General features: G+C 36.9%; 3 protein-coding genes across 10 annotated transcripts; 1 reads left to right on the top strand and 2 right to left on the bottom strand.

Moving 5' to 3' along the window:
* Nucleotides 1-41,056: 41,056 nt before the first annotated feature.
* Nucleotides 41,057-44,060, bottom strand: LOC141400553 (UPF0235 protein C15orf40 homolog). Its single transcript, XM_073979762.1, has 2 exons — nucleotides 43,731-44,060; nucleotides 41,057-41,356 (listed from the first exon to the last, which is right to left on the bottom strand). The coding sequence occupies exons 1-2, from the start codon at nucleotides 43,943-43,945 to the stop codon at nucleotides 41,164-41,166; spliced, it is 408 nt and encodes a 135-aa protein (XP_073835863.1). The 5' UTR covers nucleotides 43,946-44,060; the 3' UTR covers nucleotides 41,057-41,163.
* A 4,251-nt stretch (nucleotides 44,061-48,311) lies between these two features.
* LOC141401592 (T-cell activation inhibitor, mitochondrial) lies at nucleotides 48,312-50,503 on the top strand. The gene is made up of 3 exons (XM_073981908.1): nucleotides 48,312-48,633; nucleotides 48,695-49,272; nucleotides 49,351-50,503. The coding sequence occupies exons 2-3, from the start codon at nucleotides 48,724-48,726 to the stop codon at nucleotides 50,299-50,301; spliced, it is 1,500 nt and encodes a 499-aa protein (XP_073838009.1). The 5' UTR covers nucleotides 48,312-48,633; nucleotides 48,695-48,723; the 3' UTR covers nucleotides 50,302-50,503.
* A 16,306-nt stretch (nucleotides 50,504-66,809) lies between these two features.
* On the bottom strand, nucleotides 66,810-271,037 carry kst (spectrin beta chain, non-erythrocytic 5 kst). Of its 8 annotated transcripts, none has more exons than XM_073983945.1 (18): nucleotides 270,846-271,037; nucleotides 261,173-261,970; nucleotides 172,633-172,689; nucleotides 148,307-148,348; nucleotides 118,506-118,687; nucleotides 118,173-118,340; nucleotides 89,656-89,772; nucleotides 89,307-89,569; nucleotides 89,105-89,234; nucleotides 88,379-88,566; nucleotides 83,348-86,330; nucleotides 83,142-83,281; nucleotides 75,577-83,065; nucleotides 75,311-75,511; nucleotides 74,937-75,084; nucleotides 74,694-74,804; nucleotides 73,744-74,532; nucleotides 67,202-67,626 (listed from the first exon to the last, which is right to left on the bottom strand). In XM_073983945.1, the coding sequence occupies exons 4-18, from the start codon at nucleotides 148,311-148,313 to the stop codon at nucleotides 67,373-67,375; spliced, it is 13,170 nt and encodes a 4,389-aa protein (XP_073840046.1). In that variant the 5' UTR covers nucleotides 148,314-148,348; nucleotides 172,633-172,689; nucleotides 261,173-261,970; nucleotides 270,846-271,037; the 3' UTR covers nucleotides 67,202-67,372. The 8 variants fall into 8 exon arrangements, with proteins under 8 accessions (XP_073840052.1, XP_073840050.1, XP_073840051.1 ...); XM_073983946.1 differs by having other exon boundaries at nucleotides 269,825-271,016; XM_073983947.1 differs by lacking the exons at nucleotides 148,307-148,348; nucleotides 172,633-172,689.
* Nucleotides 271,038-288,358: the final 17,321 nt, after the last annotated feature.

The following is a 288,358-nucleotide window of genomic DNA, read 5'->3' as shown; positions in this document are numbered from 1 at the left end:
TGGGGAAATGTTCTCTGGGACTCTATCTTTAATTCCATGTATTCACTTTGGACGAGCTTTGTATAGGGAAGATTCCACAGGCAATTTTCTGTCCTGACCACCAGTTGGAAAACGGAAAATCGACAACTTTGTTCTACAAAAAACTGAAATTGAACATTCCTAGTATGAGGAAATGTTCTCTGGGACTCTGACTTTAATTGCAGGTATTCAGTTTGGACGAGGTTTGTATAGGGAAGATTCCACAGGCAATTTTCTGTCCTGACCACCAGTTGGAAAACGGAAAATCGACAACTTTGTTCTACAAAAAACTGAAATTGAACATTCCTAGTATAAGGAAATGTTCTCTGGCACTCTATCTTTAATTCCATGTATTCAGTTTGGACGAGGTTTGTATAGGGAAGATTCCACAGCCAATTTTCTGTCCTGACCTCCGGTTGGAAAACGGAAAATCGACAACTTTGTTCTACAAGAAACTGAAATTGAACATTCCTAGTATGAGGAAGTGTTCTCTGGGACTCTATCTTTAATTCCATGTATTCAGTTTGGACGAGGTTTGTATAGGGAAGATTCCACAGCCAATTTTCTGTCCTGACCTCCAGTTGGAAAACGGAAAATCGACAACTTTGTTCTACAAAAAAACTGAAATTGAACATTCCTAGTATGAGGAAATGTCCTCTGGGACTCTATCTTTAATTCCATGTATTCAGTTTGGACGAGGTTTGTATAGGGAAGATTCCACAGCCAATTTTCTGTCCTGACCTCCAGTTGGAAAACGGAACATCGACAACTTTGTTCTACAAAAAACTGAAATTGAACATTCCTAGTATGAGGAAATGTTCTCTGGGACTCTATCTTTAATTCCATGTATTCAGTTTGGACGAGGTTTGTATAGGGAAGATTCCACAGCCAATTTTCTGTCCTGACCTCCAGTTGGAAAACGGAAAATCGACAACTTTGTTCTACAAAAAACTGAAATTGAATATTCCTAGTATGAGGAAATGTTCTCTGGGACTCTATCTTTAATTCCATGTATTCAGTTTGGACGAGGTTTGCATAGGGAAGATTCCACAGCCAATTTTCTGTCCTGACCTCCAGTTGGAAAACGGAAAATTGGAAACTTTGTTCTACAAAAAACTGAAATTGAACATTCCTAGTATGAGGAAATGTTCTCTGGGACTCTATCTTTAATTCCATGTATTCAGTTTGGACGACGTTTGTATAGGGAAGATTCCACAGGCAATTTTCTGTCCTGACCACCAGTTGGAAAACGGAAAATCGACAACTTTGTTCTACAAAAAACTGAAATTGGACATTCCTAGTATGAGGAAATGTTCTCTGGCACTCTATCTTTAATTCCATGTATTCAGTTTGGACGAGGTTTGTATAGGGAAGATTCCACAGCCAATTTTCTGTCCTGACCTCCAGTTGGAAAACGGAACATCGACAACTTTGTTCTACAAAAAACTGAAATTGAACATTCCTAGTATGAGGAAGTGTTCTCTGGGACTCTATCTTTAATTCCAAGTATTCAGTTTGGACGAGGTCTGTATAGGGAAGATTCCACAGCCAATTTTCTGTCCTGACTTCCAGTTGGAAAACGGAAAATTGGAAACTTTGTTCTACAAAAAACTGAAATTGAACATTCCTAGTATGAGGAAATGTTCTCTGGGACTCTGTCTTTAATTCCATGTATTCAGTTTGGACGAGGTTTGTATAGGGAAGATTCCACAGGCAATTTTCTGTCCTGACCACCAGTTGGAAAACGGATAATCGACAACTTTGTTCTACAAAAAACTGAAATTGAACATTCCTAATATGAGGAAATGTTCTCTGGGGCTCTATCTTTAATTCCATGTATTCAGTTTGGACGAGGTTTGTATAGGGACGATTCCACAGGCAATTTTCTGTCCTGACCACCAGTTGGAAAACGGAAAATCGACAACTTTGTTCTACAAAAAACTGAAATTGAACATTCCTGGTATGAGGAAATGTTCTCTGGGACTCCATCTTTAATTCTATGTATTCAGTTTGGACGAGGTTTGTATAGGGAAGATTCCACAGGCTATTTTCTGTCCTGACCACCAGTTGGAAAACGGAAAATCGACAACTTTGTTCTACAAAAAACTGAAATTGAACATTCCTAGTATGAGGAAATGTTCTCTGGGACTCTATCTTTAATTCCATCTATTCAGTTTGGACGAGGTTTGCATAGGAAAACGGAAAATTGGAAACTTTGTTCTACAAAAAACTGAAATTGAACATTCCTAGTATGAGGAAATGTTCTCTGGGACTCTATCTTTAATTCCATGTATTCAGTTTGGACGACGTTTGTATAGGGAAGATTCCACAGGCAATTTTCTGTCCTGACTTACAGTTGGAAAACGGAAAATTGGAAACTTTGTTCTACAAAAAACTGAAATTGAACATTCCTAGTATGAGGAAATGTTCTCTGGGACTCTGTCTTTAATTCCATGTATTCAGTTTGGACGAGGTTTGTATAGGGAAGATTCCACAGCCAATTTTCTGTCCTGACCTCCAGTTGGAAAACGGAAAATTGGAAACTTTGTTCTACAAAAAACTGAAATTGAACATTCCTAGTATGAGGAAATGTTCTCCGGGACTCTGTCTTTAATTGCATGTATTCAGTTTGGACGAGGTTTGTATAGGGAAGATTCCACAGGCAATTTTCTGTCCTGACCACCAGTTGGAAAACGGATAATCGACAACTTTGTTCTACAAAAAACTGAAATTGAACATTCCTAATATGAGGAAATGTTCTCTGGGGCTCTATCTTTAATTCCATGTATTCAGTTTGGACGAGGTTTGTATAGGGAAGATTCCACAGGCAATTTTCTGTCCTGACCACCAGTTGGAAAACGGAAAATCGACAACTTTGTTCTACAAAAAACTGAAATTGAACATTCCTGGTATGAGGAAATGTTCTCTGGGACTCTATCTTTAATTCCATGTATTCAGTTTGGGCGAGGTTTGTATAGGGAAGATTCCACAGGCAATTTTCTGTCCTGACCACATGTTGGAAAACGGAAAATCGACAACTTTGTTCTACAAAAAACTGAAATTGAACATTCCTGGTATGAGGAAATGTTCTCTGGGACTCTATCTTTAATTCCATGTATTCAGGTTGGACGAGGTTTGTATAGGGAAGATTCCACAGCCAATTTTCTGTCCTGACCTCCAGTTGTAAAACGGAAAATCGACAACTTTGTTCTACAAAAAACTGAAATTGGACATTCCTAGTATGAGGAAATGTTCTCTGGGACTCTATCTTTAATTCCATGTATTCAGTTTGGACGAGGTTTGTATAGGGAAGATTCCACAGGCAATTTTCTGTCCTGACCACCAGTTGGAAAACGGAAAATCGACAAATTTGTTCTACAAAAAAACTGAAATTGATCATTCCTAGTATGAGGAAATGTCCGGGACTCTATCTTTAATTCTATGTATTCAGTTTGGACGAGGTTTGTATAGGGAAGATTCCACAGGCAATTTTCTGTCCTGACCACCAGTTGGAAAACGGAAAATCGACAACTTTGTGCTACAAAAAACTGAAATTGAACATTCCTAGTATGATGAAATGTTCTCTGGGACTCTATCTTTAATTCCATGTATTCAGTTTGGACGAGGTTTGTATAGGGAAGATTCCACAGGCAATTTTCTGTCGTGACCACCAGTTGGAAAACGGAAAATCGACAATTTTATTCTACAAAAAACTGAAAATGAACATTCCTAGTATGAGGAAATGTTCTCTGGGATTCTATCTTTAATTCCATGTATTCAGTTTGGACGAGGTTTGTATAGGGAAAATTCCACAGGCAATTTTTTGTCCTGACCACCAGTTGGAAAACGGAAAATCGACAACTTTGTTCTACAAAAAACTGAAATTGAACATTCCTAGTATGAGGAAATGTTCTCTGGGACTCTATCTTTAATTCCAGGTATTCAGTTTGGACGAGGTTTGTATAGGGAAGATTCCACAGCCAATTTTCTGTCCTGACCTCCAGTTGGAAAACGGAAAATCGAAATTGAACATTCCTGGTATGAGGAAATGTTCTCTGGGACTCTATCTTTAATTCCATGTATTCAGTTTGGACGAGGTTTGTATAGGGAAGATTCCACAGGCAATTTTCTGTCGTGACCACCAGTTGGAAAACGGAAAATCGACAATTTTATTCTACAAAAAACTGAAATTGAACATTCCTAGTATGAGGAAATGTTCTCTGGGACTCTGACTTTAATTGCAGGTATTCAGTTTGGACGAGGTTTGTATAGGGAAGATTCCACAGGCAATTTTCTGTCCTGACCACCAGTTGGAAAACGGAAAATCGACAACTTTGTTCTACAAAAAACTGAAATTGAACATTCCTAGTATGAGGAAATGTTCTCTGGGACTCTATCTTTAATTCCATGTATTCAGTTTGGACGACGTTTGTATAGGGAAGATTCCACAGGCAATTTTCTGTCCTGACCACCAGTTGGAAAACGGAAAATCGACAACTTTGTTCTACAAAAAACTGAAATTGGACATTCCTAGTATGAGGAAATGTTCTCTGGCACTCTATCTTTAATTCCATGTATTCAGTTTGGACGAGGTTTGTATAGGGAAGATTCCACAGCCAATTTTCTGTCCTGACCTCCAGTTGGAAAACGGAACATCGACAACTTTGTTCTACAAAAAACTGAAATTGAACATTCCTAGTATGAGGAAGTGTTCTCTGGGACTCTATATTTAATTCCATGTATTCAGTTTGGACGAGGTTTGTATAGGGAAGATTCCACAGCCAATTTTCTGTCCTGACTTCCAGTTGGAAAACGGAAAATTCGAAACTTTGTTCTACAAAAAACTGAAATTGAACATTCCTAGTATGAGGAAATGTTCTCTGGGACTCTGTCTTTAATTCCATGTATTCAGTTTGGACGAGGTTTGTATAGGGAAGATTCCACAGGCAATTTTCTGTCCTGACCACCAGTTGGAAAACGGAAAATTGGAAACTTTGTTCTACAAAAAACTGAAATTGAACATTCCTGGTATGAGGAAATGTTCTCTGGGACTCCATCTTTAATTCCATGTATTCAGTTTGGACGAGGTTTGTATAGGGAAGATTCCACAGGCTATTTTCTGTCCTGACCACCAGTTGGAAAACGGAAAATCGACAACTTTGTTCTACAAAAAACTGAAATTGAACATTCCTAGTATGAGGAAATGTTCTCTGGGACTCTATCTTTAATTCCATGTATTCAGTTTGGACGACGTTTGTATAGGGAAGATTCCACAGGCAATTTTCTGTCCTGACTTCCAGTTGGAAAACGGAAAATTGGAAACTTTGTTCTACAAAAAACTGAAATTGAACATTCCTAGTATGAGGAAATGTTCTCTGGGACTCTGTCTTTAATTCCATGTATTCAGTTTGGACGAGGTTTGTATAGGGAAGATTCCACAGCCAATTTTCTGTCCTGACTTCCAGTTGGAAAACGGAAAATTGGAAACTTTGTTCTACAAAAAACTGAAATTGAACATTCCTAGTATGAGGAAATGTTCTCCGGGACTCTGTCTTTAATTGCATGTATTCAGTTTGGACGAGGTTTGTATAGGGAAGATTCCACAGGCAATTTTCTGTCCTGACCACCAGTTGGAAAACGGATAATCGACAACTTTGTTCTACAAAAAACTGAAATTGAACATTCCTAATATGAGGAAATGTTCTCTGGGGCTCTATCTTTAATTCCATGTATTCAGTTTGGACGAGGTTTGTATAGGGAAGATTCCACAGGCAATTTTCTGTCCTGACCACCAGTTGGAAAACGGAAAATCGACAACTTTGTTCTACAAAAAACTGAAATTGAACATTCCTGGTATGAGGAAATGTTCTCTGGGACTCTATCTTTAATTCCATGTATTCAGTTTGGACGAGGTTTGTATAGGGAAGATTCCACAGGCAATTTTCTGTCCTGACCGCATGTTGGAAAACGGAAAATCGACAACTTTGTTCTACAAAAAACTGAAATTGAACATTGCTGGTATGAGGAAATGTTCTCTGGGACTCTATCTTTAATTCCATGTATTCAGGTTGGACGAGGTTTGTATAGGGAAGATTCCACAGCCAATTTTCTGTCCTGACCTCCAGTTGGAAAACGGAAAATCGACAACTTTGTTCTACAAAAAACTGAAATTGAACATTCCTAGTATGAGGAAATGTTCTCGACAACTTTGTTCTACAAAAAACTGAAATTGAACATTCCTAGTATGAGGAAATGTTCTCTGGGACTCTATCTTTAATTCCATGTATTCAGTTTTGACGAGGTTTGTATAGGGAAGATTCCACAGGCAATTTTCTGTCCTGACCACCAGTTGGAAAACGGAAAATCGACAAATTTGTTCTACAAAAAAACTGAAATTGATCATTCCTAGTATGAGGAAATGTCCGGGACTCTATCTTTAATTCTATGTATTCAGTTTGGACGAGGTTTGTATAGGGAAGATTCCACAGGCAATTTTCTGTCCTGACCACCAGTTGGAAAACGGAAAATCGACAACTTTGTGCTACAAAAAACTGAATTTGAACATTCCTAGTATGAGGAAATGTTCTCTGGGACTCTATCTTTAATTCCATGTATTCAGTTTGGACGAGGTTTGTATAGGGAAGATTCCACAGGCAATTTTCTGTCGTGACCACCAGTTGGAAAACGGAAAATCGACAATTTTATTCTACAAAAAACTGAAAATGAACATTCCTAGTATGAGGAAATGTTCTCTGGGATTCTATCTTTAATTCCATGTATTCAGTTTGGACGAGGTTTGTATAGGGAAAATTCCACAGGCAATTTTCTGTCCTGACCACCAGTTGGAAAACGGAAAATCGACAACTTTGTTCTACAAAAAACTGAAATTGAACATTCCTAGTATGAGGAAATGTTCTCTGGGACTCTATCTTTAATTCCAGGTATTCAGTTTGGACGAGGTTTGTATAGGGAAGATTCCACAGCCAATTTTCTGTCCTGACCTCCAGTTGGAGAACGGAAAATCGACAATTTTATTCTACAAAGAACTGAAATTGAACATTCCTAGTATGAGGAAATGTTCTCTGGGACTCTATCTTTAATTCCATGTATTCAGTTTGGACGAGGTTTGTATAGGGAAGATTCCACAGGCAATTTTCTGTCCTGACCACCAGTTGGAAAACGGAAAATCGACAACTTTGTTCTACAAAAAACTGTAATTGAACATTGCTAGTATGGGGAAATGTTCTCTGGGACTCTATCTTTAATTCCATGTATTCACTTTGGACGAGCTTTGTATAGGGAAGATTCCACAGGCAATTTTCTGTCCTGACCACCAGTTGGAAAACGGAAAATCGACAACTTTGTTCTACAAAAAACTGAAATTGAACATTCCTAGTATGAGGAAATGTTCTCTGGGACTCTGACTTTAATTGCAGGTATTCAGTTTGGACGAGGTTTGTATAGGGAAGATTCCACAGGCAATTTTCTGTCCTGACCACCAGTTGGAAAACGGAAAATCGACAACTTTGTTCTACAAAAACTGAAATTGAACATTCCTAGTATAAGGAAATGTTCTCTGGCACTCTATCTTTAATTCCATGTATTCAGTTTGGACGAGGTTTGTATAGGGAAGATTCCACAGTCAATTTTCTGTCCTGACCTCCGGTTGGAAAACGGAAAATCGACAACTTTGTTCTACAAGAAACTGAAATTGAACATTCCTAGTATGAGGAAGTGTTCTCTGGGACTCTATCTTTAATTCCATGTATTCAGTTTGGACGAGGTTTGTATAGGGAAGATTCCACAGCCAATTTTCTGTCCTGACCTCCATTTGGAAAACGGAAAATCGACAACTTTGTTCTACAAAAAACTGAAATTGAACATTCCTAGTATGAGGAAATGTCCTCTGGGACTCTATCTTTAATTCCATGTATTCAGTTTGGACGAGGTTTGTATAGGGAAGATTCCACAGCCAATTTTCTGTCCTGACCTCCAGTTGGAAAACGGAACATCGACAACTTTGTTCTACAAAAAACTGAAATTGAACATTCCTAGTATGAGGAAATGTTCTCTGGGACTCTATCTTTAATTCCATGTATTCAGTTTGGACGTGGTTTGTATAGGGAAGATTCCACAGCCAATTTTCTGTCCTGACCTCCAGTTGGAAAACGGAAAATCGACAACTTTGTTCTACAAAAAACTGAAATCGAATATTCCTAGTATGAGGAAATGTTCTCTGGGACTCTATCTTTAATTCCATGTATTCAGTTTGGACGAGGTTTGCATAGGGAAGATTCCACAGCCAATTTTCTGTCCTGACCTCCAGTTGGAAAACGGAAAATTGGAAACTTTGTTCTACAAAAAACTGAAATTGAACATTCCTAGTATGAGGAAATGTTCTCTGGGACTCTGACTTTAATTGCAGGTATTCAGTTTGGACGAGGTTTGTATAGGGAAGATTCCACAGGCAATTTTCTGTCCTGACCACCAGTTGGAAAACGGAAAATCGACAACTTTGTTCTACAAAAAACTGAAATTGAACATTCCTAGTATAAGGAAATGTTCTCTGGCACTCTATCTTTAATTCCATGTATTCAGTTTGGACGAGGTTTGTATAGGGAAGATTCCACAGCCAATTTTCTGTCCTGACCTCCGGTTGGAAAACGGAAAATCGACAACTTTGTTCTACAAGAAACTGAAATTGAACATTCCTAGTATGAGGAAGTGTTCTCTGGGACTCTATCTTTAATTCCATGTATTCAGTTTGGACGAGGTTTGTATAGGGAAGATTCCACAGCCAATTTTCTGTCCTGACCTCCAGTTGGAAAACGGAAAATCGACAACTTTGTTCTACAAAAAACTGAAATTGAATATTCCTAGTATGAGGAAATGTTCTCCGGGACTCTATCTTTAATTCCATGTATTCAGTTTGGACGAGGTTTGCATAGGGAAGATTCCACAGCCAATTTTCTGTCCTGACCTCCAGTTGGAAAACGGAAAATTGGAAACTTTGTTCTACAAAGAACTGAAATTGAACATTCCTAGTATGAGGAAATGTTCTCTGGGACTCTATCTTTAATTCCATGTATTCAGTTTGGACGACGTTTGTATAGGGAAGATTCCACAGGCAATTTTCTGTCCTGACCACCAGTTGGAAAACGGAAAATCGACAACTTTGTTCTACAAAAAACTGAAATTGGACATTCCTAGTATGAGGAAATGTTCTCTGGCACTCTATCTTTAATTCCATGTATTCAGTTTGGACGAGGTTTGTATAGGGAAGATTCCACAGCCAATTTTCTGTCCTGACCTCCAGTTGGAAAACGGAACATCGACAACTTTGTTCTACAAAAAACTGAAATTGAACATTCCTAGTATGAGGAAGTGTTCTCTGGGACTCTATCTTTAATTCCATGTATTCAGTTTGGACGAGGTTTGTATAGGGAAGATTCCACAGCCAATTTTCTGTCCTGACTTCCAGTTGGAAAACGGAAAATTGGAAACTTTGTTCTACAAAAAACTGAAATTGAACATTCCTAGTATGAGGAAATGTTCTCTGGGACTCTGTCTTTAATTCCATGTATTCAGTTTGGACGAGGTTTCTATAGGGAAGATTCCACAGGCAATTTTCTGTCCTGACCACCAGTTGGAAAACGGATAATCGACAACTTTGTTCTACAAAAAACTGAAATTGAACATTCCTAATATGAGGAAATGTTCTCTGGGGCTCTATCTTTAATTCCATGTATTCAGTTTGGACGAGGTTTGTATAGGGAAGATTCCACAGGCAATTTTCTGTCCTGACCACCAGTTGGAAAACGGAAAATCGACAACTTTGTTCTACAAAAAACTGAAATTGAACATTCCTAGTATGAGGAAATGTTCTCTGGGACTCTGTCTTTAATTCCATGTATTCAGTTTGGACGAGGTTTCTATAGGGAAGATTCCACAGGCAATTTTCTGTCCTGACCACCAGTTGGAAAACGGATAATCGACAACTTTGTTCTACAAAAAACTGAAATTGAACATTCCTAATATGAGGAAATGTTCTCTGGGGCTCTATCTTTAATTCCATGTATTCAGTTTGGACGAGGTTTGTATAGGGAAGATTCCACAGGCTATTTTCTGTCCTGACCACCAGTTGGAAAACGGAAAATCGACAACTTTGTTCTACAAAAAACTGAAATTGAACATTCCTAGTATGAGGAAATGTTCTCTGGGACTCTAGCTTTAATTCCATGAATTCAGTTTGGACGAGGTTTGCATAGGAAAACGGAAAATTGGAAACTTTGTTCTACAAAAAACTGAAATTGAACATTCCTAGTATGAGGAAATGTTCTCTGGGACTCTATCTTTAATTCCATGTATTCAGTTTGGACGACGTTTGTATAGGGAAGATTCCACAGGCAATTTTCTGTCCTGACCACCAGTTGGAAAACGGAAAATCGACAACTTTGTTCTACAAAAAACTGAAATTGGACATTCCTAGTATGAGGAAATGTTCTCTGGCACTCTATTTTTAATTCCATGTATTCAGTTTGGACGAGGTTTGTATAGGGAAGATTCCACAGCCAATTTTCTGTCCTGACCTCCAGTTGGAAAACGGAACATCGACAACTTTGTTCTACAAAAAACTGAAATTGAACATTCCTAGTATGAGGAAGTGTTCACTGGGACTCTATCTTTAATTCCATGTATTCAGTTTGGACGAGGTTTGTATAGGGAAGATTCCACATCCAATTTTCTGTCCTGACTTCCAGTTGGAAAACGGAAAATTAGAAACTTTGTTCTACAAAAAACTGAAATTGAACATTCCTAGTACGAGGAAATGTTCTCTGGGACTCTGTCTTTAATTCCATGTATTCAGTTTGGACGAGGTTTGTATAGGGAAGATTCCACAGGCAATTTTCTGTCCTGACCACCAGTTGGAAAACGGATAATCGACAACTTTGTTCTACAAAAAACTGAAATTGAACATTCCTAATATGAGGAAATGTTCTCTGGGGCTCTATCTTTAATTCCATGTGTTCAGTTTGGACGAGGTTTGTATAGGGAAGATTCCACAGGCAATTTTCTGTCCTGACCACCAGTTGGAAAACGGAAAATCGACAACTTTGTTCTACAAAAAACTGAAATTGAACATTCCTGGTATGAGGAAATGTTCTCTGGGACTCTATCTTTAATTCCATGTATTCAGTTTGGACGAGGTTTGTATAGGGAAGATTCCACAGGCTATTTTCTGTCCTGACCACCAGTTGGAAAACGGAAAATCGACAACTTTGTTCTACAAAAAACTGAAATTGAACATTCCTAGTATGAGGAAATGTTCTCTGGGACTCTATCTTTAATTCCATGTATTCAGTTTGGACGAGGTTTGTATAGGGAAGATTCCACAGCCAATTTTCTGTCGTGACCTCCAGTTGGAAAACGGAAAATTGGAAACTTTGTTCTACAAAAAACTGAAATTGAACATTCCTGGTATGAGGAAATGTTCTCTGGACTCTATCTTTAATTCCATGTATTCAGTTTGGACGACGTTTGTATAGGGAAGATTCCACAGGCTATTTTCTGTCCTGACCACCAGTTGGAAAACGGAAAATCGGCAACTTTGTTCTACAAAAAACTGAAATTGAACATTCCTAGTATGAGGAAATGTTCTCTGGGACTCTATCTTTAATTCCATGTATTCAGTTTGGACGAGGTTTGTATAGGGAAGATTCCACAGCCAATTTTCTGTCGTGACCACCAGTTGGAAAACGGAAAATCGACAACATTGTTCTACAAAAAACTGAAATTGAACATTCCTAGTATGAGGAAATATTTTTTGGGACTCTATCTTTATTTCCATGTATTCAGTTTGGACGAGGTTTGTATAGGGAGGATTCCAGAGCCAATTTTCAGTCCTGACCTCCAGTTGGAAAACGGATAATCGACAACTTTGTTCTACAAAAAACTGAAATTGAACATTCCTGGTATGAGGAAATGTCCTCTGGGACTTTATCTTTAATTCCATGTATTCAGTTTGGACGAGGTTTGTATAGGGAAGATTCCACAGGCAATTTTCTGTCCTGACCACTAGTAGGAAAACGGAAAATCGACAACTTTGTTCTACAAAAAACTGAAATTGAACATTCCTAGTATGAGGAAATGTTCTCTGGGACTCTATCTTTAATTCCATGTATTCAGTTTGGACGAGGTTTGTATAGGGAAGATTCCAGAGCCAATATTCAGTCCTGACCTCCAGTTGGAAAACGGAAAATCGACAACATTTTTCTACAAAAAACTGAAATTGAACATTCCTGGTATGAAGAAATTTTCTCTGGGACTCTATCTTTAATTCCATGTATTCAGTTTGGACGAGGTTTGTATAAGGAAGATTCCACAGGCAATTTTCTGTCCTGACCACCAGTTGGAAAACGGAAAATCGACAACTTTGTTCTACAAAAAACTGAAATTGAACATTCCTGGTATGAGGAAATGTTCTCTGGGACTCTATCTTTAATTCCATGTATTCAGTTTGGACGAGGTTTGTATAGGGAAGATTCCACAGGCAATTTTCTGTCCTGACCACCAGTTGGAAAACGGAAAATCGACAACTTTGTTCTACAAAAAACTGAAATTGGACATTCCTAGTATGAGGAAATGTTCTCTGGCACTCTATCTTTAATTCCAGGTATTCAGTTTGGACGAGGTTTGTATAGTGAAGATTCCACAGCCAATTTTCTGTCCTGACCTCCAGTTGGAAAACGGAACATCGACAACTTTGTTCTACAAAAAACTGAAATTGAACATTCCTAGTATGAGGAAATGTTCTCTGGGACTCTATCTTTAAATCCATGTATTCAGTTTGGACGACGTTTGTATAGGGAAGATTCCACAGGCAATTTTCTGTCCTGACCACCAGTTGGAAAACGGAAAATCGACAACTTTGTTCTACAAAAAACTGAAATTGAACATTCCTAGTATGAGGAAATGTTCTCTGGCACTCTATCTTTAATTCCAGGTATTCAGTTTGGACGAGGTTTGTATAGGGAAGATTCCACAGCCAATTTTCTGTCCTGACCTCCAGTTGGAAAACGGAACATCGACAACTTTGTTCTACAAAAAACTGAAATTGAACATTCCTAGTACGAGGAAATGTTCTCTGGGACTCTGTCTTTAATTCCATGTATTCAGTTTGGACGAGGTTTGTATAGGGAAGATTCCACAGGCAATTTTCTGTCGTGACCACCAGTTGGAAAACGGATAATCGACAACTTTGTTCTACAAAAAACTGAAATTGAACATTCCTAATATGAGGAAATGTTCTCTGGGGCTCTATCTTTAATTCCATGTGTTCAGTTTGGACGAGGTTTGTATAGGGAAGATTCCACAGGCAATTTTCTGTCCTGACCACCAGTTGGAAAACGGAAAATCGACAACTTTGTTCTACAAAAAACTGAAATTGAACATTCCTGGTATGAGGAAATGTTCTCTGGGACTCTATCTTTAATTCCATGTATTCAGTTTGGACGAGGTTTGTATAGGGAAGATTCCACAGGCTATTTTCTGTCCTGACCACCAGTTGGAAAACGGAAAATCGACAACTTTGTTCTACAAAAAACTGAAATTGAACATTCCTAGTATGAGGAAATGTTCTCTGGGACTCTATCTTTAATTCCATGTATTCAGTTTGGACGAGGTTTGTATAGGGAAGATTCCACAGCCAATTTTCTGTCGTGACCTCCAGTTGGAAAACGGAAAATTGGAAACTTTGTTCTACAAAAAACTGAAATTGAACATTCCTGGTATGAGGAAATGTTCTCTGGGACTCTATCTTTAATTCCATGTATTCAGTTTGGACGAGGTTTGTATAGGGAAGATTCCACAGGCTATTTTCTGTCCTGACCACCAGTTGGAAAACGGAAAATCGGCAACTTTGTTCTACAAAAAACTGAAATTGAACATTCCTAGTATGAGGAAATGTTCTCTGGGACTCTATCTTTAATTCCATGTATTCAGTTTGAACGAGGTTTGTATAGGGAAGATTCCACAGCCAATTTTCTGTCGTGACCACCAGTTGGAAAACGGAAAATCGACAACATTGTTCTACAAAAAACTGAAATTGAACATTCCTAGTATGAGGAAACATTTTCTGGGACTCTATCTTTATTTCCATGTATTCAGTTTGGACGAGGTTTGTATAGGGAAGATTCCAGAGCCAATTTTCAGTCCTGACCTCCAGTTGGAAAACGGAAAATCGACAACTTTGTTCTACAAAAAACTGAAATTGAACATTCCTGGTATGAGGAAATGTCCTCTGGGACTTTATCTTTAATTCCATGTATTCAGTTTGGACGAGGTTTGTATAGGGAAGATTCCACAGGCAATTTTCTGTCCTGATCACTAGTAGGAAAACGGAAAATCGACAACTTTGTTCTACAAAAAACTGAAATTGAACATTCCTAGTATGAGGAAATGTTCTCTGGGACTCTATCTTTAATTCCATGTATTCAGTTTGGACGAGGTTTGTATAGGGAAGATTCCAGAGCCAATATTCAGTCCTGACCTCCAGTTGGAAAACGGAAAATCGACAACATTGTTCTACAAAAAACTGAAATTGAACATTCCTGGTATGAAGAAATTTTCTCTGGGACTCTATCTTTAATTCCATGTATTCAGTTTGGACGAGGTTTGTATAAGGAAGATTCCACAGGCAATTTTCTGTCCTGACCACCAGTTGGAAAACGGAAAATCGACAACTTTGTTCTACAAAAAACTGAAATTGAACATTCCTGGTATGAGGAAATGTTCTCTGGGACTCTATCTTTAATTCCATGTATTCAGTTTGGACGAGGTTTGTATAGGGAAGATTCCACAGGCTATTTTCTGTCCTGACCACCAGTTGGAAAACGGAAAATCGACAACTTTGTTCTACAAAAAACTGAAATTGAACATTCCTAGTATGAGGAAATGTTCTCTGGGACTCTATCTTTAATTCCATGTATTCAGTTTGGACGAGGTTTGCATAGGGAAGATTCCACAGCCAATTTTCTGTCCTGACCTCCAGTTGGAAAACGGAACATTGGAAACTTTGTTCTACAAAAAACTGAAATTGAACATTCCTCGTACGAGGAAATGTTCTCTGGGACTCTATCTTTAATTCCATGTATTCAGTTTGGACGAAGTTTGTATAAGGAAAATTCCACAGGCAATTTTCTGTCCTGACCACCAGTTGGAAAACGGAAAATCGACAACTTTGTTCTACAAAAAACTGAAATTGGACATTCCTAGTATGAGGAAATGTTCTCTGGCACTCTATCTTTAATTCCAGGTATTCAGTTTGGACGAGGTTTGTATAGGGAAGATTCCACAGCAAATTTTCAGTCCTGACCTCCAGTTGGAAAACGGAACATCGACAACTTTGTTCTACAAAAAACTGAAATTGAACATTCCTAGTATGAGGAAGTGTTCTCTGGGACTCTATCTTTAATTCCATGTATTCAGTTTGGACGAGGTTTGTATAGGGAAGATTCCACAGCCAATTTTCTGTCCTGACTTCCAGTTGGAAAACGGAAAATTGGAAACTTTGTTCTACAAAAAACTGAAATTGAACATTCCTAGTATGAGGAAATGTTCTCTGGGACTCTGTCTTTAATTCCATGTATTCAGTTTGGACGAGGTTTGTATAGGGAAGATTCCACAGGCAATTTTCTGTCCTGACCACCAGAATACATGAAATTGAACATTCCTAATATGAGGAAATGTTCTCTGGGGCTCTATCTTTAATTCCATGTATTCAGTTTGGACGAGGTTTGTATAGGGAAGATTCCACAGGCAATTTTCTGTCCTGACCACCAGTTGGAAAACGGAAAATCGACAACTTTGTTCTACAAAAAACTGAAATTGAACATTCCTGGTATGAGGAAATGTTCTCTGGGACTCTATCTTTAATTCCATGTATTCAGTTTGGACGAGGTTTGTATAGGGAAGATTCCACAGGCTATTTTCTGTCCTGACCACCAGTTGAAAAACGGAAAATCGACAACTTTGTTCTACAAAAAACTGAAATTGAACATTCCTAGTATGAGGAAATGTTCTCTGGGACTCTATCTTTAATTCCATGTATTCAATTTGGACGAGGTTTGCATAGGGAAGATTCCACAGCCAATTTTCTGTCCTGACCTCCAGTTGGAAAACGGAAAATTGGAAACTTTGTTCTACAAAAAACTGAAATTGAACATTCCTAGTATGAGGAAATGTTCTCTGGGACTCTATCTTTAATTCCATGTATTCAGTTTGGACGAGGTTTGTATAGGGAAGATTCCACAGGCAATTTTCTGTCCTGACCACCAGTTGGAAAACGGAAAATCGACAACTTTGTTCTACAAAATACTGAAATTGGACATTCCTAGTATGAGGAAATGTTCTCTGGCACTCTATTTTTAATTCCATGTATTCAGTTTGGACGAGGTTTGTATAGGGAAGATTCCACAGCCAATTTTCTGTCCTGACCTCCAGTTGGAAAACGGAAAGTTGGAAACTTTGTTCTACAAAAAACTGAAATTGAACATTCCTAGTATGAGGAAATGTTCTCTGGGACTCTATCTTTAATTCCATGTATTCAGTTTGGACGACGTTTGTATAGGGAAGATTCCACAGGCAATTTTCTGTCCTGACCACCAGTTGGAAAACGGAAAATCGACTACTTTGTTCTACAAAAAACTGAAATTGGACATTCCTAGTACGAGGAAATGTTCTCTGGCACTCTATCTTTAATTCCATGTATTCGGTTTGGACGAGGTTTGTATAGGGAAGATTCCACAGCCAATTTTCTGTCCTGACCTCCAGTTGGAAAACGGAACATCGACAACTTTGTTCTACAAAAAACTGAAATTGAACATTCCTAGTATGAGAAAGTGTTCTCTGGGACTCTATCTTTAATTCCATGTATTCAGTTTGGACGAGGTTTGTATAGGGAAGATTCCACAGCCAATTTTCTGTCCTGACTTCTAGTTGGAAAACGGAAAATTGGAAACTTTGTTCTACAAAAAACTGAAATTGGACATTCCTAGTATGAGGAAATGCCCTATGGGACTCTGACTTTAATTTCAGGTATTCAGTTTGGACGAGGTTTGTATAGGGAAGATTCCACAGGCAATTTTCTGTCCTGACCACCAGTTGGAAAACGGAAAATCGACAACTTTGTTCTACAAAAAACTGAAATTGAACATTCCTAGTATGAGGAAATGTTCTCAGTTTGGACGAGGTTTGTATAGGGAAGATTCCACAGCCAATTTTCTGTCCTGACCTCCAGTTGGAAAACGGAAAATCGACAATTTTGTTCTACAAAAAACTGAAATTGAACATTCCTGGTATGAGGAAATGTCCTCTGGGACTCTATCTTTAATTCCATGTATTCAGTTTGGACGAGGTTTGTATAGGGAAGAATCCACAGGCAATTTTCTGTCCTGACCACCAGTTGGAAAACGGAAAATCGACAACTTTGTTCTACAAAAAACTGAAATTGAACATTCCTAGTATGAGGGAATGTTCTCAGTTTGGACGAGGTTTGTATAGGGAAGATTACACAGGCAATTTTCTGTCCTGACCACCAGTTGGAAAACGGAAAATCGATAACTTTATTCTACAAAAAACTGAAATTCCAAGTATGAGGAAATGTTCTCTGGGACTCTGTCTTTAATTCCATGTATTCAGTTTGGACGAGGTTTTTATAGGGAAGATTCCACAGGCAATTTTCTGCCCTGATCACCAGTTGGAAAACGGAAAATCGACAACATTGTTCTACAAAAAACTGAAATGGAACATTCCTAGTATGAGGAAATATTCTCTGGAACTCTATCTTTAATTCCATGTATTCAGTTTGGACGAGGTTTGTATAGGGAAGATTCCAGAGCCAATTTTCAGTCCTGACCTCCAGTTGGAAAACGGAAAATGGCCAACTTTGTTCTACAAAAAACTGAAATTGAACATTCCTGGTATAAAGAAATGTTCTCTGGGACTCTATCTTTAATTCCATGTATTCAGTTTGGACGAGGTTTGTATAAGGAAGAATCCACAGGCAATTTTCTGTCCTGACCACCAGTTGGAAAACGGAAAATCGACAACTTTGTTCTACAAAAAAACTGAAATTGAACATTCCTGGTATGAGGAAATGTTCTCTGGGACTCTATCTTTAATTCCATGTATTCAGTTTGGACGAGGTTTGTATAGGGAAGATTCTACAGACAATTTTCTGTCCTGACCACCAGTTGGAAAACGGAAAATCGACAACTTTGTTCTACAAAAAACTGAAATTGAACATTCCTAGTATGAGAAAATGTTCTCTGGGACTCTATCTTTAATTCCATGTATTCAGTTTGGACGAGGTTTGTATAGGGAAGATTCCACAGGCAATTTTCTGTCCGGACCACCAGTTGGGAAACGGAAAATCGACAACTTTGTTCTACAAAAAACTGAAATTGAACATTCCTGGTATGAGGAAATGTTCTCTGGGACTCTATATTTAATTCCATGTATTCAGTTTGGACGAGGTTTGTATAGGGAAGATTCCACAGCCAATTTTCTGTCCTGACCTCCAGTTGAAAAACGGAAAATCGACAACTTTGTTCTACAAAAATATGAAATTGAACATTCCTAGTATGAGGAAATGTTCTCTGGGACTCTATCTTTAATTCCATGTATTCAGTTTGGACGAGGTTTGTATAGGGAAGATTCCACAGGCAATTTTCTGTCCGATCTCCAGTTGGAAAATGGAAAATCGACAACATTGTTCTACAAAAAACTGAAATTGAACATTCCTGGTATGAGGAAATGTTCTCTGGGACTCTATCTTTAATTCCATGTATTCAGTTTGGCGAAGTTTGTATAGGGAAGATTCCACAGGCAATTTTCTGTCCTGACCTCCAGTTGGAAAACGGAAAATCGATAACTTTGTTCTACAAAAAACTGAAATTGAACATTCCTAGTATGAGGAAATGTTCTCTGGTACTCTATCTTTAATTCCATGTATTCAGTTTGGACGAGGTTTGTATAGGGAAGATTCCACAGGCAATTTTCTGTCCTGACCACCAGTTGGAAAACGGAAAATCGACAACTTTGTTCTACAAAAAAACTGAAATTGAACATTCCTAGTATGAGGAAATGTTCTCTGGGACTCTATCTTTAATTCCATGTATTTAGTTTGGACGAGGTTTGTATTGGGAAGATTCCACAGGCAATTTTCTGTCCTGACCTGCAGTTGGGAAACGGAAAATCGACAACTTTGTTCTACAAAAAACTGAAATTGAACATTCCTGGTATGAGGAAATGTTCTCTGGGACTCTATATTTAATTCCATGTATTCAGTTTGGACGAGGTTTGTATAGGGAAGATTCCACAGCCAATTTTCTGTCCTGACCTCCAGTTGAAAAACGGAAAATCGACAACTTTGTTCTACAAAAAAACTGAAATTGAACATTACTGGTATGAGGAAATGTTCTTTGGGACTCTATCTTTAATTCCATGTATACAGTTTGGACGAGGTTTGCATAGGGAAGATTCCACTGGCAATTTTCTGTCCTGACCACCAGTTGGAAAACGGAAAATCGACAACTTTGTTCTACAAAAAACTGAAATTGAACATTCCTAGTATGAGGGAATGTTCTCAGTTTGGACGAGGTTTGTATAGGGAAGATTACACAGGCAATTTTCTGTCCTGACCACCAGTTGGAAAACGGAAAATCGATAACTTTGTTCTACAAAAAACTGAAATTGAACATTCCTAGTATGAGGGAATGTTCTCAGTTTGGACGAGGTTTGTATAGGGAAGATTACACAGGCAATTTTCTGTCCTGACCTCCAGTTGGAAAACGGAAAATTGGAAACTTTGTTCTACAAAAAACTGAAATTGAACATTCCTAGTATGAGGAAATGTTCTCTGGGACTCTATCTTTAATTCCATGTATTCAGTTTGGACGAGGTTTGTATAGGGAAGATTCCACAGGCAATTTTCTGTCCTGACCACCAGTTGGAAAACGGAAAATCGACAACTTTGTTCTACAAAATACTGAAATTGGACATTCCTAGTATGAGGAAATGTTCTCTGGCACTCTATTTTTAATTCCATGTATTCAGTTTGGACGAGGTTTGTATAGGGAAGATTCCACAGCCAATTTTCTGTCCTGACCTCCAGTTGGAAAACGGAAAGTTGGAAACTTTGTTCTACAAAAAACTGAAATTGAACATTCCTAGTATGAGGAAATGTTCTCTGGGACTCTATCTTTAATTCCATGTATTCAGTTTGGACGACGTTTGTATAGGGAAGATTCCACAGGCAATTTTCTGTCCTGACCACCAGTTGGAAAACGGAAAATCGACTACTTTGTTCTACAAAAAACTGAAATTGGACATTCCTAGTACGAGGAAATGTTCTCTGGCACTCTATCTTTAATTCCATGTATTCGGTTTGGACGAGGTTTGTATAGGGAAGATTCCACAGCCAATTTTCTGTCCTGACCTCCAGTTGGAAAACGGAACATCGACAACTTTGTTCTACAAAAAACTGAAATTGAACATTCCTAGTATGAGAAAGTGTTCTCTGGGACTCTATCTTTAATTCCATGTATTCAGTTTGGACGAGGTTTGTATAGGGAAGATTCCACAGCCAATTTTCTGTCCTGACTTCTAGTTGGAAAACGGAAAATTGGAAACTTTGTTCTACAAAAAACTGAAATTGGACATTCCTAGTATGAGGAAATGCCCTATGGGACTCTGACTTTAATTTCAGGTATTCAGTTTGGACGAGGTTTGTATAGGGAAGATTCCACAGGCAATTTTCTGTCCTGACCACCAGTTGGAAAACGGAAAATCGACAACTTTGTTCTACAAAAAACTGAAATTGAACATTCCTAGTATGAGGAAATGTTCTCAGTTTGGACGAGGTTTGTATAGGGAAGATTCCACAGCCAATTTTCTGTCCTGACCTCCAGTTGGAAAACGGAAAATCGACAATTTTGTTCTACAAAAAACTGAAATTGAACATTCCTGGTATGAGGAAATGTCCTCTGGGACTCTATCTTTAATTCCATGTATTCAGTTTGGACGAGGTTTGTATAGGGAAGAATCCACAGGCAATTTTCTGTCCTGACCACCAGTTGGAAAACGGAAAATCGACAACTTTGTTCTACAAAAAACTGAAATTGAACATTCCTAGTATGAGGGAATGTTCTCAGTTTGGACGAGGTTTGTATAGGGAAGATTACACAGGCAATTTTCTGTCCTGACCACCAGTTGGAAAACGGAAAATCGATAACTTTATTCTACAAAAAACTGAAATTCCAAGTATGAGGAAATGTTCTCTGGGACTCTGTCTTTAATTCCATGTATTCAGTTTGGACGAGGTTTTTATAGGGAAGATTCCACAGGCAATTTTCTGCCCTGATCACCAGTTGGAAAACGGAAAATCGACAACATTGTTCTACAAAAAACTGAAATGGAACATTCCTAGTATGAGGAAATATTCTCTGGAACTCTATCTTTAATTCCATGTATTCAGTTTGGACGAGGTTTGTATAGGGAAGATTCCAGAGCCAATTTTCAGTCCTGACCTCCAGTTGGAAAACGGAAAATGGCCAACTTTGTTCTACAAAAAACTGAAATTGAACATTCCTGGTATAAAGAAATGTTCTCTGGGACTCTATCTTTAATTCCATGTATTCAGTTTGGACGAGGTTTGTATAAGGAAGAATCCACAGGCAATTTTCTGTCCTGACCACCAGTTGGAAAACGGAAAATCGACAACTTTGTTCTACAAAAAAACTGAAATTGAACATTCCTGGTATGAGGAAATGTTCTCTGGGACTCTATCTTTAATTCCATGTATTCAGTTTGGACGAGGTTTGTATAGGGAAGATTCTACAGACAATTTTCTGTCCTGACCACCAGTTGGAAAACGGAAAATCGACAACTTTGTTCTACAAAAAACTGAAATTGAACATTCCTAGTATGAGAAAATGTTCTCTGGGACTCTATCTTTAATTCCATGTATTCAGTTTGGACGAGGTTTGTATAGGGAAGATTCCACAGGCAATTTTCTGTCCGGACCACCAGTTGGGAAACGGAAAATCGACAACTTTGTTCTACAAAAAACTGAAATTGAACATTCCTGGTATGAGGAAATGTTCTCTGGGACTCTATATTTAATTCCATGTATTCAGTTTGGACGAGGTTTGTATAGGGAAGATTCCACAGCCAATTTTCTGTCCTGACCTCCAGTTGAAAAACGGAAAATCGACAACTTTGTTCTACAAAAATATGAAATTGAACATTCCTAGTATGAGGAAATGTTCTCTGGGACTCTATCTTTAATTCCATGTATTCAGTTTGGACGAGGTTTGTATAGGGAAGATTCCACAGGCAATTTTCTGTCCGATCTCCAGTTGGAAAATGGAAAATCGACAACATTGTTCTACAAAAAACTGAAATTGAACATTCCTGGTATGAGGAAATGTTCTCTGGGACTCTATCTTTAATTCCATGTATTCAGTTTGGCGAAGTTTGTATAGGGAAGATTCCACAGGCAATTTTCTGTCCTGACCTCCAGTTGGAAAACGGAAAATCGATAACTTTGTTCTACAAAAAACTGAAATTGAACATTCCTAGTATGAGGAAATGTTCTCTGGTACTCTATCTTTAATTCCATGTATTCAGTTTGGACGAGGTTTGTATAGGGAAGATTCCACAGGCAATTTTCTGTCCTGACCACCAGTTGGAAAACGGAAAATCGACAACTTTGTTCTACAAAAAAACTGAAATTGAACATTCCTAGTATGAGGAAATGTTCTCTGGGACTCTATCTTTAATTCCATGTATTCAGTTTGGACGAGGTTTGTATTGGGAAGATTCCACAGGCAATTTGCTGTCCTGACCTGCAGTTGGGAAACGGAAAATCGACAACTTTGTTCTACAAAAAAACTGAAATTGAACATTACTGGTATGAGGAAATGTTCTTTGGGACTCTATCTTTAATTCCATGTATACAGTTTGGACGAGGTTTGCATAGGGAAGATTCCACTGGCAATTTTCTGTCCTCACCACCAGTTGGAAAACGGAAAATCGACAACATTGTTCTACAAAAAACTGAAATTGAACATTCCTAGTATGAGGGAATGTTCTCAGTTTGGACGAGGTTTGTATAGGGAAGATTACACAGGCAATTTTCTGTCCTGACCACCAGTTGGAAAACGGAAAATCGATAACTTTATTCTACAAAAAACTGAAATTGAACATTCCAAGTATGAGGAAATGTTCTCTGGGACTCTGTCTTTAATTCCATGTATTCAGTTTGGACGAGGTTTTTATAGGGAAGATTCCACAGGCAATTTTCTGCCCTGATCACCAGTTGGAAAACGGAAAATCGACAACATTGTTCTACAAAAAACTGAAATGGAACATTCCTAGTATGAGGAAATATTCTCTGGAACTCTATCTTTAATTCCATGTATTCAGTTTGGACGAGGTTTGTATAGGGAAGATTCCAGAGCCAATTTTCAGTCCTGACCTCCAGTTGGAAAACGGAAAATGGCCAACTTTGTTCTACAAAAAACTGAAATTGGACATTCCTGGTATAAAGAAATGTTCTCTGGGACTCTATCTTTAATTCCATGTATTCAGTTTGGACGAGGTTTGTATAAGGAAGAATCCACAGGCAATTTTCTGTCCTGACCACCAGTTGGAAAACGGAAAATCGACAACTTTGTTCTACAAAAAAACTGAAATTGAACATTCCTGGTATGAGGAAATGTTCTCTGGGACTCTATCTTTAATTCCATGTATTCAGTTTGGACGAGGTTTGTATAGGGAAGATTCTACAGACAATTTTCTGTCCTGACCACCAGTTGGAAAACGGAAAATCGACAACTTTGTTCTACAAAAAACTGAAATTGAACATTCCTAGTATGAGGAAATGTTCTCTGGGACTCTATCTTTAATTCCATGTATTCAGTTTGGACGAGGTTTGTATAGGGAAGATTCCACAGCCAATTTTCTGTCCTGACCTCCAGTTGGAAAACGGAAAATTGGAAACTTTGTTCTACAAAAAAACTGAAATTGAACATTCCTAGTATGAGAAAATGTTCTCTGGGACTCTATCTTTAATTCCATGTATTCAGTTTGGACGAGGTTTGTATAGGTAAGATTCTACAGACAATTTTCTGTCCTGACCACCAGTTGGAAAACGGAAAATCGATAACTTTATTCTACAAAAAACTGAAATTGAACATTCCAAGTATGAGGAAATGTTCTCTGGGACTCTATCTTTAATTCCATGTATTCAGTTTGGACGAGGTTTGTATAGGGAAGATTCCACAGGCAATTTTCTGTCCGGACCACCAGTTGGAAAACGGAAAATCGACAACTTTGTTCTACAAAAAAACTGAAATTGAACATTCCTAGTATGAGGAAATATTCTCTGGGACTCTATCTTTAATTCCATGTATTCAGTTTGGACGAGGTTTGTATAGGGAAGATTCCAGAGCCAATTTTCAGTCCTGACTTCCAGTTGGAAAACGGAAAATGGCCAACTTTGTTCTACAAAAAACTGAAATTGAACATTCCTAGTATGAGGAAATGTTCTCTGGGACTCTATCTTTAATTCCATGTATTCAGTTTGGACGAGGTTTGTATAGGGAAGATTCCACAGGCAATTTTCTGTCCGGACCACCAGTTGGGAAACGGAAAATCGACAACTTTGTTCTACAAAAAACTGAAATTGAACATTCCTGGTATGAGGAAATGTTCTCTGGGACTCTATATTTAATTCCATGTATTCAGTTTGGACGAGGTTTGTATAGGGAAGATTCCACAGCCAATTTTCTGTCCTGACCTCCAGTTGAAAAACGGAAAATCGACAACTTTGTTCTACAAAAATATGAAATTGAACATTCCTAGTATGAGGAAATGTTCTCTGGGACTCTATCTTTAATTCCATGTATTCAGTTTGGACGAGGTTTGTATAGGGAAGATTCCACAGGCAATTTTCTGTCCGATCTCCAGTTTGAAAATGGAAAATCGACAACATTGTTCTACAAAAAACTGAAATTGAACATTCCTGGTATGAGGAAATGTTCTCTGGGACTCTATCTTTAATTCCATGTATTCAGTTTGGCGAAGTTTGTATAGGGAAGATTCCACAGGCAATTTTCTGTCCTGACCTCCAGTTGGAAAACGGAAAATCGATAACTTTGTTCTACAAAAAACTGAAATTGAACATTCCTAGTATGAGGAAATGTTCTCTGGTACTCTATCTTTAATTCCATGTATTCAGTTTGGACGAGGTTTGTATAGGGAAGATTCCACAGGCAATTTTCTGTCCTGACCTCCAGTTGGAAAACGGAAAATCGATAACTTTGTTCTACAAAAAACTGAAATTGAACATTCCTAGTATGAGGAAATGTTCTCTGGTACTCTATCTTTAATTCCATGTATTCAGTTTGGACGAGGTTTGTATTGGGAAGATTCCACAGGCAATTTTCTGTCCTGACCTGCAGTTGGGAAACGGAAAATCGACAACTTTGTTCTACAAAAAACTGAAATTGAACATTCCTGGTATGAGGAAATGTTCTCTGGGACTCTATATTTAATTCCATGTATTCAGTTTGGACGAGGTTTGTATAGGGAAGATTCCACAGCCAATTTTCTGTCCTGACCTCCAGTTGAAAAACGGAAAATCGACAACTTTGTTCTACAAAAAAACTGAAATTGAACATTACTGGTATGAGGAAATGTTCTTTGGGACTCTATCTTTAATTCCATGTATACAGTTTGGACGAGGTTTGCATAGGGAATATTCCACTGGCAATTTTCTGTCCTGACCACCGGTCAAATTTAAGTCCAAAACTATGCGTAATTTGATATGGTTTGGTAACGTTGATGTACATTAAACTCTTGAAAATTACTTAAGTTTTACTATTTATAATTAGCTTTAGCTCTGTTCCTTTACGTGCAAGAATCTTCAAGTTTTACCACTTTTTACTCTAAAAGCGTTCCTTTACTTCAGACACCATACAATTCGTATGGGAGCAGTTTACAACTTTAGCTACTTTTGCCGGCTTTACCACTTTCAAAAGTAAAGGAACAGACCATTTATGATTTTTGGAATTTTCCATTCATAACTTTATTAAATTATTTAATTATAATATTCGTCGTTAACTTTTTTCGTCAGCAGGGTTGAAAAAATAGTACTAAATGTGAATTTTGGACGTTCTGTGTCACCCTGTGAATTTCGATAACTGTGTGTTATCGAAAGTTAGCGACGTCGCTAACTTCACGCAGGTCAAGAAGCTACTATTTTTTACTACGATAACATTGTTTCCTTTATGTTATCGGAAAAAATATAAAAAATTGGTAGATTCTTGCAGTTCTGGAACAGACCATATGTTATGAAACAAAAAAATCAAACAAAAAAATTCTATTGGTCTGTTCCGGTACTGCAAGAATCTACAAATTTTTACTATTTTTTCCGATAACATAAAGGAAAAATGTTATCGTAGTAAAAAATAGTTGGTCTGTTCCAGAACCTGCAAGAAGCTACTATTTTTTAATACGATAACATATTTTCCTTTATGTTATCGGAAAAAATAGTAAAAATTTGTAGATTCTTGCATTCTGGAACAGACCAATTATCTTCTTACAGGTTCTGGAACAGAGTATATTGGTCTGTTCCAGTACTGCAAGAATCTACTAATTTTCACTATTTTTGCGATAAAATAAAGGAAAAAATGTTTTCGTAGTAAAAAATAGTAGCTTTTTGCAGGTTCTGGAACAGAGCATATATCGATATTAGTGGGTCGATTCCGTATTGCGACGCGAGTCATGGCGCGTCGTCAATCGTTTCTGCGACAAAATTTAATCGAAAATAATCGTCGATAACAAGTTATCGGTGAAGTAGCGGAGGGTTTTTTGTTTTGATTTGAATAAATCAGAAAAAAATATCAGAGCAAGTTGTACACAAAAGTTATAGTTTTCTAAAATGATAATCTCATCTATTTTTTGATGATAGTGAAGAAAATATAGGTAACGTAGCATCTATCATGCGACACTTAAGAGATAAATCGAATCTTTTAAGCTGGGTACACATTGTCAGTTTTGAATGAGGATTTTTTGTAATTATCGATAACTGTCCAACCGTCTAGCAATCACAAAATATTTTGTGGTTGCATGAGCTGAGTTCCTTTACTTACCTGAGGTTACCATTTTTCCCATTTGTTACCATTTTTAACCTGCAAAGCGTTCCTTAAAGTGTGCATCTGTCAACAAAATTAAAACTAGGCAACACTTAAAATCTAAATATTAAATTAAGTAACGTAAAGCATAGTACACACGGTCCAACAAAACTGACAGTCATCAAGGTCTATTTCGTTAATATCAAAGTCTAGCTGATTAATTACTTTCCTAATCACTAAATTATACCTTAAATTTTGTATTTCAATCATTTTTAGCTAACAAAAAGTTTTTATTTGCCAGAAAATTGCCGTAAAAGTACGTTGACTGTCAGTTTTGTTGGACCGTGTGTACTATGCTTAAGTGTTAAACGATTACCAAATTAATGTTTGGTTTACATTCGGCGTCTTTTCGTGATTTCGAAGGCGTTTTGTGATTTCGGGCGGAATCAAGCAAAAATTACCATGATTTCGCATACAAAAATGAAATCATCTCATTTCGTGATTTCAGCGAAATCAACATCGAAATCGCAGTACACATGATATACAACCCTGTTATTGCCTGAAAAAGTACCAAAAGTTGCAACACTAGCTTTGTTCCTTTACTTTTTTAATGGTGTTCGACTTTTTCTTCGCTTTTTCGTCCATTTTGTGAAATAATCGACAAACAAAAGTCGAAAAATCAGTTCTGCCATTTTCTACCTGCAGAAATTTTGCTGGTAGCCTGTGGTAGAAGAGAAAACCATTTTCGCTCTCTCTCCCCTCTCACTCTCTTAAAAATTGCTTCCAGTTTTGCCACTTTTCGGGGTTAAGGAACGCTTTGCAGGTTAAAAATGGTAACAAATGGGAAAAATGGTAACCTCAGGTAAGTAAAGGAACACAGCTACTTTTCACGTATCACAATAAACAAGGTAGACGGTCAATTGATGCAACAAAAAATTTGAGTATCAAAATTTTTAAACAATGTGACAAAAATATTAAATTACTTTGTCACAATGCTATTTTTCAGTGTGTTATTGTACTTTTTAATGGTAATGTTAGAAAAAAGAGCGAATTGTCAAAAATTGATTCCCCATACAAATTTCTTAAAAAATAATGGAACGAAAAAATTACGGAAATAGCAAAAACTGTAGCAAATCAACGTATCAGCTATCGTATTTAGATGATAATGAACATGTTGCTAGTTTCTACTATGCCAAAATTTTATGGCAAAAAACAGGAGAATATGGTGTTATTCGGCGCTGTTTTTGTTTAAAGAGAAGTGCGAGTCTTGCTGAACTTCGGACTACGGGAACGCATTTTTAGCACTAAACGGGAAAACTGCTGCAAGTTCTGAACACAACTTTTATCTATCAAAATTTATTATTATGCTGTCTCAACGATAAAATAATTTTTTATTTTTTCATTTGTTATTACTATACACAATTAATACGATATATAGATAATTTTCGAAATAAAGTTGTAAAGTTCTATATTGTCGTATATTTTTGATGACTAATTCAATTTACAACAACTTGTTTTGAAAATTCATGTTCGATCAGCTGCGCATATGCATCTACCTTGATCATTGTGATATGTTTGAAATCAACAAAAAAATAAGTGTAAACAACGGGATGTATTTCAGGATTTCGTGAAATCCAGTGGCAGTGTAAACTTGGCATAAGGATTGAATAATGATAGCTGTGTTCCTTTACTTACCTGAGGTTACCATTTTAACCATTTGTTACCATTTTTAACCTGCAAAGCGTTCCTTAACTCCGAAAAGTGGCAAAACTGGAAGCAATTTTTAAGAGAGTGAGAGGGGAGAGAGAGCGAAAATGGCTTTCTCTTCTACCACAGGCTACCAGCAAAATTTCTGCAGGTAGAAAATGGCAGAACTGATTTTCGACTTTTGTTTGACGATTATTTCACAAAATGGACGAAAAACCGAAGAAAAAGTCGAACACTGACAACACTAAATTAAAAACTGAGAAGCCATTACATACGTCCGAAGATTTGCTTTACCACCAATGAAACCAGGTAACGTAATTTGGTGACTATGTGGGTTCGAGTCCTTGGCTTTCCTTTTTCACTTGCAAATAATTTCAGATCATCAAGCTTAACTCTAAACGAGAAAATTAACAAAAAACTGTTATGTTTTTTTCTGACATTGCTGCCGGATCTACCATTTTTTCCGTTCCTTTACTTTTCTGGTAAAAATGTTCATGAGAGAGCAATTTTGAACAATGTTGACACTTTTCTCTTTTACCACTCTTACCATTAAAAAAGTAAAGGAACAAAGCTGATGTAAATTAATATGGTATTGCAAGAGATCATGGTAGAATAAGAAAAGGTAGCTGCAATACACAGCTGACTGAACTGGGTTGTAACGTTAGTGTCAAATTTCATATGACATTTTATACATTTATTTCTATTTCGATGTACATTAGGGACATATATTTTTTGAGAAAAAAAAATATATCATTCGGAAAAAGCATTTCCCAGAAAGACTTCTTCATATCAATGATATGTAACCTCCTCCAAGTTCGAACGATAAGCCGCGCAGTAAATCCCCGCTTCTAGAGGCGATACAACGTTTGTTAATATGTGAGGTATTTTGTTAAAATTTGAAAAAATAAAGCCCTAATAAACATGTGCTTCTTTGATTTCTAAAACAAAATATTGAAACAGCTTCTCCTTTTTCTATGAATTTCCAGCGACCCCAAACTTTTCTGCAAGAATTCTACTTTCTGCGAGAATTTATGCATTTAGTGGAATGATGTGGAAACACAAAAATTGAAAATGTAACGAATTTTCATTCATGTTTTCCAAAATATTCAACCAAATGTGAAAAATTATTAGTTTTTTAAATTCCAATAATTTATAGACATTTCCTTGTTTTGTTTACAAATACAACTGGCAGTAACGTTACGAACAAAAACAAATTCTTTTGTGGTTGTTGTTCGAGTTGTATTTGTTGTAGTATTAACTTTACCTTATATTTGTTCTACCATGGCAAGTGATACGAAAGTACTTGTGTACAAATAGAACATGACTTATTGTCATAGTTGGACTCAGAATAATATGGCTAACAAAAGTAAATATAGGACAAGCTATATAAATAAACTAGACATATCAGGTACATAATTTTAAATGATAAAATATTTTTAAATGTTAAATTCCATTATTATTATAAAATCGTGTGTGTTTGAAAACCTCAATAAAATTGATTTAAAAATAATATATATCTATGCACATATAAACATTTATCCACGATGTGCTCCTGGGAGAGTCTTCTTGTAGAATTCAGGTAATATATACACGTCAGGATCGTTTTCTAAATTCGCGTTTATAATTCCTATTGGGGAGAGGTAAGATGATCCTGACCAATTTATAGTTTCCTCAGAGTAGTAAATTTCGCCCAGCATATCATTTTCATGTGCTGCAAGGTTTTGTACAAATCGTTTTTGAAGATTAAGGGCATATCCGATGAATGGCACGATATTAGCGCTGGAGAATATGTGCCTGTTCGAAAAGCGCTTTTCAGGATTTCGGAAGTTTTTCCCTATACATTTTCTTAGGAGGGATCTTTCGAACTTTTCTATTTCCTTAGCAACGGTAGGCGATATCGTGAACCATATCGGAAAACCATATCCGATAATAGGACGAATTGCCACTTTATATAAGAGCAATTTTGTTCTTTCCGGGAGATGCTTGTTACTCAAAATTGCCGATAGTCGACCAGCAGTCATTTTAGCTTTTTTAAGTAAAGTTCTAGCGTGGTCGTTAAATTTGAACAGCTTGTTAATGTGAACACCTAGGTATTTTAGATTGTTCTTAAACGGAATTTGCACACCTTCCAACGCGAGGTTAAGAATTTTGGATTCCGGGACCACACTCCTATGGCACTTCCCAGATGCATTCCTAATGCAGATCGCCATCGATTTTGAGGCATTTATTGTGATTCCCCATGTTTTGTATTACGTGTTGATTTTATTCAAGTGCAGAGCTGCGAAATTCAAAGCCTGAATTGGGGAATAATTGTGGCTGTAAATTAGGCAATCATCTGCGTTGTCGGAAACATGGGGGAAATCATACAGGAACAGGTTAAAAAGAAAAGGTGACAAAATACTGCCCTGGGGGACACCACTGCCAATAGCTCCAAAATTCGACATGGTATTGTTGATTGATATTGCAAATTTTCTATTAGTCAAATAGTTTAGCAGAATTTTTGTTAGGAAGGGATCCACATTCAGTTCAATCAGCTCGAAAATTATACCTTTATGGTAAACTGAATCGAATGCCTTTTGTATTTCTAATGAGATTGCTACTGTGCATATTTTCTTTCTCAGGTTACATGTAATATCGCCATGTATTTTTAATAAGGCATGATTTGTGGAATGGCCAGCCTGAAACCCGAATTGAAAGGAGGGAATTGGTTGGATCGTGAACTCATTTTTCAATTTTGATCTTATGATGCGTAGGGGATGGAAGATACCAAGGAACGGTCCTGACCGGTTTTAACATGGCAAAGCCCAGGATTTATCTTGGTCCCTCTTTCATCTCAAGTGGACACTGACCTCCCCGTGGTGTCACCTGGGGAACTGCCTTTAACACCCGTTAAAGGTAGTGAGCTAACATGTGCCGCGCGTTCACCCATAAGAACGTTAAAAACTTGGGTTTGGGCGTCGGGTTAGTAACCCTCCCCTAGAAAAAAACAGCCTACTATGAAAAAACGAAAGAAAAGAAAAACAAACCCCTCTAAAGTTGACGAACCCCGCAAACGTTTTAAGGACCATGATCTGCGAATCTGCACCTGGAATGTTCGCACTCTTTATAGAGAAGGTGCAGTCTTCGCATTGGCAGACGTACTTGGAAAGTACAAAGCCGATATTACTGCCATACAGGAAATACGATGGACTGGGAAAGATGTCACAACAACACCTAAAGGTGACGCACTGTATTATAGCTGCCATGACACAAAGCATGAGTTTGGTTGCGGTTTTGTAGTTGGTCGGAGGTTGAAACATCTGGTCTCCGGCTTCACCCCAGTGAATGAAAGACTTGCTACAATTCGATTTAAAGCAAAATTCTTTAACATCAGCTTTATCTGCGCTCATGCCCCAACCGAAGACAAGGACGAACAGACCAAAGATATATTCTACGAGAGCTTAGAAGAAACATATGACCGTTGTCCTGCCCATGACATTAAAATTGTTCTAGGCGATTTTAATGCCAAAATTGGAAAGGAGAATATCTTTGGACAAACAGTTGGGAAATTCAGTCTACATAGTGAAACATCAGACAATGGAATGAGGCTGATAGACTTCGCAGCGGCAAAAAACATGGTAGTTAGCAGTACCAGATTTAAGCATCTCGATATTCATAAGGGCACTTGGCTGTCTCCAGACCAAAGAACAATAAATCAAATTGATCACGTTGTGATAGATGGAAGACATTCATCGAGCGTGTTGGATGTACGATCGTTCCGAGGAGCAAACATAGATTCGGACCATTACCTCGTTGCAGCAAAGGTACGTACCCGTCTAAACGTTGCAAATAAAGCACGGACAGACACAACACGAAAGTTGGACATCGCCAAGCTGCAAACACAACAGATAGCCACAGCATATTCCACTCAACTGACCCAATTGCTTAATGATAGCGCTTCTCGTCCCGATAACATATCAGCACAATGGCAAAATATTGCCCACTCCATGCAAACAGCCGCAAAATCAGTACTTGGATACCAGAGACCTCCACCAAAGAATCCGTGGTATGACCAGGAGTGCCGTGCTGCTACCGAAGAAAAAAATGCGGCATATAGGGCTACTTTACAATCAGTAGCAACGCGTAGCGCACGAGAGAGGTATCGGGAGAAAAGGAGAGAGGAGAAACGTCTTTTCCGCAGGAAAAAGAGAGAAATGGAAAAGAGGGAGTGTGAACAAATGGAGATGTACAGGAGACAGAACGAAGTCCGAAAATTCTACCAAAGAGTGAAGCATCAAACTGATGGCTTTGGTACAGGAATATCGTCCTGTAGAGATCAACAAGGTAATTTGGTAACTGATACAGATAGTGTGCTCAGGATATGGAAAGAACATTTTTCCAAACTGTTGGTATCCGATAGCAGTGAAGACGGCGAAGATACCACAGATCCAATCCCAGATGATGGTATTGAATGTATACCGCCCAGCCAAGATGAGGTAAGGACAGCAATAAACCGGCTGAAGAATAATAAGGCGGCAGGAGCAGATGGCCTACCAGCCGAGCTGTTCAAAACCGGAGGCGACACGCTGATAAGGTGTATGCATCAGCTAGTTAGCACCATCTGGCAGGAAGAACGCGTACCCGACGATTGGAACGTGAGCATCCTATGTCCAGTCCACAAGAAGGGTGATAAGACTGTGTGCTCCAATTATAGGGGCATAAGTCTGCTCCCTATTGCATATAAGATAGTATCTGGCATATTGTGTGAGAGACTAAAGCCTATGGTCAATGAAATTATTGGACCCTATCAGTGCGGCTTTAGACCTGGCAAATCCACCATTGACCAGATATTTACCTTGAGACAAATCCTGGAAAAGACCCAAGAAATGCAGATCGACACCTTCCATCTTTTCGTCGATTATAAAGCAGCATTCGACAGCCCTATACGTTCAAAGGTGTTCCAAGCCATGTCTGATTTTGGTATTCCTGCAAAGCTCATTCGACTTTGTAGAATGACATTAACTGAGACGAGATCCTCAGTTAAAATTGGAAAGAACCTCTCCGAAGAGTTTACTACCAAAAGAGGTTTCAGACAAGGAGACGGCCTGTCGTGTGATCTATTCAACATCCTGCTGGAAAAGGTCATACGAGACGCGAAGGTCAAAAGAAATGGAACGATATACACGAACAGCCACATGTTACTGGCTTATGCCGACGACATTGACATCATGGGTCGATCGGTAAAGGAAGTAACTGACACCTTTGCAAAAGTCGAAAGAGAATCTGCTAAAGTTGGACTGGCAGTAAACGGCGTAAAAACCAAGTTGATGGTATCGACGCGTAATATGTCCATAAACACCGCACCATCTGTGAATGTTGGTACCTATAATTTTGAGGTAGTAAAGGACTTCGTCTACCTCGGCACCGCCATAAACACAACAAATAACATCAGTTGTGAAATACGAAGAAGAATAGTGTTGGCTAACAGATGCTACTTTGGGCTGAGTAAGCAGTTTAGGAATAAAGCCACCTCTCGTCAAACAAAAATAACACTGTACAAAACACTGATACTACCCGTGCTAATGTATGGTTCCGAAGCATGGGTACTTGTTCAAGCAGATAAGGCAGTGCTTTGTGTGTTTGAGAGAAAAATTCTTCGAAAGATCTACGGGCCAATCTGTGTTGACGGCGAATATCGGCGTCGTATGAACATCGAGCTGTATCAACTATACAATGACATCAATATAGTTGAACGAATCGAGATACAACGATTGCGATGGCTAGGCCATGTTATAAGAATGAGTGATGATGAACCCGCTAAAAAGGCGTATAAATACGGGCCGCATGGAGGTTCTCGCAGATCTGGAAGGCCAAAGCTTCGTTGGAGCGAACAAGTGAAACGAGATATCACAAAGCTACATATCCCAGATTGGGAAAATACAGCAGCAAACAGAGAGGATTGGAGATTTTTTCTTAGTTCGGCTTATGGAACAAATGTTCTGTAAAAGGCCAGCTAAGTAAGTAAGTAAGTAAGATGCGCTCAAAAATCTTTTCTATATTGGGCAATAAAGAAATTGGTCGATACTCTTCTGGTGTTATACTGTTAGCTTTTTTCTTCACTGGTATAATTTTTGCAACTTTCCAGGAATTAGGAAAGTATCCATTGTTTAGACAATTATTGAAGATTATAGTCATGAACTTTATAGCTGCCTTGGGAAAATTTTTTATCACATAGTTCGATATACCATCAATACCACTCGATTTTTCCTATTAATTCCCATTATTTGATTTTTAATCTCAGGAACGTCGGTGAAGGGAAACTTATCGGGGTTGTTTAAAGAGTTGAAATCTTCACTGAAAGAGTAAATGTGTTCTGTAGTCGGCCCTATGTACTCCGCTATACGATTTTCGATGTTTGGTAAAGGTCTTTCTGGAACATTTTCGCGAAACGTCTCCTCGTAATGATCGTGAAATGTTTTAGCTATCTCAGGTGCAGTAGTATAAGTCATATTTCCTTTTTGGATCTTTTGGCAAAAGGAAGATTTGTTTTTTCCAATAACTCGATAAATCTCTTGGAATGCATTTGGACTTGGCTTTATATTTTTCAACTTATTGTTGAAGATTTTGGTCTCATCTTTGTCTATTAATTCTTTTATTATAGTTTTGAGGAGTTGTATTTGCTTGGATAGAGTTTTGTATTCACTACTTAGTCTATTGCCATTTCGGTGGTAAATCTTTTTAAGCTCTTTTTGCCATAAGTGTTTTGTTTTGAAGAACTTTTTTATATTTTCAGGTAATGGGATATGACGTTTTTTAATTTCAACTTTAGAGCTGTGCTGATCGTGAGTTATGTGGAAGGTACTCTCAAATTCATGTATATAGTCGTCAATTTCATTGTTAATAAGGTTTCTATTCTTAGGTGGCATAATGAGGTTTATGTCTGCCTCAAATTGTTGACGGTATACATCCCAATCTGTGGATTTGTATGAAATAACAACACTTGGAGGTCTCAAAATGATATTTCCTCCACTGAACGATATATGCATTTTTAACGGAAAATGATCCGAAAATGATGGGAGGCTTGTGATTTTGTAGTTAATAACATGCAAGTCAATCAACCTGTAGTGGGATTCTCTAGGGCATTTTTTGGTTACCGACAAAAATCGGTTACATTAAAACGCAAAATTACGAATGAAAAGTTCAAATAAAAGTTGACATCACTGTTGTAATCGGTAGAACTTTGCGACTACTTTTTATTGGTGGCTAATTTACCGAATAATATCGTTAATTACCGAAATTATACGCTTTTTAATTTTAACGATTTTTGTCGATAACCAAAAAATGCGTTAGAGAATCCCACTACTGGTACTAATCAAAAAATGGTCCAAATAGGAAAGACCGTTCGGAAATGATGGAGATGATGCACATACTCGAATGACATCGGTGGAATTGTCCACCAACCAATTGTACAGCGATCTTCCATTAAGGTTATCCATAGAGTCACCCCATGTCATATTTTTGGCGTTAATGTCGGCACTAAAAATAAATCCGTCATAGTTTGCCGCGGCTGATAGGCAGCTATTCAGACTGGATATTAATTGTTGCGTGTTATAATTACAAGGAATATAGAGGGACGCGAATAAATATTTATGGGTAATCTTGTTTCTCTTTGATTGTATCTCTATAGATACCTGGTTAAATGAAACGTTGTCCAAAGCAATGCGCTTAAAGCTAATTGTATCTTTTAGTAGAATAGCTACTCCGATGTTTGAGTAGTCATATATGAATGTGTACCCACATATATTTACCCTCGTTTTGTTTCGTAAGTGACACTCTTGAATGAGTGCAATGTCGATGTTGTTCTTAACAAGACATTGTTGTAATTCTAATTGGCGGCTGCGATCTAGTAAGGATCGAACATTAAAAGTTAAACAATTCAGCGCTCTATGGATCATGACTATCTTTAACTTTCTTTAAAATACGCAAAAATTCTGATTTTGCGTAATTTTTTGACATGTTTTGAAAATCGGCAAGGAAAATGCTTATTTCCTGCTCGATGGTGAGTTCCTCTGGCTGAAGAAACAGACTGGAAAGTTTTAGAAATTCATCTATGATAGAAGGCTTGTTGGTTGGATCAGTCGATGGACGTAAAAGACTCGCAAACGATTAGTTCGGAGAGACATGTGAGCGAGATGTTACTAGTTTGACGTTCTGGTTAGCAGATTTTTTAGCGTTTAGTGCCGCTTGTATGCGTTCTTTTCTTTCCAATTGGCTGTATGTCCAAGTGTCTTACAATTAATGCAGTAAGGTTCTGATGAGTCCGTTTTTAGCCTCAAGCACTCACCTGGCAGATGTTTCTGATCGCACTTTACACATTGCTATTGGGAACCACAATTCTTAACCACATTTTCCCAGCGCTGGCACCTACGGCATTGGATTTCCATATTTTTTCTTTTGGGGCTTTCCCACGTTATTGGCTGGCTTAGAAGGCCTCTAATATGTGAAATTTCCCTGAGTCCTTTTCCAGGTAATAATGTCACCAAAAGAAGACCAGTGTCTGTGTTATTTTTAACAGATCTTGGGGTTGTGAATTTGGTCATCCTCGCTACAACTTCAGGTATAATTTCGTCAAGAGCAACCTTAACGTAATCGGTGTCTATGCCATAGTATGGGCCTCGCAATATAAAAGAAGATTGCTTAAATTCCTTCGGTGTGAAGGAATAAGCATGCACGGATTTCTCCCGTAGGGTTTCTAGCATTGCTGCATGTGCACCAGGGTCTGATAAGTAAAGTTTACACTTATTCTGACCAATATTTTTGATTCTAAATTCCATCCTTGGGGTTTTCTTTTCTAGCTGTTCAGCTAGTCGTCCCACGTTTACGTTGTACATGAAAATTGGTGGACAAAACGTCTTCTTGGTCTTCTTGGTGTTTTGCTCTTTGACGGGTTCCACTCTAGCATTTTTGTTTTGGTTATGATTTTGTTGCTAGGTGGTTTCTTATACGTTTGTTGACATTGATGTTTGTGCCTTTAGCGGCAGTCGTCACTTTTGATGATGCAGGTTGCTTAGTCACATCCATGACATTCGTAGTAGGTGTTGCAGGTATCATCAGAGAAGTTAATTCCTGATGGAATACCTGCTAAAACACAGAGATAATTAAAAATTCCGATATTAATAAATGAGCGCTTAAAAACTGCAATCAACTTGTTAGAGAGCGAAAATGGCTTTCTCTTCTACCACAGGCTACCAGCAAAATTTCTGCAGGTAACAAATGGCAGAACTGATTTTTCGACTTTTGTTTGAAGATTATTTCACAATGAAAAAGAAAATGGACGATAAACAGAAGAAAAAGTCGAAAGCTGACAAAACTAATTTAAAAACTGTGAAATGAAAGACGAAAATTGATTTTTTTATGTTTCTTTTTGACATTGCTGCCAGATATACCATTTTTCCGTTCCTTTACTTTTCTGGTAAAAATGTTCATGAGAGAGCAATTTTGAGCAACTTTGACACTTTTCTCTTTTACCACCCTTACCATTAAAAAAGTAAAGGAACAAATCTATGATGAATGACAAAAATGAACGGCCACACTAGCATGGTACAAGTACACAGGTAGCCGCATCGGCAATTGTTGGCAACATAAGATGTCAAAATTTGACATTAATTCAATGCAATTGACACATTATGTTACCATCAGCTGGCATGATAATGCTACCTGTATTATTGTACCATGCACACTAGCAAGCAACAACAAAGCTGTCATTCAAAACTGACATTGTGTACTGTACTTTAGAATTGCCATCAGTATTGTGAGTATGTTTGGTTTCCAACATTCATCAAAATAGTTAATTTTTTTGGGTTTAAAACCTACATATATTCGACTTTCAAAAGACGCTGTTGTTTATATAGTAAAAACATTAAAAAATTACTTGAAAAACCCCACAGATCAACAGCAATACAGCCACTACTTAAAGTGTGTGCTGCTTTAAGATTTTTTGCAGAAGGAAGCTTTCAAAAATCCCATGGCAATGACTAACCTCGGGATGGCTTAGCCCACATTGTCAAAGGTATTAAGTGAAGTTCTGGAGTCAATAGAGGAAAAACTGAGTAAAATTTGGATTGTTTCCAAGTTAACATAAGAGGAAAAGCGTCAAAATAAAAACTATTTTTATTCAAAAACAAATTTCCTGGGCGTTGTCGGATGCATTGACGTACACATAATGGGACCAAAGGATGATGTTCGCCATTTATATCTGAATAGAAAAGGATATTTTAGTTTAAAGGCAAGTACGTTGTCAATTTCTACTTCATTTTGAGGTTTTTCATTTTCTACCTCAGCAGATTGTCCAATTTCACTGTTATTATCATCCCATGTCTCTTCAATTCCGTAGGATTTGAAACCATATTAATTTGCAGTAAGTCCATATTTACATTAGGCAATTTTCCTAGCGGCAATTGTCAGTTTGATAGAGAGAGGAGTGAGGAATATGGTAACCCTTTGTCTCTCAACACCCTCTCTCACCTACAAACTGACAATTGCCGCAAGGAAAATTGCCTAAGTCCCAATTTACATTGGGCGAGTTTACTTGCGGCAATTGTCATTTTGTAGGAGAGAGAGGTGAGGCATATGGTAACCCTTTGCCTCTCAGCACCCTCTCTCACCTACAAACTGACAATTGCCGCAAGTAAACTCGCCTAATGTAAATTGGGACTAATGTAAATATGGACTAAGTCTGCTACCGCTTGCTCTATCGACGACAAAACTATTTCTTGTGATGGTCCACCTTCTGTAGGTGTAATGTTCTTCTTATTTTGGGACATTTTTTCTTTAGTTTGGATTTAAAATGAGTCCATACTCCGTGCCATTCATCTGGTGTACGCACACAACTATTTAATTGCTCCGCAACATCCTTCCATACCTCATCAAAAGTGGCTTTAGTTTCGCCAAAAAGTCTGACTCCACGAGCTACGTTTGGGTGGGCTTCCATTTTTTCTATTTCAAATTGCTGTTTTGCAGTAATTTTTACCAATATAAGTACTGAAACACAAAAAACGTATATTATATTAAATAAATTAACATAAAATAAATGAAAATGTTACTTACGTTTCAGTTTTTCGTTTTTTATTTGTTTTCGCCGGAAAATGAACTTTATGGCGACAGAATTTGACGTCGTAGGGCGACTTTTGCCATACGTAATGGAAAAATTGCAACTGGCAACGCGACACGACTCGCGTCGCAATACGGAATCGACCCATAGAACTTCAGAGGCCTGTACATAGGGAAGTATAAATGCTCGAAGTCGTGTCTCCAAAAAAGTCAAAATTAGTTTTTTGATTGAATCTAATACATAAGATTAAAATACATGTTCCTGCAACATTTCAAGTTGGTACGTTCAAAAACAACGATCCTATTCAAGAAATTACGTTAGTATGTTCTTTCAGGTTCTGGAACAGAGCATTTGTTAGTTACGATTGGTCTGTTCGAGTACTGCAAGAATCTACTAGTTTTTACTATTTTTTTCGATAACATAAAGGAAAATATGTTATCATAGTAAAAAATAGTAGTTTCTTGCAGGTTCTGGAACAGAGCAAAAGGAAAAAATGTTATCGCAGTAAAAATTAGTAGCTTCTTGCAGGTTCTGGAACAGAGCAGATATGTGCTTTGTTCCAGAACCTGCAAGAAGCTACTATTTTTTACTACGATAACATTTACTCTGTGTTGAGAGGCAAAGGGTTACCATATACCTCACCTCTCTCTCCATCAAACCGACAATTGCCGCAAGTAAACTCGCCTAATGTAAATTGGGACATACATACATTGGTTGCTAGATATTTGTGTAATAGCAACATCTGGCCATGAAAGTTGCATCAGGAGAAAAGGAGGGAGAAGAATATTAATATTTCATGGCTGAGGGCATAAAAAGTTCGGCCCGGCCGGCGCTTCCTTCGACAGTCCTCTACGTCCAAAGTTATCTGAATTTGGTAAGACCCCCTCTCAAATCACATACATACATTAATTCGCAATATGAGGGAGGGGAAATCTATTTAGAGTTCGCTAATTAATGTGTGCTATATAATTGTTCCACAAACATCCCAGAATGAAGACTTCTCGTAAGCTTAAAGGTAGCATATCGACTTTTTCAACGATTATTTGAGAAACCACAGAATGTTTATCGTGCAAAATGCATAATTTATCATAGTAAGAAATATGTAGGACATATTTATTTAATTTTTTAATAATTTGTGTTAAATATTTATTATGATTCAATTTCCTTTTGAATATGTCCCCTAATAACATCCACAGATGTTACACCTTTGCTGACCATAACAATTTTATTACGGGATCTAGAACCTTTGTCCAAAGACACATCGCTTTTCCTTAACTGTAGGACTTTAGAAAGATATTTAACTAATTCGGCATTTGCTTCTCCTTCACTGGGTGGTGCAGCACTGAAAGAAATAAATAACAAAGAGTTTAAAAATGCGTAGTTTTCAAGTATTAATTAAGCGAGTTCTTTCCACAGGTATGTCTCGTCACCCTATTAAAAATATACATAGCGATCATGAATACTCACGTAGGGAGCTTCTCACGAGTGAGTTGCAGCTCACTTCTCACGTCTCGACCTATCACAAATGACAAGGGAGGAGCGAAAAAAGTGAAGAGGGTTTCACAAGTTTGAAAATTGAAAATAGTGCCGCATTTTGTGAACCCTTGAAAATATAATTTGCGTTGCCATATCGTTATTTTATTTACAAATAATTTTGCAATAACTAAATTCGTATTTTTTTTTATAAAACATTAATTTATTTTAAATTAAATTAATATTTCTAAAACGAAAAATAATTTTTATCAACAATCCACTTTAAAAATACTTGGTAATTGATAAAAATATTAAATGTTTGATATGTGGCAACATCTGTAACAGCTGTTTTTGTTTTGTTTTGACAGATACATACATACATATGTAAAAATTGTTTATTTACGCCCGAAGAATTTCCGCAATTTGCAAAAAAGTGAACAAAAACCGTTTAAAGGTCATTAAATGGCAAAAAGAAATGAAAATGTTTAATATTGCATTTTGAATGATGTGCGAAACGACAAACGCTGAGGAATACAAAGAAAACCAAGCAAAATTTTGTGGAAGTCGTTCCATGCGATGCCAATATCTCACTGGATCTTTTGTATTAGTTCAAATTAAGTTGTGAAAGATCCCATTTTCAGCATTTGGAAGGAATTTCAAGAATTGTAAATAAATACAATACGTGAAACATCCGATCTCTTCTCCAGCAATAGGACCAATCATATGAATGCTAAGTACAATTCGTGAAATTCGGATCCTATTCAACATTTGAACCAATTTCATGGATTTTAAATACAATTTCTCAATTTTCAAGAAGGTTAACCCTGCAAAAGGCTATATAATATAAACATGCTCTTTTTTATTAATTTAATCCTTCCTATTGTGGCTTGTTCGTGGAATATGCCATGCCAAGGTGGTTGTTAAGATACCATTCCACTGGGTTATTGAAGATGCCATCCAAAATGATTTGGATCTTTTAGGGGTCACAGTCTTGTAAAAAGAATGGGCGAAGGTGGTAAAAAGGTGACATATAACTTGCACTCATGCTTGAATAGAATCTTTGGCATCGAATATTTTGCTGGGAACCTTAGCGAAGTACCTACAAAAAAATTTTTAGAAAGGTGTTGCTCCAGATAGGATCAAAACCTTTCTAAAAATAGGATCCTCTTCCATTCCTGTTTTCATCATATGATTCTGAACCGCTTCCCATATCTGAAAAATTTTGGCCAACTTCAACTCCACCTCCAAATTGCGCCAAACTCGATTGAGGTCTTCCTTGCTTCATTGATACACGGATAAACATGTATAGTTGCCAAAAGAATTTCTAATTGTTTTTTATTTGTTACCTTTAACGTAAAACACAAATAAATACAATTGATAATCATTGCAAAAGATTCGTTTCTTGTCGATTTTTTCTATAAAAAATGTCCATAGTTACATTTTTTTGTTCAACTCACCTTGATTTCTGTGGTGAGAGAAAATTGCCTCACATTCTCACTTTTTTGACATTTATGATAGCTACTTTTCTCACGAACGTGAGTTTTGTTCTCCCTTATGCTGTTTATAATAAGGGAGGAGGCGAGAGTGAGAAAACTCACGGTGAGATGATGTTCATGATTGGGCTGATATAAAACATATGTATGTGGTGGAAGTCTATACTTCCCGACAAGTAGGCCTCTGAAGTTCCGAAAAAATCACTTTAGTCTTGCTACTAAGAGAAAATTTTAAAATTTAAAGATACTTTGTTCCCTTCCCGAGATTTGCACCTGTCCATAGGATATCCTATAGAATTTAAGATAGTAGAATTCCGAATGGTACCCATATTGGCATAAAATGAGCTGGCCAACTATGCTAGGTTGTTGCGGAAGTCCATACTTCCCGAGATATGGGCCTTTGAAGTTCCAAAAATTCCTTTGTTAAAGGCCAGCTGATAAGAGAAAAATTTAAAATTAAAAAAAAAAGTTTTTCCGTGCCCTAAATTTGCACCATAGGAGAAAGTCTTAAATCCCAGGCCGAAGGCCGGCTACTTAAAAAAATACAATTAATTTTTTTTGAGCATAGTGCGTCAAGGATATCGAAGTTATATACAAAGGAATTTTCGTAACTTCACAGGCTCATATCTCGGGAATTATAGACTTCCCCATATATGTTATATATATTGTGATCAGGGTTACGAGACCAACCTGTGGAAAAAACGAGCTTAATACTTGAACTCAACTTGCTCCAAAGAGAGTAATCCTTACATTTGAACTCCAACCCCTTCGCTGGAAATGTCTGTTATTCCATTGTTTTTTGCACCTGGCTTTGCTAAAACCCGTATGCATATATTTCCATTTTTGTCTGTCTGTATTGGATCGTCATTTGGAACTGATGATTGTGTTGTTGTTGCTGTGGTTGCTGACTTTTTACTTTTGCCCTTGGACATGGCTGATGCGGAAATTTGGAAGAATCTTCGCATATATGTGTGTAAATATGCACTTCCAAGATTTATTTAATTTTTTTTTGATCTCAAAATAATTTACTTCATGTATTGTTGTTTTTGTTTATAATTTACTACAATTTAGGGATATGTAAGACGACTTTCGTTTAATCGATTAGTCGACATTTCTAAAAATCGAAATTCGAAAATTTGACTTTTCAACACCGATTTTACTTTCCTATCAAGATTGTTTTACTAGGCGTTTACACTAGACAATTTGTCTTCAAATACAACACTGATTTACTAACCCTGCGTTTACACATGATAGGACAGTTGAGTACATGTATTGATTGTCAAAAACCCAAAACTTGCCTGTGTGACGTAGGCGTCCAGACAACTGCAAAACCAGTTGTAAAATTATGAATGAAAATTGTCGATTTCTTTTTGTTTTCCGTTCACATATTTTGTTTTGTTGCATCCCAGTCCTGTTGTCATTTTTGTTATTTGAAATAGATTTGTTTTCATTTGTTCAAAAATGTCCATGTTTACTGTTTACGAAAATTACCAGACAGTGTCGAGGCAACTAGCCAAATGTTTGTATGTATTAGTAAATCAGAGTTGTATTTGCAGAAAGTCTGTCTTGTGTAAACGCCATGTAACACATACATTTGTCGGCTGTCTCCCAGCTGTCCATCATCTTTTCACAGACATTCGGGTTACTAAATATTAGACTTTTTTCTTGGCACAATTACCCAGGTACTGGCATCGTAAAATTTTGAATATGTTATGTCAAAACTTTATTTATGTTGTTGGGGAAATTACAACAAAAATAATTTTTTTTATAAAGTAATTTGACTTTTCATATACGATCAGCTGGTGTGATACCACTACCTGGTAGTTCTGCCATGACTTTTTTAAAAATAAGTGAGATAATAGGTCTCTTCGATAACTGCGCAAGTAAAAAGTATTTGCAAGCTCTTGCAACTACTTATTTCTATTTAATAGCCCATTTAGATATGACTTCATTAGCCGGATTTAGCACATTATCAGGTTGTATTTGTTAAATCCAGCCAAAATCTACCAGATTTCCCATACAAAAATAAATCCTTCTATTGAGTTGATTTGTTTTAAATCTGGCATAAATCCTCGTATACAACTCTGTTTTTTGCAACATGTTGCTAGAAAATACAAAAAGTTGCAAGCTGGCACAAGAAACAAGGTAGATGCATCGGTGAATTGCTACACGAAAAATAATTTAAAATGTAAAAGTTTGTAAATACGTTTTGATGTACAAAGTTGATTTTAATCAACCAAGACTAATATTTATATTGTCTAAACGATAAAATAATTCGTTTATTTATTTTAGATGGACAAACTGCAATAAAATAATTCTTTATTTGATCTTTAGTTAGCATTAGTAGCATAAAGTGCTAACATTTTCAGTATTAAACAATAAATTTGTATTTGACGTATGTTTTTTGAAACGAATTCAATTTACAAAAAATTCTTTTGACGTTTCAAATTCGATCAGAAGGGCTGATGCATCTACCTTAGTAATTGTGCTATGAACAAAAATCAGCTGACTGCCATTTAAATCCTCCAAATGTGTATCTAAATGCAATGAGATTGGTACTGGATTTATTAAATCCAGTCGAGGATTTATGGATAGTATAAATGAGCTTTAATTGAGCAAGTTCAAAGAATTGAAATTTTGGTATCAACTACCGTGTAACAACGGCCCGAACGTTTATTGTGTTTTCGTTTGTGCGTGATTGTGTACTATTAGTCCCGGGCCACACTAAAGTAATTTCAATGAAATTTTGACATGAAACTTTGCATTTTTTGGGAAAAATGCATAATTTCAAGAAACTAGAGTACACGATTTCATGTGTTCTGCAATTTTTCTTTGTTGCAATATTCGTATGAAACAAACAGACCGTTTTATTTCCCTTTTTTTACTTTCATGTCAAAATTTCAGTGAAATTACTCTTAGTGTGGCCCGGGGCTTAAGGTGAGAACAGAATCAGCTCTTCGCTTAATTTTTCTGCTTAGCTTATTTTTGAAAGAAGCGGTTTATTTTAGGTATCACACATAAACGCACATTATAAAGCCGACGATCAAATGTTTTTGGTAAACAAAAAACATATGCTACATTTCTATTGTTTTGTTTGGCAAATTTAATGCAAAAGTAACTTTTTGCATAAAAATGCTCAAGGAGTTAGTGGATGTATTAGGAACCCTACACTCCACAATCAATAGAAGGTAAATATTTTTCATTTCAAATTTTCATAGAACAAGAATCCAGCCCCTGGAGTAACAAATTAACTCAACTCTCAGAGCAGTATCTACTTCATATCGATATGGAATATATTTCGTATATATAGCCTATACATTCAGTTATGTACGGAACATATACATACATACATTCTTACGGCTTCGCCTCAACGTAATCCCGTAATAAAATGCATAGTACTGAAAAATTTTCATTGATGAGTGTACTCAGGCGCAGCATGTTTATTTACTCTTCATATGTCGATGGTCAGACTAGCACGATTTCAACATGGCGACGTCAAGTTTATAGGCGAGGGATATGAAGTAGTGAAACCCATGTACATGGTTTTCTGTGTTTGTTGTGTTGCCTCTTCTTGTTATTCGTTGCAAGATTTTTTCTTCCATTTTCTTTCATTTTTATTTTCTCAAGCAAACGTCTACAACAAAGCAAGCATAAAAAGATTTAATAAAAAGATTTAATTAATGAAATAGTGAAAATGTAACTATTAATATTAATTTAATTATTAATGTTAATTATTTTATGTTGTTTTTAGTTTATTTATCTTCGTTTTGTTTTTATTGGTATGAGAAACACAACAAACGCGAATGGTAAAATAAAGAGGACACGCAAAAATCTCAAATTTCACGTTAACGTGTGTGGACACTAACGAAGCTTGAAAAGAAATTTTAACGAAATTGGTTTCTAGAAACCTTGCTAGTCTGACCATCGACTATACAGTGGTGGCCAATACATTTGCAACAAAATTGCACGTTTTAGGAAATTTTATCAAAGACGTATAGCAATAAAGACTCGAACAAATGCATTTTCCAAAAACATATGATAATAGTTCCACATTTTGGTTACAGATGGCTACACAACTCACTGGAATTGATAACAGCAATGCCAATCGTTTTTGATTCCCATTTCTCGCGGCAGAAAACATTAACGTCGTGTTTTGTGGCTGAAATTAATTTCTTTGCTTTTTTTATTGTTCATTCAATGAAAAAATCAAAAGCGAATGCCGTCAAACTTGAGTTTTAATGTTTTTCTTGTCAATATTCCAATGAGTAACAGTTTCGTTTAACAGAATGTTGCTATGATATCGTAGCAACAGAGGTTAACTCCCTCTACAGTTAATTTTTCACAATTGACTTTTCCTATCTTATAATATTGACATCTTTGATTTTATTTAAAATATTTTTTTGAAAGTAGAATTAAGTATTTTTTTAAATTATTTATAGTTCATGGTCTCAAATATAAGAATATAAAAAGTTATACAACAAAAAATTTGAAAAAATATGAAAATACATAACACGTCTTAAAATTTAATGGTCAAAACATATGCAACTGAACCAAATCCGATGCAAAAATCTGAAACATTTTGTAAAATACATATACATATGTAATTTTTTTGTGTGATTCTAATCATTTGTATTTGTTTTGGGAAGATTAAAAGTGAATAAAATTTTGAAACAGAAATCAGTCATACGTACTTCTTCGGGGGAGTGGCGGTTCGTACGGGAGAAGCATAGATATGGGTCCAAGGGTCAAAATGTTCAAAACTAAAGGACATTTCTTCACATTTCAGTTGTCATTTTAATAACATTAAAAGTTTAGAGTGCAGTTGCATCAATTATTTGCAAATGCCAGAAGTCCGGGGCTTGAAAAACATATGATCGTAGGGGTTTGGTCCACATCAGAATGATGGATACTGATGTATTGAAGTTATAACGGGCGGTATTACTGGAAGTTTTGGATTCTATAAAATTAAAAAGTTTTAGAAAGCTCTTCAAATGATAACTAAATACAAAAATTGAGTATATAGACACTTGCAGAAAAACGAAACGCCGGTACCAAAAGGAAACTATTTGGAAACAATTAGGCTTTGCTAGTAAGCATGTGGAACATTCCAAAAAAATTTAAAAAATGCTTTTATAATGGAATAAGATGGCAAAAAGAGTTATTTAATGTACATATAACAAGAATACAATCAAAGATTCAATCAGAAAATTATAAAAAACTGTAAATGTAATGCTAATGGGCTCTGGCGAGTTCTAAATGTTTTGAAAGATGTTCCTTTGGCGACTACTTGTTGTATACGTATTTCCATAAGCTTTCCATTTTCTAGCTATCAGTTTAGTAGAGCCGGGTCTAACTTTAGAAAAAATTTCAAAAAATCGGAGAGTTTTTACTAAACTAGAGCTAAGCATTTTTTAAACAGTATGGCACCATTCCGACGTCAGCTGATGAGCCTTTATTTGTGATTTTGTTTTGATTCTTGCCATTTATCGTTTTTTTTTACCCTGATTCTGAAAACACTTTCGCAACATTGACAACCTTTTTATCAACAAATAAATAAATATCTAAGTTTTATCTGGTCAGCTTAGTTTGCAAAATAAACAGAAATACCAAGCAAAATAGAAAATCTATACACTTAGGAACATTGGGGAGAAGGGTAAGTGTACATTTATACCGCAATAGTAACAACACAATGAGCTTATATAATATCTATGCAGGAAATTAGGAACAGACTGATTCATAAGGAATGCTGTTGAGAAATGTACTGTCTTTTGGCTTAAAAACCCACCAACTATTGCCATTAAATACCTCCTCATCTATTGGAAATGTACGAACCATTAGCACAGAATTGTCTGCAGCACTGAGACCTTTCTATTTCGTTGTCCATCCCGATCTATTTGGTCAGCATCCGGAGCAACGTACTGTCAATGAGGATTCGCTCAAGCAACTGAGTGCACATATGCAAATGCTACATGAGCGTAAATTTTCGGTATTACGTGAGACAAAAGTATTGAAATTTTACATACGGGAAGAGAATGGCGAGGATAGAAATAAATTTAAATTAATACAGCTCACGTTGGATAATAAGGCGAGAGATCCCAAGACTATAATAACAAAACTATTAGAACTATGTAACCTGCCAACAGAATATGTGAAAAGTTTAAAGTCTGCCCCAGTTACTGAAGGAGAAAAAATCTTTGGAACCGACATTAGGACAAATGGTGCTGGTTTTAGAGCAAGCCAAGATTATAATTATGGGACGCAATTTGCTGGATTTGAAAGTGCCTATGACAGGGTAAGAAATTGTATTATAATTACCATTTGTGAGATGATAATGAGGAATAAAATTTTTTTTATTTTCATTTAATTTTAGGCCAAAGAGCAAACAAGAAAATCTGTAGACGACTGGATTGCAGAAAATTCTAATTTGGCTAAACAGCGTGCTCAAGACTTAAAGCCCCTTAAACGTGATGTTGAAGTTTTGCAGAAAGCGGTCATTGAAAATTTAGGACTAAAAGATGCTCGATACGATTGTGGTTGGAATTTCGAACACTTTCGTGGTTGTCTTAAAACCTTGGAACGTTTGGCTTCGCTACACAAAGATCATGTAAAACATCTGCGTGGTCGTGTTGTGGTCTTTGCTCCCTTTACTGGTATTAGCTTAGAAGGTCATGTAATGTTATTTACCGGCGACGTTCTAAACAATTGGATTGAATTCATTCGCAACATTCCCAAACATGATGCTTTCCTCAAGAAGATACCACTCTATGAAAATACTCTTTCTCAGGTACTGAGAAAAATTCGAATTGGTCGACGTAAATTTATGCCAAAACAACAAGCAGTTGAATACGCAAGTCATTTAATGAAAGTCACAACCACCTTGGGTGATTATTTAACACTTAACAAGTTCCCGAAATCATGGCCTGACACGTTGACTGAATACGAAATTGTTATTGAATCTGAGGCTGGGCCTTTAATGGTAGGTCCAACGGGGCAACTAATAATGCCGGCCACTTGTCCCGGCTTTATGCTTGTTGATTTTATAACGACAAATATGCCGATTGCAAAAGAACGTATGGCTAAATATCAAGAGGAGAAAATTGTTGAACGTGAACTGACGAAACGGTGTATTGAAGAGATGAGATTAAAGTCACTGACAAAAGATGATTCTATGACACCGGAAAAAATGATAAACACACTAAATGATTTATTAAAATGCAACAAAATGCAATTTGCTGACATTGATTTGCATATAACAAATTATTATTCAGTTTTGACAGATGGTATTGTTTGCATACCATGGGATTTTAATACTAGACGGTAGTATTTAATGACTAATGATTTTGCATATAGCGATAGAAAAATTAGTTTTGTTTTAAGAATCGGAGTTTGTGCAATAGATTTGTTTTCCCTATTTCTGTTTTCAATTCATTACAGTGCCTTCCAATATTCAGAGTCAATGTAAATTAATTTATGCATGTATTGTACATTTGTTTATACAATAAATATATTTTATTTTTTAGTAATGTGGATTATATTTTTTTGTAAACTTTAGAAATCAGTGTCTAAAGTAGGGTCGCCCATATCTATACTGAGGGCGCCCACTGAGTTGTTTTGCATTTACTATTCTCTCTCATTCACAGTGTACGTGTGCAAAATCGCATGATAAACCCTTGCTTTAGTTTGATGGAATTATCTTGAGCGACGTTGGTCTAAAGACACCACTAGTAGAGAAGTTTTACAAAGCTAAATCAGAAAATGTCATTACGCTGAGGTGTATATTTTGCCACAGTAATGTTGTCTGAACTGGTAATCTTCCATTGGAATGAAATGGTGAAAAGTTGTTCAGATTAGTGACAAAAACTTGATTTCATGACTTCATCTCGGAGAAGGGAATGGTCACTTGGTCTTTCAGCTTTATTGATGTCACTATTCCACTATATCACTGTTCCTACACATTTTAATATTGCTACTAACACTGTTTCACTAATTTATTTTTTGTCTATAGTAATTCATGCTCTTTTATATTCTCGGATCATATCCATGTCCTCTATTTCGCACTATGCTTTAATATTTGGTGCCATTGATATAAACCAGCGTCGACCAAGAATTTCCATCAATGTCTTAGTATGTGTGTATGTATGAGTGAAGGAAACAACAACCACATGATGTTTATTGTTTGTTTTCATTCACTTACACTGTAAGTGAAGCAAATGCAAAAACAATTCAGTGGGCGCCCTCACTATACTGTCTTTGCAAAGAAGCGCGTCCCTGATATAAACGTTCCCAGCAAACCAATCGTACCGACATCGTAACAAAATTCGGACGATACGTCCGATATCTGATCCCAAATCGTAACGATATCTTAACGAAAGTTGTATGAAGTGGTTGACATAATTTCGGAGCGAAATGTCGGAGCGACATCGGATCGATTTCGGTCCGATTTCGTAATGAAATCTGAAGAAAATCCTTGGGAAATTCGGAAAGGAAATTTCTTTCTGACATTCGTTCCGAAATCGCAACGAAATTGGTACAAAATCTGAACTATTTCCTCTCCGAAAAATCGTATAGAAATCGGAACGACTTTGCTTCCGAAATTGTCATGGGAAGTCATGTAAAAGGATAGTGTTGGGGACGGTCAATCAAAAGCTATCAGCCCTATTCTGAATATTCATATGGGAGCAAAATTTCCTATTCCCACATTATCTCTATTCTAAACGACGTGGGAGAAGCCAAAAATGGGAAAAGAAATTTCGAAATATGAATTCACCAAATTATTATTGCATACTTTAGGGAGTTCTAATTTTGTTTTATAATAGCTTTCTTTCTTTACGTTCAAGTTTCTTGGGCCCGTTATTACTTCCTTTCTGTAGTTAAATATTGGCCGGTATCGGTCAGATAACCCATTTTTTATTCTTACATGTTTGCTTTAAGAATAAGTGTCAGATAAATTAAAGGAAGGAACTTTGTGTTCCTTTTAAAATTTAAACTACGCCTGAGAGTATGCTGCACCAAAAGCAAGAAAAAATTGTCAGCAAATCCAAATCAACCAATCAGATTTGAGAAAACTTGAGGTATACAGATTTTTTTGCTTGACATTGCCATATTTTTACACAATATAACATTTAGTTTAAATGGAAGATGTAATAACAAATCCCTTGTAATGCGAACTTTATTTCTTACTTTTCTTAAAGAAAGGTATAACAAAAATGGACTTTAAAGACAAGATGTAAAAGTTCATTTAGACTACGATGGATTTAGCAATTATCTGGCTTTATTTGACATATGTTGTATGAAAATGACAACTTAAATCCACTAGATTTGCTAAATCCAGCATAGTCTAAATCAGGCATAAGAACGGGCCTTAATGTTTTACCAGTTTTAACTCGGAAAGCGTTCCTTAACCCCAAAAAGTAGTAAAACTTGAAGCAAAATTTAAGAGAGAGCATGCCAAATGGCGTTTTCATTTACCACTTTCTGCTGATTCGACATTTATACGACAATTAAAAAGAAATGAAATAAAATAAATAAAAAATTAAAGCAGTGAAATAAAACAAGTAGGAAAAGCGTTAAGTTCGGGGCCGAACTTTTTATACCCTCCACCACAAATTTCAGTCATTTCGGTGGATTAATGTGGCCACAACCCTCAAAATACCGAAAATCGGAAGGTACTGTTCTATGGGGGCTAAATTATGACGTGGACCTATACCTACGAAATTCTGGGGGAAAGTTTTTTACCCCAAACGAAGACTAAATACCAAATTTCAGCCATCTCGGTGTGATAATGAGGCCAAAACCTTCAAAATACAGAAAATCGGCAGATATCGTTCTATGGGGGCTATATCAAAACGTGGACCTATATAAACATTTTATGATAGAAATGTTTCTTAGCCTCTGGAAATGGAAAATACAAAGTTACAACCGATTCTGTTGTCAAATGGGACTAATACATTCAAAATATATTAAAATGACGCGTACTTTATATGGGGGCAATACCAAAACGTGGACCTATATAAACCAACCTTGGTAGGAATGTTTTTTGGCCTCTGGAGACACAAAGTACCAAATTACAACCAATTCGGTGGCAAAATGGGACAAATATCTTAAAAATTCCTTAAAACGACGACGCGTCATTTTGTATGGGGGCTATACGAAAGCGTGGACCTACATAGCCCGCTTTCAATACCAAAAGTCCTACGTACAAATAATAGATTTTCCCAAAATTTCATCAACCTACGTCAATCCGTTCGGACGCTAGAGTGATTTCCACAGACGGACAGACGGACGGACATGGCTATATCGACGTAGAATTGCACGCTGATCAAGAATATATATAGTTTGTGGGGTCTACAATGATTATTTCGAGTAGTTACAGACGTAGTGACACACTTAATATACCCGCATCCTATGGTGGAGGGTATAAAAACAGTGACATTTATTTTGTTTGTTGTTTTTTTTTTTTGCTAAGTTTACATTTGCGAAATCCACTCGATTTCAACTGTCAATTCTATAGCTCAAATGTCAAATGAAATCTCATCTGGATTTCATTTGACGTTAAACCTATGGATTTGACAGTTGAAATCTAGTGGATTTCGTAAATGTAAACCAAGTATTAAGGCCTGCGTACATAAGCTGCTTTGCCTGATTGCCTTGCTTTGCTGCTTCAATAAAAAAATAAAAGAACAAAGAAGGCCGACCCAATTTCCAACTGATGGCAACCCAGTTCGAAATTTCGTCTTTATTCTATTATTTTTATTACGTCAGAAATGAAGCAGGTAAGCAAGGCAATCAGGCAAAGCAGCTTATGTACGCAGGCCTTAAAGGCCTGCGTACATAAGCTGCCTTGCCTGCTTACCTTGCTTACTTCTGATAAAAGAATAAAAAAGAAAAGGGCAACCCAGTTCGAAATTTCCTCGGCCTTCTTTATTCTTTTATTTTTATTATGTCAAAAATGAAGCAGGAAAGCAAGGCAATCAGGCAGAGCAGCTTATGTACGCAGGCCTTTAGGCAGTCATGTTTGTTTTTTGACATTGCTGCCAGATTTACTATTTTTCCGTTCCTTTACTTTTGTGCAATTTTGACAGTTCTCTCTCTTGCCACTTTTACTATTAAAAAATTAAAGGAACAAAGCTAATAAAAATGTATATTTGCATTCAATTCACGGTTTTTGAATTAGGTAAGTAAACGTACAACTCACCTATTTCAACAACCGTGCATTAAATAATGGATTTGTGAGGTGTTGTACTAATAAGCACATTTTGTTCAAAATTTGCGAACTGATGTAAGCATATTTTAATCATAGGCAAAAAGGGAAAATAAAAGGAACTTTTTAAGTTTGTAATACCCTAGACCAGGGACGAGCTTCTTTGCTTAGATCGTATAGTGAGGGCGCCCTCTGAGTTGTTTTTGCATTTGCTTCTCTCTCTCACGTACAGTGTAAATAAATGAAAACAAACAAAAACATAATGTGGTTGTTGCTTTTTTCACTCATACGTTCATACATGTCTTCGCTTTGGTTGTATTTCTGTGGTCGACGCTGCCCTAGACAGACGGCAGCGTTAATTTGCATTAATAACTGTATTTAATTTTGGCCTGACAGACGACAGTTTCTGCATTTACGAAACAGCTGATTGCTGTTTTGTTGTTGTTTGCAATGTATTTTTTGTTTTCCTTGTGTCTCAGAGCATGAATATGCTCTCTCCTCCATATGAATATGGGCTCTCTTCTACGGCATTGCCATATTGAAATACCTAAATGCCTTTTAAATGCAGCTCGATTTTGTGCATTAAGAATGTGGATAATGCACGAATTAATTTGAATTAAGGCAGTTAATGCAAATTAACGCTGCCGTCTGTCTAGGTTATAACAAATTAAAAATTCAGAATAATTTGAGTTAGTATAGTACTCTATCTAATATCTTTTGAACTCACATCCTTGAAAACATATGAAAAAATTTTGTCACGGCGTGTTAGCGTACAAAGCCAAACTCATAACTTTAAATGAAGAAATACAATTCAGCGGCCAAATATCCGTTATTGTATAAAAACACATTTGCATTTGAAAAACCAAAAGTTCTAGTACAGAGAAGCCATTCGTCAGTCGATATGTCTGATGAGCTGCTCAACTAACAGCGAAACCAGGTCACATAATTTGGTGACTGTGTGGGTTCGAGTCCTTGGCTTTCCTTTTCATTTGCAAAAAAATTTCGATCATCAAGCTTAACTCTAAACGAGAAAATTAATATAAATTCTGATATTTTTTCTCGATTATTACATATTTTTTATTCAAATATACATAGGTATTTTTTGATAAAAATTTCAGGATGTTTTCAAAGGATTTTTTAGTATTTAATTTTTCAAGGACATTTTTGATGTCCTTGTTATCCTTGAATGTAATAAATGAATATTATTACATAAAGCCAATATTCTCCACTTTAATATGACACCAACACCATCATCGTGCAATGAGAACAAGTATTTAAAATATTTGTTTGTCCTATGAAATTTGAATGTCCTTCAAGAGGCCAACAGGATGAGAAAACAAAAAATCTTAAGGGGCATTTGACTCCATTTTCCTATAGTTTCTTACGTATATAGTCCGGTTCAGGTATAATTATAATTAATTATAATTATGACCCCACGTCAGTGCTAGGCCCATTATTGTTTATCATGTTTCTGAATGATTTTTTTTTGCTGCAGTTGCTTCTGAAAATTGCCTTCCTTATGCTTTTGCGGATGATATCCAGCTATTGCTTAAATGTGATGTTGTTTTCCCTGATGTCACGCAAAGTGTTGTAAATCATGTTAGTTCAACGGTAGCTAATTGGATGTTTACAAATAAGTTATCTATCAATGCTAACAAAACGAAGCCTATGTCCTTTGGTTTTCCCGTCGATTCTGAAATAGAAGTCTGAAGAAGAAGTCAACGAATTAAGTCTTTCGAATGATATTAAAAAATACATTGTAAAAGCATTGATAATGCAAATAATCATGTACAACATAGAAGTATTTTCAGGAACATTTGGTTATGTACTTAAGAAGCTTCAAATTGCCTTTAATAGAGTAGTAAGATTTGTCTATTCGCTTAAAAGATTGCAGCATGTCACTCCTTTTGTTATTGATTTTTTAGGTTGCAAATTTCGTGATTTTATTAAATTACGAATGTTCCTTCTCTTCTACAATGGCTTTAAGATGCAGACGCCAATTTACTTTGTAAATTTATTCAGTTTTACAAGATCATATCGGAACCCCCAAATTCGCATTCCTTTGCTCACACCTCCATTAGAGAAATCGTTTCTTGTTCGAGTAGCTAGAGTATATAATGAACGTTAAAAACTTGGGTAGTACCCCCCCTCTGCGCTCATGCTCCAACCGAAGACAAGGACGAACAGACCAAAGATATATTCTACGAGCGCTTAGAAGAAACATATGACCGTTGTCCTGCCCATGACATTAAAATTGTTCTAGGCGATTTTAATGCCAAAATTGGAAAGGAGAATATCTTTGGACAAACAGTCGGGAAATTCAGTCTACATAGTGAAACATCAGACAATGGAATGAGGCTGATAGACTTCGCAGCGGCAAAAAATATGGAAGTTAGCAGTACCAGATTTAAGCATCTCGATATTCATAAGGGCACTTGGCTGTCTCCAGACCAAAGAACAATAAATCAAATTGATCACGTTGTGATAGATGCAAGACATTCATGGAGCGTTTTGGATGTACGATCGTTCCGAGGAGCAAACATACCTCGTTGCAGCAAAGGTACGTACCCGTCTTAACGTTGCAAATAAAACACGGACAGACACAACACGAAAGTTGGACATCGCTAAGCTGCAAACACAACAGATAGCCACAGCATATTCCACTCAACTGACCCAATTGCTTAATGAAAGCGCTTCTCGTCCCGATAACATATCAGCACAATGGCAAAATATTGCCCACTCCATGCAAACTGCCGCAAAATCAGTACTTGGATACCACCCAGCAAAAAAAGTCCTCACAAAATCATGGGTTTTGTAAGGGATTTTTGGTAGCCGTAACTACTCGCAAACCCCCTTTCTTCCCCATTATTTTTACAAGGGCATGTCGCACTCAGTTTGTAGTTATTTTGTGACCACTAGAATAACTAGTTATTCTGTGGCCACTAGAAGTTGAAAAGTAAGTTGAAAAAAATTCTATTTTTAGAACAGTTGATGTAGAGATGTTTTTTTTAATTTCATCACACTTCTTACTTTAATTTTACTTTACTTTATTTTATTTTGCTCGATGTGCGAGTTGAACACACGAACCCTCTGATTTCTAGCCAAAGACACTACATACTATGCCACGCACACAAACATTAAGGGTTGCTTAAAAACTTAAATGTGCAGTGCACATGTGCAACACGAACTGTTATTTTTTAATTAAAAAAACTTGCGTGCCGACAGTGAGCGTTGAACACACAACCCTAGGATTTATAGTCGGACACACACTCACTGTGCCACCTTCCTCATTACTTAGTGAGGAGCAAAGTAAGTAGGTTTGCCTTGTAATTTTTTTAAGAAGTATCCCATTACTTTTCAGATTACTTGTAATGGGAAAAGAAGCTTGTTTACATTACTTTGTAATGGGTTACGTAATGACTACCGGATCCAAATTTTTGCTGGGCAGAGACCTCCACCAAAGAATCCATGGTATAACCAGGAGTGCCGTGCTGCTACCGAAGAAAAAAATGCGGCATATATGGCTACTTTACAATCAGTAGCAACGCGTAGCGCACGAGAGAGGTATCGGGAAAAAAGGAGAGAGGAGAAACGTCTTTTCCGCAGGAAAAAGAGAGAGATGGAAAAGAGGGAGTGTGAACAAATAGAGATGTACAGGAGACAGAACGAAGTCCGAAAATTATACCAAAGAGTGAAGCATCAAACTGATGGCTTTGGTACAGGCATATCCTCCTGTAGAGACCAACAAGGTAATTTGGTAACTGATACAGATGGTGTGCTCAGGATATGGAAAGAACATTTTTCCAAACTGTTGGTATCCGATAGCAGTGAAGACAGCGAAGATACCACAGATCCAATCACAGAAGATGGTATTGAATGTATACCGCCCAGCCAAGATGAGGTAAGGACAGCAATAAACCGGCTAAAGAATAATAAGGCGGCAGGAGCAGATGGCCTACCAGCCGAGCTGTTCAAAACCGGAGGCGACACGCTGATAAGGTGTATGCATCAGCTAGTTAGCACCATCTGGCAGGAAGAACGCGTACCCGACGATTGGAACGTGAGCATCCTATGTCCAGTCCACAAGAAGGGTGATAAGACTGTGTGCTCCAATTACAGGGGCATAAGTCTGCTCCCTATTGCATATAAGATAGTATCTGGCATATCGTGTGAGAGACTAATGTTCAATTTACATTAGCAACTTTTTCGTCATTTAGAGCTGTTTCGTCATTTATTTGCTAAAACAGGCAACATTTTGCGTCATTTACCATACAAAAATAAATGACGATAGCTACGTCATTTATTCTAAACAACGCACGAAAACACCATACTTTTATACGCAACCCTGCTTTTTCGTCATAAACTACCAAAAAATGCAACTGTTTTATGATGTCTTTGTTTGTTTGTGTGTGTTGTAGAAAAACAAAAATACTCAAACGATGACAAAAGTGAAAATAAATGGTTAAAAAACTTGCAAAGATTATGTTTTTTTGTTTTTGGAATTTATTTAAGTTATTTGATACACATTTGTGTTGTGAAATTCCTATTTTTCTGAATAAATATATTGTGTGCGTGTGTTTGTGTTATTGTATAAGTGTTTATGTGCGATTGTGTGCGTAAGCAAATGACGCAAAAAACAGATGTAAATACACTTCATTTGATTCTAGGATTTCGTAAAACGAAATCATTTAATATGCATATGTAAATTGGACTTAAAGCCTATGGTCAATGAAATTATTGGACCCTATCAGTGCGGCTTTAGACCTGGCAAATCCACCATTGACCAGATATTTACCTTGAGACAAATCCTGGAAAAGACCCAAGAAATGCAGATCGACACCTTCCATCTTTTCGTCGATTATAAAGCAGCATTCGACAGCCCTATACGTTCAAAGGTGTTCCAAGCCATGTCTGATTTTGGTATTCCTGCAAAGCTCATTCGGCTTTGTAGAATGACATTAAATGAGACGAGATCCTCAGTCAAAATAGGAAAGAACCTCTCCGAAGAGTTTATTACCAAAAGAGGTTTCAGACAAGGAGACGGCCTGTCGTGTGATGTATTCAACATCCTGCTGGAAAAGGTCATACGAGACGCGAAGGTCAAAAGAAATGGAACGATATACACGAACAGCCATATGTTACTGGCTTATGCCGACGACATTGACATCATGGGTAAAGGAAGTAACTGACACATTTACAAAAGTCGAAAGAGAATCTGCTAAAGTTCGTCTGGCAGTAAACGGCGAAAAAACTAAGTTGATGGTATCGACGCGTAATATTACCACAAACCCCGCACCATTTGTGAATGTTGGTACCTACAATTTTGAGGTAGTAAAGGACTTCGTCTACCTCGGAACCGCCATAAACACAACAAATAACATCAGTTGTGAAATACGAAGAAGAATAGTGTTGGCTAACAGATGCTACTTTGGGCTGAGTAAGCAGTTTAGGAATAAAGCCACCTCTCGTCAAACAAAAGTAACACTTTACAAAACACTGATACTACCCGTGCTAATGTATGGTTCCGAAGCATGGGTACTTGCCCAAGCAGATAAGGCAGTGCTTGGTGTGTTCGAGAGAAAAATTCTTCGAAAGATCTACGGGCCAATCTGTGTTGACGGCGAATATCGGCGTCGTATGAACAACGAGCTGTACCAACTATACAATGACATCAATGTAGTTGAACAAATCGAGATACAACGATTGCGATGGCTAGGCCATGTTATAAGAATGAGTGATGATGAACCCGCTAAAAAGGCGTATAAATACGGGCCGCATGGAGGTTCTCGCAGATCTGGAAGGCCAAAGCTTCGTTGGAGCGAACAAGTGAAACGAGATATCAGTAAGCTACATATCCCAGATTGGGAAAATACAGCAGCAAACAGAGAGGATTGGAGATTTTTTCTTAGTTCGGCTTATGGAACAAATGTTCTGTAAAAGGCCAGCTAAGTAAGTAAGTAAGAGTATATAATGTATTGCCACTACCCTTAAAAGTGTTTGGTCTTTCATTAGTTGTATTCCGCAGGAAAATGTTAGAGTATCTTGTTTCACGTTACTCCCAAATTTGATCTATTTATATTCAGGGCTATCATGAATATTTCCCGCGGAATTTTCCGCACGGAAAATAATTTTATTTATTTAGAATTATACTTATAGTTAATATAACGATAATTACAAAAGGAGTACAAGAGCATTAGCTACAAAGGCCATCAGCTCATGTTTTTTTAAAATTAATTTTTTACATTGAGGGTTATCATGAATGAAATTTCCCCGTGAGTTTTGTCTTTGCGCCGTTGCAACTTAAGGGAGAAAGTGAAAAAATTCACGGGGAATTGCCGTTCATGATAACCCCCTATGTTTTTTTTTTTGGATATTTAAATAATAATATTGTTTCGTTTTATGTACATAAATATTGAATTTATATTTTGAATATTGATAGTTTTGATTAAATCAAATCCTCTGCTTTGCAGAAGTGTGCGTTGTTGTTGAGATAGGATGCTGCAAGATTGAAGTATATGTTTGACGTCTACAACAGCTCCACATTTGGGACATTTATTATCCATATTCTTATTAATTAGGTGTTGATGTGTTAGGATTGTATGTCCCATGCGTAAACGGGAAAATATCTTAATTTTATTTTTCTCAATGTTCGTAGGATATACACAGTCTTACATAAGTATACGTACGCCCCATAAATCTCGGGTTTTAGAAAAAGTAATGATATTTATGAAATTCCAAGTACACAGGTTTATTTCGTCTCACTAATAAACAATATTTAATACAACAAAAGTATATTCCATAATATAAATAACGGTAAATTTTACAAAAACCAAAAAATGATACTTACAAAAGTATACATACGCCCCAAGGAAATATGAGTATTATCGTACAATTTATGGAATTAGCAGCAAAATTTATACATTTTATTGTTTTGGCGAATGTGTCTGGGTGTCCGAGATATATTATAGAGAAAAAAAAAAATAGTTTTTGGGTGTTAAGTGCCGTTATTTAATGCCAAACTTCTTGTATAGCTCGTTAAAGCGGACCCTTGCTGATTTCTTTCCGTTTTAGGTATTTGAGTATACAAAAGCCACAATATTAGTGTCAGATTATAGATTTTGAGATCCTAGAAAGCTTTTTAGTTGAACTTGTGCATAACACACCTTCCTGGGTGTCGATAAATTCACATTTTTCCTGGGATATCTCAGGAAGTTAATAGATTCCTCGGAATTCTTGGCTCAAATTACATACGGAAGACCTTGAATTGTGTTTTAATATGGCGTTATATAATCCTTGGATACCAATTGAATCAGAAATGTGCAATTATCCGATACTTTCCGACCCTATATTGACGGTAATGGTTATAATACGAAAACTACGTTGTTCACAGTGTAAATTTCATGCTTTTTGGTAGTGATTATATTTTGATGCTTTGGGAGCAGGTTTTTAACAGAATATTTGACATTTCTGATTCAATTGGTGTCCAAGGATTATATAACACCATATTAAAACACAATTCAAGGCCTTCTGTATGTAATTTGAGCCAAGAATTCCGAGGAAACTATTAACTTTCTGAGATATCCTAGGAAAAATGTGAATTTATCGACACCCAGGAAGGTGTGTTATGCACAAGGTCAACTAAAAAGCTTTCTAGGATCTCAAAATCTATAATCTGACACTAATATTGTGGCTTTTGTATACTCAAATACCTAAAACGGAAAGAAATCAGCAAGGGTCAGCTTTAACGAGCTATACAAGAAGTTTGGCATTAAATAACGGCACTTAACACCCAAAAATTATTTTTTTTTTCTCTAAAATATATCTCGGACACCCAGACACATTCGCCAAAACAATAAAATGTATAAATTTTGCTGCTAATTCCATAAATTGTACGATAATACTCATATTTCCTTGGGGCGTATGTATACTTTTGTAAGTATCATTTTTTGGTTTTTGTAAAATTTACCGTTATTTATATTATGGAATATACTTTTGTTGTATTAAATATTGTTTATTAGTGAGACGAAATAAACCTGTGTACTTGGAATTTCTTAAATATCATTACTTTTTCTAAAACCCGAGATTTATGGGGCGTACGTATACTTATGTAAGACTGTGTACATCTGCTTGGTTTTGTGGGTTAACATCACTATAGTGGTGATGTTTAAAACTGTTCATGTTAGCAATGTGTTGTTCATGAAAATGGGCTAAGACGTTTGCTTTCAGATCAAGACTTTCGATAATATTATCAAAGAGCAATGGAGAGTTGCAAGCTAACTTCGTAGCCGCGTCAGCATGCATAATTTTGAAAAGTGAAATTCTTTTAAAATCGATATTTTAAAATGTTGAAAACTATTAGAATCACTTAATTATGCAATATTCTCGTCCAATCATCAAAAATATTCCTTTTTAAATGGTTTTATTTAGCTCACCCCGTTTGTTTTTTTTATTTATTATTTATTCTTGGGTCAAATTTAGTAATTCAATTTTAACCCTCTTCCTGTCAACCGATTAATCTGAAATTTTGTATACACTTTGGATTTTGGTGACAATACAATTATGTTTATTCATTATCATTATAAATTCAAGATGGCCGCCGCTACAAAATGGCGGATAACGTAGGTTTTATCAATCCCATCAATATGGGTATCAAATGAAAGGGCTCAACAAGCAGAATACAATATAATATAAAAAATTTAAATCCAAGATGGCGGCCGCTACAAAATGGCGGATAACGTAGGTTTTATCAATCCCATCAATATGGGTATCAAATGAAAGGGCTCAACAAGCAGAACACAATATAATATAAAAAATTTAAATCCAAGATGGCGGCCGCTACATAATGGCGGATAACTTAGGTTTTATCAATCCCATCGACATGGGTATCAAATGAAAGGTCTCAACAAGTAGAATACAATTTACTATGCAAAATTGAAATCTAAGATGGCCGCCGCTACCAAATGGCTGATAACAATTTTTTATCAATAAAAGGGCTTGACAAGAAGAATACAGTGCACTATACAACCTCAATATTTAAGATGGGCGCAGCCACTAAATGGCGTATAATTAAGATTTAAATTTAGAAATTGAATCTGTAATATAGGTATCTGATTAATCCAGCCTGAATCCACCACCCAAGTCAAGATTTTTTATCGTGTTGAGGACTGTGTGGCGTTAGGGTGGCTAAAAATGATACGTCGTTAGCGGTACACCACCCAAGTTAAGGTGAAAGGTTAAAACGCGCCGAGAACTGTATGGCATTAGGGTGGATAAAAATGATATGTCGTTAGCGTTTTCCCCTCAAGACTCAGGCGCATCTTGTTGTACATAGCCTTGCCCCTTTATTGGACCTCTGGGGGGGTCGACCGTTTAAATGTCCATTACTCGTGGGAACAAAATGGTAAAAAAAATAAAAAAATACAAACACAACTAAAACAGAAACTGCAACACAACGTAAACGAAGGCTTCAAAAAGCGAAAGAAAAGTATAAAGCAAAACGAGCTAAAGAAAGTGAAGGTGATAGAAATAGTCGATTACAGAAACGAAGGGAACAATTAGCGTCAAAAACACCTGAGCAATATGAGGCCAAGTTAAAAAACCAACGTCAGCGATATACACAAATGACGGCGTCAGAAACGCCTGAAGAATATGAAGCCAGGTTAACAAAGCAACGTGAGCGATACACACAGATGATAGCGTCAGAAACGCCTGAAGAATATGAAGCCAGGTTAACAAAACAACGGGAGAGATACACACAGATGTGTGTTGCCTTTAATACTATCATGGGCTTCTACAATACATAAAATGCAGGGCAGCACTGTGGATCACGCAGTCGTATACTTAGGTGCGAAAATGTTTGAAGAAGGTCAAGCCTACGTGGCTCTTAGTAGAGTAAGATCTTTGCAGGGACTACGTATAGAGGAGTTGGACTGCAATAAACTAACGGGCAAGAAACCTTGCAATAATGAAGCACTAAATGAATTAAACAGAATGCGAAATAAAAACTAAAAACTAGAAAATAAAAATAGGTAAAAAAAAACTTTTTAAGTTAAACGGTTTTATGTTGAACATACATTGCAATGTTTAAGATAAATGTACTAAAAACCAAAAAATAATAAAATATATACAGTCGTGGGAATTATAAACATATGCATGGACTAGACTAAAATAAAACCGTGGGGCACGTCAATTGTCTACAAATTATCGACTTAATGTGCAATAAAGAATCGTTTGATTCGTTTTTAGGCAGTTGGCCCGCAGACGGTGAGGAAATTACTTACTATTTTCTTGCTCATGGAAATTTCAATAGTTATACACTCCATGTAAATAAAAGAGATGTTTCAACAAGTTTATCGTTGGACATTCACACTGCTGGCTGCCGAGGAATCGTTTCACTGCTCGTGGTTTGTCTTTAATCGACAAAGTACTACTCGCTCACCACTATGAAACCCTAAAACTCGCTTATAATCGAGCTTACTAGCTTGTTTCCACATTCTAGACCTACTTATCACACGCCCATCGTTGTCGGTTGAACAACTGCCTAATAATAGTGTAACATTACAAAACAAACATTTTAATTCTACGATTGTATACAGTTGACGTGCCCCACGGTTTTATTTTAGTCTAGTCCATGCATATGTTTATAATTCCCACGACTGTATCTATTTTATTATTTTTTGGTTTTTAGTACATTTGTCTTAAACATTGCAATGTATGTTCAACATAAAACCGTTTAACTTAAAAAGTTTTTTACCTATTTTTATTTGCACATAAATATGGAAATAAAAAATTGTAAAATTGGGGAAAGGGAAAAAATCCGCACGGAATTTTTATTCATGATTACCCTGATTAACTTTTTATATTATCCGCTTATAGCTCAAATGCTTTAAATATTTTTTTTCCTATGCTGCATACATGTGAATTTGAATGTAGTCACTGTGTCGTATTTTGCTTGAAATATTTAGGCACATCACTGAGTGGTTCATTTCATATTCAGATGTAAATGTATTTTTTATTGGAGTAGTTCAAATTCTTACTTTGCATTTAACGATCTTTTCATAAAATATTTGTTTTTGAAATACTCATTAATCAAAAAAAAAAAAAAAAAATAATAATAATATTTATGCATATTTATATTGCTCTTATTATAAATGCTGTATTTCTTTTGGAGTAGTTTAAAATACTTTCCATTCTTGGAGCAAAGACATAAATACAACAAGATAAGACATTTTGTTTGCTATCATTCTTCAGTGAATGGCTTTTGAATTTAACATAATGTTATATCACGATATGGTGATATAACATTTTTTTCTCTTATACATTTTTACGTATTTAACCGAATTTACCGATCCAATTGACATAGAATTATTCTTGAATAGATCCTTGAATTCATAAATTTCGTTTCTGATACCATTACATGAAATGTTCCTCCTTGGTTGCAATTTTGAATTAACTGCAACCTGTTAAGGGTAATGTTTCTATACAAAGTTTCGTAAACATTTTTTTATTGCATGCATTTTGTCTAGTCTTAGTTGTATTTATGTCTTTGCTTGGAGTATCAAAATTCATTTAATCAAAATGTTTTTTATTTACATTTTTTATTTTATAATTACTGCCCCCTTTTTTATACATTGTAATTATTATTTTTTGAGTAGTTCTAATATCCCTCCCTTGTTATATTTAAGCTATTTTATATAATATTAAATTGAACATTATAGTATACAGCCTTTAGTTCGAAAGACTGGGCATATGAAAATTGAAAATAAATAAAAAAATAAATAAAATAAAAAGCAAAATCTCATGGGAACAAATTCCCAATTCGTACTTCATTCAGAATGAGGGGAGATGGGAAAGGGGAAAAACTCCCATAAAATTTTATTCAGAATACGAAAATGTAGGAATGTGAAAAAAAATCCCAACTCCCATGCTTTCAGGCTAGGGCTGTATATTTCTAAAGATGGGATAAATAGCATTGGGTACAAACATAATTTTTGACATATGAGGGCTTTTAGAGCATTTTGTCGAAGTCGTCCTTCCGGAAAAACTTAAATAGTGGACCGAGATTCACATTTCTTCGTATATTTGATGGCTTACCTCTCGATTTCAGTGGATAATCCTGAGGTTTTAGTCTTCTTCGAAAAAGCTATGCATTTGTCTTCTTCCTACATAGAATTCCAACGGTCGAGTTGACGTACAAAAGATGTAGTCCGAAAACAAAAACAACCAAAACAAAAAACCCAGCGGATTTGATATTTTCATAATACATATGATTTTTATTATATGTTTTTTTATAATATGTAAATATAATATAAACATAAATAATAATAATAATAAACATTTATTATAAAAGACTATAGATTCCTTTATAAAATATTTGATTTTGTAAAATAAGCAGATAAGATTTTCTTAGAAACATTAACATAAAAACAATGTGTACAAAAATTTAATAAAATTTAGAAAAAATAGTAAGACAAAAGGAATCTCTTCCACAATAATTCTTTAAATAAAAAATTAAAAAAAACTTAATATTTATTTATAAATACAGAAGTGTTTTGTATTAAGAAAAACTATGTGTGTGTGAACTACACAAAAATATTATATACTTTTTTTTGTAAGAAATATACTTATAGTTGAATTGAAAAGATTGTTGTAAAATTTCGTTAACATTTTCTTCATTTTTTTCTTCCTACATTTTCTATATAAAAAATTGTAAATAGCAAGACATGTAAAACATGGTTTAAATCCTTTAAAAAATATGTAGGCAATACTTTTTTACACTATTTAAGTTTTTTTTGCTATGGTAAAGGGGAGCAGATAGAAAAACAAACTATTAGAATAAATAAAATATTTTCAATTCCCGTTAAAGGTGATTTTTAGTGGGTGTTTCGAATAACTATTTTTAAAAAACGTATAGCTTATAAATTAAATATTTTATAAAAATGTTTGCATACGCGTGTGTGTGTTTTTTTTTCTTTTCTTTTAATCTACATATAAAAATATTAATAAGTAATAAAACAAAACATTATGTGTACTGAATGCCTTTATTTCGTGCACAGCATTAAGTTGGTCGGTCATCTGTCTCCAACAAAGACCACCAACCCGACTGTGGACTATATAATGTGTCGTCGTTCTTCTTCTTCGTCTTCTACGGGCGATCGTAGAGAGCAGGTCTGTACAGTTGAATAATCGTTACCTATTGTGGCAATTGACTTGATCGGCGCTTATCTTTTTCCTTCTCCTTTTCTTTGTCGCCTCCTTTTCGGCCGAATATTCTAAAGACACCACTGCGACGATCTTCTTTGCTTTTGCTGCCTTTAACGCCGGAAACGGAGGATATAGATTGAGCTTCGCTCTCACTGGAAGATTCGGCAGATACTCGAGACAAATTTATCGAATCGGGTTGCAATGACACCGGCCGACTTGATTCGAAGCGACTTGTACCCCAACCTATATGAACAACAAATTTAAGGAAATTATTAATTTGTAAACAAATAAAGTTTCATTGCAAAGTGTAACAAATAAAAATACAAAATACAGCAAACAGAAAAGATTTTGTAAAGCAAATGAAAAATACAATTATGGAATTGAAATTCGATGTACACGTGTTTTACATAACCACTGTTTTATGTCCTCTGTAGTGAAAGTCATAATCTGGTCACCGACAGAAATCTGTAGAGCTAGGTTCTTATAATTCTGGCAATTAACGAAATTTCTCGGCAAATTGCATTAAAGTAGACGTTAAGCCCTACCGATGGCAACAGTGTTGTCAAATAAAAAAAAAACTAATAAAATTCTCGAGGAACAAGTTAAAATATGATTTTTTATTGCGCTGTGTTTCTGCAATGAAAGTTATGTTTAAATTGTACAAAAAATGTGCATATGAGCTCATGAAAATATAAGAATATCGGTATATCCGTTTAAAGAGAACGAGTTTTATTTTGCATTGAAAGCACAACGCAATTACGCAATTGCAAGTGGTCAAAATTCCTAAAAATCATTACATTTGTGCGGTCTGAATCACCATTGTCCAGTAACTACATATGTAATAATAAAATGTACGTTTTTTCGAATTTCAATTCATAATCGTAAAATGCTGTTAAATAAAAATTCTTTAAAAATTAAGAAAAGACATGCATTACTTTGTAGACTTGTACGTATATTCGATCGACTTAGTTTTGTTGTTTTATAATAGGTTCCTGTGTAATAAGAGAGTAGGCATGCAATAGAAATTAAAACCAACCAATGAAACATATATTGAGTTAGAAATGGAAAAAAGTTAACATTACATATACTATTTTGTTAGATCTAACTTAAAATAGAGCAGGTACAATTGATAATATTACCATAAATTATCAATAACGTTATATTACCTATTTATAGTGAAAGGAGGTAAATATATTATGCATGGTATAAAAAGAAAGTTAGTTTCATGCTATCGGCAGACTACATTTTTTTTCAAATTTTGAATTTGAAGTACTTTTGTTCTCAAAATATTTTTGAAATTTTAATTGAACGGCGGATGTCCACGTCCAACGAAACTGCGTGGAACTCATCGATTTTATTTTCCTGATATAGAATATTATTTTTTGAATTGAAAAGACAGAAATTGGAATTATTTTTACCATATTTACTATGTTTTGGACGTATAAACCTGTCAAATGTGACTTCTTTGTCATTTTGTTGAGGTCTTGAAAACTTTGAAAACACAATTTTGTGTAAAATGTTGATTTCATAAATTGTTTGTAACGATTTCTTCGAAAGCATAATTTTTGGAGCTCTAAGCATCGATTTTCATCATATTCTAATACAGATTTTTTGCCCAATATTTGTTGCCAATGGACACTCCCGTCCTTAATTTTTAATAATACGTAGTTTTTTTTCTTTTTTTGTAAACGTTTACCACATCTGACAAACTGCCTAAATTTTTTAGGTGGTTCTATCCTGGCGAACCACTTAAACGTTCTAATATTTTGATATTTTTTCATGATGCGAGTAAAAAGTACCATTATAACGCATATGTGAAACATGTTAATTATTGAAAATTGTGGCTACTAATACCCTACATGTCCAAAAAATATAATTTACAATTCATCTTCTATCGTTAGATATAACAGTAGCGGTATTCACTCATGGTGGTATTGGCATTGTAGATTTCGTACATGTTGTTAATTTTGTAGATCTACAACTGTTTACAATACCACAACAACAAAATACATGCAATTTTAATTTCGTTGTAAAACAAGAGTTGTAAATCTACCACCATGAGTGAATACCGCTAGTATTTGAAGACAAAATTGGTTGGTTCTATTCAAATGAACCGGAGTGTATTAATTATTCCATTTGTAACACATCGAAATATTCGTCGTCGATCCTATCAACAATATCCCAGCAAAATGTTTGCTTCCAAAGATGCAGTTAAATGATATGTACAAGTGATCTGGATGTGCATCAAATTATGCATTTTCACTGATGATTTTTACAAGAGCGTGACTACTGAAAGATGCACTCCAAAGCACTGCATTTTAACTAACCCTTTGGCACTGCATTTTAACTGACCCTTTGGCATTGCATTTTAACTAACCCTTTTGCACTGCATTTTAACTGACCCTTTGGCATTGCATTTTAACTAACCCTTTGGGGTAGAATAGGAGGCAGTCCAAAGCACGTGTTTGGTACAGGCATTCTGCGGAAATTGTGCAAGCCATTACAAAATATGCCAGAACAAATAAAATGCATTTATTATTTGTGCAAAACAAAAATATTAACAACTTTATTACATTAACACAAATTGTGAAAATTCTCCATTGAATTCAATCGCAAACATGCGTGTTTCCTCCGCTTGCATTTGTTCCAAGCTGAACTGTTTTTGCTTCATTTGCTAAATGGGTTGTCTTCCCATCACCAGTTAAGATTTCGACACGTACTCCAACAGCACTCCATTCGGAAATTTTCTTCTGGTGAGTTGCCGGAAAAATGTTCACAAATTAAATATTATTTAAATATTAAATATTATTTAGTTTGTATTAACAAATGTTTGGACATGTTAACACGCTTATCTCTTTTTGGAAAATGAAAGCCGCTGCCTGTAGAGATGTACAATCTGATTTATGTACATATAGGGATCTCTAACAACTGCTAATAAAATGTAGCGAACGGAGTGCCTTTTTCACGACTCCGTTTGGACTGCATCCGGATGCTGTAAAATTGTGAGGAATTGGGGTGCCTTTTTCACGACTCCGTTGAACTGCATCCGGATGTTGTTAAAATGTGACAAGTGGATGTGATTCTTTGGATTGCATCCAAATGCGGTTAAAATGTGAGGACTGGAGTGCCTTTTTCACGACTCCAGTTGAACTGCATCAAAACATGCCGTGACAGAACTAGTCCACATTGCACTACTTCCAATTTATTTTGCTGGGATACATTAGGATGCAAAAAAAAGGCGAAACATGCATGTCACATAGTGGTGTGTGTGTGTGGGTTCGAACCGTCGGCTTTCCTTTTTCACTTGCATTATAGATCACAAAGCTCGATTAAAAAAATTAAAAATTAATACTAAAAAAATGATCTTCGCCTAAAAAGGCCAAATTTTCAAATAAAAAATAAAATCAGCTGAGCCAGGCTGGGGTTTGAACCCACGTCCTTGGAAAACACAAGAAAAAAGTGTTGTCACGGCGTGTTAGCGTTCAGAGCCAAACTCATTACTTTCAAAGTCAGCGCTAAGCGTTTGTCATGAAAGCACAACTAAATGGAAAATCCCCATTGTTGTTGTAAAAAACAAAACAAAATGCATTTGAAAGAAGAAGAGTTCGAGGACATCGAAGCCGCTCCACATCCGATATGTCTGAGGAGACTTTACCAAAGTCGAAACATGCATGTCACATAGTGGTGGGTGTGTGGGTTCGAATCGTCGTCGGCTTCCTTTTTCACTTGCATTATTCATTGATCATCAAGCTCGATTCCAATGAAAAATTCATTATAAAAAAAATTAATACTAAAAAAAAATGATCTTCGCCTAAAAAAAGGCAAAATTTTCAAATAAAAATTTTTTTTTTAGGTTTCCTACCCTCTAATTTTTTTCCATTTGATTCAAAAACCTTATATATGAAGTTTTCTGGCGATTCTCTAAATGCCTCAATCACAGTCCGATCGATGAAAAAAGTTTACCAGTCCATTATTGTGGCTAAAAACCGGTTTCTAAAAAAATAAAAATCGTATCGGATTTTGATATATGTAGCTCCAATATGTATATTTAGCCGAATTTGGGTATTTTGGGCCCTATATAGCTATAGCGATCCTGTTTTCAAATTTTTCTGTAGAAATCGTTTTTTAGCTACAAAAATGAACAGGTAAAGTTTTTTCATCGATCGGACCATAATTGTGACATTTAGAGAATCGCCAGAAAACTTCATATATAAGGTTTTTTGATCAAATGTAAAAAATCAAAAAAAAAACTGTAACGTTAACCGATCGTCATAAAATATTATATATAAGGCTTTTGGATCAATCGGATAAAATGTAGGGGGTAGGAAGCAAAAAAAAAGTGGTTTTTTGGGTCACCCTAATATATGTACATTTATTCTTGATCAGCATAAAATTCTAATTCCAAATAACGATGTCCGTGCATCCGTCTGTTGAAATCAAGATGCAGCTCGCAATATTAAAGACAGAGTTTTATAATTTGGTACAGAAATTTCTATTTCTGCTGGAATGTTTGGTATTGAAAAAGGGCACCGAACCACCGATTTTCGGAATTTTCAATGATTTAGCGTCATTATCACTCCGAATTGGCTTAAGTTTCGTATTTAGTCTTTGATGGGAACATTAATCATTCCCCCGGAAATGTCATAGCTCCACGTTTTGATATAGTCCCATAAAACAGTACCTCCCGATTTTCGGTATTTTTCAATTATTTGGTATTTAGTCTTTGCTGATACATGTCGGAAATGAAAATTTCCTATTGTGAATCAAGACTGTCAACTCGAAAAGCTCAATCATGATACAATAAGAAAGGTAGCATTATCAGCCCAGCTAAAGCCCAGCTGATGGTAACATAATGTGTCAATTGCATTGAATTTATGTCAAATTTTGACATCTTATGTTACCAAAAACGACAGTTGCTGCTACCTTCTTATTGTATCATGAGCTCAATACACACACGCATTTTAACTTGGGAAAATTACAACAATAAAATGTTACAATATATTCAATTAGCTGGCTTGATACCACTATCTTATTTCATTGTTCCATGCTTTTAATTTTATAGGAATCTGAAGATTATTTTTTGTGAAAATCTAACCAATAGATGTTATATAGTACGTTTATATATAACCGGATTTAACAAACCCACAGGGTTTTAAATATCAATTGCTTTGCGTATACGTCAAATAAATCCTCATTAAGAAGGTTAACCCTGCAAAAAGCTGTAATATAAACATGGCCTTAAAGGGAATAGTAGTATTCAATGAAAAATAACTTTAAGTAAATCTTTTAGTAAAATAAAAATATACATACAATATTATTTATATGGGTATGTACATTAGGGTTATGACTTTTTTATAGCCTCATATCCCTGTATCATATATTGATGAGCTTGCGATGATTCGACAAAAAAGCTCACGCACAAAAAGCTTTAATAGTTTTTATATATGAGCTTTTTTGAAATTTTTGTTTCTCACCTATTTTATCGCCATATCATTATATACATATATTATATTATACCATATGTAACTTTATTCCATATATCATATCAATTGAAAGTGGTTTGTGCGTGACCTTTTTCAATATTTAAATCAGCCAAGATCATCCATATACGTTAACGTATGTGAGAATAACAATCAGTCGTCGTTGAGCAGCCGACAAGTAAACATGTGCATGGATATACGCATAATTTTAGTGGGGACACTGAACAAAACCGCATACACCCACCACATGTTGACTGGTCACAGGTCGAGCAACCACTGAATGCTGATACAAACTTTCTTGTGATTCTATCGCTACTTTACCCTCTTTTTTATTTTGAGCATCAATGATTTAAATGGAATAAAAGTTATTTTAGATATTCATATGCAAAAGGTAATTCATTCGCACAACAGGAAATAATTTTTTGAGAATTTTTTTTATTTCATAGTATTAAAAAAAAAAAAATCAAAGTAGTTTGTGCAAGACCCTTTTAATAACTAAATGGAATGAATGTTATTTTTGGTATTAATAGGACAAAATTCATTCATTTATTCTCACTATATGAAATCATTTTTGTGAAAAAAAACGTCATAACCCTAATGTACATACAGCATGCAATTCTTTAAAAACATTTATTATAACCTGTAACTGGTGTGGTGATATTTTGTTTCGTGTTTTTTTTACACCAATTTTGAAGAGGTCACAGATATTTAATCTTTGTTGTATGCAGTTAATACATATTTTGCGTTCTGAATTTAATTTTGAACTATTTTTCAGTTACAGCAAACACTAAACTTATCAACTTGCCACCGGTTAAAGGATACAAACATATAAAATATTCATGCAAATTAAAAATAAAAAAGAAATGAAATCAACCAATACCATCACTGTTATTATTGATGACACTCATATAACTTGGATTATTTATGGAATTATTTTCGGTGATATTCGTGTTAGGTGTTGTGGTAAAATGCCACACCGTACGACTATGTTGTGAGGATGAGGATGATGTTGTTGATGAGAATGAAGATGTGGTGGTTAGAACTGATGAAGAAGATTTATTAGAACTGGTTGTAACCGTTGAGCCATGTTGTTGTTGATGGTGGTGATGTTTTTGTTGAGAAATTTGTTTGTATAATGACGAGGGTGGTGAATTCGTTGTTTTAAGATTGTTGTTTTTATTGTTATTATTATTAAGACGTTGCTGATGTTTACCATTGTTATTGTTGTTGCTTGTACTGGTACTGCTACCGGTAAGTAGAATCACATTGTTAGAATTTGGACTACCACCGCTGCCAATACTGGAATTGGAACTGGTGGACATGGTTGAGTGTACGGTACGTTTTGTGGAGGTTAATGTTGGTGGAGGATTGCCACCATATTGTTGCATCTGTTGTAGACCAGCAGCGGTTTCCATTTCTATGAATTTCGAAACAAGATCCGAACGTCCAGATGCATTGCCTCCAAGGCTATTGCGTGGAGCTGGCATAACTTTTTGTTGTTGTTGTTGACTACGCATATAACTTGCTTGTTGTTCAGGCAACTGACCAGATGCTGCAGCGGCATTAAAAGCATTAATGCGTTGTTGTACTTGAGCCTGATGCTGGTGGATTTGTTGCTGGCCAGCAGCGGCAGCAGGTGGCATTGTTGTAGGCAAAGGTGGAGGATTTTCTATTTGTAATGTTTGTGTTGTGATTTTGTTTGTTGGGATAGATGAAATACAATGATACAATGGTTTATTAAAATGGGGGACAAACACAATTCATGATACCAATAAAAAAAAGTGACAAGGGACAAGATACCGTTTAAGTAAATCTAGACATGATACATACCTGATTGTCTAGCCTCACTGTTACGTTTTATAACAACGACAGTTTCGTCATTGGCACCATTTTGCAAACGTGACATACTGCTGCTAATTGTTATTTCTGAACTGGCGAATTCTGAAATTGAAATTTCCAAACGGAATAGAAATGAGTAATTTATTTTACTTCTTATTTGTAAAGTAAGACCAGCTTAATGACAGATTTGTTGTTTTATTTTAAATTATTTTGTGAAAACGAGAAAAAAAATACCTGAAGTTCCTGTGGGATGATTCCTAAGGACAACTAAATTGTCTGTACTTTGACGATTAGGTACTGGTGGTGGGGCTCCACGTGGTGGTATTGGTGGTTTATGTTCGAATCCGATGGAGGAGGTTGGGGAGGATGGCGATGGAGGTTGCTAAAAATAGAATAATATTTAAAAAAAAAAAAATAACTTGGTTAAGAACATACACCAAATCATAGCTTTTTGCTGGGTTAACTTTCGTAATGAGGAGAAAAGATACTATATAGCCAAATGAATGTAAAACGAAGAAACACTCAATGACTTCACGGTTGACAAGGTCAATTTTAATTCACCGAGCATTTCTTCATCTTTACATTAAAGAAATTCATTTGAGACTCACCTGTTGTTGTTGCATTTGTTTTTGTAAAAAGTTCATTTGAGGTGTAATCGAAGAATTTACAGACATATTACTGCTGGTCATTGAATTGGTACGTGAAGCAGTTCGCCTTTGCGAATCGGGAGATGAAGTACGTGAACTAACTGGTGATTCCATTGTCTGAGCACTGGCCACTTTAATGTCGGGAAAACTGTTGGATTGTTGCTAAAGTAAAAAATAAAATCATATATTAACAAAAACAAAACATTTCACATTATCTCCAAAGATACCTTCATAGAATCATCATAACTTAATAACTGTAGATTTGGCGGTAGACTAGCATGGAATGAAATCTTGCGAACCCAGTCGTTCATAATTTCCAATGATGGTGCCTCAAACAAGAACTCCGAACCATCGGGTAACTTTAGACGGAAAACGTATTTCTTCTTGGTATAGTCTTCGGCGCGTTCACATTTAGCTCCCAAGATATTAACGGGGGCGTTGGCTGTTTTCTGTTGCAAGAAATCATTTTCGTCCTTGAAGAAGCACAACAGTTGACCACATAACACCGTGTGGAATTGTTTCCACGATCTTACGGGTGCCTTTTTACCTCCAGATTGCAAGCCGTGTTTGCGCTCAAGCATGCCTTGTATTTCTACTGGCGGTAAATCGAAACCTTCGCCCTTTTGATTCTTGCGGAAGGATTGAGCACGACGTCTGGTGGTGAATGAAGGAGTACGCTTGGGTTGTTTTGGTTGGACCTTCATTGATTCGGCTCTCTTAACGTTTTGATCGGAACCACGACGCAAACGATCACCGAAAATTGTGGACGAGGAGCTCTTCTGTAGACCGTATTGATCCTCTTCGTAGGTGGGTCTAAATGGTACTTGTGTAGTTTGTGGCGAGTTTGTGGCCGAAGATGGTGTTGTTGTAACCATGGGAGTGGAGAATATGGGCAATTTCTCTTGATTACTGGCATTGTTTCTATTTTCCATTTGTTTCTCGGCACGTCTTCTCTCTTCATTGAGTCTTTGAAGTTCCTTTTGTTTTAGCATTTCCAAGCGTTCCTTCTCCAAACGTTCCTTCTCCTTCAGCTTGGCCAGCTTCTCGCTCTCAACTTGTTTGCGGAAACGTTGTTCCAACAGTGTGATACGTTTAATTGTCTGGAATTTATCTTCTTGAGCCTCTACCGTCTTTTCAAAATCGGAATGGCGTCTGAGCAAATCTTCCACTTGGGGTATTGATTCACCCAGTTTAGTGTCCTTGAGTAAGGGTTCTCGACTGACAATCCAATTTTCCAAGATATCGGCATCTTTAAGGAATATTTGGGTATCCAAATTCAATTCATAGATTTCCTTGCGCTGTTGCAGGGTATTTTCCAGGAGTTCGTGTCTCTGTTGTAGAACTTGAATCTTTTCTTCAATTTCATGGGCCAGGAAATGTTTTTCTTTAATCAACTTTTCACCTTTTGTCTTGAAATGGGCGAATGCTTCATCTCTAGCCCTAATCTCAGCATGGTGTTCCTTAATGCTAGCCAATAGGGATTCGGCGCCAGCAACGGTATTGGCTAAATCGGGAGCAGTAATCTTGGCCAGCATTTCATTGATCCAGGCAATGAGATCGCGATATTCGTCAAAGTACGATTGTAACTGTTCGGCTTGTTGCAATTTTTCCTTGCGAACATTGGATTTTTCTGTGACATCAGCCCAAGCTTCAATGGTTTCGTCGCGTTTCACTTCAATGTGTTCCTTGGCATCTGGATATATTTCGGCCAAGTTGTTGGCTTCATTCATTACCGAGTTAACTTGATCACGGATTGCTTCCAGTTCAGTTTCAAATACCAAATGTTTCCGATTCAGGGCTTGGATACTTTCCAAATCCTGGCCGTAATCTTCGGACAACAAATTGGCTTCCTTTTCATTAATCAAAGCAATGGTTTCGTCGGCAAAGCGATCATAGACATGCACTTGTTTTGCACCATCCAAAGCATCTTTACGGGCAGCCACAAGGTCCTTGAGTTCCTCCCAAAGTTGTTTGGTTTCATCGCGTTTTGTCTTTATCGAAGTACGGTAGGGATTGTTTTCTTTGATCAGTTCTTCGCCCTTTTGTAGGTGGGCTTGAACGCGGGACTCATTGGCAGTAAGATTGGAAACAAATGTTTCGAAGACCAAAATCAATTGCTCGACATGTTCAACATCCTCGCCGTAATCTTCAGAGGCCGTCACAATCATTTGATCATTAATCCATTCATGCAGATCTTCAGTTTCACGCAGATATTCAAAGAGTAATTTGCTTTCGTGTAGGCGTACTTCCCGATCCTTGGACAGACGCATTAGTTCTTCATATTGTTGGTTGACAGTATCTTGTTTGGCTTTGATGTTGGCGCTATCGAAGTGATGACGTTCAATCAAATTCGAAGCCAATTTATTGACCTTTTCAATAGAGGGCTTGAATGACTGCAGCTCGCGCTGAAGCACTTCCAACTTCTTTTGATGTGTTTGCACGGACAACTCATCTTTGCCATAATCACTGGACACCACAATTGGTCTCTTTTCTCGAATCCACGATTCAGCTTCATTGGCTTCGACATAGAACATTTGCGATTCTACTGCATCCAGGAGGCGTAAGCGTCTAATGCTTGACAGTTCACGCAACTTCACTAGCTTGCCCTTAATGCAGTCGCATTTGTATTGTATTTGTTCCAGCGCGAAGTGGTTATCGCGAATCATTTGTTCTCCTCGTTGAAGCAATGACTGAATCAATGGTTCTTGCGACAAAAGTTCAGCTTCCAGAGCTTGATGTTTCTTCTGCAATGTTTGCACAGTCGTCAATGAAGTTCCCAAATCTTCCGAAGCTGCAATGGCTTCCTTTTCATTGAGCCATTGTAGTTCGTCTTCGGCATCACGTAAGAACTGTTGCAAACTAAGAGAATCCTCGAGATTTTCTCTGCGGATGCCCAGAGGCTCGTGCAATGTATGGTAACGTTTGATAGCGGCCATGGCTCTTTCATGAATATCATCCTTTAGGAAGTGATCGGCCTGGAAGAATTGTTCGTCTTGTTGCTTAATTTGTTCGGCTAGTTCTGCATGATGGGCCACATCTGCCTCCAGGCGTTCATGTTTCTTAATCAAATTTGTTACGGCAGCCAGATCTTTACCATAATCCTCGTTGGAGACATGCGATTCAACTTCGTCCATCCAATTGTTGAACTCCTCCAAGCTGCGATTGAATGTGAGGGCTTCGTAGGCTTGATTTAGTTTATGTTTCTTTTCCTTTGAGGCCGACTTCAATTTCAACCAATCGGCTTCCAACATTTCCAATTGTTGGGCTATTTCGTCCTTGGCAAAGTGATCTGATTTGATGAGGCGTTCACCTTCCTTGATAACGTCTTGGACACGTGATGCATTATTAAGAAGTTCACTGTCGAAGGCATTGTGTTTCTGCAATTTGCTTTGAAGATTACTGGGTTCTCTATAGTTTTCATCCATGGCGACCTGCATTTTCTGCACTAACCAACGGTCGATTTCATAAAGGCTGCGCAAGAATTCCTGCAGTTGAAGAGATTGTTGGAGACGTTGCTTACGTTCCTGTGATTGACTGTTAAGTTTATCCTTTCGTCGAACCACATAGGCCAACTTTTCTCTAATGACATCAGCACCGCTAGGCTCTCCTTCTAGGATGGACTTGGCAAAGTTCTGCAGTTGACTGACATTGTCGGAATCCAAGAGTTTTTCAAATGCCTCGTGTTTTTTCAAAAGTCTTTCTACGGCTGTGTAGGAGTCACCCAAATCATCATTGTTAAGGAAGGCCTCTTTGTTGCCCAGCCATATTTCAACCTGCTCCACCTGAGCCTTAAAGAGCTGCAGTTGATGTGCCTCTGTCAATTCACGAGCACGTTGATTCCAGGCATCGTGTAAGTTTTGATGCAATTCTTCCACAACTTTAAGGGTTTTCTTCACCTTATCAGATTTGTCTTTGCCCGACAATTGTTCTCCTTGCGCTTTAAGGTCCTTGAATGCTTTATCGCGTCCATCAATTTCAACTTTACGTTCCTGATGCAATTCTAGTTGAATTTCACAGTCGGCAATTGTCATGGGTGTTGGTGAAGCATTCATTTTCTTAACCATATCGTTAACCCAAAGTTCCAACTCACGCACATCCGATACGAATTTATGTACTAAGTAGGCTTCGTTCAAAAGATTACGCCTCTTAACGGCCAGATCTTGTAATTGTTTCCATGATCCCGAGAGTTCATCCAATTTACAGGCAATATCCATGGCTCTTTCGGGATATTTATTTTGCAATGATCGGGCGTTTTGTTCATGCTCTCCAATCTTTTGTTTTACCGCCGACATATCACGTTCCAAAGCATCTTCACGTCTGATTAGAGCTTCCACAGCGGCCAAGTCACGGCCTGTGTCTTCCGACGACATGGCCAGGGATTTCTCGGCTATACGTTCAGCAGTATCTTCTACGTCACGATTGAAGACATGAATTTCATAGGCACCACTCAACAACGCGCGGTAAGCATTTAGAGCTCCTTGCAATTGTCTCCATTTGTTGTTGAAGTCACGTCTACGTTTATCGATGTTGGCTGATTCGGCTGGTACTTCACCTTGATTTATTAATTTGTCGGCAAGGCTGTTAATGTGCTTTACTCTTTGGTCATCCACACGCATGTCTGAGTCAACATCATCCAACTTGCGCATAAGGGCATTGCAATGTTCCAAATCTCTGCCTGTGTCACTGGCCTGGACCATCATCTCTTTGTCTCTTATCCAAGCTTCAATCTTGTCCAATTGGTTATTGAACTCTAGAATATCCTGGGCTTCCTCTAAGCCTCGACCACGATTATCCAGCTCATCCAACAAACTCTTCCATGCGGAAAGAACACGGTCAATGGCTTGTTTAATTTCGGGTGATGATTCGTGTTGTTTGGACAATAAGATAAGACCCTTTTCTTGGATTTCCTTGATTCTGCCTTGGTTGGCAGCAACCTCGGCCTGGAAAGCTTGATGTTTCTGTAGTTTTTTAATCTTTTCATCCAAATTAGAAACCTCATTGTAGCTTCCACCATCGGCTTCCAACTTCTTCTTCTTCTCATTGATCCACGTTTCAGCTTCAGCACAATCTCTGACGAATTGAGCATAGAGGAGGGCATCTTCCAGTTTGTACCGGCGTACCGCACAAAGGTCCTTAACCTTTTGTCGTCTGGCCAAAACACCTTGAAGGATTGTTTGGATATTGGCACTGTCGTAATGTCTTTGCTCAATCAATTTGCGACCATGTTCCTGCAACAGAGCTACCTTTTCCTCTTGCGTTTGAATAAGTCTTTCGAATTCATCGTGTTTCTTAATTTGATTTTGGACATCTTCTACGGTCTGACCAAAGTCGGAGCTGGACAGAGCTGCCTGTTGTGAACTCGACAAATTATCGATTTGTTTGGCGTCTCTTAAGAAACAGAAAAGATCAATCTTTTGTTCCAACATGATTTTCTTTTTGTTCCAGGCAGTGTGCAGTTTGGCCCGTTCATCCAACATGGCAGAACATTTCTCTTCTACCTCTGCTGCGGCATAGTGACCAGTCTGAACCATGGAATCGCTGAGTTCATTAAGTGAACGGAATTTATCTTCACGGGCTTCAATCTCACCATAAATGGCATCGTGTTGTATCTTTAGAGCTGTAGCGCCGGCAGCATCACTAACATGTTCTTCGGCCTGTAAGGAGGCACGCAAGTGCGAAGACCAAGACATAATGTCACGCACATCAGTGAGGAACGTCTGCAAATCGTAACTGGCGGCTAGACGATCACCACGAGCACCGGAACGTTCCTTCAAATCGTTCCAAGCAGCCACCACTTTGTCTTGTTGCTGGGCAATTGCAGCAGCATTAGAGGGGTATTTGGCCTGAAGACGTACGGAGTCTTCGACCAAAACTTGCAATTGTGCCTCCAAAGCTACTAGGTCATTTTCAAAGCCTTCATGCTTACGCATTAATGCCAGGGCGGAATTCAAATCTTTACCCAGTTCCGAGGAGAGTGCTGCATTTTTGTCTTGTATGCGGAAGAGAGCTTCGGCAACGTCACGATGGAAACGATGGATTTCGCCGGCAGCATGTAATTTCTGTTCTCTTAGGTTAAGCAGCTTGATAAGATTCTCCCAGGATCCACGCAACTGTTCTTGTCTCTTTTCCACATCTGGGGCATAGGGGCTCTCAGTATCGATAAGCTTCTTAGCCAATACATCGCACTGGTCAACCCGATCGGCACCAACTTCAACACGGTGTTTCAAATCATCGAATTTATTCTGCAACAATTGCAAATGCTCATAATCCTGACCATAATCTTCTGATGAGGCAACTTGTTCCTGCTCTCTGATCCATTGTTCAACCTCATCCGACTCCAAGAAGTATTCGTGCATATAGAGGCTTTCCATTAAGCGCAATTGTCTTTGAGAGGCTAGTTTGTGAAGAGATTTTAGCATTTTTTCAATCAACTGCTGTTTGGCGGAGAGAATTTTGCTGTCTGGGTGATTAGCAGCAACCATGGCAGCGCAGTTGTGACCCATTTCAGTGACAATGCCAGTATAGGTATCCAATTCCAATTCAATTGTTTTATGTTTGGTCAAAAGTTTGGCGGCCGAATCACGATCCCTTCCGTATTCGGTGGAACGCAAGACATTTTGTTTTTCACCCAACCAGGCTTCAATTTCACCAGCATCGTACAAATACTGTTGGGCCTTCAGAGACATTTCCAATTTCTTGCTACGCTCATTGGTGTTGTATTCCAAATCATTCCATGCATCCTCCAGTTTGTTGCACAAATCCTTGACCTTTTCTTGTTCGGGATGTTTTTGGGCGACTAAAGCCTGACCAGCCTGCAAGGCCTTGTTGATCATGGGGCGATGGCCCTTAATTTCGGCTTCAAGTTTCTTGTGTTTCTTTGCAAGTGATTGGGCCTGATGGAGATTTTGTCCCAATTCATTGGACTTGGCAGCGGGCAAGTGGTCGTTAATCCATTGGAACTCTGTATCCAACTCAAATACGAATTTATGATAATTGAGGCTCTCCTCCAGTTCATCACGTCTCTTTTGCATGGGATCACGCAAGAGTTTGAAGCGATGCTGAATATCCTTAGATTCATCTTTGATGTTGGCTGCGTTGAAATGTCCCTCCTGGGCCATTTCTTCGCCTGATGACACTAATTCGCCGATCTTTTGTTCCCACATTGTTATTTCAGACTCTAGCAATTGTTGCTTGTTGATCAAGTCCTTGCAGCTTCTGAGGTCATTGCCAACATCCTTACTCTTGAGAGCAGCATCCAATTCACTGACCTTCTTTTTGGCATCTTCAATGGCTCGATTATGTTCACGTTGCGATGCAGCTTGTTCTAGCTTACGTCCCTTGTCTTCAGACAGTATTAGTAGATCTTTCCATTTCTTGTTGAGATCGGAAACTCTGCTCTCCACCTCAGGTTTGCGATTATTGGCGGCAATCAATTGTTCACTGTCCTTGTTGATGTTACGCAATTGACCTTCGTTAGCACGAAGTTCTCTTTCGAAAGCCTTGTGCTTTTGCAATTTGCGTGGCAAGTTGACTAAATCTCGATAGTTCTCATCACCGGCAATTTTAGTTTTGTCATTGAGCCAGGTGTCAAGATCATCAGCTTCAGCGGCAAATTTATGAAAATCTTTGGAGGCCTGTAGAGAACGTTTACGTTCAAATGCCCTATCTTTGACAGCCTTGCGTTTGTCCAACACTTGATTGCGTCTATCATCAATACTAAAAAGAGGGAGAGAAGAAGAAGGAAAAGGTTAAGTGAAACTGTATATATCTCATAGGTTTTGGTGATACTCACTACTTGGAGTCATAATGATCGTTGGCAATCAACTTATCGGCATTGTCGGAAAATCCTTTTAGGATTTTATCTTGGGCCATTAAACTCTTCTCAAAGTCCAAATGACGTTTCAAAATAGCCTCTACTTCATCCAAAGAATTCTGAAATTAGACAACAACATTAGTAAAATGTAAGCTTTAGTATTTCCGACCTTCTTAAACACTTACACCCAAGTTCTTGGGGGCCAAGAAGGCTTCGTGGCTCTTTGTGGTGGCATCGATTTTATCAGCTTCTCTGTTGAAAATTTGCAATTCAACACCCTGTTGCAACCACTTCTGTTTCTCCAACCATCCACGATGGATTGCATCTTGTTCGGCCTTCAAACGTTCACAGATCTTCACAATTTCTTCAGTGTTCGGTTTGCCATCCGACAACTGTTTGCCGAGCTTGATAACTTCGGCAAATTCATTGTCATGGGCCTTGATATCATCACCCAAGTCATTGTGTTGTTTCAGCAACTTATTGGCAGTTTCTACATCACGAGCAGGTTCATCTGAATTCAACTGATCTTTAACAGATTCAATCCAAGCCAAAAGAGTTTTTGCGCTGTTATTGAAAATTTGGGTGCCTACAGCACTTTCAATGCGAGCACGCAACTCACTGCTCTTATTGTGGACTTGCAACCACATTTCTTGTACCTCTTGTTGGCGGGCTGTAACATTATCGCGTTCCGCTGGATAGGCATTTTTCACTGAATTGCCTAAGTAATTAACGCGATTTACTTTATCCTCAATGGGTGCCAATTCACGTTCCATGTTTTGATGGCGACGTTGCAGGGCTTGCACAGTTTTCAAGTCTGGGCTAATGACTGCAGTGTCCAACTGAATCATTTTCTCGCTCATCCATACCTTGGCTTCGTCGCAGGTGCGGTTAAAGAGTTCAACACTAGATGCTCCCTCTAAGCTCTTTTCCTTTTGGGCTTTTGCATTGTTGAGCCTTTGCCAAATTTGGTGAATTTGACGTTGGCGAGCAATGATTTTGTCCAATTGCGAATGACCCTGTCTTCGGAAAGTATCTACTGCCGAATCGATTTCCTCAATACGCCTTGTGGCTGCCGATAGATCGGTCAAGAACTTTTCAAATTTACGCTTGGCATTTTCAACGCCTTCGCCTCCTTCGTCACTCTTAACAATGCGCTCCTTTTCCTTCATCCACTTCTCGAAGTCATCACATTCACGATAGAAACCGAACAGATGTATCGAATCCTCCAATAGAGCATGGCGTTTCTGGGCCATATCCTGTAGCTCATCATAGGTGGCGTTTATACGCTTCTGCCTCTTTTCTACACTGTCGGCATTCTCGTTAATACTGTTGGTTGAGGTGCGTCGTTTGATCAATGGTTTGGGCGTCACGGTCATGGGTTTAACACGCTTCACGGGAACCACCTGTCTTACCAAAATTGTTTTCTTTACCTTCTGCAGGGCTTTTACCTTTTCTGCTTTGGGCACGATGCAGGTTACGGGACGTGGTTCAATTTCTCGCACATAATTGGCTGGTACGAAACCCTCGTGACCATTTTCTTTGCGCACACACCACCAGTCGTCGTTTGTCTTGGACTTGAGCAGCATAATTTCACCCTTCTCCATTTTCATGCCTTGGCCATCGAAGGGAAACATGGCACGGACATGGGGCAACATTTTGGTTTCGGTCACCTTGCGATGTTCCAGCTTTTCTACCCATTCATCTTCCCATACCTCTTTGGGCACCAGACGTGTTTCGTTGACCCATTCTTCTTGTTGTTGTTCAATTTCGGGCATTTCTGGTTCGTTGGCTGAAAGTTCCAAGGTGCAAATACCGGCCTTTATAAGCTTATCTGCCTGTTGGTTAAGATTTAGGATATCACCGGAATAGGCATTTAATTCACCCTGCAAATCGCGATGTCTTTGCAACAGGGCTTGGGCGGAGGGTTCATCATTACCGTAATCTTTGGAGTTGACCAAAGCCATTTTTTCATTCAACCACGATTCAGCTTCATTGGCGTCGGTGTAGAATTGATATGCCTCAGCGGCATCCTCCAATTGTTTGCGACGCGTCTCCACCAACTCTTCCAAAGCCTTCCAATGGGCTTCTAAGCTTTCGATGCGTGACTTTACTTCAGCCGAACGTGGGTGCCTTTCAGCCATCAGACGCTTGCCGGCATCGGACATTTGCTGTGATTTGGGTTTGCGCACCTTTATTTCATCCTCAAGAGCTTTGTGTTTCTGTTGTAGAGACAGAACAGCTCTCAAATCCTTGGCAGTTATGCCCGTTTTGCAAATGCGCTGTTTGTCCACTAACCATCCCTCTTCATTGTCGTAATCCTCCATGAAATGATGGAAATTGCGGGCCTCTTCCAGGCAAGCACGGCGCTTGGCACATAATTCTTGTAGCACTTTATAGGCAGTTTCCAGCTCTGCTAATTTCTGAGCCAAGACTGCGGCATCTTTGTGCTCGGATGTTTTGAATGGCTGGGCCTGGCGGGTGAATCGTTTAATGGTTTCACCATATGTATTCACTTGTAACTCTTGCAGGGAATGGGCTTGCAATAATTCCTCAACACCCAACAGGTGGGGACCAACGTCTTCAGATTTGAATTGAATTTGCAGTTCCTTAATGGACTCAGTTGTACTGGCGACTTCACGCAACAAATTCATCAATGTGCTCATTTGTGACAAATTCAAACGTTGATTTTCCAACAGTTCGAGCAGTTTACGCCACTTCTCCATAACCTCAAATTCGCGGCGTTTCACCCTCTCTTTGCCATGATAATTTTCTCTCTCCAATTCATTAGCCATGGCAGTTAAATCATTGAAACGTTCAACACGTGCAAGAATATCAGCCGAAATGGCTTCGTGCTTTTTGAGCGTGGCATCGACTTGTCTCAAATAGCGTGGATCCGATAGCACCTGGATCATTTCTTTCAGGTATCCTTCACGTAGAACAGATTTCTTTTCAAATTTATAGTTGAGTTGTTCCAATTTCTCTTGACGCAGCAGTTCTTCTCGCAGTGCAACTTCACGATGATGCTCGGCATATTCCAACAGCTGCCAGGCCTTTTCAATGTCGTTTACCAGTTGACCATCTTGTGGATTGTAGGGTGGTTGATTTAAGGCCTTCAGAAGAGTGTTAATGGTGAAGTATAAAGCTTCGATTTCGCTGCGTTCCTTGTATCTGGAAACAAAGTGGATAAAAACATTATTTTTTGGGAATATTTGAAAACTTGGGTAGAAATTATCTTTTATAGAAGTTTGGAAGCTGGGCCCATGATTTCATGTTTTTATACCCTCTACTATAATATGGAGGTTATAATTAACTTTGTCATGCCGTTTTGTAATACATCGATATGTTTGTCGGAGGTCCCATAAAGTATGTCCATCTGTTGAAATCATAATACGCTCTGAATATTCAAGATAGAACTTTATAATTTGTTAAGGAAGTTTATATTACTTCTAGGATGTTTGGTATTGAAAATGTGCTATATCGGCCCATGTTTTGCTATAGCCCCAATAGAACAGTACTTTCCGATTTTCGGTAATTTGAAGGTTTTGGTCACATTATCTAACCAAAGTGGCTGAAAATTGTTTTAGTCTTCTTTGGGGCTACAAAACTTTCCCCGCAGAAATTTGTCAGTGACCTATACTGACACGGTACCTCCCGATTTACGGTATTCGAAAGGTTTTAGCCACATTATCTTACAGAAATGGCTGAAATTGGGCATTTAGTCTTCATTGAAGCTTCTAAACATTCCCTCAGAAATTTGTCAGTATGCGTCTACCAGTTGATATAGTCCCCATAGAACGGTACCTCCCGATTTCGGTATTTCATCTAACCAAAGTGGCCAAAATTTAGTATTTAGTTTTCTTTTGGGCTATTAAACTTTCACCCAGAAATTTGTTACTATAGATTCACGTTTTCATATGGCCACCATTGAACGGTACCTTCCGAGTTTCGCTATTTTGAAGATTTTATCCACATTATCTTACCAAAGAGACTGAAATTTGGAATTTAATCTTCTCTGGGGCTACAGAACTTTCCCTCAGAAATTTCTTGCTATAGGTCCACGATTTAATATAGCCTCCATAGAACAGTACCTCCAGATTTTCGGCATTTTGAAGGTTTTAATCTTCTCTGGGGCTACAGAATTTTCCCTCAGAAATTTGTTGCTATAGGTCCACGATTTAATATAGCCTCCATAGAACAGTACCTCCAGATTTTCGGCATTTTGAAGGTTTTAGCCACATTATCTTACCAAAGAGCCTGAAATTTGATATTTAGTCTTCTTCGAAGCTACAAAAGATTCCCCCTGAAATTTGTAAGTATAGGTCCACGTGTTACCATACGCTCTATATAACGGTACCTCCCGATTTTCGGTATTTTGAAGGTTTAATGGTATGTGTGCCATCGTGGTGCAATGGTATGCACACCCGCCTTGCACGCTGAAGGTCGTCGGCCAGTCAACATCAAAATTTTCAACGGTGGCAAAATACCCCTCCTAATTTTTCAATGTATCTCTAAAGGCCTAACAGCTCAACTCGAAAGAGAATTAATTAAATACCCCTCAGTAATGTTGGCGACATTTCCTGAGTATTTCAGCCATGTAAAACTTCTCTACAAAGTGGTGTCTTAAGACAAGCCGTTCGTAGGTTCCATATCATTGAGCTAATATGAATCGGGGTGCACTCATTGATATGAGAGAAGTCTCCCTTGTCCCGTATGGGATGTTTGTGGAACAATTATTATATAATGGTAATTATAACATCGAAATGGCTTAAATTGCCCCCAGAATTTTGTTGCATAGCTTTACGTTTTGGCACAGCATCCATAGAACCGTACTTCCCGATTTTCAAGGCCTTAGCATCATTATCACACCAAAGTGGCTGAAATTTCGTATTTAGTCTTCGTTAAGGGAGCATTGAACTTTTCCCTTGACATTTGTCGCTATAGGTCGCTATAGGTACACGTTTTGAAAAATCGGGTGGTTCTATGGGGGCTATATAGAACCGTACCACCCGATTTGTTGATATTTTCAAGGTTTTAGCATAATTACCACACCAAAATGATGAAATTTGGTATTTACTCTAAAATAAATCATTCTTACAGAAAATGTGGATACAAAATTTTTTTTTTCTTTAATACAACTCGAGGTGAAGAGCATAACGCGTTTATACTTGTTTATATACGAGTACATATATCTTATTTTCTACTTCCATTTTACTTACTTTGGTGGTTTCTCAATTGTTCGGTACTCTTTGAAAGCCAATAATTCTCTTTGAATGCCTTCCAGAGAGTTGGGAAAATCACGTTTTTGCAACTCAATGGTCTTTTGTCGGATCCAGCTCAACAAGTTAGTGGTCAAACGTTCGTAATAGATTTTCTTACGATCGGCATCCATTAATTGACCCACAATCTGTTAAAAAAAAAGGTGGAAAGGAGGAATTTAATAATACAAAAATACAATCAATAAATAAAATAAACAATTTTTTGTGTAATAAATAAATCATTGCCATATAATTTAAATGTAGTTTAATTAAGAAAAATATTGTCATCAATGTCTTTGTTATTATTAACAATCACAATTGCTTTCCCCTCTTTAGAATGTGGGGGAAATGTCAACGGTTATTTGTGCTTAAATAGACCGGAACCATTAATGCAAATTACTTTGCAATTATAATCGTTGCATTGTCTTGTGTCGCACAGTGGAATGAAATGTGTACAAGTGGTGTCGTGAGACACGCCGTTCGGACTTGGCAATAAAAATTATTAAGCTAATATGATTCGGGATGACTCATTGATATGAGAGAAGTTTCCCTTGTTATTGTTATTTTCACTTCCACTGTGCTTCAATCGTTCTTGTTATGGAAAAGGCACGACATTGTTATGTGTAAAAGTGGAATACTGACAGATTATAGACTACTGACAAATGTTTTCCCTTTATCTTTACTTACATTTGCAATACGCTTTCCACTCTTTTGCTCGTTCTTCATGCGAGCAAAGGTGTGATAATATGAGGCCACATAGGTTAGAATTGATTTTTCATCGGGACGTGCTGAATCAATATCTTCGGCATCCAATAAACTGTAAAAAACATTAGGAATCAGGTATTTGGATTTGAAATATTCGTTAGGAATTTGTCACCACCAATCTTACCTGGGTATACCCAATTCGGTGGCCGCCAAATCAAAGGCATGATTTAAATTGTCGATATTTGAATTTTTCGAATTAACAATTGTGCTGTATTCAAACAAATCGGGACGGTGTGAATGGATTAAAGCATTGAAACCCAAACCGGAACGCCATGAGGAGGTAAAATCTTGAATATTAACACCGGGATAACCGTGAGTTTTACGTTGACACCACAACAGTAAAGCATCTTTGGCGGAACGTTTTTCAGACGATTCGTTTTCTTCGTCCTATTGAAAAAGAGAAAATAATGGGAGTGAAAGTGAAAGAATTATTAACTTATGTGATAAAATAATTTTCATAATAACAGACTTACCACATCAATTTCAATTTCTTGAATTTGAAACCGCAAAATGATGGTCCAAATTAAACCTAAAATTAAACGGGGATTGCCATCGACAATGTCTTCAGCACCAATGGACTCCAAACGGACCTGTAATAGATGAAAAAAATTAATCCAATTATTACATAGCCCAATAGTAATTCACATAGGCGAATAAAAACAAAACATGGACCTATTTCCATAATTTTTGGTGGAAAAGTTTTCTGATAACTAGGAACCCTAAATTTCAAATTATACATACATAGATAACTCTGTCTGAAAATTCAGCTAAAACCTTAAAAATACCTAAAATCGGGAGGTACAATTATATGGGGGCTATTCCAAAACATGGACCTTTGTCCACAATTTTTAGTGGAGAAGGTTTTGGACAAATTCGAATCTTAAATGCCAATTTCAGAAAATGTAGCTAAAAAATCAAAATACCTGAACTCGGCAGGTATCGTTATAGGGGAGCTATTCAAAAACGTGAACCTATGTCCATAATTTTTTGTGGAGACGTTTTTGGATCACCTCGAACCTTAAATGCCAATTTATAGCTAATTTGGTCTGAAAATGTAGCTAAAACCGTCAAAATACCTGAAATCAAGCGGCACCGTTATATGGGGGCTATGCCAAAACATGAACCGATATAGCCCCTCTTCGAACTTGATCTTTGCTTACACCAACAATTCATTCAGAATATAACGTGATTAGACAGAAGGTTAGACGGACGAAAATGGCTGATCAAGAAAATATATACTTTGGTGGATCTAAAATGATTATTTCGATGAGTTACAAGCGGAATGACAAACTTAATATACCCTCCATCTTATGGTGATGGATATAAAAACAATGAAAAATAAAGCCCATCCCGTCTAAAGTTGGCGATCCCCACAAACGTTTTAAGGACCATGTTTAACGCACTGGTAGATGTACTTGCAAAGTACAAGGCCGATATTACTGTCATACATTAAATAACTAGTTAGTGGTACCAGATTTAAGCATGTCGGTATTCATAGAGATGGCCTTTGGGTCAATACCCAATGGGTAAATACCCGGTAAATTGGGTAAATACCGGGCAAATACCCATTTTTGGGTATTTATTTGGGTATTTACTATATTGAATCACCAATACAACATCTTACGCCCGATTTCTGGGTTTAAAGTGTTTTTACCCTATATTTGGGTAAATACTCGGGTATTTACCCAAGTATTTACCAACTTGTTTAAAGTATTGTTAAACTATCCATTTTGAAACGATTTCACAACCTAAACCCAGAAATAGGGTGTAAGATGTTGTAAATACCCGGTAAATACCATCGCTATGTATTCATAAGCACACCTGGATGTCACCGTTGTGATAGATGGAAGGCATTCATTGAGCGTGTTGGATGCACGATCGTTTCGAGGAGCAAACATCGATCCGGATTACTACCTTGTTATAGCATACAGGTACATATCCGATTAAAGGCCCAACTTTTTAATGAAAGCACTCTTTGTTCTGACAATCAAACAGTTCCGATAGTATATCAGTATTGCCCACTTCATGCAAACAACCGAAAAATCCATACTTGGATACGAAAGGCCTCCACCAAGGAAACATAGTCTGACCACGAGTGTCGTGCTGTGGAAGAGAATAGTACGGCATATAGGGCAATTCTACAATCAGTAGAGCCAGAAGGAACTCCGAAAATTCTGCCAGAGTGAAACATTAACTGATGGCTTCGCTATAGGTACATGGTCCTGTAAATAGGAGTTAGGTAATCTGATAACAGTTACAGATAGTGTATCTGTTGGTAACGAAGACAACAAAGAGACCACAGATCGAATCCCAGAAGATGGTATTGAAGTGTGCGATCAAAATGAGATAAGGACAGCAATAAACCGGCTGAAGAATAATAAGGCCGAGCTGTTCAAGACCGGAGACGACACACTAATGAGGTATATGAATCTTTAGCTAGTTAGCACCATCTGGCAGAAAGAACACGTACCCGATGATTGGAAAGTGAGCATCCTATATCCCAGAAAGGAGAAAAGACTGTCTGCTCTAACTATAGGAGCATAATTCTGCTCCCTATTGCTTGTAGTGTCCGGGATATTGTGCAAACGACTAAAGCCTATGGTCCATTAAATTTATGGGTCATACCAATGCTGCTTTAGACAGGTGTCAGACAAGGAGACAGTATTTCGTGTGACCTCATCAACATTCTGCTGAAACAGATTGAAATACACACAAATAGCTCCATGTTTTTTGCTTATGCCGACTACACTAACATCATGGCTCGATCAGAAGTATCCTTTAAAAAAGTCGAAAGAGACTTTGCTAAAGAGGGCCAGACAGTAAGCGGCAACAAAACCATGTTGATGGTATCGACGCGCAATGCGTCCACAGTACTCGAACCTCCTATGGAAAACACTGCTAATGTATGGTTCCGAAGCCTGGGTACTTGCGCGAGTAGAAAAAGGCGGTGCTTGGTGTGTTTGAGAAAAAAATCGTCCAAAAAATCAAAGAGTCAATCTGAGTTGACGGTGAAAATCGACGTCGTATAAACCTCGATTTGTATCGGCTATAAACGACATATTGAGTTACAACGATTGCGTTGGCTAGGCCACGTCATGAAAATAGGTATGATAAACCCACTAAAAAGGCGTATAAAAAAGGCCTGCAGGGCACGGTACATGCAGAACTGAAAGGCCAAGGCTTCGATGGATAAAAGAAGTGGATGACGAAATCAAAAATCTTAGTTCGGTGGAAATGCTCTGTAGAGAGTCATCTAAGCAAGTTCGCTTTTTGCTACTTTCACCATTAAAAAGCACCGAACTGAGCTAAATGCAAGTAAATATAGTACTGAGTGGATTTAATTTTGTATGACAAATCTGACGGGATTGTGGAAATAAATCCTCATAACGGAGGTTAACCCGTTAAAAGCTATAATAGATATAAATACATGTATGCTTTTTTTAATTTATTATTTAATTATAACACATATGTTCCCACAATATACCCGTAGAGACAAGGGAGACTTCTCTCATATCAATGAGTGCACGCCGATTCATATTGGCTCCTACTTTTTATCGCGGAGTCCGAACGCTTGTCTTACGACAACACTTGTAGAGAAAAGTTTTTCATGCCTGAAATACTCAGGAAATGTAAGCCAGCATTGCACTAAGGGGATTTGCTATCGCCGAAAATTTCGATGTTCTGGTCAGGGATTGAACCGCAGACCTTCTGAGTACAAGGCGGATGTGCTTACCACTACAGCACGGTGGCTCCCATTTAATTATAATATTATTATTACATCGAACAATAATTATCAACAAAACAACCTTCACTTTGTACATACATATCTGCATGTGCATTAGGGTGCGTGTTTAAACGCCATAATATTCACTTTCATGTCATAGCGTTCGTATATAAGGCAAATAACAGTTGATCATTAAAACAGATCCATCATCAACATTACCTCCGTATATAAACACATACAGTGTATGTTTGTATATGTCTACATACACAAATGCCAGTGATGTATGGATATGATGTTGCATATTTTGTTAGATTTTATTTGGTTGGAATTGTGTCTGAATGGCGTAAAAATATGAAGAAAACTTTCACTTTTCATTTACTTTACTCCGAAATGGAGATACAAGTAATGACGATGATGCACTTGCTGTGAAATCTCAGATATAAGATATAAATTTGTCTCGATGCACAGCACAGAGTGGCACTTGCCTTCGTGTTACTAATTAAGGACTGTAGGTAGTTTCTTCTTTGATTATTTAATGCAATTTTTATGGGTTGAACTAGTTCTATATACCAATGGGGTACTCCTCACATGCACATTACATTGTCTATAAAAGAAAATTCATATTTATGTGCAAAAGAAAAAAAAATGCAATTTTCATTTCGTTTTTCTTTCACAGACATTTTTCTGTGTTAAATGGGTGGATCTTCCATAGAAAACAAAATTTTCCTAAGATAGATGGTTTTTATGTAGAAGTGCAAATCGTTGAAGAAATCGCGAATTACGAAACATAATATTTTAATTCATTATCTTTGTATCCCAAATTATTTTGAGCCACTGTAAATATCGTTAAAGAGAAAATCATTTTAAATCAATCGAACAAATAAGGTTTGTGTTACAAATCTTAACGATATGTTTGGCATACACACATCAATGAAGTCTCTGGATGGCTGAAACCTAACGACTGGTATGTTCACGTCACTATAAACGGTATATACCGTAAAGGCAATAATTCACAAAACCTGAGATGCATATCAACGATAAGAAAACAAAACTTTGGTGCACTTCTTTACCTTAAAAGTTGGCAACAATCATTGAGTTTCAACCAAAACACTTTCATATGTACATATGTATGTATATAAATGCGGTATGCATACCAACCACCCAAACAACTCACGCAAACATCATTCATTATTCACCTTTGGGTCATAGTAAACCTGCGGACAAATCTTCACGACTGTCAGTTCGAAAAATATTCATATGCACAACAGCTACAGACATAGCCAAAAATTGTTGCAGCAGGTGTTGTCAAACTAGTTTTTTTTTCCGTTGGGTGGGAGTGAACTGTTGATAATCCAACAAATAAATAACTTTGCCAAAAATTATTTGCTAATTCCGAAAAAAATAAATAAATAACTGCATTTTTAAAAGGCATAGTTTGTTTGCATCAATGGACGATGACGATAGAGTTCCAATACAAATATTAATATTTCGATGGAATGTGTTTCCCATCATTGGAAAGCAAAAATCGAAAATAAATAAAATAAAACAAACTTCCATTACCATATAGCGGTTCTATATAGTACATTTTGGTAGCCATAATTATTTACAAATCAATATACTAACCCATTATTTTAACAAGGACATGCCTTGCGAAAATTCCATGATCAGGATAAGTGAAGAGCATTTTTTAAAACTGTTGGTATTCAGTAACGAAGACGACGAAAATATCTCAGATCGAATCACAGAAGATGGTATTTAGTTTATGCCACCCGACCAAAATGAAGTGACACAGTAATAAGGCTGCAAACTTACCAGCCGAACTGTTCAAAACCGGAGGCAACACGCTGATAAGGTGTATGCACCAGCTGGTTAGCACCATCTGACGGGAAGAATGCGTACCCGACGATTGGTATCTCAGCATACTGTGCCCCGTCCACAACAAAGGAGATAAGACTGTGCACTCTAATTATAGGGGTACAAGTCTGCCCCCTATCGTATATAAAGTAGGATACAGTATGAACGACTAAAGCCTATGGTCTACGAAATAATTGGGCCATATCAATGCGGCTTTACATTTGGCAAATCCAGATTTGACCAAATATTTAACTTGCGACAAATTCCGGAAAGACCCAAAATACGAAAAACGACACTCATCATCTTTTTGGCGATTATAAAACAGCCTTCCAGAGTCCTATACGTTTAAAGATATTCCAAGACATGTCTGAATTTGGTACACCCGCAAAGCTCATTTGGTTTTGTGGGTCGACTTTCTGTTAAAAAGGAAAAAAACCTCTCCGAACAGTTAGTTCAGTACCAAACGAGTAAAAACATTAAGTTCGGCTATACCCTCCACCATAAAATATTCTGAACTTAAATGGAATAATTAGTTTCCTGTTAGGTGCAAAAATTATTCCAAAAATGTTGGTCAAAATATGTATATAAAAATTTCTTCAATCTGTTGGTACCTTCATATGGGGGATATATCAAAAAATTAATCTATGTGGACGATTTTTGGTGGAGAAGTTTACTGGCTGCTTAAAACCTCAAGTGCCAAATTACAGCTAGTTCAGTTAAAAATTGTAGCTAAAATCCTCAAAATACTGAAAATCGTTGGGTACCGTTATATGGGGGCTATTCCAAAACATGAACCTATGTGGACGATTTGTGGAGGAGAAGTTTTGGAACCATTGATAACCTCAAATGTTAAATTACAACTAGTTCGGTCAAAAAATTTAGATAAAATTCCGAAACGAATACTTTAAATTGGGAGGTACCGTTATATGGGGGCTATACCAAAACTTGGACCTGCCTTGATAATTTTTTGTAAAAAAGTTTTTTGGTCATTGGGAACATAAAGTTTTAAATTTCGGCTTATTCGGTCTAAAAATGTATACAAAAGCCTTAAAATACCTTAAATCGGGAGGTACCGTTATTCGGAGGCTATACCCAAACGTAGACCTATCTTGGCAATTTTTATTGGAGAAGTTTTTTGGTCATTATAATTGTTCCACAGACATCACATAAGGGACAAGGGAGACTTCTCTTATATCAATGAGTGCACCCCGATTCATTTTAGCTCAATGATATGGGACCTACAGTTTATTGCCGAGTTCGAACGGCGTGTCTAAGACACCACTTTTCTAGAGAAGTTTTACATGGCTGAAATACTCAGGAAATGTCGCCAACATTACTGAGGGGTATTTTGCCACCGTTGGAAAGTGTTTTGATGTTGTCAGGCGGGTGTGCATACCATTGCACCACGGTGACATTGGGAACCTCAAATGTCAAATTTGTATCGGTCAGAAAATGTAGCTATAAAAGCATAAAAATAACTTAAATCGAGAGGTAATTTTTAGTGGAGAAGTTTTTGGTCATTGAGAACTTCAAATGTGAAAATTCAGCTAATTCTGTCAAAAAAAAAAAGCTACAATGCTTTAAATCGGGAGATACCGTTATATGCGGCATAAACAAAAATGTGGATCTATCTCCACCATTTTTGTTGCCGAAGTTTTTTGACCACTTGAAAAAGACCTATCAAAATGAGACTGAAGAAAAGGTTTTATCTATGAAAATTCTCTACAAGATTGACATTTACGGTATTTTCGTAGGTTTTACCATTTTTTAGATATTGAAGTTCAAATTGGGACAATGCACTGACTGTATCGACCCCCTTATAAAACAATGTCATGAAGGGTGTGCCTTAACTAACTTTTAATGGAAACCGCTCACATAGGGGAAGTTTTTGTGAATTCTGAAACAGCAATGTTCATAGATGAGAAAAATTCAAAAACAAGAAAAAATCGCTGTAGGGATTTTTAAATAAATAGCGGTCAAAATTCACATTTTTAGGTGTTTTTTAGGTTTTTACGAAACCGCAAGTCCAATCGAAATAGGGCTAAAGAAAATGTTGTAGCTGTGAAAATTCTCTACAGGATTGACGTTTATGATTTGTTCTCAGGCTGTACCATTTTTGAGATAAAGTAGCTCAGTTTACATTTTTAGTTTTTTTGTTAGGGTTTCGCGATTTTGCTTGAATACGGCAAGTCTTATCGGCATGGGACCTGAGAAAATCTTATAGCTGTGAAAATTCTCTACAAGACTGGTTTATGTAATTTTTCCTAGGTTATAGCATTTTTTTTAGATATATAAGCTTAAGTTGGGAAATTGCAGCCTTGACATTGTTTTATAAGGAGACAGATACAGAATTGAATTGAATTTGAATTGTCCCAATTTCAACTTCTATATCTAAAAAGTTGTAAAACCTACGAAAATATCATTAAGGTCAATCTTGTAGAGAATTTTGATAGCTACAACATTTTCTTTATTCCCATTTTGATAGGACTTGCGGTTTCCAAGCAAAATCGCAAAAACCTAAACAACCCCTAAAAATCTCAACTTGAATCGCGATTTATTTAAAAAGCGCTCCGGCGATTTTTTTTTCTGTTTTTTGATTTTTCTCATCTATGAACATTGTAGTTTCAGAATTCGCAAAAACTTCCCAGGTGTAAGCACCTTCCATTTAAATTTGATTCAAGAGCATCGTGCATAGGGAACCTCAAATGTCAATTTTCACCTAGTTCAGTCAAAAAAGTAGCTAAAATCTTCTAAATACCTTAAATGGGATGGTACTGTAATATGGGGGCTATTCCAAAAACGTGGACATATCTTGGCAATTTTTAGTGGATAAATTTCTTGGCCATTGCAAACATTAAATGTCAAATTTCATCTAATTTAGACAAAACATTTCAGCTAATTCAGACTTCTAAAATGCTCAGAACACCTTAAATCGGTTGGTACGCTTTATGGGGGCTATACCAAAACGTGGACCTATATAACCCATCTTCGAACTTGGCCTGCCTATGGAAAAAATACACTCGGTTGCGAAATTTTAGAGTTTTATCTCAATTATTAGTGATTACAACAGACGAGCGGACGGACGGACATGGCTAGATCGTCTTAGAATTTTATCCTGATCAAGAATTTATATATACTTTATATGGCTATACCAAAACGTGGACCTATATAACCCATCTTCGAACTTGGCCTGCCTATGGAAAAAATACACTCGGTTGCGAAATTTTAGAGTTTTATCTCAATTATTAGTGATTACAACAGACGAGCGGACGGACGGACATGGCTAGATCGTCTTAGAATTTTATCCTGATCAAGAATTTATATATACTTTATATGGCTATACCAAAACGTGGACCTATATAACCCATCTTCGAACTTGGCCTGCCTATGGAAAAAATACACTCGGTTGCGAAATTTTAGAGTTTTATCTCAATTATTAGTGATTACAACAGACGAGCGGACGGACGGACATGGCTAGATCGTCTTAGAATTTTATCCTGATCAAGAATTTATATATACTTTATATGGCTATACCAAAACGTGGACCTATATAACCCATCTTCGAACTTGGCCTGCCTATGGAAAAAATACACTCGGTTGCGAAATTTTAGAGTTTTATCTCAATTATTAGTGATTACAACAGACGAGCGGACGGACGGACATGGCTAGATCGTCTTAGAATTTTATCCTGATCAAGAATTTATATGTACTTTATATGGCCGAAAATGATTAGTTCGATTTGTTACAAACAGAAAAACAAACTTAATATACCCTCCATACTATGGTGGAGGGGATAAAAAGGCTTCAGACAAGAAGATAGGATTTTGTGTGACCTATTCAAGGCTACACGAGATGCAAAACTCAAAGAAATGAAATGTTTATGCTAACGACATTGAGATTATGGGTCGATCAGTAAAATAAGTAACTGATTGATACCTTTAAGAAGATTGAAGAAGAAGTGGTTGTGGCAGTAAACGGCAACAATAGCAAGTTGACGGTATTGACTCGCAATGCGTCGACAGAACTCGGGCCAATTGTGGAGGTTGGTTTCAGTATTTTTGAAATAATTAAAGACCTCGTCTACCTCGGCACCGCACAGTGTCCGATTTTCCGAAAAACCTGGCCAAAACTCTAAAAATGAGTGGATTTTGACCTAACCTTTGGTTCTTATGTTTTTCGGGCCGCTGATTACATTTTTGATATTATTTAACACTCTGGCGGTCTTTTAAAGGGTCTTTTTGGTCCCTCCTCCTATAAAATGTGATCTTATCGGATCAAAATATTTTACAAATTTCTTTGCCATCAATTTTTACTATAGGTCCTAGAATACACCAAAACTCTATATCTTACCTTAACTCCAAAAATATGCAAATTAGAAAAACATTTTAGGGTTAATGCCGTACTTTATCAAAGTTTTGGCAAAATTGTCATACAAAGCATCATTTTAGAAGAATGGCGTCAAAGACAAAAATGTTCTCAGCTAAATTTCACTATAAGTCACCAAAGAAATTAAATCTCTATTTGCATTACATACCAATGAAATATCGGTATCAATTTTGCCAAAAAACCAAGAAACTAAAATAGGGGTGCAAGCTTCCACAATTTCTCGTGCGAGTCATAAAAGGGGTCCTTTTGGTCCCTTTTTCCACAAATCTTTAAAATATCCTATAAAATGTGATCGGATCAGACCAAAATATTCTAGAAATTTGTTCGCCATAAAATTTTACTATAGGTCTTAAAATATATCAAAACTCTAAATTATGCCCAAGCGCCAGAAAGTGACCCTTTACTATATTCTGATATTCTGAATGAAAGAAAATCTGTATTTGAAGAAAAGACAAAATTTTTTAGTTTTCCATAAAAAAAATTAAAATTTTTTTTTAAGCTACATGAAAGATTTTTGGTACATAGATTGGGAAAAAATGCCATTCTTAAATGTGTTCGTGATACTAATTTTGGTTGTTGCGCGTAAAAGTTATGGCGGTTTCAATTCTGATAAAAAGAAAAAAATCTTTATAAGACTCTAATCATTATATTGAGAAACTCTCTTAATTACTATATGTTTACTGAGGTCCCATAACGTTAGTGAAAAAGTTGTGCATTTTCGCGGAAATTAGGAAAGAATTCCAAACAATTGGTAGTTTGCAACTTGTTTTAATAAAATTCAACCTGCTTATGCCTCTGAAAAATATATAAAAAATATGTACGTAATCTATACATCGCGAAGATTCAAATGAAACCAAAACTATACAAATCCGTTTAGTGGTTTTCATATTATAGCAAAAACAAAAGGAAATTTATAAAATTTTTGTAAGAGAAAATATTTATTAAAATTTATTTTGTGAGCTAGTTGAACAAAATGTAAGAAAAATAGGTCGGAGTTTTTCTTCTATTTTAGTTAAATTTCACGCAATAAATCACATTTTTTATTCTAACCACTTCTCGAAAACACGCTAACATCTAGCAGAAGATATGGATATCTTTCAAATAAATGTTAGGTTCCTTTAAATGGGGTATAATCTTGAAATAAAATTGTATACAATTTTTATGCGCATCCGATTTCACTATCAACCGTGAAAAAATACATCGATCTAAACATATTTCAATAAAATCCATCAAGAACCGTGGATGTAGCATCACACAGTATTTTTTGGATAAATGGGATACAGCTCCCACGCCACTAAATTTTTCAAACCGCTGTTTTCGCACAAACGCGAATGATGATTCACTTTCTTCATTGAAATGGAAACGATCCACATAAAACGCGAATTAGTCAGCGATATTTTGAAAAACATTTTTCGCAAATTTTTCAATTTTTGCAGTAGCCATTTCCGCCGTTCTAGTAGATGGATTTTTATGATCTGTGATTCATATGATCCGGATCGTCGAAAAACTAAAATATCGCGGGGTACCAGCACACTCAAAACGATATTGTAAATACTGTACCCAAAAAATAGGTTTTTTAGAAAAAATATCACACTAAATTTTGGCCTTTGGCAGTAGATTACTCTGCTGCTGTGTGGGCTACATACTCAATATACATATCAGATTATGCGAAATCGCGAGTTCTTAAATCCTATAAGTGGTTTTTCGAAATATCCGAATGCGCGTCCCAGTTACATAAAAAATATAAAAAACACCTGAAATCCGGCTTCAAAATGTCAGCATCCATAAAAGGTGGATGCAGTGGAAATACTGGAAAGTGATACATTAGAAGTGTAATCTTCATTTTGTATTCTCCTACTTACTTTGGACAGATGTCCGTCATTTGAATGGTTTAATCAGAAATCGAATAGCAATGTAAAAAACCTGTTTAGCTTCAACGTGTTTTTACCTATGTTTTTTCCTTTACGCGGTCGTAACTACCACGTAAATTAAATTTTTTTGCTAAATTTTTGAGCTTTGTACAAAAACATCTAAAATAATCCAGCAATAGTCATAGTTACTGGTAAACTACAATAGTTCGCGTATTATAATAGTGCAAACCTTGGCTTCGTGGAAACTAAAAAATTTTGACTTTTCCTCATATACCTGCAAGACAAAATATCACATAAAAACGAAAAGTGCAAATATGTGCAGGATGTTTCGATGGAAATTGGTAAAAAAAACCCTTCCTTTTTTATGAAATGATAAATTACACGGCCCAACTCGATCATACTCACAACTATTTTCATAATTTATTGTGAAAATTGATCTTGAAAAAAATTAACAAGTACGGACATCAATTACTAAAGAACGCACAATTCATTAGCGATACTGAACATCTTAAATACGTTTCACATACCTTTCATTACAATTACAAAAAAAAAAAATATTTAATAACCGTTGTTTATTTTGCATATTATCATAGATTTATAAACAACTTAAATATTAAAAAAAAATAAAATTCCAAATAGGGCCACTTTGACCTGCTTTTATACCCACATATTAAACAAGAAATGTATATATTTTTTCATAACTACACGCACTGGAATCCTATAAACAATATCTGACCCTTTTTAGTGTAAATTGATAAATTTTTTTTTTCGATTTTTGGCCAGGTTTTTTGGAAAACCATAAACATAATAAACAACATCTGTTGTGAAACGAGAAGCAGTACTCGTAAAGTATTGGCCAACCGGTGCTGCTTTGGCTTAAGTTAGGAGTTTAAAAACAAAGCCACATCTCGTCAAACAAAAATAACACATTACTAATTTATGTATGGTTCCGAAGCCTGGATACTTTTGCAAAAATATAAGGCAACCATTAACTGTATCGACTATACATCAACATCAGTATAGTAAACGTATGGAGATACTACCGGTAAAAAAAATTTAAAAAAATCGCCACCCTTACACACACGTTCTGTGCCACCATAATCATTACTTAGTAATGAGTAAAAAAATCTTTAGGTCATGATATCTCAATTAATTCATTCAATTGAAAAACAGTTATATCTTAAAGGTATAATCCATTATTTTTTTAGCCTATTGGTAATGCTTGTAGCTTGTTTACTTATTTTGTAATGCGATCTCCTCCTCAATGATGTAAACATGTTTAAAATTGAGCATTTGTCAAAAATCAGTGTCTGCGATTTTTTTTTGCACAGATCTTAATTAAATAAGTGAGCTGTAAATTGCCACAACTAAGCAAAAAATAATTACAATTGTATGTATGTAGTTGCAAAAACACATTAAAATAATTTCTTTTAAATAAGTTCGCGTTGGAATGTTAAATGTGTGTAGCGTTTAATTAGATTTGAACATCAGCAGGTGGTTGGTTGTATGGCTTGAAAACAAACGACTATTATATTAATTGTGATGATGAAAATACATACATAGACATGTAAGCAGTATCATGATTTAAAATGATCTAAGCTGTATTTATTTCAAAATTAGCATAAGCATGCTTCCTATTAGATTTCACTGAGTCACAATTTCTCCATAAAAATACTGTGACGACGACATACATAAATTGGGACAATCTCTAATATTTATCAGTATTTAATCTAATCTCTATGTATATTTTTATGTATTTATAGTGTATGATTCATTAAGCAGAGATAAAGTCTAATATGTATTTAATATTATATATAATAGTTTAAAAAACCTTATAGTTGAATATTTTCTAATTTTTGGTGAGGGAATTTGTGGTTCATAGAAAACATATTATGTCAAATTACGACTAATTAGGACGAACAATGTGGATAAAATCGGTATGATACATCTTCAAACATAAACTATATATGGAAGATATACTCGAATGTACAAAGTTTGGTCTAAACCGGTTACTTGGTTCGAGAGTTATAGTGCAACAGTCAGATGGTCTCCAAATTGTTTGAAACGGAATTTGTCTTAAAATATTTCGTATCAAAGTCTTTATACCCACTTTAGGTATAATGTATAAATGGAATGGGTGCACTTTCGAGGCTGCTCCAGGACCTCTGCGGTAAGAGGAGCATGTATCCAACTTCGCAGACCCCGCAACAACAATTGTCCCAATCGATGAAAAAACGTTAATAGGTCATTGTTGTGGCTAAAAACCGAATCCTAAAAAAAATTTAAAATCGGATAGGATTTATGTATCTATGTATGTCAAAGCACGTAAACAGAGGAAATCCACAAGGAGGAGTTATATCCCCACTGCTTTGGCTCCTTGTCATTAACGAAATCCTTATCAAACTTGACCATATGGGGATTAAAGTGGTTACTTATGCGGACGATGTGGTAATACTCGTCTCTGGTTTGTTCCCATCCGTGATAAGTGACATCATGAACGGGGCCCTGAAATCACTAGATACTTGGGCCACAAGCTGTGGACTGGGTGTGAATTCAGGGAAAACTGAGATGGTACTATTCACCACAAAGACCAAATATTCAATACCTTATCTACCACGACTAAGAGGTCAAGAAATACCCCTATCAGATCACGCCAAGTACCTAGGCGTCATCCTAGATTCAAAGCTATCATGGAAACGTAACATGGAACATCGTGCTCACAAAGCAACCGTTGCATACTATACGTGTCGCAAAATGTTTGGGAGCCGTTGGGGCCTTAAACCTAAAATGGTGTTATGGATGTACACCAGTATAATAAGACCAATTCTCACATATGGAGCACTAGTATGGTGGCCAGCAGTGGAAAAGAAAACTACACAGAAAAAACTATATAGCATACAAAGATCAGCATGCATCGGGGTGACGGGGGCAATTCGGACTTGTCCGGCTGAAGCCCTCAATGTTATGATGCACATTCTGCCAATAGACATACACATCAAAGCAACTGCAACATGTAATGCGGCAAGGCTGCGGGCTCTAGGAGTATGGAGCGATAGAGCCTACCGACATGCGTGCGTGCTTCACAAACTACCAAAAGAAATAGCAACTACTGCTGATTACTGCGCTCCTACAATGACTTTTGATCAGCCTTTTGAAGTCAAATTTCCAAGCAAGAAAGAATGGAATAATGGATCACCAATGACAGATCATGACATCAATGTATACACAGATGGTTCCAAGATGAAATGTGGAGTCGGTTCTGGTGTCTTCTCATATGTTGCAAATATATCTACATCCATAAAGCTACCTGACGACTGCAGTGTTATTCTGGCGGAGATACTGGCCATAAAGGAAGCTTGTTTTATTCTCTTACAACTCCACACACCAAACTCGATAGGAATTTTTGTCGACAGTCAAGCGGCACTCCTTGCACTAAAATCAAACTCCGCCACATCGAAGCTAGTGAAAGATTGTAAAGAAGAACTTGCTAAACTAGGGCGTCTGTCAAGAGTAACTCTCACCTGGATCCCAGGCCATAAGGGACTGGATGGGAACGAAAAAGCGGACGAACTAGCCAGAGCAGGATCCGCCTCTAACGAACTCCCAAAGGCGTCAGTCGCAACCCCAATGGGGGTAGTTAAAGGGGATATCTTCAAATACTATCTATCATTGGCCGAGAGTAGATGGGACAGAACGGAAACATGCCGAATATCAAAATCTACATGGCCTCAATACAACGCCAAACGCACAAAGTTCCTAATCAGCCAAAATCGACGGAACCTGGCAAGACTTATTGCAGTGTTAACCGGTCACTGGGCTATCGGTAACCACGCAATGCGCTTAAATATACCACACAACGACCACTGTCGCAGCTGCGGAGATGAAGAAGAGGAGGAAACTGTTGAGCACCTCCTCTGTTCCTGCCCTGCACTAATGCAACGACGACTTAAAGCTATAGGACAGCCGTTCCTTCATAATATCGCCGAGATAGCCGAAGTAGGTCCGGGAGACCTTCTACGATTTCTCAAATCATCAGGCTGGATTTAACTGCCAATTTAATACTACGAAATAACAATCCTTGAACGAGTGATGTGGTTTTCAAAACGGTATTCCTTACATACTAATTGGAGCTATAAAGTGTGGCCACCACGTAAACCAACCAACCAACCAGGGTCCGAAATACCCAAAATCGGCCAAATATGCATATTGGAACTATATCAACATCCGATCCGATTTTGACAAATTTTGTATTATTCGTTTTTAGCCACAACAAACCATAGAGAATTTTCGTGAAAATGTCCGTTTCGCTCGAGTGGCACGGGTTAACGTAAACCGATCGCCATAATATTTCATATATGAGGTTTTTGGACCAAATAGAAAAAAATTAGGGTTGGGAGAGCAAATTTTTTTGGACGGCCTAGTGTGCTTTCCACCTTATGCCCTTAGTCCGCTTTTGGAGGGCAATAACCGTTTGGTGCTAGGGGACTTCAATGCTCATCATGAGCTTTGGCATTCCGTCCTAGGCAATGGCCAGAGGGGTACAGCTCGGGCCGAGCAAATTGATAGATCCATCATTTTCTACGGTGAATGAAGACGCTCCTACAAGGATAAGAAGAGATTGCCACAGCTCGTCGGACATCACCATTTTGGCACCCGGTCAGACAAAAAGTTATTTCCCTTGGCTCAGACCTTAATCACCTCCATAAACAGACCATAACCTCTGACCGCCGTACTTTTGTGAACCTTGAAGGTTTCAGAGAATTTACCAATCAGCGCTGCAGAGAGCTACCCATTCTCTCAGAATGGGAATTTTCAGGGACATCATCACTGCAGCGAACATCTGCTACATACCTTGTGGTCGAACAGCCGAACTTATACTAAATCCTGAGGACCCAAGCGTAAGGGAACTTACTGTTGAAGTCAACAGGCTAGTAGGCGAACATAAGCGGAAAAAAGTGGCTAGACCATCTTAAGCAAGGAAATAGCGGGCAAGGGTTAAATCACTCTCGAGTACGGGAAAGAGGGATGATAGAACGACTGTTACTTTCAACGGCGTGACAACGACAAATCCGAAGAGGTGCGAGTGTTATTTTAAACGGAGAAAATTATATAGAGCGAAGAGTGTCATGCTACGCCGTATAAGACCCACTCATTCGAGGAGGTACCACCACTATTTACGATGAGCGATGTTGCAGATGTCATAGGAAATCCGAAATCTTCCAAAGTGTTGGACCCAAATGGAATCTCATTGGTAATGCTTAAGTAACTGGATGAACCCCGTGTTGAGTAATTGGCAAGTATCCTCGATCTATCATTAGACACCTATATTGTACCAGAAGGCAAGTTGGCACGGCGGTATCGCATAAAGCAATAGGCTAGTCTGTGGTAACCTAGCGCAACACATTGCAAGAATATGCAAACCCAGCAAAAACTCGGATCCCTTAGACATTATGTAGCTCATTACAAAATAATGTAACAAGGTGAAACTAGTTACTTCACTACTTACTAAGTAATCCTTGGGTTGTGTATGCAACGCTCACCATCGGCACGCGAGTTTTTGTTGACAATATAAAAAAACAGTTGGTGGTGCACATGTAAGCGTTTAATTAAGCGTTTAGTTATTTAGTGCGATTTTTTCATTCACGAGCAAATACTCGATCGAATCGAATGTCGTAATTAGGTCCCAGGTTGCAGAATTATTGAATCTGTGTCCTCCACATTTAAATGTTTAAAGTTCCTTTTATTAAAATTTCCCCAAAGATTTTCAATCTGAGATACTGTCACTCATCGAAAACAAATGAAAGTAGAAAATTTATAGACAAATTTGCAACATAAATTAACTGATGACGATGTTGTGTGGATGCTTAGTGCTATCGTTGCTATCGTTTGAGCTGTTTTTTTGCAAAGCAATGCAAAACAAGTGTTTACAAATCAGTCTCAGAAAGTGAGAGAGGGAGGGAAAATTAAAAAAGCAAAAGAAGAAACAAAAACGAAATCGACAAAATAAAAAGAAAACTATGTCACACGCCAAGCAGAAGAATTAACCATGCCATAAAAATTTGTAGTAGCATTGCTTTGATGCAGCAGATTTCCAACGGCATGCTACAATAAAATGTTCGACGATGACGAAGAAGAAGAAAGCCAACCAAGTCGACCAAAACGCATTTTCAGACAAAAATCAACAACAAACAGCAACAGAAAAATAAAAAAAGTGTGTATGTGATGTGAAAAAGAAACCTTTGAAGTGTTATACTGTCGCCCCATGTCATCATGTCAGCCTGCAGTAGATGGTGACTGCCGTTAGGTACAAGCAAGACTTTGCCATGAATTTTGCTTAGTAAGTAGAAATAGTGTAGGGATAGTTAGTTACTTGGCATGGCCCCTGATATGATTAAAAGGCTATTTAAAATCATTTAATTGTGTCTCTTTCTTCTTAGAGGGTATTAAGAAATTGTTTAACATTTACAATCGCTTGTCGAAATCTGTGCTACCTCTTTCTGTAACTTAAACATGCAATTGGAAACCGACCCATTTATTTATTGTTGTCTAAAACCAGAACCGAACGATGGGTGAGTGAACTCTGTGGTCGCACACAGCCAAGTAGTAATGTTTTACTCATTTGTCTTTTGTCACCTCATCATCTTACTTTGTGTCCTCTTTTCTTATTTTAACTTAATTTGGTTCTTCTTTTCCTGTTAGATTCAAATGTAGCTACTTCATGGCTATAGAATTCAATAATAGCTACATGCGCAGCTAGTGTTATGTGCGTAACATGAGTGTGATGAGTCTTGGGATTTACTTCTTGGTGAAAATACCTATGAAGGTTCAACATTTCAATTCATAGTGGAAATTTATAAGAATGAGCCCAGACCTAAGTTCCAACCCTGCTATCGCCTTAATAATATCCCCAAATGTTTAAAATACTTTTATATAAGGCTTGACCCTTCAAGGCGTGGATGTATTAAAGAATATTTTTACTTGGCCCTTCAAGGCGTGGATGTATTAAAGAATATTTTTACTTGGCCCTTCAAGGCGTGGATGTATTAAAGAATATTTTTACTTGGCCCTTCAAGGCGTGGATGTATTAAATAATATTTTTACTTGGCCCTTCAAGGCGTGGATGTATTAAAGAATATTTTTACTTGGCCCTTCAAGGCGTGGATGTATTAAAGAATATTTTTACTTGGCCCTTCAAGGCGTGGATGTATTAAAGAATATTTTTACTTGGCCCTTCAAGGCGTGGATGTATTAAAGAATATTTTTACTTGGCCCTTCAAGGCGTGGATGTATTAAAGAATATTTTTACTTGGCCCTTCAAGGCGTGGATGTATTAAAGAATATTTTTACTTGGCCCTTCAAGGCGTGGACGTATTAAAGAATATTTTTACTTGGCCCTTCAAGGCGTGGATGTATTAAAGAATATTTTTACTTGGCCCTTCAAGGCGTGGATGTATTAAAGAATATTTTTACTTGGCCCTTCAAGGCGTGGATGTATTAAAGAATATTTTTACTTGGCCCTTCAAGGCGTGGATGTATTAAAGAATATTTTTACTTGGCCCTTCAAGGCGTGGATGTATTAAAGAATATTTTTACTTGGCCCTTCAAGGCGTGGATGTATTAAAGAATATTTTTACTTGGCCCTTCAAGGCGTGGACGTATTAAAGAATATTTTTACTTGGCCCTTCAAGGCGTGGATGTATTAAAGAATATTTTTACTTGGCCCTTCAAGGCGTGGATGTATTAAAGAATATTTTTACTTGGCCCTTCAAGGCGTGGATGTATTAAAGAATATTTTTACTTGGCCCTTCAAGGCGTGGATGTATTAAAGAATATTTTTACTTGGCCCTTCAAGGCGTGGATGTATTAAAGAATATTTTTACTTGGCCCTTCAAGGCGTGGATGTATTAAAGAATATTTTTACTTGGCCCTTCAAGGCGTGGATGTATTAAAGAATATTTTTACTTGGCCCTTCAAGGCGTGGATGTATTAAAGAATATTTTTACTTGGCCCTTCAAGGCGTGGATGTATTAAAGAATATTTTTACTTGGCCCTTCAAGGCGTGGATGTATTAAAGAATATTTTTACTTGGCCCTTCAAGGCGTGGATGTATTAAAGAATATTTTTACTTGGCCCTTCAAGGCGTGGATGTATTAAAGAATATTTTTACTTGGCCCTTCAAGGCGTGGATGTATTAAAGAATATTTTTACTTGGCCCTTCAAGGCGTGGATGTATTAAAGAATATTTTTACTTGGCCCTTCAAGGCGTGGATGTATTAAAGAATATTTTTACTTGGCCCTTCAAGGCGTGGATGTATTAAAGAATATTTTTACTTGGCCCTTCAAGGCGTGGATGTATTAAAGAATATTTTTACTTGGCCCTTCAAGGCGTGGATGTATTAAAGAATATTTTTACTTGGCCCTTCAAGGCGTGGATGTATTAAAGAATATTTTTACTTGGCCCTTCAAGGCGTGGATGTATTAAAGAATATTTTTACTTGGCCCTTCAAGGCGTGGATGTATTAAAGAATATTTTTACTTGGCCCTTCAAGGCGTGGATGTATTAAAGAATATTTTTACTTGGCCCTTCAAGGCGTGGATGTATTAAAGAATATTTTTACTTGGCCCTTCAAGGCGTGGATGTATTAAAGAATATTTTTACTTGGCCCTTCAAGGCGTGGATGTATTAAAGAATATTTTTACTTGGCCCTTCAAGGCGTGGATGTATTAAAGAATATTTTTACTTGGCCCTTCAAGGCGTGGATGTATTAAAGAATATTTTTACTTGGCCCTTCAAGGCGTGGATGTATTAAAGAATATTTTTACTTGGCCCTTCAAGGCGTGGATGTATTAAAGAATATTTTTACTTGGCCCTTCAAGGCGTGGATGTATTAAAGAATATTTTTACTTGGCCCTTCAAGGCGTGGATGTATTAAAGAATATTTTTACTTGGCCCTTCAAGGCGTGGATGTATTAAAGAATATTTTTACTTGGCCCTTCAAGGCGTGGATGTATTAAAGAATATTTTTACTTGGCCCTTCAAGGCGTGGATGTATTAAAGAATATTTTTACTTGGCCCTTCAAGGCGTGGATGTATTAAAGAATATTTTTACTTGGCCCTTCAAGGCGTGGATGTATTAAAGAATATTTTTACTTGGCCCTTCAAGGCGTGGATGTATTAAAGAATATTTTTACTTGGCCCTTCAAGGCGTGGATGTATTAAAGAATATTTTTACTTGGCCCTTCAAGGCGTGGATGTATTAAAGAATATTTTTACTTGGCCCTTCAAGGCGTGGATGTATTAAAGAATATTTTTACTTGGCCCTTCAAGGCGTGGATGTATTAAAGAATATTTTTACTTGGCCCTTCAAGGCGTGGATGTATTAAAGAATATTTTTACTTGGCCCTTCAAGGCGTGGATGTATTAAAGAATATTTTTACTTGGCCCTTCAAGGCGTGGATGTATTAAAGAATATTTTTACTTGGCCCTTCAAGGCGTGGATGTATTAAAGAATATTTTTACTTGGCCCTTCAAGGCGTGGATGTATTAAAGAATATTTTTACTTGGCCCTTCAAGGCGTGGATGTATTAAAGAATATTTTTACTTGGCCCTTCAAGGCGTGGATGTATTAAAGAATATTTTTACTTGGCCCTTCAAGGCGTGGATGTATTAAAGAATATTTTTACTTGGCCCTTCAAGGCGTGGATGTATTAAAGAATATTTTTACTTGGCCCTTCAAGGCGTGGATGTATTAAAGAATATTTTTACTTGGCCCTTCAAGGCGTGGATGTATTAAAGAATATTTTTACTTGGCCCTTCAAGGCGTGGATGTATTAAAGAATATTTTTACTTGGCCCTTCAAGGCGTGGATGTATTAAAGAATATTTTTACTTGGCCCTTCAAGGCGTGGATGTATTAAAGAATATTTTTACTTGGCCCTTCAAGGCGTGGATGTATTAAAGAATATTTTTACTTGGCCCTTCAAGGCGTGGATGTATTAAAGAATATTTTTACTTGGCCCTTCAAGGCGTGGATGTATTAAAGAATATTTTTACTTGGCCCTTCAAGGCGTGGATGTATTAAAGAATATTTTTACTTGGCCCTTCAAGGCGTGGATGTATTAAAGAATATTTTTACTTGGCCCTTCAAGGCGTGGATGTATTAAAGAATATTTTTACTTGGCCCTTCAAGGCGTGGATGTATTAAAGAATATTTTTACTTGGCCCTTCAAGGCGTGGATGTATTAAAGAATATTTTTACTTGGCCCTTCAAGGCGTGGATGTATTAAAGAATATTTTTACTTGGCCCTTCAAGGCGTGGATGTATTAAAGAATATTTTTACTTGGCCCTTCAAGGCGTGGATGTATTAAAGAATATTTTTACTTGGCCCTTCAAGGCGTGGATGTATTAAAGAATATTTTTACTTGGCCCTTCAAGGCGTGGATGTATTAAAGAATATTTTTACTTGGCCCTTCAAGGCGTGGATGTATTAAAGAATATTTTTACTTGGCCCTTCAAGGCGTGGATGTATTAAAGAATATTTTTACTTGGCCCTTCAAGGCGTGGATGTATTAAAGAATATTTTTACTTGGCCCTTCAAGGCGTGGATGTATTAAAGAATATTTTTACTTGGCCCTTCAAGGCGTGGATGTATTAAAGAATATTTTTACTTGGCCCTTCAAGGCGTGGATGTATTAAAGAATATTTTTACTTGGCCCTTCAAGGCGTGGATGTATTAAAGAATATTTTTACTTGGCCCTTCAAGGCGTGGATGTATTAAAGAATATTTTTACTTGGCCCTTCAAGGCGTGGATGTATTAAAGAATATTTTTACTTGGCCCTTCAAGGCGTGGATGTATTAAAGAATATTTTTACTTGGCCCTTCAAGGCGTGGATGTATTAAAGAATATTTTTACTTGGCCCTTCAAGGCGTGGATGTATTAAAGAATATTTTTACTTGGCCCTTCAAGGCGTGGATGTATTAAAGAATATTTTTACTTGGCCCTTCAAGGCGTGGATGTATTAAAGAATATTTTTACTTGGCCCTTCAAGGCGTGGATGTATTAAAGAATATTTTTACTTGGCCCTTCAAGGCGTGGATGTATTAAAGAATATTTTTACTTGGCCCTTCAAGGCGTGGATGTATTAAAGAATATTTTTACTTGGCCCTTCAAGGCGTGGATGTATTAAAGAATATTTTTACTTGGCCCTTCAAGGCGTGGATGTATTAAAGAATATTTTTACTTGGCCCTTCAAGGCGTGGATGTATTAAAGAATATTTTTACTTGGCCCTTCAAGGCGTGGATGTATTAAAGAATATTTTTACTTGGCCCTTCAAGGCGTGGATGTATTAAAGAATATTTTTACTTGGCCCTTCAAGGCGTGGATGTATTAAAGAATATTTTTACTTGGCCCTTCAAGGCGTGGATGTATTAAAGAATATTTTTACTTGGCCCTTCAAGGCGTGGATGTATTAAAGAATATTTTTACTTGGCCCTTCAAGGCGTGGATGTATTAAAGAATATTTTTACTTGGCCCTTCAAGGCGTGGATGTATTAAAGAATATTTTTACTTGGCCCTTCAAGGCGTGGATGTATTAAAGAATATTTTTACTTGGCCCTTCAAGGCGTGGATGTATTAAAGAATATTTTTACTTGGCCCTTCAAGGCGTGGATGTATTAAAGAATATTTTTACTTGGCCCTTCAAGGCGTGGATGTATTAAAGAATATTTTTACTTGGCCCTTCAAGGCGTGGATGTATTAAAGAATATTTTTACTTGGCCCTTCAAGGCGTGGATGTATTAAAGAATATTTTTACTTGGCCCTTCAAGGCGTGGATGTATTAAAGAATATTTTTACTTGGCCCTTCAAGGCGTGGATGTATTAAAGAATATTTTTACTTGGCCCTTCAAGGCGTGGATGTATTAAAGAATATTTTTACTTGGCCCTTCAAGGCGTGGATGTATTAAAGAATATTTTTACTTGGCCCTTCAAGGCGTGGATGTATTAAAGAATATTTTTACTTAGCCCTTCAAGGCGTGGATGTATTAAAGAATATTTTTACTCAGCCCTTCAAGGCGTGGATGTATTAAAGAATATTTTTACTTGGCCCTTCAAGGCGTGGATGTATTAAAGAATATTTTTACTCAGCCCTTCAAGGCGTGGATGTATTAAAGAATATTTTTACTCAGCCCTTCAAGGCGTGGATGTATTAAAGAATATTTTTACTTGGCCCTTCAAGGCGTGGATGTATTAAAGAATATTTTTACTTGGCCCTTCAAGGCGTGGATGTATTAAAGAATATTTTTACTTGGCCCTTCAAGGCGTGGATGTATTAAAGAATATTTTTACTTGGCCCTTCAAGGCGTGGATGTATTAAAGAATATTTTTACTTGGCCCTTCAAGGCGTGGATGTATTAAAGAATATTTTTACTTGGCCCTTCAAGGCGTGGATGTATTAAAGAATATTTTTACGTGGCCCTTCAAGGCGTGGATGTATTAAAGAATATTTTTACTTGGCCCTTCAAGGCGTGGATGTATTAAAGAATATTTTTACTTGGCCCTTCAAGGCGTGGATGTATTAAAGAATATTTTTACTTGGCCCTTCAAGGCGTGGATGTATTAAAGAATATTTTTACTTGGCCCTTCAAGGCGTGGATGTATTAAAGAATATTTTTACTTGGCCCTTCAAGGCGTGGATGTATTAAAGAATATTTTTACTTGGCCCTTCAAGGCGTGGATGTATTAAAGAATATTTTTACTTGGCCCTTCAAGGCGTGGATGTATTAAAGAATATTTTTACTTGGCCCTTCAAGGCGTGGATGTATTAAAGAATATTTTTACTTGGCCCTTCAAGGCGTGGATGTATTAAAGAATATTTTTACTTGGCCCTTCAAGGCGTGGATGTATTAAAGAATATTTTTACTTGGCCCTTCAAGGCGTGGATGTATTAAAGAATATTTTTACTTGGCCCTTCAAGGCGTGGATGTATTAAAGAATATTTTTACTTGGCCCTTCAAGGCGTGGATGTATTAAAGAATATTTTTACTTGGCCCTTCAAGGCGTGGATGTATTAAAGAATATTTTTACTTGGCCCTTCAAGGCGTGGATGTATTAAAGAATATTTTTACTTGGCCCTTCAAGGCGTGGATGTATTAAAGAATATTTTTACTTGGCCCTTCAAGGCGTGGATGTATTAAAGAATATTTTTACTTGGCCCTTCAAGGCGTGGATGTATTAAAGAATATTTTCACTTGGCCCTTCAAGGCGTGGATGTATTAAAGAATATTTTCACTTGGCCCTTCAAGGCGTGGATGTATTAAAGAATATTTTTACGTGGCCCTTCAAGGCGTGGATGTATTAAAGAATATTTTTACTTGGCCCTTCAAGGCGTGGATGTATTAAAGAATATTTTTACTTGGCCCTTCAAGGCGTGGATGTATTAAAGAATATTTTTACTTGGCCTTTCAAGGCGTGGATGTATTAAAGAATATTTTTACTTGGCCTTTCAAGGCGTGGATGTATTAAAGAATATTTTTACTTGGCCTTTCAAGGCGTGGATGTATTAAAGAATATTTTTACTTGGCCCTTCAAGGCGTGGATGTATTAAAGAATATTTTTACTTGGCCCTTCAAGGCGTGGATGTATTAAAGAATATTTTTACTTGGCCCTTCAAGGCGTGGATGTATTAAAGAATATTTTTACTTGGCCCTTCAAGGCGTGGATGTATTAAAGAATATTTTTACTTGGCCCTTCAAGGCGTGGATGTATTAAAGAATATTTTTACTTGGCCCTTCAAGGCGTGGATGTATTAAAGAATATTTTTACTTGGCCCTTCAAGGCGTGGATGTATTAAAGAATATTTTTACTTGGCCCTACAAAGCGTGGATGAATTAAAGAATATATTTACTTGGCCCTTCAAGGCGTGGATGTATTAAAGAATATTTTTACTTGGCCCTACAAAGCGTGGATGAATTAAAGAATATATTTACTTGGCCCTTCAAGGCGTGGATGTATTAAAGAATATTTTTACTTGGCCCTACAAAGCGTGGATGAATTAAAGAATATATTTACTTGGCCCTTCAAGGCGTGGATGTATTAAAGAATATTTTTACTTGGCCCTACAAAGCGTGGATGAATTAAAGAATATATTTACTTGGCCCTTCAAGGCGTGGATGTATTAAAGAATATTTTTACTTGGCCCTACAAAGCGTGGATGAATTAAAGAATATTTTTACTTGGCCCTACAAAGCGTGGATGAATTAAAGAATATATTTACTTGGCCCTTCAAGGCGTGGATGTATTAAAGAATATTTTTACTTGGCCCTACAAAGCGTGGATGAATTAAAGAATATTTTTACTTGAACTTCAAACGTCTTATTGTGGATTTGAAGCCGATTAAAAAAACTTCTACGTTTTTATGAGACTTCCGCTTCGCTTTTAATACTCTGCCTCTATGCTTACACTTCGAGTTTTACTGGTTTGGAGTGGTCTCCGAGTTCTTTTTTCACAATGTACCTTTGCACTGACTGCACAACTGAACCTGTGTGAATGTTATTCAAGCCTGCGTGATAGGCTACGACCTGTGGATCTCTCTCTCTGGATCATGAATCATGATACAGTTTTCTTGCAAAAGAGAATAAAAACTCATACTCTTTAAGAAAGTTCTTGTTGGACAATTCTTGCTGGGAAAGTAACCAGACAGACCTATTACAACAAACAAGTCGTTGTGCGGCAAGTTTCTCGTAAAATGAAATGAAAACATGAATATTGTATAAAATAATAGAAAATAGTGAAAAATTAAAAGTAATAAATAGTGACCCGAAAATTCCACTATGTAAAAATATAAAAATCGCATTCTGGCATTGGAAAATATATTTTTAATTTTTAAGAAACAGCCCCTTTTTGTCTACCTTTTTTTTGGAAAAAGTCATTAGTATGTGATTTTGATTTGTTATATTGCAAAATGTTCCATTAAAGTTAGTTTTTTGCCGCAAAAATAAACATTTCGACAGCAAATGTGTGACGGGCAAAAACTCGCTAGACTCCAATCTAAAGTGTATTCGACAACGGATGTCGTAATCCAAATACTGAAAATATCGATCGAAATAACTCGATCGAAGATGAACCATATAACCACCCCTTCGGATACTCTCAAAGTCCAGTTTAAGACCAGGTTTCAAATTGTTTTGAATTATTGAATTTTGGAACCGCAAGGAACCCTGTTATAATGATAACATTTTTTAGAGAGCAAGTTCATACTTCCTGGGAAAACGGAAAGCTGCCAAAAAAGCTTCAACATTCGAAGGGGGTATCCAAAAAAAATTCGTGTATCGCAATATTTCTGCCAAACTCTTCGATCAAGTTCGAAGATGGTCTATACAGATACGTTCCTTCGGGTACCTCCACCAAAAAAGCCAAAAATTGTTTGCATAAATCAAGTTTAAGTCCGGTATTCTAAATGATTTAACAATTTTTGTTGAATGTAGACTTTGGGGATCTGATTAACACGGTGTAATTTAGTTATTGGGGTCCACATGTTCCAAGAAAACATTTAGGCCATGTTTATATTATAGCCTTTTGCAGGGTTTATCTTCTTTATGAGGATTTGTTTGACGTATATCACGGTGCTCTTGAAACAATTTTAAATGGATGGTGCTTACACCTTGGAAGTTTATGCGGATTCTGAAACTACAATGTTCATAGATGAGAAAAATTAAAAACAAAAAAATCGCCGGAGCGCTTTTTCAATAAATCGCGATTTAAGTTAACATTTTTAGGAGTTGTTTAGGTTTTCACGATTTTGCTTAGAAACCGCAAGTCGTGTCAAAAGGGGACTAAGGAAAATGTTGTAGCTATGAAAATTCTCTACAAGATCGGCCTTTATGGTATTGTCGTAGTTTTTACCATTTTTGAGATATAGAAGTTCAAATTGGGACAATGCACTGACTGTATCGCCCCCTTATAAAACAATGTCATGAAGGGTGCGCCTTAACCAACTTTTGATGAAAACCGCTTACACAGAGAAAGTTTTTATGAGTTCTGAAACAGCAGTGTTCATAGTTGAGAAAAATACAAAAACAATAAAAAATCGCTGTAGGGATTTTTAAATAAATCGCGGTAAAAGTTCACATTTTTAGGTGTTTTTTAGGTTTTCACGATTTTGCTTGGAAACCGCAAATCCAATCGAAATGGAGCTAAAAAAATGTTGTAGCTGTGAAAATTCTCTAGAGGAGTGACGTTTATTGTTTGTTCCCAGCGTGTACCATTGTTGAGATAAAGAAGCTCAGTTTAAATTTTTAGGTTTTTTTGTTGGGGTTTCGCGATTTTGCTAGAATACGGTAAGTCTTATCGATATGGGACCTGAGAAAATCTTAAAGCTGTGAAAATTCTCTACAAGACTGGCTTAAGTAACTTATCCTAAGTTGTAACATTTTTTTAGATATATAAGTTTAAGTTGGGAATTTGCAGTCATGTCATTGTTTTATAAGGGGGCGATACAGAATTGAATTGAATTTGAATTGTCCCAATTTGAACTTCTATATCTCAAAAACGGTAAAACCTACGTGAATACCATAAAGGTCTATCTTGTAGAGAATTTTCATAGCTACAACATTTTCTTTAGTCCGATATTGATAGGACTTGCTGTTTCTAAGCAAAATCGTGGTAACCTAAACAACTACTAAAAACGTCAAATTAAATCGCGATTTATTTAAAAAAGCGCTCCGGCGATTTTTTTGTTTTTTTGATTTTTCTCATCTATAAACATTGTAGTTTCAGAATCCGCAAAAACTTCCGAGGTGTAAGCACCTTCCATTTAAAATTGTTTCAAGAGCACCGTGATATGTAATGGAATTGACATTTAAAACCCAGTGGGTTTGTTAAATCCGGTTATATATAAACGTACTATTAGATCTGAACTCTGGGGTGTTAACAACAAAAATCTCTAAAAACAAATATAGAAGTTAAAACCCCGTCTTTATCTTCTAACTTTCTATGGGCTTTCAATAGCGTTGTCCCACATTATTTCTTATCCCTGTCATAGGGTATACATCAGACGCTACATCGACTGGCACTTTTTTACTTGCTTAGCTCCAATTACTTATTGTTTTCAATATAATAACTTTTCCCGCCCATAATGATATTTCGAATACATACCTTGGTGTGCAAGAATGCCAGACTCTTGTTGACATTTTCGATTTTATGGACACGCATGCGTCCATTATTTGGTTTTCCCAGTTTTTCGCCGGATATTATTTCAAGTAATTTCAATAGTTTGACACCGTCTGCTAAATCCGTAAAAAGATCTTCGACCTCCAATTTTGCCTATCATCGGATAGAGAAAGAGACAAAGGAGAAAGTGATAGAAAATATTTTACTGTATGGACACAAAACTTGTTATCTTGGCAATCAATTAACAAAATAATTGTTTTTTATTGATTGCAAATAATTTTAAATATGCATGGGTATGTTAGGTATGTATGTACATACCTTTACCAGAAAGGAGTTCATCCATTTTGTGAAGGTCTTTTTCTGTATGTGCAGACGTTCCTCTTGTAACGTTTTGATTCGCTCATTTTCGAATTTCATAATGCCATCACGTTGTGTCATGTTGGCTGTGTTACGAGTCGTCTGTGATTGCAATGAATAACCGCCCGGTTCATATTGTGATGCTGTAAGAAAAGAAAAAAAAAAAACAAAGGAAAAAATAAATTAATAAATAAATTATAAGGAAGAAATGATGAGAAAAAATCATAGAAATATTTATGAAAAATATTGCACTATTCCAGCGACACTCTGAAGTGTATGGCAGACTTTTGGTTTTTTCGTAAGAAACATTTCTTCGGATTTATTTTGCAAATACAAAAGTTTTCACTTAGCTGCCGATTAAAAAATTGCACGTAAGCCAAAAAATTCAGTTATCTTAATAAAAATTTGACATAAAATATCATATTTGTTCTACGCCAGAAAAATTGAATTGCGAAGCTAAAGCTTTAACGCAGCTAAAATAAATGCATTTACGCGAAAAGTACTGTAGTACTTTCCAATTCATTTAAATATGAAACTGCATGAAAATTGGGGAAGATGGTTTTTTTTTACCAAAGGACGAACCCTATTTATTTTGGTAAGAATCGGAAGAAGAATAAGATTTCGATATAGCCCTCACATATATTTTTGCCCGATTGGTGCACCAATCGCGCTTTGTATGCTCAATTTCGTTGAAATTTGAAATGTGTAACGGAATCTGGCCTCGTAACAAGTTTCCCAAATTACATTGAAATCGGTTCAGATATGAATAAATATAGCGCTCAGGTTCATATATATGCACCGCACAAACAAATTCAGTTTACCAGTTCATTATTGTGAGTAAAAAATGATTTCTGATGGGTTAACGCTAACCGATCGCCATAAAATTTCATATATAAGGTGTTGGGTCAAATGAAAACAAATTAGGGGGTAGGAAATAAAAAAAACATGTTTTTGGCTCACCTTAGTGCACACCGATTCATATTAGCTAAAAATGAGACCTATTTTTGGTGGCCGAGTCCGAACGGAAAGAGTCTAAAGAAGCACCCTTTCTTTTACAAGAGGTCTCTAGAAGCAACTTTTCTTTCAGAAATTGTCTATATTAGCACATTTTTTCAGAAAGGGTCCTCATAAGAAAGCTTTCTTTCAGAAAGGGTTCTCATAAGCAACCTTTCTTTCAGAAAGGGTCCTCATAAAAAAGCACCCTTTCTTGCAGAAGAGATCCATAGAAGCACCCTTTATTTTAGAAAGGGTCCATAGAAGCAGTTTTTCTTTCACAAAGCGTCTCTAGAAGCAGGCCTTTTTTCAGAAAGGGTCTATAGAAGCACCCTTTCTTTCAAAAAGTGTCTCTAGAAGCAGCGTTTCTTTCAAAAAGAGTCTCAAAAAGCAGTCTTTCTTTCAGAAAGGATCTCTAGGGGCAGCCTTTCTTTCGGAGAGCGTCTCCAGAAGCACCACTTTAAAAAGGTCCATCGAAGCTACCTTTCTTTCAGAAAGGGTCTCTAGGAGCAGATTTTCTCTCAGAATGGGTCTATAGAAGCATCCTTTTTTCAGAAAGCGTCTACAAAATCACCCTTTCTCTTAGGAAGGGTCCCTAGAAGCTGCTTTTCGTTCAAAAAGGGTCTCTAAAAGCAGCTTTTCTTTCAAAAAGGGTCTATAGAAGCACCCTTTCCCTCATCTATAGAAGCACCATTTCTTTTAGAAAGGGTCTATAGATGCAGCCTTTCTTTCAGAAAGGGTCTATAGAAGCACCATTTCTTTCAAAAGGGGTCTTTATAAGCACCCTTTCTTTTAAAAGGGATCTACAGCAGCACCCTTTCTATCAGAAGGTGTCTGTAAAAGCGACTTTTATTTTTGAAAGGGTCTACAGAAGCAGCCTTTCTTTCAGAACGGATCTATAGAAGCAGCTTTTCTTTCAGAAAGGGTCCATAGAATCACCCCTTCTGTCAGAAAGGGTCTATAGAATTACCCTTACTTACAGAAAGGGTCTTAAGAAGCAACATTTCTTCCAGAAAGGGTCTATAGAAGCACCATTTTTTTCAGATATGGTCAATAGAAGCAGCATTTCTTTCAAAAAGGGTCTATAGAAGCAGCCTTTCTTTCACAAAGGGTCTCTTACAACAGCCTTTATTTCAGGGAGGTTCCCTAGAAGAAGACTTTCTTTCAGAAACGGTATCTAGAAGCAGCCTTTTTTCAGAAAGGGTCTCTAGAAACAGCATGTCTTGCAGAAAGGGTCTATAGAAGCACCCTTTCTTTCCGAAAGGGTCCATAGAAGGACCATTTCACAGGGATATCATAAAGTCGGTCCCGTCCAACATTGATCCTTTTCTTACTGGTTTTAAATTAATTATACAATTTTATAATTCATTAAAAAATATTAATCTTTCTACCTAACACCACAAATTATTTTTTCTGTTTTAAAGGTGTTTTTAATTTCAGTTTATTTTTTGCTCTGAGGTAATTTTCTATTTACAGAGTATGCTTTTTTTTTGATAAAAAGAAAAATTCCCCAACCGAAAAAATAAGTCATTTTTTCGTGCATGGTTGGTTGGTTGGGTTGACATACAAACGAAGAAACTTTAACTGATTGCCTAGACCGACCGAACGACCGTAGTACAAATAGACGTCATATCTTTGTTTTGTTTCAATTGAATTGTTGTTGTTCTTCTTTTTTGGGGGGAATTTAATTTGAGGGTTTCGCTTTTTTTCAAGGCCTCCGCCAAATGTGAGTTTCCAAACAACATAGATTTAAATTTCATTTTGTAACCTAGAAATATTGAAATACCAAACATTCTTATCGTCTGATAAGAAGGAAACGTAACCAACCAACAAATGCAGACTTCGTCGTCGACATTGCCAGTGTAATTTGAGGTATTTGAAATCTCACTTTTGCAGGAAATAAATTCTTATAGTATTTAGTCATATTGTGAAAATGTCGATAATGATATGAAGTAATATAATTTTGAAATTTTAAGTTCTTGGGCAAGACATGGCAAGTATGCGTTTCTATAATTTCAACTTAAAGGTTAGCAGGGGAAGTAATGTGTTGTTCTTTGAGTTCTATGATAACATTTAAAGGTTAAGTAAGTGTGAGGTTAATCACCTGATAATTTCAACACCTATAGATAATACAAATTATTTTTGATTAAATAACTTGAAAATATTCAATTGATTACGCCAGGCAACAAATGTATGTACAAGGTGCACTTGAAATGCTTTGACCTTTAGAAAACCCAAAAAATAGAGATAAGGAGTGCATAAAATTAAATTGAAGAAGGAAATAGAGAGCTTGCATTGTTCGTGTCCCCGATATAGGGAAAGGGGTTAGCTCAAACTATCAGTTGGTGATTGGACAAAAAAAAAAAAAACGATATATTCCTGCATATTCACAAGGAACGAATAGTGCATGCTGGGATATAAACGGCGTACCCAGGTCCTCTGTGGGTCAAACCCTCCTGGATTTATTTGTAGAATACCCTTCCGAAAAATACTATGACACGGTTATTTAAAAAGACGACCGGACGTGTCGTCAAGAAGTTTTACATTTTTCGCGCCTTGACAGCTGAAACCATGGCGCATAATGGCCAACGCCCCTTTGGTATCTCACAGGCAACAATTTGAAGAGTTTCGGCCAACTCGGGTATTCAATTTTTAGATACATTTTTTTAGTGCTGCATTTCGTTGCCATAATTTGTGTATTCGGTTGAAGTTTCCGGTTGCCAAATAATATTCGTTTTATAATTTTTGATATTTATTTCATTCAATTTTTCTCTAGAAAAAGAAAACAACATAACCTTGACCAAAATACTTTTTCTTTTATTGTTAAAGAACCTACTTAAGCACGAGCTTTTTTCTTCCCCTCTCTCTCGGCTTCATGAAATGACAAAATAAATAAAAATATCATGACGTTAGGTGGAGACGAGGGCGATAATAAAAGTTAACTAATTAAAACAATACACAAAAAAAATTTCGAATTGAATAATTTGTAGAGCAAACGTATCATGTACTTGCATATATGAGAGTGTATGTGTGTTATATCGTAGTTTTTTATTAAACAAGTGAACGAATAGTCAGTGTTTTCGATTTAATTAAGCAAAACAATTTGAAATGAATATGAATGACGGTACATAGTTGCCAGATGTTGCATTAAGAGTATGGGGGTCTGTAAGACTTTATTTTTTATTTTTGGATAAGTTGTAAGTTCTACCTCATGGTAGAAGAAACAAGGTAAAGTAAATACTACAACAAATACTACAACTCAACAACAACCACATAGAAAATTGTTTTTGTTTGTAATGTTAGTGTTTCCTGTATATGTAAACAAAATAAGAAAATATCTATAAATTATTGGAATTTAAAAACTAATAATTTTTCACATTTGGTTGAATATGTTTAAAAACATGAATGAAAATTCGTTACATTTTCAATTTGAATGTTTCCATATCATTCCACTAAATGCATAATTTCTCGCAGAAGGTAGAATTTTTACAAAGATCTTTGGGATCGCTGGAAATTCATTGAAATAGGTGAAGCTGTTTCAGTCGTTTGTTTTTGAAATCAAAAGGCACATGTTTATTAGGGCTTTACCTTTTTCCAAATTTAACAAAATATCACACATACTAACAACTGCTGTACCGCCTCTGTAAGCAGTGTTTTTGTGCGAGGCACGTCGTTCGGACTTGGACGAGGTTCATGTCCTTGCTATGAAGAAGTATTTATGGGAAATATTTTTTTTTTTCGGAATGATATATTTTTTCCTCAACAAATATGTATCACTAATATACATTGAAAATAGAAACAAATATATAAAATGTCGTACGGAATTTGACACTAGCATTACGGCCCAGTTCAGTCAGCTGGGTATTGCTCTTACCTTATACCATGGTTCTACCTTTGAAACAAAATTTAAATTAATTTTTTTTTTAATTTAAAATATTTGTTTTATTTGTATTTTCTGTAGGGAAATTTTCCAAAAGAAAATATTCAGAATAAGTAAAAAAGTGTCAGTCGGCTTTGCCGACAGAGGTATACCCTCAGCCAATGTGAATTGAAACTTTCATCTACGAACAGATAGAATGTATTTATCGTCTCTTCAGAATTTTGTGGCCCTTTTTCAACATTTGAACTTGCCGACAAAAATGTGGATTAGGAATTAACACAAATGTTGAACTTTTGTGGGGGAGATACCCTTAGGGAGGACCGATATGGGCCATTTTAGAAGTTAAAGTAAATTTTGACAAAATATTAGGTGATCCAAAGTTTGGACCAAATTGGTTGCACCATTCAAGTGATATCGCCCTAACATTTTAGTGACATTTTTTAAATATTGGGAGGAGTACCGGAAGTTGGGGACCGGTATTGCCCCATGAAACTAAGTTTGGATAAAATATGACGTATACCAAATGTTGCACCAAATCGGTAGAACAGTTCTAGAGCCACATATGGTGACATAGGACTTTTAACACCTTTCGGGATGTTTTCCCAAGAAATATGGACCTGCTCCTGAAAAAACTTTTACCGTCGTAATTGAGGTAGCGAATGCAAATCGGTTCAACAAAAATCAAAATGATTCGAGAGCAGGTCTTAAAGTGAACTTATCCGAAATTTTGTGTGGGAGGTACCCAAAGGAGTGCACCATATTCGAACCTGATCTATATCTGGTAGATATATTAGGATGTGCAGAGTATGGATTACATCAGTCACTCCCTTCAAGAGTTATCGTGCGCATATTTTCTCAGATTTTTGAAATTTTGTGAGGGAGGTACCTGAGGGAGTGGACCGACATGGTTTATCTTCGAACTTAAAATATGTTTGGACAAAATAGTACGAAGGCCAAATTTTGGACCGAATTGGCAGATCCGTTCGAAATTTATCTTGCGCTCCAACCACTACACACGGTGTCATAGGGATTTTTTTGCACCTTTCAGGCTATTTTCTCAGGAAGTATGGACTTGTCCCTTATGAAACTTGTACCGTTGTATGGGGGACAGCGAATACAAGTTGCTACAACAAAAATCAAAGCGATTCAAGAGCAGGTCCTAAACTGAACTTTTCCGAAATTTTGTGTGGGAGTGGACCGATTGAGTCCATATTTAAACTTCATCTAAGTCTGGAAGAACTTTCACGATGTACAAAGTGTGGGCCAAATCGGTTACTCCCTTCAAGAGTTATCGTACGCACAAAATTTCCGAACATTTTCGAACTTTTGTGGGGGAGGTACCGGAAGGAGTGGACCGATATAACCCATCTTCGAACTTAAACTAAGTTTGGGTAAAATATTACGAAATCCAAATTTTGAACTGAATCGGTTGCCCAGTTCGAGAGTTATCGTGCGCACCAGCCAGCCAGACAGATAGACGGACGGACATGGCTAAATCAACTCCAAATTGTCTGAAACACATTTCGTAAAAACATACTTGGGGTCTAAAACCATTATTTCGATGAGGCACATTTTGCCCGTATGAAAGTGTATATACCCTCGTTAGCATAAATGCTGAGGGTATAAAAATTAACGGTTTTGAAGATACGGTGCGAAATGTACAAAAATTGTGGAATTTTTGCATATATTTTGAAATTTGAGGAAATAAATGTAGTTTTTCGAGTTCATTATTTCTCCAAATATTTTATATTTGTCCTTATCTACAAATTTGCTTCTGAGGTCAGAAGAAGATTCGGATTGGTTTCAGAGATATAGCTCCGAATTTCTTTAACAACTCAATATTTAACCATATTTAGATGGGGCCATAAAATCCGAGCTGGATCTGACACAACAAAACCCAACTAGGGTTTCCTGTCGTTTGGGTCTGTACTTTCAAAAAATCCTCAGTTCGAATTGTTTGCACAAGATCACCTTAAAAATGTTGCACAGTGTAATCATTTAATTTACGTCCATATGGCAACACATACATACATACGTCATGTATCGTATGAAAAGTGTCACTCAAATTTATCTTGTGAATTAAAAAAAAACAGCCACAAAATGAAGTTATATCAAACTTAATAAAGTAACAAAAGCAATACTTGGAAATGTCTTACATAATTAGCAAATAAACGATAAGACCCTTCGTTGCTACATACAAACGCGTATAAGGGGAAACGTCGAAAAGGTAACACCGAAGGTAACCAATTGTCTCTCTCCTTCTGCATCTCTTCCCTAATGTAAATAGTAAATTCCACTTTACTATGAAACTTAGCTGAGTGCCCTATAACACCCCCACGGATAGTTTAATGTCCGTTAGGTACATATGGGGGAGAGTCTAGGAGAAAAGACCTAAATGCTTCAGATCCCAGAGGTGGCGGGCCTAATTTGAAAATGCATTTACACATTACATATGGCTCATTTACTCACAGAGAGTGGCATAACTCAACAAGTGAGAAAAGGCTATAGTCGGGACGGGTTCGACTATGTGATACCCTCCCTACACCACTACTCCTGTGCATAAGCTTTTCACTAGTAAACATTGGTGTGGGGGATACTAAAGTTTTCACCTATCTGGCTTTTATACAAAATGACTTAAGGCGAACCGAACCAAAATAATTAATATTTAATTTTATATTTGACTACTGCCGACATCTATTTGGTACTGATTAAAAGCTTTGCTGGTCTTCCTGATTAATCTTTAATGCAGCAAATAGAAGCAGATCTATTTGTCATTAAAGTGAAAAACTTCAAAATATTATAATATTTTACCATAAATGCCATATTTTGTATTAATTTAAAGCTCAGATAGTTCAGTTTCATTATCAAGCTCTCTCCTTGGAATATGTCCAAAAAAAGCAGAAATATCTGACATGGAAATAAAATAGCATAAATTGGAAATTGGGATATCCCAGAGTCTTCTTCAACATCACAAGCATTTCACCAATTTTGCTAAAGCAATTGGAACATATCTTCATTGTTGAAACGTATCCAACCAAAGCTGATATACTCGTCAGTATAATTCAAATAAAAAATGGGAAAGTGGGATGTGCGCCAACCTATTTTGCATCATAACAAAAGTGATATTTTCCTCATCCATTGATGGGCTTTCCTTTTGGAATACGTCCACAAAAAGCGAATTATTCGCATAAGAATAAAGCTTTGAATTTTTGTTCACATACGTTTTTTGTCCATTCCGACTCCTTACTATTATTTGACCATCACCAAACTCTATATGCTTCTTCCTTTCTGGGAGCCCTATTAACCAAAAAAATTTCGTGACGATCCTATCAAAATTGCGACTTGAATTGGTAAAATTTTTTCATCGATTGGAAAATAATTGTGAGGTGTAGAGGGATTTCCTGAATATTCATTCGCCTTTGGTACTCGTACAAAGTACTATGGAAATAAAGATAGGTCAGGGGGCATGGGTTATCGTTAACCGATCATCATATATTTTTGTAGAAATCGTTTTTTGGGCCACAACAATGAACTGGTATAGTTTTTTCATCGATTGGACCATAAATACGGCCTTTAGAGCATTTTCGTGAAAATTGGCCTTTGGCCACATACACATTACTATGGAAACAAAGATCCCTCTGGTGGCACGGGTTAACTTTAACCGATCGCCATAAAGTTTCATATACATGTAAGGTTTTTGGATCAAATGGAAAATATTTAAGTATCCCATACACTGTGGGCATGCACGACAGCATTTTTAGTAGTATTGGTAAAATTTGAAGTTTTTGTCAATGTAGGTGTGAGTATTTTACGCAGGATTGAAATCAAAATAGTTTTGATTTTGTAAATGAACCCCTTTCAATCCGATGAATTTTGTTTATTTTCCAAGTAACCAACAAACAATTCTTGAAAATAACAAATGTTATTTGTGAGGAAATTAAAAAATTGGAAAACTTCAACTCAAAATCGAGTTCTGGAGGAAAATTCATCATTTTTGGAATATGGATTGAAGGAATGCCACACACTATTCAATCACACACGTACACTAGGGTTCATCGGTTGCTGTCCTGCATGCCCATAGTGTATGGCCGGCATTAGGGGGAAGGCGTTTCAAAAACAAAAAAAAAATAATTTTGTCATTTTTTTCATGTTTGCTTTAACGCTAATGAAACAATACTCCCGATTTTGGAAGTTTTGGACGTTATAGTCATTTATATTATACCCTATAATATAATATGGATATAAATATATCCGTCCGCCCATCTGTCTGTTCAAATCAAGATACAGCTCGCAAAATCTTAGGATTTTTGGTATTGAAAATGGGCTATACCGGTCCACGTTTTGATATAACACCCAAACAAGTAAAAAAAGTGTCAGTCGGCTTTGCCGACAGATATATACACTCAGCCAATGTGAAGTGAAACTTTCACCTACGGACAGATCGAATGTATTTAAGGTCTCTTCTGAATTTTGTGGCCCTTTTTGGGCATCTGAACTTGCCGACCAAGATTTGGATTAGGAATTAACTGCCCTAAGACACAAATGTTGAACTCTTGTGGGGGAGGTACCCTTAGGGAGGATCGATATGGGCCATTTTAGAAGTTAAACTAAATGTTGACAAAATATTAGGAGGACCAAAGTTTGGACCGAATTGGTTGCCCCATTCAAGTGATATCGTCCTAGCACTTTAGTGACATTTTTTAAATATTGGGGAAGTACCGGAAGTTGTGGACCGGTATTGCCCCATGAAACTATGTTTGGATATAATATGACGAAGACCAAATGTTGGACCAAACCGGTTGAACAGTTCGAGAGTTATCGTTCCTCCGACAGCCACATATGGTGACATAGGGGGTTTTTACACATTTCGGGCTATTTTAGCGTCTAATGGAGGTAGCGAGTGCAAATCGCTTCAACACAAATCGAAGTGATTCGAGAGCAGGTCTTAAAGTGAACTTATCCGAAATTTCGTGTGAGAGGTACCAGAAGGAGGAGACAAATATAGTCCATATTCGAACCTGATATATATCTGGTAGATATATTAGGATGTGCAAAGTATGGATTACATCGATCACTCCCTTCGAAAGTTATCGTGCGCACAATTTTTCCGAACATTTTTCAACTTTTGTGGGGGAGGTACCTGAAGGAGTGGACCGATATGGCTTATCTTAGAATTTAAACTATGTTTGGACAAAATATTACGATGGCCAAATTTTGGACCGAATCTGCAGATCCGTTCGAGAGTTATCTTGCTCTCCAACCACCACACTCGGTGTCATCGGGGCTCTTTGCAACTTTTAGGCCATTTTCTCAGGAAGTATGGACTTGCCTCTGATGAAACTTGTACCGTCGTATGGGGGGCAGTGAATAAAAGTTGTTGCAACAAAAATCAAAGCGATTCGAGAGCAGGTCCTAAACTGAACTTTTGCGAAATTTTGTGTGGGAGGTACCTGAAGGCGTGGACCGATTGGATCCATATTGGAACCTCATCTAAGTTTGGTAGAAATATCACGATGTGCTAAGTATGGAACAATTCGGTTATTCCGTTCAATAGTTATCGTGCGCACAAATTTTCCAAACATTTTCGAACTTTTGTGGGGGAGGTACCGGAAGGAGTGGACCGATATAACCCATCTTCGAACTTAAACTAAGTTTGGACAAAATATTGCGATAGCCAACTTTTGGACCAAATCGGTTCATCCGTTCGAGAGTTATCGTGCGCACCAGCCAGCCAGACAGACAGACAGACGGACGGACATTGCTAAATCGACTCCAAATTGTCTGAAACACATTTGTCCAAACTGACTTGGGGTCTAAAACCATTATTTCGATGAGGCACATTTTGCCCGTATGAAAGTGTATATACCCTCGTTGGCATAAATGCTGAGGGTATAAAAACGGTACCTCCAAATTTTTCGGTACTTTGAAGGTTTTATCCAGATTCTCCCACCGAAATGGGTGACATTTGGCACAAAACTTTCCCAAGTTTTGATATAGCCCTCATAGAACGGTACCTTCCTATTTTCGGTATTTTTAAGGTTTTAGCCACATTATCAAACAGAAATGGCTGAAATATGGTATTTAGTCTTCTTTGAGACTACAAAGCTTTCCCTCAAAAGTTTTGTCAATATAGGTCCTCGTTTTTATATAGCCTCCATAGAACGGAAGCACCCTATTTTCGTTGTATTAATGGCTGTAGCCACATTTTCTCAACGCAATGGCTGAAATTTGTTATTTAGAAATTTGTCAGCATAGGCCCACGTTTTGATATAAAGGGTGTTTTTTTAAGCTAGATAGAACTTTAAATTGTAAAAGTAACACAAACAAGTAAGAAAAGCGTTAAGTTCGGTCGGGCCGAACTTTTTATACCCTCCACCACAAATTTCAGCCATTTCGGTGGATTAATGTGGCCACAACCTTCAAAATACCGAAATTCGGAAGGTACCGTTCTATGGGGGCTATATGATGGCGTGGACCTATACCTACAAATTTCTGGAGGAAAGTATTATACGCCTAAAAAAGACTAAATACCAAATTTCAGCCATCTCGGCGTGATAATGAGGCTAAAACGTTCAAAATATCGAAAATCGGGAGATACTGTATTATGGGGGCTATATCAACACGTGGGCCTATATAAACATTTTATGGCAGAAATGTTTCTTAGCCTCTGGAAACACAAAATACAAAGTTACAACCGATTATTTGGTCAAATGTGTCAAATAGATTCAAAATATATTAAAATGACGCGTACTTTATAAGGGGCCTTATATGGGGGCTATACCAAAACGTGGACCTATATAACCCATCTTTGGAAGGAATGTTGTTTGACCTCTGAAGACACAAAATACCAAATTACAACCAATTCTGTGGTCAAATGGGTCTAATACATTCAAAATATATTAAAATGACGCGTACTTTATATGGGCCCTTATATGGGGGCTATACCAAAACGTGGACCTATATAACCCAACTTTGGTAGGAATATTTTTTGCCCTCTGGAGACACAAAGTACCAAATTACAATCAATTCGGTGGTCAAATGGGCCAAATATCTTAAAAATTCCTTAAAACGACGACGCGTCACGCGTCATTTTGTATGGGGGCTATACGAAAGCGTGGACCTACATAGCCCGTTTTCAATACCAAAAGTCCTACGTAAATATAACATATTTTCCCAAAATTTCATCAACCTACGTCAATCCGTTCGGACGCTAGAGTGATTTCCACAGACGGACAGACGGACGGACATGGCTATATCGATGTAGAATTGCACGCTGATCAAGAATATATATACTTTGTGGGGTCTACAATGATTATTTCGAGTAGTTACAAACGTAGTGACAAACTTAATATACCCCCATCCTATGGTGGAGGGTATAAAAATTAAATTTTGATGAAACTTTTTATACCCTACACCACACAGTGGTAAGGGGTATTATGTCTTTGTGCATTTGTATGTAACATACAAAAGGAAACGAAATAGACCCACAGTTCCTTTTGGGGATATACATATAATCACTTTCTGAGTCGATTTATGCGTGTCCGTCCGTCTGTCTGTCTGTCTGTCCGTCTGTCCATGTATTTTTGTTCGCAACATACAGGTCGCATTTTTGGTCCGATTCAGCTGAAAATTGGGGACTACAACTTTTTTAGCCATAGGAAGAACGCTATTGCTTTTGGTGAAAATCGGTTCAGATTTGGATATAGCTCCCATATATATTTTCGCCCGATTTCACGTACTTGCTGCACCAAACACGCTATATACGTCCAATTTTGATGAAACTTTGAATGTGTGACTGAATTCAGTCTAGAAATAAATGAGCCAAATTATATCGAAGTCGGTTCAGATTTGGATATAGCTCCCATATATATGTTCGCCCGATTTCACGTATTTGCTGCACCAAACACGCTTTATACGTCCGATTTTGATGAAATTTGGAATGTTGGACTGAATTCGATCTAGAAATAAGTGTGCCAAATTATATCGAAATCGGTTCCGATTTGGATATAGCTCCCATATATATTTTTGGCCGATTTCACGTATTTTATGTACCAAACACGCTATATATTTCCGATTTCGATGAAATTTGGAATGTGTGACTGAATTCAGTCTAGAAATAAATGTGCCAAATTATATCGAAATCGGTTCAGATTTGGATATAGCACCCATATATATTTTCGGCCGATTTCGTGTTTTTCTGCTCCAAACACGTTATATAAGTCCGATTTCAATGATATTTGGAATGTGTGACTGAATTCGGTCTGGAAATAAATGTGCCAAATTATATCAAAATCGGTTAAGATCTGGATATATAGCTCCGATTTATATTTTACATATTCACAGTGGTGTAGGGTATCATATAGTCGGCCCCGCCCGACTTTGATCCTTTCCTTACTGGTTTTTTATTTGTTTCAGTATACCCTGACAAATCATCATGAATAGACTCACGCTTGAACAACGCTACGAAATTATCCAAATTTACTTTGAAAATCAGTCGTCGATTCGCTCTATAGCAGTTGGCAAATGACCCGTTGTTTTATCGCAAAATTGTGTTCAGCGATGAGGCGCATTTTTGGCTTAACGGGTTTGTTTATAAGCAAAATTGCCGCATATGGAGTGAGACCAATCCACAAGAGACCCTACAGACTCCATTACATCCAGAAAAATGCACCGTATGGTGCGGTTTTCACGCTGGTGGCATCACCTTATTTCTTCAAAAATGAGGCCGGAGCTCGCGTTACGGTCAATGGAGATCGTTACCGCACCATGATCAATGATTTTTTGTTTGAAAATATGGATGACATTGATCCGGAGGAGATGTGGTTTCAACAGGATGGCGCTACGTGCCATACGGCGAACGCAACCATCGACTTATTGAAATCAAAATTTGGCGATAAGTTGATTTCGAGAAGTGGACCTGTCAATTGGCCTCCAAGGTCGTGCGATTTGACACCTCTCGATTATTTCCTGTGGGGCTACGTGAAGTCACTGGTTTCTGCTGATAAACCAGCAACAATTGATGCCTTGGAGGCCAGTATTGTTCGTGTTATTCGTGACATACGGCCAGCAGTGCTCGAAAAAGTGGCCAAAAATTGGACGTCCAGAATGCACTTCGTCAAGAACAGCCGCGGTGCCCATATGCCCGAAATCATTCTCAAATGTTAATGTCACGTATTGATCTTTCGAATCCAAAAAAAAAAATTGTGATTACAATTTAATTTTTTGTGTTATTTTTTACAATTTCAAGTTCTATCGGGCTTAAAAAAACACCCTATAGAACGGTACCTCCCGAATTTCGGTATATTGAAGGTTTTAGTCACATTATTTGCCTAAATGTCTGAAATTTGGTACCCACCGATTTTAGGTATTTTACAAAATTGTATTTAGTATTCTTTGGGGCAACAAAACTCTTCCTCTGAAATTTGTCAGTATAGGACCATGTGTTGATATAGCCGCCCCAATAGAAAGACACCTCCCGATTTTGGGTATTTTGAAAGTTTTAGCCACATCATCTCACCGAAATGACTGAAATTTGATATCTAGTCTTCTTTGGGGCTACATAACTTTCACCCAGAAAATTTTCAATGTAGGTCCACGTAGGTCTCACCGAAATTACGGAAATTTCGCAGTTAGTATTTTTGGAGCTATAACTTTTTCTCCCAGAAATATGTTGGGATATATAGCCCATGTTTTGATGTAGCTCCCATAGATATTTTCAAGGTTATAGCCACATTATCCTACAGGAGTGGGTAAAATTCGGTTTATAGCCTTCGTTGGGGATATGCAGCATTTCTGCAAAGAATTGTAGGTATATGACTGCGTTTCGATATAGACCCCATAGAACGATACCTACCTATTTTCGATATTTTAAAGGTTTTAGACACATTTTCCAACCGAAAATGACTATGGTATTTAGTGTTCGATATGGATATAAAACATGCATTCCGATAATTGTAGGTATAGATGCACGTTTTAATATAGCCCCCATAGAATATGTATTGAGGGGTCACAGATTGGAAGGTACTACGGTGCCGCTCGATGTGATGTCTTCTAAAGGATATGTCTAATGTAGTGACTGTAACTTGGTATTTCAGATTCTCTATGGGTTGAAAAGCTCTACGAAGAATGGCATATTCCAAATATGAAGGTATCTCCAGATTTTTATTATTTTGTACAAAGTTGTTGGATTTCCTACCTAGAGATCTTTGTTTCCATAGTAATTTGTATGGGGTCAAAGGTGAATTTTCATGAAAATTCTCTAGATGCAACAATTATGGTCCGATCGATAAAAAACTTTACAAATTCATTATTGTGGCTAAAAAACGACTTCTAAAAAATTGTTTAAACTTGGATCGGATTTTGATATAGCCCATAATACCCAAAATCGACCAAATATCAAAATCCGATCCGATTTTCAAAATGTTTTTTTAGCCGCAACAATGAGCTGGAAAAGTTTTGTCATCGATTGGACGATAATTACGGCCTTTAGAGAATTTTCGTGAAAATGCACCTTTGGCCCCATACAAATTGTTTAGGAAACAAAGATCGCTAGGTTGGCACGTTAACGATCGCCATAAAATTTCATATATAAGGTTTTTGGACCAAATGGAAGAAAATTAGGGGTAGGAAATCTAAAAAAAAAAATAAATTTTGTTTTTCTTTTTTGGATCACACTATTGTACACACATCGTTTATGTGGAATGACTGTAACATGGTATTTCGGATTCTGAATTATTAGAAAACATCGATGTCTCATTGCTGTTAAACCATGTTTAAAAGAAAGCGATATTCAGTTAGCGTGGTGGAGTGTATAAAAAGTTCCGGCCCGGCCGAACTTGACGCCCTTCTTGTTCAAATTAATTAACTGCAGCAAGTTGTTTGTTCACAAACGGTCGAAAATTTAGAAATTTTTTAACATTTGTTTGGGTTTGGTTTTGGCTTCATGTTAAAGTTGGGGGAGGGTATTAAAAGATCGGACCGGCCGAAGTCACTGCCTTTTTTTACTTGATTTCGTTAAAATTGAAACAATGACTTTGATTGACTGTTGGCATTTTTGGGTGACTAGTTTACACTTATATTTGACTACATGGATCCACATATTTGCATCAGATGAAAGTTCTTCAAAATATGTTCTTTAGAATAATTTTGTGATATATTTTAAAAGTTTTTTTAGTTTTCTTAAAAACACAGAAAATGTATTTTTTGTGCTTCAAAGTATAAGGACAACCTTCTAAGTTATTTTGAGTTAAAAATTAACGATCCGTTTCTTTAGATAATAAAGCTGCCAATAGTTTTTGACCCATTTAATAAATTTCACTGCAAACATAATTTAAAAACTTTTAAAGTTTCTATAATCTTCACAATAGTTGTGAACATAGTTTTTTTTATTTCGCACTAAAGATGTAATCTGTTTTGCCAATTTTTACAACACCTACCCAATGATTGACGCTCATACGATATGTAACGGCGATATTCATGTCTACTAAAATTTGAACGCATTTTGTATTGTTGAATATTTTGGATTCTGAAATAATCTTGTCAGTTATTAAGACATTTGTAAGATTTTACTTTTTTTGGATGCGTTTCGTTCTTTTTTCGTATGCTTTCGCGTTTTTTCTTGATTTATCGTTTTTTAATAATGCCTTCAAAAATATTCTTTTCTCCGATCTTAACTGCCCGTTTACCGATTAACCACTGACGATCTTAATATGTTCTCGTATTTGTTCCGAAAAATAAACTAATAAAGCTTTTTTGCAGCAGTCAGGTGAGTTAGTGCCCAAGGGTTGGGTGGAGAGAATTGTGTGGGTCGGCGGTTAGGAGGTGATAATGAGTTATAATTGGTTTACTTGTGCTTTTTTTATTCAGAGTAACAAGTGTACGTACGCAAAGTTGTGATGATGGTGGTGGTGGTGGTAGTGGTAGTGTTGGTTGGATAGCCTTACCTTATCTATGCTAACAGAGAAAAACCACCATCGTCAATTTATGCAGAGATAGGAGTTGATTTTTGAAATCAACATTGCTACGGATTTTCTCGAACAAAAAGCAAGAAACTACAAAAGTGGAACTCTTCTTCAGATATTGGACGACATCATTATTTGCAAAGAATTTCAACTAGAGAATGTTCATCATGCTGCTGCAGTTTATGATATTGTCGTTCCTTACAATCAAGGGAGAGAAGAAAAAAAAACTGAATTGGAATTTTATCATCAAAAATGTGTGCGGTGTATTGATAAACGGACACCAACAATTTATATATAGAAATAACCATAACAATTTTTCTGTTATCTCGTGGAACTTTAACGGCTCCTGTTATCTTATCGGCTGATAGCAGGTTGATGATTTAACGAAGGTTGGCTGCATCATCGTAATGAATATACAAAAAATTTGTATTCAATATAAATTTGGAAAAGTGTTGTTTTTTGCAATAGCCGTTGAGACGAAGTCGAATTTGCGAAAGCTAATTTCTAATTTTAGCGAAATTCTATTGATTTTGGGAGAGAAATAAAACAAATGGGAAATTTTATTAGCCAAATTTGTATAGGCTTTAGATGAGTCAGCTTTTTTTAATAAAAGAAATAACATAAGCAATTAACAAAAGTCGAAATTAACATAAGGTATAATGCTTTGGCATAATATTCAATACTATTGCCGAGAAACTTGTTCGAAACTAATAACCATATCGGCAGTAAATTAGAAGTTTGTTTTATTGGCAGTTAATGGTTCTATAGACTCTTTCTGAAAGAAAGGGTGCTTCTTTAGAACCTTTCTGAAAGCAAGACCTTTTTCTACAGACCCTTTCTAAATGAAATAATGCTTCTATGGATCCTTTCTGAAACAAAGAGTGCTTCTATAAACCCTTCCTGAAAGAAAGTGTGATTCTATAGAACCTTCTGAAAGAAAGGGTGCTTCGATAGACCCTTTCTGGAAGCAAGGGTGTTTCTATAGACCCTTTCTGAAAGAAAGGGTGCTTTTATAGACCCTTTCTGAAAGAAATTGTGCTTCTATTGTCCCTTTCTAAAAGAAAGGCTGCTTCTATAGACCCTTTCTGAAATAATGACTCCTTCTATAGATCCTTTCTGAAAGAAATGCTGCTTCTATACACCCTTTCTGAAATAAAGGTTGCTTCAATAGAACCTTTCTAAAAGAAATGCTGCTTCTATACAACCTTTCTGAAAGAAATGCTGCTTCTATAGACCTTTTACGAAAGAAAGGCTGCTTCTATAGACCTTTCTGAAAGAAGAGTGCTTCTATAGGCCCTTTCTAAAAGAGAGACTACTTCTGTAGACCCCTTCTGAAAGAACGGGTGCTTCTATAGACCCTTTCTGAAAGAGAGAGACTACTTCAATAGACTATAGACCCCTTCTGAAAGAGAGACTACTTCTGTAGACCCCTTCTGAAAAAATGCTGCTCCTATAGACCCCTTCTGAAAGAACGGGTGCTTCTATAGACCCTTTCTGAAAGAGAGAGACTACTTCTATAGACTATAGACCCTTTCTGAAAGAGAGAGACTACTTCTATAGACTATAGACCCCTTCTGAAAGAGAGACTACCTCTGTAGACACCTTCTGAAAAAAGGCTGCTACTATAGACCCTTTTTGATAGAAGGGGTGCTTCTATATGCCCTTTCTGAAAGAAGGGGTGCTTCTACAGACCCTTTCTGAAAAAAGGCTGCTTATACAGACCCTTTCTGAAAAAAGGCTGCTTATACAGACCCTTTCTGAAAGAAAGGGTGCTTCTATAGACCTTTCTGAAAGAAAGGGTGCTTCTATAGACCTTTCTGAAAGAAAGGGTGCTTCTATAGACCTTTCTGAAAGAAAGGGTGCTCCTATAGGCCCCTTCTAAAAGAAAGGGTGCTTCTATATACCTTTTCTAAAAGAAAGAAAGGGTGCTTCTATAGACCTTTTCTGAAAGAAAGGGTGCTTCTACAGAACCTTTCTGAAAGAAAGGGTGCTTCTATAGAACCTTTCTGAAAGAAAGGGTGCTTCTATAGAACCTTTCTGAAAGAGAGAGAGAGTACTTCTATAGACCCTTTCTGAAAGAAAGGGTTCTTCTATAGACCCTTTTTGGAAGAAAGGGTGCTTCTATAGACCCCTTCTGAACGAGAGACTACATCTATAGACTCCTTCTGAATAAAAGACTATTTCTATAGACCCTTTTTGAAAGAAAGGATGCTTCTATAGACCCCTTCTGAAAGAACGGGTGCTCCTATAGATCTCTTCTGAAAGAATGGGTGCTCCTATAGATCTCTTCTGAAAGAACGGGTGCTCCTATAGATCTCTTCTGAAAGAATGGGTGCTCCTATAGATCTCTTCTGAAAGAGAGACTACTTCTATAGACCCTTTCTGAATGAACGGCTGCTCCTATAGACCTCTTCTGAATAAAAGACTATTTCTATAGATCCTTTTTGAAAGAGAGGATGCTTCTATAGACCCCTTCTGAAAGAACGGGTGCTCCTATAGATCTCTTCTGAAAGAACGGGTGCTCCTATAGATCTCTTCTGAAAGAATGGGTGCTCCTATAGATCTCTTCTGAAAGAGAGACTACTTCTATAGACACTTTCTGAAAGAACGGCTGCTCCTATAGACCCCTTCTTCTGAAAGAAAGGGTTCTTCTATAGACACTTATTGGAAGAAAGGGTGATTCTATAGGCCTTTTCGGAAATAAAGGGTGCTTCTATAGACTCTTTCTGAAAGAACGGCTGCTCCTATAGACCCTTTCTGAAAGAACGGCTGCTCCTATAGACCCCTTCTGAAAGAAAGTGTTCTTCTATAGACACTTATTGGAAGAAAGGGGGATTCTATAGGCCTTTTCGGAAATAAAGGGTGCTTCTATAGACCCTTTCTGAAAGAACGGCTGCTCCTATAGACCCTTTCTGAAAGAACTGCTGCTCCTATAGACCCCTTCTGAAAGAGAGACTACTTCTATAGACCCTTTCTGAAAGAAAGACCGCTTCTATAAACCCCTTCTGAAAGAGAGACTACTTCTATAGACCACTTTTGAAAGAGGGACTACTTCTATAGACCGCTTCTGAAAGAGTGACTACTTCTATAGACCACTTCTGAAAGAGGGACTACTTCTATAGACCCTTTCTGAAAGAAGGGGTGCTTCTTTAGACCCTTTCTGAAAGAGAGAGACTACTTCTATAAACCCTTTCTGAGGGAACAGATGCTTCTATAGACCCCTTCTGAACGAGAGACTACTTCTATAGACTCCTTCTGAATAAAAGAATTTTTCTATAGACCCTTTTAGAAAGAAAGGATGCTTCTATAGACCCCTTCTGAAAGAACGGGTGCTCCTATAGATCTCTTCTGAAAGAATGGGTGCTCCTATAGATCTCTTCTGAAAGAGAGACTACTTCTATAGACCCTTTTTGAAAGAAAGGATGCTTCTATAGACCCCTTCTGAAAGAACGGGTGCTCCTATAGATCTCTTCTGAAAGAATGGGTGCTCCTATAGATCTCTTCTGAAAGAGAGACTACTTCTATAGACCCCTTCTGAATAAAAGACTATTTCTATAGACCCTTTTTGAAAGAAAGGATGCTTCTATAGACCCCTTCTGAAAGAACGGGTGCTCCTATAGATCTCTTCTGAAAGAAATGGTGCTTCTATAGACCCTTTCTGAAAGAAAGGGTTCTTCTATAGACCCTTTTTGGAAGAAAGGGTGCTTCTATAGACCCCTTCTGAAAGAAAGGATGCTTCTATAGACCCCTTCTGAAAGAAAGAGTTTTTCTATAGACACTTATTGGAAGAAAGGGTGATTCTATAGGCCTTTTCGGAAATAAAGGGTGCTTCTATAGACCCCTTCTGAAAGAACGGCTGCTCCTATAGACCCTTACTGAAAGAACGGCTGCTCCTATAGACCCCTTCTGAAAGAAAGGGTTCTTCTATAGACACTTATTGGAAGAAAGGGAGATTCTATAGGCTTTTTCGGAAATAAAGGGTGCTTCTATAGACCCTTTCTGAAAGAACGGCTGCTCCTATAGACCCTTTCTGAAAGAACTGCTGCTCCTATAGACCCCTTCTGAAAGAGAGACTACTTCTATAGACCCTTTCTGAAAGAAAGACCGCTTCTATAAACCCCTTCTGAAAGAGAGACTACTTCTATAGACCACTTCTGAAAGAGGGACTACTTCTATAGACCGCTTCTGAAAGAGTGACTACTTCTATAGACCACTTCTGAAAGAGGGACTACTTCTATAGACCCTTTCTGAAAGAAGGGGTGCTTCTATAGACCCCTTCTGAAAGAACGGGTGCTTCTTTAGACCCTTTCTGAAAGAGAGAGACTACTTCTATAAACCCTTTCTGAGGGAACAGATGCTTCTATAGACCCCTTCTGAACGAGAGACTACTTCTATAGACTCCTTCTGAATAAAAGACTATTTCTATATACCCTTTTTGAAAGAATGGATGCTTCTATAGAACTTTTCTGAAAGAAAGGGTGCTTCAGTAGACCCTTTATGAAAGAAAGGTTGCTTCTATAGACCCTTTTTGAATAAAGGGTGCTTCTATAGACACTTTCTGAAAGAAAGGGTGCTTCTATTGGTGTGCTGATGCACCGGTAAAATTTCAGTCTCTTGTGTATTCAACCAACAGGTATGTTTTGAGCGGCTGGAGATGTGATAATGTCCCGGAGAATACTCTCAGCTACCCGAGGTTCTGAGGGAATGAACAGCTCTCTGAAGCGGTGGTTAGTAAATTCTTGACAATCAGATTTTCCATGGTTCTGAAAAGTACGGCTGTCTGAGGTCATGCAGTCCGGTGTTTTGTTAACGGAGACGATGATAGCAAATTACGGGTTCCAGAATCTACTAATTTTACTAGTTTTCCAATAGCATAAAGGAAAAAAATTGTAATCGTAGTAAAATTTGTAGATCTGGAAGGGAGCAATAGTTTTCATTGTTGGCCATTGCCATGCACGTACATCTGCTCATCCATTTACAAAACATAATAAATCTATACCAAGTTTTTTTTTTCATTTTTACTTTGTGTAAACTTCCGTTAAGAATATCCTTTTGATGATGAAATGTTCCGGTCGCCAGCAATAGTCCACCCTCACACTGAATGAATGGCAGCCACATGTTCCCCCTCAAATTAAAGGAAGAATCCCATTTTTTTGAAGTGAATACAACAAAATCTTTTATTTACGTTTTAAATTTTAAAAATAGCAACGGTACTGAAGTTGTACAAATCTGTTGCATCTGCTGGCTGGCTGGTGGGCTGATCTGTGAAGATCACTCTTGAAAGAAAATGTGGATATGAATCTTCTTCTTCAACAACATGAAATAGGAGTCGAGCGTCAAGAGTACCGCTATCTTTTTTTTATTGCATCTTTAACAATGCATCATATAGACAATGTGTTAAATTTAGCATATGGACGGACGGACAGACGCACAGTCAGTCAAACGTACACAAATGGCCGCAGAACCAACGAACAACATGACATTGCGTTCGTTGTGTTCCTTGATTGTTTGCTTACTTACACAGCACCGGTGAGACCTAATGTGGCGCAAGTGCAGCGACCTTTTTATGTGCGTTTCTCCATGAGTCCATGGTGTTCTGTCATCACTGCTACTGCTGCTGTTGCTTCGGCCGCTGTAAATTTTGTTATATCTTTGTTTCTATATCTCAGCTAGATTCATTAGCATGAACTTGATTTTGTTTTGTGTCGGATGACTAGAGCCGTGAGTTGGATGCCTGGTGTCAGACTGGTGCAGCAGTCATTGGCTGTGTTATTTTCCTTGAAAATTGACGGCCGACACTCTCTATTTTTAGTACACCACCACTACTTCAGTGCAAGAAAATTTTACGTCTTCTGCACCATGGTATTGTTTATTTTTATAAATAACGGATGAATAGCCGGAGTTTGTTTTCAATATTTTTCGTCGTTAGTCATGGATGGGATGATAGATGTGCATGCTGCAGTTGTGTTGTTCTTGTACAGCTTCCCTCCCAACTTCTATGGTTTTTTTTAAGAAAAAGAAGAAGAAACAATTGCCAAACATGCTGTGAACACTGAAGTTCCTGCACTTGACACTTGTCCATCCATGTTGGGGGCCATTGCAAAGTGAAATAAATAAAAATTTGAGTTGAATTGAGTTTGATGTTGATTTTAAGAGTTTAGATTTGCTTTTGTTGTAGATTTTCAAAAATAATTTAAATGTGTGTTGAGCGGAGGAAAATACCTGACACAAAGTTATTTTGACTAATGACTACACATCGGAATCCTATGCAAATGCATACATATATGGTTAGGATGGTCGTAGAAAAAATTTGATTAGACAGAAACTCGTTTTATCCCAAAATAAAACGAATTAGCCTCAGAATTTTTTGAATATTTTGCATATCGTGCATATTTTGACATATTTTTACATATTTGCATAAAATGAGCATATGCAAAAACATATCCACGGATTTGTGGCCGAATATCCCAACGAAATGACTGAAATTTGGTAGTTAGTTTTCGTTGGGGGCATACAACTTTCAACAAGATATTTGTCGGCACAGGTCCACACCTTAATATAGCCCCCATAGAACGGTACCTCCCGATTTTCGATGTTTTGAAGGTTGTGGCTTCAATATTCCACTTAAATTGCTGATATTCGATATTAAGTCTTCGTTGGGGGTATGAAACTTTACACCTGAAATTTGTCTATATAAGTCCACATCGTCAAATAGCCGCCATATAACGGTACCTCCGAATTTCTGGTATTTTGAAGGTTGTGGCCCCAATATCCATCCGAAATGGCTGAAATTTGGTATTTAGTCTTCGTTGGGGGTATAAAGCTTTTCACCTGAAATTTCTCGGTATAGGTCCACGTCTTCATATATCCCCCACAGAACGGTACCTCCGAATTTCCGGTATTTTGATGGTTGTGGCCTCAATATCCCTCCGAAAATGCTGAAATTTGTTATTTAGCCTTCGTTGGTGGCATAAAACTTTCCACCTGAAATTTCTCGGTATAGGTCCACGTCTTCATATAGCCCCCATAGAACAGTACCTCCGGATTTCTGGTATTTTGAAGGTTGTGGTCTCAATATCCCTCCGAAATTGCTGTAATTTGGTATTAAGTCTTCTTTGGGGTATAAAACTTTCCACCTAAAATTTGTCGGTTTAGGTACAGGCCTTCATATAGCCCCATTGGACGATACTTCCCGATTTACGGTATTTTGTAGGTTGTGGCTGTGGTTATATATTTCTCTATTTTATTGGCTTGTCTGAAGAAAATTTTAAACAGAAAAAATTGTAGAACAACCATTTTTGTTCCTATTATTGAAATATTTGTTGCATAATTTTGCATATGTCATATGTTTCGATTGCAATTTAATCAGAAGCCAAAAATATGCCCATTCCCAAAATTTGACATGAATAGTAAACAGCGATTCATGTCAAATTTTGGGACTGGGCATATTTTTGGCTTCTGACCTACAGTAGTCCACGGAGCATCGACAAAACATAAAGAAACTCAACACTATTTGAAGGCGATTTTTTATCATAGGAGACAACAACAACAATAGGTTTTTACAATAGGAGACCAATCCCACGGCGGGCGATTCTATGCACCGGATTTACTCGGAGGAATCTTTGACCAGAGGCCCTCAACTCAACAATCATGTTTTTGTTTTCGTATATGTTTTCACCATGGGAGCGGCAAAATATCAAGGAATTCCTGCTCCGATCTGTTTGGTCCGTACCGCAATAAAAAAGAATCCCGGGCCATGGATCTGTTCCGTTCCACATCCACCATATGTCTACATTGGTGCGATCTAATGAATGTATAAAATGGGTGCACTTCCGAGGCTCTCTGGTCTTAGCCAGGCTGCTCCATGACTACGGAGATTGGGGTAAGTTTTGTTGCTGCTCTCTGGGTCATAACATCTACCAGCGTGGCTTCAACTTTGTCATCGTGGGAATACGAGACACCACCACAGAAAAGGTCAATAGAAGCACCCTTTCTTTCAGAAAAGGTCAATAGAAGCACCCTTTCTTTCAGAAAAGGTCAATAGAGGCACCCTTTCTTTCAGAAAAGGTCAATAGAAGCACCCTTTCTTTCAGAAAAGGGGTATAGAAGCACCCTTTCTTTCAGAAAAGGTCTATAGAAGCACCCTTTTTTTAAGAAAAGGTCTATAGAAGCACCCTTTCTTTCAGAAAAGGGGTATAGAAGCACCCTTTCTTTCAGAAAAGGGGTATAGAAGCACCCCTTCTTTCAGAACAGGGGTATAGAAGCACCCTTTCTTTCGGAAAAGGGGTATAGAAGCACCCTTTCTTTCAGAAAAGGGGTATAGAAGCACCCTTTCTTTAAGAAAAGGTCTATAGAAGCACCCTTTCTTTAAGACAAGGTCTATAGAGCACCCTTTCTTTAAGAAAAGGTCTATAGAGCACCCTTTCTTTAAGAAAAGGTCTATAGAAGCACCCTTTCTTTAAGAAAAGGTCTATAGAAGCACCCTTTCTTTAAGAAAAGGTCTATAGAAGCACCCTTTCTTTAAGAAAAGGTCTATAGAAGCACCCTTTCTTTAAGAAAAGGTCTATAGAAGCACCCTTTCTTTAAGAAAAGGTCTATAGAAGCACCCTTTCTTTAAGAAAAGGTCTATAGAAGCACCCTTTCTTTAAGAAAAGGTCTATATAAACACCCTTTCTTTAAAAAAAGGTCTATAGAAACACCCTTTCTTTAAGAAAAGGTCTATAGAAGCACCCTTTATTTAAGAAAAGGTCTATCGAAGCACCCTTTCTTTAAGAAAAGGTCTATCGAAGCACCCTTTCTTTAAGAAAAGGTCTATAGAAGCACCCTTTATTTCAGAAAAGGTCTATAGAAGCGCCATTTTCTCAGAAAAGGTCTATAGAAAAAAACCTTTCTTTAAGAAAAGGTCTGTAGATGCACCCTTTCATTCAGAAAAGGCCTACAGAGGCACCCTCTCTTTAAGAGAAGGTCTATAGAAGCACCCTTTCTTTCTTTTTTTCTGTCCTTCTTTCTTTCTTTTTTCTTTCTTTCAGAAAAGGTGTATAAAAGTACCCTTTCCTTCATAAAAGGTCTATAGAAGTACCCTTTCTTTCAGAAAAGGTCTATAGAAGTACCCTCTCTTTCAGAAAAGGTCTATAGAAGCACCCTTTCATTCAGAAGGATCCTTTCTTTCATAAAAGGTCTATAGAAGAACACTTTCATTCAGAAGCACCCTTTCTTTTAGAAAAGGTCTATAGATAGAAGAGGAATGTGCTACGCCGCATAAGAACCTTCCCAGCAGAGCTCCGATTTGCTCGTTTTTACTCGAGGTTGAAAAGTACTCGCGAACAACCTCCGAACACCCTCTTCCCAACTTCGGAACAACTTCCTCTGGACCTCCGACCACCTTCCTCCGAACTTCGGAACAACCTTCTCTGGACCTCCGACCATCCTCCTTCGAACTTCGGAACAGCCTCCTCTGAACCTCCGAAATTCCGAACAACCTAATTCGAACTTCCTAACAACCTCATCCGAACCTCCGAACACACAAACGGTCAAAAAATATTTTTTTTCCTACTCGATTATACTCGATTTTACTCTTCGAGTAAACTCGTACTCTATTTCTAGCATTTTCACTCCCACTCTTTTTTTCTTGCAAAACTCGTACTCTTCAAGTACTCATATTCGCAAACACTTTTCACTCGCGAGTAAAAAAAAACGAGCAAGTCTGAAATATGCTTCGAGAGTGACGAGTAAAAATAGAGTATACTCGATTTATTTTTTCTACTCGCGCGAGTACTCCCGTTGTAACTCGCTCGAATTTCACTCGAGAGTATTTCGGAGCTCTGCTTCCCAGTCGACGAGGTACCACCACAATTTACGTTGGCCGATGTTGCAGTTGTCTTCCGAATCGCGACATCATTCAAAGCGTTGGGTTCACATAAAATCTCACTGGATGAACCCGGAGTTGGACATTTTACATGTGTCCTCAATCTATCGTTAGCCAGTCATATGGTACCAGAAGTCTGGAAAATTTACAGGGTGTCAAAAGAAATGGCACAATTTACACCAATAGCCACATGTTACTTGCCTATGCTGATGACATAGACATCATGGGACGAATAGTAAAGGAAGTAACTGATACCTTTAGGAAGGTCGAAGCAGAATCTGCGAAAGTGGGTCTGGCGGTAAACGGCGAAAAGACCAAATTGATGGTGTCGACGCGCAAAGCGTCCATAGAGCTCGGACCAACTGTGAAAGTTGGTACCTACAATTTTGAGGTAGTTAAAGACTTCGTCTACCTTGGCACTGCCATAAACACAACAAACAACATCAGTTGCGAAATAAGAAGAAGAATTGTATTGGCCAACAGATGCTACTATGGTCTAAGTAAGCAATTTAAAAACAAAGCCACATCTCGTCAAACAAAAATAACACTATACAAAACGCTGATACTACCCGTGCTAATGTATGGCTCCGAAGCATGGGTACTTGCGCAAGCAGATAAGGCAGTGCTTGGTGTGTTTGAGAGGAAAATTCTTCGAAAGATCTACGGGCCGATTTGCGTTGACGGTGAATATCGACGTCGTATGAACCACGAGCTGTATCTGCTATACAAAGACATGAATATAGTTAAACGTTTCGAGATGCAACGATTGCGTTGGCTAGGCCATATCATGAGAATGAGCGATGATGAACCCGCTAAAAAGGCGTATGAATACATGCCACATGCGGTGCACGCAGAATCGGCAGGCCTAAGCTTCGATGGAGCAAACAAGTGGATGAAGAAATGGAAAGGCGTGGTATTCCAAAAAGTCAAGCGAAAAACAGAGAGGAATGGAGATCTTTTCTTAGTTCGGTCTATGGAACAAATGTTCTGTAATGGGCCAACTAAGTAAGTAAGTAAGATCCCGCTGCTACTGAAGTCAGGCAAGGATGTCAGCAGAGACTGATAGTACAAACCGATCTCCCTCTTGTCGCCAGTAGCAAAGATTTTCCAGGGGCTACTCTACCCCATGATGAGAAGAAGTTTCCCAACAGGGTGCCTCCCCATGACACATGTGGAACACCTTCATGAGAAGACGAAGATTTTACCAATGTAAAACCTAGGCACGACAGGAAAATCTTCATGATTTATAGAGGGAGGCTCAAGGGTACAAACAAGAACCTCAAGGAACCTATGAGGCAGGCTTGAACAGTATTCACACCGATGCAGTTGCGCAGTCAGTACAAAGGGATACAGTGAGAATGCCAAATGCTAACGCAAACAAGAGTGGTTTTAGCCCAGTTAAGATCCGGACGATACAGACGCCCCAATTCGTGTTGGGGCTTGAATTGATGGCGATGGCACAATACCCAATACATGCCCAGCATGTGGATTGGAACAGCCGGTACATTTTCTATCCGAAATAGTTGTATTGTTCCTATTTTTTGGAATATATTTCGATAAAAATATAAAAATGGAAACATTGATGAGCTTCTGGCACCTATTGCAAAACATTGTTACTCAAAAGTAGCCCTGTCAGTCAGTTAATTAATAACATTGCTGTTGTTGCTGTTATTTGTTCTTTATTGCCACTTATTTTTCTTTCAAGAAATCAAATATTTGTGCACAACCTTAAGCTTCTCGCTCGCCATTGTCATAAAATGTGAATTTTAAATAAAGAAAATAAACAAAAATAAAAAGAAACGATTAATTTCTTATCATAGCAGAGGCGATGGTGGGGAAGCGATAAAAAAAATAAATGATAAGAAAGTACATAAATAAAAAGCTTTTAACTTGCTTTATATAGCCACGCTTATTTTAATTGGTAGCCCTAAAGTATGCCCGATTTTTTGATATTTTTTTCGGAATTCATGAAACTAAAATATTCAAAATTTTAAAACTTTTAAAAATTGCAGTTATTTTTTAGTTTTTTTTCAAATAAAGTAGAAACCTAATAATTTGTCACATATTCTTCTTCTTTATCAATTAAAATCAAATGTCGTTCGTTGGTAATGACATCAGTTAAGAACGGCTGAACCGATTTGGATAATTCTTTTGGTGAAATATTTGCCATAACCCGACCTAAGTTTTTATGCGAAGAACATTTGACCATGCCCACTTTATTTCAATTTTTATCTTTTCTACAAAAATTACTGAATCGATTTTTCTGAAATTGTCAGGAAATGTACGGGGATGGCCATATTTTGTTGAATTTCGGAAGGCTATATCTTTATAATGATAATGGCATCAACGATTGGACCAATTTTGATAATTCTGTTTTGAAATGTTCGTCATAACCCAACTTAGGGTTTTATGCAAAGAAAATTTGACCACGTCCACTTCTTATTAAATTTACAATTTTAATATTTTCTACAAAACTACTGATCCAATTTTCCTAAAATATGTACAGGGATGGCCCCCGTAAAAATAGGATGCATATTTTATTGAATTCCAGAGGGGGGCGGGATACCTCCCATATGCGATATTAAAAAAAACACCCTATATTTTTGCAAAAATTACGAATGTATCGGTTTAAAAATTTACGAATTAATCTACAATCTAGGTACTTCTTAAACAGATTTCTATGAAATTTGCATCAAAAGCTCAAAGTTTGGCATTGTTATGTATATTTTATGAATTTCGGAGGAGGTGCGGTTACTTCCCCACGCCTTTCTTTTAAACGCTATATGTATAAGCAAAACCTATGATATATTGGTTTCAGCATACATTTTGGGAGGCAATGATCGCAAGATAATGTCATCATCCGACAAAGTCCCTAAGAGAAAATAAAGGTTACGGACAAAATCTGTTGATAAATATATAATTCTCCTAGGTTTGACAATGGACCGAAGAAGTGATGTAGAAAATACCTATTTTTGATTTGTCAAGCATAAAGTCCATAAAAGGGCCAGCAACGCGGACCGGGATCTGCCAGTTCGAAATAAATATTAATGTTAACTATACTTACAAGCCATGATTTAAAATGTGTCACAGTAACTTTGCAATTTACCTGAAAAGAAAGTAATATTATTTATTAATAATTTTTGTACTCTTTATTGAATATAGAAATATATTAAACTTATGTTTACTGTGATTATATACCTATGTAAATGTCAGAACTAAAAGTTATTGAGAGAAAAAATTCTTTAAAAAGTCTACGAACCAATCCATGTTTCTAAAAAAAGAAAAGAAGCATTAAGTTCAGTCTGGCCAAACTATTTACACCCCATGAAATATTCTGAACTAAAATTAAAAAATTACACAGCAAAAAGCTCATTACAAATTGACCTACTAACTCATTATTTTAACAAGGGCATGACACCAAAATTCGGTAGTTATTTTTTGGCCACTTAAAATTCGACAAATAAGTAGTTACTCTCTGGGTACTACAATACGTAACTACTTATTTTATTACTTATTCGTCGAATTTTAATGGCAAAAAAACAACTACTGAAATTTGGTGGCATGCCCTTGTTAAAATAATGAGTTAGTAGGTCGATTTGTAATGAGTTTCTTTTGCTGGGTAGTTTTCTTTCTGTTACGACAGTACCTATCCGAATTATAAATTATATGCAATTTGGGGCGATAACGTCAATAAAAACGGAAGTCGGACGTTACCGTTATATGGGGCTATTCCAAAACGTGGACCCATTTCAACAATTTTAGGCGGAGAAGCTTTTTGAGCACTAGGAACTAATTATAAATTCCAAATTACATGCGAATTGAGCCGAAAATGATAAAAAACTTCAAAACTTCTTTTATATAGGTCCAAGATTTCTTGTGGTGTCTTTTTCGTTTCATAGGATTTTTTCAAAAAAATTTTTTCAAAGTGGTTTGTGCGGAACCTATTTTTATAATAAAATGGATTTAGGCATTAATAACCAAAATTTCATTCATTCTCACTACAGGAAATAATTTTTGAGAAAACATTTCAAAAAGTTATAACCCTAATGTACGTAGGACTTATGGTATTGACAACGGGCTATGTAGGTCCACGTTTTGGTATAGCCCCCATACAAAAGTGACGCCTCATCGTTTTAATGAATTTTTAAGATATTTGTCCCATTTGGCCACCGAATTGGTTGTAATTTAGTATTTTGTGTCTCCAGGGGCTAGAAAACATTTCTACCAAAAATTGTTTATATAGGTCCACGTTTTGGTATAGCCCCCATATAACGCCTCATATGTAGTAATTATTGTTCCATAAACATCCCATAAAGTACAAGGGAGATTTCTCTCATATCAATGAGTGCACCCCAATCCATATTAGCTCAATGATATGGGACCTACAGTTTATCGCCGAGTCCGAACGGCGTGTCTAAGACACCACTTTTGTAGAGAAGTTTTACATGGCTGAAATACTCAGGAAATGTCGCCAACATTACTGAGGGGTATTTTGCTAAAAGTGTTTTGATGTTGGCTGGCCGGGGAATCGAACCCACGACTTTATGTGTGCAAGGCGGGTGTGCATACCATTGCACCACGGTGGCACCCAATACCCAGCCAACAATTTTTGCCGATGGCTCTGATATCAGATTTTTTTCCGAGATTTCGTAACCTTTCTTTCCGATTATTTTCCGAGTGCTCTGCACAATCTCGGAAGGGAAATTTTGATTTGTTTTCTTTCCGATTAGTTTCCGAGTACTCTGCACATAATCTGAAAGAATTTTTGATCTGTGTATTTTTCTCGCGAGCAAAAATCCCGAACTCTGGTTGAGAGTTGATTGTATACAAACAACGCCAGCGACAAGGGAAATTTCTTTGCTTTGTTTGCATGCTGTACCTTGTTTTTTAGTTATTTCGCAGCAGTTAAGTGAGTAAGACGTAGCGGGACAAATTAATGTGTGTTTTAAAACAAATCAAAATTGGAAGTTTGCATACACATTTTGTAAAAAGCTGTTTATAATAACAAATATTGTTAATTCTATTTTAGATACGCCAAATAAAGAACAACATCGTGATGACACATGGAAACTTTACTAGGAAAAGTTGTGTTTTATAATTTTGCAAACACACAATATCAGCGGGCAGCAGCAATGAATACTATTAAATCCAACTTGTGAAGATGATGAAATAAAGAATAAAAAAATTCGCATTAAACATCCGAACATTTTCCGAAATATAAATCACCGCAATTTTTTCCGATTTTCGAATAAAACCTTATGAAAATATTCAAATTTGTTTCCATATATCGGATAAAATATCCGATATATCTTCCGACTTTTTTCCGAATATCGGATCAAACATCCGATAATCTTCCGATTTTTTTCCGAATATCGGATCAAACATCCGATAATCTTCCGATTTTTTTCCGAATATCGGATCAAACATCCGATAATCTTCCGATTTTTTTCCGAATATCGGATCAAACATCCGATAATCTTCCGATTTTTTACCGAATATCGGATCAAACATCCGATAATTTTCCGATTTTTTTCCGAATATCGGATCAAACATCCGATAATCTTCCGAATTTTTTCCGATTTTCGAATGTTCCTTCCGAGTTTTTTCCGAAATTGTGCAGATAATCGAAAATTCCCTTAAAATTTCCCTTTTTTTCATTCGAGTTTTTTTGCGAATTCGTTCAGAATTCGGAAAGAAACTCTAATATTCCTTCCGATTTTTTTCCTATAAAACTTTCCGAATTCGTGGGCACCTTCACACAATTTTGTTCCGATTTCTGAACGAATTCGACATCAGAATCGCATACTTGTGCAGAGTTTCGTTCCGAATTCGGAAAAAAATCGGAAAAAATTGTTAGCTGGGTATATAGTACGCATAGCTTTATGATATTTTGAATGTATTAGTCCCATTTGATCACAGAATCTGTTGTAATATGGTATTTTGTGTTTCCAGAGGCTAAGAAACATTTCTACCAAAAATGTTTATATAGGTCCACGTTTTGATATAGCTCCCATATTTCGTATCCCGATTTTCGGTATTTTGAAAGTTTTAGCCGCAATATCCCACCGAAATGGCTGAAATTTGGTGTTTAGTGTTTTTCGGGGCTACAAAACTCTCCCTCAGAAGTTTATCGGTATAGGTTCACGTTTTGGTATAGCCCCCATAGAACGGTACCTCCCGATTTTCGGTATTTTGATATTTTAGCCTCAATATCCTACCGAAATGGCTAAAATTACTAAATACCAGTCTTTTTCGGGGCTACAAAATAGTCGCTCAGAAATTTGTCGTTATAGGTCCACGTTTTGATATACCCCACATAGAGGGGTACATCCCGATTTTCGGTATTTCGAAGGTTTTAGCCTCATTTTCACACCGAAGTTGCTGAAATTTGGTATTTCGTCTTGTGTGGGACTACAAAATTTTCTACCAGAAATTTGTCGGTAGCGGTCCACGAACGGTACCTCCCGATTTTCGGTATTTTGAAGATCGTGTACTTAATATCCCGCCGAAATGGGTTTAATTTGGTATTTAGTCTTCGTTGGGAGTTCGAAGCTTTCCACCGGAAATCTTTCGGTATAGATCCACACCTTCATATAACCGCCATAGAACGGTACCTCCCGATTTTCGGTATTTTGAAGGATGTGGCCACAATTCCCCACCGAAGTGGCTGATATTTGGTATTATGTCTTTGATAGGGGTTTGAAACATTCCACCTGCAATTTGTCTGTATAGGTCCAGGCTTTTATATAGCCCCCTGAGAACGGTACCTCCCGACTTTCTGTATTGTGATGGTTTTGGTCTTCCTTGGTGGTATAAAAGTTTCTACCCTATAGAACGGTACATCCGATTTTTGGTATTTTGAAAGTTGTGGCCTCAATATGCAACCGATATGACTGAAATTGTGTATTTAGACTTCGTTAGGGGTACAAAACCTGAAATTTGTCGGTATAGGTCCACGTCTTCATAAGGTTGTGGCCTTAATTCCCCATCGAAGTGGCTGAAATTTGGTATTAAGTCTTTGATAGGGATACAAAACATTCCACCTGCAATTTGTCTGTACTGATCTGAAGGGAGTATTATCAGTTGGGATATACACTCCCGATCATCTGAATAGGTTTGAATTTTTTTCTTTTAATATGTTAAAATAATAATATGTAAAATATTGCAGAATGGAATTATCAGTATAAGTAGTATTATAACACCGAAATGACTGAAATTTGGTATTTAGTCTTCTTTAGGGGTACAAAACTTTCCACCTGAAATTTGTCGGTATAGGTCCACGTCTTCATAAGGTTGTGGCCTCAATTCCCCATCAAAGTGGCTGATATTTGGTATTAAGTCTTTGATAGGGATACAAAACATTCCACCTGCAATTTGTCTGTACTGATCTGAAGGGAGTATTATCAGTTGGGATATACGCTCCCGATCATCTGAATAGGTTTGAAAATTTGTTTTAATATGTTAAGGTAACTTCTGATGTGTTCGTATTACAGATCTATACTATTTAGTTTTTGAGAGTCCTATACTATGCCAACATTCACAAGAAAAATCTTAACGGTGTTGCCATATTTTCCGAAAATATCCCAATTATAATAGAAAATCTACAAAAAAGTGTCAAATTTTTGCGATCATCAGAATAGGTTAAAATCAAATAAAATTGAAAAATTTTACTACCCATGCAAATATGTATTGCGCAGTTTTTTTGGTTTATATTAGTAAAATGGAACATTCTGATAAATCCTACTATAAATTTGACCCGCTTTATTAGAAAGGTGGTTTCAATTCTCAACCGGGAAAAATTACCAAGAACTTTCACGAAATATTCTTACAAAAACGTTTTATAAACCTGCTTTAAATGACTTTTTGATTTCGTTAGATCTCTTCTGAGCTTCGAAAATTGTCAGAAAGCAAATACCAAGTGTTAGCCATATTACTAGGATCGATAAATTAGAAATGTCATTGAAAATAGTTGGTATTTGAGCTCAAGTTTCATTTTTTAACTGTACTTGCAGTACAAATTTAAGTATTTTCATGCTCCCAAGTCCACCATAGTTGACCACATGTATCATAAATGTTCGAAAATTTGTCTGTAAGAATGCCTCTTCGACGACATTAACGTAGAAAATTGTAATTAAAATTTAACACAAATTTCTTACAAAGCAATTTTAAATCTTTGTTATATATAACATTTTGTGACGATAGACAAGTAAAAAATATTTTATGTATGACATATATAATTTGGATTTTGCAATTAAAATATGTGATATATGATATTTTTACAACTCGCGTACTTTGTTAAAGGTATTTAGTAGGTAGCATAGATTTTTAATTTTATTTTTAGTGCACACACTTCTTAACAAATCTATAAATATTCTATCTGCAATAACCTGCAACGAAACATTTTATAATTATTTTATTATTATTACTTTTTATGTAAAAATGTCTAAAATCGGCTGGTACTGTTCTATGGTGGCTATATCAAAGCGTGGACTTGTGCCAACAATTTTCTGTAGAAATTTTTTGTACCCCCAACGAAGACAAAATTCCATTTCGATAAGATAATTTGGCTAAAACCTTCAAAATACATAACATAGAGAGGTACCACCGACCAAAACGTGGATCTATACCGGCAATTCTTACAGGAATGTAGATTTAACCCCAACGGAGCCTAAATACCAAATTTTAGCCATATCGGATAGATAATGTGGCAGCAAAGTTTAAAGTACCGACGATAATCGGAAGGTACCGATCTATGGGAGCAATATCAAAACGTGGTCCTTCGCCAACCATTCTCTCCAAATTGTGGATAAATAATCAATAAGACAATGACTTTTATTTTTGGCACGCTCGATCTATACTATTTCCCACTGTGCACCGTCGACAAGCAATGCTTTTATTGGCAAAGTTACGAAAAGTTGGTGGTGCACATGTAAGCGTTTAAACAAGATTTAATGTTCCTACACCTGGCATAATGTGTAATGTGCTTGGCTATAAATCGTATATTCAAATCCAGCAGAGAGCAAAATAAAAATCTTTTCACATGTAAAAATCTTCGATCATTCAGCTCAACTCTAACGAGAAATTAATAATAATGTTGCATGTGTTGAAATTGAGCAGAAATTCGCCTCAACTGTTCTAAAAATAGAACATATGTTTTAGCCAGAGAATGACTAGTTGTTCAGTGTGCCATGCCCTTGTTAAAATAATGGGTTAGTAAGTTGATTTGGAAGCAGTTACGTCTACCAAAATGTACTATAAAACCCCGTTATTTGCTAATGTTTTTATTTGCTAATGTAGTAACTTTATATAATTTGTATCTGAATTAATAAGTTTATATTTTCACACAAATATATTGAATGCTTTTAAAGATGTTTTGACTAATTAATTTGATATGTATGTATTTTATTGAATTGAACATGGGTAAACTAATGTTTCTTTAGATATCTATACAAAACTTTTATGAGCATTTAATTACATTCGTTTATTAAATTACCGATGTGTTGAAAATATATGTACGTTTGTAGACAATGGTTAGCATCGGTGCTATAAAACCACAACTATGAAAAATATTAAGATTCAGTAGCAACACAAAACCAAGCAAACAAGCTATCACAGCTCATTAATTATGAGCTTGTAAAAAATAGTCTAATAACAACAATAACAATAATGCATATGTAAAATTCATAAAATAGCAAACTTTTGACATGAGGTGAATAAAAACCACAAAAAAAGAAAACCTGTTTTACATTTACATACAATTGCAATAACTGTCATCATGTCAATTTTCAAAATTTGTTATTTAAATTAATATGTATTTTTAAAATTTTATTATTCAATAAAATACAAAATATTTTTGTGCTTGATTAAAAATGTTGATTGGCCAGAAAGACACACAAAACGATATTCACGCGGTACACAGAGTGCGTGCGTGAGTTACAAACAACAACAAAAAATTTTCAATAATCTATTTGAAATTCTAATCACATTACCCCCCCAAGAAATAAATTTAAAATACTACAACAACAAATTAAAAATAAAAAAATAATCATAACTCTATTGTGTGAAAGAATGTGTTCCAAGTCCACAAAATACAAACCTTTTAATGGTGATTAAAAAATAGAGGAAAAACATTACCTCATCGTTAATGTCAAGTGTGTCATTCACCATTTATTTGTAGCCAAATATAGGAATCTATAGCTCACCCTCTCTATCCACGACAGTATTTGTTTGTATTTGCAAATAATTACCACCTAAAATGCATTTAATTACATCGCCCAAATTATGGCGAAAACAAATTTACGTATTTTTTAAAAAGCAATAAAATCGATGACAATTAGATAAGATTGTGCAAAGGAGCTAACTTTAAATGCAAAGTAGTTCTCTTCCTTGCAAACATTTTTTTAAATAGCTTAACAAACAACAGTTATAAATGTTTATATGTGCGCGAAAAAAATAATATTGACATTTCACACCACATCTAAGAGGGCCGAGGTAGAGTTTAGATTAGAAAAGTATATTTGCAATTGATGAGTGGTTAGTTATCTTTAAAGCTATGCACAAGCCCGCTGTTGGTATGTATGAAAAAACAAGTGACTTGGGGTGTCGATGCCTAAGAACTAGTCAAGTAAATTTAATCTTCGAAATGCTTAATACAATAAAATCCACAAAGTATAATAAGTTACTGTAAAAATTTGAAAGCCACGAATAACCCATTACAAAGTTATGTTAATAAGACAACGTCTGTATTACCAGTAGGCTGAAAAATAATGAGTTATTCCCTTACAATTTTACAAGGCAAAACAACTTTATTTATTCTTTACTTAGTAACAGGGTTTAAAAGCCAGCATCTAAAACCATTAGCATTAGCTGTACACTTCAACTGCTACACAACATTGAGACACACGGCTAAATAAGCAACAGAACGCATATTTATTTTGTTGTTGCTGTTGTTGTTGTAGCAACGCATATATGTTCGTTCGTGTATTATTTCAGTTATCAAGATCCTCTGTATCCAGACTCATGAATTCTGCAACATGGACTGGTTGCGTCCATAAAGAATGAGGAGACAGGTGAGTGGGGTTAGCTGGGCAGTTGAATAAATGCAGAGTATCGTGTGGTCCCAATCCACATGCTGGGCATATGTTGGGTATCGTGGCGTCAATTCTGGCCCAATACGAATTGAGGCGGCTGCATCGTCCGGATCTTAACTGAGCTAAAACCACTCGTGTTTGCCTTGGCAGCTGTCGTTCTTCTGCTGCGATGGATGGGGGATGGTTTCCAAGTACGGCATTCACACTGTATCTTCGTACTGCTTGCGCAACCATGTTGGTGTGAATGCGATTCAAGCCTGCCTGATAGGCTCGTTGATCTAGCGGTTCTCTTGTATACCTTTGGACCTCTCTCTCTCTAGATCATGAAGGTCTCTCCTGACGTGCCTGGGAGGGGGGCGCCTGTCCATTAAAACGTGACAGGGATGCTCACTGCGGTAACACGCAAGCAGGTACTGCATCGACAACATCTTATTGTGCTGACGCACCGGTAAAACCTTCGCCTCCTCATGAAGATGGTCCACTGGTGTCATGAGGAGGCACCCTGTTGCAGTCCTCAGGGCGGCATTCTGGCAGGTTTGAATCTTCTTCCACTGCGATGCGCTAACCTTTGCGGACCACGCTGGCGCCGCATAGCTTACCACAGACCGGCCTATTGCATTGTAGGTGGTCAACAAGGTTTCTTTATCAGCACCCCAAGTGCTGCCGGCCAGCGACTTGAGAACCTTGTTCCTACTTCTGATCTTATTGCAAATAGCTGTGGCATGCGCGGACGACTTGAACATGCTATCGAACGTGACATCCAGTATTTTAGGGTAGTTAGTGGTCGGAATCAGTGCACCATCGACCAATATGTTCAGTGGGAGCCTCATCTCAGCCGTCCATATGGTGAACAGCGTGGCTGTGGATTTAGCGGCGGATATTTTCATATTCCTCAGATGGAAGAACTGCACTAGGTCAGCTATGTAGACATTTAACCTATCACATATGTCATCGACGATAGGACCCGACGCCAAGATCGTACAATCATCCGCATACATCACGATCTCTATGCCGTCTGGAGGGTGTGGAATTTCAGAAAGGTAGAGGTTAAACAGTTCCGGAGATATCACCCCTCCTTGGGGAACTCCCTGTTTCACTCTACGGGTTTTGGACTTCTTGTTTCTGAATTCTACAAACGACTGACGTCCACACATATAGTTGATTACCCAACGTTTCAAACATGGCTGGAGATTAGTTTTCTCTATATCCTCGAACAGCTTGGCATGGTTGACGGTATCGAAGGCCTTCGATAGGTCAACAGCCACCATGACTGTTCGGTCGCACGGCCTTTTCTGGTTCAGTCTTCTACTGATATGTGTGGATATGGCGTCTAATGCTGTTGTAGTACTATGCATTTTCCGAAATCCATGTTGATGTTGGGCAACTGGAAAACACCTTCTCATCGTGGGGAGGAGTAGCGCCTCTAGGATCTTTGCTACTGGCGACAGGAGTGAAATCGGCCTGTACGGTTCACCTCTACTGGCATCCTTGCCAGGCTTCAGTAGCGGGACCACCCTGCCAACTTTCCAGGCATCCGGTACAACATGGGTGGCTAACGATAGGTTGAGAACACTTGTTAAGTACTCAACTCCAGGTTCATCCAGCTGCTTAAGCATTACCATCGATATTCGGTGCGGGCCCAACGCTTTGGATGATTTAGCGTTTCGGATGGCATCTGCAACATCGCTCATCGTAAATTGTGGTGGTACCTCCTCTGCTGGAAGAGTTCTTCTTATACGGCGTAGCACACTTCGCCCTATCACTCTCGGGGTGCTCTATGAACTGTCGGTTAAAATAACACGCGCACCTCTTTGGGTCAGTTACTGTCACGCCGTTGAAAGTAACAGCCGTTCTGTCATCCTTCTTTTCCGGACTCGAGAGTGATTTAACCGTTGCCCACAATTTACTTATTCCTGCACCAATGTTGCAGTGCTTCAGATGGTCTAGCCACTTTTTCCGCTTATGTTCGCCCACTAGCCTGTTGACTTCAAGAGTAAGTTCTCTAACTCTTGGGTCTTCGGGGTTCGTACGACAAAGCTCATCACGTTCATTTGCTAGTCCCGTCGCCTCTGCTGGGAAATTTGGTCTTATTTCGGGTATTCGACCAGCAGGTATGTAGCGAGCGGCTGCTTTAGTGATGATGTCTCGGAAAGTTCTCTCAGCTACCCGAGGATCTGAGGGGGAGGGCAATTGACTGAAGCGGTGATTGGTAAATTCTCTGAAACCTTGCCAATCAGCTTTCCCATGGTTCAGGAAAGTACGGCGTTCAGAGGTTATGAAGTCGGGTGGTCTGTTTACGGAGACGATGATAGGGAGGTGGTCCGAACTAAGGGAAATGACGGATTGCCAGGTTACGTCATTTATCAGACCTGGTGCCACAATGGTGATATCTGGCGAGCTGTGGCAGTTTCCTCTAATCCTCGTAGGAGCGTCTTCATTCACCGTGCAAAACGTGGAGCTATCGATTTGCTCTGCCAGCGCTGTACCCCGCTGGTCATTACCTAGGACGAAGTGCCAAAGCTCATGATGAGCATTAAAGCCCCTAGCACCAGGCGGTTAACAGCGAACTAATATTGGGCATATAACGTCGGGCACAGCTATTCATCGGCGGTATGTACACATTAAGCAGCTCTACCTAGGCAGTACCACACTTTACTGCTACCCCCATACACTCCATGTATGGGTCACTAGAGCCAAGCTCAAGCGAGATAGGTCTGTACTGGACAGACTGGTGTATTAGGAAGGCAAGTCCTCCTCCTCCGCTTCTTGTGCGATCCTTCCGCAAAACGTTGTAACCATCACAACGTAAGCTACAGGTGGCGGTGAGCTTTGTTTCCTGGATCGCGGCGACCATGATGTTTTTCCGACTCATAAAGTCCACAATTTCACTGACCTTATTGCGGAGACCGTTGCAATTGAATTGCAGGAATGATGCATTTCCGGGCCGTTGAACAACAACATGTGGTGTTAGATGCTGCATTTGTTGTTGTTGGGGAGACTGCGGGGGCGTCTTGTATTCCGACGACGACGAAGAGTCAGACGACGACGTAGAAGACGCACTGGGTGATGCGCTGACGCAGCAAGCAGCAACATACCTGACGCTGTAATCCCGGGTGCTACTAAGGCCTGAGCATACATCCATTACATCTCACCATTGTTGACATGTGGTGGATGCGGATCTGGCAAACGGAACAGATCCATACTGGCCCTGGGTTCATTTCTATCCCGGCACGGACCAGAAGAGCTCGGAGCAGGCATTCCGGGATAAATTGCCGCTCCCATGGTGAAAAAAATACACGAACACAAACACATAATTGTTGAGGTGACGGCCCCTGGTCGAAGATTCCTCCGAGTCAATCCGGTGCATAGAACCGGCCGTCGCGGGATTGCATTTTTTTTTTGTACATGTTTGCTTATTTCGTTTTGTACGCCTAAGCTTTTTTTCGTTAGGCATAATCGACAATCACGCTACATATTAAGCACTCGGCTGACCAATCGTCGAAGCAAACCGACAATCGAGGGGTGTTTTTGTGAGTAGTGTTGCAGTAACAAAGAAGGTGTCATTTAATGTGAAAATACCTCCATCATATGGCGGAACATAAAAAATAATAATTATAATAGTTTAAAAGTAACAAAAACAAATATTAAACGGCTTCACCAAAAATTCACATGTCTTGAATGAAATAGTGGAATTAATTATATCGTGATTTTTAATGCATTACTCTGGTAATCCTGATCTCAAAAACAATTGTATGCTGAAAATCTGGCTAAGCCGTTGAAACTTTGTTACTTATTCTCTTTTCTGATATGTGTTGATCATGTGTGCTGCAAAATATGAGTATGCGTGTCCGATGCTGTTTTAATATAGCAACAATATCAAATAGCATCAGCATCGCTAGCAATATTTTTGTGAAATTTGTTGCTGTTGTTCATTGTTGCTAAACATATTTCGGAGAAATTTTAGCAGGCAAAGCTGCAAATTTTCGGAGCTTTTACTAATATGGCGTTAGCATTTAAAACCCTGCTTAGTAATGATGGTGGGACACAGCGTTTGTGTGCAACTACAAAACCGAGAGTCGTACAAAACCGTTCAACGCTCGCCGTCGGCAAACAATTTTTTTCTTAGCAACGAAGAATTGGTGGTGCACATGTAAGTGTTGAAACAATCATTAATATTCGTAAGCGTGACACAGTGTGTAGTGTTTATAGATACAGATCAAAAGTTCGCGTGTTCAAATCCGGCAGAGAGCAAAATAAAAATGTGGAGTGTGTTGAAATTGGACATATTAAAATTCACCTCAACATATCGCTCATTTACTAAAAGAGTATCACACCTCATAAACAACAGTTTCGAGAAAAACGCGTTTTAAATCGCCGATTGAAATTAGACTTCCAAACTTAAAATGATTATTACTTAAAAAAGAACTACATGAACCATATTTTGGAAAGATCTAGACTAGATGCCAGCGCTAAATTTTTGTTCAAGATCAAGCATGATTTGGTGTGTTTTAGTGCTTAATATTCACACAAGAAACTATTTTGTTGATTTATGCCAAACTCTTATTAAAAGGCTGTAACTCGTTGAGTTTTAGAGATATCAGCTCGAAAAATAGAAATTGCCATTTAGAAGTACTCCTACGTAGGTAGCATTTACAAATTTTATATACTCTTACATACTTATATTTCGACAGATTGAGTCTACCGGAGCCTACTATCTCATTTAAAGAAGAGAATTAAAATAGGAATAGCACTAAGTTTGAGTACCTTAAGTTTGAGGATAGTTTTAATTCATGGGAGTTATCTTTTCTAAGAGCCAAATTATGTATTTGGTGATGACTTCTACTCACTTTAAAGTTGCTCCCTTAAAAAATGAATCAGAAATTCAATATTTTATTATTATAAAAGGCCAACTTGAAATCTGAATCGTTTTCAAGATAATTTGGCGAAATCTTTTCTAGTCCAAATTCTGCACACATTTTGCAAATCTCAACCGATTTAGAATTTTTTTTATTGGTACATCAAATTCATGAAATCGGCCGAAAATATATATGGGGACTATATCCAATCTGAACTAATTTCCATATAATTTGGCATTTTTTTTTTCTAAATACCGTCACACATTCCAAATTTAATTGAAATTGGACATACATAGCATGTTTGGTGCATAAAATACAGCATAAATTCCATTGTGTTGGGATCCATGGAGAACGAAAATGCCTTTAGTTCGTTTGGGTCACTTTGTTTTATTTTTTTATAACGGTAAAATTAGTGAAAATCAGGGTTTCGTATATTTTCAAATTTAAACGGGCATATCCTATTTTTTCCACAACGGATTTCGTTGATCCTTCTACCTTTTAATGGGGTGAATAATATCTTTTGAATAAGCTATTATTGTTTTAAATCGGTTAACAAATGGCTAAGTTATAGTGGTTTATGTCTGAAAAACCCCACAAAAATCCTATAACTGAATTTCTCATAATTTTCACAAATATAATGTTTTTTGTTTTGTTCAATATTTATTTTGAAAATTGTGAAAAATTCAGTTATAAGTTTTTTGTGGGGGTTTTCAGACATAAACCACTATAACTTAGTCATTTGTTAACCGATTTAAAACAATAATAGCTTATTCACCCCATTAAAAGGAAGAAGGATCAAACAAAAACCCTTGTGGAAAAAATAAGATGTGCCCGTTTAAATTTGAAAATATACGATATATACGGAGTGAACTGATATGGCTTATCTTGAAACTCAAACTATGTTTGGACAAAATATTACTAAGGCCATATTGTGGACCGTATCGGCAGATCCGTTCGAGAGTTATCTTGCGCTCCAACCACCTCACACGGTGTCATAGGGGTTTTTTGCAACTTTCATGCTATTTTCTCAGGAAGTATGGACTTGCCCCTGATGAAACTTGTACCGTCGTATGGAGGGCAGTGAATACAAGTTGCTAAAAATCAAAGCGATTCGAGAGATGGCCCTAAACTGGATTTTTCCGAAATTTTGTGTGGGAGGTACCCGAAGGAGTGGACCTATTGAGACCATATTGGAACCTCATATTACTCTGGTAAAAAGTTTACGCTATACAAAGTATGGACCAACTTGGTCACTCCCTTCAAGAGTGATCGTGCGCACAAACTTTCCGAACATTTTCGAACTTTTGTGGGGGAGGTACCGGAAGTAGTGGACCGATGTAGCTCATCTTCGAACTTAAACTAAGTTTGGGCAAAATATTATGAAAGCCAAAATTTGAACTGAATTGGTTCATCCGTTCTAGAGCTATCGTGCGCTCCAGCCAGCAGGACAGACAGACGGACGGACATGGCTAGATCGACTCCAAATTGTCCGAAACACATTTCGTCCAAACATACTTGGGGTCTAAAACCATTATTTCGATGAGGCACATTTTCATCGTATCAAAGTGAAAATACCCTCCTTAGCCTAAAGGCTGAGGGTATAACTAGGATTTTATTTCATTTTCCACTCGACGTTTCGTTGGCTTTTTTCCAACTTGCTCAAGAGTTTGTTTTTTATTTGAAGGAGTTATTATTCTAAATCATATTATTTTTATTTATTTTTGTATATTAACAAGTGGGAAAAGCGTTATGTTCGGTCGGGCCGAACTTTTTATGCCCTCCACCACAAATGTCAGCCATTTCGTTGGATTAATGTGCCCACAACCTTCAAAATACCGAAAATCGGAAGTTACCGTTCTATGGGGGCTATATGATGGCGCAGATCTATACCTACAAATTTCTGGTGGGGGGGAGTGTTATACCCCCAATGAAGACTAAATACCAAATTTCAGCCATCTCGGTGTGATAATGAGGCCAAAACCTTCAAAATACCGAAAATCGGGAGATATCGTCCTATAGGGGCTATATCAAAACGTGGACCTATATAAACATTTTATGGTAGAAATGTTTCTTAGCCTCTGGAAACACAAAATACAAAGTTGCAACCGATTCTGTTGTAAAATGGGACTAATACATTCAAAATATATTAAAATGACGCGTACTTTATATGGGGCGTTATATGGGGGCTATACCAAAACGTGGACCTATATAAACCAACTTTGGTAGGAATGTTTTTTTGGCCTCTGGAGACACAAAATACCAAATTACAACCAATTCGGTGGTAAAATGGGACAAATATCTTAAACATTCCTTAAAACGACGACGCGTCACGCGTCATTTTGTATGGGGGCTATACGAAATCGTAGACCTACATAGCCCGCTTTCAATACCAAAAGTCCTACATATAATAGATTTTCCCAAAATTTCATCAACCTACGTCAATCCGTTCGGACGCTAGAGTGATTTCCACAGACGGACAGGCGGACGGACATGGCTATATCGATGTAGAATTGCACGCTGATCAAGAATATATATACTTTGTGGGGTCTACAATGATTATTTCGAGTAGTTACAAAGTGACAAACTTAATATACCCCCATCCTATGGTGGAGGGTATAAAAACGGGACTGCACGCACAAAAATTAATATAATAAATAAAATAAATAAATAATTAAAGTCAAAACTAAGGCTAATATCACAGAACTGTTGCTATTGAATTGCAATTGAATACATTTTCGTTCTCCATGGATCCCAACACGATGGAATTTTGCATCAGAACGCTTGAATATTTTTCTGGTCAACTTTTGTAGCACAGTGCCATTTATCGAGATTTTCCGAAAAGTTTGCACCTTCTCAAGACCAAAACTGTCTGAAAAAGCGTTCCAATGCTTTTCCGATGCATTAGAGAGTTCTTAATTACTGTCTTGGCTACAATTTTTGTCTTCGTGTTGGCTCGAAAATGTCAATGGTTTGGCTGTTTATACCATGATGTCAAAAAACGTAGATAAAAAACTTACAGCCTGTTTCTGTATGTCGAAAGAAGAATGTGTGCGAAAGAAACACGTCCAAACTCTTGTGTGCTTTTCAAATTTGTTTTTTGTTTTGAAGCAAAGGTAAAATATATTTCGAAAACTAAAGTTCGGGCGTGTTTCATTCGCACACATTCTTCTTTCGATATATAGAAACTGGCTGTTAAAGTCAACATCGGGAGGCTCGATTTTCATCGTAGACATATGGTCCAGAAGACTTTTTTGCTCAGTTCAATCCCAGGAATCAGAAACGCGAAGGGCCCATTAAGGTTCTCAAATCGTCCCGGCCTAATATATATAAAGATTTGTTTTGATGTTTTATTTAGGAATTTATCTTTAATATCTTAAAAACGTTTCCATTTTGCGATTTTAAGACTGGTGTAGCAATTAGTGAACCAGCATTAGTGGGTATTATTGAATGAATCATAAATTAAAAATCCTCTTTCGTATTTTAATAATCCTTTTCTGACGAAAAATACCACTTTAATATTTGGTAGATTATTCAGCTTGTATTCATAATAGCTTTGTTCCAGAACTAAACAGTTTTTACAATTTTTACCAAATGTTCACTTCTCTTAAAACAAAAAAGGCGCTGAATGAGGCTCTCTTTAAAAACTTTTTACACGACAAATTTGAGCGCGTAAAAATAGTAACATTTTGAAGTTCCCGTACCTATTGAACAGTTCGCTCTTTTACCATTAAAACCGTACGGGAACACACATAGACACACATAAATAAGTTTAGTTAGTTTATTGTCCAGCTGGTACGATAATTGCTAATCCATTTTCAAAAAAGAAGCAGTTTTAAAGATGTTTAAGATAGATTTAAAATTGCACCCAAGTCCACTGTGCAAAATTTGGGTGATAAAAAAAGAATACAAAAAAATCTATTTGGACCAATATTAAAAGAGTTCTGAGTATTTCTTTGTATATAGTTTTAACAGAATTCGAGTTAGTGAAACAATTTTGAAAATATACTAAAATGTTTTGCTGACGAGCAGCACCAAAACAGCAAAAAATAAGGGAAAAACACGCTATATACGTCCGATTTCGATGAAATTTGGAATGTGTGACTGAATTCGGTCTAAAAACATATGTGCCAACTTATATCGAAATCGGTTCAATTTGCATATTTTTTCGGCACCGAATTTTCTGCAGCAAAACGCTATAAATGTCCTATTTCGATGAAAATTGGAAATAGGGACTGCATTCGGCCTAGAAATAGATGTTCCAAATTTGATCGAAATCGGTTCAGATTTGGATATAGCTCCCATATATACATATATTCGGCCGATTTCACGTATTTAATGCACCAAACGCCACATATCTGTCCAATTCAAAGATTCATCAATTTTTGAATGTGTGACGGAGTTCGGTATAGATATACATAAGTGTGCCATTTTATATTGAAATCGGTTCAGATTTAGATATAACACCCATATATATTTTACATATTCACAGTGGTGTAGGGTATCAAATAGTCGGCCCGCCCGACTTTGATCCTTTCCTTACTGGTTTTTGCTGGGATTGACCATGAAAAAGAACTAGTCGCCTTAAAGTCGTAAACTGGTGTGTGACTCTATGCGATATTTAATATTATTAATGAGTGTAACATTTTTACATTGTTTACGACCGAGGTGGGGATAATAAAAACACTCCATTCACAATAGTTCGGGACTTGTAAAGTTGTCTTATCTCTCCAACTTGCTTGTGCATTTATAGCCCTATTTCTATTGATCTTTGTTGCTGTTCAATAGAAACACACATTCAAACGAAGCCATAAAAATGCATTTCAACGAATTGTTAATAAAAAAACTAAATATTTATTTTACTATTTAAGAAAATTTCCGTAAAATTGTTTGATTTCAATAGTTGTTCATTTTTTCAATTTTTTTTTTAAATTTCCGTTAAACGCAAACATGACTTGTTGTTTGACAAATAAACAACGAGATAAATTGGTTTTTGGATGACTCAATGTTTAAGTAAATATTAGAGTAACATCAATCACCATCCATTCATTGATTGTCGAAGCCAAACCCCTTAAATATTTAGAAAATAAAAAATAGGGGACAAAAAAAAAATGCTGTAGCATTTTTTTTATTAATTGTACAAATTGTAGAGACAATCCCAAACATTGGTACGATATAAAAAGATGTGCGTTATTTTTGTATTAGTTTTTATATGCTAAACAGATTTTATTAATTAGTTCATTTTTTGTTTTTGAATTTTAGAGGAGCACAATACTCGTAGACAGACCATCCCTCCAATTCTCACAATTTGCTTTAATTTTTTGTTTCTAAAATTAATAACTGTGTCACATTCTTTTCTATAAATTTGTTAAGGGAGGCTGGATTGGAATTTTGTTTATTGTTTTTAAACAGATGTTAATAAAAAACAGTCATAAAACAATTAAACAAAATTTGAAATAAGTACAAATGTGAAATAGGAGTTGATGGCAATATTTTTGCATTAAAACAAATGAAAATTTTTCTTTGAGATAATAACAAAAAATTTCACACAAATTCACGAGATAAATTTTATGAACTGGGCTGTTCAAGTTCAAGTACACATTTTTTAAGTTTTGGCTCTAGTCAAGTATCCTAGTTCTACTTTTTATACCCTACACCAAACTGTGATGAGGGGCATTATGTATTTTTGCATTAGTTTGTAACGTGCAAAAGGAAAATAGATAGACCCATAGTTGCTTTTAAGAATATACATTAGAACTGGCAAACAATCGATGGCATTATCAATAGTATCGATTATTTTTCAAATTCAATATCAATAGATAATTTTGTCTATCGATATTATCGGGTTAAATACCCCTAACCTAAAATGTATTGAAATGAAGATAAATTGCGCGGCTTTTCGATTTTATGGATGAGAGGAAGTAAGTCCGTAGTCACACGTACACCTTTTTTTCGGAGAAACAAATTGTGAATTGTATTTAGAAAGGGGTCTATAGAAGCAGCCTTTCTTCCGGGAAGGGTCTATAGAAGAACTCTTTCAGAAAGGGTCTATAGAAACCGCCTTTCTTCCAGAAGGGAAAAGCAGCCTTTCTTTCAGAAATTGTCTATAAAAGTTCTATAGAATCACTCTTTTTTGAGAAAGTGCCTATAGAAGTACTTTTTTCAGAAAGGGTCTCTAGAAGCACCCGTTCTTTCAGACAGGGTCAATAGAAGCAGCCTTTCTTTCAGAAATTGTCTATAAAAGGTCTATAGAAGCATTCTGTTTTGAGAAAGGGCCTATAGAAGCTCTCTTTTTCAGAAAGGGTCTATTGAGGCACCCTTTATTTCAGAAAAGGTCTATAGAGGCACCATTTTTTCTGAAAGGGTCTATAGAAGCAGCCTTTCTTTCAAAAAGGACCAATAGAAGCAGCATTTCTTTCAAAAAGGGCCAATAGAAGCAGCCTCTCTTTCAGAAAGGGTCTATAGAAGCACTCTTTCTTTCGGAGAGGGTCTATAGAAGCAGCATTACTTATGGAAATGGTGTAAAGAAACACCATTTCTTTCAGAAAGGGTCAATAGGAAAGGGTCTATAGAAGCACCCGTTCTTCCAGACAGGGTAAATAGGAGCACCCTTTCTTTTAGAAAGGGTTTATAGGAGCTCTCTTTTTTCAGAAAGGGTGTATAGAAGCTCCCTTCCTTTCAGAATGTGTCTATATAAGAACTCTTTGTTCTAGAGAGGTTTCTACGGAAGCAACCTTTCATTTAGAAATGGTCTATAGAATCAACCTTTCATTTAGAAATGGTCTATAGAAGCAACATTTCTTTCAGAAAGGTTCCTATAGAAGTACTCGTTTTTTCAGAAAGGGTCTAAGCACCATTTCTTTCAAAAGGGTCTATAGAAGCACCCATTTCTTTCAGAAAGGGTCTATAGAGCACCCTTTCTTTCGGAAATGGTCTATAGAAGCACTCTTTTTTAGAAAGGGTCTATAGAAGTAATCATTTTTCCAGAAAGGGTCTAAGCACCATTTCTTTCAGATAGGGTCTAAGCACCATTTCTTTCAGAAAGGGTCTATAGAAGCACTCTTTCTTTCGGAAATGGTCTATAGAAGCACCCTTTCTTTCGGAAATGGTCTATAGAAGCACTCTTTTTTCAGAAAGGGTCTATAGAAGTAATCATTTTTTCAGAAAGGGTCTAAGCACCATTTCTTTCAGAAAGGGTCTATAGAAGCACCCTTTCTTTCGGAAATGTTCTATAGAAGCACCCTTTCTTTCGGAAATGTTCTATAGAAGCACCCTTTCTTTCGGAAATGGTCTATAGAAGCACCCTTTCTTTCGGAAATGTTCTATAGAAGCACCCTTTCTTTCGGAAATGTTCTATAGAAGCACCCTTTCTTTCGGAAATGGTCTATAGAAGCACTCTTTTTTCAGAAAGCGTCTATAGAACTACTCGTTTTTTCAGAAGGGGTCTATAGAAGTATTCGTTTTTTCAGAAGGGGTCTATAGAAGTATTCGTTTTTTCAGAAGGGGTCTATAGAAGTAATCGTTTTTTCAGAAAGGGTCTAAAGAAGTACTCGTTTTTTCAGAAGGGGTCTATAGAAGTATTCGTTTTTTCAGAAAGGGTCTATAGAAGCACCCTTTCTTTTAGAAAGGGTTCTATAGAAGCACCCTTTCTTTAGGAAATGGTCTATAGAAGCACCCTTTCTTTCGGAAATGTTCTATAGAAGCACCCTTTCTTTCGGAAATGTTCTATAGAAGCACCCTTTCTTTCGGAAATGGTCTATAGAAGCACTCGTTTTTTCAGAAAGCGTCTATAGAAGTACTCGTTTTTTCAGAAGGGGTCTATAGAAGTAATCGTTTTTTAGAAAGGGTCTATAGAAGTACTTTTTTTCAGAAGGGGTCTATAGAAGTAATCGTTTTTTCAGAAAGGGTCTATAGAAGTATTCGTTTTTTCAGAAGGGGTCTATAGAAGTAATCGTTTTTTCAGAAAGGGTCTATAGAAGTACTCGTTTTTTCAGAAGTGGTCTATAGAAGTATTCGTTTTTTCAGAAAGGGTTCTATAGAAGCACCCTTTCTTTTAGAAAGGGTTCTATAGAAGCGCCCTTTCTTTAGGAAATGGTCTATAGAAGCACCCTTTCTTTCGGAAATGTTCTATAGAAGCACCCTTTCTTTCGGAAATGTTCTATATTTATTTATTTTTTCAGAAGGGGTCTATAGAAGCACCCTTTCTTTTAGAAAGGGTCTATAGAAGCACCCTTTCTTTTAGAAAGGGTCTATAGAAGCACCCTTTCTTTTAGAAAGGGTCTATAGAAGCACCCTTTCTTTTAGAAAGGGTCTATAGAAGCACCCTTTCTTTTAGAAAGGGTCTATAGAAGCACCCTTTCTTTTAGAAAGGGTCTATAGAAGCACCCTTTCTTTTAGAAAGGGTCTATAGAAGCACCCTTTCTTTTAGAAAGGGTTCTATAGAAGCACCCTTTCTTTTAAAAAGGGTTCTATAGAAGCACCCTTTCTTTAGGAAATGGTCTATAGAAGCACCATTTCTTTCGGAAATGGTCTATAGAAGCACCATTTCTTTCGGAAATGGTCTATAGAAGCACTCTTTTTTCAGAAAGCGTCTATAGAAGTACTCGTTTTTTCAGAAGGGGTCTATAGAAGTAATCGTTTTTTCAGAAAGGGTCTGTAAAAGTACTCGTTTTTTCAGAAGGGGCCTATAGAAGTAATCGTTTTTTCAGAAAGGGTCTATAGAAGTATTCGTTTTTTCAGAAGGGGTCTATAGAAGTATTCGTTTTTTCAGAAAGGGTCTATAGAAGTACTCGTTTTTTCAGTAGGGGGTCTATAGAAGTATTCGTTTTTTTTCAGAAAGGGTCTATAGAAGCACCCTTTCTTTTAGAAAGGGTTCTATAGAAGCACCCTTTCTTTTAGCAAGGGTTCTATAGAAGCACCCTTTCTTTTAGAAAGGGTTCTATAGAAGCACCCTTTCTTTTAGAAAGGGTTCTATAGAAGCACCCTTTCTTTATGAAATGGTCTATAGAAGCACCCTTTCTTTCGGAAATGTTCTATAGAAGCACCCTTTCTTTCGGAAATGGTCTATAGAAGCACCCTTTCTGTCGGAAATGGTCTATAGAAGCACACTTTTTTCAGAAAGCGTCTATAGAAGTACTCGTTTTTTCAGAAGGGGTCTATAGAAGTAATCGTTTTTTCAGAAAGGGTCTGTAGAAGTACTCGTTTTTTCAGAAGGGGTCTATAGAAGTAATCGTTTTTTCAGAAAGGGTCTATAGAAGTATTCGTTTTTTCAGAAGGGGTCTATAGAAGTATTCGTTTTTTCAGAAAGGGTCTATAGAAGCACCCTTTCTTTTAGAAAGGGTTCTATAGAAGCACCCTTTCTTTTAGAAAGGGTTCTATAGAAGCACCCTTTCTTTAGGAAATGGTCTATAGAAGCACCCTTTCTTTCGGAAATGTTCTATAGAAGCACCCTCTCTTTCGGAAATGTTCTATAGAAGCCCCCTTTCTTTCGGAAATGGTCTATAGAAGCACTCTTTTTTCAGAAAGCGTCTACAGAAGTACTCGTTTTTTCAGAAGGGGTCTATAGAAGTAATCGTTTTTTCAGAAAGGGTCTGTAGAAGTACTCGTTTTTTCAGAAGGGGTCTATAGAAATAATCGTTGTTTCAGAAAGGGTCTATAGAAGTATTCGTTTTTTCAGAAGGGGACTATAGAAATATTCGTTTTTTCAGAAAGGGTCTATAGAAGTACTCGTTTTTTCAGATGGGGTCTATAGAAGTATTCGTTTTTTCAGAAAGGGTCTATAGAAGCACCCTTTCTTTTAGAAAGGGTTCTATAGAAGCACCCTTTCTTTTAGAAAGGGTTCTATAGAAGCACCCTTTCTTTAGGAAATGGTCTATAGAAGCACCCTTTCTTTAGGAAATGGTCTATAGAAGCACTCTTTTTTCAGAAAGGGTATGTATATAGAAGTACTTGTTTTTCAGAAAGGGTATGTATATAGAAGTACTTGTTTTTCAGATAGGGTCTATAGAAGTAATCGTTTTTTCAGAAAGGATCTATAGAAGCACCCTTTCTTTAAGAAAGGGTCTATAGAAGCACCCTTTCTTTCCGAAAGTGTCTATGGAAGCCCCCTTTCTTTCGGAATTGTTCTATAGAAGCACCCTTTCTTTTAGAAAGGGTCCTATAGAAGCACTGTTTCGTTCAGCTTAGTGGGATTCATTATGCCCTCCTGATAGCACTGGTCGGCCTGACCCAGCTTTTATTCTTTCCATACTGGTTATGAATAGGATTCATGGACTACTTCTTGAAATTGTGATTATATAAATATTAAAAATTATATATTTTCTGGCTAGAAATTATAGTAACAATGTATGAAAATGTATTCTTTAATGCCCGTCCTCTCAAAATGATGCTCGCTAAACTTTTAACCATCACAGACTGTCTTACGCGCCATGCTAATTAATTAGGTTATATTCTGCCAAATCACATACCAATGTGTGTGTTTGTTTTCTCTCAACTCAACTTTAGCAAATATGTACATATTTATTTCAATGTCCCGCATTTTCAGATATTCAGTTAAATTTGTTTACTATGCATGAAACTTTGTTTCACAGCCATTTATTAACAAATAATGACATCATCATCATCATCATAAAAAATCTAAACTTCTTTTGGTCTATTAGCAAAAACAAAAACAGAAAACTAAGCAGCAACCTAACCTCATTGAGAGAATAAAGAAATTACAAATTTTGAACAAAAAAACAACGCAATGTTTCAACAAAGGTTAATTTTTGTTTAAATAGGCATTACGCGTCGGACGATGAATCTGAATGAATTAAAAAACCAACTCCCTCGTTCGGAACTTTTAAAGTGAATTATTTTATTTCAAAGCTTAAAACAATAGCTAGTTGTTAGTTTTCAATTTAATTTATACAAATGTCGTTAATCTTCGCTAGGTTATCAGTGATGGGCATGTGATCGCGTTAAACAAAATGTAAAGTGTGTACGCTTATAACACCTAGGCGGGAGTTTATGGGATGTGGAAAGAGTTTAGATACAAAATAGTTTATATTAATTTTGGGGTGACCCCTATCCAATGCTATCAATTGTCTGCCAAAAACATTTTTTTTGGTAAAAAAGACAAATTTGGGTCCTTTTTGTAAATATTCGTCGTTGCTGATAACACTCAGAGGAACACTTACTTCAGTGGAAAACATTAATTCCATAGCGTATTTTCGGTCCATTTTTCAATAAAGGGTTGAAAACTTCTTCTTTATAGTTTTTATCTTGAATACCTCAGCGCGCATAGAATGTCTATGTCTATCCGCTTAAAACATACAGACTTTTGGAGAGAAAACAAAAATGATTCTGAAACATGAATTGATTATATTTGGAGTCTTTTTTTCTTGATACCAAACCTTTGTTGAATTCTAGCTCAGAACGATATGATATCATTCGATTTTTATACTTACATATATTGTTATATTTATTTGATTATTGGCGTATTTTAAAAATTTCTGCGACTTTACCTAAAACGAAATAAAAAGAAAGAAATAAAAATAGATTAATAACAAGAAAATATGTTTTAAAATTTTGCTCTTGAGTGGTAATATGAACATGCGACAGCCGAAATTTTCGGCCAAAACCTACAAAATACCTATATACTGAAATATTGGAGATGTATCTTAACTTGAATCTACACAGGGAAGAAACGTATTGCCTGAACACAAGTATTTTATGTTACTATAAAAGTAATCATGTGTAATATATATTCTCTGTCTGGTAATGCGGAGAGTAATAAGGTCTCATTACTTGATAATACAGAAGGTAATAATATAATAAGGAGTTTTGGAAGTTTACAGCGTACATTTTAGTAAGTAATAATTATATAAACATATTATATATACTATGAAAAAACGAAAGAAAAGAAAAACAAACCCCTCTAAAGTTGACGAACCCTGCAAACGTTTTAAGGACCATGATCTGCGAATCTGCACCTGGAATGTTCGCACTCTTTATAGAGAAGGTGCAGTCTTCGCATTGGCAGGCGTACTTGAAAAGTACAAGGCCGATATTACTGCCATACAGGAAATACGATGGATTGGGAAAGGCGTCACAACAACACCTAAAGGTGACGCACTGTATTATAGCTGCCATGACGTAAAGCATGAGTTTGGTTGTGGATTCGTAGTTAGTCGGAGACTAAAACATCTGGTATCCAGCTTCACCCCAGTGAATGAAAGACTTGCTGCAATTCGAATAAAAGCTAAATTCTTCAACATCAGCTTTATTTGCGCTCATGCTCATACTGACGAACAGACCAAAGATATATTTTACGAGCGCTTAGAAGAAACATATGACCGTTGCCCTGCCCATAACATTAAAATCATTCTAGGCGATTTTAATGCTAAAATTGGAAAGGAGAATATGTTTGGCCCAACAGTCGGGAAATTCAGTCTCCACAGTGAAACATCTGACAATGGTATGAGGCTGATAGACTTTGCAGCTGCAAAAAACATGGTAGTTAGCAGTACCAGATTTAATCATCTCGATATTCATAAGGGCACCTGGCTGTCTCCAGATCAGAAAACAAGAAACCAAATTGATCATGTTGTGATAGATGGAAGACATTCATCGAGCGTGTTGGATGTACGATCGTTCCGAGGCGCAAACATTGATTCGGACCACTACATTGTTGCAGCAAAGGAACGCACCCGCTTAAACGTAGCAAACAAAGTACGAACAGACACAACACGAAAGTTAGACATCGGTAAGCTGCAATCACAACAGATAGCCACAGCATATTCCACTCAACTAGCCCAATTGCTTAATCAAAGCACTCCTCATTCTGATAACATATCAGCGCAATGGCAAAGCATTGCCCACTCCATGCAAACAGCCGCAAAATCCATACTTGGATACCAGAGACCTCCACCAAGGAATCCATGGTATGATGAGGAGTGTCGTGCTGCCACCGAAGAGAAAAATGCGGCATGTAAGGCTACTTTACAATCCGTAGCAACGCGTAGCGCACGAGAGAGATACAGGGAGAAAAGGAGAGAGGACAAACGTCTTTTCCGCAGGAAAAAGAGAGAGATGGAAAAGCGGGAGTGTGAAAAAATCGAGATGTACAGGAGCCAGAAAGAAGTCCGAAAATTCTACCAAAGAGTCAAGCATCAAACTGACGGCTTTGGTACAGGCACATCCTCCTGTAGAGACCAGCAAAGTAATCTGGTAACTGATACAGATAGAGTACTCAGGATATGGAAAGAACATTTTTCAAATCTGTTGGTATCCAATAGCAGCGAAGACGACGAAGATACCACAGTCCCAATCCCAGAAGATGGTATTGAATGTATACCGCCCAGCCAAGATGAGGTAAAGACAGCAATAAATCGGCTGAAGAATAATAAGGCACCAGGGGCCGATGGCTTACCAGCCGAGCTGTTTAAAACCGGAGGCGACACGCTGATAAGGTGTATTCATCAGCTAGTTAGCACCATCTGGCAGGAAGAACGAGTATCCGACGATTGGAACCTGAGTATCCTGTGCCCCGTCCACAAGAAGGGAGATAAGACTGTATGCTCTAACTATAGGGGCATAAGTCTACTCCCTATTGCCTACAAGATCGTGTCAGGGATATTGTGCGAACGACTAAAGCCTATGGTCAACGAGATAATTGGACCATACCAATGCGGCTTTAGACCTGGCAAGTCCACCATTGACCAGATATTTACCCTGCGGCAAATCCTGGAGAAGACCCAAGAGATGCAGATCGACACCTACCACCTTTTTGTCGATTATAAAGCAGCCTTCGACAGCCCGCTGCGTTCAAAGGTATTCCAAGCCATGTCTGAATTTGGTATTCCCGCAAAGCTCATCCGGCTTTGTAAAATGAATTTAACTGACACGAGGTCCTCAGTTAAAATAGGAAAGAACCTCTCCGAAGAGTTTGGTACCAAAAGAGGTTTCAGACAAGGAGACAGCCTTTCGTGTGACCTCTTCAACATCCTGCTAGAAAAGGTTATACGAGAGGCAAACGTCAAAAGAAGTGGCACAATCTACACCAATAGTCACATGTTACTTGCTTATGCTGATGATATAGACATCATGGGCCGATCAGTAAAAGAACTAACTGATACCTTTATAAAGGTCGAAGGAGAATCTGCTAAAGTGGGTCTGGCGGTAAACGGTGAGAAGACCAAGTTAATGGTGTCGACGCGCAATGCATCCATTGAGCTCGGACCGACTGTGGAAGTTGGTTCCTATAATATTGAGGTAGTAAAAGACTTCGTCTACCTCGGCACCTCCGTAAACACAACAAACGACATCAGTTGTGAAATAAAAAGAAGAATTGTATTGGCCAACAGATGCTACTTTGGTTTAAGTAAGCAGTTTAAAAACAAAGCCACATCTCGTCAAACAAAAATAACGCTCTACAAAACACTGATACTACCCGTGCTGATGTATGGCTCCGAAGCCTGGGTACTTGCGCAAGCAGACATGGCAGTGCTTGGTGTGTTTGAGAGAAAAATTCTTCGAAAGATCTACGGACCAATCTGCGTTGACGGTGAATATAGACGTCGCATGAACCACGAGCTGTATCTGATGTACAACGACATCAATATTGTTAAACGTATCGAGATGCAGCGATTGCGTTGGCTAGGCCATATCATAAGAATGAGCGATGATGAACCCGCTAAAAAGGCGTATGAATACATACCACATGGCGGTGCGCGCAGAATTGGCAGGCCAAGGAATAGATGGCGCAAACAAGTGGATGATGAGATGAAAAGGCGCGGTATTCCAGAGTGCAAAGCAACAAATATAGAGGAATGGAGATCTCTTCTTAGTTCGGCCTATAGAACAAATGTTCTGTAATGGGCCAGCTAAGTAAGTAAGTAATAATTATATATATAAGTAATAAATATACATATTTATATACAAGAAACAAGATATAATTTTCGGAATTATTCCTTTCAATAGTTAGTTTGAGCGTTTGGCATGGATTTGCCGCAACAAAAATTATGTCGTTGTAATCAGAATAACGTACCCGAAGGTGTTGTCCGATAGGGACCTTGCTGAGAACACGGTGCGCCTGAACTAAGTTTAAATTAACAGTGCTTACACCTGGGACGTTTTTGCGGATTCTGAAACTACAATGTACATAGCTGAGAAAATAAAAACAAAACAAGTAAGAAAGGCATTAAGTTAGGCCTGGCCAAACTTGTTATACCCTCCAGCACGAGTTGTATTGAAGTAAAATGGAACAATTAGTTTCCTTTCGTTTATGAAGAAAACTAAATACCAAAATTTCAGCAAGTTCGGTAAAATAAAAACGTCGATCTATACCTACAAATTTCTGGCTGAAAGTTTTTAGACTCAAAGAAGACTAAATACCAATTTTTCGATATTTCGGTAAAACCTTCAAAATACCGAAAATCAAGAGGTACGCTTCTATGGGGGATATGGGGGAACTCGCGGACCTATACTGATAATTCTCTTCTGCAATATTTGATAACCCCATGAAAGACTAAATAACAAATTTTAGTCTTTCGGTGGGCTACTGGTACGGGGTAGTATCGTTCTATGGGGGCTATATGAAGACGTGGACATATACCGAAAAATTTCATATGGAACGTTTAATACCCTAAGTGAAGACGAAATACCAAATTTCAACCACTTCGGTGGAATATTAAAGTCATAGCCTTTAAAATACCTTTCTATGGGGGCTATACCAAGGCGTAAACCCATACCGACCAATTTCATATGGAACGTTTAATACCCCAAATGAAGACCAAATACCAAATTTCAACCACTTCGGTGGAATATTGAGGCCACAACATTCGAAATACTGGAAATAGGAAGGTACCGTTCTATGGGGGCTATCCTAAGGCGTGGGCCTGTACCAACAAGACTCTGGGGGAAAGTTTTATACTACCAATAAGCCCTAAATACCAAATTTCTGCCATTTCTGAGGAATATTGTGGCCACAACCTTCAAAATACCGAAAATCGGGTTTACATCGTTCTATGGGGGCTATTTGAAGGCGTGCACATATACCGACAAATTTCAGATGGAACGTTTAATACACCCAATGAAGACCAAATACCTAATTTCAGCCATTTCGGTGGAATATTAAGGCCACAACCTTTAATATACCGGAAATATGGAGGTACCGTTCTATGGGGGCTATATGGAGGCGTGGACCTATACCGACAAATTTCAGGTGGAGAGTTATATACCCCCAACAATGACTAAATACCAAATTTTAATGACGCTAAAACCTTCAAAATACCGAAAATCGGGTGGTATCGTTCTATGGGGGGCTATATCAAAACGTGCACCGATATAGCCCATTTGCAGTACCAAACATCCTAGGAGTAATATAAACGTCTATACCAAATTACAAAGCTCTATCTTAAAAATTGCCAGCTGTACCTTGATTTTAACAGACGGACGGACAGACGGATATGGTTATATCGACTTAGAATTTTACTTTACAGGTTCTCCGATGAATATTTCGATGTGTTACAAACCGAATGACAAATTTAATTATACCCTCCATATTATGGTGGAGGGTATAAAAATCGCGGGAGGGATTTTTAAATAAATCGAGGTCAAGAACACATTGTTGAGTTTTTTTCAGGTTTTCGCTTAAAAACCACTAGTCCTAGTCCGAATGTTGTAGATGTGAAAATTCTCTACAAGATTGGTATTTATGATGTTTTCCTAGCTTTGAGGTATAGAGCTTGAGATATAGAAGTTCATGTCACATTTTTAAGGATTTGTTCGGGTTTCTGCCATGTCCTATCGAAATCAACCTAGAGAAAATGTTGTAGCTGTGAATTAACTACAAAATTGACCTTAGTGATTTTTACCTAGGTTTTTTTTTGAAATATAGAAGTTCGACTGTATCGCCAGCTTATAAAACATTGCCATGACTAGCATTTTCGGGAACCAGGAGAAGGAGTTAGTAAACTGTCCCAATTTGAACCTAGGAAAGCCGTTATCAAGCAAAAATCTAAAAAACCTAAAAATGTGACCTTTGACTTCGATTTATTTAGTGGGCTACAAAATTTCCCACAAAAATTTGTCGGTATCGGTTCACGGTTTGATATACCCCCCATAGAACGGTACATTCCGATGTTCAGTATTTTGAAGGTTTTAGCCTCATTATCACACCGAAATGACTGAAACTTGGTATTTAGTCTTGTGTGGGACTACAAAACCTTCTCCCAGAAATTTGTCGGTATCGGTTCACGTTTTGATACACCCTCCACAGAACGATACATTCCGATTGTCGGTATTTTCAAGGTTTTAACCTCAATATATCATTGAAATGGTTTCAGCCTCAATATACCACTGAAATGGATGGAATTTGGATTTAGTCTTCGTCAACGGTGAGAAAATTTTCACCTGAAATTTGTCGCTATATCTTCCTTTTACTCCTGAAACTATATCGCTTCCTACTTTTGCATTGAAATCACTTTGGATTATGGTTATTTCGTGCGGTTTTGTTATTTTGGTATCGGTCCACACCTTCATATAGCCCCCATAGAACGGTACCTCCCGATTTTCGGTATTTTTAAGGTTTTAGCTTCATTATCCTACCAAAATGGCTGAAATTTGGTACGTAGTCTTCTTTAGGGGTACAAAACTTCCCTCCAGAATTTTGTCGGTATCGGTCCACACCTTCATATAGCCCCCATAGAACGGTACCTCCCGATTTTCGGTATTTTGAAGGACTTAGCCTCAATATCCCATTAAAATAGCTGAAATTTGGAATGTAGTCTTCGTTAGGGGTATACAACTTTTAACCTGAAATTTGTCGATATAGGTCTACGTCTTGATATAGCCTCCTTAGAACGTTACCTCCCGATTTTCGGTATTTTGATGGTTGTGGCCTCAAAATACCACTGGAATTCATGGTAGAACAGTAAAAGGTAACAGCAATGACTGAACTGGGCTGTAACGTTAGTGTCAAATTCCATACAACATTTTATATATATTTATTTCTATTTCGATGTACATTAGGGATATATATTTTTTGAGGAAAAAATATATCATTTCGACAAAAAACTATTTCCCAGAAAGATTTCTATCATATCAATAAACTCCTCCGAACGACGAGCCGCACAATAAAACACCGCTTATAGAGGCGGTACAACGTTTGTTAATATGTGAGGCATTTTGTTAAATTTGAAAAAAAAAAATAAAACCCTAATAAATCTGTATGTGCTTCTTTGATTTCAAAAACAAAAGATTGAACCAGTTTCTCCTTTTTCAATGAATTTCCAGCGACCCCAAACATATTTGCAAAAGTTCTACTTTCTGCGAGAAATTATGCATTTAGTGGAATGATGTGGAAACATTCAAATTGAAAATGTAACGAATTTTCATTCATGTTTTCCAAAATATTAAATCAAATGTGAAAAATTATTAGTTTTTTAAATTCAAATAATTTAAAGACATTTCCATATTTTGTTTACATATACTTTTGACACTACCGTTACAAACAAAAACAATTTTCTATGTGGTTGTTGTTGAGTTGTATTTGTTGTAGTATTTACTTTACCTTATATTTGTTCTACCATGACTGGAATCGGAGTATAAAACTATCCACCAGAAATTTGTCGGTATAGGTTTTTATAAGTCCCCCTAGAGCGGAACTCACCGAAACATTATAACAGGTACCAACCATTCCTTGTAAAAAATCAGACAGTATACGTCCACGTTTTGCCAAAGGCCCAATGTAAGAGTACCGCCCAATTTAAGATTTTTTTTGAAGATTTTCCTATCGAATTGATTGGCAACCGTGCCAGTGTTTCCAAATCAGAATCTGGTGGCGTTTTTTATTGGAATAGCTGTTGTATATAATTTATTATAATTTTCTTTAATTGAATTAATTGAGGTATCATGACCTAAGGAGTTTGTATTGAACAAGTGATATCTAGCGAAGTCTACACACATCCAACCAATATGCTACGATCGTTTCGCTGGTGGTTTAAGCCAGCTCATCAGGCATATTTAGATGTGGTGCTAGAAAAGGCTGAGTTTGAAAACTTGTATATATACTAAACTTATTGCAAAGTTGCAGTTGTGAAGTGTTTTTGAAGCCATTTTACTATCAAGTCAACCTAGTATTTCTGGTCTTCCTAGAATCCTTCTTCAATACACACACATATACAAATCGAAGGTGTTTTTCCTTCATAAATTGTAATGTCTTCCAGTTCGGAAGTTTGATACATTGGCAGTGGCTTAGAACGCTTAGACATCGGCAACATTGTCTGTTTGTTGGAGGGGTCCCAGGTTCAAACTTATCTGGTCTTAATAGAATCCTTCTTTAATACACACACATATACAAATCGAAGGTGTTTTTCCTTCATGAATTGTAATGCCTTCCAGTTCGGAATTTTGATCGATTGACAGTGGCTTAGAACGGTAAGACATCGGCAACATTGTCTGTTTGTTGGAGAGGTCATAGGTTCAAACTTCAGCCGCGTTTGAATTTTCATTTGCAACATTTCCATGCATCCAAAGTCGAAAATTACAAAATAAATCAATTTTTTTTGAATATCTTTCTTTTAAGGAAATGCATAGGCCAAATGAATCTGTATAAGCGTACAATGACAGATAGCAGACAATACCATAACAAAATGCAAAAAACCGCACACAAATGCGAAGTACTCGTACTCGAGTTTTACGTCAATGTTTGCGACCATTTTGTGGCGTTTAAACGACCAGTTGCTTTAAATGGGTTAAACGCATACATGTACATCATAAATTTTTCATACATCATATATTTTTTATTACCAGAAAAATTGTGAGCCGACGGTGGCCGTTAAACTCAAAACTCTCAGTTTTATAGACATTACACAGTAATGAGTAGAATAAGTAGTTTTTCCTTAGCCTGTTATTAATGGAGAAGGTAGCTTTTTTCATTAATTTGTAATGGGCTATTCGGCTCATATGGCTGACAAATTTTTCCTGGGTCTCTTCATTGCCGAGAACCATTTCGCTTTTTTTTTCTAACTGACTGAATTTAACACAAATTTTGCCATTTTTTTCATATCTGTATTTCTTTTTTAACGTAATGCCATAGTGAGTCCTAATGTGAATAGAAATAAAGTGAGTACGGAACCTATGACATCATACGAAAACGTGCAAACAACGACAAAGCTGAAGGGAATGATAGTTGTGTTTGCAAAGCCATTGATCTGCAATATGTGTGTCTATAATAAACTGGCGTAAATGTTTGTGTTTTTGTTTTTGTTTCTTTTTTTACTTTGGCGTTCAAATGTTTGGCGCACCATAATGTGGAGTGCTATGCTCCACGCCTGTCTGTTTTGTTACGCCACGCATGCGCCTCGCATCTCTGCCATTAATAGTCACGGTAGGTACGTCACTACAACATGAATAAAATAAAAAATAAAAGAAATCTATTGATTGATGATACATAGGTTTGGTGAGCATTTGTGTCCAGAAGCGGTGGGTGTGGGAGGTTACTTATTTTATTATTTTTCGTATGTTGTGTTTTTTCTACATTTTTATTTTGTTAATTATTTTATGAGCTACTGGAATTTAATATTATTTTCTTGGAGATGTTTTTTTACAATTGCTAATTGTGTTGTTGTAGTTGTTAAATCGCATTTATGTGTGGGTGAATATTTAACGACTTTTTGTTATTTATGCCCCAAAGCAATGTTAGTCATATCTCTAACCGACGAGTCTCCATATTAAGCATCTAGTGGATAATTTAGTGATTCGGACACCTTACCCCTTAGCTGTCTATATGTCGTCGTCGAACAATTTTAAAAACTTTAGCGTGTCTCTAGGGCATTATTGTTTGTGTTTTTCCATAACTGACCATTTCAAGTCTAACCAGTATGGTAAATAAATTTTGTTTTGTTTTCAAATTAACAGAACAAATAATTGTTAGGAGCATTGCCATTTAATGGAGTGGATTATATAATAAACAAATTTTAAATATTATGACTATTAGTTCGGAATGATTCATAGGATGCTAGTAAGCTACTAATAATAGACCCGACTACTAATCAAGATATATGAAAAAATATATTAAAAAATCTAAAAATTTCTATTCGATTTGAAATTCAAAACTTTTCTCTATATTACTGAGAAATTCATTTAAAAAAAAAATCGTTGGATGCCAACCGTGTTGCAATGGTGAATTCATCAAAAACTAGCAGGCATCAAAAATGTTCAACGGGGACAAAAAAACCCTCAGTATAATATGGGCGTGAATTTTCTAGGTATTTTTTGTCCATGTAAAACTTCTTCACATGTGATGTAATTTGAACTCGGTGATAAAAACGAGACCTTAAAATCCAAACGCGACCTAACAAAGCAATCCCAAATTACAATTTTTTAGCCTCTACATCCAAATTATTCCTATCAGATTTTTTTTTGCATTTTCCGTGTTGCACAGTGTCGGACACATACACATATTTTACAGTTTAGCAGTATATTGTTTAAAAAATTTAACAAAAACCCCAATTCATTTTAGTAATTTGTTAAATCTTTTCTTTTGTTAAAGCAACAAAAAATCAATTTTGTTTTTAGCCAAGAGCCACAAACTGTCAAATGCTTTTTTTATAGCCGAGTGATTTATTTATAGGTTTTCTTTATTTTATTATGATTAGATCATTATTTATGGATTTTTTGTGGAAATAAGAGCCTATAACAAAGGTGGTTCATTTGTTAGTCAGTCAGCTAGTCAGGTACAAAAAGGCCAGTTATAAATCATAAAAGAAAAGAAATTTGTTAGGAATGTTGTATCGAAAGCTTCCAATTTGTGGTGGCCCAGTTAAGCAAGCCATAAACGAACTACCTTTTAAATAGACTTTCCATAGAAGGAAGATCTTTCAAAATTGCTCTATGTGAATAGAAGACCTTCCAAACCCTGCCAAAATGTCTTATATTCAAAATTACATTCTGGCGGAAAGAGAAATCGTCCATAAATATTTTTTACAGATGTAAGACCTTCCAAAGAATGACGTTTTTACCCAACAAAGATTTGGTTCTCCAAGCCTTAAAACGCCTCACTGATTTCACCTTCGATTTGACATACACACTAGATTGGGACGATTAGTAGGAAGGAAAAATCTTAATGGGAGCTTCGCGTTTCCAATTCTTGGATTGTACTGAGCAAAAAAGCCCACCAGACCGTCCGTCTGCGATGAAAATAGAGCTTCCACATTTTGATTTGCATTTTTTTCTTTTTTGAAAATTAAAGTTTAAAAGTTGTTGTTATTGACTCGAGCAACAATTTCTTTGAACTTATTACCTAGAAAAACTTCGTTTTCATGGTCAAAAAGTCGAAATGTAGAAAATTCATGACTTTTCACTTTTTAGATACTTTGGCCTATAACAACCAAACGATTGAGATTTTCGATCCGATAATAAGACAAAAATTGTAGCCAATACAATAGTGAAGAACTCTCTAGTACCTCACAAAAGCTCCAATTTTTGTGAAAATATTGACAAATTACCAAAATTTACACTTCCACAAGGTCAAAACTGTCCAAAGAATGCTTAACTATTGCCATAGCAAAAATATCAAAAAAAAAAAAAGAAAGAAAAAAATATATATAAACCAGTAAACAAGTAAAAAAAATTGAAATTGAAACTTTCATCTACAGACAGATCGAATACCCGCTACAAAACCAAAACCCTTTTTCCCAAAAATTAGGTGTTGACAGAGTACGTAAAAATACTTTAAATAAAATTTCCAATCGTTTCGTTTCGTATTTTCCATAGGAACAATACAAAACGAAACATAACCCTCGTTGGCCGAGCTCGCTGTTTAGTTTCGTTTTGTTTACATTCGTGAGTACGAACAAAACGAAAAGCGAAAAGTACTCTACTCCACAAGAGCAGATAGAAAACGGAATAGTACTAAACACATGTGAATAAATCAAAAACGTTTGGTGGTTGATAAAATTAACTGTGGTATGCTGATTGGTGGTTGATAAAATTCACTGTGGTATGCTGATGCTAACTTATAGGGTTGTTAAGCAATCACATGTGTGTGTGTGTCTGAGTGTGCCATTGACCATAACGCACGGCAAACGTTTCCCAAAAATACTTGTCGTTTCGGTGGTGAATGAAACAACTTGGCAAAGCATAGCCGAAGTTACATTTCACCAATCGTACGGTTTCCATCTTTTTACGTTGAAAAGTTTGTGTTTTTGTTTTGGTTGTGAGAATGAAACGATTCAGAGAAGCTGAAAAGTTTGTGGCGTTGTGTGATTGGTACGGGAATCGTTTTGTTTCTTTCCGTTCATTGGGTGTTGAGGTGGGTTTCAGTATTTTGTGGCTCTTTTTGGACATTTGATCTTGCCGACAAAAACAAGATTAATGCTCAAAAGTGTTGCGGGTCCATCTTGGAAGTGGATTTTGGGAGTCATTTCTTTTCGATATATATTGCGTCCACTAGTCGTTTCAGTTGGACAGCGTGAAACTTAGAGCAAGCTTTTGGAACAGTATGTTAGAAAGCATGGACATGCCCATGAAAAACATAATATCGCTGTAAATAAGGCTACAAGGAGTAGCATCGCTATGAATTTCTAAAGGTTTGCTGGGGAGCTACCCTAAGGTGGAGACCGATCCATTTTCGAAGTTAAACTAAATTTGGTCAAAATATAAGGAGATTCCATGTTTGGACCAAATCGGTTGCTCCATTCAACAGATGTAGCGTGTACCATTTCCATTGCCATAGGGATTTTTTACAATTTTCTAATGGCGGCAGCGAATACAAGTTGGTACAACAAAAATCAAAGCGATTCGAGAGCTGGGGCTCGATTCTTGTTCTATGAAAAATTAAAATGAAAAATATTTCTTTTATAATTTTTTCATTTGACAGTTGTTTCCTTTATAAAAGTCCCAACTCTTAAACTGAACTCATCCGAAATTTTGTGTGGGAGGTACCCGAATAAGTGGACCGATATGGCTCATCTTCGAATCTAAACTAAAGTAAGGCCACATTTTCAAATCGGTTCATCCGTTCGAGAGTTATCGTGCGCTCCAGCCAGCCCGACAGTTGGACGGACTTTGCTAAATCGACTTGAAAGTGTCCGAAACGGATTTCTTCCAAACATAAATGGAAAATGGTCTCAAACCATTATTTCGATAATGCACATTTTGCCCGTATGAAAGTGTATATACCCTCGTTAACATAAATGCTGAGGGTATAAAAAGCGTTAAGTTCCGGGCCGGACCGTAAAATATATGTTAGTTTGTCGAAGTTCACACTAGAGTGGTTTCAATGAAACTTTTAGGGATTCTTAAATCGAGTTCCCCACTACAGTAACTTCATGATTTTACTCTAGTATGGAAATCGACCTAGGAACCCTGGATTTCATGAAATTGTTTCAATGAAACCATCTAGTGTGACCAAGGACTTAGTTCTCTTTCCAAATTTAAATGGAGATATTTTGTGACCACGGAAACCCACATGCCTAAGTAAGGTCAGAAAATGTATCAAAAAATGTATTCATTCGGCGCCACTTTTATATGGGGACAATATCAAAGTGTGGACCTACATTGGAAATTTTTGGTGGAGAAATTTTGTGACCACTAAGTTCCCAAATTATAGATAGTTCGGTCAAAAGTCAAATTACAGGTACTTCCGTCAAAAGAGGTAGCAAAAATCTTCAAAATACCGAAAATCGGTATGTACTTTTGTACGGGGGCCAAACTCAAACTTGGACCTATGTTGACAATTTTTTGTTGGATATGTTTTGTGACCTCTGGGAACCTCAAATGTTAAATTACAGGTAGCTCGGTGAAAAAATGTAGCTAAAATCCTCAAGATACCGAAAATCGGGAAGTACCGTTATACGAGGGCTGTTCCGAATCATGGACCTATGTTGAACCTTAATGGCCATATTGTAGGTACTTCCGTCAAAAAAGATAGCTAATATCCTCAAAATACCGAAAATCGGGAGGTACCGTTATATGGGGGCCATACCAAGACATGGACTTTTGTTGAAATTTTTTGGTAGAGTAGTTTTGTGACCATTGGGAACCTCAATCGTCAAATTGCAGGTACTTCTGCCACAAAAATAGCTAAAATCCTCAAAATACCGAAAATCGGGAGGTACCGTTATATGGGGACTATAACAATTTCTGGATCCATGTTGACAATTTTTGTTGGAGATATTTTATGGCCGCTGATAACTTCAAATATTTAATTACATCTAGTTTGGTGGAAAAGTGTAGCTAAAACCCTCAAAATACCGAAAAACGGAAGATAACTCTATAAGGTGGCTATACCAAAACACGGACCTATGTCGACAATTTTTGGTGCAGATGTTGTGGGAACCACAAATGTTAAATTGCAGGTAGTTCGGTCCAAAAATGTAGTTAAAATTCTCCAAATACTGAAAATCGGGCGATACAGTTATATGGGGGTTATACCAAGACATGGACCTATATTGAACATTTTTGGGGGAGATGTTTTACTATGATGGAGAGTATACAAAAATGTGACAAAAAATTTGATATTTTCTCATTTTCGACTTTTTAACCATGAAAAAGAAGTAATATTTTCAGAACAACAATAGCTACAACTTTACTTTGAAAATAAGTCAAAATTTCAAATAATTTACGAAATATGAGCCAAAGAAAATGTGGAAACTCGATTTTCACCGTAGACGTGTGGTCTAGTGGTCTTTTTTTGCTTAGTACGCCTGAATATTTTCTTGAATATCGAAGGGTACGGGGTACTTCCCTTTGCCATATTAAAACAAACAAACGCCATATTTATTTTTTTTAATTTAAATTTTCAATTTAAAGGGCCTGTTTATGTATGTCGATAAGAAAATGAATGCGTAAAAAAACTACCAAATTTGAGTGTGTTTTTCAAATTTGTTTTGAATCAAAAGCAAAGGAAATACTCAAGGCCTATACAAGGTCTGCCAATAAGCCCACCTGATTATTATGTTTGTTGTCAAAAACATTATTGTGATTTATAATACAAAGAAACTCAAATCACAATAATGTAAAATCTATTATGTTTGTTGTCAAAAGTTGTTAACAGAATACTGAATGGCCGACCTTTTTTCTGTAGGCCTTGGAAAAAATGTTTCCAAAACTAAAGTTTGGGTGTGTTTCGTGCGCACACATTTTCGTTTCGAAATACATAATGAGGGGACAATTTTTTTTCTGCAAAAACTACTAAACTGTTTTTCCTAAAATTGTCAGGAATGTACAGGGATGGCCCCCGAAAACAGGCTACATATTTTGTTGAATGCGATATAAAAAAACGCCATATTTGTAAAAATTACGCATGTAACGGTTTAAAAATTGAGGGATTAATCTACAATGTAGTACTTCTTTGGGGCCTAAAGGCCAGACCGCTGTTTTTTAAATACTACTGAACCGAATTCCATCAAATTTGCAGCAAAAGCTAAATGTTTGCCGTTGTTATGTATATTTTATGCCGTTCTTTTAAACGTTATATGTATAAGCCAAACTTATGATTAAATCGGTTTCAGCATAAATTTTTGGAGGCAATGGGGTTATGTGTACCCTATGGTAAAGGGTAGCAAGGGCGATATTCATTTATGTAACAACCTCTACAAACTTCTCACATTCATGTTAAAGCATGATGCTGAAGACACCTTTATATAATTTCGATAATACATTATAGTCGTAAGTGTTCATTATTATGTACAAAAATATTCATTAATGTTATTTATTAGTCTCAATAAACTAAATACCCTAGATGCATATTTGGAGCCAAACTACGGGACCATGCCAACTTTTTAAGTATGTTATATATTTACGGTGACCAACCGTACTCTATTTTAGAGGACAGTACTCTATTTTAGGTGTCCGTACTCTATTTTTTCAGCGTACTCTTTTTGTCCTCTATTTTCATCACGTGTACTCTATGTCCTCTATTTTTGATTTATTTTACAATTACATGTGAATACAAAGGTAATACAATGAAATCAGACATTTAACCAAATATTGTCGTTGTTTAAATTAAATCAGTGGTTTCTAATCACTGATTTAAACACTTCTGCACGCGCTCAAACCAATGGATGAAGCACTTTTTCCACTCCTATTGAAACACCTCCAAAACGTGGTTTTTGAACGTGTCAACAGCGTGTTCTGTCGATTGCTGTTTTTTTTGGGATTTCTTGCACCAAGCGGTACGGAATCCATCGATAAGAAACCTTTTTTACGCCCAGGTTTTCATGCAGTATGGAATTGAAGCCGGTGAAAGAAATGTCCAAGGATGCCCCTATCAAGGTGATCTTGATTTATCAGTTTACTCACGGAATCAATATTTTCTGTCACAACGGCAGTATTTGGACCACACTTACTACTTTCTTCGTTGAGCGAGCGTCCACCATGATTGAATTCATTAAACCAGTTTTTCACAGAGCTACATATGTCCGTAGTCACACGTACAAATTGTTCGGTAAAAGTAATTTTGGGATAGAGCTCGGTCAATGAGGACGCCCCTACCAGAATTAGCGGCAAGTGTATGAGACATAACCATCGTGTCACCTGGCCGGCCAAATCATGTCGTTTCTCTTGGACGTACAAACTTTGCCTAAAATATGTTGAGTGTTTGGTAGAGAGTGGAAGGATAGAGCTCCTCTGCAATCAATTTCACAAAAAATCAAATTACTTTACACTAAACTTTTTATGTGTGACTACCAAGGTTCGGAGTCGAGCCATTTTTGTTTCGACTCCGATGCCGGAGTCGACTCCGAGGGTAATTCCTAATAGCACTCAATATGGATAAAATATGCACAAGTTTCCATTTTGTCCTATATATTGGAATTTTCTGAGGTGTTCCTTGACAATTTTTTTTTTTTTTTGAAATTGAAACTCTGTGTAGGAGTTTCTGAAGCGGACAGGCTTTCGTTCAGGAATATGTGCAATTTGAGATCATTATCTTCTTTGAATATCTATCATGTTCTAGATCAAGAATGTGTGGGATCTAAAACAAATATTCTAAAATATTGTACATTTCTTATCGTATATTAAGAAACCGACCCAGCATGCAAATTCACGATAAGTTACAACTCAAAAAAGTTCTTGAAATTTAATTTTTGATAAATGTTGTTGCCCAGAGTTGGAGCCAAGTTATTTTTTGGACTCAGTCTCCGACTACAGCTTAATTGCTCGACTCCAACTCAGACTACGAAACCCTGGTGACTACTACTATAGGATGTTGTTTCATCACGTCGTCATCACGTAGAAAATTGTGAAAAATGGTCGGACAAAATGTTCACAAGTAAATTCCATACTTTTTTGGAAATTAATCCTTTAAGCCCAGTAAAAACGCAATACGTGGTACGTCAAACCGTACTGAGTACTCTTATGCTAGAAACTGTCAACCTTTCCAAAGGAAATGGCGCCCGGCATTGTTGCCTAGCCCAGAAACTTATGTAGTAGCCCTCGTATGTGTACTCTTTTTTCATCCAAAAATATTGGTCACCGTATATATATTGAAAACTGATGACAACGCCCACTCTTTTCAATAAATTATTTTTCCAAAACTACTGAATCTAATTTCATGCAATTTTCAGAAAATGTTCAGGAATATCCCGTGGTGCAAAATGCTACTTATTTGTAGGCGAATTTCGGGGGCCTATTATTTTATAATCGCTATATTTCCTTAATTTATGAGTGCATCGGCTTGCAAATTAATTTTCGAGGCAACGGTGGTTGCGCCCCGATCAAGAAGAACGATATATTTACAAATTCCCTTAAATTGTGAGGTCCAACAGTCCATCAGCCATGAAAAACTAAAACATAAGTCTCAATAAGCGGGAGAATTGGACATAACCATTTTTTAACTTTTATAATTAGATCGCTTTAGGATAAAACCAGGGGACATGGACGATAATAAATCCTAAACAGACAGCAACAATGGGCGAAAAAATCCAACATCCGTAAGAGAAAAGAAAGGTTACAGACAAAATCTGTTGGTAAATTTTAAATCCTCCTCGGTTTGACAATTGACCGAAGAAGTGAGGTAGAACATACCTATTTTTTAATTGCCAAGCATAAGGGCCATAGAAAGTTGTCATTAAAACTCATTACGAAGGGTCATCAACACGGACCGGGGTCTGCTAGTGTATAATATAAATATGTTATTTCTGCCCGCTTAACTAACGTACTTCACATTTTAAACAATTACAACTTACCCAACATGAGTGAAAGAATCGCCAAGGGTGTGTTATTTTCCGTAATATTTTTCCGACAATGTCCTTAGCGTTTGGTAATCTGACTTTTCTTCTTCAAGGTTTTGCAGTGATAAATAAAATACTCAATTGTGTTGAGAGTTCTGAGCGATTATGACCGCAGCCAAGTTTTGCTACTGACAAAGATGAGACCACCAGAAGTGAAGCTTAATTTCCAACTATCAACTGTCTATTGCATATTCCTTTGTAATTTTATTGATTTCCACACAGTTCCACACAGAAAAATTTTCAACGAATTTCACAATCAATTAACCATTGAAATTGAAACAAAACTCAATTGAAAGTGTAAAAATGTTGAAACCTCAAATCTCATGATTTGACAACTGTGAGAAACAATTAAAAAAACGATTACATTCTAACACATTCCTGCACGAAATTGTGCCACGCCACCACACTCAGTAACAAGTGATAAAATTTTAATTAAAAAGTATCAACAGCTAATGAGTTGGCTGAATGGAGGCATGTTCTCCCCGCTCCCTTCCCTTCGATCATATAATTCGTGCATCATTCAATGTGTAAACATGAATGATTTCAACAATAACAATTAAATGATAATTCAGCTGCCGGTGGTGGTGGGTGATCCATCCAGCAGCAGTCATAACAATCAATCGTATCATAATCAGGGTGACAATTGTGTCATTTAAAGAAATGGAAGAAACCATTTTACTCAAAATTTTTATAAAGACCCCAGAGAAATTCTATAGATCAATTGTAGCCGACATTTAAGGCACAAAATACAGTTTTTGATATTATCTGAATATGGAGCTACATTTGTGGCCATGCATTTCAATTCTTTTCCTCCCCCCAAACTTCCAATGTTTATTATTGTCATCTGTTATTGTTTATTGTTGTTGTTTTTATCATAACTAACAACGACCGACCTGAACAATCATAAATATTGGGAGATAATAATGATAAGAAAAATGGAACAAACAACAAAACTAATGAAATTCTTGAAAAAAAAAACTGACAATACTCCAGGCAATAATCATTGAATAAACATAAAACAAATGTCATCATTTGGCTATAACTTAGAGGGAGATTTAGGGGGTGAGGTGTGAAGGTTATGGGGTAATAAACATACCATTATATGAATCTTTAATAAATCGATTTCTAAATGAAACAAAGAGAAATACCGAATTTATATAAATGTCCGTAGAAACTGAAACATCTAGCATTTTGAAAGATCGGTAAATGAAAACATGTAGTACATTAATACTTTTTATCAACGTATGGAGCGTTTGCAATCGTTTCGTATGCATATCGTTTCGAACAAAACGAAAAGCCTAAAGTTCTCAACTAAGGAACAAATCATATAAACGAAACCGTACAATGCACATTTCAATCGTTTGCAAACGTTTGCTGTCTGATTAAAACCTCTAAGTATGTATATTGATGTTAGCTTAGTGCGTTGTTAAACAATCAAATGTGTGTGTGTGTGTGTCTGAATGATTATTTCGCACAACAAACGTTTGCACACTATTCATTTTGTTTCGTTCATGAATAATACAAACCGTAACAGCATAGCCGAAGTACATTCCAGCAATCGTATAGTTTTGTTCTTCTTCAGTGGAAAATTTTGTGGTTTCGTTTCGTTTTGTTTTGAGAACGAAACGATTCAGAAAATATGAAAAGTTTGTGACCTTGTGTGAATGGTACGGGAATCGTTTAGTTTCTTTGCGTTCATTGCATTTTATAAACCACCAACTATAGTGCGATTCCCTAGCTCATTTTTGAGTTACCGACAAAAATCGTTTGAACTTTTCATTCATAAATCTGCGTCTTAATTTTCCCGATTTTTGTCGGTAACTCGAACAATGAGAATCGCACTACAGGAGTTAGTTATCGCAGTAAAATAGAAAAATTGGTTTCATATCGTTTATAAAAGTGCTAAGTTCTTCCGCCAAATCAAGACTTAATCCTGGTAGGAGTGGAATATGTTAACTGAAGAGTATCATTTTTAACCCTCAGCATATATGCTAACGAGGATATATACACTTTCATACCGGCAAAATGTGCCTCATCGAAATAATGGTTTTAGACCCCAAGTATATTTGGACAAAATCCTTTTCAGACAACTTGGGTTCGATTTAGTAATGTCCATCCGTCTGTCTGTCCGGCTGGAGAGCACGATAACTCTCAAAGGAATAAACCGATTCGGTCCAAAATTTGACCATTGTAATATTTATAACTTAACTTAGTTTAAGTTAGAAGATGAGTCATATCGGTCCACTCTTTCAGTTATCTCACCCACAAAAGTCCGAAAATGTTCGGAAAAATTGTGCGCACGATAACTATTGAAGGGAGTAACAGTGGTTCATACTTTGCACATTGTGAAATTTCTATCAGATTCTATAGATGAGGTTCGAATAGTGACCATATTCGAACCCCATCTATGTCTGGCAGAAGTCGGTCCACCAAAATTTCGGATAGGTGCAGCTTAATGCCTGCTCTGGAATTGCTTTGATTCTTTTTGCAACAGCTTGTATTCGACGACGGTACATGCTGTTTCAGGGGCATGTCCATACTTACTGACAAAATGGCCCAAATGCTGCTAAAACCCCCTATGGACCACATGTAGTGGCTGGAGCGCACGATACTTTCGAACGGATCAATCGATTAGATTCAAAATTTGACCTCCGTAATATTTTGACCAAACTTAATTAAAGTTCGAAAAAGGGTCATATCGGTCATTTCCAAAACTTTTCGCTTAAATGGTGTGCACTGTGATCCGTACTTTGAACATCGTAATATTTCTGCGAGACATAGATTAGGTTCTAGGTATATGGACTATATCGGTCCACTAATTCGGGTACATCCCACACAAAATATCGGAAAAGTGCAGTTTAAGAGCTGCTTACTAATAGCTTTGATTTTTGTTGTAGCAATTTGTATTCGTACTCCCATTGCGACGGTACAAGTTTTTCAAGAACAAGTCTTTCTTTCTGAGAAAATGGCCCGAACGGTTTAAAAAAACCCTATGGTGCAATGTGTAGTGGAGCGCACCATAATTCTCTAACGAATGAGTCGATTCGGTCCAAAATTTAAACTTCATAATATTTTGTCCAAATGTAGTTTAACTTCGAAAATAGTCTATATAGGGTACCTCCCCACTAAAGTTCAACATTTTTTATTTAAGTGCAGTTTACCGACAAATTTCAGGTGGAAAGTTGTAAACCCTCAGTTTTAATCTTTTACCAAATTTCAACCATGGTATATATATGCCACTACCTTCAAAATACCGAAAATCGGGAGGTACGGTTCTATAGGGGGTATATTAAAAATTGACCTATACGACAAATTTTTGAGCGAATGTTTTGTGGCCCCGAAAAAGACTAAATACCAAATTTTAGCAATTTCGGTAGGATATTGAGGCTAAAAATTTCAAAATAAGAAAATCGGGAGGTACCGTTCTATGGGGGATATATCAAAACGTGGACCCATAACGACAAATTTCTGAGCGAATGTTTTGTAGCCCCGAATAAGATTGGTATTTGGTAATTTTAGCCATTTCGATAGGATATTGAGGCTAAAACCTTCAAAATAAGAAAATCGGGAGGTACCGTTCTATGGGGGCTATATCAAAACTTGAACCTATACCGACATATTTCTGAGGGAAAGTTTTGTAGCCCCGAAGAACACTAAATATCAATTTTCAGCCACTTCGGTGTGATAATGAGGCTAAAACCTTCAAAATACCGAAAATCGGGAGGTACCGTTTTATGGGGGATATATCAAAACGTGGACCTATCCCGACAAATTTCTGAAGGAAAGTTTTGTAGCCCCGTAAAAGACTAAATACCAAATTTCAGCCACTTCGGTGTGATAATGAGGCTAAAACCTTCGAAATACCGAAAATCGGGATGTGCCCTTCTATGTGGGGTATATCAAAACGTGGACCTATAACGACAAATTTCTGAGCGAATGATGTGTAGGCCTGAAAAAGACTGGTATTTAGTAATTTTAGTCATTTCGGTAGGATATTGAGGCTAAAACCTTCAAAATAAGAAAATCGGGAGGTCCCGTTCTATGGGGTGTATATCAAAACGTGGACCTATAACGACAAATTTCTGAGGGAAAATTCTTTAGCCCCGAAAAACACTAAATACCACATTTCAGCCATTTCGGTGGGATATTGAGGCTAAAGCCTTCAAAATACCGAAATTGGGAGGTACCGTTCTATGAGGGCTATATCAAAACGTGAACCTATACCGATAAATTTCTGAGGGAGAGTTTTGTAGCGCCGAAAAAACACCAAACAAAAAACACCAACACTAAACACCAAATTTCAACCATTTCGGTGAGATATTGAGGCTAAAACCTTCAAAATACCGAAAATCGGGAGATAGCGTCCTATGTGAGCTATATCAAAACGTGGACCTATATAAACATTTTTTGGTAGAAATGTTTCTTAGCCTCTGGTAACACAAAATACCACGTTACAACAGGTTCTGTGATCAAATGGGACTAATACATTCAAAATATCATAAAGGGATGCGTACTATATATGGGGCGTTATATGGGCGCTATACCACCAAAACGTGGACCTATATAAACAATTTTTGATAGAAATGTTTTCTAGCCCCTGGAGACACAAAATGGAACAAATATCTTAAAAATTCCTTAAAACACGATGCGTCACGCGTCACTTTGTATGGGGGCTATATCAAAACGTGGACCTACATAGCCCGTTTTCAGTACCAAAAGTCATACGTGTATACAATAGATCTGACCAAAATTTCATCCACCTACTTCAATCCGTTCAAACATTCGAGAATTTCATTTGTAATTCGAATTATTCTATTTGTAATTTAAATTATTCTATTTGTAATTCGAATTATTCCATTTGTAATTCGAATTATTCCATTTGTAATTCGAATTATTTTATTTGAAATTTGAATTATTCCATTTCTAATTCGAATCATTTTATTTGTAATTCGAAACAAAAAAATTTCAAAATATTTTTTGTATTGATTTTATATCTGGCTTTTTCCAATTACAAATGAAATGATTCGAACTACATAGAAATGGAATAATTCAAATTTCAAATAAAATAATTCGAATTACAAATGGAATAATACAAATTACAAATAGAATAATTCGAATTACAAATAGAATAATTCAAATTACAAATAGAATAATTCGAATTACAAATACAATTCTCGAATTACAATTAAAAAATTCGAATTACAGCTGAAAAGGTGTAGAATGATTTCCACAGACGGACAGACGGACGGGCATGGCTATATCGATATAGAATTGCACGCTGATCAAGTAGGGTTCAAAATTATTATTTCGAGTAGTTACAAACGGAATGACAAAATTAATATACATATGTATACCCCTTATAGTTTGGTGGAGGGTATAAAAACATGTGTTGTAAAACCAAACCGCAAAAAAGAGAAACAGCATTGGAGATGTATTCGTATTATGAAATATTTAACGTTTTGTTTATCAACAATTTATTTTGGCAAAATCTTGCTAAAAAAAAATTATAAAAAATGTATTATGTAATTAAAGTTATTTTCTTCTCTATAAACGCTTTTAAAATAGTTGTGGTTAAAAAACAAGAATTGGCTACTTCTTGGGAAACGCAAAAACCACAAAATATGTACATGTGTATATCTAATATGTCTTTTAGGATATCTAAATGTGGTGGATTATGCACCCCCACATTGCTTCTTCCATGGTGCTAGTTCAGGTGACATGTTGAGAAGAAAAATATTACGATGTGCATAGCTGTGGTACTATATTCGAGGGGTATTCGAAAAAGGTTTGGTCCAAACATATGTGGGATCTAAAAGAATTATCACAACAACGGACATTATTGAAGCTAATTAAGAGCATATACCTTTAGCTGAGGCCATGTCTATCGCATTTCTGTACAAATTATTGTGTTTGGTTTTGTTTTCTTTTTTCATGGGAAACGTATTATTGACAATCTGCAAAAAGGTTTTTTTTTTCGCTTAACGCCATGGTCTTCTTTTGTTTTGGGTATTCACTTGCATTTACGCACATTTCTCTTTTATTTATTTATTTTTTTTTTACAATTTTGTTTTGATATTCTAGTCACTAGTTTTATTTTTAAAGCCATTACGCTGTGTGTTGTTATTGGGCGGTAAAATCCTATTAATATTCAATGCCACCTCTAACAAATGACGTTTTATGCCATGCAGTTATCTCTGCAACATATACTGTGCACATACATACATATTATTTTTTTAAATTACTTTTACATGAACGCATAAATTTGTTGATAATTTTCTCTTAATTTGTATTCCATTCGAAAAGAAAAAACAAAAAACAAACACGAAACATAGGCTTTGATGTGGATCAGGTGGAACAGAAAAACAAAATGTGTAAAAGTTTTCATGGAATGCATTTTGAAGCAAGTCCATATCTACTGTGGAACTTTCTTCTTAAACCACACGCTTCTTTTATGTGACAAGTAGATTGATTTGGGTTAAAGTTTTACAATGAAGCTAAATAAAGGTCTGAAAATTTGAGAGCAATTATTGCAGTTGTAGCTCGAAAAATTGGTTTTTGAAGCCGTTCGATATATTGTGAACATTAAAAGTAATCGAGGACTTCTTTGCACAAAATTTCATAAGCAATTATGCAATTAAGCACCTTTCATTTAGCAATGGTTAAATTGAGATTAAGGGGTGACCCCTCACCTGTAAATTTCAGAAAATCTAACAATTTTTATTGGCTTATTTTAAAGTAGAAGCAGCATAGAATATGTGGTAAAATTTTCAAGTCGATGGAAACAATATTGCCTGAGATGTGAGCTTTGGAAGGGAAAAATTTGTAGTGTTTTGTATGAAACATAAAAATTAAAAACGTGTTTTTCTCGAAGTGACATATTGAAATCAGTGAAATGTACTAATTATAATTAAATTACAATTTTGTGAGGTTATCACGCACATCAAAATCTAGTCCTTCATCGATCGATTTTGTTTTTAATTTTTTTTGCCCCTTTTATGATCAGCAAACGTCACTTTTTCAAACTAAAAATTGAAATTTTGAACAAAATCTAATATTTTTTAAAAAAATCGGTGGATGATGGATAGATCTTTATGTTCTAAATGAGCCCACAAAAATATGTAACTATAGGTTAATTCGTTTTCGAGCTAGAGTTGGCAACGCAAAACGCTTTTACAAAACGAGTAAAAAGTCGTTAAGTTCGGCCGGGCCGAACTTTTTATACCCTCCACCAAAAAATAGTCTTAATTAAAATGGAATAATTAGGATCCTTTAACAATTTTAGGTGTAACAACTTTTCGACAATGGATAGACTCCTATTGCCTCCCACTATTGCTTAAATTACACTGTGAACACAAATGTTGGGGCAGAGATAATTCCTTTTTGGAGATGAAAGCCCTTGGTGTGTGTATATTAAAAACCCCGAAGGACATATGCGCCGTGAGTCGAACTTCAGCGTTATGGCGTGATGAAGTTTTTGCAGGAGACCCTGTAAGCCATCATCAATTAGAATTATATCTTTGTTTGTTGTTTTTGTAGAGCACTTAAGCAAAAGTGAAAAAAGATATAACGCTAATTGCTGATGGCCCACAGGGTCTCTAACAAAAATTTCATCACGCCATAACGCGGAAGTTCAACTCACGGCGGATCTGTCCTTCGGGGTTCATAATGTACTCACCAAGGCCTTTCTTTCACAGTGTTACCTAATCTAATCTAATCTAATCTAAAAAAATGTGTTCAGCTATGTGAAAGGTACCACCTACGGGGCTATATCAAGGAGTCAACCTATCTTTAAATTTTTTGGCGGAAAAGTTTTATAGCTGCAGGGAACTTCAAGAGTCAAATTGAGGGTAGTTTCATCAAAAAAATGTAGACCCTCAAAAATGGACCGATGTTGACGAATTTTAGTGAAGAAATTTCGTGACCACTGAATATTCCCGAAAATCGGGAGGTACAGTTATATGGGGGGATATACCAAAACATGGACCTATATTGACGATTATTTTTGAATCGGCAAAATTGTAGCTAAAATTCTCAAAATACCGATCATTACAGCTAGATCGGTTAAAAATTGCAGCTAAAATTCTTAAAATACCGAAAATCGGGAGATACCGTTATATGGGGGCTATACCAAAACATGGACCTATGTTGACGATGTTTCGTTGGAGATGTTCTATGACCACTGAGAACTTCAAATGTCAAATTACACCTATTTCGGTTAAAAATTGTAGCTAAAATTCTCAAAATACCGAAAATCGAGAGGTACCGATATATGGGGGCTATACCAAAACATGGACCTATGTTGACGATGTTTCGTGGAGATGTTTCATGACCACTGAGAACCTCAAATGCCAAATTACAGCTAATTCGGTTAAAAATTGTAACTAAAATGCTCAAAATACCGAAAATTGGGAGGTACGGTTATAAGGGGGCCGTACCAAAAAATGGACCTATGTTGACGATGATTAGTGGAGATGTTTCATGACCACTGAGAACCTCAAATGTCAAATTGCAGATAGTTCGGCTACAAATTGTGGCTAAAATTCTCAAAACACCGAAAATCGGGATGTACCGTTATATGGGGACTATACCAAAACATGGACCTATGCCCACATCCTTTAGGAAATAAGTTTGTTGATCACTAGGAACTCTAAGTGCCAAATTATAGCTAATTCGGTCCGCAAATGTGGCGAAGAACGTCAAAATACCTCAAATCCGGAGGTACCGTTATATGGGGGCTATACCCAAGAGTGGACCGATATTGCCCATCTTCGAACTAGACCTGCCTATGGAAAAAAGACCCTCGGGTGCAAAATTTCAGCACTCTATCTCAATTATTGCGGACGCTAGAGTCATTACAACAGACGGACATGGCTAGATCGTCTTAGAATTTTATCCTGATCAAGAATATATATACTTTATAGGGTCGCAAATGATTAGTTCGATGTGTTACAAACTGAATGACAAACTTAATTTGCCCTCCATACTATGGTGGAGGGAATAAAAAGGGGTTTTGTGGACGGCCATTTGCCACAATACCACATAATATTTTTCAAGAAAACAAATTCAAGCACTAGATAAAGATGTGCTTTTTCAGATGAAAAAAAAATCTATCAAAAAAATTTGGTAGTTTTCTTGGAAAAAAATTATGAAAAATTCAGTTACCAGGCAGTTCGTAATTTGCAAGTGGGGACTTATAACCATGCGATTTGAGGCATTTTCTAGCTTCCAGCAGTCTCACAATCTTACCCAATTCGTCATCTTTCCGCGTTTCCGATGGGATTCGCTCCGCTGTTGTCGCTAGTTGCTCTATTTGACTTATAACGAATTCATCATCATCAATATCGTCATATTCCTCTTTAATTTAGCCAATCATATTCATATCAACTGCGCTCGAACAGAAATCAGCGTTGATATTAGCCTTAATATCTCTGAAAATTACATTAAAATCAAAATTCGACAAGTAATCCGCATAATTCGCCATTCGATGATGCACAGCGTTGGTAGACTCTTATCAGGATGCAAAATCTGGGTCAATGGCTCATGATTTGTTATCAATGTGAAATGTCTCGCATATAAATGAAGGAAAATAATTTGTGGCGTCCACACTATGGCCAGAGCCTGCTTATCAATCTGCGGATATTTCCGTTCAGTGAACGACAATGTTCTGTTAGCGTATGCTATAGGCTTCTTCTCTTTTCCATCCTACTTTCTATGTGGCAGTACCGCACCGAGGCCCGCCTTGCTTCCATAAGTTGCAAGTACCAAGGGCAACTTAGGATCACATGACATCAACGCATTGTCTGATATCAAAGCACCCTTCAAATCCTTATACGCCTTTTCAGCCGCAGAAGTCCAGTGAAATGGTTTCCTAGAGAGCACATATCTCTCAGATCTAGCTCTAGAAGACAAGTTTAGAATAAACGACCCGTATTAATTGGCCTTCCCCAGAAACGGCTGCAACTCATCATGTGTTTTGGGTTCTGGTGCATATTTGATAGCTTGAACGTGCATTTGGGAATTGGGTATACCTTCTACATCAATTCGATGTCCGAATAATTCAGACCCTGCGAAGACATACTTCAAACGATTAAGTTTTAAGTCCCTTCTGTCGCAGGCTGTCCAATGTCGCTTTGAGGGCCATCATACGTTTGTCGAACGTTTCTGCATATACTAGTACGTCATCAAAGAAATTACAGACATTAGGCACATCTTGAAGAACAGCTTCGATAGCTCGTTGCCAAACCGCAGGGATTTTCGCAGCTCCGTATACTGCTGCTATCAATGGTCGAATCAACCCATGAGTGGATGTGTTCAGTGTTAATACATGAGACAGTTCATCATCAACTTGTAGGTGCGACTACGCATCAGTAATGTCCAACAGACAGAACAACTTGGCCCCTTTCATTTCATTGAATAAAAATTCCGGCTTCGGAATTGGATTCTCGGGTTCAGAGGTAATTTATAGTTACCTGTGGTTTTGATTTTGCCTTTCTTCTTCACAACTACATGCGTTGTCGACGCCCATTTAGAATATTCAACTCTCTTGTAAAGCCCAGCTTCCAGTTTCTTGTCAATCTCCGCCGCATATTTGTCTCCCAATGCTATTGCTATTTCGAGAGGGGGCACAAAAGTCGCTTTAACTGGTGGCATATATAATTTTCCAGCAACATCACCAAAGACGTCATCGTACCCAGTGCATACCGTAAAGCAACATTCTCTTCCCCACTCAATTCCTTATTTTCGTTTTAATTGAACTAACAGCATCCGTAGACCGCTTTAAAGTCAATCTCCTCAACAAAATGTGAGATCCACTCTCTACCCAGCAGCGAATCACATTTTCCATTGACGACGTATAAGTTCAATTTCTTTGTTTTAGAGCCAATTTGAGCATTGACTACTATACGACCAAGACCGCTATATGGCCGCTATAACTTGTGAATTGTCTATCTGTCTTGATTAGCTTGAAATTCTTCTTAATTTTGCTAAAGTAGTCTCGCTCACAATTCCTCAAAGAGATCCCGTGCCTAGTTCCCTCGGAATTATCACGTTTTCAATTTGGACATTTAAACTGTGTTTCTTCACCTTAGCATCCTTATGTAGCATGAAATTTAAACTCTAAATGGCATCCGAATCATCAGATTTGTCACTAGCATCCATCTGATACGTAGGGGGTGGAAGATACCAAGGAACGATCCTGACCGGTTTTAACATGGCAAAGCCCAGGATTTATCTTGGTCCCTCTTTCATCTCAAGTGGACACTGACCTCCCCGTGGTGTCACCTGGGGAACTGCCTTTAGCACCCGTTAAAGGTAGTAAGCTAACATGTGCCGCGCGTTCACCCATAAGAACGTTAAAAACTTGGGTTTGGGCGTCGGGCTAGTAACCCTCCCCTAGAAAAAACAGCCTACTATGAAAAAACTAAAGAAAAGAAAAACAAACCCCTCTAAAGTTGACGAACCCCGCAAACGTTTTAAGGACCATGATCTGCGAATCTGCACCTGGAATGTTCGCACTCTTTATAGAGAAGGTGCAGTCTTCGCATTGGCAGACGTACTTGAAAAGTACAAGGCCGATATTACTGCCATACAGGAAATACGATGGATTGGGAAAGGCGTCACAACAACACCTAAAGGTGACGCACTGTATTATAGCTGCCATGACGTAAAGCATGAGTTTGGTTGCGGATTCGTAGTTAGTCGGAGACTAAAACATCTGGTATCCACATTCATCCCAGTGAATGAAAGACTTGCTGCAATTCGAATAAAAGCTAAATTCTTCAACATCAGCTTTATTTGCGCTCATGCTCCCACTGAAGAAAAGGACGAACAGACCAAAGATATATTTTACGAGCGCTTAGAAGAAACATATGACCGTTGCCCTGACCATGACATTAAAATCATTCTAGGCGATTTTAATGCCAAAATTGGAAAGGAGAATATCTTTGGCCCAACAGTCGGGAAATTCAGTCTCCACAGTGAAACATCTGACAACGGTATTAGGCTGATAGACTTTGCAGCTGCAAAAAACATGGTAGTTAGCAGTACCAGATTTAATCATCTCGATATTCATAAGGGCACCTGGCTGTCTCCAGATCAAAGAACAAGTAATCAAATTGATCATGTTGTGATAGATGGAAGACATTCATCCAGCGTGTTGGATGTACGATCGTTCCGAGGCGCAAACATTGATTCGGACCACTCCTTGTTGCAGCAAAGGTACGTACATGTCTAAACGTTGCAAATAAAGCACGAACAGACACAACGCGGAAGTTGGACATCGATAGGCTGCAAACACAACAGATAGCCACAGCATATTCCACTCAACTAGCCCAATTGCTTAACGCGAGCACTCCTTGTCCCGATAACATAACAACACAATGGCAAAAGATTGCCCACTCCATGCAAACAGCCGCAAAATCCATACTTGGATTCCAGAGACCTCCACAAAGGAATTCGTGGTATGACCAGGAGTGTCGTGCTGCTACCGAAGAGAAAAATGCGGCATATAGAGCTACTTTACAGTCAGTAGCAACGCGTAGCGCACGAGAGAGATATCGGGAGAAAAGGAGAGAAGAGAAACGTCTTTTCCGCAAGAAAAAGAGAGAAATGGAAAAGCGGGAGTGTGAAAAAATCGAGATGTACAGGAGCCGGAATGAAGTCCGAAAATTCTACCAAAGAGTGAAACATCAAACAGATGGCTTTGGTACAGGCACATCCTCCTGTAGAGACCAGCAAGGTAATCTGGTAACAGATACAGATAGCGTGCTCAGGATATGGAAGGAACATTTCTCCAATCTGCTGGTATCCAATAGTAGCGAAGACGATGATACCACAGATCCAATGCCAGAAGATGGTATAGAATGTATACCGCCCGGTCAAGATGAGGTAAAAACAGCAATCAACCGGCTGAAGAATAATAAAGCAGCAGGAGCCGATGGCTTACCAGCCGAGCTGTTTAAAACCGAAGGCGACGCGCTGATAAGGTGTATGCATCAGCTAGTTAGCACCATCTGGCAGGAAGAACGCGTACCCGACGATTGGAACCTGAGCATCCTATGTCCCGTCCACAAGAAAGGAGATAAGACTGTATGCTCCAACTATAGGGGCATAAGTCTTCTCCCTATTGCCTATAAGATAGTGTCAGGGATATTGTGCGAACGACTAAAGCCAATGGTCAACGAAATAATTGGACCATACCAATTGGCTTTAGACCTGGCAAGTCCACCATTGACCAGATATTTACCCTGAGGCAAATCCTGGAGAAGACCCAAGAGATGCAGATCGACACATATCACCCTTTTGTCGATTATAAAGCAGCATTCGACAGTCCACTCCGATCAAAGTTACTCCATGCAATGTCTGAATTTGGTATCCCCGTAGTGGGTCTGGCGGTAAACGGCGAAAAGACCAAATTGATGGTGTCGACGCGCAATGCGTCCATTGAGCTCGGACCGACTATGGAAGTTGGTTCCTATAATATTGAGGTAGTAAAAGACTTCGTCTACCTCGGCACCTCCGTAAACACAACAAACGACATCAGTTGTGAAATAAGAAGAAGAATTGTATTGGCCAACAGATGCTACTATGGTTTAAGTAAGCAATTTAAAAACAAAGCCACATCTCGTCAAACAAAAATAACACTATACAAAACGCTGATACTACCCGTGCTAATGTATGGCTCCGAAGCATGGGTACTTGCGCAAGCAGATAAGGCAGTGCTTGGTGTGTTTGAGAGGAAAATTTTTCGAAAGATCTAGACGTCGTATGAACCACGAGCTATATAAGCTATACAAAGACATGAATATAGTTAAACATATCGAGATTAAACAATTGCGTTGGCTAGGCCATATCATGAGAATGAGCGATGATGAACCCGCTAAAAAGTCGTATGAATACATGCCACATGGCGGTGCACGCAGAATCGGCAGGCTTAAGCTTCGATGGAGCATACAAGTGGATGAAGAAATGAAAAGGCGCGGTATTCCAAAAAGTCAAGCGAAAAACAGAGAGGAATGGAGATCTTTTCTTAGTTCGGTCTATTGAACAAATGTTCTGTAATGGCCAACTAAGTAAGTAAGTAATTCATCTGATACGTCTTAGATTTGCACAATCTTGAAATGTGGCCCTTCTTCTTACACGCAAAGCATACTGCATTACGAAATTTGCAATTTTCACTTTCGTGTGGTCCACCTCATCCCTGACACATTTTGTCAACATTTGTATTCAATCCCTTTTCGCCGCGCTTGAACTTGACATTGCTGTATCCTACTTTAATCGCTGCTTCCACCCCAGTATCATGATGGTTGTTGGCTTTCATTTCATTTGGTGATTTGTGTGAAGCCTCTAACCTCACGGCAATATCATACGCATCATTAAATGTGGTAGGCTCCTTCGCAATTATTTCATCACAAATATTCCGTGCCTCAAGGTCACAAAGCAATTATTCCGTCAACATTCTGTCTAAAAATTCACTATACTCACAATATGCTGCAGCTTGGCGTAAACGTAATGTATAGGCCGATACTGTTTCTTGCAAGCAAACAAATTCATTCCAAGTAATGACTTTATTCAGTAAATTATTTTTATTTTTACATGGGGATGTCATAGGAAGAAAGTACTTCCTTAAATATGTTCATTAAGAACATATTTAACCACATACCGTTAGTCGAAAAAGCTAAAAAGCATGTGTTCTCTTTTTAGAACAATTGAGGTGAAATTATATTCAAATTCAACGCTCCACATTTTTGTGTTTTTTATACCATACACCACTATGTGGGGAGGGTATTATAAGTTGGTTTTGGCCAAAAAGTTTGTAACGCATCGAAATAATGGTCGTAGACCCATACTTATATATACCAAAATGAATGTCGGTCTGGCTATGTGTGTCCGTCCGTCTGTCCATCTAAACCTTGTAATCACGCTACAGGTCGCAATTTTTATCGGATCGTCACCAAATTTTGGGTGTTGATGAGGGTCCCGGAGGGGAAGAAGCCTATTGATTTTGGTGATGGTCGGATAATATTCAGGGGTCGGAATGGCAAAAAACTTATTTGGGGAAAAAGTCAACATTTTATTTCAAAGCGAATATCTCCGCATCTATAAAGGAAATATCAAAGGCAAAACCTGCTAATGAAAGTAGAAAATATCACCTTTACAACGATGTATAGTAGGTTGCCGTAGGTGGTCAAACAACGTAGGTGGTCAAACAAAGAAATCGCAATAGTCGCTAATACAACCCATCTTTTTATTTTTGCGATTTGAGTTATAATGACGAATACCACAGCTGTGGTTGGGGATCTTCCAAAAGCAAAGCCTGACTATGAAAGAAGAATATCCCACCTTGACAATGATTCAAAGAAGGTTGGCGTAGGTGGCCAAATAACGGAGATATAGCAATAGTCGAAAATACATCCCATTTTTCAATTTTTTTCAAAATGGCGCTACAGGTCGCAATTTCGATCGGATCGTCACGAAATTTTGAGTGTTAATGGGGGTCCCACAGAGGAAGAAGCCTATTGATTTTGATGATGGTCGGATAATATTCAGGGGTCGGAATGGGCAAAAACTTATTTGGAGAAAAGGTCAACGTTTTATTTCAAAGCCAATAGCTCTGTTTCTTTAAGAGGTATATCAAAAGCAAAACCTGGCAAGGAAAGTAGAAAATATCACCTTTACAACGATGTACAGTAGGCTGTCAAACAACAGAGATATCGCAATAGTCGGTAATGCATCCCATTTTCCGATTTTTTTGTAATCACGCTACAGGTCGCAATTTTGATCGGATGGTCACGAATTTTTTGGGAGTTGATGCGAGTCCCACAGAGGAAGAAGCCTATTAAATTTGGTGATGGTCGGATAATATTCAGGAGTCGGAATAAGCAAAAAGCTTATGTGGAGAAAAGTCAACGTTTTTTTCTTATGCGAATATCTCCGCTTCTGGTAGGGGTATTCCATCGGCAAAGCCTGTCAATAGAAGAAGAAAATATTACCTTTAAATGCATCCAATTCTTCCATTTTTTGAAATCACGCTACAGGTCGCAATTTTGATCGGATGTCACGAAATTTTGGATGCTTATGGGGGTCCCGAGAGAAAGAGGCATATTATGTTTGATGGTATTCGGATTATATTCCCTAAAAGAAATGTTTACCAGTGAAAAGCTTATGCACAGGGGTAGTAGTGTTGGGTAACACATGGTCGGCCCCGTCCCGACTATAGCCTTTGCTTACTTGTTTATACCTTACACCACTATGTGGAAAGGGTATTATAAGTTTGTTTTGGTAAAAATTCATGTAACACCGCGAAATATTCGTCGGAGACCCCCAATGTGGTATACCAATCTTCATATCTCGGCGAGTTAAAGCGATTTTGAGATGTGTGTCCGTCCGTCTGTCCATTATAAATTGTAATCAAACTCCAGGCCGCAATTATGGACCGATCGTCACGAAATTGGGTATGGAGGTCGGTTTCACATCAGAATAGATCGCTATTTTAATTGGCGATGATCGTGAAATATATAGCGGGTGAAATGGACCAAAAACATAATTTTTATCCGATTTTGTAGATGCTCTGTAGTCGCAAAATTTTAAATGAGGTAAGAGTATATGAAAAAGAATAAGCTTGGAAATTGAAATGGCGATCAGATAATATTTAACTTTTGTGTGAAAATTGTGAAAATTTTTAATATACAGCTTATATCTTTATTCCTGGAATAGACATTCCGGGCAAGTAAACTATACTTGGAAGAAGAACGCTTGACCTTTCTATCGATGTCAATTGTGTTGGTGTACATGATAAGATATCTGGCTATTTGTTTGTAGTGTAATTATAAACACGCTATAGACTGCAATTATAGCTCAATAATCAAGAAATTTTGCACGTGGCAAGAGTTTAGGTAGCGGAAGATGCTTACAATTTTGGATGATGATCTGATATTATTTAGCGGTGAAATGGACCATTACTTTTGTATGAAAAATACAACAAAAAATTGGTCTATATTCTATTTCCTGGAGGGCATATACCGACAAAGTAGCCTACATATGGAAAAAGAACTACTGATCTTTCCCCCTGATGCAAATTGCAAAAACCTGTCTTCTAGATAAAGGACCTACTGCCTAATATATAATGGGTTTTGGGTAGAAAACCACATTCTCCCATTCCCAGTTTTTGTATTATTGCAAATTACATGGTGCCATTACGTTTCAATTTTTCAATTGGATTTTTATACATACATTGCAGCATGAGTCTCTTTTCCACCTTTTTTCTAAACGATTTTCCAGCCAGGCAAAATCAAATTTTCAACGGTGGCAAAATATAAATACCTTCAGTAAATTTTGCGACATTTTCTGAGTATTTCAGCCATGTAAAACTTCTCTACACGTGGTGTTTTAGGGCACGCCGTTCGGACGAGATAAGCTGTGGGTCCCATATGATTGAGCGAATATGAATCGGGGTACACTCACTCATTGATATGAGAGAAGTCTCCCTTGTCCTTTCTGGGATGTTTGTGAAACAATTATTATGTTATTATTTAATATTGGCGGGATACGGTAACAGAATCCACAATGTTACAATAAATTTATTTGTTCCATAAAAATTTTTGATATGTGGAAAGCTAATTCCCAGGGGTAAAGGTGGTAGGGTATCACATGGTCCGCCCCGTCCGACTATAGCCTTGGCTTACTTGTTTTTCTTTATTTCGCTCTCTGTTGGTTTGAAAACACGAACTTCTGATTTGTAGCCAAACATACTACACACTAGGCTACTCATGAGAACAATGAGGGTGGTTTAAACACATCCACTTCTGACACCAAATGTCAAATCCAAGAAATAAGACCAAAAAACCCAAATGGCATCATGTTTAGTGGCTGGAGCACACGCTATTTCTCCAACGGATCAGCTGATTCGGTCCTTCGTACTATTTTGTCCAAACTTAGTTTAAGTTCGAATATGAACCATTAGGTACCTCTCCCACAAAAGTTCAACATTTTCGTTTAGGTGCAGTTTAAGAGTGGTGCAATGGTATGCACGCCACCGTGGTGCAATGGTATGCACGCCCGCCTTGCACGCAGAAACTCGGGTGTTCGATTCCCCGGCCAAGCAACATCAAACATTTTTCAACGGTGGCAAATTACCCCTCAGTAATGTTGGCGACATTTCCTGAGTATTTCAGCCTTGAAAAACTTCTCCACAAGTGGTGTCTTAAGGCACGCCGTTCGGACTCGGCGATAAACAGTAGGTCCCATATCATTGAGCTACATATGAATCGGGGTGCACTCATTGATATGAGAGAAGTCTCCCTTGTCCCGTATGGGATGTTGTGGAACAATGTTTTTTTTTTTGTTGCAGTTTAAGAGCTATTCGAGAATCATTTTAACATTTTTACCGAAACTACTCCTTGTGGTCCTGTTTGCAGTGATATTATGCTTTTCGTGGGCATCTGCATGCTTTCGGAAATACATAATATGTACTTTTTAGGGAAAGGGGAATTTCAAATCACACAAGCTGAGGGTATATCTCTGTCAGTAAAACCGACTAATACTTTCTTACTTGTTGATCGTATAAAAGTGTATATAATCTCATTAGCCTAAAGGCTGAGGTTATACAAATAATAGAAAATTTTAGGTTTTTTTTTCTTGGAATAACTTTTTTTTTTTGCAATTTTCGACTTATATCGTTTTCGATGTAAACCACACAGATTTATTGTTTTGCACAATGAACTTAATAAAAAAACACCAAAACAAAATTCCACAAATTATTAATCAATTAACAAATACTTATGTGCAAAAATACAAATTCTTGATTGAATGTGTGTATGTGTGCAAAAATATTACGACGTTTTATAACAATGAAAAAAAATGTTTTTGTTTTTCATTATGGTTACGTACTGGAACGTGTTTTTGTTTCTTTTTCAAACATTGGTTACAGAACTAATAGCCAAAGAAAGGCAGATTTAGAGTGACAGAAAACTAGTCAAACAAAAAACGATTTGCTTTGCAGAACAAAAGCTTTTTAATAAAGTGAAAAGAAAAAAAAAGAAAATATGAACAATTAATTTGTTTCAATAGGGGCACAATATAAGCTTGCTTTTTTCATGTGTTTAAAAACAAAAAAACAAAATTATGTTTTTCAAATTTTCAAAATGCTTTTTTTTAAAGTAGTCTTAAAGATCTTGAAATGATCTTTAAATTATCTTATATGCGGTATAAATTCTTATGTCGCAATTACAATAAAATGTGTACATACTTTCATTAGTAATGTATACATATACATACATACATACGTACACACGATCAATTGTTTTGCCACAATGATCTAATAGCAGTAAGAATTTTATTACAAAATCAATTTGAGTGTAAAATCATTGATCACGATTAAAAGCTTAACGAATTTCGCCTTCAAAATTTATTACTCTGGGGGACACGCAAACAGACAGACAGCCTGAAGACACAATTAAGAACAAAAAAATATGAAATCGTAAAATTAGTTTCATTTAGAGAATTAATTTGGATTTGTTTTTTTACGATTTTGTGGTGTGAATTTCTTCATAAAAATATTTTTGGAAGCAGAACCAAAAGAATTAAGATTCAATTTTCTTTAATAATAGCAATTGTCCATGACTTTCAATCATAATAATAATGATGATGATGATAATGATAATGCAAATTGTGATTATTGTTATTTCCTATTGAAGTTAATTTTAAAAATATTTTCCATGGCACTTTCATTTGTGTTTTAGAAATATTTGGAGATTTTATCAATGGCATTATGAGCTTCTTCGGTTTCATTTTCTACAGCCAAATTTTGTTTGTAATTCGAGAATTTCATTTGTAATTCGTAAAATTCCATTTGAAATTTTAATTATTGCATTTACTTATTTTATTTACAATTCGAAGTTTTCTTCTCTTAAGGGGTTATGGCCACTTACAAATTTTACAAAATCGAATTTTTTTTATTGGCTCATTTTAAATTACACATATAGAATAGAATATGTTGCAAAAAATTTTGAGTCGATCGGACATAAATTAGCTGAGATATGAGCGTTAGAAAAAGAAAAATCATTGTGATTTGTATGTAACATCGAAATTTTAAACGGGGTTTTCTCGAAATGACATTTGGAATGCGGAGGCCACTGTAACTTGAAACGGATGATCCGATCATAATCAAGGTTGGTTATCATGAATAAAAATTCCGCGCGGAATTTTTCCCTTTCCCCAATTTCATAATTTTTTATTTCCATATTTAAGTCCAAAAAGGGAATATTTTTGTCAATTCAGCAAGAATATTGCATAATTAAGTGATTCAAGTAGTTTTCAAATTTTTAAAATACTGATTTTAAAGTAATTTCACTTTTTAAAATTATTTTCCTCGCGGAAAATTCCGAGGGAAATATTCATGATAACCCTGAATATGTTTTTGTGGGATTATTTTACATATAAAAAGCTTGTACCTAAGCGAGAGACTTAAAAAAAACTTTTTTGACCGATTTATGGCGAAAAAAAAACTATCAATGTTTTTAATTAAAATCGAAATGTTGACTTTGACAGTTTTTTTTAAAGGATATTTATACCCTCAGCCTTTAGGCTAGAAAGGGTATATATATACACTTTCATACGGGCAAAATGTGCCTCACCGAAATAATGGTTTTAGACCCCAAGTATGTTTGGACGAAATGTGTTTCAGACAATTTGGAGTTGATTTAGCAATGTCCGTCCGTCTGTCTGTCTGTCCGTCTGTCTGGCTAGCTGGTGCGCACGATAACTCTCGAACGGAAGAACCGATTAGGTTTAAATTGTGGCTTTCGTAATATTTTGTCCAAACTTAGTTTAAGTTCGAAGATGAACTATATCGGTCCACTCCTTCCGGTACCTCCCCCACAAAAGTTCCAAAATGTTCGGAAAATTTGTGGGCATGATAGCCCTTGAAGGCAGTAACCGATTTGGTCCATACTTTGCACATCGTGAAATTTCTACCAGACTTAGATGAGGTTCCAATATGGACTGAATCGGTTCACTCCTTCGGGTACCTCCCACACAAAATTTCGGATAAGTTCAGTTTAGGACCTGCCCTCGAATCGCTTTGATTTTTGTTGCAACAACTTGTATTCACTTCCCCCCATACAACGGTACAAGTTTCATCAGGGGCAAGGCAATACTTCCTGAGAAAAAGCCGCTATAACTCCTTGTGTAGTGGTTGGAGCGCAAGATAACTCTCGAACGGATCTGTCGATTCGGTCCAAAATTTGGCCTTGGTAATATTTTATCAAAACATAGTATAAATTCGAAGATGGGCTATATCGGTCCACTCCTTCAGGTACCTCCTCCACAAAACTTCAAAAAAGTTCGGAAAAATTTTGCGCGCGATAACTCTTGAAGGGAGTGACCGATGTAATCTATACTTTGCACATCCTAATATATCTACCAGATACAGATCAGGTTCGAATATGGACTATATTTTTCTACTCCTCCTGGTACCTCTCACACAAAATTTCGGATAAGTTCACTTTAAGACCTGCTCTCGAATCAATTTGATTTTTGTTGAAGCGATTTGCATTCGCTACCTCCATTACGATGGTAAAAGTTTTTTCAGGGGCAAGTCCATATTTCTTGGGAAAACAGCCCGAAAGGTGTAAAAAACCCCTATGTCACCATATGTGGCGGTCGGAGAGCACGATAACTCTCGAACTGTTTAACCGATTTGGTCCAGAATTTGGTCTTCGTCATATTATATCCAAACTTAGTTTCATGGGCCATACCGGTCTACAACTTTCGGTACTTCTCCCCAATATTTAAAAATGTCACTAAAATGCTAGGACGATATCACTTGAATGGGGCAACCAATTTGGTCCAAACTTTGGATCTCCTAATATTTTATCAAAATTAAGTTTAACTTCTAAAATGGCCCACACCGGTCCTTCCTAAGGGTACCTGCCCTACAAAAGTTCAACATTTGTGCCTTAGTGCAGTTAATTCCTATTCCACATTTTTGTCGGCAAGTTCAAATATCCAAAAAGGGCCACACATTTCTGAAGGCACCTTAAATACATTGGATCTGTCCGGAGGTGAAAGTTTCGCTTCACATTGGCTGAGGGTATATATCTGTCGGCAAAGCCGACCGACACTTTTTTACTTGTTTTTAATTTCGTTTCGCTTACGTACAAGATTATTAGGTTCCTAATGATCCTACAAAAACATGTGCTGATCGGTTTATTAGTTTTCGAGCTACAGTAAAAAACATTGTTTCGTAGGCGCCCATTTGTCAGAACACTTGCAATATTTTTCAACAACAAAATTCCGAAAGTAGTTCAAGGTGTGAACAATCAGATGAAAGTAAAATCTTTTAAAAAAATTTGGTAGATTTCTTGTAAAACATTCATGAAAAATTTCATTTTTCGTGCTCAATAAGTGGCCATAACCCATTTATTGAAATATTTGATTTGTCAAAAAACCTCCTTAAGATAGGCTCACGTTGTGGTATAGTCGCCATGATGTGTTTCACCTGAGGTGGTAAATTATAAAATTTCATGTTGCAACCTATGGAGTTGAACTTTGGCATTTTGTGTTCTTCCTGGGTTCACATAGTACCTTATGGTAACCGTAACTACTTACACAAAAACCTACATACTCACTACTTCAACAAAGGCATGTCACCCGAAATAAGTGGTTATTCTATGTTGTTAAAAGTCGACAAATAAGCTGAAAAAAAAAACATATGACCTATTTTTAAAACTGTTGAGATGAATTTATGATCAAATTACCCACACTTTACATTTTTATATTGTTCCCACTGTGCCGCACTTACAAACATTAGAAATTGTTTAAATGCATGCATGTCAAAAACTTCGTTTGTCTACGATGACCGTTGAACTCACAACTCTCGGGTTTGTAGGAGGGACACACACTTTCTGTGCCGCCGCACTCGTTATCAAGTAATGAGTAAAGTAAGTAGGTTTACCTTGCAAGATTATAAGGAAATAACCCATTATTTTTTGGCTAAGTTCACATTATTGTAATCGAGTTTTCGGCTCATATGTTCGATAATTTAAGGTCTGGTCTTGGATCGGATATTTAACCGCATGCATTTGTCTTGTTTACAAATGCAGTTGTTCGAATTTATTTAGTGCCAAAAATTCTCAGTTAGATTGTTTCATTCGACTCCTTTCTATGCGAGCCAAAATAGCCATTATAAGGTAATGTAAGCAAACTAGGTGCATTGCATTACCAGTAGCTGAAAAAGTAATGCGTTATTTTTGAAAAAAAAGTCACATTATAAAGTAATGAGTGAGAGTGGTACAGATACCGTGCTTGGAAAGTGGCCCTTTGACAACATTTAAAAGGAATAAAAGTGGTTTAGGAACCCATTTTTGAGAAAAAGGGAAAAAAATTATCGTCATCCATTCAAAAATTATAGAATTTTGGCCCGGATAAAACGATTCTTAACCGCTGTGCCTTGGCTAAGTCGTGGGAATACATATTAACACAGCTCTCAACACACTCTCACAACTTTTTAGAATGACACGATAGAATTTTTGCATCATCAGGTCAACTTTTGTACCACAGTGTCATTTTTCGACATTTTCAGAAAATTTTGCATTGTCTATAGGCCAAAACTGCCTGAAGGAGCGTTCCAATGCTTTCGCGATGTTTTAGAGAGTTCATAACTATTTTCTTGGTTACAATTTTTGTCTTAGTTTTGGATCGAAAATCTCAATGGTTTAACTGTTATATGCCAAAATATCTAAAAAGAACGTGGATAAAAAAACTTCAAGTCAAAATCGGGAGGTTCGATTTTCCCCGTAGAATCCCAGCAAAAAAATCCTCCCAAAATAATGGGTTTTTATAGTACTTTTTTGGTAGTCGTAACTACTTACAAGACCGCCTACTAACCCATTATTTTAACAAGGACATGTTCCACTGAGTAACTAGTTATTCTATGGCCACTAGAAGTTGAAAAATAAGCTAAACAAGTGAGAACGGCCTTAAGTTCGGCCAGGCCGAACTTGTTATACCCTCCAACATGAGTTGTATTGGAATAAAATGGAACAATTAGTTTCTTTTCGTTTATGGCGAAGACTAAATAACAAATTTCAGCAAGTTCGGTAAACCAATGTGGCTAACCTTAAAAATACCGAAATTCGGGAGATACCGTTCCATGGGGGCTATATCAAAACGTCGATCTATACCTACAATTTTCTGGCGGAAAGTATTTAGTATAAATGCCAAATTTCCGATATTTCGATATTTCTATGGGGTATATAGGAACCCTCGGACCTATACTGATAATTCTCTTCTGGAATATTTTGTAACCCCATGGAAGACTAAATAACAAATTTCAGTCTTTCGGTGGGATATTGACGTCACAACCATCAGAATTACGAAAATAGGTAGATAACGTTCTATGGGGGCTATATCGAAACGTGGAACTATACCGACGAATTTCGGTCATAAAGGCTTTTACCTCCAACAAAGACTAAATACCAAATTTCAGCCATTTCGGTGAGATGATGTGGTACCCAAGGTACCGCTCTATGGTGGCTATATGAAGGCGTGGACCTATAACAACCAATTTCTGGGAGAAAGTTTTATACCTCCAACGAAGACTAAGTACCAAATTTCGGTCAGGTGTGATAATGAGGCTAAAAGCTTCAAAATACCGAAAATCGAGTGGTGCCTATACCAACATATTTCATATGGAACGTTTAATACCCCAAATGAAGACCAAATACCAAAATTCAGTGATTTCGGTGATATATTTAGGCCACAACCTTCAAACCCCGAAAATCGATAGGTACCGTTCTATGGGAATTATATGAAGGCCTAGACCTATAGCGACAAGTTTCATATGGAACGCTTAATACCCCAAATGAAGACCAAATACCAAATTTCAGCCATTTCGGTGGAATATTTAGGCCACAACCTTCAAAACACCGAAAATAGCGAGGTAACGTTCTATGGGGGCTATACTAAGGCGTGGACCTGTAATGACAAGTTTCTGGGGAGAAAGTTTAATACCCCCAATGAAGACTAATACCAAATTTCAACAATTTATGAGGAATAGACGCCACAACCTTCAAAATACCGAAAATCGGGTGGTACCGTTCTATGGGGGCTATATGAAGGCATGGACCTATACCGACAAATTTCATATGGAACTCTTAATACCCCAATTGAAGACCAAATACCAACTTTCAGCCATTTCGGTGGATTATTGTGAACACAATCTTCAAAATACCGAAAATCGGCAGGTACCGTTCTATGGGGGCTATATGAAGGCATAAACCTATACCGACAAATTTCTGGGGGAAAGTTTTATACACTTAATGAAGACTAAGTAAGAATATTTCACCCATTTCGGTGTGATAATGAAGCTAAAACCTTCAAAATACCGAAAATCGGGTGGTACCGTTCTATGAGGGCTACATCAAAACGTGGACCGATATAGCCCATTTGCAGTACCAAACATCCTAGGAGTAATAGAAACTTCTATACCAAATTACAAAGCTCTATCTTAAAAATTGATTTCAACAGACGGACGGACATGGTTATATCGACTTAGAAGACTTTATAGGGTCCAGATGAATGTTTCGATATGTTACAAACTGAATGACAGATTTAATTATACCCTCCATATTATGGAGATGTACAGATGTTCTATTTTTAGAATATTTGAGGTGGAATTTGTTTTCAGTTTCAACACACTTCATATTTATACCCTACACCACTATGTGGGGAGGGTATTATAAGTTGGTTTTGGCCAAAAAGTTTGTAACGCATCGAAATAATGGTCGTAGACCCATACTTATATATACCAAAATGAATGTCTCGACGAGCTGAGTCGATCTGGCTATGTCCGTCCGTGCGTCCGTCTGTCCATCTAAAGCTTGTAATCACGCTACAGGTCGCAATTTTGATCGGATCGTCACGAAATTTTGGATGTTGATGGGGGTCCCGGAGGGGAAGAAGCCTATTGATTTTGGTGATGGTCGGATAATATTTAGGGGTCGGAATGGGCAAAAAACTTATGTGGATAAAAAGACAACGTTTTTTCCAAAGCGAATATCTCAGCTTCTATATGGGGTATACCAAAAGCAAAACCTGCTAATGAAAGTAGAAAATATCAGCTTTGCAACGATGTTACGTAGGTTGTCGTAGCTGGTCAAACAACGAAGATATCGCAAAAGCCGCTAATAGATCACAACTTTTCATTTTTGCGATTTTAATAATAATGACGAATATCACAGCTTTGGTTCGGGACCTTCCAAAAGCAAAGTCTGACAATGAAAGTAAAAAATCCCATCATTACAATGATGTAAAGCAGGTTGGCGTAGGTATCCAAATAACGGAGATATCGCAATAGTCGGTAATACATCCCATGTTTCCACTTTTTTGGAAATCACGCTACAGGTCGCAATTTTAATAGGATCGTCAGGAAATTTTGGGTATTATTGGGGGTCCCACAGAGGAAAAAACCTTTTGATTTTTGATAATGGTCGGATATTATTTAGGGGTCGGAATGTGACAAAAAAATATTTGGAAAATAGACTAACGTTTTTTTTCAAAGTTAATTTCTCCCTTCTGTAGGAGGTATATCGAAAGCAAAACCTGGCAAAGAAAGTAGAAAATATCACCTTTACAACGATGTGAAGTAGGTTGTCATAGGTGGTCAAACAACAGAGATATCGCCATAGTCGGTAATGCATCCCTTTTTTCATTTTTGTGCAATCACACTACGAAATTTTGATCGGATCCTCACGAAATTTTGGGGGTTGATGGGGGTCTAACAGAGAAAGAAGCCTATTGATGGTTGGCATACATCCCACCTTTCCATTTTTTATTTGGGTTTTACTGTCGATGCACTTAAATGCGTTTCAAAAAATTGACCTGTGTTAATGAAGACATTCAGAGCAAAGGCGCTAAGCTATCCCAATTTTAATATTTTGAATTTTATTAGTCAAAAGCTTATGAACAGGGGTAGTGGTGTAGGGAATCACATAGTCGGCCCCGACCCGACTATAGCCTTGGCTCACTTGTTTTATTATATTTTATTCCGCTGTCTGCTGGATTTGATCACTAGGTCATGTGTGCGAATATTAAGCGTTGTTTAAACGCTTACATGTGCACCACCAACTGCTCTTTGTTTTGTTTAACAAAAAGTATCCGGTCGGCGGTGAACGTTGAACACACAACGCTCTGATTTGTAGTGGGACACACACGCTCTGTGCCACCGTACTCATAACATAGTATAGAGTAACATAAGTAGTTATTTTTGTTTACATTACTTTGTAATGGGTTACATAATGACTAACGGATTCGAATTTTTGCTGGGCATATGCTCCAGTAGGCATTTAGCTCAGTACAATCTCAGGAATCAGAAACGTGACGTGCCCGTTAGGGTTTTTTTCTTCCATATAAATCGCCCCGGCCTAATACTCACTTACAAATTGTTTAAAAACGTACCTGAAAATAAATAAAAAATATATGTAAATTTATAAGTCATTAAATTGAAAAAAATGCTTATTATTAAAATAAGTAACTTCGATTTAAAGGGCAAAATAAAGACATTTGGAGACTTTGAAATTTTAATTAAATAAATAATCATCACTCTTAACATAAGCTGAAGATTATAAACCCGTTAGAAAAATGCAATCAATAACAGGATTTAAAATGGTAATAACGGGAGAATATGTATATAGAATGTTCGATTGATTTTTAATAAAACCTTATAACCCAAAAACCCCCTTAATTTATTTAAACGAATAACAGAACTAGCCTCTATTACCCTATTATCTATATCGAAATCAATGACTTCATCACCGGTAAAAATATAACATTGTTTAAAAATTTTAAATTACTATTTTTTTATAGATTCTTATCAGTTGTCAACTGTTATGTACCGGGGGCTACCTACCAACCAGTTAAATTGAAAGGAAATTGAAATTCCTATTAAAAAAATCACAATCTTAGTCATCATCACCTAACAACAATGTCGCGCGTTCATTAGACACCGCATTAAGAGCTCGTTCTACTCTTATATGTTGTTGTTTTGTTTATTAAATTAGAAATATTTTGTAATTTCTCAAGTGATGTCATCACGCCGCCAATGATTAATCAATGAAATTAAATCTTGAAAATGTTAGGTTTGAACTCTGTCAATGGGAAATTGATATTGTGTTTTCGGTAGTCATCACCATCAATAGATTGGCAGATAATAACTTGGAATGTTTTCTTCTTTTTTTTCTTTTTGCCAATTGACTATCAGCCAATTATTTTGTTTTTTTTTTTTATTGTTGTTGATGTTATTAATATTTTGTGTTGTTTTGAACGCTTATCAATTTACTCTTGCATGCAAAGATGTAATTAAATTTAAATATAGAAGGTCGTACTGATTTCCAGTATCTGAAAATGGCCAAGTCTGAAACAATAATATTTAATTAATTATTGATATTTTTTTTGTAAATAAATAAATCAACAAAAAAAGTGATTGACTTGACAATGTTTTGGTTTTATGAACTTTATAGCTCATGTGAGATATCTTGTGCAGACCTCTAGTATATAGTTATTTACCATAACTATGACTAAAATGTCTGCTCATTTTAGCTGAGCCCCGTAAAATTCCACATACAACATTAAAAATAAAACTTCATATTTTTTTCATACAAATGTGGGTTTAATTTTATTTTTTGCTTGAGGCGAGAAATTCCGCATGAGCGTCTCACGGATTTAAAACATGTTTTGCATATTCAATTAGTAAAGCGATCTGATACAAAAAAAAATTTGTCTATTGACATTCTACATGGTTGAACAAATTTGTGAATAAATGTTAAATTTAAATGAATCAAACGAAAATAAAACGTTGACCGGTAACATAACACCACGTGGTTTTCAATATTCTTTTAAAAATTTATTAATTTTTTGCTTATAAAAAGTTCATAGCACCATATAGGCTTATATTTAGGATTTGGAATATTGCTCCCCTAGAAATTAACCTTTTGGTGTCTGAAAAGAATTACATTTTTCTTGAATTCCTTTATAAAATATTTAGTTTTAGGCTGAGGGTAATTAGCAGTCGCCAAAACCGATTCTTTATTTGTTTTATTTAGAAACTTTTGAATCGCAACACTTCCTTTAATTCAGACTTGTTTTTACATCTCTTATCCCACATCTAGAGACTTGTCGCCACTGATCACCGACCGACATAACTTATTGTTTCCTGCATTTCAATTTTTTTACAATACCAAGAATTTTTAATATGACAAGTATTGTGATGGAATTCTTGCAAATAAATTTATTCCATGAAACTGTATAAATAAAACAAAACACGTCTTAAAATTTTTAAATGTATTTTATTCTTTGATAATTTGTGTTGTGGATATAATATTATTGTCATTTTAAAGCGCGACTTTTAGAAACTAATTCAAATAATATTATTTGAAATTGAAGGGTATCACAGCGCACATTTTGTGAACTGCGCTAAATGATTATTTTCTGTAAAAGAATGGACTAAGATAAAGAAAATAAAATTTTACACAATTTTCGTTGGACAAAGTTTATTTAAATGTAAACAAAAAGTAACGGAATGTCACTTTAAGGTTTTATGCATAGTATAAATCAGCTATTAACGGGTTACCTCTATTTATCACTTTAAAAAAAAATCGAAAAAATACTTATTTTGAAGTACAGGCAGCATAGAGTATACCGCAAAAAAATTTCAAGTCGATCGGCGCAAAACTGGCCGAGATATGACCCTTCAAAGTGAAGAACCCGTTGTGTTTTGTGTGTAGAGGCACAACTTAAAACGCGTTTTTTTTCGAAATGGCATTATTGAAGTCGGTACCTTATTATATACATAAAAACCTTGTCTTTAGGCGAGATAGTTTTTTTTGCAATTTGGCATTTTTCATTTTATGGGTAGGGTAGGAAATCTTCTTAAAAAATTTTGGGCATTGACCCACGTGTCGAAATGAAGTTTTTGATTTTACGTATTTTCTAAACAATACAAGCTTCCGCTATTTCACATTTTGTTGAATTTTTACTCTTTTATATCTTCCAGTACATCTAGAGTTTGGGAATTTCCGACTTTTTTCATTCCCCGGAAATCGGGAATGAAAATTTCTCATTCCCGGGACTATGGTAAATCGAATTCGTGGGGCATAGACATGACAGAGAGTAAGCAAACATGAAATACCTACTCCCTTTATGTGTAGTTGTGTCATTAGTTATCTCTTTGGAACAATATTAAGGGTAAAATAGCAATAGGGTCAAAAAGCAATAGCAAACATCTTAAACGACGTTGTGCCAAAATCTTGAAAGAACCAATAAATCATATATGACATATGGCAGCTGTTCAAGAATATCTATATGTATGCGGTCAAAATCCAATTATTCCTGACTAATTAGCGGAGGTTATATAAAATATCTTTTTTCAACTACCATCCTAGCAAAGCTTACTTGATATCAAAAGTCAACGATATCGTATGTTCTTCTTATGGTTCGAAAGGTGTGTTGATCATATAACAAATCCGTTTATAACGAATTTTTACACGGGTGACCTTTTGAGTACACGGCTTCACAATGGCAACACGGTGGCACCAATGATATAGAGTCGTACTTATATGAACATTACATACCATTGTTATTACTGGTTTCTAATCCTAATATGCTATATTTGCCACTTACACAATATACAGAGTTTTATATTGCAAACAATAATTTTGGAGAAAACAACAATTCGAATGGATCACAGCTTTTATATCTTAGCAAATTAATATTCTTCAAGAATGCCACCAATAAAAATTTAGACAAGAACAACCGGGATAAACTAAAAATTAAGAATTATGTGAGATTATACAGACTTCGAAATCCAGAAAAAACACCAATTATCGAGAGAACCAATACATACACATTTTATACGAATTATGACGATTTTTCCAATGGGCCCGCAATTACGAATCATCGGGGCACGAAATATTTCCAACATTAAATAACTATAAGGCAAAAAATATATGACTTATACATGAAAATACAAATACCCGTATTCCCGGGAATTTCAAAAAATTTTCCCGGGAAATCCCGTTCAAAAAATTTCGGGAATTCCCAACCCGGGAATTCCCGACCAGAAACTCTAAGTACATCTCATTATTTAATTGTTATTGAGGTAACAATGATGCCGAAGTTAACCAATAAAATCAATATTAGCAACTGCCTAAGAGAGCTCTGATATGGGATCCTTGAACATGTAAAATCTTGGCTGGTGTTAATAACCTTCACAATTAAAATAAATAAAAATAAGAAGGGAAAGGGGCTAACATTTTCTGCATTCCCAAGAACCTGCAACAATATACTATTTATACCTTACACCACTATGTGGAAAGGGTATTATAAGTTTGTTTTGGTAAAAATTCATGTAACACCGCGAAATATTCGTCGGAGACTCCCAATGTGGTATACCAATCTTCATATCTCTGCGAGATAAAGCGATTTTGAGATGTGTGTCCGTCTGTCCATTATAAATTGTAATCAAACTCCAGGCCGCAATTATGGACCGATCGTCACGAAATTTGGTATGGAGATCGGTTTCACCTTAGAATAGATCGCTATTTTAATTGGTGATGATCGTGAAATATTTAGCGGGTGAAATGGACCAAAAACATAATTTTTATCAGATTTTGTAGCTGCTCTGTAAGTCGCAATAATAGTCCGATCGCCTCGAAATTTTAAATAAGGTTAGAGTATGTATATGACAAAGAAGATGCTTGCAATTTGAGATGCCGATCAGATAAGATTTAGAGGGTTAAATGGACCACAACTTTTGTGTGAAAATTGTGAAAATTTTTAATTTACAGCTTATACCTTTTTTCCTGGAAAAGACATAATTTGTTTGTAGTGTAATGATAAACACGCTAGAGGTCGCAATTATAGCCCAATAATCACGAAATTTTGCACGAGGTAAGAGTCTAGGTAGAAGAAGTTGCCTACAATTTTGGATGATGATCTAATATTACTCAGCGGGTGAAATGGACCATTACTTTTGTATGAAAAATACAACAAAATATTTTTGCTCTATGTTTTATTTCCTGGAGGGAATATACCGCCAAAGTAGCCTACATTTGAAAAAAAGAACTACTGACCTTTCCCCTGCTAGATAACGGGCCTACTGCCTAATATATAATGTGTTTTGTGTAGAGAACCTCACTTTCCCATTCCCAGTTTTTGCATTATTGCAAATTAAATGGTGTCCTAATGTTTTCATACCCTCCAGTTTGTCACTACGTTTGTAACTACTCGAAATAATCATTGTAGACCCCATAAACTATATATATATTCTTGATCAGCGTGCAATTTTACATCGATATAGCCATGTCCGTCCGTCTGTCCGTCTGTGGAAATCACTTTAGCGTCCGAACGGATTGACGTAGGTGGATGAAATTTTGGGACAATCTATTATATGTACGTAGGACTTTTGGTATTGAAAGCGGGCTATGTAGGTCCATGCTTTCGTATAGCCCCCATACAAAATGGGAGTGACGCGTCGTCGTTTTAAGGAATTTTTAAGATATTTGTCCCATTTAACCACCGAATTGGTTGTAATTTGGTATTTTGTGTCTCCAGGGTCTAGAAAACATTTCTACCAAAGTTGGTTTATATAGGTCCACGTTTTGGTATAGCCCCCATATAACGCCCCATATAAAGTACGCGTCATTTTAATATATTTTGAATGTATTAGTCCCATTTGACAACAGAATCGGTTGTAACTTTGTATTTTGTGTTTCCAGAGGCTAAGAAACATTTCTACCATAAAACGTTTATATAGGTCCACATTTTGATATAGTCCCATAGGACGATATCTCCCGATTTTCGGTATTTTGAAGGTTTTGGCCTCATTATCATACCGAGATGGCTGAAATTTGGTATTTAGTGTTCGTTGGGGGTATGAAACTTTCCCCCAGAAATTTGTAGGTATAGGTCCACCCCATCATATAGCCCCCATAGAACGGTACTTTCCGATTTTCGGTATTTTGAAGGTTGTGGCCACATTAATCCACCGAAATGACTGAAAATTGTGGTGGAGGGTATAAAAAGTTCGGCCCGACCGAACTTAACACTTTTCTTACTTGTTAATTCTCCCATTGGTTCGCTTTGCCACCTTTTTGCAAAACGATTCCCCAGCCAGGCAAAATCAAATTTTCAACGGTGGTAAAATATCCTTCAGTAAGGTTTGCGACATTTTCTGATTGTTTCAGCCATATAAAACTTCTTTACAAGTGGTGTCTTAGGGCACGCTGTTCGGACTCGGAGATAAGCTGTGGGTCCCATATCATTGAGCGAATATGAATCGGGGTACACTTACTCATTAATATGAGAGAAGTGTCCCTTGTCCCTTCTGAGATGTTTGTGAAACAATTATTACGATATTATTTAAGCTTGGTGTGATACGGTACCAGAATCCACAAAGCTATATCTTACAATAACCTAATAAAGCTAATTCCCAGTGGTAAAGGTGTAGGGTATCACATGGTCGGCCCCGTCCGACTATAGCCTTGGCTTACTTGTTTTTTTTTTTTGGAAAAATTAATGAAAGAAAAATTGTCAACATTGTAAAAGTAGTAGACTCTTGCTTGTTCTGGAACAGAGTATTTGTATATATTTTCCTTCTTTACTTTTCATCTTGATCCTACCTAGGGAACCCTCTTTTCGCTCAGAGGGTTATATTTTTAGTTGGGATACTTCTCCGCTAATCTATAAAACTCAAATCAAAACAATAAGCACAAATAAAACATTATTTTCCGTGGGCCTCAAACCTTTAGTTGATTTAATTTTTTTATTAAAATAAAAAAACAAATAATAATAATAATAATACATAATAATAATAAAACAAATAATATTTTGTATCGAATATGGCCACAATCCGCAATGTTGTGATAACCATAAATATTATGGCTAGTTTCTCTAAGACGATTCGTACTAAAATTCGTTCGAATTACGACCAAACTCCTATTATTGTAATAAATATTTGTTTGAAAACAAAAAATGAATGAAATATTTGTCATAAAACAGAAGTTTGGTAGTAGTTCGAACGAATTTGAATTCGAATCGTCTTAGTGAAACAGGCCATTAGTTTTCGACTAAAAAACAAATTTTTGATTTAACACAAATATGAGTACTTTGTGTACTAAAAGAAATAAATTCAACAATACACTCAATAAAGTTAGATTGTAAACAGTTTGCACACATTCTAAGATTGCAACTAATACCGAAAATTATTTGATAAGAAATGTAGTTAAGTAAAAAAGGTAAAGTTTTATTATGTTAAGACCTTTTAATCCACCGTAAAAGACATATTATAAATGTCTGATATGACATACATTTATAAAAGTTTTTATTAATTTTTTTATTTAAAGAAATGTCGTCGTATATTTATTTGTTCCTAATTCTAAACATTCTTTGGACTTTATTGAGACTGTAAAATATATTAACGTGTTTTTAATTTAAACATATTTCGAATTACCTAGGCGTACAAAAGATTTTATGATCTGAAAAAAAAACATTCGTGGAACTCTTCTATGCTGTCCTAATGAAGTCGAAAGTCTGGGAAAGTCTTCCAAGATTTTATGATCTAAAATAAAAACATCCCTGGAAATCCTCTATGTGCAAACACAGTCGATATTTTGATTATGGAAACTTATACATAGCTTTCTTATAAAAAAAAAACTTCAAATGCATTGCTTGATCTTCATCTATTTCGTTCTTTTTGCACAATACAGACCTTATATTGTAATAACAAATTGCAATTTTATTTATAAGTGGCATGTAATACTTGTTTTTTGTTTTTTTTTTATGGGTACTTTTTTCTCAAATGCAGCAGTAACACCAGATACAAATTTTATGACTCATTCATTCAGCCTTTGGCTGGTTCGTCGTTTGTTCAGTTCATTCGGTTATTGCTTATTAACCACACTTGGCCCTAAAGTTCATTTAAAATAAAATCAAATTAAATTCAAGTGAAACTTGAGAGTTTAGACAACGAGCGGTGGCAGTACGAGTATAATAACACAGAGTCAGAGTCGCATAAACTCACTTGAAATTCATTCAACCAACAACCTACACAGAAAACTAAAAAAATTAGTTTAACTTTGTAATTGACACTTGAAATTTGTGATGCCAATTTAAAAACTATGTACTTAAGGGGACTCTCAGAAATTATTTGAAAATAAAAAAACATTGAGATATTATTACGCCTTATTTCCTTATCCGTTGGATTTTTTCGGCCAGCAGTTTTTATAAAATAAATCTTATTTTATTTTCTGGAGTGTTTTTTTTTTTAATTCCTATGACATTGCTATTTTTAGAAAAACAATATTAAACGTTAAAAAAATCGCAAAACTGAAGTGGCAATATTCATAGTATTCAAATTGTATGAACTCTATCTACTGATCAGTTCATAGGTTTTTTTCGATGAACCTTACAAATGAACTAGTTCAATAGTGAACTCAACTCTTATTCATTCATTGGAATAAATGTTTATCAAAATATTAAAACCTCGTGGTTTCGTATTTTCCCTTTTTTGGAATTTGATTGAACCAGAACCTGAACCAGAAATCAACTACATACTTTTGAATTTTCTGCCAAATTTGTATAGGAAAAAATTTTAAAATAATTTCTAAAATAGTAGCCTCTTGCAGGTTCTTGAGCAGAGCAATTAACTGTTAACTCAACAGAATCATTTTTTTTATTTTGCCTTATTAATGCAAAGGCCATTTTATAGTGATATTTGAATTAATTCTTTTTCGAGTTGAGCTGTTATGCCTAAGAGGTGCATTGAAAAATTAGGAGTTCATTTTTTGTTGTTGATGTTCCTATAGTTTCAAATGCCTTAATAAACCAAAAATATAACTTACAGCCTTCTAGAGATACACGGAGCCCTCGCAAAATCAAATAAATATGTCCGGAAAGAATGTACTTATTCATTTATACAGAGGGCTTTAAAGATGTGCAAAGGTTTTTAATGAGCTCTAAAGTAGGCCTTAAACTGTCTTCCATTGAACTAAAAAAATTAAGGGAATAAAGATCATAAGAACATTTTCAAATGTCTCAATAAGCCTTGAAATAATGATTTTCTGTGAAACTTAATAAGACTTTCTGTACTTCAAAACCCTCTATAAGTCCAAAATAACCTTCAACCGTCTTGAATGATCATCTGAGTACTTGAAAACTTAATTTATGTACCCTTAACCTTCGACGTTATTCACTTGCCCTAGGTTATAGTCATTGAACTTGTGGTGACCAAAGGATACTTCCAAATGTCTCAATAGCCTTAGCCTTTCAGAACTCTTCAACGATTTTCTCTACAATATAATAAATCATCAAACGCTTTACATCAACCATAGAACCCCTGTGAGGATTTATTGACACAGATGAACATTTGAGAACTTTTGAAAATTAATTTAGGTTTCTAGAGACTTTTGATGGCCTTTCTAGCTCTATAGAAGACGTTTCATTTTGTCCTGAGTTTCTTGGAAGACTCTTGATGATCCGCATGATCTGTATTCTTTCCAATGAACGCAAACAAACGAAACAATTTCTGTACCATTCACACAAAGTCGCAAACTTTAATTTTTTCTGAATCGTTTCGTTTTCAAAACAAAACAAAACCACAAACTTTTCAACTGAAGATGAACAAAACTGTACAATTGCTGAAATGTACTTCGGCTATGCTGTTCCGATTCACGAACGAAACAAAATGAATCGTTTGCTAACGTTTGCTGAGCGATATGATCAATGACACATTCAGAGACACACACCCATTTGATTGCTTAACAAATTCATAAGCTAGTGTTGTGGATGTTTCAATCAACCACTAAACGTTTGCAGTGTGTATTGTACAGTTTCGTTTTCTATGTGTTAAAGTTGAGAATTTTTCGTTTTTCTTATGGTTTACACTCACTAATGTAAACAAAACGAAACTAAACAGCGAATTCGGTCAACTTGGGTTATGTTTCGTTTTGTTCTTATGGAAAATACGAAACGAAACGTTTGCAAACGTTTCATAAAGTTTTCTTCCGTACACTGATTCTTTACCCTTAAGTAGGCCATCAACGGGCAATCAATTGGCCCAGCTTATAATCATTGAACTTCGGGAGACCAAAGAATACTTTCAAATGTTTCAGTAGTTTTTCAATACCTTTCACAACTCTTCAAAAACCTTCTGAGCAATATAATAAATCCTCAAAACCTATCCATAAACTATAGAGCCCCGGCGAAGATAAGTTCAACAAACGATGGTTTGGGAAGAACTGCTGTGAGGATCTATTAAGCTTGGTAGATGACTGGGAACTTTTGAAGATTACTTAAGGCTTCAAGAGACTTTTGATGGCCTTCTAGCTGCGTAGAAGACTTTTAAGTCCGTCGTGAGGTCCTTGAAGGACTCTTGAAGATCTGTTTAGGTATACAGAAAACATTTATCGATGTCTGAAATTCAGAGAAAGCTTTTAAAGGACTTCTGAGTCGCACAGAAATTTGTTGACCACACTTGAAGGTAAATTTAGTCTTCTAGAAGCATTTTAAGACATTCCTGGTTGTTTAAGCCAAATTTAAAAACCGGGTTAGACCCGGTTCTACTGAACCGATTACTGCAAAGTGGATATCGTTTGAAAGCTTACGGAAGTATCTAACACATAGTGTCGTTACTTTAACCGGTTCGCCTCACAATGTACTTACGCGGCTAATTTTTTATTTGACTTTTAGATCGCGATATCTTGAAAATGGTAAGTCTTTTTTAAGAATCATAAAGGCCACTCTTGTAGACAATTATTGAATCACAACTTTTACTTTAGCCGGCTTTTGCTAAGTCTTACCGTTTTTGAGAAAAATTAAAAAAACTCAATAATGCCTCCAAAAATGACCTTTGACCCCGAATAACTTGTTTTGCACACATGGGATCGATGGGGACTTTTAGGACGTTGCTTCTAATGGCCAACCCTAGCTCTCCACCAAAATTCAGCTTTGTGGGAATTTTTGCTATTTCCCCCTTATACGCATGTCTATTTTGACCGGACTATGAGGTCCATGGAAGATCATTGCTTAGGTGTGCTGAAAACATTAATTTGTGCCTGAGATTTATAGAAGACTTTTGAAGTTCCTCAAATCATCCAAGGGCTGTAGAAGGAAGTTAACTCTGTCTTAGGTCCATGGAAGACCATTAAGTGCCTACTTAGATGTGCTGAACACATTTATCGGTGTCTGACTTTCAGATAAAAAGTTTGAAGGCAGATTAAGTTGCACAGAAATTCTTTGAATAAATTTGAAGTTTCTCTTATGTTCATAGAGGCATTATAAGGGTCTCTTAGGTCCCTTGAAACACTTGATGGTCCTCGTACGTTTATAGAGACATTATAAGAGTTTCATAGGTCACTTGAAGACTGCTATTTGCGTTCTTAAATCCGATTATAGAAAACTTATAATTAGGGTTTGGTTGAATCCACTTGAAAGATATTTAAGTCTTCACGAAACCATCCAAAGGTCCATGAAAGGTCGTTGAAGGTCTTCATAGGTGTGCTGGGAACTTTAGTTGGTGTCCTTGAGGACATTTAAAGATTCTTACGTTCATAAGGACATTATAAGGGCTTTTTAGGTCTCTAGACGACCACTAAAAGTATTTTAAGGTTCATCGAAGATATTTGAAGATTTACTTAGATTATAGAAAATTTACAATGGCATTTGAACCATACTCGTAAATCGGTGTTTGAGATTCAGTAAAGACCCTTTTTAAGTTGCAGATATGTTCGTTGAATCCACTTGAAAGATAATTTCGACTTCAAATGACATATGAAAGCCATTATAGGGCTGTGGAAGGACGGTAATTCCATCCTAAGGTCCATGGAAGATAACTGAAGGTCTGCTTAGGTGTGCTGAGAACATTAATCCGAGTCTGTGATTCAGAGAAGATCGTTGAAGGCATATTATGAAGACATTTGATGGTTTTTTTTAGGTTCATAAAGGAATTGTAAGGAGTTTTTAGGCCATTCTAGAGCTGTAACAAGTAAGAAAAGCGTTAAGTTCGGTCGGGCCGAACTTTTTATACCCTCCACCACAAATTTCAGCCATTTCGGTAGATTAATTTTTCCACAACCTTCAAAATACCGAAATTCGGAAGGTACCGTTCTATGGGGGCTATATGATGGCGTGGACCAATACCTACAAATTTCTGGGGGAAAGTTTTATACGCCTAAAGAATACTAAATACCAAACTTCAGCCATCTCGGTGTGATAATGAGGCTAAAACGTTCAAAATATCGAAAATCGGGAGATATTGTATTATGGGGGCTATATCAACACGTGGACCTATATAAACATTTTATGGTAGAAATGTTTCTTAGCCTCTGGAAACACAAAATACAAAGTTTCAACCCATTCTTTGGTCAAATGGGTCTAATACATTCAAAATATATTAAAATGACGCGTACTTTATAAGGGGCCTTATGTGGGGGCTATACCAAAACGTGGACCTATATAACCCAACTTTGGTAGGAATGTTTTCTGGCCTCTGAAGACACAAAATACCAAATTACAACCAATTCTGTGGTCAAATGGGTCTAATACATTCAAAATATATTAAAATGACGCGTACTTCATATGTGGCCTTATATGGGGGCTATACCAAAACGTGGACCTATATAACCCAACTTTGGTAGGAATATTTTTTGGCCTCTGGAGACACAAAATACCAAATTACAACCAATTCGGTGGTAAAATGGGTCAAATATCTTAAAAATTCCTTAAAACGACGACGCGTCACGCGTCATTTTGTATGGGGGCTATACGAAAGCGTGGACCTACATAGCCCGCTTTCAATACCAAAAGTCCTACGTAAATATAACATATTTTCCCAAAATTTCATCAACCTACGTCAATCCGTTCGGACGCTAGAGTGATTTCCACAGACGGACAGACGGACAGACGGACAGACGGACGGACATGGCTATATCGATGTAGAATTGCACGCTGATCAAGAATATATATACTTTGTGGGGTCTCCAATGATTATTTCGAGTAGTTACAAACGTAGTGACAAACTTAATATACCCCCATCCTATGGTGGAGGGTATAAAAAGACGTTAAAGGTCCATGGAATATCGCTAAAGGCCTGCTTAGGTGTGCTGAGAATTTTATTCGGTGTCTGAGAATCATAGAAGATATTTGAAGGCTACACATGGTTACATAGAATTCCTGGAAGACATTTAAAGGTTATCTTAGGTTAATAGATGCATTATAAGGGTTTCTTGGGTCCCTTGAAGGTCGCTTATTGTATTTTGAGATTTATCGATTAATCGGTGTATGCGATTCAGTGAAGACCTTTCAGCACTTTTAAGGGTTCGTTTAATCCACTTGAAAACTAATTTTGACTTCAAGAGGCATGTGAAGACCATTCTAGAAGGCCGTTAATTCTTCCCTGAGGTCGAAAAAGTTATGTTATGATCTGCTTAGGTATACAGAAAACATTTAAAGGTGTCTTAGATTCAAGGAAACCCTTTGAAAGTCAATTTACTTGCACAGAAGACCGATGGAAACATTGGTAGATTAATATAGGATTCTAGAAGCATTTGAATGTCTACCTAGGGTTGTAGAAGGCGATTGATTCGGTCTGTATGTCTATTGTAGATACTAAGAACATTAATCGGTGTCTTTGATTCCGTGAAGACCTTTGAGCAGTTTTTAAATTGCATAAGAGACATTTAAAGAAGTTCAGTGGCTGAAGAAAGTCTGATTAGCTGTGTTTTGAGAATATTAATCGGGGTCTGTGATTTAATAAAACAATAAAAAAATTAAGATCGTTGTGACCTTTCAAAGGGTTATGTAGGGTTCTAGAAGTCTTTGAATGATTTCCTATGTCTGTAAAAGACGATCGATTCGGTTCTTGTGTGCATTGAATCGGTGTCTGAGATCCAAAGAATACTCTTGAAGGCCAAATAAATTACAAAGGAGTACTTAGAAGATATTTGATGGCCCTCTTAGGTTCATACAGGCATTATAAGGGTCTCTTAGATCCATTGAAGACCTCTAATTGTATTTTGGGATCCATCGAAGGTTAAAAGAGGCATGGCATTATAAGGGTTTCTCAGGTCCCTTGAATACAGCTTATAGTATTTTGAAATGCATCGATGATGTTTAATAGGTGTTTGATATTCACTGGAGACCTTTTAGCATTTTTATGTTGCACCTTGATTTCTTGAATCCACTTGAAAGCTAATTTAGACTTTAAGAGACATTTAAAGGTCATACCAGGGTTGTAGATTCTGTCCTGAGGTCCATGGAAGGCCTTTTATAATCTGTTTAATTATACAGGAAATACTCATCGGTGTCCGAGATTTAAAGAAGACATTTGAAGGTCAATTAAGTTGCATGGTAGATCGATGGGATCTGTGGAAGGCTTCTGGAAGCATTTGAATGCCTGAAGGCGATTGGTTTGGGCCGTTTGCTTTGAAGATTTACTTTGATATGTTAGGGACATTATTCGGTGTCTGAGATTCAGAGTAGATACTTATTTTGTTTATCGCAGTTTTTCTATGTTTTCCTGTTAAACGACACACTCACATCACGGGAGGAAGATGTCCATAAAAGTGGTCTATGGTTTGCTTCTTTTGCCTCATTCCTCAAAAAATGCATAACAAGCAACAACAAAAACTGTACCAACATTTTTAAGGTTTCTTTTGATAGATTTTTTGTTTTGCTTTGCCGTAACAAGTGGAAAAAGAATCAGAGTAGAATAAAAAATAACCTGACTACAGTTACACCTTTATTGTCTTTACATTTCCTGTCTGGCATTATTTCCATGAGAATGTTTTTTTTTTTTTTTTTGTAGTGCTGCAAGTATTTTGAACTTTTAGATGAACAGTTAGTTATTGTTTTATTTTTGATTTTAGCAGAACGGATCAGTTTACAATGGTGACTTTTTCCATGAATCTCAAGTAAAATTATTTCAAAAAAGTACCGTCGAACTTCTCTATAACGAAATTGCCTGTAACGAATGCTTTTCTAAGGAAGTTGTTTTTAAAGCACAAGTGGAAATTCTCATACAATAAAACCTCTCTATAACGAAGTAATTCGTCGGTCCCCAAGGGCTACGTTATAGAGAAGTTCGGCTGTATTTGTAATACGTAGGACAATCAACAATGGAAAATGTAGGCTATTTCTATTAAACCACTTAAACGCCACAAAAAATAGCTGTAAAAATTGACGTAAAACTCGGGTATTTTCACATATTTTTGTGGAGCTTTTTTACAGTTTCTCATAGCATTGTCTGTTATCTGTCATTCCACACTTATAAAGTTTCATTTGGCCTACAAATTTGGTCTAAAAACGTAAACAATTCCAAAAAATCGACTTTTTTGTAACTTTCTATTTTTGATGAAATTTTTAAAAATTTCATATAAACTTAATCATAAATATTACATTCATATAAATTCAGGGATTTGTTAGGAATGTTGGAAGAGTATTTTCCCAATCAAAAACTAAGGGATTGTCATGTAAGAACACACCTATATTACCCTTCACAATTTCCGCATTTTTAAAAGAAGGCCCGATTGCAGGAATTCTATTCGTTTTAGAGAAAAAAGTTATATTTTAAGAAATGCCTAGAAAGTTTCAAAAATATCATTTTCATATAAAATTCATATTTAGCTGTAGCTCCTATACTTATTTTCATATGTTCTCATACCCCATAATTCGTACAAAAATTCAGTTCAAATTCCGGTAAGTCTCACATTAGAATTTTATTTGAGTTTGCTGGAAAATACTTGAGAGCTCCACAAAACATGGATGAACTTAGGGTTGAGTAAATCATGACTACATCAAAATTCCCTAGACTTTTTTTTGGATTCCTGTCGAAGCCATGGCCGAATCCCAAAATCGCATATGATGTGCCTTGGTATTGATAATAGCTATTTTTGCTGGGTTATAATAAAATCCACATTATTTCCCGCTCATTTTCAAGCACTCTAAATAAGTGAAATAACTTCGGCAAAATACATTCATACCAACAGACAGACATTCATCAAAATAACATTAAAAGACATCTTTAAAATACAAAGAAAAACACTTTTTTACGAAACAAAAAATCTAGGCGTTTTGGCCTTGACTTGGCTACAAAACAATTGATCTTTTGTGGTGGCAGCCAGGCTAAATGGCCGCTGTATGTTTTCGCTGGCTTTAAACATTTCCAATAATATCTCTCCGTTGAGAAACAAACAAACAGAAAAAACCGGCTTAAATATTTCGTAGACAACAACGACAACTTTGTCTTTTTCGTTTCGTTTCAATTGAAATCAAAACAAGCCCCAATTCAAGGAGAGAAAATCACCACAAATAACTTGTTTTTCTTCGGCACTTTGTTGTGGCGATTTTTTTTTTTTGCAATATGAAAAGTGGTTATTGCCCTCCGCCGTTTATTGGATGGAAAACTCACTACACCAGTGTGTTATGATATTTCCATTCGAACACTAATGGAAAAGTAAAACTAACGGCTCGTATCGTATCTGCTGCATAACTCTTGGAGAGAAATTAAACAACTTCAACGACATTATTCTCTAAAAATAGTCAAGACAATTGATGGATGATTGGAATGTAGACATTCCTGGGGCAAAAGTTGCATTTGGCGGACAATACCAAACAAGAGTGGAGCTATTAGATTTGTGCCAATAATATTCAGCGACCAACCAAGTGTGATCGCAACGAACACACATAAACACAATTCTCGCTTCATGGACAACATTCACCATAGCCAGCCATACGACAGATACATACTCACAACTCGGACAACAGACGACCAAACCAATATTCAAATGCTCCAAGTTCTAGAGGAGAAAAGAATAATAATGCAATGCTATTAGGAAAAAGTAGGTAACATAGAAAACCAGACACCAACATCATATTCTTGTTGTTGTATACCCCCACATGACCCCCACCAACCACCACCCATCCATTATTATTAACGATTTCTTTTTCTGTGTTGCCCCAGGTCTTAGACAGGCAGCAACGACGAAAGACCAGCAGTAATTTAACACACCGGAGAAGTGTAAATGTGATACTCTCAAAGGTTAGGTTTCTTGAATTGCTCAACAAAAATTAGTTTTACTTTGAACAACCTTTTGGTGGCTACTGGACACATGCTGTGTTTTTTTTATTTTCCGTTATTGTTGTTGTTATAATTCTACTTTACGATCCACAAAAATAGGCAACTTTATTGATTATGATTCATCTGAAATACAAATATAATGTGTGTGTGAAATACGAATATCATGGGGTCAAGAAATTATACAACGGCATACATATGTATAGATATAAATACACACACAACGCTATCTGCAAGGGTCAGAAAGGGTCTATTGAAGCAACGTTTCTTTCAGAAAGGTTATATAGAAGCTACCATTATTTCCGAATGGGTCTAAAGAAGCACACTTTCTTACAGAAAGGGTCTATAGAAGCGCCCTTTCTTTCAGAAAGGTTCTAAGAAGAAATCTTTCTTTCAGAAAGGGTCTATAAAAGCAAGCTTTCTTTCTGAAAGGGTGTTCAGAATCACCCTTTTCTTCAGAATGGGTCTAAAGAAGCACCATTTCTTTTAGAACGGGTCTATAGAAGCACCCTTTCTTTTAGAAAGGGTCTATAGAAGCACCCTTTCTTTTAGAAAGGGTCTATAGAAGCACCCTTTCTTTTAGAAAGGGTCTATAGAAGCACCCTTTCGTTTAGAAAGGGTCTATAGAAGCACCCTTTCTTTTAGAAAGGGTCTATAGAAGCACCCTTTCTTTTGGAAAGGGTCTATAGAAGCACCCTTTCTTTTAGAAAGGGTCTATAGAAGCACACTTTCTTACAGAAAGGGTCTAAAGAAGCACACTTTCTTACAGAAAGGTTCTAAGAAGAAATCTTTCTTTCAGAAAGGGTCTATAAAAGCACGCTTTCTTTCTGAAAATGTCTATAGAATCACCCTTTTCTTCAGAATGGGTTTAAAGAAGCACCATTTCTTTTAGAACGGGTCTATAGAAACATCCTTTCTTTTAGAAAGGGTCTATTGAAGCACCCTTTCCTTTAAAAAGGGTCTATAGAAGCACCCTTTCTTTTGGAAAGGGTCTATAGAAGCACCCTTTCTTTTAGAAAGTGCCTATAGAAGCACCCGTTCTTTTAGAAAGTGTCTATAGAAGCACCCTTTCTTTTAGAAGGGGTCTATAGAAGCACCCTTTCTTTTAGAAAGGGTCTATAGAAGCACCCTTTCTTTTAGAAAGGGTCTATAGAAGCGCCCTTTCTTTTAGAAAGGGTCTATATAAGCACCCTTTCTTTTAGAAAGGGTCTATAGAAGCACCCTTTCTTTTAGAAAGTGTCTATAGAAGCACCCTTTCTTTTAGAAAGGGTCTATAGAAGCACCCGTTCTTTAAAAAAATTGTCTATAGAAGCACCCTTGCTTTTAGAAAGGGTCTATAGGAGCACCCTTGCTTTTATAAAGGATCTATAGAAGCACCCATTCGTTTAGAAAGGGTCTATAGAAGCACCCTTGCTTTTAGAAAGGGTCGATAGAAGCACCCTTGCTTTTAGAAAGGGTCGATAGAAGCACCCTTGCTTTTAGAAAGGGTCTGTAGAAGCATCCATTCGTTTAGAAAGGGTCTATAGAATCACCCTTTCGTTTAGAAAGGGTCTTTAGAAGCACCCTTGCTTTTAGAAAGGGTCTATAGAAGCACCCTTTCTTTTAGAAAGGGTCTATAGAAGCACCCTTTCTTTTAGAAAGGGTCTATAGAAGCACCCTTTCTTTTAGAAAGGGTCTATAGAAGCACCCTTTCTTTTAGAAAGGGTCTATATAAGCACCCTTTCTTTTAGAAAGGGTCTATAGAAGCACCCTTTCTTTTAGAAAGGGTCTATAGAAGCACCCGTTCTTTAAAAAAATTGTCTATAGAAGCACCCTTGCTTTTAGAAAGGATCTATAGAAGCACCCTTGCTTTTAGAAAGGGTCTATAGAAGCACCCTTGCTTTTAGAAAGGGTCTATAGAAGCACCCTTTCTTTTAGAAAGGGTCTATAGAAGCACCCTTTCTTTTAGAAAGGGTCTATATAAGCACCCTTTCTTTTAGAAAGGGTCTATAGAAGCACCCTTTCTTTTAGAAAGGGTCTATAGAAGCACCCGTTCTTTAAAAAAATTGTCTATAGAAGCACCCTTGCTTTTAGAAAGGATCTATAGAAGCACCCTTGCTTTTAGAAAGGGTCTATAGAAGCACCCTTTCTTTTAGAAAGGGTCTATAGAAGCACCCTTTCTTTTAGAAAGGGTCTATAGAAGCACCCTTTCTTTTAGAAAATGTCTATAGATGCACCCATTCGTTTAGAAAGGGTCTATAGAAGCACCCTTTCTTTTAGAAAGGGTCTATAGAAGCACCCTATCTTTTAGAAAGGGTCTATAGAAGCACCCTATCTTTTAGAAAGGGTCTATAGAAGCACTCTTTCTTTTAGAATGGTCTATAGAAGCACCCTTTCTTTTAGAAAGGGTCTATAGAAGCACCCTTTCTTTTAGAAAGGGTCTGTAGAAGCACCCTTTCTTTTAGAAAGGGTCTATAGAAGCCACCGTTTTTCAGGAAATGTCTCTTAGAAAGGATCTATAGAAGCACTCTTTCTTTTAGAAAGGCTCTATAGAAGCACCCGTTATTTTAGAAAGGGTCTATAGAAGCACCCGCTTTTTAAGAAAGGGTCTGGAGAAGCAACATTTTTTTTTAAAAGGGTCTATAGAAGCACCCGTTTTTTTAAGGAAGGGTCTATAGAAGCACCCTTTCGTTTAGAAAGGGTCTATAGAAGCACCCTTTCTTTTAGAAAGGGTCTATAGAAGCACCCTTTCTTTTAGAAAGGGTCTATGGAAGCACCCTTTCATTTAGAAAGGGTCTATAGAAGCACCCTTTCTTTTAGAAAGGGTCTATAGAAGCACCCTTTCTTTTAGAAAGGGTCTATAGAAGCACCCTTTCTTTTAGAAAGGGTCTATAGAAGCACCCTTTCTTTTAGAAAGGGTCTATAGAAGCACCCTTTCCTTTAGAAAGGGTCTATAGAAGCACCCTTTCTTTTAGAAAGGGTCTATAGAAGCACCCTTTCTTTTAGAAAGGGTCTGTAGAAGCACCCTTTCTTTTAGAAAGGGTCTATAGAAGCGCCCTTTCTTTTAGAAAGGGTCTATATAAGCACCCTTTCTTTTAGAAAGGGTCTATAGAAGCACCCTTTCTTTTAGAAAGTGTCTATAGAAGCACCCTTTCTTTTAGAAAGGGTCTATAGAAGCACCCGTTCTTTAAAAAAATTGTCTATAGAAGCACCCTTGCTTTTAGAAAGGGTCTATAGGAGCACCCTTGCTTTTATAAAGGATCTATAGAAGCACCCATTCGTTTAGAAAGGGTCTATAGAAGCACCCTTGCTTTTAGAAAGGGTCTATAGAAGCACCCTTGCTTTTAGAAAGGGTCGATAGAAGCACCCTTGCTTTTAGAAAGGGTCTGTAGAAGCATCCATTCGTTTAGAAAGGGTCTATAGAATCACCCTTTCGTTTAGAAAGGGTCTTTAGAAGCACCCTTGCTTTTAGAAAGGGTCTATAGAAGCACCCTTGCTTTTAGAAAGGGTCTATAGAAGCACCCTTGCTTTTAGAAAGGGTCTATAGAAGCACCCTTTCTTTTAGAAAGGATCTATAGAAGCACCCTTTCTTTTAGAAAGGGTCTATATAAGCACCCTTTCTTTTAGAAAGGGTCTATAGAAGCACCCTTTCTTTTAGAAAGGGTCTATAGAAGCACCCGTTCTTTAAAAAAATTGTCTATAGAAGCACCCTTGCTTTTAGAAAGGATCTATAGAAGCACCCTTGCTTTTAGAAAGGGTCTATAGAAGCACCCTTTCTTTTAGAAAGGGTCTATAGAAGCACCCTTTCTTTTAGAAAGGGTCTATAGAAGCACCCTTTCTTTTAGAAAATGTCTATAGATGCACCCATTCGTTTAGAAAGGGTCTATAGAAGCACCCTTTCTTTTAGAAAGGGTCTATAGAAGCACCCTATCTTTTAGAAAGGGTCTATAGAAGCACCCTATCTTTTAGAAAGGGTCTATAGAAGCACTCTTTCCTTTAGAATGGTCTATAGAAGCACCCTTTCTTTTAGAAAGGGTCTATAGAAGCACCCTTTCTTTTAGAAAGGGTCTGTAGAAGCACCCTTTCTTTTAGAAAGGGTCTATAGAAGCCACCGTTTTTCAGGAAATGTCTCTTAGAAAGGCTCTATAGAAGCACCCGTTATTTTAGAAAGGGTCTATAGAAGCACCCGCTTTTTAAGAAAGGGTCTGGAGAAGCAACATTTTTTTTAAAAAGGGTCTATAGAAGCACCCGTTTTTTTAAGGAAGGGTCTATAGAAGCACCCTTTCGTTTAGAAAGGGTCTATAGAAGCACCCTTTCTTTTAGAAAGGGTCTATAGAAGCACCCTTTCTTTTAGAAAGGGTCTATGGAAGCACCCTTTCATTTAGAAAGGGTCTATAGAAGCACCCTTTCTTTTAGAAAGGGTCTATAGAAGCACCCTTTCTTTTAGAAAGGGTCTATAGAAGCACCCTTTCTTTTAGAAAGGGTCTATAGAAGCACCTTTTCTTTTAGAAAGGGTCTATAGAAGCACCCTTTCCTTTAGAAAGGGTCTATAGAAGCACCCTTTCTTTTAGAAAGGGTCTATAGAAGCACCCTTTCTTTTAGAAAGGGTCTGTAGAAGCACCCTTTCTTTTAGAACGGGTCTATAGAAGCACCCTTTCTTTTAGAACGGGTCTATAGAAGCACCCTTTCTTTTAGAAAGGGTCTATAGAAGCACCCTTTCTTTTAGAAAGGGTCTATAGAAGCACCCTTTCTTTTAGAAAGGGTCTATAGAAGCACCCTTTCTTTTAGAAAGGGTCTATAGAAGCACCCTCTCTTTTAGAAAGGGTCTATAGAAGCACCCTTTCTTTTAGAAAGGGTCTATAGAAGCACCCTTTCTTTTAGAAAGGGTCTATGGAAGCACCCTTTCTTTTAGAAGGTGTCTGTAGAAGCACCCTTTCGTTTAGAAAGGGTCTATAGAAAGGGTCTATGGAAGCACCTTTTTTTAGAAAGATTCTACAGAAGCACCCTTTCTTTTAGAAAGATTCTACAGAAGCACCCTTTCTTTTAGAAAGGGTCTATAGAAGCACCCTTTCTTTTAGAAAGGGTCTATAGAAGCACCTTTTTTTTTAGAAAGGGTCTATAGAAGCACCCTTTCTTTTAGAAAGGGTCTATAGAAGCACCCTTTCTTTTAGAAAGGGTCTATGGAAGCATCCTTTCTTTTAGAAGGTGTCGGTAGAAGCACCCTTTCGTTTAGAAACGGTCTATAGAGAGGGTCTATGGAAGCACCTTTTTTTAGAAAGATTCTACAGAAGCACCCTTTCTTTTAGAAAAGGTCTATAGAAGCACCCTTTCTTTTAGAAAGGGTCTATAGAAGCACCCTTTCTTTTAGAAAGGGTCTATAAAAGCACCCTTTCTTTTAGAAAGGGTCTATAGAAGCACCCTTTCTTTCAGAAAAGATCTATAGAAGCACCCTTTCTTTCAGAAAAGATCTATAGAAGCACCCTTTCTTTCAGAAAAGATCTATAGAAGCACCCTTTCTTTCAGAAAAGATCTATAGAAGCACCCTTTCTTTCAGAAAAGGTCTATAGAAGCACCCTTTGTTTCAGAAAAGGTCTATAGAAGCACCCTTTCTTTCAGAAAAGGTCTATAGAAGCACCCTTTCTTTCAGAAAAGATCTATAGAAGAAACCTTTCTTTAGAAAGGGTCTACAGAAGCACCCGTTCGATACCGTCAACCATGGCAAGCTGTTCGATGTTATAGAGAAAACTTCCCGTTTGAAATGTTGGATAATCACCTATATTTGTGGATGGCAGTCGTTTGTAGAAGTATAAGAAGTCCAGGGAGTGAAACTGGGAAGTTCCCTAAGGCGGGGAGATATGTCCGGAACAGTTTAAGCTCTAGGTTTCTGAAATATATGCGGATGTTTGCACGAGCTTGGCATCGGGTCTGGTCCTATTGTCAATGACATATGTGAGAGGTTAAATGTCAATAGTTGCTGCAGTTCTTCCATCTGAGAAATATGAAAACAGTCGCCGCTAAAACCACTGTCATACTGTTCACCAGCTGAGCGGCAGAAATGAGACTACTCCTGAACATATTGGTCGATGGTGCCATGATTCAGACCACGAACTACCCCAAGATATTGGGTGAACGTTCGACAGCATGTTTAATTCGTCCGCGCAAGACCTCATCTATTTGCAACAAGATCAGAAGTACGATCAAAAGTGAGAACCTTTCTCAAGTCGCTAATCGGCAGCACTTGGCGTGCTGACAAAGTAACCTTGTTGACATTTAGGGTTCCTAGAGGTCACAAAACTTATTTACCAAAAATTGTAGACATGGGTCCATGTTTTGGTATAGCCCCCATATAACGGTACCTTCCGATTAGAGGTATATTGGTGTGTTTTAGCCACAATTTCAGACCCAGAGGTCACAAAACTTTTGCACCAAAAACTGCGAACTAAGGTCCATGTTTCTCTTGTTCGTTTTTCGAATTTCTCAGGAGACATCTGGCAAACAAATTATAGTGTTTGCCAGAATTAACCTCCTACATTTCTGAAGCCGTATAGTCACCACACGATCATTTTTGCCGAAGAAACAGGCGACAATTTCCTTCGATGTGTTTCTTACATGAACAACTTTTGTTGGATTTGGCTCGCTTTCGAAGACCTAAACGGTCGATTCCTGTTTTGTTTCGGGCTCCTAAGCATAGATCCAAGATTCGTCATCTGTGACGATTTTATAAACGTCGTTTGAAACACAACGATCGTTGTTATTCACAATTTCTTTGCTTCAATACACAAGAATCTCTTTTTGAGTGATTGTCCAATTTTGTTGGATCTAACGAGAAAAATCAATTTTGCGGTTAGTTGGTGGAAGAAATATCCAAGGATGTCTCTATCTGACGGTATAAAACATGGCGATTTTGCATTATTCCACGCACGACCTAATTTTTTTCTGGCACAGCGGCCGATTTTGGGCGACCTTCGTTTTTGGCTATTGTCGGCCACCATTGAATTCATTAAACCAGTTTTTCATGTGCTATAGGATGGCCCTTTAGCAACATGCAACGATTTAATTAGATCGATGCACTCTTGCCATGATTATCCACGTCGAAAGTTGTGAAAAATGATTGGAACATAATGTTCACAAGTAAATTCCATTTTTTTTTTTTTTGCGCAAATTGAAACAACACAACACAAGGTCGTATTACAAACTGTCCTGAGTGCGTATAGGCTAAAAACTGTCAAACTGTCCAAAAAAGTTTTCAAATGGCGTCTGGCAACACGCGGATAATTTTCCTGCAGCCTTATACGTTTTCAGGAATTTGGAAATTATTGTCCAGATTTGAGGCCTAAATTGGCTGTGGGCCACGTTGTGGTGTAGCCCCCATGATTAACAAATAACGTTACCTACCGATGTCAGGTATTTCTATTTTTTTAAGCCGACCGCTTAGGTAAAGCTAGGCATTTGGGGTTATCAGTGGTTAAAAACATCCCCATCTAAAATTGTGGACATTTTTCCATATTTGTTAAGAATATTTCATGGCGGAGGATATAAAAAGTTCGGTCCGGCCGAACTTAATGCTTTTTAACTTGTTACAATTATAACAGCAGTTATTCATTCCAACACGAAACAGCTGAGAAATTCAGATCGACAATGACAGATCTATTTTTTATAACTTATTTTTATTTTCTTTATTATGATAATATTTCCCAAGTGTTTGGTGTGGTCCGCTCAAATATTTAAGTACCATTTTTTTCATTATTGCGATTCTCTTTAGTTTCTTAATAACATCATTATAAAGTACAATTGTGCCTTAAGTTTTTATGACTTTACCCAAATTTTTGTGGTGTTCTTCCTCATTAGGCATTCATTTATTCACTTCACTTGTTGCGGTCGTCTGTCTAGTCGGCGTTTTTTACGATCAATTATGATTGCTGTTATCTGATCTCCACATCTTTGCGGTGAAACTATGATTACGTTTTGTAATGAGTAATGACAATGTTTGCCAGTTGTTCAATTCTTAATGGACGGATCATGCACATTAGCCTTGTTCCTTTTCTTTTTTAATTTTAAGAGGGGTAAAAGAGAAATGTGTCAAAATTGCTCTCTCATGGATATTTTTACCATAAAAGTAAATGAACGGAAAAATGGTAGATCTGGCAGCAATGTCAAAAAGAAACATAAAAGAATCAATTTTCGTCTTTTATTTCACAGTTTTTAATTTAGTTTTGTCAGCGTTCGACTTTTTCTTCTTTTTTTCGTGCATTTTCTTCTTCATTGTGAAATAATCGTCAAACAAAAGTCAAAAAATCAGTTCTGCCATTTTTTACCTGCAGAAATTTTGCTGGTAGCCTGTGGTAGAAGAGAAAGCCATTTTCGCTCTCTCTCCTCTCTCACTCTCTTACAAATTGCTTCCAGTTTTGCCACTTTTCGGGGTTTAGGAACGCTTTGCAGGTTAAAAATGGTAAAAATGGTAACCTCAGGTAAGTAAAGGAACACAGCTATTGTTTTTTTTTTGGTGGTGATGGTGGGCAAAAGAGAGCAGAACTGTTTGTCCAGTTTATTTCCCTTCGAGTTATATTTTGCTTAGTAATACAATTTTATGACATTACCGTTAAGGAAACCAGGCTATATTGTATTTAGCTGTTATAGTTTCATTCTTTTGTGGCCAGTGATTATGTAACAAGTAGCTGACATTTTGGTCGAAAAACGTTACCTACGGAACTACTGCTGCACTACTCCGCTCCTGTACACTTGCTTATGTTGCCTCTTGTGGGTTTGTTGCACCACATAACAGTGCATTTACGTTTTTATATTTATTTTCGGTTTACACAGTTTTCTTGTTGTTGTTTTCTAATTTTTCATTGACCCTAATTCTTTTCCATTTAATTCTTAATGGGATTTTATGTTTACGTTTTGATATTCGCTTTACCCCGGACAACATAAAACAACACCACAACAACACGTTGATGTCGACAGTTCAATTCACAACGAAAAGATGAAGAAGACAAAGAAGGTGAAAATAAAAACAAAAAATAAATCAACGTTAAGCCAAAACAGGTTAAATTCCTACAATGTGCCAAACAACAACAAACAACAGCAGTGTCAGCCAGTCATGGGGGTTCTCTATCCACATCCAGCTGTGGGACATTACGCGCTGCCGTTAATGTTGTCTTGCTGCTGCTGGTGAAAGTAATCTGTCGAAATACGACGAACATGTGTAGAAGAAGCACAAGAAAAGAATACAAATCGTTAATCCAAGTGAAATTTTGAAGTTGTTTTTTTTTTCTTTCTGTTCACTGCAAATACCCCCTTGGGGTCAACAGGTGTAGAGTCTGGTTCTATTTTTGCGCCTACTTTTTTGATCCCTAACTTACCGAAAATTATGGTTAATTACCGAAATTATAACCATTTTGGTTTTACAGATTTTTGACGGTGACTTAAAAAAATACAAGCTTTTGGACCGTTATGTCAGGAAGCATGGACTTGCACACGAAAAACATTCTATCGCTGTAAACAGCCCCTCTCACAGCCCTTAAACTATATTTAAGCGATTTTTTTAAACTTGTGTGAGGGAAATATCCAAAGTTGTTGTCCAATATGGACCTATTGAACTTGATGTTGTACGCACGGAAGAAATTTTACTACTCCTCGGCCAATTCGGATACTGGATTCGTAAGTTATCGTAATCACCTCGACCATTTTAGTTGGTACATGTGAAATTTAAGAGCATTTAGAAAAGCAATAGCCGTCTAGCGCTAGGGGTCTTCAGTGCTCATCATGAGTTTTGGCATTTTGTCCCAGACAATGACCAGAGAGGCAAAGCGCTGGCCGAGAAAATTGATAACACGGCGAACGAAGACACTCCAAGAATAAGAGGAGATTTCCACATCTCGCTATACATAATCAATGCGGCACTCGGTCTGGCAAGGCGTGATTTGCTTTGCCTCAGACCCCCTCCCTATAATTGTCTCTATTAACATACAACCAGACTTAATAACATCTGACCGCCGCACGGTGGTCGAAAGCACTGATCTAGCGGCGCGAAATTAATAACTTGCAAACGAATTGAGATACGTCACTGAAATTTTGCACAAACTCAGCTTGTACCTGTGGGTAATAATGGGCCAAATATGAACAATATCGGCTAATGTTTTGGTATAGCCCCCATATAACGGTACCTTCCGATTTTCGGTATTTTGAGGATTTAAGCCACAATTTCGTAGCAAATTAGCTGTAATTTCGTACTTAGGGTTCCTAGTGGTCACAAAATATTTCCACCAAAAATTATAAACATAGGTCCACGTTTTGATATAGCCCCCATGTAACCGTACCTCCCAATTTAAGGTATTTTGAATATCATGACCACATTTTTAATTCAACTTGGCTGTAATTTTGCATTCCGTGTTCTCACTGCGTATAAAATCTTCTTGCAAAACATTTTCAATACTGATGTATGTTTCGATGTAGCCCCTTTTATGGTACCCCCGATTCGTTGAATTTTTACTTGTTATCCCATATTTAATAACATATTTAGCTATAATATGGTATTATAGTGTCTCCGGGGGTAGAACTCCTCCTTGCAAACATTTCTCAAGATAGGTCCATATTTTGATTTAGCTCCCACACAAATGCACAGCTAAATTTGTATGAATTTCATGCAAAATCCCTTATTTTAAAAGTGCAGTCATCAAAAGATTTGCAAATATTTGCAGCCTGAATGTGGTTACTCAGGATCCAGATAGTCCAATTTCATTCCCCAAAAAATAATCGGACCTAAGTTCGGCCAAGTTTACAAGATGCACTCTATGGAACAAGCGAGTACACCCATAAAAACACTAAAAAATTGAATTTTTTGAAAATTTATTGCTATATAACTAAGTACCTCCAGACCCCAAACTAATTTTTATAATTTAAATCACACCCTCTGCTATTAATTAAAAATAAATCTTGTCCATTTTTATTACGAATTTATTTAACATTTAAACAAATATGAAGTTAATTTTTTTACAACAATTTTTTAAAATCTGATGCAACAAAAACTCTTGTATTTGATAGTGAATAACTGAGTGAATATTTACAACAACAAAAATGAAAAAACAAAATCTTTGTCTGCAAAGTGTCTGTAATCGATACAATGGAAAATATTTCGCAATTTTATAGTTCGATTTTTTGACTTTCGCGCCGCTAGATCACTGGTTTCGACCAGTGTGCGCCGTACTGAAACATTAAACAATTAGCAAGGTTTCAGAGAATTTACCAATCACCGATTTAGAGAGCTGCCCACTCTGTCATATCCTCGGGAAGCTGAGAGAATTTTTTGCGGCATAATCAGAGTTACAGTCACTTGCTATATACCCGAAATTAGACCAAATTTGCCAGAAGAAGCGAAGGGACTTGTAAGTGAGCCTCATGAGCTTCGTTGTACGAATCCTGAAGACCGAAGTGTTAGGGAACTTAGTCATGAAACCATCCGGCTAGTATGCGAACATAAGCGGAAAAAGTGGCTTGACCACCTACAGCAATGACTACATTGCTACAGGATTGAGTAAATTGTGGACAATGTTTAAATCGCTATCGAATCCGGGAAAGAAGGCTGATAGAGCTGCTGTTACTTTCAGCGGTTTGATATATCCGAATAGGTGTATATGTTATTTTAACCGGCAATTTATAGAACACCCTAGAGTTATAGGAGGTAGATGAGTGTACCACGCCATATAAGAGCCTCTTAGTTGGGGAGGTGTTACCTCACATAACGTTAAGCGATGTTACAGGTGTCTTTCGAAAAGAGAAATCATCAAAAACGTTGTTGGTCCCACACGGAAACGCAATGGTAGTGCTTAAGGAACAGGATGAGTATTTGATAAGTATTCTCAATCCACCCATATTTTTCCGGAAACCATAACATTGGCAGGGTGATCTCGCTACTGAAGATTCTGGAGACATCTTCCCTGATAGTAAGAAGGTGCTTCCAAGTTGCCCAACATCAACATTAATTCCGGAAAAGTCACATCACCACAACCACGTTACACGACATATCCACACAAATCAGTCGAACACTGAAGCAAAATAGGCCGTGCGATCGAACAATCATGGTTGCTCTTGACCGATCTAAGGCCTTGGATGCAGTCAGCTATGTATGTCAAGCTGTTCGATGACATCCAGACGGGGGTTTGAAAAGTTGGATTATCAACTATATGCGTGGACTCCAGTTGTTTGTGGAATTCAGAAATAAGAAGCCGAAGATCCGTAGGGTGAAACATTAAGTTTCCTAAGGCGGGCTGATATCTCCAGAACTATTTAACCTCTATCTTTCCGAAATTCCACACCGTCCTTTAGAAGGCATAGGGATCACACGGTGCGCCTTAACTAACTTTAAATTAATTCTTTTTTTGCGGATTCTGAAACTACATTGTTCATAGATGAAAAAAATCAAAAACAAAAAATTGCCGGAGGGATTTTCAAATATATTACGGACAAAATTCAAATCTTTAGGATTTTTCTAGGTCTTTAAGATTTTTCTTGGAAACCGCAAGTCCTATCGTAATGGGACTAAAGCAAATGTTGTAGCAGAAAAAATTCTCTACAAGAGTGACCTTAAAGGTATTTTCGTAGGTTTTACCATTCTTGAGATATGGAAGTTCAAATTGGGACATTGCATTGACTGTATAGCATCCTTATAAAACAATGTCATGTACGGTGCGCCTTAACTAACTTTAAATGAAAACTGCTTACACCTGGGAAATTTTTGCGGATTTTGAAACAGCAATCTTCATAGATGAGAAAAATCCAAAAACAAGATAAAGGTCAATCTTGTAGAGAATTTTCACTGCAACAACATCATCGTCTTTAGTTCCATTACGATAAGACCAAGAAAAATCGTGAAAACCTACAAAACCCCTAAAGTTGGGAACTTTGACCGCGATTTTTATACCCTACACCACTATGTGGGGAGGGTATTATAAGTTGGTTTTGGCCAACAAGTTTGTAACGCATCGAAATAATGGTCGTAGACCCATACTTATATATACCAAAATGAATGTCTCGCTGAGTCGATCTGGCTATGTGTGTCCGTCCGTCAGTCCGTCCGTCCGTCTGTGCATCTAAACCTTGTAATCACGCTACAGGTCGCAATTTTGATCGGATCGTCACCAAATTTTGGGTGTTGATGAGGGATCCAGAGGGGAAGAGGCCTATTGATTTTGGTGATGGTCGGATAATATTCAGGGGTCGGAATGCGCAAGAAACCTTTTTGGGGAAAAAGTCAACGTTTTATTTCAAAGCGAATATCTCCGCATCTATAATGGGCATATCAAAAACAAAACCTGCTAATGAAAGTAGAAAATATCACCTTTACAACGATGTATAGTAGGTTGTCGTAGGTGGTCAAACAACGAAAAGAAATCGCAATAGTCGCTAATACAACCCATCTTTTTATTTTTGCGATTTGAGTTATAATGACGAATATCACAGCATTGGTTGGGGATCTTCCAAAACCAAAGCCTGACTATTAAAGAAGAATATCCCACCTGTACAATGATTCAAAGCAGGTTGGCGTAGGTGGCCAAATAACGGAGATATAGCAATAGTCGGTAACACATCCCATTTTTCAATTTTTTTCAAAATCGCGCTACTGGTCGCAATTTCGATCGGATCGTCACGAAATTTTGGCAGTTAATGGGGGTCCCACAGAGAAAGAAGCCTTTTGATTTTGATGATGGTCGGATAATATTCAGGAGTCGGAATAAGAAAAAAGATTATGTAGAGAAAAGTCAAAGTTTTTTCTTATGCGAATATCTCCGCTTCTAGTAGGAGTATTCCAAAAGGAAAGCCCGCCAATGGAAGAAGAAAAAATATCCTTTATATTGATGCAAAGTATGTTGGCGTAAGTGGGCAAACAACCGAGATATCGCAAAAGTCAGTAATATATCCAATTTTTTCATTTTTTGTAATCACGCTACCGGTTGGAATTTTGATCGGATAGTCACGAGATTTTGGGGGTAGATGCGGGCCCCACAGAGGAAGAAGCCTATTGATTGTGGTGATTGTCGGATAATATTTAGGGGTCGGAATGGGGACAAATTCAAAGTTTTATTCTTTGTGAATATATCGGCTTCTAGTAGGGGTATTCCAATTACCTTTAAATTGGTGTAAAGTAGGTTGGCGAAGGTGGCCAAACAAGGGAGATACCACAATGCATCCAATTCTTCCATTTTTTGCAATCACGCTACAGGTCGCAATTTTCATCGGATGGTCACGAAATTTTGGTTGCTTATGGGGGTCCCGACAGAAAGAGGCATATTATGTTTGATGGTATTCGGATTATATTCCCTAAAAGAAATGTTTACCAGTGAAAATCTTATGCACAGGGGTAGTGGTGTAGGGTAACACATGGTCGGCTCCGTCCCGACTATAGCCTTTGCTCACTTGTTTTGAAAATACCCCCAAATTTTTTTTGATTTTTCTCATCTACGAACATTTTGGTTTGATAATCCGCAAACACTTCCCAGATGTAAGCGCCTTTCATTTAAAGTTTGTTAAGGCGCACCGTCATCATAATGTATGCGGAATATTGTACGATATTGGAGTCTAGTCCTTTAGTCGATGTGATAGGTTAAAAATCTACATAGCTGACTTAGGGCACTTCTTAAATCTAAGGATAATAGAAATATCCGCCGCTAAATCTTCTATGCACACTGCTCACCAATTGAACGGCTGAAATGGGGCTTATTCTGAACATATTAGTTGTGTTCCTTTACTTACCTAAGGTTACAATTTTTATCATTTGTTACCATTTTTAACCTGCAAAGCGTCCCTTAACATAAAACTGCAAGCAATTTTTAAGAGAGTGAGAGAGGAGAGTGATCAAAAATGCCATTCTCTTCTACCACAGGCAACCAGGCAAATTTCTTCAGGTTAAAAATGGTAGAACTGATTTTTCGACATTTGTTTACTATTATTTGACAATGAAGAAAAAAATGAACAAAAACAGTAGAAAAAGTGGAACGCTGACAAAACAAAACTAAAAACTGTGAAATAAAAGAAGAAAATTTAATTTTTATGTTTCTTTTTGACATTGCTACCAGATCTACAATTTTTAATTTCTTTTACTTTTCTAGTAAAACTCTTCATGAGAGAGCAATTTTGACAGTTTTCTCTTTTACCAATTTTACCATTAAAAAAGTAAAGGAACAAAGCTATTATGTCCTGGTTCCGATCACTAACTACCCAAACATATTGGGTGTATTGTTCAATGTTCCACGCAAGCCACGGCTATTAGCGACCAAATCAGAAGTATACAAAAGGTTATCAAGTCGCTGACCGGCAGCACTTGGGGTGCTGACACAGAGGAACTGTAACCAGATAATCCATGGTGCAAGAAAGAAGGTGATACAATAATAAGTGTATCCTATGTTCAGCTTCAAGAACAAACCTTCTATTTTAGCCCAAATTATCTACCAAATTAATAAAAATATCATCTAGAGAATAATTTAAAATTATTATTTCAAATATTAAATAATATTTGATTTATGGGATTGTCTGTGGAGTTACTTACTCCACTCGTGGTCTTCTTTGGTATTTTCTTGGAAAAATGAAGTGTTGAGCATAATCCAATCGATACAAATGTTTCTTACATTGTAGTATAGCCGACACACAAAGGCTGGCGGCGTCAAACCACTTGACGAAAGTGTGATGAAGTGAAAGGTGCGGCTTTAAAAGATTAATTTGTTGTACGTGAATAATTTTCTAATGTACAATGCGAGTGTTAGTTATGTATTCCCGTTTGATGGCATTAATATTTAATAGTTGTCAATTTTATAAAACAAATATGAATAGATTTTAAATCATTAAAAATCAAAGAGTAGAAAGAGATAAGAAAAAAAATTATTCGATAGGATTTGTGCATACAAATTGACCATACCGTGAAATTATCAACAAAATAAATATGTCACACTTCAAATTTTTAGTTATAGATTAGGCAACTGATAATTAAATAAAAAAACAAGAGAATATTATTGTTTTTTATTTGTTTTTCGGTGAGAATATGTTTAAAAACTCCACTATCTGGCTGAGCAAAAAATGTGTCTTTTTTTCTTTGACGTATTTCTAATACTCTAGGACAGTATATAGTATATCAAACACTTGTTTGAATATACGTATAGAATTTTGTTGTATAATGGAATTTTGTAATAATTTAACTAATATTATTAACCAATAATACTCTGTTTTTTATGTGGTTAAATCTCCAAACAAGTCACTGTCAATGCAATAAACCGCCACCATTGATTGTGGTCCGTTTTCTGTTTCACTTGAACCATTCCGCTGGAATTTAGCGGTAAGAAAATCCATAGAATATCCAATTGCCGGAATACTATAAAGAACAAAACAAAAAACCAAAACAAATGGTCATCCTCATGTAACACAAGAAGTTTTACAAGGTTACATTGAGGAATTTTATGCATCTCTTCTATGCTGTACCATTTGGATGGTATTTAAAAAACGGCAACAACAACAACATTAAGAATTTGCCATGCTTTTTGCAAAGCCAGCAAAAGCAAGCAGCATCATCCTCATCATCATTGTTTTCTTGATCAGCTTTATCATAGTCTAAAGAACCAAAACGCAAGAGTTGCAAACTTTTTTGTCTGTCTGTCTGTTTTTCTGTATCAAATGTAAACCTAGCACTAGAAACGACAATGGGCTAAAGTCAAGAGAACCATCAAAAGGCAAAACTTTACAAATTAAAACAAAAGATCACAACAAGGCCAAGAATTCAACTAACCAAGCATCCAAACAGCAACAATTGTTGTGTGAATGATGCATGCACCGCACACAATTTATACAATAACAACAACTACAACAACAATAATACTAATAAACAATCTTGCCGCCTTCTTTACACTGCCACACTGATCAAACGCCCAAGCATTTATTATGGTTGCAAAATCAGCATCAGGTCGTATTGCCTTAACTGTGGACTGAGTTAAAATCAAGCTGCAATTAAGTGCAGCACAGTGGCTCGATTGGAACTCTTATCCCATGAACATCATTGACTGGAGAGGGGAGACTTCTCCCATTTCAATGAGTGCAGGGTGCTTCAATAGAACCTTGCTGAAATTAAGGGTGCTTCTATAAACCCTTCCTGAAAGATATGGTGCTTCTAACGACCCCTTTCTGAAAGAAAGTGAGCTTCTATAGACCCTTCCTGAAAGAAGGGATGCTTCAACAGACCCTTCCTAAAAGAAATAATGCTTCTAGAGACCCTTTTCTCAAAGAAAGGGTGCTTCTATAGACACTTTCTAATAGAATGGATGCTTCTATATATCCTTTCTGAAAGAAAGGGTACTTCATTATACTCTTGCTGAAAGAAATGGTGCTTCTATAGACCCTTTCTCAAAGAAAGGGTGCCTCTATAGACCCTTTCTCAATGAAAGGGTGTTTCTATAGACCCTTTCTCAAAGAAAGGGTGCTTCAATAGACCCTTTCTCAAAGAAAGGGTGCTTCTATAGACCCTTCCTCAAAGAAAGGGTGCTTCAACAGACCATTTCTCAAACAAAGGGTGCTTCAACAGACCATTTCTCAAACAAAGGGTGCTTCAATAGACCCTTTCTCAAAGAAATGGCGCTTATATAGACCCTTTCTCAAAGTAAGGGTGCTTCTATAGACCCTTTCTCAAAGAAAGGGTGCTTCTATAGACCCTTTCTCAAAGAAAGGGTGTTTCTATAGACCCTTTCTCAAAGAAAGGGTGCTTCTATAGACCCTTTTTCAAAGAAAGGGTGCTTCTATAGACCCTTTTTCAAAGAAAGGGTGCTTCTATAGACCCTTTTTCAAAGAAAGGGTGCTTCAATAGACTCTTGCTGAAAGAGATGGTGCTTCTAAAGACAGCTTTCTGAAAGAAAGTGAGCTTCTATAGACCCTTTATCAAAGAAAGGGTGCTTCTATAGACCCTTTCTCAATGAAAGGGTGTTTCTATAGACCCTTTCTCAAAGAAAGGGTGTTTCTATAGACCCTTTCTCAAAGAAAGGGTGCTTCTATAGACCCTTTCTCAAAGAAAGGGTGCTTCTATAGACCCTTTCTCAAAGAAAGGGTGCTTCTATAGACCCTTTCTCAAAGAAAGGGTGCTTCTATAGACCCTTTCTCAAAAAAAGGGTGCTTCTATAGACCCTTTCTCAAAGAAAGGGTGCTTCAATAGGCTCTTGCTGAAAGAAATGGTGCTTCTAAAGACCCCTTTCTGAAAGAAAGTGAGTTTCGTAGACCCCTTTCTGAAAGAAAGGGTGCTTCTATAGACCCTTTGTCAAAGAAAGGGTGCTTCTATAGACCCTTTCTCAAAGAAAGGGCGCTTCTATAGACCCTTTCTCAAAGAAAGGGTGTTTCTATAGACAATTTCTCAAAGAAAGGGTGCTTCTATAGACCCCTTCTCAAAGAAAGGGTGTTTCTATAGACAATTTCTCAAAGAAAGGGTGCTTCTATAGACCCCTTCTCAAAGAAAGGGTGCTTCTATAGACCCTTTCTCAAAGAAAGGGTGCTTCTATAGACCCTTTCTCAAAGAATGGGTGCTTCTATAGACCCCTTCTCAAAGAAAGGGTGTTTCTATAGACAATTTCTCAAAGAAAGGGTGCTTCTATAGACCCCTTCTCAAAGAAAGGGTGCTTCTATAGACCCTTTCTCAAAGAAAGAATTCTTCTATAGACCCTTTCTCAAGGAAAGGGTGCTTCTATAGACCCTTTCTCAACGAAAGGATGCTTCTATAGACCTTTTTTTAAAAAAGGTTGCTTCTATGGACCCTTTCTCAAAGAAAGGGTGCTTCTATAGACCCTTTCTCAAAGAAAGGATGCTTCTATAGACCTTTTTTTAAAAAAGGTTGCTTCTATGGACCCTTTCTCAAAAAAAAGGTGCTTCTATAGACCCTTTCTCAAAGAAAGGGTTCTTCTATAGACCCTTTCTCAAGGAAAGGGTGCTTCTATAGACCTTTCTCAAGGAAAGGGTGCTTCTATAGACCCTTTCTCAAAGAAAGGGTGCTTCTGTAGACCTTTTCTGAAAGAATGGGTGCTTCTATAGACCCCTTCTCAAAGAATGGGTGCTTCTATAGACCCTTTCTCAAAGAATGGGTGCTTCTATAGACCCCTTCTCAAAGAAAGGGTGTTTCTATAGACAATTTCTCAAAGAAAGGGTGCTTCTATAGACCCCTTCTCAAAGAAAGGGTGCTTCTATAGACCCTTTCTCAAAGAAAGGGTGCTTCTATAGACCCTTTCTCAAAGAATGGGTGCTTCTATAGACCCCTTCTCAAAGAAAGGGTGTTTCTATAGACAATTTCTCAAAGAAAGGGTGCTTCTATAGACCCTTTCTCAAAGAAAGGGTGCTTCTATAGACCCTTTCTCAAAGAAAGAATTCTTCTATAGACCCTTTCTCAAAGAAAGGGTGCTTCTATAGACCCTTTCTCAAAGAAAGGATGCTTCTATAGACCTTTTTTTAAAAAAGGTTGCTTCTATGGACCCTTTCTCAAAAAAAAGGTGCTTCTATAGACCCTTTCTCAAAGAAAGGGTTCTTCTATAGACCCTTTCTCAAGGAAAGGGTGCTTCTATAGACCTTTCTCAAGGAAAGGGTGCTTCTATAGACCCTTTCTCAAAGAAAGGGTGCTTCTGTAGACCTTTTCTGAAAGAAAGGAGCTTCTATAGACATTTTTTTTAAAACAAAGGGTGCTTTTATAGACCCTTTCTCAAAGAAAGGATGCTTCTGTAGACCCTTTCTCAAAGAAAGGTTGCTTTTATAGACCGTTTCTCAAAGAAAGGGTGCTTATATAGACTCTTTCTCAAAGAAAGGATGCTTCTGTAGAGCCTTTCTCAAAGAAAGGTTGCTTTTATAGACCGTTTCTCAAAGAAAGGGTGCTTATATAGACTCTTTCTCAAAGAAAGGGTGCTTCTATAGACTCTTTCTCAAAGAAAGGGTGCTTCTATAGACTCTTTCTCTAAGAAACGTTGCTTCTATAGACTCTTTCTCTAAGAAACGTTGCTTCTATAGACCCTTCCTGAAAAAATGTCGCTTCTTTAAACCCTTTCTGAAAAAAGGTCGCTTCTTTAGACACTTTCTGAAAAAAGGTCGCTTCTTTAGACACTTTCTGAAAAAAGGTCGCTTCTTTAGACACTTTCTGAAAAAAGGTCGCTTCTTTAGACCCTTTCTGAAAAAAGGGATGCTTCTATATACCCTTCCTGAAAGACATGTAGCTTCTATAGACCCTTCCTGAAAGAAAGGTTGCTTCTATAGAACCTTCCTGAAAGAAAGCGAGCTTCTGCAGACCCTTCCTAAAAAAAAGGTTGCTTCTGTAAATCTTTTTCTGAAAGAAAGGGTGCTTCTATAGACCATTAATGAAAGAAAGGATGCTTTTATAAACCCTTTCTGAAAGACCCTTTCTCAAAGAAAGGGTGCTTCTATAGACCCTCAAAGGGTGTTTCTATTGAAAATTTCTCAAAGGGTGTTTCTATTGAACATTTCTCAAAGGGTGTTTCTATTGAACATTTCTCAAAGGGTGTTTCTATTGAACATTTCTGAAAGAAATGGTGCTTCTATAGACGCTTTCTGAAATAAATTGTGCTTATATCAAACATTTCTGAAAGAAAGGGTGCTTCTATAGACCCTTTCTAAGAGAACTGATGGGGGTAGGTGGCGATATCAGAAACTATACTATTTTGTGGCTTTTAAGAAAGTACATCAATTTGATCTACCACTTAAAAACTGAATACTTTTCGGGTTCATTATGGACCAGAAGGTTCAAACACATATTCACAAATTACCTAATAAAATTGGCGCCCAACGTGGGGCCCCTTAAATGACACACTACAATATGTCTTACTTCTGTCCTAAGTTTATTATTTATGGTAACATTTTCTCAAATAAAACAATCAAATGACCTAAGCAATTTCACATTCAAAGCAAAAATTCCCAACGAATTCATTCCACTGTCCATTAATAAACACAAAAAAATAGTCGGTCATATTGTTTATGTTTAATTTTTCAATTTTTCTGTTTTGCTCCAGTCTTCAACAACATCATCATCACCGTCGTCTTCCGTCGTCATTGTGTAGAAATGGTCTTTACGTTCATCGTTGAAATACTCAACGCGCCATAAACTTTGCGACTCCCTAAGTAAACTTTGAAATTTATGGTATTTGTATTTCTTGCTAAAGATGCTGATGATGAAGATGATGTCCATATTGCTGTGTTTTCTGTGGTGCCTAGACTTAACTGGGACTGAGCGGTACTCTGGGTGTTGGTTTTCAGCATCACATCATCAATGTTGTTGCTTCGTAGTCGTTGTTGTGGTCGAACTCTTTTACTTCCTCATACATATGGGCGAACGAAACTTGAAACTGTTTAAGTTTTTTTGCGAATCCCAAGCAAAACTACGAGCTAGCAAAGAAGAGGAGGAAGCCCATGTTTGGTTGGTAGCCGGCACGGTGCGCATGTGTGTGGGAGTTAATGTTGTTTTAAAGTGCCCGAGGGCATGTTAAAATGCCGAGTGGTGTGGCAATGTTATGGATGGGCCTTAATTTAATTAATTCCAGGATTATAATCAATAAAATTTTGTTTATATGCTAAAATGGATTTTGGTGCTTTTGATGTCGGTGTGTGATGTCTTTACTTTCAAGGTCCTTATATGGATGGGAATTATATACATGCATATTGGTTGTTTATTTTTATTGGACATAATTGTAGAGGTTTAATAGTCATCATGGGTGTAAACCTTATTAATTTTGACAATGTTTTTCGAAAAGAAAAACTTCGTGGGTATGCAACTGTTCTTGGAGGCAATGAGTTTGATAAATTGTATGGAAAATCAGCTTACCAAATAGAGGTTTTAAGAGATTTATGCCACTGTTTTTCTGGTGTTTCTTTGAAAAATGTCATAAATGCTAGTTTGGGCGCCACTTTTGTATTTATTATCGGCGGAAATCGCATTTCATGAGGTAGTACACAAATATAGAGAGAACCTTCGAAATGAATATACATACACTGGTATACGTGTATGCGGATGATTGTACGATCTTGGCATCGGGTCCTATCGTTGATGACATATGTATGTGAGATAGGTTAAATATCTACATAGCTGCCTTAATATAGGTCTTCTATCTGAAGAATATAAAAATATTCACCACTAAATCCATTGCCACACTATTAACAACATTGACGGCTAGAATGAGGCTCTCTCTCTGCACATATTGGTAGATGGTGTCCTAACTACGACTACTATCTACCCCAAGATATTGGGTGTAATGTTCGTCAGCATGTTAAGTTTGTCCATGTCTTGCGGCAAGCTCAAAAGTAGTGGCCGGCAGCACATAGGTTGCTGACAATAAAAAACCTTGTCAGCAGCGTCAGTGTGATATGCAAATATTTTCGCTACGCAAAGAAAAATATTTTTTTTATTAATTTTCTCGTTTAGAGTTAAGCTTAATGATCTGAAATTATTTGCAAGTGAAAAAGGAAAGCCATGGACTCGAACCCACATAGTCACCATAACGATAAGTTCTAGGACAGAGAAGCCATTACATAGTCGATACGTCCGAAGATTTGCTTTACCACCAATGAAACCAGGTAACGTAATTTGGTGACTATGTGGGTTCGAGTCCATGGCTTTCCTTTTTCACTTGCAAATAATTTCAGATCATTAAGCTTAACTCTAAACGAGAAAATTAATAAAATCATTAAAAAAATGATCTTCGCCCTAACAGGCAAAATTTCGAAAAATATTTAAACCTATCAGAATTCCTCCATGAAGGCTGCAACAGGGTGCCTTCTCATAAGGAGACGAATATTTTACCGGTACATCAATGCAACAAGATGTTGTCGATGCCTTATCTGCTTGGATGCTACGGCTGTGAGTTGATAGGGATCCACTAAATCGTGGCAATTGGACGGGCTCGTCTCACCTAGTCATGTCAGTAGAAATCTTCATGATCTGGAGAGAGAGAGAGGTCCAAAGGCTTAAGCAAAAACCTCTAAATCAATGAGGCAGGCTCGAAAGCATTACGGAGGCAATATAAAGTGTGAATGCCGTACTAGTATATCATCCCTCATCAATCGCAACGGAAGAATGCCCGACATAAGATCCGCCACCCAACACAATGGTGCTTTTATAGGCCCTTTTTTTGAAAGAAAGGGTGCTTCCATAGACCCTTTCGGAAAGAAAGGGTGCTTCTATAGACCCTTTCGGAAAGAAAGTGTGCTTCCATAGACCCTTTCGGAAATGAAGGGTACTACTATAGACTCTTTTGGAAAGAAAGTGTGCTTCTATAGACCCTTTCGGAAAGAAAGGCTGCTTCCATAGACCCTTTCAGAAAGACAGGGTGCTTCTATAGACCCCTTAAGAAAGAAAGGGTGCTTCTATAGACCCTTTCGGAAAGAAAGGGTGCTTCTATAGACCCTTTCGGAAAGAAAGGGTGCTTCTATAGACCCTTTCGGAATGAAATGGTACTTCTATAGACCCTTTCGGAATGAAATGGTACTTCTATTGACACTTTCGAAAAGAAAGGGTGCTTCTATAGACCCTTTCGGAAACAAAGGGTGTTTCTATATACGCTTTTGGAAAGAATGAGTGTTTCTATAGGCCCTTTCGGAAAGAAAGGGTGCTTCTATAGAACCTTTCGGAAAGAAAGGGTGCTTCTACAGACCCTTTCGGAAAGAAAGCGTTCTTCTACAGACACTTCCTGAAAGAAATGGTGCCTCTATAGACCCCCTCTGAAAGATAGGGTGCCTCTATAGACCCCTTCTGAAAGAATGGGTGCTTCTGTAGACCCTTTCGGAAAGAAAGCGTGCTTCTATAGACCCCCTCTGAAAGAAAGGGTGCCTCTATAGACCCCTTCTGAAAGAATGGGTGCTTCTGTAGACACTTTCGGAAAGAAAGCGTGCTTCTATAGACCACCTCTGAAAGAAAGGGTGCCTCTATAGACCCCTTCTGAAAGAATGGGTGCTTCTGTAGACTCCATCTGAAAGAATGGGGCCTCTATAGACCCTTTCGGAAACAATGGGTGTTTCTATATACCCTTTTGGAAAGGAAGGGTGTTTCTATATACCCTTTTGAAAGAAAGGGTGATTCTATAAACGCTTTCGGAAAGAAAGGGTGCTTCTATAGACCCTTTCGCAAAGAATGGGTGCCTCTACAGACCCCTTCTAAAAAATTGGTGCTTCTATAGACCCTTTCGGAAAGAAACGCTGCCTCTATAGACCGCTTCTAAAAAATGGGTGCTTCTATAGACCCTTTCGGAAAGAAACGCTGCCTCTATAGACCCCTTCTAAAAAATGGGTGCTTCTCTAGACCCTTTCGGAAAGAAACGCTGCCTCTATAGACCCCTTCTAAAAAATGGGTGCTTCTATAGACCCTTTCGGAAAGAAAGGGTGCTTCTATAGACCCTTTCGGAAAGAAAGGGTGCTTCTATATAGACCCTTTCGGAAAGAAAGGCTGCTTCTATATAGGCCCTTTCGGAAAGAAAGGGTGCTTCTATAGACCCTTTCGGAAAGAAAGGGTGCTTCTATAGACCCTTTTTAAAAAAAGGGTGCTCCTATACTGAAAGAAACGTTTGCTTCTATAGACCCTTTCGGAGAGAAAGGGTGCTCCTATACTGAAAGAAACGTTTGCTTCTATAGACCCTTTCGGAGAGAAAGGGTGCTCCTATAGACCCTTATTAAAAGAAAGGCTGCTTCTATAGAACGTTTCTAACAGAAAGGGTGCTTCGATAGACCTTTTCTTAAAGAAAGGGTGTTTCAAAAGACCTTTTTTGAAAGAAAAGGTACTTCCATAAAATGTTTCGAAAAAAAATGGTGCTTCTGTAAACCCTTTTGGAACGAAAGGCTGCTTCCATATACCCTTTCTGAAAGAAAGGCTGCTTCTATAGACCTTTTCTGAAAGAAAGGCTGCTTTTGTAGACCGTTCCTGAAAAAAGACTGCTTCCATAGACCCTTTCTGAAAGAAAAACTGCTTTTATACACCCTTTTTGAAAGAACGGCTGATTTAATAGACACATTCTGATCTTATCCAGATACATAATCCTGTCCGTATTCGTTTCAAAAAAACTTCAGGTTCTCCAGCAACACTGATCGACAGCAGTTCCATACCATAACTGAATCTCCTTCATACTTCACAGTTGGAATAATCTTTTTAGGCTGCAATTACTTGTTTTGCGCCATATTTCGGTGATGATTTTTTATTATACCCTCAGCCTTTAGGCTAAGGAGGGTATATACACTTTGATACGATGAAAATGTGCCTCATCGAAATAATGGTTTTAGACCCCAAGTATGTTTGGACGAAATGTGTTTCACACAATTTGGAGTCGATCTAGCCATGTCCGTCCGTCTGTCTGTCTGTCCTGCTGGCTGGAGCGCACTATAAATCTCGAACGGATTAACCGATTCGGTTCAAATTTTGGCTTTTGTAATATTTTGCCCAAACTTAGTTTAAGTTCGAAGATGAGCTACATCGGTCCACTCCTTCCGGTACCTCCCCCACAAAAGTTCGAAAATGTTCGGAAAGTTTGTGCGCACGATAACTCTTGAAGGAAGTGACCGATTTGGTCCATATTTCGTATAGTGTAAACTTTCTACCAGGGTAATATGAGGTTCCAATATGGTCTCAATAGGTCCACTCCTTCGGGTACCTCCCACACAAGATTTCGGAAAAATTCAGTTTAGGGCCATCTCTCGAATCGCTTTGATTTTTGTTTTAGCAAGTTGTATTCACTGCCCTCCATACGACGGTACAAGTTTCATCAGGGGCAAGTCCATACCTCCTGAGAAAATAGCGTGAAAGTTGCAAAAAACCCCTATGACACCGTGTAAGGTGGTTGGAGCGCAAGATAACTCTCGAACGGATCTGCTGATTCGGTCCAAAATATTGTCTTAGTAATATTTTGTCCAAATATAGTTTAAGTTTAAAGATAAGCCATATCGGTCCACTCCTTAAGGTACCTCTTCCACAAAATTTCAAAAATGTTCGAAAAAATTGTTCGTACGGTAACTCTTGAAGGGAGTGGCCAGATTGGTCTATACTTTACACATCCTAATATATCTACCAGATATAGATCAGGTTCAAATATGGACTATATTTGTCCACTCCATCCGGTACCTCCCACACAAAATTTCGGATAAGTTCACTTTAAGACCTGATATCGAATCACTTTGATTTTTGTTGAAGCAACTTGCATTCGTTGCTCATTTACGATGGTTAAAGTTTTTTTAGGGGCAAGTCCATACTTCTTGAGCAAACAGACCGAAGAGTGTAAAAACCCCCTATGGCACCATATGTTGCGGCTGGAGATCCACTTCCATAGCGGTCAATGTCGATCCGTCGATCTGTTCAAACGCCCAAAATTTTTAAAACCCCATAAATACATACGTATTTTGGGAAAAAATTGTTTCAATATACACAGGCTGAGGGTATATCTCTGTCGGCAAAGCCGACTGATACTTTTTAACTTGTTTTCTTGGTCCGTTTAGGTTTATTTGTACTTTTTTTTTAGCTTGTAGACCTAAATTCTGTAAACGAAAATTCCTCTCTATTTAATTTATCCCGACGTTTCGTCAATTTTTGTTGATACCTTCATTTCATTAAATAGTCATATACTGTTGTCCTTCTCTGCCCTCCAAGGCATTTCGCTTAATAATTTACTCTGTAGAAAAAATGGCTTAACTTACCTTTAACAGCTTCGTAGTATCCCAAATCCAGCGTGAATGATTTTTATATAACTGCCAATAAAAAGAAAAGCTTTATCCCAATAGGCGTAGAACCAGCAACTGGCAAGCGCGTTAACTGCTAAAAACTCTCCCTTATTTCTAAAACGCACACACACACACACGAAGTAATCCTTTCTTTTTTTTCAAAATTCTTTTCAATGATGTTGCAAAAACGAACTAGAAAGGTCTTAGAAAGATTTGAAAGTCATGCGCACACGTTTTGTTTTAATGTTCTGTGATTGTGACTTTGTTGTTGTAAATGTTACGATTTGTTTTACGAACAGAAAAAATGCCAGGAGATAACGCGTAACAGACAAACAATGTCGTTTTTAGAGTTCACCCAAAGAAACCGGAAAATTTTCAGAAACGAAGAAAACAAATCAAAGATAAGCTTTGAATTTACAATAATTTGGGTTTTCTGTCTCCCTAAGCAGAAAATTCTACTGTTTTGTTTTTTTTTTTTTTTAGTTTTCTTGGTAAAACGCCGCGTTTCGCGTATTTTTGTTTCTTTCGTTTTTTCGCTTTATATTTCTTAACTTCTATCCGCGCGCTGACGACGACAACGACTAATCTTTGAGCGCTCGCTGTACTCGCTTTCAAGTGATACTTTTGTTGAGATTCCTCTACCACCTCCAGTAAGACTTGTTGGTTTCTTTTTTTAAGTTTCGTGGCCGGTGTTGCTGGTGCTGTTGTTGTTGATCATTACCAGATACTGTTTTACTCCTCCAGTATTTACAATGTTGTTTATGTTGATCGAAGCTGGAAAAGAGAAAAAATGAGTTATTGGAAAAAAACTCTCAGGAGAGTACACAATAAATTTAAATATGTTAATGTTAGTTTTTGTTTTCGTGAGATATTTATTCGGGAGAAGTGAAAACATTTCAATATTGTTGGAGAAGTGAAAAAGCTCGGCTTAATAACTTTGTTGACCTTAATTTACAGCAAGAGCAGAGACCGAGTCGCACAAACAACTGCTCCCTCCCGGCGGGCGGGAGAACTAAAAACTTGTTTTAATACCATTACAAAAAAAATCACACACAAATTACACACCTCAGCGAGATCGGTTTTTTATGATGACGTAGTTCATAAAAAATAAATAAGTCTGTAATTTGTTTTTGTCGGTTTACTTTTTCATATAATTTTGTTTACATTTTTGCATTGTACTGAATTTTTTATTGTTGCATGCACAATACTTTTATTTTCGACAATTATATAAAGTAAATACAGTGGCTCAATGACTAGGAATTGTTAACGAAATTGTATAATTAAAAAAAGAAAATAATTCACACCTCACATAATAGGTTTGTCTGGTTACTTTCCCAGCAAGAATTGTTCAGCAAGAACTTTCTCAGAGAGTAAGGAGTTTTTATTCTCTTTTACAAGAAAATTGTGAAAAGTAAACAGACACCTTTCCAGACACACAGAACAATTTGTCCGCCAATGAAGGAACCAAAGCAAGCAAAAATGTTGTATTTTATTAGAAATAAGAAAGAAAATGGCCCAAAAAAGAAATTTTTCCACGATTGCACAAACGTAAATCATCAAATAATTAATAACAGATGATTGATTGTTTTCAGGAAGAAGAAGAGTTGCAAGTGCTTGCTAGAAGAAATTTGCAAAACTATCAGTAAAAGAACTGTCAAAATGTCTCTCGAATCGCTCTCTTTTGCTGACATTTTGTGTTAACAGGCGACTTCCAGCAACAATTGGTACAAATTGTTACAAATTTTTGGGGTAACCAGAAAGACCTAATATTGGAAGTCGTGCAATGTAGAGTTGTGTGCACTCCTTTTGATACAGTTTATTGGTAAGCAAGCCAGTTTGTAGATCCCTACAAACAGCAAAATCATTTTTCCAATGACAGAGAAGAGTGTATAAATTTCTAAAATTTTGTTCTAAATTTCCGACTTAAGTTGCGAACAATTTGCGTTAATTCACGATACGGAAATTAATAATGGAGTGGAGTTCGAGTCCAAGTCGAAATCGAAATCGCAACTGGCAATGGAAATACAATATAAAAAACCTTTTGGACAGTGAAACAAAATCAGTTGTGCTTTTATTAAATGCGAGCTGAGGAAATAAATTCAGTTGCGATTTAATTTAATGGTGACTTTTTATAATTTGTATTATCATATAAAAATATTTCTTTATTAACAAAGTCATGTTTTACAAAGTTTTTTATACTAAGAATTCATGGTAATGGTTTCGCAAAAAAGAAAATTGAATAATAATAATTGGCAATTTTTTGTGATAAAAACATTTGTCATAATTTAATGAGTATTTACTTTAATTGTAAATTGTTTACTTCACGACCATATAGTATGTTTATCATTTTTTCTGATAGGATCGATGTCTGGAATATAATAATTATAATTGTTCCACAAAAATCCCAGAAGAGACTTCTCTCATATAAATGAGTGCACCCCGATTCATATTACATCTATGATATGGGATCTACTGTTTATCACCGAGTCCGAGCGGTATGTCTTAAGACACTACATGCAGAGAAGTTTTACATGGCTAGAATACCAAGGAAATGTCGCCAACATTAGTGAGGGGTATTTTTCCACCGTTAAAAATTTGATGTTGCCGGACGGGGAATCTTGTCAACGACCTTCAGCGTGCAAGGCGGGTGTGCACACCATGGCATCACGGCGGCACCCTCGATGTCTCGAATATACAGATTCTAAACTCCCCGAAGACTGGAGAATCTCCTAAGAAGTGCAGCATAGTTTCCTCCTTATTTAGATGGCACAAAGTACTCATTCTATCACCGTTTCCTCTATTAAAAGATGTAGCATTTAAATTTATCAAACCATATCTCGCTTTAAAAACCAGGGTTTATTAGTAAAATAAATTTCTCCCCAGGTGTGATCTAACCCCCTGTTTTTGTAACTTATTTTTGTTCGTTCGTCTATATTCGTAATAATTTAGGCATCCATAGCTTAGCCCCCTGAAGACATACATACCTAATTGTTCGTATACCCGTTCCATACATCGCTAAGAATTCCTCATTTAAAAATTATCGCTCTACATTTGCGCTAAAGCGAGTAAATCGATCTACAAAATTTGACAATTCGTGTGAGAAGAATAAAACTTTTTACAAAAACAGGGGGTAAATGTTTGTATGTATATTCTGGATTGACTTTGAAGTTTTAGTTCTAAATTTTTATGAAGCATGTGAAATTGTTCACTATCAATGATATTTGTGTTAAATAATTTCCACTCGTATTCGTTCACAATGTTCGGTCACTGAACATTCAATAGTTGAGCTTTAGTTTTAACGTCAGCTACCCACTATATATCTTCATCCAGTAATATATTTGTTATTTGCTTTGGTAATCGGTTTTCGTGAAATTTGTACAAAATTTGATGGATATATTGTAAGTGCAAATTTAATGTATATAAATGACTGATTTCTGAGAATGTCTCTAGCATTAAAGCATAGTTGGGCGTAAAGCAACGTATTTTCAGATTTTTTTTTTAACGTAACCTTGCAGCTTGCCAATTCCATCAAAATATGAAAAACCACATGCCTGAACAGCTAGATATACTTCCACTTCATTTGAATTTGTATATCGTGTTTTTTTCAGAAAATTTGCCAAAGTAGAATTTATGGCCATTTTAGATTGATTTATTCTCTCCTCTACATGTTTTGAAAAGGAGAGTTTCGTCGTCAGTGTAATTCTTGAAAAATTTTATATCATCTCCCATGTATGCCCATTTTTCATCTCTGCTTAGTCGACCTTCTTTTCTAAACATTAGTATTTGTGATTTGCACATGTTAACTTTGAAATTCCATGTTGTAAAAGATGGACTTCTAGATTTGATATCATTGTCCGTAATGTGGATATGTCATCTGCCAACAGTACCCCAGCAAAATTTGAAGGAAGGAGTTCCATGCGATGACGTGATTTCATGGCATCTTTTGCATTGGTTCAAAGGAAGTCGTGAAAGATCCGATCTTTCCATTAGCATTTGAACCCATTCCATCGATTCAATAGAGTTGAATTTTGAGTTTTTATTTGTACACATTTTTCTAAATATATAAAATTAATTATTTACAATAGGCTTGATGTTGTCGGAGACTCGAAATCACAACCAACATTGTTAAAACTCTCGTCATATGATAATGTCATTGCAAAGGGTTGGTGTAAATGACATGCCAAAGCATTGGTGGATATGACATGCCAAAGTATTGGTAAAACGACATGTCAAGGCATTGGTGTAAATGACATGCTTTGGATCCAAAAATGAATAGCATCTTTTGGGGTCCACGCTCATATAAAATTCATCGTTGAAGATGCTAATAAGATGACATGCCAGATCACTTGCATCCATGATTGAATGGCATCTTTGGCATCGAACATTTTGCTGGGTACTATATCGTCCGTATATAATAATAGATGCCTTATGCTACAAATATTGATTCCTCTTGTAGATGTTCAAGTACATCATTGACGTATAGCGAGAAGAGGATTGGCGACAACAAACAATCTTGTTTGACCCCTGAATTAGTTTCGAAGTAATAATTCCTGTCCAGACCGCACATTCTGTTTTATTATATATGTTTTCGATTATTTTAACAAACTTGCTGGATATGCTAATTTGACATAGCTTGTAAATTAAAGATATTCTGAAGACATTGTCGAATGCTACCTCAAAATCAACAAAAAAGGTATACACTTTCTTGTTTTCTTTATGTTTGTGACTCGCGATAGAGGCAGGATTATAAATATTGTTGGTGGTTAAATCCGGCTTTGTACTCGGTTATGACTTGATAGTGTTCTACCCAGCTACATAACCTTTCATTTAAGATGCCCATCATTATTTTAGCCATATAATTCATAAATGCTATTCCTCTATAATTTGACGGATCTGTTGTATCTCCTTTTTTGCGAATTGGAAATATAAACATCTTGAAGAAACAGTTATCAATTATTTCTGTATTGAGAATGATGTTATATCTCTTCGTTAAAGCTTTGTGAATGTTCTCTGGAGCATAGACAATATGTTCATAGGGAATTCGGTCTTCTCAATCGACCTTGTTCATCTTCACTTTTTTCAACATATTCTTTAGTTCTTCCAAACTGATATCATTATCCAGGATAGGATATGTATACAAAGGCCGACTTCCGTATTGTCAGTTGCTTTGTATTCGTGCATGAAACTAGGGGTTCTTTTATCGATTTCCACACTACTACAATTTCATAAAATTACTCTACTATGGAACTCGATTTAAGAACCCCTAGTTTCATGCACGAATACAAAGCAACTGACAATACGGAAGTCGGGCAAATTTGGTGCATAACTTATTTGAACTTCATTCTACTGTGGATTTAATAGCCCTTCAAAATAATGTTTAAAGTTGTTTGCTGATATTGCAGAACATAGTTAGAACTTTTGATTTCTTATTTCGATCACTGTTTTTCGCCACTGCTTTGCGTCGTTAACATTATTAATTTTATCGAGTATAATTAATAGGGTTGAAGTTTTTTTATTTGGGATGACGACTTCTATTTTGTTTTTCAAAATAGTCAGGCTTAATCCCATAGTCGTTGTTTTAATATTTTATTAAAACAACTTTAATTTATTAGTGGGAAAAAATTGTTTTTCAAAATAGTGCCTTACTCCTTGGAAAACATCACCAATTTTTCCCACTAATAAATTAAAGTTGTTTTAATAAAAATTAAAACAACGACTAATGGATTAGGCCTGACTATTTTGAAAAACAAAATAGAAGTCGTCATCCCAAATAAAAAAACTCCAACCCTCCTAATTGGGAGACCGGGCACCGTCGAAATGTTGTTTATTGCTGTAGTATGCAATACCAACAAATTAGTTATGTGTTTTTTCGTCGAGAATTGACGAACGCATAGCAGTGGGAAAGTTTTGGTTTTGTTTGCAAGTGAAGTTGCTCGAGTTTAGGTAGTGCCAAAGAAATTCTCGATCAGAGTGTTTCTTTGTACACGTATCTATTTGAGCGGGCAATTGACACTCGGGTATAAAAAGTTTCTTGTTGAAAAACAAGAAACAGGGGAACTGATGAAGATCTGTGGCGAGATCTGAAACTATAGTCTTCCCTGCCTTACTCCTTGGCCAATTTTTTCCCACTAATACATTAAAGTTGTTTTAATAAAATGTTATGGGATTTAGCCTGACTATTTTGAAAAACGAGTTTAATTAATCTTATCTCTTTGCTTAATGCAGAAATGCGCTTATAGGCCTTGTGGGACTCTAAGTACCTTTGTCTCGATTTCACTGTATTATATAAGAGGTAGTTTACACTATATATCAATGTCATATGACACGAAATAAAAACATTCCATATTATGCCACGCAGGCAATGTGAAGACGTAATTCTATTACATTTTTGCTGGTGTGGACGCATAGAGTAAATGGCGTAAGGAAAATCTCCAATATTGCACATATTAGCGAAAATATAACGATGGAAAATTTCATGTCATATGACATTTACATATAGTGTAAACTACCCCTAACTTGTGGTTCTTTAAGGGATCATACATTTTTTTGTCTCGCGTTGTAACATTATACCACGATTGCTTTGGCGTGAATACCGTTCTTCCGTTTGGTTCTGTTATTATTGACGATTTTATAATTTTTCCACGATCATCCAATGTTGTTTCGCTGATTCTGTTGAAAGATGTATCGGAGTTTCCTTGGAGCTTTGCACAGTATATTTCTTTATTGTTGCGTTTTCACATTGAAGTAGTTTAGTTTTATTGGCAGATGGGTCCGATCCTGTTCTATTTTCCACAGAGAATTCAGAAACAAGAAGATCTCTTGTGATACTGCGCAGATATCTTTTACTGATTGACCAATTGAATTAAGAAAAGTCAGATCTCCCTTAACATCTCCACACCTTCGACCATTTAGAATAAGCAAATTGTTGTTAGTACATAGTTCTATAAGTTGGTTTCCTTTTCTGTTCACTTGCTTATCGATATACATATGTGTTTGCAATCCTGCCGTTAATAATTACATATATATCTCATATCTTCTAAACGGATGAAGATAGAGCTATGAAATTTGGAGGAGATTTTTATCGAATAGAGCTCTTTTGCACAGTTAAAAAAAGCATGTATGTATTTTTAAATGTATATCCCTGGATACAAGACCATAATGGCTCCTTGGGAGTGCAATAGATCCTTTTATAAAAAAAAATAACTAGAATGTCCTCCCATTTAAAGACAATAGGAAAATACTATAAGGTTTTTCTGAGAAGAATGTACAAGACCTAGAACAAGAATTTGTGGGATCTGAAATGAATATTTCAAAATATTTATATATTTCTTGAAGATTCACACTACATGTGCAATTGTAATTCGATTGTCATGGACTTCAAGATTTTTTTGAGGATTAATTGGGCAAAAAAATGTTCTCGATATTTATTTTTGTTGAATATAGAAAAACATTTTTGTCCGGAGTCGGAATCGATTTTTTTCGGTTAGACTCCGACTCCAGTGGGCCCATTCTGTAACATTTATCGATTGAAAAGTCCCCCTTGAGACCTATTCTGTAACTTTTTAACAACTTTACTCATTGTTTATTTTACAACAATTTCATTTGATTGTTTTGTAGTTGTTACAAAAACAAAAGAAATTTTAACAACTTTTCAATCGATAATTTAATTTTTCAGAAAAATTGCTCAACTAAAACTCGCAGACTCCGACTCCGAAACTATGTATAAAATACATGTCTCGAGATTCATTCAATTAGTTATGTGTTAAGAAAGTCCATAAAGCTTCCAGTTACGCCGTACAGTTAAAGTTTTTGCAGAAGAATATCACGATCCACGAGGTCAAAGGCCTTCGACAAATATTCCTTTATTCAATTCATTACAAATGGGGGGTTATTCTGAAGGTAAATTCTCCGCGAGTTTGATCACTTTGTCCTTTAAGTTGATACTTCAGAGAAAAAACTCACGAGGATTTGTTCGTTCCGAATAGCCCCCATGATGTTTTGGACATTAACAGTAGCTTCCTTCCTCTGCGAAATCCATATTAGAATTTATTAAATAAATGATTCTCTAAAAAGTAACATGTTAACTGATCATATAAAAGGTGCTCAAAAATGTTGTTATTGACGGGTAGTATAGAAATTGGACGGAATTGATCAGCTGTGACTGCTTTGGCTTCCTTTGGAATTGATCTCCTCGATAAATAGATGTATCAACCACGTCATTGAAAATATTTGACAAAATCGATGCAACGCAAGTTTTAGGTTTGAATATTAATTTAATCAAATTTCTTTAGTTTTTATTTTTTTTTATTTTTTGTAACAGGACATTCTTTTATAAGGAAATTGTCCTAAGTTTGTTTGCAGTGCGCCTCTGAGAACAATTTTTGTTCAAAATGTTGATGTCATTAATTTGAAATCTTCAAAATTTTATAATCTTATTAGAAACAAATTGAACAAAATATTGGATTGCCATCACATCCTTTTCAGTATTTTACTTTCAAATATTAATTCTTGTATGACACACAGTATGTAGGTTTTTGAACACTTTTCATTCTTTTTATTTGTATAATATAAAATTTAAAAAATCTTTTTTTTGTCATTAAACCATTTTAAAATAATTTTTTTACTAACTTTAGGCAACACAAAATTATATTGGAATTTTGTTAATAATTCTTAACTAAAACTGGTTTTCATTTTTTATTATTAACATTTGCACATTGTTGTTGTTTGTAATAATTTGTGTTAATTTTTTTTAATTCAAGTGTAGAACTACGCGTTGATTTTAACCGATTGCCACGACGGATTGAAATGAATTCCAAACAACTCTTTGAGCGAGCTGCTACCAACACCACCAACGGAATAATATTTTCTTTTTCGTTTCGATTTTTTGCGGTCCCCTTACGGTTTGTGTGCGGGGCAAGAAGCGGCATGTGTACAACACTAATGAATATCGTAGCGTAGTGCTCTGCGTCGTGCGCTCTGGACTCTTTTTTTCTGTGTTCTCTCATCAGAAACAACAACTCAATAAGTTGAGGTGGCTGGCTGATGGTTAGGTTACCCCACAGATGTTGTTTCGTGTCGTATGTTATTTGGTTTCAGCGTGTGATGGTTTTTCTTGTATTTTGTCGTGTTGTTCTTTTTATTATTATTATTTGTTGTTTGTCTATTTGGAACTTTAGCAGTGACTGGGGCCAGGCCGGTGTTCTATTTGTCCCCTCTTTGAAATATTTAGCTGCTTGGCACAGCTACCGACCCACTGTACCAATCAACCAAACCGACCGACCTGTGTGGATGTGTATGAGTGAATTGGAGTTGGTTCTCTGGTTGCGGTTGTTGCTTGTTTTGGTATGCGTTTTTCTTATTCTTTTTTTTTTTTTTTGTTTTAACACAAATACTCTAGCATATCACATCACCACAACACAATACAAACTGGTTTAGCAAATTTCAAAAAAGAAAGAAAAAAATATTCGTACAAAACTTATCCATACAACATTCCTAAGCTTGAAGCCAGAAAAAATTGTTTTAAATAGGCAATTTTTGTTGCGTTTTATAAAAATGTTGAACTTCAAACTCCAAGATGTTTTTCACTTTTCTCCCCTTCGATTTTTTTTATTTAATTACACCTTATAATAGGTACAATATTGAATATTACATTTTTATTTCTCCAAAAAACTAAGACACCAAAATTATAATCTTGGTTAGCTTTTTTGTTGTTGTAATTGGTATTTGCTGTTTTATTTCTTCTTCGTTTTCTTTTAAACACGATTTTGAACTATTTTTTCCGCACACACGTCCGTTCGATTTAAAACACAATCTCTCAACTGAAACTGGAAAACAGAATCTTAAAACGTTTTACCTACCGTAAATTTCAATTCAAGAGTCGGTTTTATTTTTGTACTTGTTGCGTTGCGTTAATAGATTCCCTCTCCCGCTCTTGTTTTCGAATGCACACAAACATGTTGTTTACCTTTCCCAATGTTTGGGGCTCTCACACAGTATCTCAGCTGCCTTGCTCTCGTTTTCTTCCTTGCACATTTTACGTACATAAGTGTTACACATACATTCATACTTACATTTGTCAATTTGCCGATCAACAAACAACAGCAACATCAATGAAAAATAATCACAATTCCATCTCACCTGAATATTTCTGTTTTCTATGCTTGTAATTTCTTCGTTTTTGGGATTCAAAAAAAAAAACTATAAGATACAAATATTTGATTTTATTATTTCAATATATTTATTATTCCAATAAAAACAGTGGTATAGAATGGGTTAACTCAATCCCATTTGAGTTGGTCAAATAAAATTGTAGCTTGAAAACAAATTAATATTTTCTCCTAAAAATATGCAACGAAATTTTCGTTTGTGGCGTTGAAGTCACGCCAAGTGTTGTCATATTTTACAATACTAAAATCATCCTAAATTTTCTGAAAACGTTAAAATTGATATAACACACAGATGTAAATGGCAGCTAACGCACAGTGAAAAATATTCTAAAACAAGTAAGAACGGCCTTCAGTTCGGCCCTCCACCACGAGTTAAATTGACGTAAAATGGAACAATTAGTTTCCTTTCGTTTATGAAGAAGATTAAACACCAAATTTCATCAAGTTCGGTAAACAATGTGGCTAACTTTGAAAATACCGAAATTCGGGAGGTACCGTTCCAAAACGTCGATCTATACAAAAAAAAAAAAAAAAAAAAAAACATTGTTCCACAACATCCCATACGGGACAAGGGAGACTTCTCTCATATCAATGAGTGCACCCCGATTCATATTTAGCTCAATGATATGGGACCTACTGTTTATCGCCGAGTCCGAACGGCGTGTCTTAAGACACCACTTATGGAGAAGTTTTTCAAACTCAGGAAATGTCACCAACATTACTGAGGGGTATTTTGCCACCGTTGAAAAATGTTTGATGTTGCTTGGCCGGGGAATCGAACCCCCGACCTTCAGCGTGCAAGGCGGGCGTGCGTACCATTGCACCACGGTGGCACCCAACGTCGATCTATACCTACAAATTTCTGGCCGAAAGTTTTAGACTCAAAGAAGACTAAATACCAGATTTCCGATATTTCGGTAAAATCAAGATGTAAGCTTCTATAAGGGATATAGGAACCCTCGGACCTATACTGATAATTCTCATCTGGAATATTTTATAAGCCTATGGAAGACTTAATAACAAAATTCAGTCTTTCGGTGGGATATTGACGTCACTCTATGGGGGCTATATCGAAACGTAGATCTATACCAACGAATTTCAGTCAGAAACGCTTTTACCTCCAACAAAGACTAAATACCAAATTTCAGCAATTTCGGTGGGTTGCTGTGGCCACAACCTTCAAAGTATCGAAAATCGGGAGGCACAGTTCTGTGGGGCTATATGAAGGCGTGGACATATACCGACAAATTTTTGGGACAAAGATTTATACCCTCAACGACGACTAAGTAAAAAATTTCAGCCATTTCGGTGTGATAATGAGGCTAAAACCTTCACAATACCGACAAATTTCATATGGAACGTTTAATACCCCAAATGGAGATCAAATGTCAGACACTTCGGTGGAATCATGGTAGAATAATTACAGGTAGGCCACAGATAACAGTTGATTAAAATTTTTTTCTTATTATGGCCTATTCTGGCAATAGCAGGGTGAACATTTTTATTGTTGTTGACATTTTGCAATAATAAATGCAGATGCATCGGTGAATTGTTACAACAAAAACTTCTGCTGCAACGCAATTAAAAACAAGTTCAAACGAATAAATTGTTAATTTTTTAATAGTAATACTTGGGTGACGTAGGGGATGGAAGATACCAAGCAACGGTCCTGACCGGTTTTAACATGGCAAAGCCCAGGATTTATCTTGGTCCCTCTTTCATCCCAAGTGGACACTGACCTGCCGGTGGTGTCACCTGGGGAACTGCCTTTAACACCCGTTAAAGGTAGTGAGCTAACATGTGCCGCGCGTTCACCCATAAGAACGTTAAAAACTTGGGTTTGGGCGTCGGGTTAGTAACCCTCCCCTAGAAAAAACAGCATACTATGAAAAAACGAAAGAAAAGAAAAACAACCCCCTCTAAAGTTGACGAACCCCGCAAACGTTTTAAGGACCATGATCTGCGAATCTGCACCTGGAATGTTCGCACTCTTTATAGAGAAGGTGCAGTATTCGCATTGGCAGACGTACTTGAAAAGTACAAGACCGATATTACTGCCATACAGGAAATACGATGGATTGGGAAAGGCGTCACAACAACACCTAAAGCAAAAGTACGCACCCGCTTAAACGTAGCAAACAAAGTACGAACAGACACAACACGAAAGTTAGACATCGGTAAGCTGCAATCACAACAGATAGCCACAGCATATTCCACTCAACTAGCCCAATTGCTTAATCAAAGCACTCCTCATCCCGATAACATATCAGCGCAATGGCAAAGCATTACCCACTCCATGCAAACAGCCGCAAAATCCATACTTGGATACCAGAGACCTCCACCAAGGAATCCATGGTATGATCAGGAGTGTCGTGCTGCCACTGAAGAGAAAAATGCGGCATAAAGGGCTACTTTACAATCCGTAGCAACGCGTAACGTACAAGAGAGGTGCAGGGAGAAAAGGAGAGAGGAGAAACGTCTTTTCCGCAGGAAAAAGAGAGAGATGGAAAAGCGGGAGTGTGAAAAAATCGAGATGTACAGGAGCCAGAATGAAGTCCGAAAATTCTACCAAAGAGTCAAGCATCAAACTGATGGCTTTGGTACAGGCACATCCTCCTGTAGAGACCAGCAAGGTAATTTGGTAACTGATACAGATAGTGTACTCAGGATATGGAAAGAAAATTTTTCAAATCTGTTGTTATCCAATAGCAGCGAAGACGACGAAGATACCACAGTCCCAATCCCAGAAGATGGTATTGAATGTATACCGCCCAGCCAAGATGAGGTAAAAACAGCAATAAATCGGCTGAAGAATAATAAGGCAGCAGGGGCCGATGGCTTACCAGCCGAGCTGTTCAAAACCGGAGGCGACACGCTGATAAGGTGTATTCATCAGCTAGTTAGCACCATCTGGCAGGAAGAACGAGTACCCGACGATTGGAATCTGAGTATCCTGTGCCCCGTCCACATGAAGGGAGATAAGACTGTATGCTCTAACTATAGGGGCATAAGTCTACTCCCTATTGCCTACAAGATCGTGTCAGGGATATTGCGCAGCCTTCGACAGCCCGCTCCGTTCAAAGGTATTCCAAGCCATGTCTGAATTTGGTATCCCCGCAAAGCTCATCCGGCTTTGCAAAATGACTTTAACTGACACGAGGTCCTCAGTTAAAATAGGAAAGAACCTCTCCGAAGAGTTTGGTACCAAAAGAGGTTTCAGACAAGGAGACAGCCTTTCGTATGATCTCTTTAACATCCTACTGGAAAAGGTTATACGAGAGGCAAACGTCAAAAGAAGTGGCACAATCTACACCAATAGTCACATGTTACTTGCTTATGCTGATGATATAGACATCATAGGCCGATCAGTAAAAGAAGTAACTGATACCTTTATGAAGGTCGAAGGAGAATCTGCTAATGTGGGTCTGGCGGTAAACGGTGAGAAGACCAAGTTGATGGTGTCGACGCGCAATGCGTCCGTTGAGCTCGGACCGACTGTGGAAGTTGGTTCCTATAATATTGAGGTAGTAAAAGACTTCGTCTACCTCGGCACCTCCGTAAACACAACAAACGACATCAGTTGTGAAATAAAAAGAAGAATCGTATTGGCCAACAGATGCTACTTTGGTTTAAGTAAGCAGTTTAAAAACAAAGCCACATCTCGTCAAACAAAAATAACGCTCTACAAAACACTGATACTACCCGTGCTGATGTATGGCTCCGAAGCCTGGGTACTTGCGCAAGCAGATATGGCAGTGCTTGGTGTGTTTGAGAGAAAAATTCTTCGAAAGATCTACGGACCAATCTGCGTTGACGGTGAATATCGACGTCGCATGAACCACGAGCTGTATCTGCTATACAACGACATCAATATAGTTAAACGTATCGAGATGCAGCGATTGCGTTGGCTAGGCCATATCATAAGAATGAGCGATGATGAACCCGCTAAAAAGGCGTATAAATACGGACCGCTTGGCGGTGCACGCAGAATTGGCAGGCCAAGGAATAGATGGCGCAAACAAGTGGATGATGAGATGAAAAGGCGCGGTATTCCAGAGAGCAAAGCAACAAATAGAGAGGAATGGAGATCTCTTCTTAGTTCGGCCTATAGAACAAACGTTCTGTAATGGGCCAGCTAAGTAAGTAAGTATACTTGCGAAAGAACGATTCACCAAATATTGATATTAATTGAAATTTGTTCAAAAAGCACGGTAATTTAAAAATTACAACTTTAGTAAAAATTCTAGCTGAAATGTATCTGCAAATCGGATGCCAGCAATCGCGATGTTGGATCAGCCAAACTTGTCAAGTATAACATAAGAGAATAACATTTTTTCACCGTCATAAGTTTGGTTACAACTTTTGTTATTTTCGGAACTCTTTTTAGCAACAATATTCTGGAGCCTAGCTAAAGTAATTTTTATTTTGAACTCCGTTTGGTACTTTTAACATATAAACAGTGAAGTTCTAAATTCCATATGTTTTTGTAAAACGGACTAACTATGCAGATACATTGTACCATGCCGTTTGACGTTTTAAGCCATGGCTGCATGGTTGTATTTCTGTGGAACGGTTAAAGCTATTTGCCCGTATTATGCATTAAATTAAAGACCATTCTGTTCATTTTATGTGCAAAAACAAAATACGTAAGTATTACTGAATTCTAGATAGAAAGCCAGTGACTACGTACGCCTTAGGGCGAAAATGAAGCCTATCTGGGTACATCCGACTACTTGGAGTACGCATTGTTTTAGTTATTCGTCCTTTGTAATTAATTGGTTGTAATCTGTGGTGAGTTCGACTCGGAGTTAATGTTTAATCTCTTGAGCAACGAGAAGTCCCACTTTTAATTACACCAGTAGTGCGATTCTCTAACTCATTTTTTGAGTTACCGACAAAAATCGTTAAAATTAAAACGCAAAATTATGAATGAAAAGTGAAAAAAGTTGATAGCACTCTTGCTATCTGTAGAACTTTACGACGACTTTTTATTCGTCGCTAACTTACCGACAAACATCGTTAATTACTGAAATTATAAGCATTTTAATTTTACCGATTTTTGTCGGTAAAGCCCTCGGCACATACGGCGCGTTGAGCGTTGTGTTACAACAACCACATGAAAACTTCAAGAACAAACTTGGCATCACTTACACATTTTTCATGTGGTTGTTGTTTTCAACGAGCAACGCGTCGCACAACGTACCGTATGTGCCGGGGGCTTAACTCCAAAAAGTTCAGGACTAATATACCACAGGTGATTTATTTGTTTGTATTTGTATTTGTTTTTGTTATTTCCTTTTTCTGATACTAGTTTGTCTAAGTGTTCTTATTTTAATATATTTTCAATGAGGTCCAGGTCTTGTTTTGATGCTTAACGCTTCGTAGAATCTGAAGAACCATCTGTCCCGAAAATAATAAAGCGCGGCTTCAACAAGAACTCCTAACCATGAAATTGTCATTGCTGCTGGACCTCTGTAAAATATAGGAACGTTAGTCGTATCTTTTTAGCTACAGTAGAAGCTCTCGAAGAGGATCCCAACAAATATAACACCTCTAGAAGCGTTATCCGTTTATTTCGTAGAAAGAAGCAGTGAAAGATACTCGCAACAACTTCAAGGCAGGGTTAAGATACCCCAAAACAAGGCTATTTGCGTGCATTGGCATGGAAAACTATTACCAGGCATTCTCAAAACACGTTCCTGAAACTGACAGTAGCTCAGGGGAGAAATAACCCAGCAAAAAGTTTGCCTCCAAAGAGACAGCTAAATCATATGTACAAGTGATTTGGAAGTGCATCAAATTATGCATTTTCACTCATGATTTTTACAGGAGCCTGACTACTGAAAGATGCACTCCATTGCACTGCATTTTAACTGACCCTTTGGCACTGCATTTTAACTGACTCTTTGGCATTGCATTTTAACTGACTCTTTGGCATTGCATTTTAACTAACTCTTTGGGGGTAGAATAGGATGCAGTCCAAAGCACGTGTTTTGATACATTCTGCGGAATGTGTGCAAGCCATTACAAAATATCCCAGAACGAATAAAATGAATTTATTATTTGTGTAAAACAAAAATATTAAGAACTTTATTACATTAACAAAAATTATGAAAATTCTCCATTTAATTCAATCGCAGCCATGCGTGTTTCCTCCGCTCTCCATTTAATCCAAGCTGAACTGTTCTTGCTTCATCTGCTAAATGGGTTTGGTATTGTCTTCCCATCACCAGTTAAGTTTTCGACATGTACTTTAACAACATTGGGAAATTTTCTTACCGAAAAAATGTTCGCAAATTAAATATTTTTTATTTTATATTGTTACGGAATTAGATTTAACTAATCTCCGTGTAGACGTTGTTTTATTTCCCAGTACGATTTGTACCAAATAAAACAGGGTTCGTTTTAGATTACGTTTCTACAATGCTTTATTTACTTTATTACACTTATTCGTAACCGACTTTAATTACTAAGCACGCAGCTTGTCTCTAGTTAGCACGCAGCTATTCTTTTACCGATCTGTTCAGTTCAACGCTCAAAACACAACTCAACTCAATGTTGCCATTCGTAACTCTATTTATACCCAAAATCTCCTTGGTCTAGAAATATCTAGAAATATGGCAACAACTGCAGCGAACACACAGACGCACATTCGCACTAAGCGAACATCCATACTCACATACATACAAGCACAGTAATGACGTAACTACAACAACAAACAACTACACGAAATACAAGAAGTAGGAACTAAACGATAATTACATTATTGTTGCAAAACAAAACAAACAAAAGAACATTAACAAAAGGTAATGTAACGACTAGAATGATGAAGAGAGTTCTACATGGTAGTTGTTGTTGCTTAAATAAAGTAACTGCGTAATAAAAACTTTACGTTACAATTCAAATTTTTAAATTAACGGAAATTAAACTAAACTAACTTAAACCTATCAGTTACATTCGTAACATTGCCTCCCGCTTAAGCCTGTTCGTCCCGAATAGGCACAGTTCCCTCTCTGTGGTATGGGCATCGGTAACACTGCCTCCCGCTTAAGCCTGTTCCTCTTGACTAGACGCAGTTCTCGTTCTATAGTGGTGGCAACTAATTTAGATGTACCCTCTACGTCATCTGCTTTGGACTTTCGCTCTTCTGGTCGATGTTGCTTTCTTTCCTGGAATCGCGACGTTATACCTTCTTTCCTCGTGGTCACCTTCCTAAGTGCCACCTGTTCTTCATCGGACTTGTCCTTCCTTGCTGTACGGCCGCTTTTCGATAGACCTTTCCTCGACGTACATCTTCTCTTTTTCCTCCTCGTCGCGAGATTTTTCCACTTTCCTACGGGCCAATTGTCAGCGGCTTCCACCTTCAGCGTACGGACATCTACAGCGATCTCGTCGGATTCTGCACTTTGGCGATGCTTGCTTTTCTCGTTGTAGCCCACACTTATCGGTATTTCCACATTGGACCAAGTCATCACACGGTGCTTTATGTCCAGGTTGATATCGAAGGCAATCGTGAAGTCTACACCAAGTATGACTTCGTCCACAATATCGGCCACTATAAAATCGAAATTTACAGATTTTCTACCCATGCTCAGCCTTTGGTAGGCCTTTCCATGCACCGTTGTAGTCTCGCCTGTGGCCGTCCGCAATTTAACTCCATTTAACGGCAATACCTTCCCTTTTACCAAATCCGGTCTAATAATGGACTTTGTTGCACCGGTGTCCAATGTCAAGGTACGCAATACACCATTGACGAAGCCTTTAACCGTTAAGTTGTGATTCTTCTGCTGGACTATGGCTATAGAGATTGTGGGACCATCATTTTCATCCTCTGCCAGCAGCGTCTCGTGATTGACGGAATTCCCTTTATTTGATTCACCTGATGTCACCATTTCCAGATTCTTGGCCACCGGTTGGTCGTCGCTTTTTGAAGGCGGTGAGGTGGATCTGGGCCTTGCTTGTCTCACTCTGCATTCTCGGGCCAAGTGTCCAGTTTTCCGACAGTTATAACAAGTCATTTTCGTTCTAGGAGCCCCTCGTTTCACATGCATTAGTGCATCTTTCAGCAGGTCGACAACGGTCTGGGGATTGTTGTCCTCAACTTCCAGCCTCCTCACGTTGTAGGCTTTAGGTTTCACCAGCATCCTCGCGGTTTCTTGGGCCAGGGCAAATGACACGGTTTCTGCAAATGTTCCTATCGGTGCCGCATACGTCGCAAATTTTATCTCTGGATCACGAATACCACTTGCAAATGTCTCAGTCTTTATGCGGTCCACCAATGGATGTGTCTCTCCTGGATATGCCAACTGCGCCAACTGCGCCAACCGCTCTATATCAGCCGCAAAGTCTTGTAAAGTCTCATTTGGCTTCTGGACTCTTCCCCTCAGTTCCATTCGGTAGATCTCTTGCTTGTGTTCACTACCGTACCTACGTTCAAGAGCAGCCATTATATCTCCATAGTTGTTCCTAGAAGCGGCGGGAATACTCTGTAATACGTCAGCAGCATCACCTTTCAATGCCATCAGGAGTGATACCGCTTTGTCGTTGTCGTTCCAAGAATCTCTAGCAGCCAATGTCTCGAACTGTAATTTGAACACATTTAAAGAGGTTGAGCCGTCGAACACAGGAGGCTTGATTTTTAACGTGTTATGAATAGCTCTCACTGGGCCACCTTTGATTTCCAGTTCCGACATTTTCCTCTCTATGCCCAGAATCTTCTCATCTTGAGCCAGAAATTTCTCGTCAACAGACAAAATCTTTTTATCCAACTCTTTAATTTGTACCTCCATGTTTTCTACTCTCTTTTCAATCACCATCGTGATGTTTTCGAGTTTCTCGTTAATTGTTCTAGAATTTACCTCTAATTTCTCTTCCATGCCCTTAGCGATTTTTCTAGAGTTCTCTTCTAACTTTTCCTCCAATTTTCTGGAATATTCTTCACTCTTTCTGGAATTTTCTTCAACCATTCTGCAATTTTCTGCTTTCATTTCCATCATAAGTCTAGAAGTTTCTTCATTCTTTCTAGACATCTCTTCTAACAATTTACTGGAATTTTCTTCAACCATTCTACAATTTTCCGCTTTCATTTCCATCACAAGTCTGGAAGTTTCTTCATTCTTTCTAGACATCTCTTCTAACATCTTACAGTTGTCAGATTTCATTTCCAGCATCATCATAGCCAGCATTGATTTCAAATCGTCACCCCTGGCAGCTACCGACGAAACTTCCTCAACGCTGGATTCGTCCTTTGCCGATAACTCGACTTCCTCCTTACCGTCGAACTCATATTCATCGATGTTCATTCCACGGCGCTCGAACTCTTCCAACAAGCGTTTTTGTAGTTCGGCCTTGTTGCCAGTAGAACACAACTCCAACTTACTTAGCTCCTTCTTCAAGTCTTCCACTCTTAGATCCTTAAACTTCATTGTAGGATGATCGTAATCTCACTGCTGACACCAATTGTTACGGAATTAGATTTAACTAATCTCCGTGTAGACGTTGTTTTATTTCCCAGTACGATTTGTACCAAAAAAAACAGGGTTCGTTTTAGATTACGTTTCTACAATGCTTTATTTACTTTATTACACTTATTCGTAACCGACTTTAATTACTAAGCACGCAGCTTGTCTCTAGTTAGCACGCAGCTATTCTTTACCGATCTGTTCAGTTCAACGCTCAAAACACAACTCAACTCAATGTTGCCATTCGTAACTCTATTTATACCCAAAATCTCCTTGGTCTAGAAATATCTAGAAATATGGCAACAACTGCAGCGAACACACAGACGCACATTCGCACTAAGCGAACATCCATACTCACATACATACAAGCACAGTAATGACGTAACTACAACAACAAACAACTACACGAAATACAAGAAGTAGGAACTAAACGATAATTACATTATTGTTGCAAAACAAAACAAACAAAAGAACATTAACAAAAGGTAATGTAACGACTAGAATGATGAAGAGAGTTCTACATGGTAGTTGTTGTTGCTTAAATAAAGTAACTGCGTAATAAAAACTTTACGTTACAATTCAAATTTTTAAATTAACGGAAATTAAACTAAACTAACTTAAACCTATCAGTTACATTCGTAACAATATTAAACATTTTTTGGAAATGTTTACACGCCTATCTCTTTTTGTAGAGATGTACAAACTGATTTATGTACCTGTAGGAATCTCTAACAACTGCTAATAAAATGTAGCGAACGGAGTGCTTTTTTCACGACTCCGTTTGGACTGGATCCGGATGCTGTTAAATTGTGAGGAATTGGAGTGCCTTTTTCACGACTCCGTTGAACTGCATCCGGATGTTGTTAAAATGTGACAAGTAGATGTGATTCTTTGGATTGCATCCAAATGCAGTTAAAATGTGAGGAATGTAGTGCTTTTTTCACGACTCCGTTTGAACTGCATCAAAACATGCCGTGAAAGAACTAGTCCACATTGCACTACTTCCAATTTATTTTGCTGGGAAGACATAGCAGTGTACGAATGCCTAGAATAATGGGGTCTCACCAGATTGAGCAGATGTTAGGTCGAGAGCTTATGTACCTGCGAACAGACTTATTAGAAGTATTGTTGAGAGGGACATCAACCAAACATATTCACGCGATTTCTGTAAGAATAGTCTGCGATTGACAAATCCAAGTTCGATGTAGGCGAGAATGTTTTAAAACTACTTCCCAGCTGGCGTCCCAAGGACAAGAGGTCGTAGAAGCACTTTATGTTTTCATCTGTAGAGCCTGGTTTAACGCCCCCATTACGTTTTTTTATTTTGTTTATTTATTTTGTATCAAACGACAACAACTGAGTGTTATATATCAGAGTGTGGGTTATTGATTTTACAAAACGTAAAATGAACAAGATAATGTTTATATAGATATAATATAGGATAGATTGGGTAAACATAATCAATAGGTTGACAAGGATTAGAGACAATAGATTGAGTTTAATACAAAAAATAGTGAAAACGAAATTCAGAAATATTTTTAGGTCCAAAATAAGACCTAAACCGCATTGAAGATTTATTGAAATACGAAATAAATATAAGATAAAGGAAATAACAAAATGATAAATCACCTGTTGTATCTTAGTCCTGAACTTGTTGGTCTGGCATTGTTTGATCTGTTAGTTCAAACCACCGTAAGGAGTCAAATGCGACAAAAATCTTAACAAATGAAGCAGAATAAGATGGAATAAACCAAACTAATAAAAGTACAACTGCCGAAATTCCTAGAAAAAGTCTACCAGACGTAATTACAGGGGATACTTACTTGTTGGTCAAGAGATTAACATTAACTCCGAATTTCTTGAAAAAGATTCTACAACTTGGCCACAGAACATCAATTACCAGGAGGAGTAAAGGATGGTAAACAACTTGAAAGTTGTGAACGACATAGCAGAGCAAGGAGTCGAGTTCATCACCAAGTAGTCATCTTTACCCAGATGGCTCCAAAACTACGTTATGTCAGTCCCTTAAATATGTATATTTAAATATGAACAAAATGTAAAAGTCATTTGTTTTCATTCCCAAAAATTGATAATATGGGAAGAAATAAAAAATAATTAGAAAAATTAAGTTACAATGTTTTATTTATAAGTGCACTTAAAATTAATTAATTCTTTTGACCACTGAGAACCTCATAACAAAATTATAGCCAATTTAGGCCGAAAATATAGATAAAAACTTTAAAATACCTGAAATCGTGTGGTACCGTTATATAGGGGCTATACCAAAACCTTGACCTGGTGAGGAAGTTTCTGCAGCATTCGGCCTAAAAATTAAGATAGAATCCTTAAAATACTTTAAATCGGGTGGACCCATATTGATTTTGGTTTCATATTCATGTATTGTCATCCAAGTCTGAAAAGTGTGCAAAGTTTTAGTTCGATTAATCAACTGCAACTGTGTGGAAAATAAGTAACTAGATTTGAACTAAACAGACTCCAAAGCAAGTTAAATAAAACCCTGTAAAAAAGTTTTCTTTCACAATAGACTCCATTTTCACCCTAAGGCGTTTTCGCGACATTGGCTTTATTATCTCGAATTCAGTAATGCTTACGTATTTTGTTGTTCGGCAAGAAATATTAAGAATAGTATGGCATTTAATTAAATGCATAACACGGGTAAATAGCTTTAACCGTTTCACAGATATGGGTCGCTGAAGTAGTCAAATAGCCAAAAAATCGAGATTTTCGTAATATCGAGGCCCCAGTGGCATGTGTTAACATATTCCAATTGTGCTCAACTTTAAACATTTTAAAATCTAGCCAAACTAAACACATTAGGGGAGTGCCGCATAAAAAAAAAATCCGACATCGATGTTTTCCCTTTGAGTTTAAACCAGACTAATGCAACAAATTAAGACAAAGAAAATATTGAATTTTACATAAAATATTTGACAATTTAACAAATTTTAGATTTTTTATAGGTTAATAATAAACAAGTAAAAAAGCGTAAAGTTCGGCCGGGCCGAACTTTTCATACCCTCCACCATAAAATATTCTGAACTAAAATGGAATAATTAGTTTTCATTCCTGTCCCCAATGTACATAAAATGCTTCATTCGGGAGGCTCTTTTCTATGGTGCCTATATCTAACTATGTATGTTGACAATTTTTGGTGGGCTAGAAATTGGGAGGTACCGTTATATAGGGGTTATAATAAAACATGGACCTATGTTGACAGTTGTCGGTAACAGCTAGATCGGGGGTGTGTGGGCTATACGAAAATATGAACTTAAATGAATAATTTTTGTTGCAGAATTTTCGTTGGCTTTTAAATTTCAAATTACAGAAAGTTCGTCCAAAAAATAAAGCTAAGGTACGGAAAATCGGGAGGTTTGTTTTGGGGCTATACCAAAACACGGACCTAATAATATAATAATAATAATTGTTCCACAAACATCCCAGGCGGGACAGGGGAGACTTCTCTCATATCAATGAGTGCACCCCGATTCATATTAGCTCAATGATATGGGACCTACTGTTTATCGCCGAGTCCGAACGGCGTGTCTAAGACACCACTTGTAGAGAAGTTGTACAAGGCTGAAATACTCAGGAAATGTCGCCAACATTACTGAGGGGTATTTTGCCACCGTTGAAAAGTGTTTGATGTTGACTGGCCGGGGAATCGAACCCACGACCTTCAGCGTGCAAGGCGGGTGTGCATACCATTGCACAACGGTGGCACCCAAAAAACACGGACCTACGTTCATAATTATTTCGGACATAAGTTTTTTGGTCACTAGGAACCCTAAATATCAAATTATAGCTAATTCGGTCTGAAAATGTAGCTAAAAACGTCAAAATACCGTAAATCGGGGGGTACCGTTATATGGGGGCTATACCAAAGCGTGGACCTATGTCCACAAGTTTTGTTATATAAGTTTATTGGCAGTTAGGAACCCTAAATGTCAAATTATAGCTAAATCGGTCTGAAAATGTAGCTAAAAACGTCAAAATACCGTAAATCGGGGGGTACCGTTATATGGGGGCTATACCAAAACGTGGAACTATGTCCACAAGTTTTGTTATATAAGTTTATTGACACTTAAGAACCCTAAATGTCAAATTATGGCTAAATCGGTCTGAAAATATTGCTAAAAACGTCAAAATACCGTAAATCGGGGGTACCGTTATATGGGGGCTACACCAAAACGTGGACCTATGTCCACAAGTTTTCTTATATAAGTTTATTGGCACTTAGGAACCCTAAATGTCAAATTATAGCTAAATCGGTCTGAAATTGTAGCTAAAAACGTCAAAATACCGTAAATGGGGGGTTACCGTTATATGGGGGCTATACCAAAACGTGGAACTATGTCCACAACTTTTGTTATAGAGGTTTATTGACACTTAAGAACCCTAAATGTCAATTCAAAGCTAAATCGATCTGAAAATGTAGCTAAAAACGTCAAAATGCCGTAAATCGGGGGTACCGTTATATGGGGGCTATACCAAAACGTGGACCTACATATGTCCACAAATTTTGTTATAAAAGTTTATTTACACTTAGGAACCCTAAATGTCATTTTATAGCTAAATCGGTCTGAAAATGTAGCTAAAAACGTCAAAATACCGTAAATCGAGGGGTACCGTTATATATACCAAAACGTGGACCTATGGCCACAAGTTTTGTTATATAAGTTTATTGACATTTAAGAACCCTAAATGTCAAATTATAGCCACATCGGTCTGAAAATGTAGCTAAAAACATCAAGATACCGTAAATCGGGGGGTACCGTTATATGGGGGCTATACCAAAACGTGGACCGATATAGCCCATCATCGAACTTGACCTGCCTGGAAACAAAAGACGCATTTTCCCAAAATTTCAGACAATTTTGGTGTAGAGGTGTGGTGACCACTAAGAACTTCAAATGTCAAATGTTCAAATTACAGCTAATTCGGTTAAAACTTGTAGGTAAAAATCTCAAAATACCGAAAATCGGGAGGTACCGTTATATGGGGCTATACCAAAACATGTACCTATGTTCATAATTTTTTCGAATATAAGTTTTTTGGTCACTAAGAACCCTAAATATCAAATTATAGCTAATTCGGTCTAGAAATGTGACTTAAAACGTCAAAATACCTGAAATCGGGCGGTAACGTTATATGGGGGCTATTCCAAAACATGGACCTATGTCCACAAGTTTTGTTATATAAGTTTATTGACACTTAAGAACCCTAAATGTCAAATTATAGCTAAATCGGTCTGAAAATATTGCTAAAAACGTCAAAATACCGTAAATCGGGGGTACCGTTATATGGGGGCTATACCAAAACGTGGACCTATGTCCACAAGTTTTCTTATATAAGGTTATTGGCACTTAGGAACCCTAAATGTCAAATTATTGCTAAATCGGTCTGAAAATGTAGCTAAAAACGTCAAAATACCGTAAATCGGGGGTACCGTTATATGGGGGCTATACCAAAGCGTGGACCTATGTCCACAAGTTTTGTTATATAAGTTTATTGGCAGTTAGGAACCCTAAATGTCAAATTATAGCTAAATCGGCCTGCAAATATAGCTAAAACGTCAAAATACCGTAAATCGGGGGGTACCGTTATATGGGGGCTATACCAAAACGTGGAACTATGTCCACAACATTTGTTATATAAGTTTATTGACACTTAAGAACCCTAAATGTCAAATTATAGCTAAATCGGTCTGAAAATGTAGCTAAAAACGTCAAAATACCGTAAATCGGGGGGTACCGTTATATGAGGGCTATACCAAAACGTGGACCGATATAGCCCATCATCGAACTTGACCTGCCTGCAAACAAAAGACGCATTTTCCCAAAATTTCAGCGTCCTGTCTCCATTTTTGTGGATGCTAGAGTGATTACCACAGACGGACGGACGGATGGACAGACGTGCACAGATCGACTCAGAATTTTACCCTGATCAAGAATATTGCTCTGTTCCAGAACCTGCAATAAGCTACTATTTTTTACTACGATAACATTTTTTCCTTTATGTTATCGGGAAAAATAGTAAAAATTAGTATATTCTTGCAGTACTGGAACAGACCATATATATACTTTATAGGGTCGCAAATGAGTATTTCAATGCGTTACAAAGGGAAAAACAAACTTAATATACCCTCCATATGTGGTAAGGGGTCTCAATAACATAATAAACTGCTAAAAAAGCATCGTTAAACGGCCAACAATCTTAATTTAGGACACTTTGAAGTTTTTTGATGATTTTTTTCAACTTTAATTGTCAATTTTACGACTTTTATGACGATTTTCGGCCGAAAACTGTTTGCATATTTTTTGCTATTCTGCATATTTTGCATATGCACAAAATGCAAAATAAATACAAAATATGACCCTGGTATTCAATTTAGATTTCTTTGAAACGAAATTTGGTCCAATCAGAATCTTCGTATCTTTATTATTAAAAAATATGCAAATATGCAAAATCCGATGTCTACACCTTTTTCAGATGTAATTCGAATCATTTTAGTTGTAATTCGAGAATTCCATTTGTAATTCGTAACATTTTATTTGTAATTCGAGAATTCCATTTGTAATTCGAAACATTTCAATTGTAATTCGAATTATTCTATTTGTTATTCGAATTATTCTATTTGTAATTCGTATTATTTTATTTGTAATTCGAATTATTCAATTTGTAATTCGAATTATTCTATTTGTAATATCAATTGGAATAATTCGAATTACAAATGGAATAATTCGAATTACAAATAAAACAATTCGAATTACAAATAAAATAATTTAAATTACAAATAGAATAATTCGAATTACAAATAGGAATAATTCGAATTCCAAATGGAATAATTCGAATTACAAATGGAATAATTCGAATTACAAATAGAATAATTCGAATTACAAATGGAATAATTCGAATTACAAATGGAATAATTCGAATTACAAATGGAATTCTCGAATTACAAATAAAATGTTACGAATTACAAATGGAATGTTACGAATTACAACTGGAATGTTTCGAATTACATGTGAAAAAGGTGTAGTAATTACTAATATTAAATGAGATTTCTTCCTTGTCCAATAAAATATTCCCATTCAACTTTTTGATCTATACTTATAAAAGAGTTCAGTAATGATGACTCACTGATTCACTGACTCACTGACTGACTGACTGACTGACTGATAATCAACGCCCAGACTAAACGGCTGGACTTAGAATCTTGAAATTTTGGGTGAGGGTCACTCATGGTCCGAATAGGTCAGATAAGGCTCGGTTTTTGGAAATTCGAACTAGAACAGTACGAAATGTACTAAAAGGTACTAAATATGGTACCCTTAGTATTAGGCAAACGCGAAGAGCTAGAATACTGAAATTTGGAACGAGGTTCACTGATGGAGAGTTAGAAAGGTGTACCAAAGGGTTTTTGGAAATTCGAACTATAAGTGTACGAAAAGTACTAAAAGTTACTAAATTTAGTACCATTTGGTATTTCGTGAACGGATAGAGCTAAAATCTTG

Source organism: Musca autumnalis, unplaced genomic scaffold (genome assembly GCF_047663935.1).
Source record: "Musca autumnalis isolate F117 unplaced genomic scaffold, ASM4766393v1 scaffold_4, whole genome shotgun sequence".
In the NCBI taxonomy this organism is placed as follows: Eukaryota; Metazoa; Arthropoda; class Insecta; order Diptera; family Muscidae; genus Musca; species Musca autumnalis.
Note: the sequence above shows the minus strand (reverse complement) of the source record. Positions and strands in the feature narration are given on the sequence as shown.

Bases quoted from the DNA above. Each gene is read 5' to 3' on its own strand.
- LOC141400553 (XM_073979762.1), bottom strand. From the start codon at position 43,945: ATGCGAAGATTCTTCCAAATTTCCGCATCAGCCATGTCCAAGGGCAAA. The intron at 41,357-43,730 runs GTAAGGATTACT...TATTTCTTTCAG, and splicing joins GAAGGGGTTGGAGTTCAAAT to TGCTGCACCACCCAGTGAAG.
- LOC141401592 (XM_073981908.1), top strand. From the start codon at position 48,724: ATGCTGTTGAGAAATGTACTGTCTTTTGGCTTAAAAACCCACCAACTA. The intron at 49,273-49,350 runs GTAAGAAATTGT...ATTTAATTTTAG, and splicing joins TTGAAAGTGCCTATGACAGG to GCCAAAGAGCAAACAAGAAA.
- kst (XM_073983944.1), bottom strand. From the start codon at position 134,916: ATGCGTTCAAATTTTAGTAGACATGAATATCGCCGTTACATATCGTAT. The intron at 89,773-118,172 runs GTATGTATTCGA...CATCTATTACAG, and splicing joins TGGCATTCTTGCACACCAAG to GTCCGTTTGGAGTCCATTGG. The intron at 75,085-75,310 runs GTGAGTCTCAAA...TTCTATTTTTAG, and splicing joins AACAAATGCAACAACAACAG to CAACCTCCATCGCCATCCTC.